Here is a 249,423-nt window from a genome sequence, read left to right as displayed (position 1 = left end):
AAGGAATGAATGTCTCAGGCTGCATTCCTATATACACTGCCCTGAGAGAAAACCCCATTGAACTCAAGTGATGATTACTTCTGAGTGGGCTGCATAGGACTGTGCTGGTGATGTGATACTGGCTGCTATTGTGAGCAGTTTGGGGTGGGTTTTTAAAGGTTCATTCTTCATTAAAATCTAGTTAGTTATTAAAACATACATTCATCCTGCCATATGCTCAGTGATGCAGGTGCCCATGCATGTTTCTGTAGCTGGATCCCATATCTGCAACTACCAGCTGGGACAAACCTGTAATTAAAGGTGCCAAATAGCACCAAAAGCTGTTCAGAGCAGGAAGTAGGATTCTGGATTCTGTCCTTCCTAGCCTTCCCTTCCTGTCAAACACATTACAGACACTAGCCAGAGTTTGTATAAGAACCAAAAGAAATGTGACATGGAAGATCCATGGCTGAAGGAGCAATTCATGTTTGAATTAGTGCAGTGGTGCTGAGGCTGTGGGTGCTGAACCCTTTCCCTCATCCCATTTCCCCCGTCTCAGTATTACCTCGAAGTTGCTATTAACCTGGTGTAGGGACATGCATCTGTTTTGCCCTTAACCAAAGTGGGTGTGTTTCTAGGTATGGATTGATGCAATTGAACAAAGACTCTTCTTCTACATATCCCACTGAAATCAATGTATCTTGAAGTGGAGCATTGCTCTAGCATCACACCCTTTTAACCATGAATTTAAATTCTTGCAATCCCTGTAAATGTTGAAGGGTAATATTTCTAGTAACCTTCTCCCCCAGGACTGTATTGCTCCCTACTTTTTATTATTTCTTTGTTTCACAAAATTTATACACTGCTTGGTTGTCGAAATCATCAAAGCTGTTTAGAAAAAGATACAACAGTAAAATCAAGAAAAATTCACAGCCATAGTTTAAAACATACAAAGGTTAAAATACTAAAACAGATTAAAATTACCTGAACTTTATAAACCTCTGGGTAGGCCTGTCTCAACAGGAATGTAATTATATAGCTGCCATTCTTAATTAACTGATTGAGTTGTTAGTTTCAATGAAGCAACTCCTCAATAAGCTGCTTTATTCCTCCCACAAATGCATTTGCGTTCTACCTATTTCAAAGCACTAAGAGTATTGATAAAATTACATAAAGTTGAGGGATTTCAAATTCAGATGCATATCAAGCAAGCAGGCAGGGCCAGTTAAAGGTGGTTAGGGGCCCTGGGGCAGTTTCTCCAAAATATCCCCTCTTATACCAAAAGGCATGAAGATTCCCCCCCCCCCCAATATCTTTATTTGTGACATATATCTGTCATAAATAGTGATTCATACACAGCTGATTAAAAAAAGGAACAATCCCACTTCCACCCCCCCCCCACAGAAGCACCAAATGTCTACTTAATTACATTAATCTTTTAAGTCATTTCAGTTTTCAAACAAAGGTATCCTTCCACAAATAGCTATGTGTTCTCTGAGGTCAAAAGCATGTTCTTGCGAGGTCGCATGTATAATAAAACTATGCCAGGTTGATTGAAAAGTAGTGATTTTCTTGTCTGTTCAACTCTCTCGGACATGGATTGTGAATTTGTCCATTACCATTAAGCCCCAGTGTCATGAGATCCAGGAATGGGTTCCATAAATGCCTTATTGAATACAAATTTATACATATTTGCACGACTCTCCTTTTAAAGCATAGCAACTTCTGAACAAATGGAGGTAGGGGGAATGAAGAGTTGCCTGGGTTGAACCTCCAGTATCTCTAACTGGGAGAGATCCTGCCTGAAACCATGAAGAACTGCTGCCAGTCATTGTAGACAAAGCTGGGTGGACCACTGGTCTTGCTTGGCACAAGGCAGCTTTCTATGCTTCTATACTACTTAAACACTGAGGTCAGTGCCATGCAGGTGGGGCTTATGCTGTATTCTAGATTCCTGCTCCCATGTCATAGACCTTCCACCCAAATGACAGCTTTCAAATGGGAACAGGAAGTGAAGGCAGTGTTTCTTTCTAATATTTTATGTGGGGCAAAGAGGAATTAAGGCTACAGTCCTACGCCCACTTATTCCTAGGTAGCCTTAATTTTCTCTTATTCCAGGTCCCACTGGACTCAGTGGGAATAACTTCTGATTAAACTGTTGTAAAGCAATTAGTTCATGGTTTTTGGTGATACATTATCCAAAGTAATGATGACGAAACATAAAGAATAAACCACAACAAAAATGTGAAGAAATGCTATTTCAGATTTATGTGGGAGAGGAGGGGGTAAAACCAATAGCAAACAATTAGATTTAAGATTAAATTCCAACTTAATGGTGTATGTAATAGCATGCATACTATCATTGGTTGTGAGCTTTTGAAATTTTTATTTTCATTATCATACCTTTGAAACTGTGAGCTAACACCACGTGCTGTTTACAAAAGGCGTACCTCTCTCTCTCCTCCTCCTCCTCCATGTGATGACTACACATACGCATGTTTTTCTGGTGCAAGCACCACAGCAGCTGGGCTCCCAGGCCCATCATGCTCTTGTGGTATGCAGTGCCTATTTTTTTTCATGTGCCATTGGGAAGGGAGCAGTTTTGCTTCTGCCTAATCCTATGGCCTCCTATTATCAATAATGCAAAGGCAGATGCTGTGGGGGATGGGGACAAAGGACAAGCCTATGATGGGGGCCACTGGTCCAGGCTTTCCACATCACCTGGCATGCTGTTGCTGCAGGTCAGATCATAGGAGGGAGGCAGCTGCAGTACAATGGTGGTGCAAATGATAGGTGTCAGCATGAAACCAGGGTAGAATCATAGAATCATAGAGTTGGAAGAGACCACAAGGGCCATCGAGTCCAACCCCCTGCCAAGCAGGGTACAGGGACAACAAAGACAGTGAGCTGCAAGAGGAGCCATTCCAGACATCACTTCTTGTGCAATGGTTCCAAATTTACCAGAATTATCTGGCATCAGGGTTAGTTTAAAGGGCGAGGAAGTGTTACATGACAAATCTTTTCTTCTGTGACTTCATCCAACTCCAACTCCTTCTTTCCCAGTGTAGAACATAATAATCTGCGTCTTTTGCAACCTGTTTTCTATTGTTGTTTAATCCCATGGATTTTCATTCCATAATGAATGAACATTCATTTCATAATGTTGTTCTATCCTTGAAAGACATGGCTATTTTATGTTCATCAGGTTGGCAATTGCTGAACATATGTGGTATCCAAGGGATAAATCAGCCTGTTTCTTTAGCTAAGCACATTCTTGGAAAATAAATATATAAAAATAAATAATATAAATATAAATATTAAAATGCTTCATTAAAACCCATGGGATCTACTTAGTAAATGTTTAGAGGTAGGCACAGGCCCCAAGATTTGTCTTGTAGATCTTCTTTTTAAAAAAATCCTAACAAACTAATATATTTCTAACATGATCTGTCCATTTCAATCTGTGATAGGGGTTTCAATATACTCTTGTGCAGTAAAGCTCTGAATTTCACTCTAATGAGAAATCTAAAAATGTCTATAATGTTTTCTCCTTGGCAGGAGTAGATGAAATTTGCAGGCACAGTATCCCCTCTAGAGTGGGTGGAGTAAGCCTGCCAAATTGCAAACAAATGGGGCAAAGGGCTTTTTAATGTCAAGTTAAAAGGAATTTACTCTCCACCATAATCCATATTAGGGCAATAATTCTTTGCTAAGGAGAGAGTGCTGTGATAAATGAACATTTCAGGATATGAAATCCAAGATGAGCATTTTAGAATATCCAACATTTCAGGATATGAAATCCAAGATGAGCATTTTAGAATATTCTGTTCAGGAGGCCTCAGTCAGTTCACTAGAATTACAAAATTCTCAGAGTTGTCTAGCATGCAACTAGAAATGGATACACAGTACAATCCACAGTTTACAGCTAATTCAGTAAAACAGGACACTATCTGTATGTTTTAGTGGTTAAGGGATAACCCCACTTATCTGGGAAAGGGCCCTAATACAGTCAATACATTCCATAGAACTTCCTTCCTTCTGAGCAGAAATAGTTAGACTTGGGCTATAATGCTCATTGTTCCACAATTACTCCACTAGATCTGTTTGGAGTTTGCCTAGGTTTGGTAGGTCTCAGGTTTGATGCTGAGACTGGGATTTTGGGGTCCATTCTCAGGGCAGCAAGTTTAAATCTCAGGGTCATCACAGCTAGTATCAAATTGCTACCTTTGGATCTTGGGTCTAGGCATTTTGCAACAGAGTCTGGTTATTTTAAAAGATGTCCTTTAAAAAAAACAACACTGATCATTCTGAAACTATTGCATTGATAGTTCCCGTCCCTATTTCTCCCCCACCCCAAATTTCCAATGCAGTCCCCCACTCTAATGAAACCTGTTTCTCTCCCCTCCCCAATTCAGTGTTTTTATTTTCCTGGGCATTTAGTTATCTGGCCCTTTATCTCTTGAAACACATCCATGGGCCCCATCTGCCTATCAGTTTTCCATCCTTGAAATCAAGCTGCCCCACAACAATGTTACTAGGTTTGTACGTTTGCTCTGTTCTTCCCTGCTAACATCTGGGTCCTGCCTTTGCACTATGAGCAGGTCCAGATTCAGCACCTGCTCTCCTTAGACATCCCTAACTCTGAACTTGCTGTGAGTGGCTTGGAGTGACATTTACATTTCCTGCAATATCCCAGCACACCTCTGGCATAGCATCACTCTGGGGCTTTGTGAGAAATAAATACGTTACAGCTGCCTTTTACATTTCCCACAATGCCACAGAGCAATGCTACACCAGGGTGCTCAAGGGCCCTGTAGCTAACCATCATTTAGTGAGTGCTGCTGCATGCTACACCCCATAATATCACCCCCTCCTGGGCTCATGGGGTACCCCACCTGCATAGAACCGTGTGCACTAGAATACTCAATGCTGAGGGTCCCCTCAAGAGTGGAGCTAGCCCTGACTACTTGTGTTGCCATCAACACTGGCACAGAGATTGGGGGCGGGATATGAAATCTAGTTTTAAAAGCGAGGAAATGAATTGTGGGGAATACTAGTCCTAAACAGGAGTTCTGCTTGCACATAAAACCTACACATGAGCATAGACAAGAGTCCTAACCTCTGCCCCATTGCCTTTCGGTTCATAGAGGGTGAAGATCTGAAGCAGGGTGCTTTCTGTCCTCATGGCTGTGGCTTAAGATCTAGCATGGTATATTGCAAGGGGAGCACCCATAAATAGAAGAGGTTGCCCACTTCAGACCTTCACCCACCTTCAACTTGTGGGAGGGCAAAGTTGAGCACATTTGCCCCCGCTTGAGTGTAGGTTTTACATGTGCATGAAATGCTAGAGTAAGGCTAGGGACACCTTCCAATGTGGACATGGCCTATCTGGAAACAATGCAGAGTGTTATCTATGCCCTTTTGACTAAATGCAGTGCCTTACAACAGAGGACTGCAGGGCTCATCCTTGTAGCTGTACTGGGCTAAACTGAACGAACAGTGTCAACATCCCTTTGCTAGAGACCAAACAATGCAACATAATATAGACTCCTACAAGTATGACTGTCTCCAGTGGTAAAAATATATCTTACAGATGCTGTTATGAAATCCTGCTGAAGCTCAGCTAAGTGGGCTATTGCTTGTTCAGATGGTACATTGTTAGCACAGCATTCTAGTCATGTCATTTTTTTGTTATCTCGTATTTGGAAAAAAAATTAAGAAGACCTGCAAAAACATATCGATACTTGAAAATCAATTCTAAATGTTCTTTTTGTTTGTACAGTTTAGTTACTGAGACTTTGTTATTTACTGATACAAAACTGGTCAAGTAAATGGGACTACAGCAGAGTAAGTGATCATGCCTAGGGATTCCTGGGCATAACCCAGGGAATATTAAGGATGTTTGAGTTCCTCTTATTTCAGCTGAATCCAGATGGAACTTACACATATTTAACTCTGGCTGGGTCGTGTCCATTTTTTAATTAATATCCCAAAGACATATAAGTGAGTAAATTCCAAATAACTTTTTTTTGTTTTGCTATTCTGACACGTTGCATTTTTACATCAAACTACCTCAGCTACCTTTAATTTTTCTCCTCCCTCTAGATACTAAAGCATGCACTTTGTATTTATTAGGGCTTCTGTCTCAACCAGCCCTTCCCAGTTTAGAAAATGAAATCTGTTTCAAAGCCATGCCAATTTATTCATAGAAGACACTGAACAGAACATACTGTAGTTGCTAACAATCTTTACCTGATCCAATTAGGACAGTGCATGCACAGAAACAAGCTTCCACACGTCTTGTGTTGTGATGTGAAACATAGTGCTTGGTTTGAATTTCCAGGCTTCATCTACCTTTGGGCAGGAGGGGGTAGATTAGGAACTGTGAGAACAGCCCTGATAGGAAATGGCAGCACCAATCACTTCAGTGGTAGGGAAGATGAATTTAGACCCCTCCCTTAAAAAAAAAATAGTGATAGATGTGTCCACAGTCAACAGTATCAACCATCTTAATTAGTGGGGTAGACTGTTCAGCTCAGTGCATGCATAGCTGGATCAGAAGCTATGGGTCTGTGAGGTGTTGTTTAATTATCCAGAATCAAAAACCACATACCCAGGAACAGAAACGGTCACTGCTTGTATATGCTTAATTTGCCTTAAAAGATTTGTGCTTTTTCCACTCATGAGTCTTTTTCATTTTGTTTCTCCTGTACCAGATATGTAATTATATAAAACTCTGAAAAACATGCCATAACAATGAAATGTGACTTCAACAGCAGACTAACAAATGGAATAGAGTGGACCAATAATTTCTCAGCTCCTGTTGTAAACTGTTGCAATTATACACTGATTGTGTTAACTAATTGTTACTGTGCTTTTACTCAATACTTAACCATTATCAGAAACAAGTTCTGGGAGATCACCTTTATGTTTATGGAAAGTGTACATATTTCCCTTGGTACAAGCACAGTGACTCGAGTTGAATGATATTCATGACAGTTCTTGTGCTATGGATTGTAAACATTGTACAAATGTATTTGGTATTCTGTTTGAAATGAAGATTCAAAAAATAGTTAAATGAAATGAAATCCTTCCTGTAAATAACTATATTCAGATTCCATGTATACGAACATTCCTTTAGAGTCCCGATCGTGAAGAGTGTCTTTATCAGCTAGAGACTACTGTCTTGTGTGGCAGTGGTTACATGTGCTATAGTAAAGAACACAGTGTGTGAAGTATTTGGTGTACTACAGTACCATAGTTCTTTTGGTCTGTTAAGTAAGTTGCAATTTGTGATGAAATGAAGTTGAAAGTAGTGCTTCATACTAACAAATTTCTTTGGTTACAACCTGATTTTTCTTGTAAAACTTCAAAGGAAAACTTGAAAATTTTATATATTTGGATTTTGTAGATTTTTTTTTATTGCAACACGAAGTACCAAATCATTAAATAAAGTACACTGTGGTCATTTTATGGATGTCGTGGAGTCTTTTAATGGGTTGTCATCTGCTTGTAAATGCATTCTGTTTCAAAAGATTGAGCAACTGTGCAACGGTAAGTCTTCAGGGATCTAGATTTGGCATGGATGTCAACACGAAGAGTCCATATATCTGAGACACAATTATTAGCTGCTTCCACAATCCAACCACAGTTTCTGCTGGAAAGAATTTCCTCCCAAAACTGCAGCAATTTATTTTTATATATAATAGATTTTACTAGAGTTTATAAGGAGAAATACAAAGCTTAATATAAAATATCCTTTTTTGTCCAAACTAAAACATTAAATAAGATAAAAAATAGAAGGGGGGAGAGAATGAAAGAAAGATTAAGAAAAAGAAATATAAAAGGTATTAAAAGAGAGAGAAAAAACTAAAGAACTTCCTGTTCTTTGTCTGTCCACTATATATAAACAATATTCACTTAATCTGTTCCAGTATAACACCGAACAATACCACTTTCTATAAACAAACATTATCTTCAATCCTCAAATCCAAGTGCCACTATTTCATTTTCTTTTTCATGCAAAAATCTGAGGTTTCCACTCCTTAGTAAATGTTAACAATGACAATGGTGTGTGAGGCTGAGGTGTATCAATGCCAAGTAGCATGTAGGATCCTAACCTCTTTACTAGGAATACCGTATTTTTCGCTCTATAGGACACACTTTTCCCCCTCCAAAAATTAAGGGAAAATGTGTGTGTGTCTTATAGAGCGAATGCAGGCTGCGCGGCTAAGCCCAAAGCCAGAACAGGGAGACGGAGAGCTGTGCATATGTCAACTTGGTGCTGCTCCCCTGCACAAGCAAAGGAAGACACTTTTGAACGCTGTCCTCACCTTATCCATGCCATCCTACATTTGATGCCTAATTTGGCTTTCAAACTAATTAGTCTAATGATTATCACATTCCTGACAGAAGTTGACAAACTGTCTAGACATTCTTTCTTTTCAGCGTTAAAAAGAGAGGAACTCTAACAGTAGATAATTGCCTTCCTGCAAAATCGTTATGCATTTAACACAACTGAACACTTGCTAGGCTAGTTGTCTGCAATATGCCTGGGTATATTATTGGTGTTTCTGTCTACTCTAGTAGTGATATACATCTGTGCTTGTTTATCTGAAACTGGCTGAAAGTTCATTATACTCAGTTATTTATTATTCAAGAAAACTATAAGCATTAAGAAAAACACACAGGATTTTTGTCGTAGTTGCCATTTCAACTTTATTCTGCAGATTTCAAAATAACTTCACAGAATACCATACAAATATGCAGAAAACAGAATATGGAAAAACTGAGATATGTTAATTGACCGTAATAATTATACGGCATTTTGCTTTGATACTCAATTCAATACTTTTTAAAAATGAAGGAATGTACCAGTACCATTTTTTCAGGTTTGTAACACAAACAATTGCAGTTCAGCATGAGATTGCATTATTTTTAAAAACAACTTACTGTTATATTTGCCACCACCACCCAATCGTTCTCTCTCTTCTCTGTCTCTCACACACCAGAATTTAACAGGACCACTTTCATGCAAAACAGATTGTGAATTAGTGACTTCTAAACCAAGCCAGCAATGTGTTTGGGGAGTGGAAACCCCAATGCTCATACAAAATTTCCTTGCCTGAAGAGCTTTCTCAGTTCAGTGGATGGAGACAATCTACAGATGCATTCCTTTGCTCCTGTGTATCAGCTTACTTTACTGAACTGAAGAGCACCATCTACCCATGTGTGCATTTGAGCACACATATCTTCATACAGTTATACATTCTGAGATACATACAGGCTCTTTCCATCACTTTTGGCTACAACCTGCGCTGTTGTCAAGAAGCTGCTGCATGTGACAGCTTTTCTATACACATCAGAACTCCAGCAAGGAGTTGTGGGCAAGGACAAATAACTATAATGTTTGCACTGCACTAGTATGACATCTGATCAAGTCTACAGAAACCAACTGAGCTGTTTTCCATATAGTATTAAAATTTATTATGCATCCTTCACCCTAAGGTCCCAGAACTGGCTACAGCAATTCAAACACAATGTCAAGATCAGTTTAAAACAACTTACAATCACAGAAAGAAAGAGGTTTCTAAAAATGTCATTTGTCTTATCATTCACTTATAACCGGTATTAAAGCTGCCACTGTTTTCTAATGCAAGAGAAAGTAAACCGGATTCAGATGTAATTGCATCATTATTCAGATATTAGTATTTTGCAGTTGTTTATTTTGAAATGTTCAAATTTCTTTTACATGTCCAAATGACTGATTTAATATGTCTATAGGCCACTTTTCTAATTAAAATATTCAAAACAGTTTTCTAAAGATAAAGAAACCCAAGAATCTAAAAAGTAACAGAAAGCCACATGAAAGGACATAAATATGACTTTCGATGGATAAATAAAATTGGTTAATGGGAAACTGTACCAACACCATTAAAAAAACAATCACTAAAAGCCTCAGAAGAGAAAGGTTTGGGTCCCTGGACTGAGGAAGCACACTTGAGCTTTGTATTAACTATCATCAGGTTTACATTTGTTGCAAGATTGTGACATGGGACTATTTTTAAAAAGCAAAATCATACCATATCCCATTTATTTAGGCATTTGAGAGAGAAATCAGTGCCCACAAATGTATTTTAACAAACTAATTTAATTTTCTGGCAGCTCAATTCTAACCTGAATCTAGCAATCTTCTGATAGGTGCAGATAAGGGCTCAAATGTTCACTGAACTGGAAGGCCTACCCTGACCAGAAGAAGTACACATTGATCTCCTGAAGAGTTTTGGGTGAGGCCCTATTTACACATATTAAAATCTGAAAAGTAATGTAAAGCTCAATTTCACATATTCCAAATCATTGCAGATTAGTATTCAAGTATACTGAAAAAGTCTATTTTACAGCATCTTCAGCTGGAATTTGCTCCTGACAATTTTTAAAGTAGTTTTACTTAAGCTAAACCTACAAAATAAAGATAAACTCTGCAAAATAACAAACAAATAAGCTAAATATATAAATATTAATTTTAAGAAGTGCAAATGAGCATGGCAAGCTATTCTGGAATGTTTAAAAGTAGCATATAAATTTAGGAAATAAGCTACCACTCAAGTAAAGGTAAAGGACCCCTGACCATTAGGTCCAGTCGTGACCAACTCTGGGGTTGCGACACTCATCTCGCTTTATTGGCCGAGGGAGCCAGCGTACAGCTTCCAGGTCATGTGGCCAGCATGACTAAACCGCTTCTGGCAAACCAGAGCAGCACACGGAAACGCCGTTTACCTTCCCGCTGGAGCGGTACCTATTTATCTACTTGCACTTTGACGTGCTTTCGAACTGCTAGGTTGGCAGGAGCAGGGACTGAGCAACGGGAGCTCACTCCGTTGCGGGGATTCGAACCGCCAACCTTCTGATCTGCAAGTCCTAGGCTCTGTGGTTTAACCCACAGCACCACCTGTGTCCCTACCACTCAAGTATTTACACCTAAATATCAGAATTACTGATATTATCCTGAAGGCGGGTATTTAAACAGAAGTCACATCACTGAAAGTTCAGTGTAACTCACCAATTTATGGAGCACAAATCAGCTCTCTTCAGGTTAAATAAGCCACCAAATTTTAAAAGTACTTAAAAAAACAACCTAATTAAAGCATTAAATATTACTAGTTTTACTACAGACCAACTTGGAATACAATTCCAAGGATAAACATGCTGACCTATCATTTTGCATCCAGGGCCTCTTCATCCATTTTGGCAGGAAAATGCTTGTGTGGTCGTGGTTTCATGCAAGATATTTATCAGGCTTTCACAGTATTGTCATATATTTCTGCCAGCAGTTGGTGCCAAAATGCACTCTCTCTACATAAGAGCGCCAGGTGGTTTTTCAAATATGTTTCTGGTCTATTGTTATTTTACCTTTTTGGAAGTTTTACATTATTGCTGTTAATTTTTTTGTTTGCTTGTTTTAATTTTTTTGTAAACAACTTCCAGCTGCGTGTTTTTAACCCAGAAGCAGTGCATAATTTTTTTTTAAATAAATGTTAAGGCCCTTATGTGGAGCCAGTCTCCCAACAATTCTCAGTGGCTTCAACGCTGCCATCACAAATGGAGCAGTATCTATACACCCACCACTTAGCTTTCATAATATATGGGGAGAGATAACTGCAGCTGCTATGTGAATTAGCTAAGTTTCCATCTGGCACAGCACTGGTCCACACAATTTTCAGTGCATTCACATCCTTCAGTAAGATTTACTCCCAGGTACCCATGCGTATTATTGCAGTTTTAGTTTTAGTTTATCATGATTGGAAAATCTCTGTTACACCACACGAGACATGAAATGGACACAGCTATAATGTTCAAATACATCCTAATGTTATCTTCAATTTAAATAAAATTTGTATGGAAATTTCATATATTTTCAACAAACCAAAAAAGCCATTTTATAGCTTATTCTAAGGTACAACTGAGGGACGCAGGTGGCGCTGTGGGTTAAAGCCTCAGCGCCTAGGACTTGCCGATCGAAAGGTTGGCGGTTCGAATCCCTGCGGCGGGGTGCGCTCCCGCTGCTCGGTCCCAGCGCCTGCCAACCTAGCAGTTCGAAAGCACCTCCGGGTGCAAGTAGATAAATAGGGACCGCTTACTAGCGGGAAGGTAAACAGCGTTTCCGTGTGCGGCTCTGGCTCACCAGAGCAGCGATGTCACACTGGCCATGTGACCCGGAAGTGTCTTCGGACAGCGCTGGCCCCTGGCCTCTTGAGTGAGATGGGCGCACAACCCCAGAGTCTGTCAAGACTGGCCCGTACGGGCAGGGGTACCTTTACCTTTACCTTTTTAAGGTACAACTGTGCTTTTAAAAACATATCAAATTTTTGTGTTGGTACCTAAAGAGTAAGATTCCCAAGTTCCAGATTTAACAAGGTTATTTTGGGGAAATACCGTATTTTTCGCTCTATAACACGCACCTGACCATAACACGCACATTGTTTTTAGAGGAGGAAAACAAGGGAAAAAACATTCTGAATGAAACAGTAGATGTATCATTTTTGGGCTTCATGCTGTGGCCACAGACATGTGATCTGATGGTGAATTTGGGGTGACCCAATGCAAAAATCCTGAGAATTCCTGTGGATCCATGCTTTGTAACCACGTTTTTGCACCATTGCAGCCCCAGGCAACAGTGGGTGCGTGATTTTTTTGGTGCAGGCTGTAGCCATGGACATGCTATGTGATCTGATGGTGAATTTGGGGTGACCCAATGCAAAGATCCTGAGAATCCCTGTGGATCCATGCTTTGTAACCACATTTTTGCACCATTGCAGCCCCAGGCAACAGTGGGTGCGTGATTTTTTTGGTGCAGGCTGTAGCCATGGACATGCTATGTGATCTGATGTTGAATTTGGGGTGACCCAATGCAAAGATCCTGAGAATCCCTGGGGATCCATGCTTTGTAACCACATTTTTGCACCATTGCAGCCCCAGGCAACAGTGGGTGCGTGATTTTTTTGGGTGCAGGCTGTAGCCATGGACATGCTATGTGATCTGATGGTGAATTTGGGGTGACCCAATGCAAAGATCCTGAGGATCCATGTGGATCCATGCTTTTTAACCATGTTTTTGCACCATTGCAGCCCCAGGCAACAGTGGGTGCGTGATTTTGGGGGGGCAGGCTGTAGCCATGGACATGCTATGTGATCTGATGGTGAATTTGGGGTGACCCAATGCAAAGATCCTGAGGATCCATGTGGATCTATGCTTTGTAACCACATTTTAAGTGGGGAGCGAAGGAAAAACAAATAAGGGACATGAGAGGGGTGTGCAGAGAAGCAGCTGGCTAAGAATGCAGGAGAGGGATTTAATGGGAGGGAGGAAAGAAAGGCAAAAGTTTCCCCCCACCCAAGCCAGCTCGCTCGCTCGCGCGCTCTCTCTCGCTCCCTCCCTCCCTCCCCCTCTCTCCCTCCCTCCCTCCCCCCTCTCTCTCCCCTCCCTCTCTCTCCCCTCTGCTTGCCTGGAGGGGAGGGGCTTTCCCTGCTCTTTGTTCCGTTTCAGCAAACACAGCAACGAAACAGAGGAGGGTGGGCAGTAAGACCCTGAGGCAGAATGCAGGAAAGCAGCCGCTTCCTCTTTTCAGCTTTCCCTTCTCCGTGAAGCACCGCGATTTGATTTTTGCTTGATTTTTCGGCTCCAGGGACCACACATTCGCTGTATAACACGCACAGACATTTCCCCTTCCTTTTTAGGAGAAAAAATCTGCGTGTTATAGAGGGAAAAATACGGTAACTTGTTTTTCTGCAAAACTGTACAATTGTAAAGAAAGTAAAATACAATAGCATTTTTCTCAAATATTACATCACATCATAAACATAATTTAAAAATATTTTACAACTATTTGTGAACCCAAAAAGACACTAGTCTTCTTTTTTCTGTGTTTCAAATCGTTCCATCAATGCTCTAAATACATTTCCTGGTATTTTCTGATGTTTGTCTATTAAACATTGTATTGCATTTTTTGCCTATAAGGTCAAAAAGAAAATAGCTCATTATTGTAACAGCTTTCAGTCAGTCACAGATTAAAATTAAAACCAGCATTTAGCCCTTTTATTAGCAATAAAAACCCAACATACCAGCAGTTTAATTTCAAAATTACAAACAACTGTGAGATGCAAATGCACAAAATGGAGTATGAAGTATTAGCAACTGTCAGGGTTGAAGTTAGAATTCTGATGCTTTCTATCCAATGATTTATAGCATATAGTTAGCAAAGCTAAATAGTTAACATGGGGTCCAGACCCAAAATATGCAACGAAACCCACAAGAAGTCTAATGTTTGTTCTCTAATAATATCCCATATGTGTAGCAAGGTAAACTTGGTCCTCTTCCTTAACCCAGCCTAATGACAGGCTGAATTATCCAGAAAAACCTGAAGCTGAGAAGTCACAATACACTCTAGCATCATGACCAGGAATGGAATAAGAGAAATTTCTGGCTGTGAGTCCAGAATAGCAAGATTCAAGTTGGATATGTTTCAACAAATGTATTTTAAAGCTTGTAAGGTCTATCTTCAAAAGGAGATATGTGCCACTCTTCTCCCATCTCTCATTATTCCTTATTCTACTGTCCTTGCACTCTCTTGTTTCTTTAGTTCTTTGCATCTTTATCTCAGCCAGGTCAAATTCACCTTTTCCCATTCCCATTCTCAAATCACAACCTCCCAAAATGTTCTCCACTGATTTAGCATACCGCTGGGCAATCTTGGCAGTTCACCCCAAAATCAATGAAATTAATCAGCTTCATCCCATGGCTCTTTGGGATGTTTCCATAACTGTATTCAGAACATAGGAATATTTCACTACAGTTATTTAGGATTAGGATAGTAACTTTGCTACTTCAGCATTATGAAAACAAAAACTTACTTTTTCTGCCAGTTCTGCAGCAGTGACATTTGGGTCATATGGAATAGGATCTCCAATATATGTGCGTAGTTTGACAGGGAAGTTTCCATACAATGGGACTAGTGGCCAACGAGTCTTCTCATACACCCATCTAAGAAATTCTGGTTCATTAAAAAGAAGGCGGGGGGAGACATATTTAAGAGAATAGAAGGTAAAATAAGGTTTTGTTGCCCAAATCATGCAACTCTTTAAAGGTATCTTGGAGGCAATGGCTTTCAAGTCATGTTTATACAGTAATGCCTCATAAATTACTGATGCAAGCTAAAAGCTACACAATTCTGGAATATGTACAGGTATATCCAATCCTGAGCTAGTTGCACAGATTATGCATTCTAAGCCAGAAGTCATGAGAGAGAAGAAGTAATTGCTGAAATATCTCCAAGATGTAGGTTGTGTTTGCATGTAATGTTACCCCCACCACCAATCACAAGCTTTTGCTTCCATTTCCCACCAACCAGTAATATCTGAATCTGGACAAACTGTTGATATTAATTCTGGTTTAGGGAATCCTACTGCATTTCCTTAACTATAATTAACACTAACCACAGTTCTTGGTTCAACATACTGAATAACTACAGTTACTTGAAAACAGAAGCAAAAACTTATGATCTCCTCTTCTGCATGACTGTGAGAAGAAAAAGAGAAGTGCAGGAATCCAAGACTATAGCTTAGTATAAAGTATGAATGAAGCCTTAGGTCCTACATAACCTCTCTTCCCTAGTGTAGAATAGTAAAAGAAAGAGATTCCAAAAGTTGCTTTGGAGGAAAGAGCAATAGAAACATATTGCTGCTTTCTTAAATACCTGTGTTATAAGACAGGGAGCATGTCCTGTGATAAATACCAGATTCTCTGCTTAGCCTTTCTTTAGGTCTTCATAGGACCATAGTCAATCAATGTGCTATTGTCATAAGAGGGATAGAACTTATATCTAAACAAGTGTGAGAACTGCAGCAAATTCCCCACCCCTTTTAGGAAGACCCTTAAATGAAATTTAGTCTGCCTTCTTTATCTTTGATTATACATGCAATTAGCTAATATTTTAAGATTTACTTAACAACTACAATAGTGACCCTCCATTTATTTTTTTAAAGAGCCTGGTTTGGGGGGTGGGGAAAACCTCTTGTATAGTGCCTAGGAAAAAGAGAAGGCAGGAAGCAGGCACAGGGAAAGCAGAGCAGAAAGATGACTTATGAAGTATGGAAACTAAAGGATGGTTGAAGGCTAGGCTGAGAAGCAGAAATATGAGAGGACTGAGCATGAATAGGGTGGAGGAAGAACAATAGAAAGGAAAGCAACAAAAAGGATCAGGGGATAGAAAGGCAACAAAGCCTTCTGTTATATTTTCAGTTACAGATAAGTAGCCGTGTTGGTCTGCCATATGGCAGACCAACACGGCTACCTATCTGTAACTGGAACTATGGAAGGCACCACATTGAGCCGCATGAAATGGAAGTCCATCAACCTCACCAAGAAACTTGCACAGGTACAGACTGATATCTTCTGTTAAGAGTCGTCAACAGGCTCATCACAGCTATCTGCCAATCACCCATTCCCACCACCCTTCTGAGTAATACCCCTCCCCACCTTCTCACTATATAGAAGGGTCTGGTGACTTCTGTTTCAGTGTATCTGAAGAAGTGTACATGCACACGAAAGCTCATACCAAGAACTAACTTAGTTGGTCTTTAAGGTGCTACTGGAAGGAATTTTTATTTTATTTTTTGTTATATTTTGTAATGGTTGTGAATTACACTTTTTCTCTGTCTCTCTTTTTTACAAAATTGAATGTCAAAGGCATGGGTGGGGGGAATGTAATAGGAGATTTAAGAAAAAATGGAACCAGTCTGGAACACCTTGCTACACAGAACAGTATATATCTAGGTATTAAGGCTTTGCTAATAATTCCAAAAGGACAACTAACACTTGTGGATTTGTAGAGCTTGAGTTAGCATAAAGCAACCTCATCCCTCCAGATGTTTTGGATTACAAATACATATTCACTTCACAGCACTTAATGATTAAAATGTCAACCACATTGTTCAAGAAAGAAAATCTTACCCCTATATGCACCAAAGATAGCAAGCCAAAGGTTCAACCAGGAAAGCAATAAATGTAACAACTGAAAGCATAATATAAAAACCCAAAAAACTGAAGTTGCTTACTTATTCCACCTAATGTTCGAACGCTTTCCCGAACATTTTGTGTGAAAAGGGGAATGATGGGCTGTAAAGATGAAGGACATGCGTTAGCAGTTTTTGTCTCACACTCAAGGCGTTGCATCCTAAATAACAGAGTGCATTCCTCAGTGATTACTCACTAACGATTACTTTGTATCATTATAGGATTAATTAAATGAGTAGAAAGCCGAGAGAACCATGCTAAACCATTCATTAATTACATCAAGGTAAATCTGTATTTTCAAAGGAAAACCAAACCACTCTACTCACAACTAGAACAAGAATCTATTTCACCCAAATGCTTGTGTTTCATAGCCGCATATTCTAACAGAAACAACTGGAATGCTAAAAATTAAGGTATATAGGATCACAATCAATATCTTATCACTTCTGATACCGTATTTTTCGCTCTATAGGACGCACCAGACCATAAGACGTACCTAGTTTTAGAGGGGGAGAACAAGAAAAAAAATATCTCCCTCTCTGTGCAGCGCCCCTCCAGCGAAGCAGCAGGAGAAATGGAGCCCCTTCCATTTCTCCTCCCACTTCGCTGAAGAAGCGCTGCGCAGAGAGGGAAAGCTGCACAGCGCCTCTCCAGCAAAGCGAAGCCAGGAGAGCAAGAGGAATCGGTGCGCACCGATCCCTCTTGCTCTCCTGGCTTTACGTTGCTTTCGCTGAAGCCATGGAGCCTGCATTTCCCCTTAATTTTTGGAGGGGGAAAAGTGTCTCTTATAGAGCGAAAAATACGTACTTCTCAGCATTCTATGTGAGCTGTTCCTGTTAAAAAACATTATTTTGTCCATAAGATCATTAATTTCATCCTCAATGCAATTTGAAAAAGCAGACTTTGCCTTCTATTTATTTAAAACAATTAAGGGCAAATGAAATTAATTCTCAGAATGAAAAGACTGATACAATTAAAGCCTTTTTTTGTACCAGGACAGCCCCCCTCCAAAAAAAAAAAGATGGATCAAGCCATCAGACTGTATGATAGTCAATCAGCCGAAACATCTGAAAGCAACATAACCTATTAAGAAATCTTCAGTAATAGCCTTGCATATAACGCATTCATTTATTCACATTAGTCTAGATGACCATTCAAAAGATAAGACAGGAGGAACAATTCAGGATTTTATTTGATGTTCTGTAATTTCCAGGAAATTGATGGTTTTGTTGGCATACACTACGGTGTTACACAGAAGAACCAGAGCACTAACACAATACTTTACCATTTATACAACTACTTTGGAATATGTAAGATCTGATCAACTTGGATAAATGGAAACATTATTTATATAGATTCTCAATGTATGTGGTGGGCTTCCATACAAACATTTTTTGAAGAGCCATTAAGTGCATCCATTTTGTTTCAATTTCTGCTTGCTTGTCTCTGCTTCTTGTAGTTCTCTCTGGATGAAGAACATGAACAAGCAAATCATCTGTCTTTACTTGATTTTACATATAGAAAGATTCCAACACTGATGGTGCTGGTTTGGTTAAGATGCCTGAAGTTATATTGCATTTATGCTCAGAAAACACTCACCACTTTTGCATCAATAGCCACTTGAGCAAATCCTTTACGATTTCCCCATAGTATGGGGTAGTATTCATTAGCAAACAGGGCTTCCCGAACTCCTCCTGGTGAAATGGCCAATGAGCGCCCGCTCTTTAATGCTTTTATACATTCCTCCTGTGATCCAGGCAAAGTACGAAACACATCAACTACGATTTTGAAACCTGCAAAGAGTTAAGAAACAAATAGCTCATGAGAGAAATCTGGAATAAACAGTAGGCAAAAAAGAAAAATGGAAATATTGAACAAAACCATGAAAGAATTGGATTTTATACACCTAAATGCAGTCCAGCACCCACCTCTTGTTCACATCCTCCTGCATCAATATTGGGCTTAATCAAAACATTTACCAGTACTTTCAAAACAAAATAGTGATGATTTTAAGCAACTATTGACTCATCATTTTCCTCTAGGACAAAGTTTGTTACCTAATTTCCACATATCAGGTGCATTTGGGCCAATTCAAGCTTAGTGCTGCAGGGCTTACATGGTACTAATACAGAAACAACAAACCATTACTATTATCACTCTAGAAAAGTTAGTGTTTTGAAGACGCATTATATTTTATAAAATTTGTGAATTGTTTTATAGACTATAAATTTAAAAGCTTCATAGAGTTTGGTGTAATCAGACAGAATTCTCGGTACAATTAATAATTTGGCAAGTGACCGTTCCATTTGGTCACATTAAATTTTATTTAGTTTAACAGTGTCTTTCTACACCACTCTCACCGAAGGGTAATGGCTTAGCACAACAAGATATATTTCATGGCACATTTGGAAATTTTAGCAAAGGGTAAAAGAAACAACTATGGCAAATGCTAACCACTGTTAAGTATTACATCTGTATGGGGCTGCAACTGTGAATAAGAAACACATTATTTTCTAACCATTCCCCAGGAATGGTTATTTAGTTTTTAACATAGGATATATTTTTAAAAGTCATGAAAGATACTGTTTCCATCTTCAAAGGGCTACAACTAGAAAAGGTACAGTCAATCCCTTTTCAGATCATTGTTACCGATTTTCACCACTGAAGACAGAACTCAGTCCAGTAAGCAAATCATAATAAAGTAAGTTAAATTTCAAATCTGCAATGCAGAAGCCACAATTTAAGAACATTCTCAGTGAGTGTGTTCATGTGTCATGGTAAGCTATGGATCCCAGGTCTGTGATCTGAAGTCACATGGAGCTACCACATTGCTACAGGTAAGCAGGGCCAAGGCCTGGTCAGAATCTCAATGCAGAACTGCCTGGGAATCATATGTATACCATCTTGGGCTCCATGGTGGAAGAAAGGTAGGATATAAATGTAAGGGGGGGGGGGGAGAAACGAAACGACATACAAACACAGCCAGTGTTCATTTCTGCATTTTAAGTTGTTCTAAAACTCTACAAACTGCATATTTGCTCACTGAATTTATGTATGAATGCACCTGTGTACACAAACAAATAAACCCTGTCCATAACACGTGTCTTCAGATGTCCAGTTAGTACTCTTAACTGATCTACAAGCATCATAATCACATTTCACAGTTTTTACCTGGTAATGAAAAGACGAAGTGATCAGCAACTACATGGATGTATTTTTTCTTCTTAGCAAGAAGAACAGACACGAAGTAGAAAAAGTCTATAGGTGTTGCTCCGTGATAAAAAATAAATAGGACTGGTCCATCAGGTATTTTTTCTAGGCCATGCACCTCATAACCTGTTAAGAAGAGAAGGGAAGGTTAATATTTGATATCAACTTTGCATTGCAAAAGCTTACTCAAAGAAGCACCAGAACTACAGTTGCAAATGACAGGCAAGCAAAGGCCACATCACAACTGGACATTCAATATGAAGGATTGAGTACTTTCCTGGAAAGAAAGCCTCTTTTGAACTACTTTTTAATGCCCTCATAAATGACTGACTTGTCTGCCAGTTAGGTAACTGCTGACTTCTCTTTTGTTACTTTAGACAGAAGTTGCATTGCTCTTAAAAATGATATCTTGTATTGGACTAGCTTCTGTCAATGAAAAATAGTAAGAGCTTCTAATCTGGGTTATATGGTTACCTTGGGACACAAAGGTAACCATCGGGGGTTCATCTCAGTTTCTCCACCAGCATATGCTAAATCTCATAATCTTGTTTAGTTACTCTTCAACATACTTGTGCACTCTTTGATAAATGCAGTCAGTATCAATAAAGTCCATCTCCAAAGAAAACATTCCTGTTCTGTAAAGGAATTATAGTGTCCTGCCAAAATTGCAATGGCTTTTGTCCTTTTCAGATCTTTGCTGCTGTTCCATTATCAAATATTAAGAATCTCATTCCATCTCTGCCTTGCTCCTGAGAAACATTTTCTGCAAGTAGAGTGGGCAATTGAAAAGATATCTGATCATTCCAATACAATTGGCTCCACCCCATGAAAGCACATATATGAAAATCTGTAGAGAAAATCCGCTTACAACATTACACTACCTTCAAAAGGAATTCTTCTGTTGATAAGGAATCTGTCCCATCTGACTCAAAAGATTTCACTGACTACTTCATGGGCACACCCTCTTCTTGAAAACACCTGCAAAGTGGGGGAATAACCACCTTTGTTGTTGCTGTTGCACAGAGGACCTGGAGCTGTAGACGCTAATCTTTAAGAACCACCTGCTCACATTTAGAGTTTCCAAGTCCAGGAATTGGAGAGACTGTTCTGAATGGGGTTGCACTGTACCTGAAAAAAGGTACATGGTTTGGGAGCTCTCCAAGATTTCAAAGCTGTCACTGGAAGTACAAGTAGCCTCAGTGGGAATAGTTACTCCTCACCAGCTATAGCAATTCATGGACTTGGACAGCAGGTCTCAGTAATCCATGCTCTGATAACCTCATGACTTGTTACTGCAATGCACTCTACGTGGGGCTACCCTTAACTTTAGTCTGGAAGATGCAGTTAGTGCAAAATGTGGTTGCCAGGCTGCTAAAAGGGGCAGCCAGATGGGATTCAAGTAATTCCAATCCTCAGAACTGGCTGACTGCATGCTACTGGGCCTATTTTAATGTGTTGGTACTGGTGTACAAAGCCCCAGATGACTTAGGAGCAAAGTACTCCTCCCAATACCTACTCTCCCAATGGGAGTGCTCTCCCAATACCTACAGGCCTGTGTTCCAAGATCCAACCAGTGGCCTGGCTTATTGGTGGTGGAATAAGGCAGTGGCCTTCTCAGTGGCAGCACCCTGAACATGGAACTCCCTCCCAAAGGAAATGTGGTTGTCCCCCACACTGTCACTATTCAGATACCAATTTTTAAAATGTTCACCTGGGGATTTGGGCCATAAACGGGCTATGGAATTTAGTCGTTCTGCTATTTCACTGCCTTTCCATGTTGATCATTTATAAGTTTTTAAATGTAGTGTACTGGTCTGGGCTTTTTTTTTTTTTAGAAAGAATGAAAAAAAATCGTTTCAGGTTAAGGCAAGGTAGGGTAAAATATTTAGAAATTTTTCTATGTTTATTGTGCTATACTCAAAATTGTTTACCAGGTCACCTGAGGCAAGATCTGAATAGGGGAACTTCCCAACCTTCAGTTCATTGTTGCATAATCTAATTATAATTATGTTTCTTCAAATAGGTAGGTTGCAACAGGGGTGGAGTGTCCCATTTTACTCGCTTAAGGAGAAACAGGAAGTGCCATCCTGGTGCCTCCAGCAATGGTGCCAATTTGAAGAAAAATCTCACTGGAAATCAGTGTAAATGGCAGCGGTGGAGGCAGTGGGGCAGAAGGGGTCCCATAAGGACACAGCCTTGGGGGCTTCTGCTGCCTGAGGCAGCAGTCTCACTCTGCTTAATGGCTGGACCAGCCCTGGGCTGCAAGACAGGTAAAGATAAATTCATGTGAACACCTGACTATTTAGCCAAATAGAAATGCTTAAGAATATCCAAGAACCATCATCAACCTGAGTTTAAGGAAAGGGTCGTTCCATGTCATTTCAATGAGGTCATGTCACCCTCCGTCTCGGATGTTGATGAAATTTGAAACCCACTTAAATTTTTCCCTCCATCTCAAACCGTTTTAATTTTATAGTACTTCGAAGTTTTGTTAAATCTGCATTGTCTGTCTCTATTGAGACCCTGGGCATAAGATACCCTTGTGTACATTTCTTCTTCTTCTCCATAAACAAGTATCAGATTGAAATTTTACACAGAGCTCAATAAAATGATGACGATTTAAGAAAAAAATACACCAGCACTCAAAAGATTTTATAAATGCCTATTTTTAAAAAAATATATGTACTTGTAGCCTAGTTTTTTGGGTGGAAAAACTAGGTTTAGAAAATCCACAGCTGTAATAACTTCAAATTTCCCAAAATTTCCCAAAATTAAAACAAGTTTAATTTTAATTAAACAAAATTAAAACCAATATTATTTTAATTTTTAAGATATACAACTTTGTTTCATTAATTTTTTTCTATTACAGCTATGGATTGTAGGAAAGTTGTACGAAATGGCTACCCAGTAGCCATTTTCCCCCATGATGTCCAAAATACATAAAATTTCCATTACAAGCAATAAAATATCATAAATTGCATTCTTTGTCAAGAAAGAACATGTCTTTGCGATAATTTTCAACATCAAAAACTTGTGGTTACATCATGCCCACCCACTGTAAATTGGGGTTTTCTAAACCTAGTTTTTCACTTTTGGGTTGGCAATGTCATTTTATTCTGGGATCTGCCTTGGGTAGCTGTCTCAACCCCATTCCTTTCCAAGTTTTCCTGAAGAATCCTGGCCAAACCACTCTTCCATTACACTTTGCTAAAGGCTCTGCTTCATCCACTGTGGGTATTGTACAACTACTTTACAACAGTTGGTCCTGTGCTGTATTAAAAACTAAGTATGCTTTTTAAATTTGGATAATGAATTACCAGAGAAGCACAACCTGTTACCAAAGTTAGCTTCATATGAAATGACAGGCTTGCTTAAGCGCTTGAACTGGCTTGCTTAAGCCCTTACAGCTTATAGCGCCCAGAGAGTACAGAACAACCCTGTTATTTGGGGGGGGGGGGGCAAGGATACACGGCAACTTTTTGTTGCATGTCCTAATTGTTGTTCCTATTGACTTTCAGGTTCATCAACCTGTGCCACTAACACAGTATCAGTGGTCAGGTGAAAAGGGAGATGAATAACGGTCTATAAAACTGATGCTATCTAGGTTGTATACAACTACAAAGATCTGAACTCAGGAATAAGGGAGACCATAGAGATACATAAATAAAAGAGGTGGTCATATTCGGCAAAATAATATTTCACATTGCTAAGCACCAGCATAAAACATGTAAGCATCTGGTACAACAAATATTTCCTAGCACTGCTCTTATGGTACACTGACAGTAAGCTGCCTTAAGGTATACTATTGTATCCTGTGGCAGTGGTGACGAATCTATGAACTATGGACCAGATCAGACCCACAAGACAGCCTCACATGGCCCACCAAGGACCTTTTCCCTTCTCCAGTCAAGTTAATGGAGAGATTGCTGTTGCCATTAAGTTGCACTGAGGACAAAGACAAAGGGTGTTGTCACCTGTAGAATTAATGAAGAGTTGCACTGGGGAAGAAAAAGAAAGGATCCCTGTATGTGCATGATTGTGGTGTGTGCCAGAGACAGAGATTCATTGGTGAACAAGTGCAGTGCAGTACAGTGCATGCAGGTGAACATGAATTTCTTTTTCTCTCCTCTGGCATCAAAGCCTCAAGCAGGTTGGTCAAAACTGAATGCAGTCCTTGGGTTTAAAGTGATTAGCTACCTTTGTCCTATGCCAGCCATTTACTGGGGACTATCAGGTTAAGAACAGAAGCAGACTGAATTTGTTACAGCATTTGCCTGATAATACACAACTTAATATTTGTATATATCAGTCCATTACAGGGACGCGGGTGGCGCTGTGGGTTAAACCACAGAGCCTAGGACTTGCCGATCAGGTCGGTGGTTCAAATCCCCATGACAGGATGAGCTCCTGTTGCTCGGTCCCTGTTCCTGCCCACCTAGCAGTTCGAAAGCACATCAAAGTGCAAGTAGATAAATAGGTACCGCTCCAGTGGGAAGGTAAACAGCGTTTCCGTGCGCTGCTCTGATTTGCCAGAAGCGGCTTAGACATGCTGGCCACATGATCCGGAAGCTGTACGCGGGCTCCCTCAGCCAATAAAGTGAGATGAGCGTCGCAACCCCAGAGTCAGTCACAACTGGACCTAATGGTAAGGGGTCCCTTTACCTTTACTCAGTCCATTAATTATTTTTATTCTAATTCTTAAAAGTTGTAAAATGCCTTTTTCCATAAAGAGGGCTTCTCCCCACTTCCCTAAATGAATGTGGATAATTGCTATAATTACACACTTGCTGAACTTGTTGGACTTTCCACAGTCATTCTTCCATCTTCCCCACTAGTTTTTCTGTACTCTTTCCTCTGGAGGTCCACATAATTGTGAAGCTTGGGATGGGGGAAGAGAATGACATAAAATGCTAGACCAGTATATTGGCAAAAGCATATATATGTGTCTTATTAGACCGATGGTTTAAGTCAGTGTGTGGCTTGCCACACTGGTGTGGCAGGAGAGGATGTCAATTGTGGCAGGAAGATTCAAGGACAATCAAAGATTCCAGTGAATCAAGAGGCAACACATGTGGGTGGTTCTTGCAGTTTGCCACTCTAATCCTGAATAACCAACTTTTAAGAATTTGGGTCACAGCATTTGTGGCTAAGAGGTTTTGCTGGCTTGAACAGAAATACAGAAGATTTCTATATCATGGCCTATGTCATGGACAGAAAAGTTCAGACTCTTCAAATGTTAACCACAACCCCCATGATCCACACCCACAGCCCATGCTGGCTGGGGCTTAGAGAAGTTGCAAGTACAACCACAGCTGGAGGGCCACAGGTTCCTCTTTCCTGCTCTAATTGCATACTTTTCTTTATTTAACTATTTCCCTCCATATGACAGGTTAGGCTAGGCTACGGCACTGATGGACACTGTGGAGTAAAATCTACCAGCAGATTTCTGGGGAATTTAAGTAGATTGGCAAGGATTCCCAAATCCCCAATTGTTTAGCAATGACTCCCACACCCACATTACTGTATAGTGCTGAAATGAAGCAGAAAGTGATGCATCAATGTGTGGAGGGACTGAAGAGTTCAGTTTTGTTCTGATGCTCAAAGCCACTGGGTTCAGAATTTATTAATTCTAAGTACTTGTGTCTGTTTGCACCTGGCTCTGGTTAATAGGTCTTCAGGTTTTAATAGAAAAAAATGTAAATCCCACAAGCCTGAAGTCTGTCCTCTCCTGAGCTATGGGATATTTGAAGGATTAATTAGGCTGCTTAGGTTTTGAACAGAAATAAGTGTGAAGCTATTCATTATCATTTGCAAGGGAAGGAGCAGAAATACTGACTGAGGTTGGAACCCCATTTGTCTAGGAGTAAAGCCCCACTGAATTGAATGGGACTTGAATGGGAATGAGTAGACATAGTATTGCAGGCTTGAAACAACGTAACTGGTTTTCCTGGTCATCATATAGTTTTTCAAGCAAAGAGACTTCTGACTATACTTTGCCACCAATTCCATTAGTCAGACTCAGAGGCAATCTCATGCTATTCATTTTCTTCTAAAATATACTTGCTACAATTAGCATACATTATTCAAGCAAAAAGAAGGGAAGAAGTCTAGCAACCATGCCTAGAAAGCCTTTAATTGTTTCATTATTGACTTTCACGGTATCTTTTAGAACCTTTTGTAAAAAATCCGATTTACTTATTAAAAAAAATTAACCTCACATCATTGGGCATAAATATTCACTCAGACTAAATCTGTCTTTCAAGGACAAACTACGTCACCTGAATACAGTTGCTAAATATTAGTGCCTGTACAGCACAGGAAAGTAACAGACAATAAGTATGACATACCAGATAGTTAAGGTAGTCTGAAGCAGAAGAAAAGTAGACAGAGTTCATTACGTGAAGTTCCTGTTTTCTTTGAAAGTTCACAGGAACACCTTGATTTCTGGCAGCTGGGAAGAAGGAAGGAAACCACTGATGCATCCCCATTATTGTCTATTCTACAAGACTTCTCCCTAACAAGAAGCTTGTCTAAAAAGCCTTGTAGTCCAAGATTTATAGTGAACAAGCTAAAGAGTTTATTGTTATATTGTCTTGAGAATCTCATCTACCCTCTTAGACTGGTGCAATTCTTGCTTAAAAGGAATGAATCACAACAGAATTCCACTTTCCTGTAGGAAAAGGCCTATGCATTCCTATGCACACACCATGCATTCCTCATCAAAGAGGTGTGTGCACAAACACACATCTGGGTAATAGATGGTGCAAAATCAAAATGATTTTGTTTTTAGCTTCTTTTTACGAACTCCAGAAAGTCCACCTTGCACTCCAGTGAGGTTGGGAAATATATGGTGCAACTAGTTAGCAACGAACAACTCAGAAAGAGCTCCTTTAACATAAACCTTGTTATCATTTGCCTCCCTCAAACATACGTGAATGTAAAATATAAAGCTACTTTCTACAGTGGAATAATTCCTCTTTAATCAAACAATTTTTTTTACAACGCATACACATTCTGAATATAGGAATGTGATTGATTAGGAAGTGGAATAAAAAAATACTGAACCTCTGAAACTGTAATAACAAAGTAGTTTATGCAGTGATACTGAAAAAAATGCTTGGGAAAGTTCTTCTGAAAACAAGTATAGGATTTTGTATCCTTATACTTGAAGACTATTTAGCTTATATCATCTACATAAGAAAATTGTACTTACCATTCCATATTCTTCCATGAACATACCACAAAGTTAACACTGCTAGTCTTGCACCATCCCAAAAATCATTTGAATAAACCTCTTTTAGGTGTGTCCGTAACTTGTAAATATGAAGAATAAAAATGCTGACATATACAAGAATGAGGATGAGTGCAGGAAGTAAAAATGCTACAAGCAATGGTGCAAAGAGCCATGTGAGGTAGACCAGGTAACTCAGATATTCGTCCAAGTGTTCGACTCCAGTCCATCCTTCCAGTATGTAAAGCAGGCAAGTCAAGTAAGACATGGGCATCTGCTCTGCACCACAGGATTCATTTCGGCCTATCATATTCTGTTTAAAAAGAAAACAAAACAAGTTTTTTAAAGTATATAAAGATCTGCATAGTATATTATAAAGAAGTGTTTGGAACTGACAGTTTGAATTTCTAGACAATTTTCACTAAAGACCAGAATACTCTTAAATGGAATACAGACTGCTGTCATTGCCAAGTAAACACAACAATCAAGTTTGGGAGTGAAACAACTAGGGAACCTGTAATACTTGTCTACCCTCTGCTTCTTAAAGTCTATGAAGTGCAATGTATGGCAACAGATTCTTATCTCCCATGTAGCACTTTTACAATAGTAGAAAACAGGCTTTCAATGTTGTAAAATCCAAAGCCCATCTAAGATAGCTTTCTTTGTACAGGACGGACTTTGTTCCAGACTTTATCTTGTGAACCTCCCTGAGATCTTTTGATGAAGGGAAGTATATATATCTAATAAACAACAACAACAATTTATGTATGGCTTTCTTCGGTTCTCTTGCTGTGTCCCAGCATCATCCTCTTTGTGTAATGCAGTGACAAAGACAAGAGCAGCAAACTGAGTTCTATGATGGAAACCTGCTCCGTTTTAAAAAGGCTTCAGTGATCATCTTTGTTTGTTTAATTCACATGGGTTTACTAGGATACATTGACTAGATCTGTGTACCTGACAGAGATGGGGCCACAAATGTCTTTTTGATGAAATAACCACCTGTTTTTCAAAAAGAGCTATTGGTCCTTTGGGGGGGCACTCATCATGTTTCAAAGTCTTTCTTTCAGCAATAAAGAGCTGAAAGAGCAATAAAGAGCAAGCAGACAAGTGAATATCCCACAAAAAGGCACTCCAAATGCTCAAGTGCACACACAACAGCAACTCAGTGCACAGGGAGACACTTCTGCAAATTGATGACCGATAGCTGAATTGATAAACAGTTACAAATCAGGAAAGACCAGCTCCAATCTTTTCTCTCCTGGGTGGCTTCCACCAAATGGGAGCCGCGCTTTCCCAGCTGCACACCTGCAATATCTACCTGACATGGTGTTGTAAGAATTGCCGCGTGAAGCAGCCCCTACAACATTCGTAAAGCAAGGACTCAAGTCAGAATCAGTGAGAGAGCGCCAAAACCGGTACGGAGATGGGAAGTCCTGCGAGAAGTTGGGGAGAAAAGCAACAGAAAAGGCTGCCCATGTAAAGGGGGAGGAGGGGAAGGCGAGAAAGGAGCCAGGAATGGCTGCCCTCCCTCTGTCAACTCTCTTCCCCGCCCGAAGAGACAACTTGTTGCATCCTAACGAGGAGGAAGGGAAGACGGGCCTCACCTGTCTCGGAGAGGGAGGATGAGGTGGCGGCGCGGCGGCAGCTGCAGAGACGCTTCACTCGGCGACAGAGCTCGGCCTTTTCTTCCTCTCCTGCCGCCCCCAAAGGGGCGGTATGGCAAGCGGCCACTCCTGGCAGATAGAACTTCACCGCTATCCCATGGTCCCGAGAGAGGACGCACCAAAAGAGGACAGCGTGCTCTTCGCTCAGCTTAGGGCCGCTGCTCCACCCGGACCCATTGAGTAGGAGGACAGGTGCCTGAACAAGTCAGAGAAGGCGGCTTCCGGGAAATGCGCCATAGAGAAAAGAAAGGGCAGAGGGACGCGTAGCAGCGACTGGATAGAGGGTTTGCGGCTGCGCGTCGGAAGCCTTTAAAAAAACAAACGCCAATCTCCCGTCTCGCCCAGAGGGAAGGGAGGACGTGTATGGTCGCTTCCAAACAAGAAAGACAGCTGCAGAGGCTGTTGTAGCTCACATCTTATTTAGTACTAATCTAAAATGGGAAAAGGGAAATCTAAAACAACCCTGCCAAGCAAATGCATGAATCCCCTTACTATCATTATTGTTAACAATGTAATTTGTTGCTCGCCGTTCACCCTGAAGTCCCAGGGCACTTTAAAAATGCAAACCACGGAAAACAATTTAAAACCACATTTCCAAAAAAGGATGGTTCCTAAAAATATTTGTTTAAAATTCTTTAAAAGTAAGGAACCTGAACATCTGAGAAGGCTTTGGATCTGACCGCAGCACACCCATGGAACGCATTGTCTTGACCTCTACTGCCACCAAGAGATCAATGCCTGCAGATGTAATATCCTTGCTCTCAACTGTCAGAGCGACACTTTTACCCATTCCAGCCCCTTTTAGATGGCATTCAGCAGGGGTTGGAATTAATTTGTCACTCTCAAATATTTATTTTCTGATTTATCAGTACTGTAAATTGCTTAGTGTCTGGACAAAGTTGAAAAGTGGATTGTAGCAAACCAAATGAAATTGAATTCAGGTAAGACTATGGCGCTGTGGTCTAAACCACTGAGCCTCTTGGGCTTGCTGATTCTGGTCGGCAGTTTGAATCCCTATGACGGGGTGAGCTCCTGTTGCTCGGTCCCAGCTCCTGCCAACCTAGCAGTTCGAAAGCATGCCCAAAAGTGCAAGTAGATAAATAGGTACCACTCCAGCGGGTAGGTAAACGGCATTTTCATGCGCTGCTCTGGTTTTGGTGTTCCGTTGCACCAGAAGTGGTTTAGTCATACTGGCCACATGACCCAGAAAAACTGCAGACAAATGTCGGCTCCCTTGGCTTGTTAAGCGAGATGAACGCCACAACCCCAGAGCCATCTGTGACTGGACTTAACTGTCAGGGGTCCTTTACCTTTTAAGACTATTGTTGCACCAATCTGTCTCGAGAGACAGTAAAAGAGAGGAGAGATATAGCACCTGCTGTGGCTGTAGGAGAGATATGATTTATTGCAGCTGGGGAAGATGAAGGTGTCTCGCTTCACTGTTACAGATGCACCATAGCATTTCTTCTATCTGCATTCCTCTCAGTAGTACCGGTAATTTCTCCTCTGGTCACAGGTGTGAATACATGACTTGGCTGTCTCCTTCTCTCCAGGCACTGCAGTCATCTGCAAGGGTTTCCCACACAGTGGGGTTAATGTTGCCAGCCTTCATGTCATATTTATACCTGAATTCAGATATGGCTAAACACAACAATAAGTATTTACAAGTGCTTGAATCACTTTACAGACATAATCCTCTGAATTCCATACCACATTCTATGATGGGATACAGTGATACCTCTGAATGGGAACGGGATCCGTTCCAGAGCCCCGTTTGCATCCTGAAGCGAACGCAACCCACGTCTGCGCATGTGCAGGTCACAATTCGCCGCTTCCGTGTGTGATGTCATTTTAAGCGTCCGCACATGCACGAGTGGCGAAACCCATAAGTAACGTGTTCCATTACTTCCGGGTCGCCGTGGAGTGTAACCTGAAAATGCTCAACCCGAAGCTACTTCAACCTGAGGTATGACTGTTCTGACCTCACATTGCAAAGAAACAGTACCGGGACAGAGAGTTACAGTCATATCTCGGGTTACAGACACTTCAGGTTGCGTGTTTTTGGGTTGCACACCACACCGAACCCGGAAGTACCGGAACAGGTTACTTCCGGGTTTCAGTGCAAGCGCAGAAGTGCTAAATCGCGTTTTGCGCAGAAGCTCCAAATCATGACCCGCACGTGCGCAGATGTGGCGCTGTGGGTTGCGAACATGCCTCCTGCACAGATCACGTTCGCAACCCGAGCGTCCACTGTACTGGTTTTCCCAAGATGACCTAGTAGATGCTCCATGAAAGGAAAGATTTGAGCTATGGCAGGCGTAGGCCAACTTGGCCCTTCAGATGTTTGGGGACTACAATTCCCATCATCCTTGACCACTGGTCCTGTTAGCTAGGGATGATGGGAGTTGTAGTCCCAAAACATCTGGAGGGCCGAGTTTGCCTATGCCTAAGCTATGGGTTTTACAGGTAGCATCACAACAGTTTTTTTAGGCTAGAGTACAAAGTGAAGCAAAAGTATTCATAAAAACCTGGTAAGAGAGACTACATTAAAATGCCTTGTACATTGTTAGATGCAACAATCATACATGCATGCATTTTGCACTGTGTACTCACAGCAAGGCTTGTGCACATTACGCATTTTGCAAACTACTTCTTATATAGACTGTTTTCCATGTAGCAAGTTTGCCACACAGTGGTCCTCACACGTCTGTTTCTTCACTGGCCTTCTGGAAACAAAGCTGTACTTAGAACTCCACCTTGTGGTGATTTATCTGCTCCATCTAATGAAAAGATATAGGGTGGAATTCAATACAGTACTGTGCTCTTTCAGTCATTCTATCTGTGCAAGCATTTCATGACACCCAGTAGAATTATCCCTCCTCTCTTCTCCCTGAAATTAACAGAAAGGCAGTGGTGGTGGTGTTAGGAATATCCCCAGAACATTAGATGAAGCAGATGAACAGAGTTCTATGTATAGCTTTTTGCAGGACATCTGTCACTTAGGGCCACTGATTCTGTGCCTACATGGAGACCTGCAACCTAGGAAAATAGGTAAATTGAAGTCAATTTGTATGACCAGGGGCGGATTTAGGTTTGATGAGGCCCTAAGCTACTGAAGGTAACAGGGTCCTTTGTCAACAACAAATTGTCACTGTTTTTTGTGTTGAATATATGCTATATGGTAATTTATGGACCTAACAGGTATCTAAAGCCATTTGCACATAACAAAATATGTATTTTATCAAATTAACTGTTGAACTGAAATGCAATTAAGAAGTATATTAATAGTGAAATGCAATTAAGAAGAAGTATATTAATAGTGAAATAATTATTAAGCTCTAACTGTATGTAGGTTTTATTTTATTTGTTTTTTATCTTATATTTTGGAAATGTACATCCAGGGTTTTTTCCCTTTAAATTTTTTGGGGGCCTCCAAGAGAGTGGGACCCTAAGCAATAGCTTGTTTAGCTTATACGTAAATCCGGCACTGTGTATGACGTATGAAATCCGCGTGTTTATTTTGCATGGGTGCATTGGGACAATCATGAACATCCTGGAGTAGAACAAACAAGTTGGGGCCATGCTGAATCACAATCTCACATAGGAGGAGAATTAAGGATTAGGAAATGCTTGTTCCTCAAGTACAGTATTGTTACATTCTGGGGCTAGATCTGTGGCATACCATGGGGGTCTCAGATTCAAGCGGCACCCTGTGCAAAGCCAAAATCCACATCCCCCTGCCTCTCACCTCCTAGTTACTGTACTTCATAGTTGCGGCGCCAATTAGTTAATTACTGAGGACCTACTATTTTTCAAAAGCCAAGCCACAGACCCCCTACTTTTGAAAATTTTGATAACTCTATAGTAGTTACCTGTGCAAAGCAATTTTTTGAAGAAAATTTGGGGTGGCCCCTAATAAGCAAAGGATTTTAGGTATACTAAAAAGCAGACCATAAAATTTGTGATATTACCACAAAATGCCTATCTCCAGACAGTAGGAAAAACTTGTCTCCATTGCTCCACTACAACTGAATAAACAAACAAACAATTGTGTCCCTAACTTGCTAGTGTTCTATATGCAGAAGGCTATTTATATGAGAGAGTATTCAAACATGTTATTTCCTACTTGTAATCTGAGATGGTACATTTTAGCAAAACTTTGTAGCATATGGTTCTGCTGACTGAGGGATCTTGCACCTACAAGACATAGGTGAAGGCCTGGTCAGGGCTTGATAAAGTATTGGTGAAGACTGAGTAGAAAACAGCTGGAATTTTGTAATGTTGGTAGTAGTAGTAGTAGTAGTAGTAGTAGTAGTAGTAACAACAACAACAACAACAACAACAACAACAACAACAACAACTTATTTAGTCCTTCTGTGCCCAGGTTTCATCTCTGGCTTAAAGAGATTAATTAGTCAAATACAGTACTTATTTGGAGTGAGGTTTTTATCATTGCTGATTACCCGATAAGAACGAACTGTTGAATTTATTAGGATTCTGCCGTATATCTGTTTCCTCCCACCCAAAATGTATCTACATAGCTTCCCACAGAAAACAAGAAAAAAATCCACACAGGCTGCCTTTTGCACTACATAGGCCTGAGCGATGGATGCATTGATGCATCGCCCAGGACCGGCATGGGAGCAGACCGTGATGGTGGCTTTACTCAGCAATATATCATGAGTGAAACCTCCAACGTACTTGACTCCCTCCAGTGGCACTGGTACCAGAGGGATATACCACTAAGTGAAGCTGCCACCCCACTCTGCCCCCATACTACTGCAGAGTGAGAAACAAGCTGCATCGGTGAGGCACTGATACAGCTTGTTTCTCCCTCCACTTCTTTAAACTGCTCAGCTGAGGAGAACACAGCTGCCCGTGCCTTAAACTAGCAGTTTTAGTGAACCCCCCACCCTGCCAATGGTTTGCACTAGTCCACAGGGTGGGGACTCTATTAAAGGGCTCCAACCCCATCCCACCCCCAGATATAGGGAGCCCCAGTGCTTCTCCTGCTCAGGTGCAAGCCAGAGAAGCATCCAGGCTCCCTCAGCTGGGGGGCAGGATGCCTTCTTAGGCATGGGAGCTGTTCAACTGTGGGGTAGGAGGCCTCTTCTACCCCACAGCTGAGCAGTTCCTTGACTCCTTGACTCGCACTTGAGCTTAAGAGGCATCGGGACTTGCTTACCATGTAGGGCTGGGCCATGTATCTCAGATGCAGCAGCCAAGATAAATTCGAAGTCATCGTGATATATCAGCATATACAGGTATTTAGCTGCTGATATATCACAAAGAAGCAAAGATCACCAGTGTTGAAGCAATGATTCTTCAACATAAACTTCATTGGATTGGTCATGTGTGGATGCCTGATTATTGTCTTCCAAAGCAACTACTCTATTCCGAACTTAAAAATGGAAAGTGTAATGCTGGTGATCAACAAAAGAGGTTTAAAGACTGTCTCAATGCAAATCTAAAAAAAATGTAGTATAAACACCATCAATTGGGAAACACTTGCCTGCGAGCGCTCTAGTTGGAGAACAGCCTTTACCAAAGGTGTCATGGGCTTTGAAGACATTCGAACTCAGGACGCAAGGGAGAAACATGCTAAGAGGAAGGAGCACTTGGCAAATCCACACCGTGATCAACTCTCGCCTGTGAACCAATGTCCCCTCTGTGGAAGGAAGTATGGATCCAGAATTGGCCTCCACAATCACTTATGGACTCATTGCTAAAACTGTGTTTATGGAAGACAATCTTACTCGGCTATGAGTGATCACCAAAGAAGAAGAATATCACAATGTTGCAAATAAAGTATTGCCCAGCCCTAGCACAAAATTAAATCATCAGAGAGGAAGCTATTGTGCTAAACGTGGCAATTTGCTTAGGTATTTCCCCTATTGGACTTCCAAGATGAGACATGAATCCGAAACTCATAAGCCAAGAGTCACCCTAGAATAGGGTTACCAGATGTCCCCGTTTCCCAGAGACAGCCCCCAGATTTGTAAACAAGTCCCCGGACAAATTCCATCCCCGGAATGTCCCCAGATTTCATCTAATGTCCCTGGGAAATGCAGCAGCAGCTGTCTCAGCAGCTCAGAGCAGTTGGCTCTGGCTGGCTTCAGGAGCTGCTCGGAAGTCCCCATATGATGGTGGTGGAGGGGCTCTTAAGATGCTGCCTCCAGCTTCCCTGACCCTAGCAACTAAGCTGTGAAGGGAGGTTTCATGCTGCCTATTGGAGCAGCCTCCCAACTCCTCCTTGCGTGCAAGCGGTGGCGGGGGGGGGGGGGAATCGCTCAGTTAGGCAATGGGAAGCCTCCCTTCCCAGCTGAGGGAATGGGATTGGGGCTGCTCCAGTGAGAAGGGAGGCATTGCGCTGCATAAGCCTTGCTGCCACTCTCGGCCTTCCTCTGTTTTCCATGCCTGACCCACCGCACACCACTTCCCCACCACCACCACCACCAAAGAACCAACAACTCAGGGGCTGCCCAGGCTCATGGAGAAAGGAGATAGAAGCCTCGGAGGAAGGGGAAAGGTGGCGGTTGAGGTCAAGGCAGTGGCCGCCCCTCTGCCACCGCCATCGCTGCAGCATCAACGTCCCAAATGTGATTTATTTATTTATTTAAAGTGTCCACGGGTTCATTGAAAAAAATCTGGTAACCTTAACCTAGAAGCAGTGGAAGAGTCCTCTAAACTTGATAGTCATTGAAAACAAGTAGAACAGGGGTCGGTAAAGTACAGTCCCCCGGGGCGGATCAGGCCCATCTGGGTCCTAAATCCACCCCCCCCCAGGCCATTTAAGAACCCTCTACAAAGCCGAGACTCCCGGCAATGGCGACGGTGGGAAGAGGCTGAGTGGCGGGGGCTCTGCCAATCGAACGCCTTGCCTGGTTTACCTCAGTGGTGTTTGATTGGTAGAGACCTCCCTGCGCCGCGCTGAGGTAAACCAGGCATGGCATTTGATTGGCAGAGCCGCCGCCACTCGGCCTCTTCCTCCTGTCACTGCCACCCCCATAGTGCTCCTGTGGACCAGGGAGCGGAGCAGACGAGCTCACTCTGCCTACCTGCTACACAAGAAGCGGTGGTGGCGGCTGCCCCTGGAAAGGTAAGAGCAGTGCCCTCTTTCTCTAAGCAGAGGTTGAGTGATCCGTGGATCATTATTGTGGCTTTCATTGTGTAATTACCAAGATAAGCAAGGCCCTGGCAGGGGATGGTGTCGCGGACCCCTAATTGGGAACCACTGATCTTGTGTTATAGAATAAGTTGACCTATTGTGCAGACAGCTGGGGTTTGGGAGTAAGTGAACAGGAAACTGTTCATTTAGTCCTGAACCCAAGGCTGCCTCTAGATTTCTGGGGTTTCTTGGGCACAAAGTATCATTGGGCCCCTTGCTTCCTGAAATGAAACCCCACCTCGTTCATGGCCCTCTTTAAGGTCAAAAATCTTGACCAACAGACTAACCTGCCATGCCAAAGAAAAATACAAACTTTTTAATTTTATTGGTTGCCCTTTTTGTATATAGCATTGCTTACTTGGAAATAAACAGAAAATACACATACCCCTATTTTTCGCTCTATAAGACACACTTTTTTCTTCCTAAAAAGTAAGGGGAAATGTCTGTGCGTCTTATGGAGTGAATGCGTGGTCCCTGGAGCCGAATTGCCCAGGGGCGAAAAGGAGATCATGGTGTTGTTTTTTGAAAGAGGGAAGTGGGTGTTGAAACAAAGCCACTGATCGCAAGCGATCGGAAGCGAGATAAGGGATGCTAGCAATAAAGGAGGCTGCCTGAGAGGGGGGAGGTAAAAGCCCATGGATCCTCAGGATTTTTACATTGAGTCACCCCAAATTCACCATCAGATCACATAGCATGTCCATGGCTATAGCCTGCACCAAAAAAATAACACACCCACTGTTGCATGGGGCCGCAATGGCGCAAAAACATGGTTACAAAGCACAGATCCACATGGATCCTCAGGATTTTTGCATTGGGCTACCCCAAACTCACCGTCAAATCACATGTTTGTGGCGACAGCATGAACCACAAAAATCATACATCCACTGTTTCATTCAGAATTTTTTTTTCTTGTTTTCTTCTGAAAACTAGGTGCGTTTTATGGTCGGATGCATCTTATGGAGCAAAAATACGGTATATCTTTTAAAAAGCAGTCAGAACGAAACCCTCATTTCTATGTATTGCAACAAAGCTGAAAAGTGACGTTGATATCTATTGATACTTACAATGATCACTAAGGTGTGCCTATTTAATGTATATGTCAGTTATAATTATCACTGACAATAAATTTTTACATCATATTGCTTTCCACCCTTGAAACATGCTCCACACACCCACAATTTTTCTCAGGATCCAGACTTAATTTCTTTACAGAAAAAGAAATAACATCTATATATTCTCAGTTCTTACCTACAAATATTTATGTCCACAAAACCACAGTGGTAGAGCTAAAAAAATTATGCAACGGTGATGTGTTAAAAGGCTTTCCTCATCCGATAATAGAAAGCATGTCTGCTTTTGAGTTTTAACTGCGATCTTGTTTCAGAAAAAGAAAAACAGTATTCTGAGAGCACAGATGAAGGTGCAATACAAATGTTTCAAAATCACTTCGGGGGGGGGGGGGCTTCTACAATCTTTAGTATACTTTAGTATATTGGTTGTTCACCAGAAAAATCCAGCGTGTTTGAGTTTGACCAGAACTTGAAAAAATAAATCTTAAAAAACAAACAAACCACATCTCTATTTTTTTTTACCAGCAATTAATACATTTTCAGTCAGTGATAGAACCCCCCCCCCCTGAAAATCTGCTCAGAGGCAGAAGGGAGTAAGCAGTAATTGTTCCCTACCACCACAAAACAACTACCCTTCATATATTTATATAATAGGACTAACAGTCAAGAGTTATTAGCGTTCTGCAAATTTCCTATCCAAGGAGCTAGTTTGTCATGAATATTAGCATTTCTAATGCCTTTTATCTGAACAACCAACCTCTGAGTCGCCTGCTCTTCCAGTTTACAGAGAATCTGAGGGTATTAAACACAACTCACCACTGATTCAAAGGGCAAGGCAGCCAGTGATAAAAAGATTTCTGTAGGAATAGGTATACCAGTAGCAGAGCAGAGATTTTCCCTCTTCTCGATGTGTTGACCACTTTGTTCCACATCCTGGACTGATGTGTTCAGCAATGGGCGGGCAGGCACTTTTTGAATGGGAGGAGGAGGTAAGCTCAGTTCTCACGTGGCAGCTGCTCTTTGCAGTGCCTGCCACTGCCAATATGCAATAGCATTTGGACTGTTGCATGTCAGGTGATTTGATGGTTGGCAACCACCATGGCTGGCAACCAATAAGCTCACACTCAAAAGCACAGGTACTGTGCCTCCTACCCAGCATATCTAACTCTGGCCATGGCCTCAGTATTTTTTAGGACAGCTTTGTATACGCATGCATCTCAGCTGCATGCTGGCTTCCCTTGGGCATCTGTGAATAAAGGATCCTGTACCAGAAGGGCTTCATTTTTTTAATCCAGAAAGGCTCATGTTTTTTAGACTTCCAAACCCACCCCTCCACACATATCCCTCCTGCTAAGGGTTGCTTTTAAATGCATAAGGCATAAAATGACATTCTTGCGCACGCGCACACACAGACACACACACTTTCTTAGAACACACATCCTCACATGTACATAAACCCTTTTATCGAATTGAAAAATGGATAACTGAATCATGAAAATACAAAATTTTATATACCGTATTTTTCGACCCGTAGGACGTACTTTGCCCCTCCAAAAATGAAGGGGAAATGTGTGTGCATCCTATGGGGCGAATGCAGGCTTTCGCTGAAGCCTGGAGAGCAAGAGCGGTCGGTGTGCACTGACCCCTCTCGCTCTCCAGGCTTCGCACAGATCTCCGCAAGCCTTGGGAGCCCGCTCCACCCCCATCGTTCTGCTCGGACACTGAGGTCCAGCTCCTAGGGCTTCCCCCGCCCCAGCCCCGCGCCTGGGGAAAAAAATAATAATTCCCCCCCTTTATTTCCCCCCAAAAAAACTAGGTGCGCCTTATGGGACGGTGCTTCTTATAGGGCGAAAAATACGGTATTTAAGTCTAAAACTCTGGCCAGGTGTTACCTCAAAACTGGGGATTTTTGTGGAAAAAGAATGGAAGAAGTGTAAATAGAAGGGCTTTAAAAAATCAGGATGGAAAACCACAGTTAACACAACAGGAAATGGAAGATATGGAACTGGGTGCACATTAATGAAATCATAACGAGAAAAGAACTATGAAATATTATTTTGATATATGGTCACAGATGAGAGACTTTGTGTGGACACAGACCAATTTTTTTCCCATTTTTTTTTTTTAAAATATTTTATTGGGTTACAAAAGTACATAAATCATCTCTGTTTTCAGTACATAAAGTCCTTTTGCAGATCATTTATACTCAATGTTAATGTGGAGGAATTGTTGAAGTTATCTGAGACAAAGTTTATATATTTGATTAGAGAAAAAAACTGCTGAAATTTACTAATAATTCATTTCAGGGTTTTTTCTTCTCTTTGTGAAATCTTTCCATTAAAGCATCATAGATGTTTCCAGGAATTTGCTGGTGTCTTTGAATTAATGCCTGGAGTGCTGCCTTGCTCTGAAAATGAGGAAAAGAGGGGGAAGTTATGCATCTCACTACTACAGCTCCATGGGCATGTACTGTAAATTAATCCACCTGAAAAATTCTAGTGAAATGCATATGAAGTCTACAAATCTATATACAAACAACGATTCCTCATTTGAACTCCTTTAGCTCATGGGGATGACGACTGGGATCTGGCCTCACCCTAATTCAGGGGTATCCAATGCCCTCCAGAAGTTATTGGATTGCAACTCTCAGCACCAGCCAGTTTAGCCAGTGAGTAGAGATTATGGCAATTGTAGTCAAGTAGCATGCCTAACTGATAACCTTATTACAGGCTATTAAACATGAACATCAATATTGTATCATATACTGTCCAGTGTCATAGGAACTGAGTAGAATAAGCCACATTGAACTAATGCTATTTAAAACAATAACACTATCTGTTTATTTATTTATTTAAAAAACAACATCTCAAGTTTCTCTAATCAATAAGTATTTGAAAGTTCAACACATTTTGATTTGCAAATAACGTATGCATTCTCAGGAGCTAAAAATGAGGGTCAACCTAATCTTTGTCAAGTCACCATACACACACACACACACACACACACACAAACTGTTCATCAAGAACAAAATAAATGCCTTGCTTGATCAGACCAACTTTCCTTGCAAGAAAATCATAGCAACCAGCACTTTGTACTAGATGCCCAGGTGACAGATCATGGTCAGTTTCAATTTTCTACCCACTCCTGACATAAACCTTGTGACAGATTCTCTCTGTTCAAACAAATATAGATATTATTTTCAAACAAATAAAAGGCTGCAATAGTCATGTACAAATAAAACTAGAATTCTAGGACTTGAGCCTATGTTTAATAATGCTCTAACCTCCAAATGGCTTAGCAATATAGTTCTAAAGGTGACAATACTGCATTGCAGCCTACATGTTTTTAGAAAAACGCTTTCTCTTTTCAAACTGTTTTAATAGAGGGCTTAGTAAATGTATTACCAGCTACTAAAGCTAACAACTCATTTCTCTTAAATAGGAATATTTTGAGTGCACATTTATAATGAAACAGTATTGCTGGTGTTTTATATTGGTTTAGCAGAAAACATACCTTTGTTGCTAACTCTGGAGCTGTTATATTTGGATCATATGGAATGGGTTTACCAATATATGTACGGAATTTGACTGGAAATCCACCATATGGAGGAAGGAAAGGCACCCGAATAGATTCAAAACACCACTTAGTGAATCCTTTTTAAAATCCAGAGGGCAAAAAAGAAACAAGCAAGATATCAGTTTTCTTTCTGTTAAAAAAATGTGAGTGCCCTTTATGTTGAAAATAATAATAAGGAAAATCATTTTTTTTAATCTAAAAATTCTTTTCACTAGGATCAGTCCATTGCTCCATTGCTGGGATACATATATTGATGTACTCTGATTACAAGGGTTTTGTTGTTTACTTCAATGAGCACACAAAAGCATCCTGTTGGAAGTTACTGAGGGAGTCCTTGTGGATTTGAATTCACTGCTGTGCCTGCACCCAGAAAGACTTCTAATTAAGGTTTGCAGCCTCAATTGCAGATCAAGAAAGTAGCTCTTCAGAAATTAAAACAACATCTGTTGGTAAATATGCAGCATTGTACATATGTGAAGGGTTCTGCATGCCTGAGACCATTTTCTGAATTCAATGTTTTTGGGATATCCATATGTACATTCATTTTTAATCTGAATCTTATCAATCTTATCAATTCTATTCCAAAGGCTTTATACACATCTTTAATACTTTTGTACATTCAAATCATGTATGTTTAAGCTCAAAAAGCTATAAAGCATGGGTAGGCAAACTAAGGCCCAGGGGCCGGATCCGGCCCAATCACCTAAATCCAACCGGCAGACAGTCCGGGAATCAGTGTGTTTTTACATGAGTAGAATGTGTACTTTTATTTAAAATGCATCTCTGGGTTATTTGTGGGTCATAGGAATTCGTTCATTATTATTTTTCAAAATATAGTCCAGCCCCCCACAAGGTCAGAGGGACAGGGGACCGGCCCCCTGCAGAAAAAGGTTTTCTGACCCCTGCTATAAAGGTTTTAGCTAGAGCTTTAATTGATACTAAACTCTTCAAAGCTATATTCCGCTGAGATCAATAGCAGTACTACTATTTAGCTCTTGCCACATTCCAGTCCCATATCACATAAGGTAAAAGGGAATTTGCATTTTCAGAAGGAGAGAGAATGAGCTATCTTTCTCCAAAGTGTTTGGGCTCTGCCTCTTTCAGGTAACGAGGTAAAGCAGGCAGAAGCCAACTTTGTTGCTTTTCATAGTTTTTAGTTTAAAAATAAAGGTGTAAAACAAGAGCGCCCCCCCCAACTTTTTAAGGGAATTACCCACTAATTTCCTCTGCTCTCTGTGCATCCATGGGCACTAGGTGCTATGAGATGAGGTTTTGTGGCTGCTGAGGTAATGCAAAAGATGGCCAACCAGCTGGCTCCCTTACTCAGCGGTTCATTCCCTGCTTAGGACAAAGGAGGGAAAGAGAACCTATTGGCCACTTTGTATTGAGGCTGGCTTGTTCCCTGCAAGTGTGGGCTGGCAGAAGGAGGCAGAAAGCCACTTGAGCACTTGGCTTGTGCCCCAAGAAAACACCTTTCTCAGCTGTGAGGAGAAAGTGGTGGAGCCATGCAGTATATTCTGCTTATTCTCTTTCCTGAGAAGAATGTTTCTGCATTGAACACCTTCGAATTAAAGGGAAGCGAAAAGAAAACACTGGCTGTTATCTTCTTCTGGTGAGCTCAACAGTGAGGTCCAGGGTGGTTGGAAAAGCTTCCTAGCCCTGCCTGTGTTATCCTGACCAATTGACTCTGACCATAGCCAAGATGTGATGACTCCCAGTACTTAAGGAGAAGGAATAGTTTTTAAAGATTTTAAGTTAAAACTAGAAGTCCACATTAGTACCAAAATTAAAACAAATGTCCAGACCCACCATGAAGCTCCTAGCATGCATGTGAGCTTGCTGCTCCAACAAACGCATTAGCAAAAGCTTCCCCACTCTGTTTAATGAACAGGATTTATTTTTATGTGTAAGGAAGTGCTATGCAAGTCTTTTGAAGCAGGGACTGAGCTGCAGGCTGGAGAACACAACATTTTAAAAGTACAAGCTAAATATCTGCATGCCTTACTTGTTCGTCCAAAGATCCTAAATCCTTCCCGAACATTTTGTGTATGCATTGGAATGATGGGCTAAGGGAGGAGAGAAAAGATGATAGTTTAAGTTAGCATATTTAAAGTTCAGTCTTTATCTTGAGAATAAATATACGCACAGGTAGCTGATGCTACCAGAAAGGAATTCTGTAAGTTCCCACCCAGCTGGCAAACCACTCTTACAGTCTATCTTGGCTCCAAAATATATTTGACCTGGCAATATATTGCGAATAATAATGTGTGTGTGTGCGTGCGCTACGCAAAAATCACAATGCGGGGGAAATCATGAAGCCTCTACATAGCTGCATCCTTATTTCATACATTGTCATAGATCAGGATATAACAAATGTTTAGCTGGTGAAATATCACAATATTGAAAACCAGATATTGCTCAGTCCTACTTGGTGGTTGGAAGCCAGTGGCTTCCTCAACACAACTGTTAGATGCCAGCAACCAGGCTCTGACGAGAACCTGCTCGCCATCAGTAATAATCAGTCTCACGCAGAGATGGGTTGAAGAATTCTGGCTGCTGCTGCAGCAGCTGTAGCCAACATTTTATTATGTGAACTCAAAAAGATACAAATACAAGGAAAGCAACTTTTTCTCAGCCAGCAGATAAGGACAATGCCATGCCATCACACCAGGCCACGTAGTCGATCAGGCTATGCTACGTGGACCAATCATTGGGACAGCATGAGCTGTCCACGCGTTGATCATGCTCCAAGCGGGCCTCCTGCTATGAAATCACCTTGCAATTTCTGAACCAACCTCAAGGGTAGTCCTACAAATGGTGCATTACAATATTATATAGTCAAAATTGCCAATGTTTCAAAATTGTAGTCAAGCTATCCCAATTCAGGAACGGTCACAGACAACAGACCAACAGAAGTGGATAAAAATCACTCCTACCCTAGCTGGATCTTGAAGTACCCCCCAGAATATGTAGCAGAACTGCAACCCTATCCAAAACACAACCAGTCTCCCAAACACAGGAATGGCTCACCCACAGTGCTTCTGTCTTGTCAGGATTTAAGCTCAACTTATTGACCCTTTTCAGAGTCTTGTTTTACTCTCCTCACCAAAAGTTCTACTTTCCCTTCTCTTTTTTTATTCTTCTTCCCCTTCTAAAGCTTCTATAAACTGCACATTGAGGCTCAAAGACATGATATGGCATGTTGCAAGTTCCCTCGTTCTGCAAAGGTTGGCCAAGAGGTTGCAAAACTTGCTAATGTGATGATATCACATGAAACTTGCTTTGCTAGACTAGATAAAGGAACAGGAATAATCTCTCGCCCTCTTCATGTGGGTGGGGAGCCTTGGCTCTTTTGGTCAGGTAATGCGTGTTCCTAAGGTAGACATTTTATGTAACCATTTGTCATATGAAGACCATGCCGTAGATATGTGACAATCTGTCTGCTGTTTTTGGAGCACCAACATGCTTCAACAAATTTCCTGCAAAACACTGCATATGTTGTGCTTTGCCTGACTTTACACTTACCTTGGAAGGCATGTTGCCTCAAGCTTGAGTGATTCTTTGTGATGTTATACTAGCCAAAAAATCCCTTACTTTGGGACATTTTCTTAACTCATATTAGTTGGTGTCACCATGTATATATTGTATGTTATCGGATTGTAAATTAAGATACAATTCAGTAGTGATATAAAAGTGTTGTAATCATATTATTAGCCTATTGTGTTGCTTTTGGATTGTCAGATTGTTCTGTTTGCAGCACAGGGGATTTTTGTTGTTTATAAATATGTGAAAAATAGGGAAATGGTGAACAGCTTGGGCCTTTTTTTACAGGTCATATATTATTTTCAGAAACAAATGCCTGCATCCTCCCAGGCTACTCTGGTAGTTGAGGCTATGGCATCAAGAAATCAGCTAAGATGGCAATGCGAGACTTTCGAGAGCTAAAAGATAGAGAAGGTAGCATGTACAGTGAATGCTGGATATCCTGAGACAATCATTTTTAATAGAACTGATGACATACAAACATTTCCCATGGCATATTAGCAAACACCTCTTTTGTAGTGTGGCTTTCTCAAGTTTTGAAGCATGTTTTGCAAAACTGGTGAAACTTAACATCAGTGGCTGAAGTGTACATGATACCTTTATTTGTTATAACCTGTGCTCTCTTTAACAAAAAATCTTCTCTCCATTCTAACTTGATACTATTATTTATTATTATTATCTATGAAATTTCTATACTGTCCATCCAAAGATCACAGGGCGGTTTACAATACAGTGGACGCTCGGGTTGCGAACGTGAAAAGTGCAGGAGGCACCTTCGTTACCCACAGTGTTCACAACCTGCAGCGCCGCGTTTGCACTTGTGAGGGTCGCAATTCGCCACTTCTGCACATGTGCAAAGCGTGATCTAGTGGCTCTGTGCATGCGCGAGCGCCGAAACCCGGAAGTAACCCATTCCGGTACTTCTGGGTTTGGCGCGGTGCGCAACCCGAAAATGCACAACCTGAAGCGCCTGTAACCCGAGGTATGAATGTACAAATACTACTAGGCTTCATGTTGCAACATACTTTTTTTTTTAAAAAAAGAATCAATCTTTTAATTATGAAATGGAAATATCCTTTAAAAATATGATGATCTTTGTCTATCAGGTAGTTGTAATTTTCTAGATTCAGTCAATATTAGCACTTCCTGACTTTCAAGAGCAGAAGACTTCAATTAGCATTTTCAAGAGCAGAAGACAATAAAATGCAATTAAGACCCATTGTTTTCATTTAAAATGTTTTACCATTTTTTTTCTCTCCCGCACTAGAATGGGATTCCAAAGGGCCAGACTTCTGCAGAATTATATCATACCTTTTTACAGTATTCCAAATGGGTATGTTTTAATCAGTTATTTCTCACCACTCAAAGCACTTCTTGAAGCAGAAAAATACTTTTTTAAGATGCTTAATTTTCCACATGTCTGGATTTAATTTGAATTTCTAGTGTGCCACTATTTAACTCTGAAATGTACAGAACAGCTGTGTGTAGGACCAGGAGGATGTGGCCTTCCATATGTTGATGGTCTGCAACTCCCATCCGCCCTGACCTCTGACCATGCAGGGTGGGGCTTGTAGAAGTTAGAATTCAACTAAACAAATGGAGGGCCATAGTTTCTCTGTACTGTATCGTATTAACTATAAAATGTACATAGGTTCAAATATTTTAAGTTGCCTTGCTAAAAAGCATATCACTTACTCAGAAGGTTTAATCAAGTCAATAAAGATATTCAGAGCTGAAGTTTGAAATTTAACTAGTGCCTTGTAGTCTTCCTTTTGTTCTGAAGAAAACAGAGGTCACAATAGTAGTGCTTGCATGCAGCAATCATTAATTTATGTGATATTTACATGGGAAAAATCCTCAAAAGATTCTTTTAGAGACTGGAGATTTATCTTCACAAGGTGGATCTTATAGACCGAGAAATGAGAATTAATGCAAATGGAAGGACCAGCGCAAGTCCTGATCCCCTTAATAATCAAGTTACTTCAGAAGGACAGTGGCCTCGAGCCCTGAAATCAGTTACAGACCGATACTTGGGCATCTTGGATCTTCTCTGCAGATAACAGGCATAACCACAGGTAACAGTTTAAATATAATTGTTTGGTAGATCACTATTACTTCATTTTACAGCATGGATCTTAGTTATATTAAGTGAATCCCATGCACATGAAAATTATAATTTTAGATTATTGATTAACAACATTTTTATGTTAAAAAACATAACATGTCTTCTAGCTGTTTAGCTTCTTATTTTGTTTGATAACATATATGCATTCAGAAGTGTCCAAATGTATAATCATATATGAATAGTACTTACCACTTTGGCATCTATAGCCACTTGAGCAAAACCTTTCCGATTTTTCCATTTAAGTTTGTATGATTTATCACTAAATAGTGCTTCTCGAGCTCCCCCTGGTGCAATTCCCAGCAGATGACCATTTTTTAGAACATGTACACACTCTTGCTGTGTACCAGGTAAAAGCCACATTACAGCACCTAAGTTTTTTAAACCTATAAAATATAAACAAGAAGACATAAACAAATAAACAGCCCCAAACCTGGCTCAGCTGAAGATATGCCAGCATAACTTGCTCATCCTGGCTGAACTGAGACTGACTGAGCAAAGGCTTTTGAAAGTCACCTCAAAAAGGGTGTTCTGAGGATGTGGTGGGATGGGGAGCTTAGACTGGATCTTAAGCCCAGTCCACTCAGTCACATGACCTGGTGACCTGGCATAGAACCTTTCATTAAAGGCTTGTTTTCCATTGGCCAAGGACCCACCAATTTGCTCTCTGGCATAGAGCAATTTCCCTTGCTACACTAAGGGCCATTAACTCAAAAAGCTTGCTCAGCTAGTTCAACAATGGAATCCTTCATTTTAACCCTTGCTGGATCTAGGGCAAAGGGAACTCAGAAGGGACTCAGGCATCAAGCAGGCTAAACCCCCATACTCACAACACTGAATCTTGTGCTTCAGATATTTAATGCTAGGCATTAAAACTGCCTAATCTAATGAAGGACTTATCTAGCCAGTGTAAACAGCATTACCCCTGATGCTAAGCAGAGAGAAATTTATAGATTTTGCCATTTTGATAATAGATAAAATTTTGCCAGTTTCTGGAAATCATAAGTGGGGAGAGTGATCCTGCACAAGCTTGGATCTTCTCTTAGGCACCTGACTGGCCACTGTGAGAACAGGATGCTGGAGTAGATGGGCCATTGGCCTCATCCAGCAGATTCTAACTCCCTCTGTTTGTTTCTTTAATTTAATGATATAAGATGCTTTTTCATGACCACTGAGGCAATGCTTCCTGAAACGAGCAGAGAAAACTTCTGATGGCTGGTAGTTAGCAACCTAATAACCTGTGTCTCTATTAACCGCTCCTCACTAGGAAACTGATGCTGCAAAAGGCTGAAGCTTCCTAACACTATTTCGGGAAAATGGGGTATATTTTAGGATTACACACATTACCTGAAATCAGTTTTAAATTAACAAAGAACATCACCTGGAAGTTTGAAAATACAACGATCAGCTACTGTATAGCAACTTTGGCGCTTCAGAAGAAAAAGTTTGGATAAAAAGTAACCATAATCTATAGGAATTGCTCCATGGTAAAATATTATAAGGCCTGGTCCATCTGGTAGGTTTTCTATGCCATGTAGTTCATAACCTGTTTGGAATACAAAGTGCAAAAGGGTTGTTATTTCAAATTAAGTAATTCTGAATGGGTAACTGAACTATAGTAGATTTCAGTGGTGTAGTGTGAGGTGCCAAGGGGGCCATTGCCCCGAGACCACAATTTGGGGGTTGTGAACCCTCAAATGACACACTATCCATGCCCTGCCCCTGCCCATTGTGTGAGTGCCGGCACAACGGTGGCAACGTCTGGGGAGCAGAGGGTGAAGGGCACTCTCTGCGCCCCTTTCCCACCCAGCACGCAACACCTGGCTGCAAGAGAACGCGGACAATACTCTGGACCCTCCTTCACCTCACCCCTGCCCTGCACATGAGCGCTTGCCTGGTGGCAAGGGCTGAGCAGCGCTAAACATTGATAACTAGTTTTGTTATGTTTGTAATTATGGTAAATATTCTCATGTTGTAAGTTGCCTTGAGCAAGGTTTTAATTAAGGAAAGGCAACATACAAATCAGAAAATGAAGATGAAACATGCTTACCATTCAAATATCTTCCAAGTCTATCCCACATGAATGCTATAATTAGTCGTGCACCATCCCATGCTTTACTGGAATAAGCTTCTTTTAGTTTATGTGTCCTCTCATAGATGAAGAGGACCATAGAAGAAAGGTAAAGAAGCAGCAGCACACATGCAGGAATTGTAAAAAATAACAGGATGTTGATAAACACCAGCACTACTGAACAGATGATCACATATGGGAGATATTCAAGAAAAATCCATTCTTCCATCAGATACTTAAGGCATGTAGAGTATGTCATAGTTGTATGTAGCATTTATTCATACTAATAATGTCCTGGGGTTTTTTAAAGAAAAAGAATAAAACAATGTGAAACCCTTTCTACCACAAACTGTAGTCTCCTCAAAAAAGACTTGAAGCATCTCTTCATTCCAGAAAAACCAGTTGTGAGCTGCTAAATATTCCTCCTGTTCTAGAGATACTGGCAATACAATCAAATTATCTTGCCCAAGAACTACACCAGCCAATCTACATCACATGTCTCGCCTGAGGCTGTGAACACTAGTTCTCTGCACCATAGATGGTAGAACAATATGTAGAGTCCAGCTGATTAAGGAGGGGACGTGCAGCAGGCACACAATACTGTGAGCAAATGTGCCAGGATGTTGTAACTATCACCATGGAGCAGGTACTGAATGGTAACCCAGTAAATTTCTTCTGCCCAGAAGCATAGCTTGGACCTCATATCCAAAATCATTTTAATCCTATACATATTCACAGTGCTGCCTTCTGCATATTTACTCAAGAGCAAGTGCTACTGTGCAAAAGGAAGCTTACTCCCAGGTAAACGCTCCTTTGGCAGATGTGCCTGCCTTCCCCCAGCATGTGGCACCCCCTGGGTGCAGGTGCCCACTGTGTCTTAAGTTCAGGGCTGGAGACTTAACAGTGTAGTTCCTCTTTGCAATGGGCTAGATAGGATAGAAAAGTCCCCCCCCCCAACTTGTCCTCCTAGCTTCAGAGTGAAGCCAGCAGCACCCAAGTAGCACAGAGTTCCATTTTCTGTCCTCAGAGCACGTGGGTGGGCCAGGTGCCTCTGGTGGGCTCTTCAGAAGTCCCCCAATGGGGCATTCTGGGGGAGCCCTGAAGTGGATCCCCCCTTCACAATAGGAAAAGGCGCTACATGGGAGAATAAGGAATTCATAAAACTATTTCATAAAACTAATAAAAAATATTATAAAAAAAACAAAAAACAAAAAAACAAGGCGGTGCTAGAAGGCTGAGTGCTCCTGAGGGCTTGGGGAAAGAAATGAGGGTTGGGTAGAAGTTGACAGACGCCAGGGTCCCAAACACCTGGAGGTTCCCTAGTTGTATGTGTTGGGAGAGGGCGACTGAGTGACGCAGCAGCTCTCTCAGAGTTGCTCAGCTCCATAGCCACAGCAGCTCCACCATTCCCTCGCCCCCCACCCTCCATCAACCGCTCTCCAGCCCTGCTCCGCTCGCGCGCTTTCCCCTCGCCTCGCCTCCTCTCAGGCTCTTCTGCGCGCCGAGCTTCCTTCACACGGGACGTCCTCAGCTCCTCACATGGGCGCTTCGCAGGGGGACCCGGGAGCTCCGTGCGCCCTTCTGCCTCACCTCTGCGGTTACCTCGTCCGTCGCTAGCGGAGGGCGGAAGGGGAGGAGGAGGAGGATGACACGAGGAAATGGGTATCGGCCGCCAGAGATCCTCACCGGCGCTTCCTTCCGAGGGGCTCGGCTGCTGCTGTTCGCAGCAGGTTGTCGGTGAAGAAGGTAGCCTCAAGCTCGAAGCGTCTGCTAGGGAGGAGTCGCGCTGGTGTTAAAAGGAGCTTCGCACTCTTGCGGATGAGTCTGCGGTCGCAGGTGAGGCTGCCTCGAGCTGTTTGCGCCTACGTACTTAAGCAGGAGACGGCCGGTTTTTGTAAAAAAGAAATATATCGGGTACTTTCTACCATGGGGCGGGGACAGGACCTCAGTTTGCTATGTATTTTTTATTTAGGTTCTAGCACATTTGCAAACGAAGCAGGGTCCAGTATGGTTTCAAATTGGCTGAGAGACTTTGTTGGGATAACTAGATGACCCTTGGAGCTCCTTCCAACTCTACATTTATGATTCTATGAACAAAAACGTTTACTTACATTCCTGGTAAGCCTAAATTGCCTTTACTTCAGTCACCTCTCTCTGGGAGCAGCAGAAGGCTTGTCTGGTGCACTTTTTCCTTGGCTAATTTTCACCCCTATGGAGACTTGACCCTTTATGTGGTGGTTTAAAGAGACCCTGGTGGGTGTGCCATCTGTATGAGGAAACAAAGCATTGTGAAAAAGAGGGAGGGCTTGTGGAGGCTGCTTCTGGGAAGTCGTGGCCCTTTTTAATTAAATGTAAGTTATGGGGTCAGGATGTGCTTGCAAGATATCCTGCAATACGTAAACCTTGATAACATGTTCTGTTTACAATATTAAATCCTAGCGCTGCATCAGGAAAAGCTTTTCCATTGGACCTCTCTCTTTAATTCTCTTTAATTTAGAGCAATAATCACATACACATATGGTGGTCTGTTTTACTCTATTTTTGAGGGGAGAGGTATTCGTTGTGACAGAGTAGTAGTACTTTCCTGCATTAAGGGGTTTTATCAACAGGGGAGAAATAATTTGATAGCCTTGCCTCGTTTAATTTGTTTGACGTGGTTAGTTTGTTCTAATTTTCTTTTTTGGAGTCTTGTAAAGACCATTACTCTTCACTCCCCCCCACCACAATGCTTTATCACCAGGTTCTCAAGATTTATGAGGATTTATAAAGTAGCTGACCTTCCTTATCCACAAAAATGCTGTGTCATGAAGTTCTCTGTCTGCAATTCAGTCATATATGCAATAAAGACAAATATCCATGCCACATAAAAGGCAAATAAAGCCGAAAAGCAAAAAACAAACAGGTCTCCAATCTTCACTAGTCCCTTCATGAATCAATTGAAGAAGAGCTAAAACCTACCAAAATCCATTAAAACCACTTAGAACCTACTAAAAGGCAGATTAAAAAAAGGCAGAGAGGGATGTTATCTCCCAATCTGCTGAGTCCCTTCCAGACTTTTTCCTTTTACTTCAGGAAACAGTTAATTTAAGGTAAAGTTAACAGAAGTTAACACGCAGGAAGGACCTCCATCAACAATATCCTTAGCTTGTGTCAAAGGAATGAAAAAATTATGTTATCAGCTGCATAATCCCCTGATGAAAAAATGCATGGCTATCAAGTACATTAGAAAGTACTCGTATGAATTGACCCCAAAACTTTGCAACTGCTGTAAAGTAAATTCATTAGGAATTTTAAGTTGAGGGAGGAAAGGAGAAAAAACAGTCTGCAACAGATGATGGAGAATAAGTCTCACTGTCTGAGGTGGAATCAGACCTGTATGCTATGTCTTAATTTTATAAACCACCATAGGGCACTGGAACTGAAATTAGCAAGTTCTGCTGTCATTAGCTTCAAACCAGCACTGCCCTTAGCGGCATGGGGCAGATCTGTCACAGGAGACTGTGTGTTAAAAGCAACTGTGTTAGAAGCAATAGGTGGCTCTGCTAATTTAGCTTCAGTAAAATCCTGACAATCAGCTGGCACAACAGTCTTTGTTCTCCCATTTAAACTCAGGCTGGAAGGCCATCCGTTGTGGCATTGCCTGTCTTTAGCAGGATGAACTGAAGGAGACAAAGCTGCTGCTTGTTGTTGTTGTTGTTTAGTCGTTTAGTCGTGTCCGACTCTTCGTGACCCCATGGACCAGAGCACGCCAGGCACTCCTGTCCTGCACTGCCTCCCGCAGTTTGGTCAGACTCATGTTTGTAGTTTCTAGCTGCTGCTAGGAGGGCAGATTTGTGAGTCTCAGTGTCAATATTCTGGCAAGGCTTACTCATTTGAGCAATATCTGTTTCTGGCTTCTGATAACTTGCTTTAAGAGCAGTCTTGCAATCAGCATTTTCATTTTCATAAGCCTATTGTTTCATTTAAACTTCAGAGGCTTCAAGGTTTGGAATTTAAGTACTGGCTCTTCTTAGCCCCTCAAGAATGCCATGCAAGCCATTTTCTGCCACACTTCGCTTCAATTGTTTAAAAACTGTGAAGGGCAATGATTCACGGGCTCTCTGTTCCTGTGCATTCTGAACAACAGGACAGACTGATAATAATGGTAAGGTGTCAGCTATTTTTCCTTCACTTCTTCCTTCTGCCATATTTGGAATAACCAATTTTTGCACTGCGGTCTGAGCCCCTTGCGGGCATTGGTCCAACAAAGAAGGTGGCATGGAATTTACATTCGACCCAGGCAAATCTTTGGCAAAGGAAGGTGCCACTGTGAATGGAAGTACCTTTGGCATGACTTCAGAGAGAGGCTTGAAATCTAGAGGCTGAGATGGGGAAAACAATATTATGGTATTTTTAAAAGCAGCTAGGGGTTGCAACAATGTGGGAGCATTCACAGAGACAATGGGTGGTTGGAGCAAAGCGTTAGAGAGCTTTCCAACTGCGTCTCTACACAAATGCCAGGTGTGCAAAACTTGTACAGATGCCTCAGGATGTCTATGGAGTGCATCTCCCAGCTCATTCCATTTCTTAATGTCATAAGTACCCCCCTCTGGAGATCAGGGGCACAGTCTAGCAATCCCTAACAACATTTTTTCTACTAAGGGTGCTAGATGCTTATCATGCCCTGCCTGAGCTAGCAAAAATAACAAATTATTCCTATGCTTTTCCTGCTCATGTGAAACTTGCTTCCCATGATCTCACCTGAAGGGGTATAGACGCACGTCTTTGGGGCTCGTTCCGAGCGAATGAGATCCTAATTCTGGGAATCGTTTTGCAGGAGATGATCCACCGTGACCAAGGGATAGCAGGTTGCTAGCTCCGAGGGGAGTCCAATCCTGGGGGTTTCCTTTTGCTTTGCCTCAGACACTGAGGTTTTTGTTTTTTTTACAAGCCTGATGGGATGCTATGAGTCTTGCACATGACTGTGGCCTGATGGGAAGTCTTGCTCCTACGCTTCGCTTCTGCATATGATGCTGCACAAACCGTTCTAAGCTGAAACATTCCTGAATGTTCAGTACACATTGAGTTCATACTCTGACCTGTTCTTAATGCATAGTTGACCACATCTACGGATGAATGCTATATCAATCACTAGTAAAAGTTCAATAAGGAGGTCTTCATGCCTGTCTAGTTCTGCGTTCCCTTTCCCAGTCTTTAATCTATTGGTGATTAATGCAACCTTTCTTTGTACTTATGTTAACCAATCAGCAATAAGCACATATGTGGCAAAGTTGTAATAATCAATAAAAGAGGCTCCTTGGGACTTGCTCAAAAGAGATGCCTCCCAGATGACACTCGCTACCTGTCTGTCATTATTTCAACCCAACATCTGGTGACCCCGACGTGCCAGATCCCTTACGCAGCCAAGCCCCTGTACTTCACTCGACTGGAAAAGTCTTAGCGCGCTACTTCATGAGTATGGGGGGGGGGGGGAACTGACCAGGTTCCAGCAGGAGCATGCCAAGGAGTTGCTCCATCTCGTTAGACAGCGGGTGGCGGGAGTTCATATTTCTTTGAAAGAAATTGAACAATTGTTATGTGAGATTGCTTGCCAATGTCCCTGGTATCCAGAATCGGGGTCTTTAGGGTCAGAGGCTTGGCAAAAGATCGGAAAAACCCTCTTTGCAGAACCGAGGGCTCCGATTCATTGTCTGCTCACTTGGCAGAAATGTGCCGACGCCGTCGCTAGATTAGGACCTCAGGCATCTCAGCCCCCGACGGCACCTGCTCTTTTGCCAGTTGCAGACAATCCCCCACCTTACCCCAAGATTTTACCTCCATCACAACCTTGCCAGCCCCTCCCTACGCCTCAGCCCACATCCACCCCCCCATCCCTCCTTCGCCTGCCCCAGCCCCTGCATGGTCTCCTACAGGAGCTGTGCGCACCACGCTTTCTTTAGCTAGGCAGAAAGGGCTCCTGTGCTTAGAGGAAGAGTCTGAATGGGCTGGTGAAATGCCATCTGCTTTCCCTATCACCTATACAAACCCAGGAACTGCTCAACAACAGGTGTTGTACGAGACACTTCCTTACTCTGTTATGAGAGAACTAAGGAGAGCCATTGCTGATTCTGGCTTAAAATCCTCCTATGTAATAGGGATGCTGGAGGGGATAGCAAGCGGTTACACAATGCTACCCCAAGATTGGAAAGATTTGATGTGCATGCTTTTATCTCCAGCGCAATATGTAGTTTTTGAAAGTGAATTTAAGCATAGTGCAGTAGCCCTGGCTGATCTACAGCATACAGCCAATCAACTTTATGGCACTGGTCCGTATGATAATATAACAGCCCAGGCGACATTGACACCTTTATTTCAGTCGCACCGCGACCTGTGTGCAACGCGCCTTTCGGAAAGTCCCTGTCTCAGGGCAACCACTGAGCTCCTTTGTTAATATTAAGCAACAACATTCGGAGCCCTACCATCAATTTATAGATAGATAGAATCAGTCACCAGGCAGGTTGATAACACTACAGTCCAAAATGAATTGATGAAAAAATTGGCTTTTGAAAATGCAAACACCAACTGTAATAAGGCTTTGCAGTCAATTATAAATCACCCTACATACGACCTGGCCGATATGATTCAAACCTGTGCAGAAATTGGAAGCCAGAGCCATGCAATGTCTTTGCTTGCCAGTGCCATCCAAGCTGGCAATAAGCCAACAGGCAACTGCTTCAACTGTAAGCGCCCAGGTCATTTTGCTAAACAATGCAGACCCCCATCTTCGTAAAAAAAAAAAAAAAAAAGTGGGAAATGGAGATTTGCTTCTGTGCCTCATTTCATGCCTTAATATAAATTCCATGATAGTGCTCATTTTCAGTGTTTTGTTTTTGCCCCTCTCTGCTTCCGCTCCTAACAGCGGTGATTCCACATCAATAAATGTGTGGGAATCTTTTGCAAAAACCCTCAGTGTTTCTTCCTTTTGCCTAACTCAACAGGTATCAATAGGTGAAATCCTTGGCTCTTGCCTTATCCCTGTTTGCCATGACCCTTTTGATATGCAAAATGATACCTGGTTTTATTCATCCCTACCCCAAAATGATTCCCTTCGCACCCTTGGTTATTCCGGTTACCATCACTGGGGTAACCAACTGCGTCGATGCCCATCTCTGGCAATTGATCTGTTAACCCCATAAGTGGCCTCCTCTAATGCCACTTGTGCCCGTATGGTCAATTGCACAAAAACCAACTGTGTGAAAATGGGCAAGGATAACAATTTTATTTGCTCTAATTATGTAAATATTTCATATATATATATATATAAATATACAGAACTGCCTGAAGGCTGGTTCTGGTCGTGTCCAGGCTATACATTCAATTATATTCCGGCAAACATCAGCCATGGCACACCTTGTTGCTTAAGCCGTTTGTCCATCATTTTACCCAAGAAGCATCATTTATCCCGCTCTCGATATCAACACTCTGTAGAATTGACTAATGATTGTGATGATTCTGTTTCTCTCCCTAGCAGATCTGAATATATTTCTCTAGCTGTCTCTCTTAGGAGTCCTTGGACTGGCTGTACGGAATAGCAGGAATATTAATTCTTTAGCTTGCTCTGCAGCAAAAGCTCTGAACTTTACCTCACAAGCCCTTCACCTTTTGAATAAAGAGCAGAGTGAGCTCCAACATGGACTCTTACAGAATTGCGCTGCAATTGATTATTTGCTGATGCTTCATCATTATGGATGTGAACAAGTGGATGACATGTGCTGTTTTAATATTACGGACAATTCTAAGACTATTCAAAAACAGATTTCTCATTTGCAAAATCTCACACATCACATCAAACAGGACGTTGGACTTCCTGGCCTCTGGGATTCGTTTACCCAGTGGCTCACTGGCTGGTTGCCAAATCTGAATTGGCTTCGCAATCTTTTTCAATATGCTGTTGTCATAGTATGTATATTAATTTTGCTATGTTGCTTCATCCAATGCATCCCTGGTCTCATACGCCTTTGGTCTCAGTGTTTTTCTCCTCCTCAGCCACCCAACAAAATTATTGCTGCCTACTTTGCGAAGTGGCACCACCACCAGTAAACATTAGGGGAGATATGGGCAGACTTATTTTGGGCATGCGCTGGCAAACCACGTATCCCGAAGTATTTTTTGTCCCATTCACCCTGAAATCACTTAACAACATCGGTGGGCAGAATTATTTAGGGTATGCGTTGGCAAACCACGTATCCCGATGTATTTCTGTCCCCCTCACCATTAAATAAATAAAGGGGGAGATGATGGGATGCTATGAGTCTTGCACATGACTGTGGCCTGATGGGAAGTCTTGCTCCTACGCTTCGCTTCTGCATATGATGCTGCACAAACCGTTCTAAGCTGAAACATTCCTAGAATGTTCAGTACACATTGAGTTCATACTCTGACCTGTTCTTAATGCATAGTTGACCACATCTACGGATGAATGCTATATCAATCACTAGTAAAAGTTCAATAAGGAGGTCTTCATGCCTGTCTAGTTCTGCATTCCCTTTCCCAGTCTTTAATCTATTGGTGATTAATGCAACCTTTGCTTTGTTCTTATGTTAACCAATCAGCAATAAGCACATATGTGGCAAAGTTGTAATAATCAATAAAAGAGGCTCCTTGGGACTTGCTCAAAAGAGATGCCTCCCAGATGACACTCGCTACCTGTCTGTCGTTATTTCAACCCAACACAAGCCTCACATGTTTCTTTTTAGCTTAGCCTCACACGGGGCACCACTTGAGGCGTTCCCAAAGTAAAGGAAGGATTGAACTCTGATTAATGAGAATACACACACAGGCTTGAACCAGCAAGACTGTGGGAAGGGTGCGTATAATAATCTCTATCTGTGTCTCCAGCCCCCTCGGCCCAGGTCATTTTATTCACAAAAGAACTTTTTACAGAGTATTCATAAGAACCAATCAGATTTCTGCTGAGCATTTCAACAAATCCATGTGGGGAGAAAGTTAAACTACTAAAACTAATTAGGCATGGGGTAAACAAAGAACAGAACTACAAAGGAGAGCATTTGGCAACCCCAGAGGTGATAAACAAGCAATATATATGATAAGAAGGATGGCCAGGAGGACAGCGATCATTATCACCTTCATGTGAGATCTGTTTCCTGGCCCTAAGATTAACATCCTGGGATTAACATATCAGAAAGGCCTTCAAAGAAGCTTGCCCAGTATCTTTATGGCCCAGGATGCCTGCCTGGCGAAGCAACTGGCAGTGTACGTGACTGGTGAAGAAAGAGAAATGGAACAGGGATGCAGAGGTGTGGATTGATCAAAAATCATATCAAAATGGTTTAAACCCAGACAACGCAATGCTTTCATTGCTGACACAGATGGCTTACTCTATATTTGTTATAATTCCCCATAGCAATCCCACCTGATCACTACACTCCATCTAGACCTAAACAGAGTGCAACAACTATAGACTGGTCACCGACACCTCTTTTTTGTCAAAGGAATAAGATACAGGGATGTATTCAGAAAGTTGTGTAGTTATTTATCTATAGGACATCTGATAAGTTGGTGTTCAACATGGTGGGCGGTGCTACTGCGGGGCAGGCACCAGATCCAGCTTCATAGCTGAGTTGCCTTTTTTTGTTAGATCAGTCACTTTTTTCACCAATTCCAGCTGTATTTCTCTCTCTCTACTTTTCTTGCTATAAGTTTAAAAGGATTTGCATTATAGGGCTCAAATATTGGAGCACCCTTTTATAAACATAAAAGAAGTGCCACTGATTTAATACAGGTAATTTATAGACATTACTTTTTCACATGTAACATTATTTCATGTTTAGTTAAACACTCGCCTTCCTGTTATACTGTTATACTATTAGATTCCTGTTATACTAGTAGATTCTGCGTCTACTTGTGCAAGTTCCCCAAAAAGGGGGATACTGGGTGTATTGCAGGATAGGGCAGGAAAGCACTTGTACGTCTTCAAAAACGTAGGACCTTCTGCACACAAAGCAGGTGCTGAGCTACTGAGCAAGGGACCCTTCCAAATAATTCATATACAATCCAGCACAATTCTCGGTATATAAACTTAGCTTTAATAACATAATTATTAATGCTTCCTATTACAGGCACCTTCTCATGAACACTGCAACTATTTTATATGGACTAGTTAGCTTTGTAATGCTTATCAAATCGTTCTGATAGAGCCCTTAATATATTTCCTGGCTTTTTTTGGTGTTTATCCCGAAGATTTTCAAGTGCAATCTTTGCCTGTTGAAAGAAAACCAGAGGAATACATTGTGTTATAGGAATAGATTGCAAAATAGGTATTCACAGTTATTAATATCTGTGAGGAAAAAGCTAAAGGGATCAGAACCAGAGGCAACCCATTTATTCCAGCTATAGAAGCACAATATGTAACTTCTTTCATGCAAATGTCTATGTATAATGAGATGTGTTCCAGCTCTGTTAGCACTGGAGGTACCTTGTCAGGCAGATTCTGGGGCACATAGTGTAGAGTTGCCATATGTTTGGGAAATCCCACACATGTCCTTCTAGGGCCATCTGGGAGGTTTATTTTTCCATTTTAAGGAAATATCCGAGTTTGGGGGGTAAATTTGTGTGTGTGCTGTTTCAGGCTCCTACATGAGTGGCTCTGGTTCTGTTTTGTGTCTGTGGGCAGTTGGGGTGGGGAGGGCAACCGCCCCCCCAAAAAATCTCAACTTTCTGACCAATGGCCCCAAAGAAGCTCAGCTCAACAACTTTTTATGCAATTAACCAAAATTTTCATGAGGAGCAATTAGAATAAGATCTATTATTTGATTATTTTGTATAGTCCACCCTAGTATAATGGGAAGAAGAAATCCCATTGCATGAGCAGATCTATCTTTGTACCACATAGTTTTTTCCGTTTAATTAGTCTCAACAAGTTAAGGAGAGGGGAAATTGAGTGATGGGCATAATGCACAAAAGTATATATAATGAACCCTATATCAGGTCATATAGAATGAGGAAATCAATATGTACAATACAATTTAGAGCTGAAAGAGAGAGAAACCAAGAGGAAAAGAAATATTCTGCTTTAAACTTCCAAGTTTAGAGTTAACTTACTCTTTCAGCCAGCTCTACAGCTGTTATATTTGGATCATATGGGATGGGTTTTGTGGAGAGAATCAGAACTTACAGGGTTAAGAAGTTCTGAGTGACGTCTCACATTCTGAGGCGTGGCTCACAGGGTTCACAGAGGGGAGTGTTTCTCTGTGAGTTCAGTGTTCTTCCGTTCTCCGGCGGTGAGGAAGCAAGATGTCCGCTCGTTCACCCGGTCTGATTTATGTTGTTTTTTCTACACTATTATTAAAGACTGAAAAAGATAAGCTAGAATGCTCGTCTGCAGCCTGATTTGTCACACATGCACTGCATCAGTTTCTACGCTGCGGTAACTCTGCTACAAGTAGCTGACGGTGACCAGAGCAGCGCAGGGAAGTGTGCCGGGCTAAGTACTTCCAAAGGCTACACAATAGCCATAGATTTCGCCATAGGTTTTCCAATAAATGTCCTCAGTTTCACTGGAAACCCTCCGTAAAAGGGAAGGACCATACATCAAGTTTTCTCATACAGCCATTTTGTCAGCCCTGTGTATGAAATGGAAGAAGATTCTGAAGGAAAGCGACACCATATCAAATCTGACATTAGTTGACATTCTCAGTGTTTAGCAATTGCAGTAAATAGGAAGAAAGGAAGAGTTAAATAATATGAGTGCTTGGGAAAAGAGATACAGTGGTACCTCGGGTTACGAGCGCTTCAACTTACTTTTTTTCGGGTTACGAAGGATTGTAACCCAGAAGTAAGTTTTCCAAGCTCTCGGAGGACATTGCCTGGAGGTAAATCCAGACATCGGCAGAGCCTACGGAGCTGTCAGAGGCCTCCGCAAATGCAGGGAACCAAGCCCCGACATCTGCGCTGCCTAGAGTGGCTCCGCGAATGCCGGGAACCAAGCCCCGACATCCATGGCGGTTGCATAGGCTCTGCGACTGAGCTCCAGGAGCTCTCTGAGGCCTCCACGAATGCCGGAAGCCAAGCCAATTGTGATTGTGGAAGAGGACCCTGAGCCCCCTCCAAACAGTGAGTTTGGAAATAAATTTTAATTATTTTCATCTAAAATACTGCCTTATTTATTTTATAGTACAGTACATTGATTATTGCCTTCATTTTATTTATCAATGGTCTCATGAAACAGTAAAATTTGTGTTAAATTGCTATTTTAGGGGGTGTTTTTTCATCATCTGGAACGGATCAATCCACTTTCCATTACTTTCAATGGGAAAGTCTGCTTCAGGTTAAGAATGCTTCAGGTAAAGTACAGACTTCTGGAACCAATTACCGTATTTTTCCTTCTGTAACACGCAGATTTTTTCTCCTAAAAAGGAAGGGGAAATGTCTGTGCGTGTTATGGAGCGAATGTGTGGTCCCTGGAGCCAAATGGTGCAAGGGGAGGCAAAAAAAAAGCAGGCAAAAATCGCGCGTCTCCTAGAAGGGAAAGATGAAAAGAGGAAGTGTCTGCTTTCCTGCATTCTGCCTCAGGGTCTTACTGCCCACCCAGCTCAATTTCCTTGCTGTGTTTGCTCAAACGGAACAAAGAGCAGGGAAAGCCCCTCCCCTCCAGGCAAGCAGAGGGGAAAGCTCCGTGCAGGAGGGAGAGAGAGAGAGAGCGCGCTTGCGAGCTGGCTGGCTTGGGTGGGTAGGTGAGGGAAAACTTTTGCCTTCCTTTCCACCCTCCCGTTATACCCCTGTCCTGCATTCTTAGCCAGCTGCTTCTCTGCACACCCCTCTCGTGCTCCTTGTCCGTTCTGTGTTTTTCCTTCCCTCCCCACTTAAAATGTGGTTAAAAAGCATGGATCCACATGGATCCTCAGGATCTTTGCATTGGGTCAGCCCAAATTCACCATCAGATCACATAGCATGTCCATGGCTACAGCCTGCCCCCCAAAATCATGCACCCACTGTTGCCTGAGGCTGCAATGGTGCAAAAACGTGGTTAAAAAGCATGGATCCACATGGATCCTCAGGTTCTTTGCATTAGGTCACCCCAAATTCACCATCAGATCACATAGCATGTCCATGGCTACAGCCTGCCCCCCCAAAATCACGCACCCACTGTTGCCTGGGGCTGCAATGGTGCAAAAACATGGTTAAAAAGCATGGATCTACATGGATCCTCAGGATCTTTGCATTAGGTCAGCCCAAATTCACCATCAGAGCACATAGCATGTCCATGGCTACAGCCTGCCCCCAAAAAATCACGCACCCACTGTTGCCTGGGGCTGCAATGGTGCAAAAACTTGGTTACAAAGCATGGATCCACAGGGATTCTCAGGATTTTTGCATTGGGTCACCCCAAATTCACCATCAGAGCACATAGCATGTCCATGGCTACAGCCTGCTCCCCCAAAATCACGCACCCACTGTTGCCTGGGGCTGCAATGGTGCAAAAACGTGGTTACAAAGCATGGATCCACAGGGATTCTCAGGATTTTTGCATTGGGTCACCCCTAATTCATCATCAGAGCACATGTCTGTGGCCACAGCATGAAGCACAAAAATGATACATCCACTGTTTCATTCAGAATGTTTTTTCCCTTGTTTTCCTCCTCTAAAAACGATGTGCGTGTTATGGTCAGGTGCGTGTTATAGAGCGAAAAATACGGTAAGTACTTAACCTGAGGTACCACTGTACAAGATATTCAATCAGCTCTTCTCAGCTCTTTGCAATCAGTCATAAGTTGTGTACAATAGACTACAGAATATGGTATGTTTCCTCCATGTTAGGGTTGCTCCCACATTTATCGATTATAGCTTTCTGTTAAATCTACTAGAAAACTAAGCAAGGGCATGTTCACTCAGTACTGAGGCAGGCAGCACAGCTTTTGCAGATAGGTGGACATGGAATAAAATCTATTAAGTAAAGGTAAAGGGACCCCTGACCATTAGGTCCAGTCGTAACCGACTCTGGGATTGCGGCTCTCATCTCGCTTTATTGGCCGAGGGAGCCGGCATTTGTCCGCAGACAGCTTCCAGGACAAGTGGCCAGCATGACTAAGCCACTTCTGGCGAACCAGAGCAGTGCACGGAAACGCAGTTTACCTTCCCGCTGCAGCGGTACCTATTTATCTACTTGTACTTTGACGTGCTTTCGAATTGCTAAGTTGGCAGGAGCAGGGACCAAGCAACGGGAGCTCACCCCATCACGGGGATTCGAACTACCGACCTTCTGATTGGCAAGTTCTAGGCTCCGTCAGCTGTGGTTTAACCCACAGCGCCACCCATGTCCCTATAAAATCTATTCGTGAGTAGTAAATAGATATTCTTTTTAAAAGATCATTCTATAGTATTAAAATGTATATTGCCTGAGATCTCTTGATTAACCAAGGTATTTAACTTACTTGTCTTTCCAATGGTCCTGTATGCTTCACAACTGTTTTGTGTAAAAATAGGGATGATGGGCTAAAAAAAAAAAAAGATTAAACAAACATGAAAAGAAAGGTGAGGAGTGGATAATTATTTTGTCCAAACCATCCTGCCTTTATTTTTGTTATGGATGATGAAGAATGCTTCACATCTGAGATTATGAGTTGCTTCTCATTATAATGTAATTGGCTTTAAAATTCCTTACACATTTATTGAAATATCTCAGATGAAGAAATTCAGAAGCTGTCCTCCAGATTTTCAGGAATTAAAGGGGGAAAAAGAATTTCCTGGTTTGCCCTGAGGGGGAAAGGAAGCCAGGTTCAGCCAACCGGCCGGTGCTTTTTGGAGTTTGGGGGCAGCTCGTAGGCAATGAGCACCCGAAAAAGGTCTTGGGGATGACCAGGACTCTGAGGGTTCCTGTGGAGGTCAAAAGCGAGTTCCCAACGGGTCTGAGGTTCCATTTGGTGCTGGCCTAACCCGGCTGTCAAGCTGCGATCTCTGGGCTCCAGATAATAAAACCAAGGAAAAAGGGATTTATTACCCTGGTCAACAACAAATTTGTTGTCTGCGTTTTTCAGTTGATTTAGGACAAATCTGATACGGTGAATCCAAAAATCACATTGGTTTTGCTCAATCAGGTCAAGTTTTTGATTAGTAGATTTCCCAGAAAATAAAACCAAGGAAAAGGGGATTTATTATTCAAGTGTCTTTAGCATTTGGATTAATTTGGAAAACTTCCAGGAGAACAAAAGGGGAGTCTTCTCTGGAATTGGTGACTATCCTGCATGGGAACCAGATGGCTGAAGCATTGAAGGAAACAAAGAAAATCTGCCATCGGAAATAAAAGGAAGGGGACAGGGGGATAAGAACTTTGAAAACTTTCTTTTTCAAGAAAAAGCATTCAAACTTTTATACTCCTCCCCCCTGGATTCAACTGGCGGCAGCTATAGCCTCTCAGGAACTATTGGCAGACAATTTGGCTTCAATTGAATTGAGGCAAAAAGAGATGCTTTTATGATTTAGATCTATTGCTCAGCAATCGGGTGAAGCAATAAGGGATAAAATAATTGAGGCACTTGTAAATCTTCTTGAGATTCAAAAGCAGGAGGTACATCAAGCTATTGATCATGCTTTCAGGATTAAATCCCTGTATGCTAAGAAGAAAACATTTCCAGGAGATTGTTTGGTCTTTTTTTATTCTAGAAATATCAAAGACTGAGTGCTCCAGACATATTATGAGAAGGATCTTGAAATAGATGATGACTGGCAGCATTAAGATAAATACTGTAGTGTAATATGTTTTGATGGATTCAATAATGGAATACTGAATAGTATAGTCTTTGTAAAGTATGCAGGGATTTATGATAAGTAAAATGAACTATCAAAGGAGAAGAAAGGAAGTCATTGATATCTTAAGGATGTAAAATGAGTATTTTAAACATTAAAACAAATTTTTAAAATAGAACTATATATAAAAAAGAAAGATAAAAGGAAAATGCTTGTTTTCTTTTTAAATGTCACCAATTTCAGTAGGTTTGTTTTAAAGCAGGGGTGGGGAGAGCTGTGGCACTCCAGATATCATTTGACCCCCAAACAGGATATTTGCCATCCTCAGCTTTTTTGGATGCTGGATCAAGGATGTCAACACATTACGTCTTATCTAGGATAATCGTGAAGGCAATGCAAATTGCACAAAGATCACTCACCACTTTCGCCTCCAAAGCTGCCTGAGCAAAACCTGTGCGTTTCTCCCACATTATGCAGTAATCATGACTATACAGTGCTTCTCTAGCTCCACCAGGTGCAATGCCCAGTAAATGGCCTTTCTTCATTATTTCCACAATTTCAGCTTTCTTGTAAGATTTCAACCCGAGCACATAATAAAACATCTGCAGCCCTGAAAAAAATAAGCTCCAAATAGAAGAATGCTGTTTTTTCTGAAACTTATTTAGGAAATACTGTGGATACAATACAAATGTCATTATTCCAAAGATATTGCACTAATATGGATCACAAGTATAGCTCTCTGCCATCCATTTCAACTATGATTTCATGGATGGGGAATTTCAATCCCTTTAGGGTGCAGACTTGGTGCGAAAGTACCTTCATCTGCACTAACTAAACTATTTCACCTGTTGCTGCTATTTTATTTATCAATTGTTTTTACCTGCTTTCCTGATATATAGTTTTATATTTTAAAGCATTTTTTCATAGCTTATAGCATTGTTTTATGTCATATTTTACATGTTTTAAGTAAAAAAGCATGATTTAAATTTAACTAATTTACCTGGTATCCAATACACGACATGATGCATTAATGAAAAGCACCCTCTTCCCGTCTCTAAAAAATATCTAGCCACAAATAAGACATAGCTGAGAGGAGCAACTCCATGATGATAAATAATAATCCCTGGTCCTTTAGGGAGATTTTCCATGCCAGTAATTTCATAGCCTGAATATAATACGAAATGCAACAAAGAAATATCGCAACCATTACTGGAGGAAATCAGTGTGGTTCAGGGGAAAAAAAAAAGAAATTTAAGATCAGGTTAAAAGCTCTGTTATATGCTTTTGAATTATGGAGTTGGAGGAGACTCTTGAGAGTCCCATGGACTGCAAGAATATCAAACCTATCCATTCTTACGGAAATCTGCCCTGAGTGCTCACTGGAAGGACAGATCCTGAAGCTGAGGCTCCAATACTTTGGCTAACTCATGAGAAGAGAAGACTCCCTGGAAAGGACCCTGATGTTGGGAAAGATTGAGGACACAAGGAGAAGGGGATGACAGAGGACGAGATGGTTGGACAGTGTTCTCGAAGCTACCAGCATGAGTCTGACTCAACCGTGGGAGGTGGTGGAAGACAGGAGTGCCTGGCATGCTCTGGTCCATGGGGTCACAAAGAGTCGGACATGACTAAATGACTAAACATCAATGACAATATGCTCCAGCATTCTGGATGCTAGGTTGTCATCCACATGGATCAAGACTTTCTCTGTGGTGGTCCTTTAATGAATGAATGAAGGGATTTCTCCTCTCGTGGAATGTTCCTTCCTTGCTTCCTTTTGAGCACAGGTGGAAACATTTTTGCCCAGTCTTTGAGTGAGCTAAAACTGTGTTTTGTTGTTTTAGTCTGCTTTAAGCTTTTATATGGGGTTTAGCCCTTGGGATGGTTTAATATGTTGTTTCAACACTTACAGTAACATGAGACCTGTGGGAAGCATTGAGAACATATAAAGAGTCCTATGGATCAGGCCAAAGGCCTCTGTATTAGACCATCCTGTTTCCCACAGTGTCCATCTAAATTAGTAGCCATCACCACATCCTGTGCTGGCAAATTCCATAGTTTGTGTACATACAGTGGTACCTCAGTTTACGGATGCTTCAGGGTACAGACTCTGCTGACCCAGAAATAGTACCTCAGATTAACAACTTTGTATCAGGATGAGAACAGAAATTTGAGGCAGCCTATGGCAGGAGTGCATTCGAGTCCAAAGATCACAGTTTGACAGCCGGGTAAGCCTGGCAACAAATGGAACTGCAAAGCTGTTGGGAACTCACTCTTGACCTCCATAGCAACTACAGTGGTACATCAGGTTAAGAGCTTAATTCATTCTGGAGGACCGTTCTTAACCTGAAACTGTTCTTAACCTGAGGTACCACTTTAGCTAATGGGGCCTCCTGCTGCCGCCACACCGCCATGGTGCGATTTCTGTTCTCATCCTGTAGCAAAGTTCTGTAACCTGAAGCATCTGTAACCCGAGGTACCACTGTAGATAGTTGCTAATTGTGTCTCTGTGAGGGGTAAACAACATTCTCCAGGTTTCTTTAGGGGAAGAAGCGTACTTAAAATGTGGTTTAAATGTATGGTGTTTATGCAGCCACCAGCTGACCCTTTCTTTTGTAATCTGTCTTATTTATTTATTTTATCATTTATTGAATTTATATACCACCCTATACCTGGAGGCCTCAGGGCGGTTCACAGAACCGCCTTAGTTTCATACTTCATAAAATGCTTTGTTTTTCTTATTACATAAATAAATAGCCATGCCTTTATTTGATCCTTATGTAGCCAACCCAAACTTGTAGCTGTTGTGACTGAGGGGGGTTCAGAGGTCCAGTCCTGATTCACTGTGGCAACTATTGTACCAGTGCTTCAAGCCTGAAATTCTGATCCTCAGTCCTATGAAATTATAGTGACTCATAAGAAAGAATTATCGCTATGAAAGAAACTTTCACTCACCATGCCATATCTTTCCATGTATATCTATAATATTAGCAAAAAATGTCCTTGGCTTTTTCCAAATTTTGCTATCAGGACCAGTTTCTTATTCAACTTCTTGTAAACATATAGCCCAAATGAGCAAGCACAGCCGGCCAAATATATATCTATCATTAATGAAGAAAGCAAAATCAGAAGCTTACGAAACCACCAAGGGTGAACCACTGAGCTCAGGTATTCCTCTAAATAAGGAAAACTAATCAGGTTTTGCATCATTTGAGTAAACCAGCTCATTGCTTCCTGATCTGAAGCACCAAGTGTATGCCAATGAAATAACTATATGAAGTGAAATTTTCTTCAGTTGTGATGCTATTTCCCCCACTGTTTACCTGGAAAACAGAAAATGCAGTACATTGATTTGATCTGTATGGTTTGATCAGTATTGTTTCAAATAGAATGAGAGACTTTGATGAGATTCCTGCATTGCAGGGGGTTGACCAGATCAGTGTTTTTCAACCTTTTTTGGGCAAAGGCACACTTGTTTCATGAAAAAAATCTCGAGGCACACCACCATTAGAAAATGTTAAAAAAATTAACTCTGTGCCTATATTGACTATATATAAAGTAATTCTCTTGGATAGGAATCAAATAAACACAAAGAAAGTATTTTATAATTACTTTATTATGAAATAGTAAGTAAACAGAAATATGAAAAATTATAAAATACTTTATTCAGTGCGCAACCTGGGCCTTTTTGGCTGAACACAAAGCTGATATTCTGGCTGGAATCGAAGAAAGACACACACGTAGCTCTTCGTCAACAGCTCTCAGTCTCTCTCTGTATTTAGTTTTTATAGCAATCATGCTTGAAAAGCTCAACTCACAGAGATATGTAGTGGAAAATGGGAGCAATGTCAAAATAGCTTTGTTTGCCAGAAGGGGGAACTCCTTGGCAGTATCCAACCAAAAACTGTCCAAAGATAGATCAGCAAATCTTAGCTTGAAACCATGATTTTGTCTCAGTTCAGTTAGTTCCTCCTGCTCCTGTAAAGTCATGTCCTTTCCACCAACTGATGCTGAGCTATAAGGGTCCCTAACCCAGTCAAGGCATTCAGTGGAGACTGAAGAGAAATAAAATGACAACTTCTCCTCGAGAGTTTTTAAATGTTTAACTATTATCTCACACAGTGCAGCAGTGTGAACACCTTGCCATTGCTTGGTGAGTGTGAACATTTCAAGATTGCCACTTTCCACGTGTTGATGCCAGAGTTGCACCTTTGAACGGAATCCATTTATTTTATCTGTACTTGTAAGCAGGTTTTCATTTCGGCCTTGCATTTGTGTGTTCAGTTCATTCAGATGATGAAATATATCTGCCAGGTATGCCAGCCTTGCACACCACTCATCACTTGCAAGCAGTTTTGTGTAATCTGTCCTCTCATTTGTCAGAAACACTTTAAGTTCCTCCTGCAGCTCATACACACGAACCAAGACCTTGCCACGCGACAACCACCGGACCGCCGTATGAAACAGCAAGGTTTTATGCTTCGCTCCCATCTCCTCACACAAAGCTGCAAATATGCGACTTTTCACGGGTCGTGACTTTACAAAGTTTACCATGCGCACAACATCATCCAACACATGAACTAGGTCTGCTGGTAAAGTCTTGGCTACGAGGGCCTCACGGTGTAAAAAACAATGCGTAACAATCACATCTGGATTTCTTTCCTTCACTCTGCTTACAAAGCCTTTGGTGTGCCCGACCATGGCTGCAGCTCCATCAGTGCAGACACTTGTGCAGTTTTCCCGCTTAAGTCCTCCTTGTTCAAGGTATTCTGCTGTGACCCGAAAAAATTCTTCTCCTGTTGTTTTTTCTGGCAATGCCTTGCAAAAAAAGAAGTTTTCTCTAATTGCATCACCATCAACAAAACACACATTGGCCAAGAGTTGAGCATGTCCACTGATATCAGTAGACTCGTCAAGTTGTAATGCAAATTTCTCACTGATATGGATCTTTTCCAAAACCACACTTTCAATGTCTGCAAACATGTCATTAATACGTCTGGAAATTGTGTTGTCTGAGAGAGGGACTTTGGCTATTTCCTTAGCTGCTTGAGGTCCGAGCATCTCCTCTACAATAGCTTTGCAGGCGGGAAGTATTAATGTCTCTGCCACAGTGTGCGACTTTTTTTGACTTGGCTATAAGTTCAGCAACTTGATAGCTAGCTTTAAGAGCTCTTTCATTTGTAGGGTTTGAAACAAAACCAGCAATTTTGGCAATACATTCATTTTAATAACTGCAATTCTTCCCAGTAAGGAAAGCTTTAGATTTGTCCACATTTCAAGATCTTTTTTCACTTCAGACCAACACTTTTCATAATTGTCTTTAAATAAGTTAGCATTTTTCGAGGTCATATTCACCCCTAGGTATTTTACTTTTTTCGTTACTATTAGACCTGTTTCTCCCTGAAACATTTCCTTCTCTGTTGGTGTCAAGTTTTTTCCAAAACCGTAGTTTTTAATTTATTAAGTTTAAACCCTGCCACCTGACCAAATTCTTGTATTATTTCCAAAGCTCTTCTAGTACTAGGGATTGGCTCCTGTAGTGTCAAAACTAGGTCATCTGCATAAGCTTTCAATTTGTAATGTTTGGCTCCGACCTGTATACCCTGAATCTGTTGGTCCCTTCTAATCATGTTCAGCAAGACCTCCAGGACTGAAATAAAAAGCAAAGGGGAAATTGGGCAGCCTTGTCGTGTCCCTTTCTCTATCCTAACTTCTTCTGTAACCGCATTGTTCACTATCAGTTTTCCCTTTTGTTCTGAGTAAATCGCCCCTATACCGTTTCCAAACCTTTCTCCCACCCCCATCCCTTGCAGGTTTTTCTTCATAAAACTCCAAGAAATGTTGTCAAAGGCTTTCTCTGCATCAATGAATATCAGTACTGCTTTTGTGTTAATGTCAACTTGTAATTTTTCCAAAATGTCAATTAAGTTCCTTGTGTTATTTGACATATATCTGCCTGGGAGAAAGCCGGCTTGGTCTTTATGTATAATTCCTGCTAGGACTTTTTTTAATCTTTTAGCTAAAATGTCAGCAAAAATTTTGTAATCCACATTAAGTAGGGATATGGGGCGATAGTTCTTAAGTTGTGTCTTTTCTGACTCATTTTTCGGTATAAGCGTGATATAAGCATCTTTCCACGACTCCAGCGCTCTCTTCCCCTCCATAATTTCATTGCAGACCTCCATTAATGGTTGAATTAAATAGTCCTTCATTACTTTGTAATATTTGGAGGAAAGCCCATCTGGGCCTGGAGACTTGCCAAGCTGCAAATTCTTAATGGCACCTTCAACCTCCTGTTCAGAAATCCTACAAATAATTGACAAGATGGACTGTTTCAAGAAGTGGCAAAAAGAAATTTCTAGATTTGTCTGGCAGGGCAAAAAGCCCAGAATGAAATATAAAATTCTTACTGATGCAAAGGATAGAGGGGGATTTGCCCTGCCGGACTTTAAACTATATTATGAGGTGGCAGCCTTTTGCTGGTTGAAGGAATGGCTACTTCTTGAGAATACAGACATTCTTGATTTGGAAGGACATGATAATGTTTTTGGATGGCATGCATACTTGTGGTACGGTAAGGACAAAGCACATAAGGCGTTTAAAAACCATATTGTCAGGAAAGCATTGTTTAATGTCTGGGTCAGATATAAAGATTTCTTGGAGAATAAAACCCCAAGGTGGCTTTCACCAATGGAAGCTAAGGCCTTGAAAAAACTTAACATGAGATCGAACTGGCCAAAATATTGGGAAATTTTGGAACAGGATGGGGACAAACTAAAATTGCAGAGTTATGAGAAACTTAAAGATAAGGTGCAGGATTGGTTACACTATTTTCAAGTAAGAGAGGCCTATAACTTGGACAGGAAAATTGGCTTCTAGGTGGAAAAATGAAGTTGGAAACAGAATTGTTAGAACCCAGTGCTAAGATATTGTCGAGAATGTATAACCTGCTGTTGAAATGGAATACTGAGGATGAAACGGTTAAATCTGCTACGATAAAATGGGCACAAGATATTGGTCATAACATCATGTTTGCTGACTGGGAACGGTTATGGACCACCGGTATGAAATTTACGGCATGTAATGCCTTAAGAGAAAATATTATGAAAATGATTTATAGGTGGTACATGACCCCAGTCAAGCTAGCAAAAATTTACCACTTGCCCGATAATAAATGTTGGAAATGTAAAGAAACGGAAGGAACATTCTTTCACCTTTGGTGGGCCTGCCCAAGGATCAAGGCTTTCTGGGAAATGATTTATAATGAACTGAAAAAAGTATTTAGGTATACTTTCCTGAAGAAACCAGAGGCCTTTCTCCTGGGCATGGTCGGCCAATTGGTGCCAAAGAAGGATAGAACCTTTTTTATGTATGCCACAGCAGCAGCAAGAATACTCATCGCAAAGCACTGGAAGACACAAGACTTACCCACCTTGGAAGAATGGCAGATGCAAGTTATAGACTATATGGAATTGGCAGAAATGACTGGCAGAATCCGAGATCAAGGAGAAGAGCAGGTGGAAGAGGACTGGAAGAAGTTTAAAGTCTATCTACAAAAACATTGTAAAATTTATGAATGTTAAGGGCATTGTAAATGAAATGAAGGGGTTCCAGTGATTAAGATAAATAAGAGTATAAAGGGAAGGACAAAAAATGAATTTGAATAATATGATAATTGCTGAAACAATTTTAAAATGGAATACATGAAAGGAAAGCGGGTGGAAGCAAGGAAAATAAGATTTGGAAGGTTATTAATTTGAAACAGAGTGGGTTTTTTTTTTAAATCTTGAATATGTTTTTTTTGTTTTTGTTTTTTGTCTTTTTGTTGGTATTTTTTGTTGTATGTGTTTGTTGGTTTTTTGTGATTTTATTGTTGTTAATTTTGTGAAATTTAATAAAATATCATTTAAAAAAAAATTAAGAGCTCTTTCATTTACCTTTGTGGTTTGTCTCATGAAAGTTGCCTGTTTCTCCGTGTTTTCACGCAGGCGAACAAAATAGTCCGCATTCTTGTTTTGAAGCGAAGGGTGTTTCGTTTGGAGATGGCATTTAAGTTTGCTTGGAACCATAGCACTGTTAGCTAGCTTTTCACCACGCATAGTGGAGTTGGTTTGTTTGTATCTCCGGTGAAAGTAAATCCAAATGAAATACAGCTTTCGCTATATTGCCTTGTGCCAGAGAATTTGCTTGAGCTAACCATCTTTGCTTTCTTTTCATCCCCACTCATACTTGGGCTCTCATCTGGCTCCAAATTTTGTTCAGAGGCCAGTTCTTTTCTTTTCAAAAACTTGTCCATCACTGCAGTATCTCACTGTCACTCAGTACTTAATGCGCTTGACACCGGAGCTATTTATAGTCCTTAACATCAGTGGTGGGATTCAAAAATTTTAGTAACCAGTTCCGACATTCAAGCATGGTTTAATATTTTTTTCTTTAATGGCAAACAAAAACGTTGCGGACCGTTCTCTGCTCAGCGGGGATCGATCCAGATGACCTCCTCACCTCACGCTGCACCTGCGGCCTGGTCTGGATCCGGCCTCTCTGCAGTGCCGACTCCCGCTGAGTCCTGGTCTCTGTGCTCGGGCGGGAAGGAAGTCGGAAGATGATGTCCTACTGTGATAGGTCCAGGCTGGAGTCTGGACCAATCACAGCCCAGGCATCAGAAAAGGGGAGGGTGTTCCCCTGAGGAGCGTCAATCAGCGCCCCTGCTGGCCGAGGGTGGGGTGAAACCACCCCCATACCCAGGACACAGTCCAGCGCCCGCCTAGTGGGCAAAAATTCGACATTAAAAAAAAATCTATCAAATTATTCTATTTTTCCCATGGCACACCAGGCAACATCTCGTGGCACACTAGTGTGCCGCAGAACAGTGGTTGAAAAACACTGGACTAGATGACCCTCGGAATCCTTCCAAATCTACACTTTATGATTATCTGAACAAAAACTTTTACTTACATTCCTGGTAAGCCTAAATTGCCTTTAATTCAGTCACCTCTCTCTGGAAGCAGCAGAAGTCTTGTCTGGTGCACTTTTTCGTAGGCCAATTTCCACCCCTATGGAGACATGTCCCTTTATGTCGCTGTTTAAAGAGACTCTGATGGGTGTGCCATCCGAATGAGGAAATGAAGAATTGTGAAAAAGAGGGAGTGCTTAGAGTGCCTGCTACTTGGAAGTTGTGGCCATTTGTAATAAATATAACTGATGAGATCACTTCTACAATAGCAGTCATATTGCACAATAACATATTGGGTCACAGAAAACCAGTTATTGATTAAGGAGGAAAGGTAGGAATTGTGACAAGATATGCATGTAAAAGGATCATCATGCAATACGTAAACCTTAATAACATGTCATGTTTACAATATTGAACCTTAGCACTGTAAAAGCTCTTCCATTGGACCTGCCATTTAATTCTACAGCAGCATGCATATGTGGATTTCATTAAGACCTACTAGGTTTGAATACTGAATCTCAAGTAATCATCCTCAGTAATCAATCCTACTCTAATAAACTTGACCAGCTACTTGTGCTCTAGGCATTGTCTAAGATCTCCAATACAATCTGTTTGATTGACTGGTTAAATTCTGCCATGCTGATTTTTCTGCAGGCAGCTCATCAAAAAGCTTCTTCACTCGTTGCTCTTGCAGTATGCTTTGCTTTCTCAGGAGCTCCAGAAATTCCAGGTTGACATGCTTTGACATCAAAGGGTCTCCGGCTTTCGGTACATGTTCAATATTGTCAGTTGGGGGTCCAACATGCATTTGTCAGTTATGTCACAGCAATACTGTAATCACATAGACATATGGTGGTCTTAACGTTTATTTCTCAAAAAAACATGAAAGTGATATGAAAGTAGCCAAGACAAATGTGCCACAGAAGCCCACCAACCCTTGCAAAAGCCGAATGGGTAAAGGTTCTTTTGGCATGTGGGTGGAGGAAATAAAAAGGCACCTGTTAGGATGGATAGTGCAGAAGGCAGCAATGCCAACAAGAAGAAAACCCAGAGCCACTGATTGTATTTATGCCCCCAGTCATCGTCTATGCTGAGTACTACAATGGCAACAGGAATTGAGGAGGAAAAAACTGCCAGGCAGTGACATCCCCATGTCATAAGTGTGAAGGCAGACAGGAAGGCCCTGGCACAGGGCAGATTGCTGTTTTATCAGTTTTAATTGCACAGCCTGAATTTGGCTCATCAACCCTTATGCCGCAGCTCCCACTGGCCAAATGGACCCTTTCTCCACAGTCTATCTCAACACCTGAATGTTTTAGAACGAATGGCTTTGGACAGGGAAGCAACTAAGAAAATGAGAGATTGCAAAGGACTAGAAGGATCAATTCTCTTTTATCTTTATATCATTTTGCTGTTCCTTCCTTTCCTTGGTACAGCCTATTCAGGAGAAGCTATCTGCTTCTCCAATATGGAGGTAAGATGGTAGTGAAGGCAGCAGAAAGAATATGGGAAATAACGGCTTCAAAATTTTACAACTGGGATAAATCATTAAAACTGGGATAAATATTCAGATATATGATTGAGGGAAGGGGTTTTTTTCTTTGTAATCCAATAACTGAGGGTTTTGTGGGGGAACGAACCAGTGTATTGCATGACTTCTACTTATCTGGAGGTAGAGGGAGAGTGGGGAAGATAATGGCAAGGTGGGTGTGATTAAAACACATCAATGGAGCCACTCCACTGATCCTGCTTGTTTGTTTATACCATGCTGACCAACTTGCCTTTCCCCCTCTACCTCCTGTTAAGCAGCAGCAGGTGAGCAGCAGTGCCCCTTCACACTCTGAAACTGCTATAACCCATCATGGTGCAATGCAGGGGCATGTAAGAAAATGTCTCCTGCAGTTGCTATGCCTCCTTAATTGCTAGGTACACCCACACCTCCAACTATGTTGGCGTGGTTTTGAAATGGGCTGGAACACCCCATTAAGGTGTTATCCACCCTGCATTGTTGAAACTCTCACTATGTGAGCAGTGAGAACTTCAATCAATGATGCTATCAGGATGACAAGAATGGAGCCACTTCTGAATGAATACCACACAAAAATTGCAACAAGTACGATTGATTTCCCATGACTGCTTAATTGGATATTTTGTGTAGATATTTCTGCAGCTTCCATTATTCTAGCATCATTATTTTAGTAAAAAGAACTAGTCACTTTCAGGAATTTTGTCAAAAAGCAGGATATGAATCTAAATAAATTAAATAAACCATTTAAAGGTTAAGAAGCATACTCTGACCAAATTTTTACTGTATTTTGTGCTCCATAAGATGTACCTAACCATAAGAGGGACCTAGTTTATAGAGGAGGAAAAAAAGTAGAAAAATATTATGCACAGAGCGTGTAAGCGGATCTCGATTTTCTTGATTTAAAGCAAGCAAAGCAAGAGCTGCTTACACGGCTTGTGTCCCGCTTTGCGCACTCTCACTGTGCTTGCTCATCCCTTCAGCGGCATCCCTCAGCTCGCGACTGCAGCCTCAGCCGAGGGATCCCTCTGGCGTCCAGTGCTTTCGCGACATCAAACGTGCAGACATTTCCCCTTACTTTTTAGGAGTAAAAAAGTGCTTGTTATGGAGCGAAAAATATGGTATTTCCATGGCACAATCTATGTCCATGGCACCATGCAAATGACCATAATACTGTGAGGCATCATCAAGAATATGTACCTCCCAGCTCTATAGTTACACACCCAGTGATTTTCAGATCTAAAGCTTGGCCTTTGTTCACAGGGCCATTCATCATCTTCAGAAACAAATGCCCAACAAATTCTTGAATCCTGATCAGCCTACTCTGCTATTCATAACTGAGACTATGGAAGAAAGAAATCAGCTAAGATGGGAACTTGAGTCTTTCAGGAGCTAAAAGATAAAGGAGATAGTGTGTGTGTGTGTGTGTCTGTGTGTGTGTGTGTCTGTGTGTGTAAAAGCCTGGTTGCTGCAGTAACTCTGGGCAGCTTAGAACATAAAACACACAGCAACACATCATCAGTTAAAAACTTTCTGATGCAGGGTTGCCTTCAGATGTCTTCAGAAAGTTGTGTAGTTGTTTATCTATTTGACATCTGATAAGAGGGTGTTCAACGGGGGGGGGGGGGGGCGGTGCTAATGTGGGGCGGGCACCAGATCCAGATTCATAGGTGAATTGGCTGTTTTCAGTAGATCAGTCACTTTTTTCACCAATTCCAGCTGTGTTTTTGTTTTCTCTACTTTTCTTGCTATAGGTTTAAATGATTTGCATTATAGGGCTTAAATCTTGGAGCCCCCTTTTATAAACAAAAAAGAAGTACCACTGTTTTAATACACGTAATTTATAGACATTACTCTTTCACATGTAATATTATTTCATGTTTAGTTAAACACTCGCCTTCCTGTTATACTCTTCCATTCTGCCTCTACTAGTGCAAGTTCCCCAAAAAGGGGAATTCTGGGTATATTGCAGGATAGGGCAGAAAAGCACTTGTACGTCTTCAGAAACGTAGGACCTTCTGCACACAAAGCAGGTGCCGAGTTACTGAGCTAGGGACCCTTCCAAATAATTCATATACAATCCAGCAAAATACTGTGTATATCAACTTAGCTTTAATAACATAATTATTAATGCTTCCTGTTACAGACACCTTCTCATGAACACTGCAACTATTTTATATGGACTAGTTAGCTTTGTAATGGTTATCAAATCGTTCTGAAAGAGCTCTTAATATATTTCCTGGCCTTTTTTGGTGTTTATCCCGAAGATTTTCAAGTGCAATCTTCGCCTGTTGAAAGAAAACCAGAGGAATGCATTGTGTTATAGGAATAGATTGCAAAATAGGTATTCACAGTTATTAATATCTGTGAGGAAAAAGCTAAAGGGATCAGAACCAGAGGCAAGCCATTTATTCCAGCTATAGAAGCACAATATGTAACTTCTTTCATGCAAATGTCTATGTATAATGAGATGTGTTGCATGGGAGTCCTTGTCTCTCAACCCTCAAAAGTGGTTTCTTCAACATGGAGGTTTGGGCCAGAGCAGCCAGGGTGAGGAACCCCCACTAGGAAACTGCTCATCTCTCAGTGAATCCAGCCCACTCTCTTTATGTTTACCAAGAGCACTGTATGAGAGTGGCAGAGAAACAATCACACATATGTGCCTTGGGCTGCTTTGTACACAGTAGTTACCTTGCATGGTTGTTACAATGTAGGATAAAAGGAGCGAACCTCAGGACAACCAAGGCATAACTCCTTGCAGAAAGAAATTTCTTATCTGCCCCTTTAAACAGGCAATCAAAACCTGAAACTTGATGCAGCAAGAAAACAAGCAGAAAGTGCTTGGAGAAGGATCAGGCATACTAAACAATGTTCGCACCCTGTTCCCATCAGCCACCAGGACCCTACATGCTCCTCCCCTTAGCCCCCTCCCTTTGGGATTCGGATTCCAATGTTTTCCTGGAGGAAGGGGTGAAGTGTAACATCCCCTGCAGGAGCAGGTGGAATAAGTCATGCAATGAAATACCATACAAATGGTATCTGTGTTTGACATTGTATTCAGTGAAACGGCATCTCATATAGGAGCTTGCTGATGCATGAAATATAACAAATTACAATATATGTGTTGCAGGTTTAGAGTTGATAGCTTGGTAGTTGGTCAGGAATTATGGCACCGTTTAACAAAGCTGTATCCAATGCTCTCTTAAACACACATCAGTGTGTACATGCAACATATATCAACGTGTACAAGAATTGTCTTCCTCTTCAACCCTCTCCATATCCTCAAAAATTAGCACTACAGTGGCTTGGAGGGACCTTGTCAGGCAAATTCTGGGGCACATAATTAGTCTCAACAAGTTAAGGAGAGGGGAAATTGAGTGATGGGCATAATGCACAAAAGTATATATAATGAACCCTATATCTGGTCATATAGAATGAGGAAATCAATACGTACAATAAAATTTAGAGCTGAAAGAGAAACCAAGAGGAAAAAAAATATTCTGCTTTTAAATTTCCAAGTTTAGAGTTAACTTACTCTTTCAGCCAGCTCTACAGCTGTTATATTTGGATCATATGGGATGGGTTCTCCAACAAATGTCCTCAATTTCACTGGAAACCCTCCGTAAACGGGAAGCAACATACATCGAGTTTTGTCATACAGCCATTTTGTCAGCCCTGTGTATGAAATGGAAGAAGATTCTGAAGGAAAGCGACACCATATCAAATCTGAAATTAGTTGACATTCTCAGTGTTTCGCAATTGAAATAAATAGGAAGAGAGGAAAAGTTAAATAATATGAGTGCTTGGGAAAAGAGATACAGTGGTACCTCGGGTTATGAACACTTCAACTTACTTTTTTTGGGTTACGAACGATTGTAACCTGGAAGTAAGTTGTCCAAATTCTTGGAGGACTCTTCGCTGCCTGGAAGCAAACCTGGACATCGGCGGGGCCTACAGAGCTCTCAGAGGCCTCTGCGAATGCAGGGAACCATGCCCCGACATCCGAGGTGCCTGCAGGGCTCCGCGAATGCCAGGAGCCAAGCCCTGACATCCGTGGTGCCTAGAGCGGTTCTGCAAATGCTGGGAACCAAGCCTCGATGTCCGGGGTGCCTGCAGGGTTCCACGAATGCCCTGACATCCGCGGTGCCTAGAGCGGTTCTGCAAATGCCAGGAGCCAAGCCTCGACGTCCGAGGTGCCTGCAGGGCTCCGCAAATGCCGGGAGCCAAGCTCTGGCATTTGTGGTGCCTAGAGCAGCTCTGCGAATGCCAGGAGCCTAGTCCTGACGTCCACAGTGCCTGCAGGGCTCCACGAATGCCAGGAGCCAAGCCCCGACATCCGCGGTGCTTAGAGCAGTTCTGCAAATGCCTAGTCCTGACATTGGCAGTGCCTGCAGGGCTCCGCAAATGGCGGGATCCAAACCCCGACATCCACTGTGGCTGCAGAGGCTCTGCGACTGAGCTCCAGCCGCAGGAGCTCTCTGAGGCCTCCACGAATGCTGGGAGCCAATCCGATTGTGATTGTGGAAGAGGACCCGGAGCCCCCTCCAAACAGTGAGTTTGGAAATAAATTTTTATTCTTTTCATCTAAAATACTGTCTTATTTATTATATAGTACAGTACATTGATTATTAGGGATCCGGGTGGCGCTGTGGGTTAAACCACAGAGCCTAAGACTTGCCGATCAGAAGATTGGCGGTTCGAATCCCCGCGACGGGGTGAGCACCCGTTGCTCGGTCCCTGCTCCTGCCAACCTAGCAGTTCAAAAGCACGTCATAGTGCAAGTAGATAAATAGGTACCGCTCCGCTGAGAAGGTAAACGGCATTTCTGTGCGCTGCTCTGGTTCGCCAGAAGCGACTTAGTCATGCTGGCTGTACACCGGCTCCCTCGGCCAATAAAGCGAGATGAGCACCGGAAACCCAGAGTCGGTCATGACTGGACCTAATGTTCAGGGGTCCCTTTACCTTTACATTGATTATTGCCATCATTTTATGGATCAATGGTCTCGTGAAACAGTAACATTTGTGTTAAACTGCTGTTTTAGGGTGTGTGTTTTCATCATCTGGAACGGATAAATCCACTTTCTATTACTTTCAATGGGAAAGTCCGCTTCAGGTTAAGTACAGACTTCTGGAACCAATTAAGTACTTAACCTGAGGTACCACTGTACAAGATATTCAGTCAGCTCTTCTCAGCTCTTTGCAATCAGTCATAAGTTGTGTATAATAGACTACAGAATATGGTATGTTTCCTGTTCAGTTCCCCTCCATTTTAGGGTTCCTCCCACATTTATCGATTATAGCTTTCTGTTAAATCTACTAGAAAACTAAGCAAGGGCATGTTCACTCAGTACTGAGGCAGGCAGCACAGCTTTTGCAGATAAGTGTACATGGAATAAAATCTATTAGTGAGTAGTAAATAGATATTCTTTTAAAAAGATCATTCTGTATTATTAAAATGTATATTGTCTGAGATCTCTTGATCAACCAAGGTACTTAACTTACTTGTCTTTCCAACGGTCCTGTATGCTTCACAAATGTTTTGTGTAAAAATAGGGATGATGGGCTAAAAAAAAAAAAAGATGAAACAAACATGAAAAGAAAGGTGAGATTTGGATAATTATTTTGTCCCAACCAAGCCTTAATTTTTGTTATGGACTACGAAGAATGCTTCACATCTGGGATTATAATGAGAAGCAACTCATAAATGATAATGTAATTGGCTTTAAAATTCCTGACACATCTATTCAAATCTCTCAGATGAAGAAAATTCAGAAGCTGTCCTCCAGATTTTCAGGAATTTAAGGGGGGGGAAGAGAATTTCCTGGTTTGTCCTGAGGGGGAAAGGAAGCCAGGTTCAGCCAACCGGCCACTGCTTTTTGGAGTTTGGTGGCAGCTCGTAGGCAATGAGCAGCTGAAAAAGGTCTTGGGGATGACCAGGACTCTGCGGGTTCCTATGGAGGTCAAAAGCAAGTTCCCAACGGGTCTGAGGTTCCATTTGGTGCTGGCCTAACCCGGCTGTCAAGCTGTGATCTCTGGGCTCCAATGTGTTCCAGAAGCAAGCTGCCTCGAATTTCCTACTCAGCGAGCAGCAGATTTCCCAGAAAATAAAACCAAGGAAAAGGGGATTTATTATTCAAGTGTCTTTAGCATTTGGATTAATTTGGCGAATTTCCAGGAGAACAAAAGGGGAGTCTTCTCTAGAATTGGTGACTATCCTGCATGGGAACCAGATGGCTGAAGCACTGAAGGAAACAAAGAAACTCTGCCATCGGAAATAAAAGGAAGGGGACAGGGGGATACAAACTTTGAAAACTTTCTTTTTTTAAAAAAAGCATTCAAACTTTTATACTCCTCCCCCCTGGATTCAATTGGCGGCAGCTATAGCATCTCTTGGCAGACAATTTGGCTTTAATTGAATTGAGGCAAAAAGAGATGCTTTTATGGTTTAGATCTATTGCTCAGCAATCTGGTGAAGCAATAAGGGATAAAATAATTGAGGCAATTGCAAATCTTCTTGAGACTCAAAAGCAGTAGGGATTTACAATATGTAAAGGTTTGTTTTAAAGCAGTGTTGGGAAGAGCTGTGGCACTCCAGATATCATTTGACCCCCAAACAGGATATTTGCCATCCTCAGCTTTTTTGGATGCTGGATCAAGGATATCAACATATTACATTTTTATCTAGGATAATCGTGAAGGCAATGCAAATTGCACAAAGATCACTCACCACTTTCGCCTCCAAAGCTGCCTGAGCAAAACCTGTGCGTTTACCCCACATTATGCAGTAATCATGACTATACAGTGCTTCTCTACCTCCACCAGGTGAAATGGCCAGTAAACGGCCTTTCTTCATCATTTCCACAATTTCAGCTTTATTGTAAGATTTCAACCCGAGCACATAATAAAACATCCGCAGCCCTGAAAAAATAATAGAAGAATGCATTTTATGTGAAACTTATTTAGGAAATAGTGTGGATACAATACAAGTGTCATTATTCCAAAGATATTGCACTATTATGGATCACAAGCATAGCTCTCTGCTAATACATTTCAACTAGGATTTCATGAAGGGGGACTTTATGCTAATTCCTCTTTTGCTCAGAGGTTCTGACAGTAGGCTTTTTTTGGAAAGCACATTGAGTGGGGTTGAGTGCTGAGGTGGCCACTTTTTAGACATGTGTTCCTCAAGTCAAGTCTGTAATACATTCAGGTTTGCATTATGATAAAAATACAGTTCACAGTGCCTTGCTGCACCATCCAAACCTTCAATCCCTTTAGGGTGCAGAGCTTTTGGATATAGTAGATACACACACGGGGGGGGGGGGGGAGAGATACACGCATGGCACAGAGGAGACAATGCTGATGGAAAAATGCCTCCACCAGCAGAGATTGGTACACAGATATATGGGTGGAGGTTATATGCTGCATTAATTAACCTAGTGGAAAAACTCCAAACAGCCCTCTGTGCTACTGGGTCTCTTTGGACTCCTTCCTCCAAATAACCTTTCTGTGATGTCATAGTTCCCTGGGGTGGCTGCTGTGTGCATGCAGAGGAAGATGATGTGGGGGGAGTGGCAGTGGAGGGCCTTTAACACTACAGCAAGGGTGCCACGTGTATTTGATTGCAGTCACATGGGGGCATAAAAGCTGTGTGTGGGAGTCCTTGATTGGCCATGTGTTTGGGTGGGGCCATGTTTTCTAGGATCTGTGTGCAGATTTGGTGATAGGTTGGACTTGTTATGAAAGCCACGGACATGTCTTTGGGGCTTCACTTGGGCTTCTGCCCATTTCCTTAGCTGTAGCTCCCACCCCATCCCAGCTGCCACCCAGTGGTGTCTGAATACAGGGATTTTGCGCAGTTGGTTTGCTAGTGCAGATGCTCCCAAGCAGAATCCCATACTTTGCATTCTTCTTTCCAGTAAGGAATATCCCATCTTTACTAATGACTGAAGGGACGCAGGTGGCGCTGTGGGTTAAAGCCTCAGCGCCTAGGACTTGCCGATCGAAAGGTCGGCGGTTCGAATCCCTGTGGCGGTGTGCGCTCACGCTGCTCGGTCCCAGCGCCTGCCAACCTAGCAGTTCGAAAGCACCTCCGGGTGCAAGTAGATAAATAGGGACCGCTTACCAGCGGGAAGGTAAACGGCTTTTCCGTGTGCGTCTCTGGCTCGCCAGATGCAGCTTTGTCACGCTGGCCACGTGACCCGGAAGTGTCTCCGGACAGCGCTGGCCCCTGGCCTCTTAAGTGAGATGGGCGCACAACCCCAGAGTCTGTCAAGACTGGCCCATACGGGCAGGGGTACCTTTACCTTTACCTTACTAATGACTGAACTTTGCAAAACTCTTTGTACTTGAGGAAATCATCAACTTAGACACCCCAAAGCCTACGCCTTGCCCTGTTCTGGTATTAAAGTGAACAGCAATTATTACATGAGAGGTTGTAGTCATAGCATAAGAATCAGATGACACATTATCCAGATTCTTCAGTTTTTAGATCTCTGTGGAAGAATGTAGACAGAAATGCACGGCATTTCTTCATGGAGACCATTTCTGCTGACTCAGTTGTGAATTGGAAATAATTATTCATCCTGCATTTTCTCTTTTACTAGCAATGACTTGGTGAGAAAGTACCTTCATCTGCACTAACTAAACTATTTCACCTGTTGCTGCTATTTTATTTATCAGTTGTTTTTACCTGCTTTCCTGATGTACAGTTTTATATTTTATAGCATTGTTTCATAGCTTATAGCATTGTTTTATGTCATATTTTACATGTTTTATGTAAAAAAGCATGATTTAAATTTAAATAATTTACCTGGTATCCAATACGCAACATGATGCATTAATGAAAAGCATGCTCTCCCCGTCTCTAAAAAATATCTAGCCGCAAATAAGACATAGCCGATAGACATAACTCCATGATGATAAATAATAATCCCTGGTCCTTTAGGGATATGTTCTATACCAGTAAGTTCATAACCTGAAAATAATACAAAATGCAACAAAGAAATATTGCAACCATTACTGGAGGAAATCAGTGTGGTTCATAAAAAAAAAATCAATTTAAGATCAGGTTAAAAGCTCTTGTCAGGGGTTCAGAAGGAGAGACACAGGAGGGGGAGCAAATGGAGAGTGAGGAGGAGGAGTACGAGGGGGGCGCAGGCAGTGACAGTGGCCAGAGTTATTCCACAAGCCTCTCTAGCGAATCGGAGGACTCACAGAAGGGAGCGCCGGTGGCCAGAGCGAGGGGGGTTCCAGGGGGGAAGCCCCAGGAGGAAGGGGCCAGCGGGGAGTCCCTGAGCAGCAGTTGGAGATCAGGACCAGCGTCTCCACCAGAGCGCAGTGGGGAGGGGGAGTCCCAGGAGTCGGGACCAGTGTCCTCACCACCAGAGGGAGGAGAGGAGTCAGGTTTGGCAACACCCACATCAGGAAGCGGGGAAACGGTCAGAAGGAAAGTCACCGGCTGGGCGCACGCGCCAAGTTCAAATGTACAGGAGCGCGGCACAGCGGGGAGCCCAGGAAGGGAGCCAGGTCCTAAAGCCCGCCGGAGGGAGGGAGAAGACTCAGGGGGCTCAGCGTCAGAGGAGTCCAGGAAGGAGGAAACTCCAGAGGGCAGAAGGACCCAGCGAAGGAAAGAACAGCGTAAGAGGTGGAGCCGGGCTAGAATCTTAAACTGGTGTGGGTGGAGCAGTGAGTCAGAGGGGACTTAGCCGGTCTAGCGTCAAGACGTGGGTCTGCGCGCCCAGAGCTTTGAAATGGAAACTAAACTTCAATAAAGACTTTTGTACATTATATCCACCGGGCGTTGGTCCTCTGTGAGCTGGGATCTAGAGGCAGACCTGACAGCTCTGTTATATGCTTTTGAATTATGAAGCTGGAGGAGAATCTTGAGAGTCCCATGGACTGCAAGAAGATCAAACCTAACCATTCTTACGGAAATCAGCCCTGAGTGCTCACTGGAAGGACAGATCCTGAAGCTGAGGCTCCAATACTTTGGCCACTTCATTAGAAAAAAAGGCTCCCTGGAAAAGTCCCTGATGTTGGGAAAGATTGAGGGCACAAGGAGAAGGAGACGACAGAGGACGAGATGTTTGGACAGTGTTTTTGAAGCTACCAGCATTAGTCTGACCGAAGCGCAGGAGGCAGTGGAAGACAGGAGTGCCTGGCATGCTCTGGTCCATGGGGTCACAAAGAGTCGGACACGACTAAATGACTAAACAACAACGACAATATACTCCAGCATTCTGGATGCTAGGTTGTCAACCACACGGATCAAGACTTTCTCTGTGGTGGTCCCTTAATGAATGAAGGGATTTCTCCTCTCGTAGAATATTCCTTCCTTGTTTCCTTTTGAGCAGGTGGAAGCATTTTGGCCCAGTCTTTGAGTGAGCTAAAACTGTGTTTTGCTGTTTTCGTCTACTTTAAGCTTTTATATAGGGTTGAGCCCTTGAGACAGTTTAATATGTTGTTATAGTAATACTAAAGTTTTCTGAGACTTTTTTAATTTAAAGAGTAGTATCCCCCTTCTGTATAAGAGCTATCCAGGGCCTGGAGTATATTTGTTCCCCGTCCCAAAGAGCTCCAGCTTCAGGCATCTTCAGACCATTCTCTGAATCTCTTTCTACCAAGTGAGAAAGCTGCTTCCTAGACACCCCCCCTCCTTGACCATGCCCTAAGTAGCTACATGGTCTCATCCTTATGGCCCAAACTTGGTTTTAGTCGTGTATTTCTGATTTAAGTTTCAACACTTACAGTAACATGAGACCTGTGGGAAGCATTGAGAACATATAAAGAGTCCTAGGGATCAGGCCAAAGTCCTCTGTATTAGACCATCCTGTTTCCCACAGTGTCCATCTAAATTAGTAGCCATCACCACATCCTGTGCTGGCAAATTCCATAGTTTGTGTACATACAGTGGTACCTCGGGTTACGGATGCTTCAGGGTACAGACTCTGCTAACCCAGAAATAGTACCTCAGGTTAAGAACTTTGCTTCAGGATGAGAACAGAAATTTGAGGCAGCCTGCTGCAGGAGTGCATTGGAGTCCAGAGATCACAGTTTGACAGCTGGGTTAGCCCGGCAACAAATGGAACTGCAAACCCATTGGGAACTCACTTTTGACTTCCATAGCAACTACAGTGGTACATCAGGTTAAGAGCTTAATTCATTCTGGAGGACCGTTCTTAACCTGAAACTGTTCTTAACCTGAGGTACCACTTTAGCTAATGGGGCCTCCTGCTGCCACCACACCGCCATGGTGCAATTTCTGTTCTCATCCTGAAGCAAAGTTCTGTAACCTGAAGCGTCTGTAACCCGAGGTACCACTGTACATAGTTGCTAATTGTGTCTCTGTGAGGGGTAAACAACATTCTCCAGGTTTCTTTTGGAGAAGAAGCGTCCTTAAAATGTGGTTGAAATGTATGGTGTTTATGCAGCCACCAGCTGACCCTTTCTTTTGTAATCTGTCTTATTTATTTATTTTATCATTTATTGAATTTATATACCACCCTATACCTGGAGGCCTCAGGGCGGTTCACAGAACCGCCTTAGTTTCATACTTCATAAAATGCTTTGTTTTTCTTATTACATAAATAAATAGCCATGCCTTTATTTTGATCCTTATGTGGCCAACCCAAACTTGTAGCTGTTGTGACTCTGAGGGGGTTCAGAGGTCCAGTCCTGATTCACTGTGGCAACTGTTGTACCAGTACTTCAAGCCTTAAATTCTGATCTTCAGTCCTATGAAATTATAGTGACTCATAAGAAAGAATTATCGCTATGAAAGAAACTTTCACTCACCATGCCATATCTTTCCATATATATCTATAATATTAGCAAAAAATGTCCTTGGCTTTTTCCAAATTTTGCTATCAGGACCAGTTTCTTGGTGCTTATTCATCTTCATGTATACATATAGCCCAAATGAGCAAGCACAGCCAACCAAATATATATCTATCATTAATGAACAAAGCAAAATCAGAAGCTTACGAAACCACCAAGGGTGAACCACTGAGCTCAGGTATTCTTCTAAATAAGGAAAACTAATCAAGTTTTGCAGCATTTGAGTAAACCAGCTCATTGTTTCCTGATCTGAAGCACCAAGCGTATGCCAATGAAATAAATATATGAAGTGAATTTTTCTTCAGTTGTGATGCTATTTCCCCCACTGTTTACCTGGAAAACAGAAAATGCAGTACATTGGTTTGATCTGCCATCCCAGAAACATTCATGAATACATGAAAATCTCATGCTGCTTAATATTTTCCTAGTTTTCCCCACTGCAACTTGCTCAGTTGCTGTATTGTGTTTCCAACGTCCATCATGGAGATTTACAAAATTAGAAATATATGACTTCATCATTTATCTGTTGTAAAGCAAGCTCTCTCTCTCTCTCTCTCTCTCTGCTGATGCCTGCACAGGAAGTGACAAATAGCACAACTACTAGCACATTTGCAAACGAAGCAGGGTCCAGTATGGTTGCAAATAGAATGAGAGACTTTGATGAGATTCCTGCATTGCAGCGGGTTGACTAGATGACCATTGGAACCCTTCCAACTCTACCCTTTATGATTATCTGAACAAAAACTTTTACTTACATTCCTGGTAAGCCTAAATTGCCTTTGCTTCAGTCATCTCTCTCTTGAAGCAGCAGAAGTCTTGTCTGGTGCACTTTTTCGTAGGCCAATTTCCACCCCTATGGAGACATGTCCCTTTATGTCGCTGTTTAAAGAGACTCTGATGGGTGTGCCATCTGAATGAGGAAACGAAGAATTGTGAAAAAGAGGGAGTGCTTAGGGTGCCTGCTACTTGGAAGTTGTCGCCATTTTTAATTAAGGATAACTGATGAAATCACATCTATAATAGCAGTCATATTGCACTATAACTATCTGAACTATGATAACATCATCTTGATGGGAGATATGAATGGGGTGGTATCAACCAACATGGATAAATCGCATAGCCAAAACGTAACAAAAGAAGGCAGACTACCCAAAACCTTTTTTGAATTGACTGACAACATGGACTTGATTGACATCTGGAGAACAAAGAATCCTCTAGGAAGAGAAGGAACATTCTTTTCTGAAGCCCAACTGACATGGACAAGAATGAGGAAACGAAGAATTGTGAAAAAGAGGGAGTGCTTAGGGTGCCTGCTACTTGGAAGTTGTCGCCATTTGTAATTAAGGATAACTGATGAAATCACATCTACAATAGCAGTCATATTGCACTATAACATATTGGGTCACAGAAAACCAGTTATTGACTAAGGAGTAAAGGTAGGAATTGTGGCAAGATATGCATGTTAAAGGATCATCCTGCAATACGTAAACCTTAGTAACATGTCATGTTTACAATATTGAATCCTAGCACTGTAAAAGCTCTTCCATTGGACCTGCCATTTAGTTCTACGATTATTTAGTATAATTAGGTCTTTAACATCCCTTGAGAGACAGCCAAATTTAAATAACAATTTGACACACAGCTGTGAGGCATTTGCGAGCTTTTTTGTGGAGAAGTTCTTTTTGCTCCGCCATGACCTCCCTGCCAATTTGAATACAATAAAGGAACTGGAGGCCCCTCGACTGTCCTCGGGCCCAGTATTGGACCCCAGCCGATGTGGACAGACTCCTCTGAGCTGGAAAGCCCACCACCTGTCCTCTTGACCCGTGCCTGTCTTGGCTGATTAGAGCGTGTCCAGACGAGGTGCGTGCCCCCCTAGGAGATATCATCAATTTGTCCCTTGGCACATGGACATTCCCAGGGGAACTGAAGGAGGCAGTGGTGCGCCCGCTCTTAAAGAAAACATCATTAGATCCTTTAGATTTAACCAATTACCGCCCGGTTTCAAATCTTCCGTTCCTGGGTAAGGTGATTGAGAGAGCAGTTGCTGAACAGCTTGGTGGGTTTCTGGATGAAACATCGGCTCTGGATCCATTCCAGTCCGGCTTCCGTGCTGGTCATGGGACCGAGACGGCTCTGGTCGCCCTAACAGATGATCTCCGTAGGCAGCTAGATCAAGGCGGGCCGGGGCTGCTGATTCTTCTAGACCTGTCAGCAGCCTTCGACATGGTCGATCATGAACTCCTGGACCACCGCCTTGCCGACGTGGGGATCCAGGGCACAGTCCTTCAATGGCTGTGCTTGTTTCTCTCTGGTCGGGGACAGAGGGTGGCTCTTGGGGGGGAATAGTCATCGCGCCACTCCTTGGTGTGTGGAGTGCCTCAGGGTGCGATACTCTCCCCGATGCTTTTCAACATCTTTATGCGCCCCCTCGCCCAGCTTGTCCGGAGTTTTGGGCTGGGTTGCCATCAGTATGCTGATGACACCCAACTCTATCTGTTGATGGATGGCCATCCTGACTCGGCCCCAGACACACTGATCAGATGTTTGGATGCTGTGGCTGGATGGTTACGTGGGAGCTGGTTGAAGCTAAATCCTTCGAAAACAGAGGTCCTGTGGCTGGGATGGGACTATATGGGATTGAGGGGGGAAACTCCCATCTCTTGTGGGGGTGCAATTAGTGCCAGCACCGTCCGCTAAGAGTTTGGGTGTAATCTTCAACACCTCCCTTTCCATGGAGGCGCAGATTACAGCTATAACAAAGGCGGCATTTTTTCATCTCCCCAAGCTAAGCAATTGGATCCTTACCTCTCTTGCCCTGACCTAGCCACTGTGATCCACGCGACAGTCACCTCCAGACTGGATTATTGTAACTCGCTCTATGTGGGGCTGCCCTTGAGACTGAGCCAGAAACTCCAGCGGGTGCAGAATGCTGCGGCGAGACTCCTTACGGGGTCCTTGCTGCGAGATCACATTCACCCGGTGCTATACCAGCTGCACTGGCTCCAGGTGGAGTACAGGATCAGGTTTAAGGTGCTGGTTTTAACCTTTAAAGCCCTATACGGCCTAGCACCCTCGTACCTACAGGACCGCCTCTCCTGGTATGTCCCACAGAGATACTTACGGTCTTCAAATAAAAACATCTTGAAGGTCCCAGGCCACAGAGAGGTTTGGCTGGCCTCAACTAGAGCCAGGGCATTTTGGCTGTGGCTCCGATCTGATGAAACGCTCTGTCACAAGAGACTAGGGCCCTGCAGGACTTGACATCTTTCCGCAGGGCCTGCAAGACAGAGCTGTTCCACCAGGACTTTGGGAAGGCACAGCCTGACTCCATCCTTCGGCAATCTTTGCGGAACTCTGGCCCAATGGTTGCCATTGGTTTGATTTGAGTTAATTTTATAATGAATGATTTTAGAGTGTTGTGTTGTTCTGTTGTTCTGTTGTACTGTTTTATTGTTGTTAGCCGCCCTGAGCCGGGCTTCGGCTGGGGAGGGCGGGATATAAATAAAATTTATTATTATTGTTATAGTTATTCTTATTGTTAATTCTACAGCAGCATGTGTATGTGGATTTCATTAAGACCTACTAGGTTTGAATACTGAATCTCAAGTAATCATCCTCAGTAATCAATCCTACTCTAATAAACTTGACCAGCTACTTGTGCTCTAGGCATTGTCTAAGATCTCCAATACAATCTGTTTGATTGATTGGTTAAATTCTGCCATGCTGATTTTTCTGCAGGCAGCTCATCAAAAAGCTTCTTCACTCATTGCTCTTGCAGTATGCTTTGCTTTCTCAGGAGCTCCAGAAATTCCAGGTTGACATGCTTTGACATCAAAGGGTCTCCGGCTTTCGGTACATGTTCAATATTGTCAGTTGGGGGTCCAACATGCATTTGTCAGTTATGTCAAAGCAATACTGTAATCACATAGACATATGGTGGTCTTAACGTTTATTTCTCAAAAAAACATGAAAGTGATATGAAAGTAGCCAAGACAAATGTGCCACAGAAGCCCACCAACCCTTGCAAAAGCCGAATAGGTAAAGGTTCTTTTGGCATGTGGGTGGAGGAAATAAAAAGGCACCTGTTAGGATGGATAGTGCAGAAGGTAGCAATGCCAACAAGAAGAAAACCCAGAGCCACTGATTGTATTTATGCCCCCAGTCATCGTCTATGCTGAGTACTACAATGGCAACAGGAATTGAGGAGGAAAAAACTGCCAGGCAGTGACATCCCCATGTCATAAGTGTGAAGGCAGACAGGAAGGCCCTGGCACAGGGCAGATTGTCGTTTTATCAGTTTTAATTGCACAGCCTGAATTTGGCTCATCAACCCTTATGCCGCAGCTCCCACTGGCCAAATGGACCCTTTCTCCACAGTCTATCTCAACACCTGAATGTTTTAGAACGAATGGCTTTGGACAGGGAAGCAACTAAGAAAATGAGAGATTGCAAAGGACTAGAAGGATCAATTCTCTTTTATCTTTATATCATTTTGCTGTTCCTTCCTTTCCTTGGTACAGCCTATTCAGGAGAAGCTATCTGCTTCTCCAATATGGAGGTAAGATGGTAGTGAAGGCAGCAGAAAGAATATGGGAAATAACAGCTTCAACATTTTACAACTGGGATAAATCATTAAAACTGGGATAAATATTCAGATATATGATTGAGGGAAGGGGTTTTTTTCTTTGTAATCCAATAACTGAGGGTTTTGTGGGGGAACGAACCAGTGTATTGCATGACTTCTACTTATCTGGAGGTAGAGGGAGAGTGGGGAAGATAATGGCAAGGTGGGTGTGATTAAAACACATCAATGGAGCCACTCCACTGATCCTGCTTGTTTGTTTATACCATGCTGACCAACTTGCCTTTCCCCCTCTACCTCCTGTTAAGCAGCAGCAGGTGAGCAGCAGTGCCCCTTCACACACTGAAACTGCTATAACCCATCATGGTGCAATGCAGGGGCATGTAAGAAAATGTCTCCTGCAGTTGCTATGCCTCCTTAATTGCTAGGTACACCCACACCTCCAACTATGTTGGCGTGGTTTTGAAATGGGCTGGAACACCCCATTAAGGTGTTATCCACCCTGCATTGTTGAAACTCTCACTATGTGGGCAGTGAGAACTTCAATCAATGATGCTATCAGGATGACAAGAATGGAGCCACTTCTGAATGAATACCACACAAAAATTGCAACAAGTACGATTGATTTCCCATGACTGCTTAATTGGATATTTTGTGTAGATATTTCTGCAGCTTCCATTATTCTAGCATCATTATTTTAGTAAAAAGAACTAGTCACTTTCAGGAATTTTGTCAAAAAGCAGGATATGAATCTAAATAAATTAAATAAACCATTTAAAGGTTAAGAAGCATACTCTGACCAAATTTTTACTGTATTTTGTGCTCCATAAGATGTACCTGACCATAAGAGGGACCTAGTTTTTAGAGGAGGAAAAAAAGTAGAAAAATATTATGCACAGAGCGTGTAAGCGGATCTCGATTTTCTTGATTTAAAGCAAGCAAAGCAAGAGCTGCTTACACGGCTTCTGTCCCGCTTTGCGCAGCTCTCACTGTGCTTGCTCATCCCATCAGAGGCATCCCTCAGCTCGCGACTGCAGCCTCAGCCGAGGGATCCCTCTGCCGTCCAGTGCTTTCGCGACATCAAACGTGCAGACATTTCCCCTTACTTTTTAGGAGTAAAAAAGTGCTTGTTATGGAGCGAAAAATATGGTATTTCCATGGCACAATCTATGTCCATGGCACCATGCAAATGACCATAATACTGTGAGGCGTCATCAAGAATATGTACCTCCCAGCTCTATAGTTACACACCCAGTGATTTTCAGATCTAAAGCTTGGCCTTTGTTCACAGGGCCATTCATCATCTTCAGAAACAAATGCCCAACAAATTCTTGAATCCTGATCAGCCTACTCTGCTATTCATAACTGAGACTATGGAAGAAAGAAATCAGCTAAGATGGGAACTTGAGTCTTTCAGGAGCTAAAAGATAAAGGAGATAGTGTGTGTGTGTGTGTGTGTGTCTGTGTGTGTAAAAGCCTGGTTGCTGCAGTAACTCTGGGCAGCTTAGAACATAAAACACACAGCAACACATCATCAGTTAAAAACTTTCTGATGCAGGGTTGCCTTCAGATGTCTTCAGAAAGTTGTGTAGTTGTTTATCTATTTGACATCTGATAAGAGGGTGTTCAACGGGGGGGGGGGGGCGGTGCTAATGTGGGGCGGGCACCAGATCCAGATTCATAGGTGAATTGGCTGTTTTCAGTAGATCAGTCACTTTTTTCACCAATTCCAGCTGTGTTTTTGTTTTCTCTACTTTTCTTGCTATAGGTTTAAATGATTTGCATTATAGGGCTTAAATCTTGGAGCCCCCTTTTATAAACAAAAAAGAAGTACCACTGTTTTAATACACGTAATTTATAGACATTACTCTTTCACATGTAATATTATTTCATGTTTAGTTAAACACTCGCCTTCCTGTTATACTCTTCCATTCTGCCTCTACTAGTGCAAGTTCCCCAAAAAGGGGAATTCTGGGTATATTGCAGGATAGGGCAGAAAAGCACTTGTACGTCTTCAGAAACGTAGGACCTTCTGCACACAAAGCAGGTGCCGAGCTACTGAGCTAGGGACCCTTCCAAATAATTCATATACAATCCAGCAAAATACTGTGTATATCAACTTAGCTTTAATAACATAATTATTAATGCTTCCTGTTACAGACACCTTCTCATGAACACTGCAACTATTTTATATGGACTAGTTAGCTTTGTAATGGTTATCAAATCGTTCTGAAAGAGCTCTTAATATATTTCCTGGCCTTTTTTGGTGTTTATCCCGAAGATTTTCAAGTGCAATCTTCGCCTGTTGAAAGAAAACCAGAGGAATGCATTGTGTTATAGGAATAGATTGCAAAATAGGTATTCACAGTTATTAATATCTGTGAGGAAAAAGCTAAAGGGATCAGAACCAGAGGCAAGCCATTTATTCCAGCTATAGAAGCACAATATGTAACTTCTTTCATGCAAATGTCTATGTATAATGAGATGTGTTGCATGGGAGTCCTTGTCTCTCAACCCTCAAAAGTGGTTTCTTCAACATGGAGGTTTGGGCCAGAGCAGCCAGGGTGAGGAACCCCCACTAGGAAACTGCTCATCTCTCAGTGAATCCAGCCCACTCTCTTTATGTTTACCAAGAGCACTGTATGAGAGTGGCAGAGAAACAATCACACATATGTGCCTTGGGCTGCTTTGTACACAGTAGTTACCTTGCATGGTTGTTACAATGTAGGATAAAAGGAGCGAACCTCAGGACAACCAAGGCATAACTCCTTGCAGAAAGAACTTTCTTATCTGCCCCTTTAAACAGGCAATCAAAACCTGAAACTTGATGCAGCAAGAAAACAAGCAGAAAGTGCTTGGAGAAGGATCAGGCATACTAAACAATGTTCGCACCCTGTTCCCATCAGCCACCAGGACCCTACATGCTCCTCCCCTTAGCCCCCTCCCTTTGGGATTCGGATTCCAATGTTTTCCTGGAGGAAGGGGTGAAGTGTAACATCCCCTGCAGGAGCAGGTGGAATAAGTCATGCAATGAAATACCATACAAATGGTATCTGTGTTTGACATTGTATTCAGTGAAACGGCATCTCATATAGGAGCTTGCTGATGCATGAAATATAACAAATTACAATATATGTGTTGCAGGTTTAGAGTTGATAGCTTGGTAGTTGGTCAGGAATTATGGCACCGTTTAACAAAGCTGTATCCAATGCTCTCTTAAACACACATCAGTGTGTACATGCAACATATATCAACGTGTACAATGAATTGTCTTCCTCTTCAACCCTCTCCATATCCTCAAAAATTAGCACTACAGTGGCTTGGAGGGACCTTGTCAGGCAAATTCTGGGGCACATAATTAGTCTCAACAAGTTAAGGAGAGGGGAAATTGAGTGATGGGCATAATGCACAAAAGTATATATAATGAACCCTATATCTGGTCATATAGAATGAGGAAATCAATACGTACAATAAAATTTAGAGCTGAAAGAGAAACCAAGAGGAAAAAAAATATTCTGCTTTTAAATTTCCAAGTTTAGAGTTAACTTACTCTTTCAGCCAGCTCTACAGCTGTTATATTTGGATCATATGGGATGGGTTCTCCAACAAATGTCCTCAATTTCACTGGAAACCCTCCGTAAATGGGAAGCAACATACATCGAGTTTTGTCATACAGCCATTTTGTCAGCCCTGTGTATGAAATGGAAGAAGATTCTGAAGGAAAGCGACACCATATCAAATCTGAAATTAGTTGACATTCTCAGTGTTTCGCAATTGAAATAAATAGGAAGAGAGGAAAAGTTAAATAATATGAGTGCTTGGGAAAAGAGATACAGTGGCACCTCGGGTTATGAACACTTCAACTTACTTTTTTTGGGTTACGAACGATTGTAACCTGGAAGTAAGTTGTCCAAATTCTTGGAGGACTCTTCGCTGCCTGGAAGCAAACCTGGACATCGGCGGGGCCTACAGAGCTCTCAGAGGCCTCTGCGAATGCAGGGAACCATGCCCCGACATCCGAGGTGCTTGCAGGGCTCCGCGAATGCCAGGAGCCAAGCCCTGACATCCGTGGTGCCTAGAGCGGTTCTGCAAATGCTAGGAACCAAGCCTCGATGTCCAAGGTGCCTGCAGGGCTCCACGAATGCCCTGACATCCGCGGTGCCTAGAGCGGTTCTGCAAATGCCAGGAGCCAAGCCTCGACGTCTGAGGTGCCTGCAGGGCTCCGCAAATGCCGGGAGCCAAGCTCTGGCATTTGTGGTGCCTAGAGCGGCTCTGCGAATGCCAGGAGCCTAGTCCTGACGTCCACAGTGCCTGCAGGGCTCCACGAATGCCAGGAGCCAAGCCCCGACATCCGCGGTGCTTAGAGCAGTTCTGCAAATGCCTAGTCCTGACATCGGCAGTGCCTGCAGGGCTCCGCAAATGGCGGGATCCAAACCCCGACATCCACTGTGGCTGCAGAGGCTCTGCGACTGAGCTCCAGCCGCAGGAGCTCTCTGAGGCCTCCACGAATGCTGGGAGCCAATCCGATTGTGATTGTGGAAGAGGACCCGGAGCCCCCTCCAAACAGTGAGTTTGGAAATAGATTTTAATTCTTTTCATCTAAAATACTGTCTTATTTATTATATAGTACAGTACATTGATTATTAGGGAGCCGGGTGGCACTGTGGGTTAAACCACAGAGCCTAAGACTTGCCGATCAGAAGATTGGCGGTTCGAATCCCCACGACGGGGTGAGCACCCGTTGCTCGGTCCCTGCTCCTGCCAACCTAGCAATTCAAAAGCACGTCATAGTGCAAGTAGATAAATAGGTACCGCTCCGCTGAGAAGGTAAACGGCATTTCTGTGCGCTGCTCTGGTTCGCCAGAAGCGGCTTAGTCATGCTGGCTGTACACCGGCTCCCTCGGCCAATAAAGCGAGATGAGCACCGGAACCCCAGAGTCGGTCATGACTGGACCTAATGTTCAGGGGTCGCTTTACCTTTACATTGATTATTGCCATCATTTTATGGATCAATGGTCTCGTGAAACAGTAACATTTGTGTTAAATTGCTGTTTTAGGGTGTGTTTTTTCATCATCTGGAACGGATAAATCCACTTTCTATTACTTTCAATGGGAAAGTCCGCTTCAGGTTAAGTACAGACTTCTGGAACCAATTAAGTACTTAACCTGGGGTACCACTGTACAAGATATTCAGTCAGCTCTTATCAGCTCTTTGCAATCAGTCATAAGTTGTGTATAATAGACTACAGAATATGGTATGTTTCCTGTTCAGTTCCCCTCCATTTTAGGGTTCCTCCCACATTTATCGATTATAGCTTTCTGTTAAATCTACTAGAAAACTAAGCAAGGGCATGTTCACTCAGTACTGAGGCAGGCAGCACAGCTTTTGCAGATACGTGTACATGGAATAAAATCTATTAGTGAGTAGTAAATAGATATTCTTTTAAAAAGATCATTCTGTATTATTAAAATGTATATTGCCTGAGATCTCTTGATCAACCAAGGTATTTAACTTACTTGTCTTTCCAACGGTCCTGTATGCTTCACAAATGTTTTGTGTAAAAATAGGGATGATGGGCTAAAAAAAAAAAAAGATGAAACAAACATGAAAAGAAAGGTGAGATTTGGATAATTATTTTGTCCCAACCAAGCCTTAATTTTTGTTATGGACTACGAAGAATGCTTCACATCTGGGATCATAATGAGAAGCAACTCATAAATGATAATGTAATTGGCTTTAAAATTCCTGACACATCTATTCAAATCTCTCAGATGAAGAAAATTCAGAAGCTGTCCTCCAGATTTTCAGGAATTTAAGGGGGGGGGGAAGAGAATTTCCTGGTTTGTCCTGAGGGGGAAAGGAAGCCAGATTCAGCCAACCGGCCACTGCTTTTTGGAGTTTGGTGGCAGCTCGTAGGCAATGAGCAGCTGAAAAAGGTCTTGGGGATGACCAGGACTCTGAGGGTTCCTATGGAGGTCAAAAGCAAGTTCCCAACGGGTCTGAGGTTCCATTTGGTGCTGGCCTAACCCGGCTGCCAAGCTGTGATCTCTGGACTCCAATGTGTTCCAGAAGCAAGCTGCCTCGAATTTCCTACTCAGCGAGCAGCAGATTTCCCAGAAAATAAAACCAAGGAAAAGGGGATTTATTATTCAAGTGTCTTTAGCATTTGGATTAATTTGGCGAATTTCCAGGAGAACAAAAGGGGAGTCTTCTCTAGAATTGGTGACTATCCTGCATGGGAACCAGATGGCTGAAGCACTGAAGGAAACAAAGAAACTCTGCCATCGGAAATAAAAGGAAGGGGACAGGGGGATACAAACTTTGAAAACTTTCTTTTTTTAAAAAAAGCATTCAAACTTTTATACTCCTCCCCCCTGGATTCAATTGGCGGCAGCTATAGCATCTCAGGAACAATTGGCAGACAATTTGGCTTTAATTGAATTGAGGCAAAAAGAGATGCTTTTATGGTTTAGATCTATTGCTCAGCAATCTGGTGAAGCAATAAGGGATAAAATAATTGAGGCAATTGCAAATCTTCTTGAGACTCAAAAGCAGTAGGGATTTACGATATGTAAAGGTTTGTTTTAAAGCAGTGTTGGGAAGAGCTGTGGCACTCCAGGTATCATTTGACCCCCAAACAGGATATTTGCCATCCTCAGCTTTTTTGGATGCTGGATCAAGGATATCAACATATTACATTTTTATCTAGGATAATCGTGAAGGCAATGCAAATTGCACAAAGATCACTCACCACTTTCGCCTCCAAAGCTGCCTGAGCAAAACCTGTGCGTTTACCCCACATTATGCAGTAATCATGACTATACAGTGCTTCTCTACCTCCACCAGGTGAAATGGCCAGTAAACGGCCTTTCTTCATCATTTCCACAATTTCAGCTTTATTGTAAGATTTCAACCTGAGCACATAATAAAACATCCGCAGCCCTGAAAAAATAATAGAAGAATGCATTTTATGTGAAACTTATTTAGGAAATAGGGTGGATACAATACAAGTGTCATTATTCCAAAGATATTGCACTATTATGGATCACAAGCATAGCTCTCTGCTAATACATTTCAACTAGGATTTCATGAAGGGGGACTTTATGCTAATTCCTCTTTTGCTCAGAGGTTCTGACAGTAGGCTTTTTTTGGAAAGCACATTGAGTGGGGTTGAGTGCTGAGGTGGCCACTTTTTAGACATGTGTTCCTCAAGTCAAGTCTGTAATACATTCAGGTTTGCATTATGATAAAAATACAGCTGACAGTGCCTTGCTGCACCATCCAAACCTTCAATCCCTTTAGGGTGCAGAGCTTTTGGATATAGTAGATACACACATGGGGGGGGGGAGAGATACACGCATGGCACAGAGGAGACAATGCTGATGGAAAAATGCCTCCACCAGCAGAGATTGGTACACAGATATATGGGTGGAGGTTATATGCTGCATTAATTAACCTAGTGGAAAAACTCCAAACAGCCCTCTGTGCTACTGGGTCTCTTTGGACTCCTTCCTCCAAATAACCTTTCTGTGATGTCATAGTTTCCTGGGGTGGCTGCTGTGTGCATGCAGAGGAAGATGATGTGGGGGGAGTGGCAGTGGAGGGCCTTTAACACTACAGCAAGGGTGCCACGTGTATTTGATTGCAGTCACATGGGGGCATAAAAGCTGTGTGTGGGAGTCCTTGATTGGCCATGTGTTTGGGTGGGGCCATGTTTTCTGGGATCTGTGTGCAGATTTGGTGATAGGTTGGACTTGTTATGAAAGCCACGGACATGTCTTTGGGGCTTCATTTGGGCTTCTGCCCATTTCCTTAGCTGTAGCTCCCACCCTATCCCAGCTGCCACCCAGTGGTGTCTGAATACAGGGATTTTGCGCAGGTGGTTTGCTAGTGCAGATGCTCCCAAGCAGAATCCCATACTTTGCATACTTCTTTCCAGTAAGGAATATCCCATCTTTACTAATGACTGAACTTTGCAAAACTGTACTTGAGGAAATCATCAACTTAGACACTCCAAAGCCTACGCCTTGCCCTGTTCTGGTATTAAAGTGAACAGCAACTATTACATGAGAGCTTGTAGTCATAGCATAGGAATCAGATGACACATTATCCAGATTCCTCAGTTTTTAGATCTCTGTGGAAGAATGTAGACAGAAAAGCACGGCATTTCTTCATGGAGACCATTTCTGCTGACTCAGTTGTGAATTGGAAATAATTATTCATCCTGCATTTTCTCTTTTACTAGCAATGACTTGGTGAGAAAGTACCTTCATCTGCACTAACTAAACTATTTCACCTGTTGCTGCTATTTTATTTATCAGTTGTTTTTACCTGCTTTCCTGATGTACAGTTTTATATTTTATAGCATTGTTTCATAGCTTATAGCATTGTTTTATGTCATATTTTACATGTTTTATGTAAAAAAGCATGATTTAAATTTAAATAATTTACCTGGTATCCAATACGCAACATGATGCATTAATGAAAAGCATGCTCTCCCCGTCTCTAAAAAATATCTAGCCGCAAATAAGACATAGCCGATAGACATAACTCCATGATGATAAATAATAATCCCTGGTCCTTTAGGGATATGTTCTATACCAGTAAGTTCATAACCTGAAAATAATACAAAATGCAACAAAGAAATATTGCAACCATTACTGGAGGAAATCAGTGTGGTTCATAAAAAAAAAATCAATTTAAGATCAGGTTAAAAGCTCTTGTCAGGGGTTCAGAAGGAGAGACACAGGAGGGGGAGCAAATGGAGAGTGAGGAGGAGGAGTACGAGGGGGGCGCAGGCAGTGACAGTGGCCAGAGTTATTCCACAAGCCTCTCTAGCGAATCGGAGGACTCACAGAAGGGAGCGCCGGTGGCCAGAGCGAGGGGGGTTCCAGGGGGGAAGCCCCAGGAGGAAGGGGCCAGCGGGGAGTCCCTGAGCAGCAGTTGGAGATCAGGACCAGCGTCTCCACCAGAGCGCAGTGGGGAGGGGGAGTCCCAGGAGTCGGGACCAGTGTCCTCACCACCAGAGGGAGGAGAGGAGTCAGGTTTGGCAACACCCACATCAGGAAGCGGGGAAACGGTCAGAAGGAAAGTCACCGGCTGGGCGCACGCGCCAAGTTCAAATGTACAGGAGTGCGGCACAGCGGGGAGCCCAGGAAGGGAGCCAGGTCCTAAAGCCCGCCGGAGGGAGGGAGAAGACTCAGGGGGCTCAGCGTCAGAGGAGTCCAGGAAGGAGGAAACTCCAGAGGGCAGAAGGACCCAGCGAAGGAAAGAACAGCGTAAGAGGTGGAGCCGGGCTAGAATCTTAAACTGGTGTGGGTGGAGCAGTGAGTCAGAGGGGACTTAGCCGGTCTAGCGTCAAGACGTGGGTCTGCGCGCCCAGAGCTTTGAAATGGAAACTAAACTTCAATAAAGACTTTTGTACATTATATCCACCGGGCGTTGGTCCTCTGTGAGCTGGGATCTAGAGGCAGACCTGACAGCTCTGTTATATGCTTTTGAATTATGAAGCTGGAGGAGAATCTTGAGAGTCCCATGGACTGCAAGAAGATCAAACCTATCCATTCTTACGGAAATCAGCCCTGAGTGCTCACTGGAAGGACAGATCCTGAAGCTGAGGCTCCAATACTTTGGCCACTTCATTAGAAAAAAAGGCTCCCTGGAAAAGTCCCTGATGTTGGGAAAGATTGAGGGCACAAGGAGAAGGAGACGACAGAGGACGAGATGGTTGGACAGTGTTTTTGAAGCTACCAGCATTAGTCTGACCGAAGCGCAGGAGGCAGTGGAAGACAGGAGTGCCTGGCATGCTCTGGTCCATGGGGTCACAAAGAGTCGGACACGACTAAATGACTAAACAACAACGACAATATACTCCAGCATTCTGGATGCTAGGTTGTCAACCACACGGATCAAGACTTTCTCTGTGGTGGTCCCTTAATGAATGAAGGGATTTCTCCTCTCGTAGAATATTCCTTCCTTGTTTCCTTTTGAGCAGGTGGAAGCATTTTGGCCCAGTCTTTGAGTGAGCTAAAACTGTGTTTTGCTGTTTTCGTCTACTTTAAGCTTTTATATAGGGTTGAGCCCTTGAGACAGTTTAATATGTTGTTATAGTAATACTAAAGTTTTCTGAGACTTTTTTAATTTAAAGAGTAGTATCCCCCTTCTGTATAAGAGCTATCCAGGGCCTGGAGTATATTTGTTCCCCGTCCCAAAGAGCTCCAGCTTCAGGCATCTTCAGACCATTCTCTGAATCTCTTTCTACCAAGTGAGAAAGCTGCTTCCTAGACACCCCCCCTCCTTGACCATGCCCTAAGTAGCTACATGGTCTCATCCTTATGGCCCAAACTTGGTTTTAGTCGTGTATTTCTGATTTAAGTTTCAACACTACAGTAACATGAGACCTGTGGGAAGCATTGAGAACATATAAAGAGTCCTAGGGATCAGGCCAAAGTCCTCTGTATTAGACCATCCTGTTTCCCACAGTGTCCATCTAAATTAGTAGCCATCACCACATCCTGTGCTGGCAAATTCCATAGTTTGTGTACATACAGTGGTACCTCGGGTTACGGATGCTTCAGGGTACAGACTCTGCTAACCCAGAAATAGTACCTCAGGTTAAGAACTTTGCTTCAGAGAGTTCTCTCCTTCCTTGAAACTTTGAAATACCCCCACCTAGAGGATTGTGGAGATATAGAGGCCTGGGAACTGTACTTTATTGTGACTCTCTGTGGTTAAATTGTTTACACTCTGGACTTTGTCTAACTTATGAAACAAAAGAAAATTTGACCTTGAACAGAGGCAGGTGTGGAATGACTGGTACAGGGAGAACAAGAGCAGCTAAAGCTAAAGAGAAAGAAAAGAAACCAGGGCAACTTGTACAAACAACCCTATCTCATCAACGAAGATCATCCGTTCCAACTGTGCTAACAGCACAGGAGGTGGAATTTGAAGAGCCTGCTGCAGAGCCTGCTGCAGAAGATATGGCAACTGGAGGATCTGAAATAGTCCTGAAGCAAATCTTGGAACAACTTGGAATTTTAAATCAAAAAGTGGACAATCAATCATCAAAAATTGACCAAGCTACATCCTCTATTACTAAATTATCTGAGCAAGTTTCCCATCATACCCAGGCAATTGAAAAATTACAAGGGGCAACTACTGAAAATTATAAGCTTGCGGTGGAAGCTTGTCAAAAAGCAGAACAGGCGAACAAAAAGGTTGATGAGATTAGGGGGGAAGTAAGGCCTCTGAAAAGACAGGTAGGGGAACAACAAGCCTACCTGTCATTGGGTGAATTGAAAAGTAAGGAAAATAATCTCAGATTAAGGGCTATCCCAGAATTGGAGGAGGGAAACCTACAGGGATTTTTGACACTTTTGTTCTCCAAATTCTGGGCGATAGAGGAAGATAAGGATTTTAAAATTGTGACTGCCTTTAGACTGGGAAAATTGATAAAGAAGGACAAGTCCAGAGACTGTTTGGTTATTTTGAGATCGAGAGAGGAAAGAGATAAGATACTAGGCCTACATTTTAAAAAACCTTTGGAGATAGAAGGAAAAAAGGCTGAAATTTACAGAGACATACCTAAACACCTTTTGGACCTTAGGACTACTTATACAGATTTGACCAAACTGTTGAGATATAACACAATCCCTTATAGGTGGGAGTTCCCGCAAGGACTATCATTTACTTACAAAGGAAGGAAAGTAAGAATTAAAACACCGGAGGACCAACAGAAGTTCTTACACGACCACGAGGAGGACCTCCAGAAAGGAGCTGCAGCTTCTTGGCCTCCACCACCACCGGGACCATCTCCAAAGCCTACACCGTCTGGATCTGGACCAACATTACTACCTCCGGGATCGGGGGGAAGCCTAGATACCCCATTGTAGACCCACCATTGTAGACCTACTAATTGGACCAGGATGTCGCTGCAGCTTCTTAGTTGGAATATAAATGGCGGAAATTCTCCGGAAAAAAGAAGAAAAGTATTTCATATATTGAAAAAAGAACATTTGGACATTATTTGCCTGCAAGAAACGCATGTGACAAGGCTCCACAGAAAAGTGTTAATTAATAAAAGACTAGGCCAAGAATTTATCTCTTCGGATAAAGTGAAGAAAAGAGGTGTGGTGATATACGCAAAGGAGAGCCTGTCACCGAAATTCTTATTTAAAGATGAACACGGCAGAATTTTGGCGATTGAAATTCAGACACAAGGAGAAAAATTTCTGATATTAGGAATCTACGCCCCGAATGAAGGAAAATCGGAATTTTTCAAGAAGCTGCATGAGATTATGCTGGACTACTTAGACTATAACAACATCATCATGATGGGTGACATGAATGGGGTTGTGTCTGTAAATATGGATAAGTCGCAAAGTGCTAACATAACGAAAGATGGCAGACTACCTAAAACTTTTTTTGAAATGACCGACAATGTGGACTTGATTGACATATGGAGGGTTAAGAACCCCCTAGGAAAAGAAGGGACTTTCTTTTCTGAAGCTCATCTGACATGGACACGAATCGACCAAATATGGATAACTAGAGGACTGGCACCCAAGACTAGAAAGGTGGAAATCGGCCCAAAAACCTGCTCCGACCATAATGCTTTGAAAATGGAATTGAGACAGGACTATTTTGAGATAAATTTGAATACCACCGTGGAAAAAAGAACAATCTGGGACGCAAGTAAGGCAGTTATGAGAGGGTTTCTAATACAACAAAACACGATTAAGAAAAGGCTCTGGAATGAAAAGAAGGAGAAGATATTGGAGAAAATAAGAGAAGGAGAGAAAAAATTAAGATCTAGGCCTAAGTCGAAGGATGTGTTAAGAGAAGTGAAATTTTTCCAGGCGCAATATTCAAAATTGATAAATCAGGAGGTGGAATGGAAAATTAAACAAATGAAACAAAGATCCTTCGAATCGGCGAATAAGTGTGGGAAACTGCTAGCCTGGCAGTTGAAAAAGAGACAAAAGCTTAATACAGTTACAAATCTAGAGATTGAAGGGAGAATGGTTCAGAAACCCGAGGAAATTAGAAAGTGCTTCCAGAGGTACTTCAAAGAACTCTATTCACAAGGGCCGCAAAAAGCTTCCGAGGTGGATCAATTTCTTAAAACTAATGGATTACAAAAAATACCCCTGGAAATGAGAACAAACCTGAACTGTAACATTACACAGCAAGAAATTGAAAGTGCCATTCAAAATCTTCAACTTGGCAAGTCCCCAGGCCCTGACGGCCTAACCTCCAAATATTATAAAGTTTTAAAGGACTATTTGATACAACCTTTGATGGAGGTTTGCAACCAGATAATGGAGGGAAGGAAGGCACCGGAAACGTGGAAAGAAGCTTTCATCACATTGATACCTAAATTAGAAACTGAAAAGACTCAACTTAAGAATTACCGCCCCATTTCACTCCTAAATGTGGATTATAAAATTTTTGCCGATATTTTGGCAAGTAGACTTAAAAAAGTACTAAATGAAGTGATTCATAAGGACCAGGCTGGCTTTCTCCCTGGTAGGCATTTGTTTGATAACACAAGAAACATTATTGACATTTTGGAACTTCTACAAACAAATCTCAATACCAGAGCGGTTTTAATTTTTATTGATGCAGAGAAGGCCTTTGATAACATTTCTTGGATGTTTATGAAGAAAAATTTGGAAGGGATGGGAGTGGGGCGGGGGTTCGAAAATGGTATAGAAGCAATCTACACAGAACAAAAAGCTAAATTGATAGTAAACAATGTGGTGACAGAGGAGTTTAAAATTGAAAAAGGGACACGTCAGGGGTGCCCCCTATCCCCCCTATTGTTCATTTCAGTTCTGGAGGTGTTGCTAAACATGATTAGAAAGGACCGGTTGGTTCAAGGAATTGAGGTCGGAGTGAAACAATATAAATTGAAAGCATTTGCAGATGACTTGGTATTAACATTACAGGAACCAGTCTCTAGTACTAAAAGAGTGTTAGAATTAATTTCTGACTCTGGTCGGGTGGCGGGGTTTAAGTTAAATAAGCAAAAAACCAAGGTTTTAGTAAAAAATTTGACAGTTACAGAAACAGATGAGTTCTCTAAAGAAACGGAGTTGAATGTGGTTAAAAAAGTAAAATACCTAGGGGTGTACCTGACCTCCAAAAATTTGAATTTGTTTAAAGATAACTATGAGAAATGTTGGTCAGAAATCAAAAGAGATTTGGAAACATGGTCAAGATTGAAACTTTCCTTGTTAGGCCGAATAGCTGCTGTAAAGATGAATGTATTGCCGAAAATGTTATTTTTGTTTCAGGCCCTACAGATCGTGGACAAGGTGGAATGTTTTGGAAAGTGGCAGAAGGATATTTCTAAGTTTGTTTGGCAGGGCAAAAAGCCCCGAATAAAGTTTAAAATATTAACTGATGCGAAAGAAAGAGGGGGATTTGCCCTGCCAGACTTGAGGTTATATTATGAATCTGCAGCCTTCTGCTGGTTGAAAGATTGGATTTTATTGGAGAACACTGACGTCCTAGATCTGGAAGGGTTTGACAATGCGTTTGGGTGGCATGCATATTTGTGGTATGACAAGGTTAAAGTGCACAAATTGTTTAAAAACCATATTGTCAGAAGAGCAATCTGGAGGGTCTGGACAAAATATAAAGACTTATTGGAGAGTAAGACTCCGAGGTGGCTCTCACCGGTGGAGGCCAAGGCACGTAAGAGACTTAACATGGAGGCCCATTGGCCTAAATATTGGGAAATAATTGAAAAAATTGGAGACAATTGGAGGTTGCTAAGCTTGGAGAAATTGAAAACTAAGGTACGAGACTGGCTGCACTATGCGCAAATTCAAGAGGTATTTAAAATAGACAAAAAAGTTGGATTCCAGGTGGAAAAATCGAAACTAGAGACTGAATTGTTAGAGCCTAAAAGTAAACTACTTTCGAGAATGTATAACTTGCTGCTTAAGTGGAATACACAGGACGAGACAGTCAAATCCGCTATGATAAAATGGGCTCAGGATGTGGGGCATAACATTATGTTTGTAGACTGGGAAAGGTTATGGAACACCGGTTTGAAATTTACGGCATGCACTGCCTTGAAGGAAAATATTATGAAAATGGTATACCGGTGGTACATGACCCCAGTCAAGCTAGCTAGGATATATCATCTGTCTGACAACAAATGTTGGAAATGTGGAGAGGCGGAAGGGACATTCTTTCATCTCTGGTGGACCTGCCCGAAAGTGAAGGCCTTCTGGGAAATGATCCATAATGAACTAAAAAAGGTACTGAGATTTACCTTACCTAAGAAACCAGAGGCCTTCCTTCTGGGCATGGTGGACCAGAGAGTGCTTAAGAAGGACAGAACCTTTTTCATGTATGCTACCACAGCAGCAAGGATTCTGATCGCAAAATATTGGAAGACACAAGATTTACCCACGCTGGAGGAATGGCAATCGCAGTTGATGGACTATATGGAATTGGCTGAAATGACTGGCAGAATTCGAGACGTGGGAGAAGAAACAATTGAGGAGGACTGGGAAAAGTTTAAGGACTATTTGAAAAAACACTATAAGCTGTATGAATGTTAAAAAATGCACCTTTCAGGAAACTCTAGCTTCAGCAAATGTAAGTTAATGAAATGAAAATTAAGACACAAGAATTTAGAGGTAAAATAATGAAACAACTTTATTGTGTTTAATACAAAGCATATAAGAATTGGGTTATAGTAAAATTGAAATTAGGGAACATGATAAAATGGAAGTTACAATAAGTTTTGAAATAAGTTAACAAATTGCTGATGCTTTATAAGACAGGGAACGCAGGGTTTGGAGGATGTGGGGAAGTCCTTTAGATTGGATGGAAAAAGAATATGGAAATTTGTTATTCTTCTATTCTATTTTCTCATAACCACTCTTTATTCTTTTTTCTGTATTTCTAAAAAGCAATAAAAAATATTTTTTAAAAAAATGAAAATGGAATTGAGACTAAATACAACCGGATCCTTCAGATGGAAAATGAATGACACCTTATTAAGGGACGAGAAAATTGTTAAGAAGGCCCAAAAAACTTTGAAGGACTATTTTGAAATAAATTTAAATACTACTGTGGAAAAAAGAATAATCTGGGACGCAAGTAAAGCAGTTATGAGAGGGTTTCTAATACAACAAAATACGATCAAGAAAAAATTCTGGAATGAAAAGAAGGAGAAGATATTGGAAAAAATAAGAGATGGAGAGAAAAAATTAAGATCTAGGCCAAAGTCGAAGGAGGTGCTGAGAGAAGTGAAATTCTTCCAAGCACAATATTTGAAATTGATAAATCAAGAGGTGGAATGGAAAATTAAACAAATGAAACAAAGATCCTTTGAATCAGCAAATAAGTGTGGGAAACTGCTAGCATGGCAGTTGAAAAAGAGACAAAAACTTAATACTGTTACAAATCTAGAAATTGATGGGAGAATGGTTCAGAAACCCGAGGAAATTAGAAAGTGCTTCCAGAGATATTTCAAAGAACTTTATTCACAAGGGCCACAGAAAGATTCGGAGGTGGACCAATTTCTTAAAACCAATGGATTACAGAAAATACCTCAGGAAATGAGAACAACCCTGAATAGTAATATTACACAGCAAGAAATTGAAAGTGCCATTCAGAACCTACAACTAGGCAAATCTCCAGGCCCCGACGGACTTACCTCCAAATACTGTAAGGTTTTGAAAGACTATTTGATACAGCCTTTGTTGGAGGTTTGTAACCAGATTATGGAGGGGAGGAAGGCACCGGAAACGTGGAAAGAAGCCTTCATCACATTGATACCCAAACTAGAAACTGAAAAGACTCAGCTGAAGAACTACCGCCCCATCTCACTCCTAAATGTGGATTACAAAATTTTTGCAGACATTTTGGCAAGTAGGTTTAAGAAAGTGCTTAATGAAGTGATCCATAAAGACCAGGCTGGCTTTCTCCCTGGTAGGCATTTGTTTGGCAACACAAGAAACATCATCGATATTTTGGAACTTCTACAAACAAAATTAAACACTAGAGCGGTGTTAATTTTTATTGATGCGGAGAAAGCCTTCGACAATATTTCCTGGATGTTTATGAAGAAAAACTTGGAAGGGATGGGAGTGGGGCGGGGGTTTGAAAATGGAATAGAAGCAATATACTCAGAACAAAAAGCGAAATTGATAGTAAACAATGTGGTGACAGAGGAGTTTAAAATTGAAAAAGGGACATGGCAGGGGTGCCCCCTATCCCCCCTATTGTTTATTTCAGTTCTGGAGGTGCTATTGAACATGATTAGAAAAGACCGGTTGGTACAGGGAATTGAGGTCGGAGTGAAACAATATAAATTGAAAGCATTTGCAGATGACCTGGTATTAACATTGCAGGAGCCTGTCTCTAGTACTAAAAGAGTGTTAGAATTAATTTCGGACTTTGGTCGGGTGGCGGGATTTAAGCTGAACAAGCAAAAAACTAAGGTTATAGCAAAAAATTTGACAAGTACAGAAACAGATGAGTTTGTGAAAGAAACAGAATTAAATGTGGTTAAAAAAGTAAAATACCTAGGGGTGTATCTGACCTCCAAAAATTTGAATCTGTTTAAGGACAACTATGAGAAATGTTGGTTAGAAATCAAAAGAGATTTGGAAACATGGTCAAGATTGAAACTTTCCTTGTTGGGCCGAATAGCAGCTATAAAGATGAATGTATTGCCAAAAATGTTATTTTTGTTTCAGACCCTACAGGTCGTGGACAAGGTGGAATGCTTTGGAAAGTGGCAGAGGGATATTTCTAAGTTTGTTTGGCAGGGCAAAAAGCCCCGAATAAAGTTTAAGATACTAACTGATGCGAAAGAAAGAGGGGGATTTGCCCTGCCAGACTTGAGGTTATATTATGAAGCTGCAGCCTTCTGCTGGTTGAAAGATTGGATTTTACTGGAAAACACTGATGTCCTAGATCTGGAAGGGTTTGACAATGCTTTTGGGTGCCATGCATATTTGTGGTATGACAAGGTTAAAGTGCACAAATTGGGACTTCCGGGTCGGCGCCATCGCCGAATGGCGGACTCCCTCCGAGCTCCGGAGGGAGCCTGCACGGCAGGGGCTGGGTCCTACCGCACCGGCGATGCGGGGACCCTTAAAAACCACGGCCACGGGGGCCGTGGACATGGAGACTCGGCTGGCACCGTTAGCGCCCTCCCGACTCGTGAAGGAGCCTTTTTAAAGGCTAAGGATCGGGTGCCGGGGAGAAGCGTGGTGTTTTGAGTCCTCTGCCATCCCTGCCGTGCGAAGCCGCATGCCATCCGGCGGAGAGCGCTGGCTTTTTCCTTTGAAAATTTGGACCTAAAAGAACAACCCGTAAGTAATTGGAACCTGGACTAAAAAGAGGGACAAAATTTTAAAAATTTCGGAGCGAGCGGGGGAGGCGCAAAAAAGGAAGTCAGCCACCCCCTCCATTGTAGAAGGGTCAAAACAAAGGATTTGATAACTAAGATCGGAATAACATCATTTTGGCAAGTTTGGAACCTCACGAGTGAAGAATATGAGATTGAGCTGGAGGAGGAAAGTAGAATTTGGACTTAAAAACACCCCCCCCCCTGGAACCCCGGGAGCGATCGATGACGGTGTTTGGAGAGGAGAAAGGCAAGTTTTGACAGCTGTCAAAGAGCTGTCAAAGCAGAAAAACAAGATAGAGACTATGTTACAAGGACTTTGCAGGTTATATTTGTTATAAATTGGATACAAATTGCTTTAAATAAGGATTACAAAGTTACTAGGGCTAATGGATGTGATCTGGAAGAGAACTCAGTTTTTGCAATCCACCTAGAGGAGCCGAGGGATATCACAAGTGGTTTTAGTTGGAAATTTGAACAGAATTTTTTATCTCCTGGGAAACTGCAGAAATGGAACATTATTATGACTACAGAGGCCAGTATACCGAAGAAGACAATGGAATCATCCGTTGTGGAACGAAAGGAACTTGACGTAATGTTTTGTTTTTGAGCAACAAGCCTCTGCAAAGGAACTAACTTTTGGAATTAGGACATTTGTGCAGGAAAACAGGGACAGAAAGAAATAGAAAGAGGAGTGTGGCCAATAAGAACAACAAAACAACAAGAATTGGACTAAGTCGAAAGTGGGGACATTTGGGACATCCAGATTTGACAAGCTTAAGGATTATAATTTGGAGTTTTTCACTCCTGGATATAAAAATCTGGATGGAAAAAATGGGCCTTTCTTTGAGACAGAATCTTTTCATGATTGGACATGCGAAACTAAAGAGGACTGGCAAAGGACTATGACTTAGAGAGACGTGGAAATATCGGACATTGAGGAATATTGGGAACGCAACCGGGAAAAGGGGGGGTGGGAAATGTGGAACCCAAAGGGCGTAAACTATGTTTTATTTAGGCTATATACATCCACATGGTATTCTAAAGTGGGGAACTCGTGGAGGGACTAAGCCGATTTTAGGGGAATGGAAAATAATTTTTTTTTTTTTTATAAAAAAAAAAAAAAAAAAAATTGGGTTAAGGATAACAAGTTTGAATTGAGGAGAAGAACTTGTTGAGATTATCTGTTTATTTGAGAGATTTGGAATACAAGGGGGGGAGGGAAGGGGAAGTCCTGAAAGGATGTAATTGGAAAAAGATTTGAAATTGGATGTCTTATTAATTTGTAATTAATTGGAAAACTTTAATAAATATTATTTTAAAAAAAAAAATAAAGTGCACAAATTGTTTAAAAACCACATTGTCAGGAGAGCAATTTTAATGGTCTGGACAAAATATAAAGACTTATTGGAGAGTAAGACTCCGAGGTGGCTCTCACCGGTGGAGGCCAAGGCACGTAAGAGACCTAATATGGAAGCCAATTGGCCTAAATATGGGGAAATTATTGAAAAGATTGGAGACAATTGGAGGCTGCAGAGCTTGGAAAAACTAAAAAACAAGGTGCGAGATTGGTTGCATTATGCACAAATTCAAGAGGTTTTTAAAGTAGACAAGAAGGTTGGATTCCAGGTGGAAAAATCGAAACTAGAGACAGAATTGTTAGAACCAAAAAGTAAATTACTTTTGAGAATGTATAACCTGCTGCTTAAATGGAATACTCAGGATGAGACAGTCAAATCCGCCATGATAAAGTGGGCGCAGGATTTGGGGCATAACATCATGTTCGAAGACTGGGAAAAGTTATGGAACACCGGAATGAAATTTACGGCATGTAGTGCCTTGAAGGAAAACATTATGAAAATGATATACCGGTGGTACATGACCCCAGTCAAGCTTGCTAAGATATATCACCTGTCTGATAATAAATGCTGGAAATGTAAAGAGGCGGAAGGGACGTTCTTTCACCTCTGGTGGACCTGCCCGAAAGTGAAGGCCTTCTGGGAAATGATTCATAATGAATTAAAAAAGGTACTGAGATTTACCTTACCTAAGAAACCAGAGGCCTTCCTTCTGGGCATGGTGGACCGGAGAGTGTTTAAGAAGGACAGAACTTTTTTTATGTATGCCACTACAGCAGCAAGGATTCTGATTGCAAAATACTGGAAGACACAAGATTTACCCACACTGGAGGAATGGCACACGCAGTTGATGGATTATATGGAACTGGCCGAAATGACTGGCAGAATCCGAGACTTGGGAGAAGAAACATTTGAGGAAGATTGGAGAAAATTTAAAGACTATTTGGAAAAACATTATAAGTTGTATGAATGTTAAAAAATGCACCTTTTAGGAAATTCTAGCTTCAGTAATGTTAAATTCAAGAAATGGAAATTAAGGCACAAGGAGCCAGAGATAGAATAATGAAACAACTTTATTGTGTTAAAATGAAAATGTACATGATTTGGGTTATAATGCATTTGAAATTGGGTAACATGATAAAAAGGAAGATACAATAAGTATTGAAATAAGTTAACAAATTGCAGACGTTATGTATCACAGAGAATGCAGGGTTGGGAGGATGTGGGGAAGTCCAACAGATTTGGAAAAAAGGGTAAGAAAAATTTGTAACTTTTCTTTTTGGCTTTTATAACACGTTCTTTATTCTTTTTTCTGTACTATATAAAACTAATAAAAAATATTATTAAAAAAAAAAAAGAACTTTGCTTCAGGATGAGAACAGAAATTTGAGGCAGCCTGCTGCAGGAGTGCATTGGAGTCCAGAGATCACAGTTTGACAGCTGGGTTAGCCCGGCAACAAATGGAACTGCAAACCCGTTGGGAACTCACTTTTGACCTCCATAGCAACTACAGTGGTACATCAGGTTAAGAGCTTAATTCATTCTGGAGGACCGTTCTTAACCTGAAACTGTTCTTAACCTGAGGTACCACTTTAGCTAATGGGGCCTCCTGCTGCCACCACACCGCCATGGTGCGATTTCTGTTCTCATCCTGAAGCAAAGTTCTGTAACCTGAAGCGTCTGTAACCCGAGGTACCACTGTACATAGTTGCTAATTGTGTCTCTGTGAGGGGTAAACAACATTCTCCAGGTTTCTTTTGGAGAAGAAGCGTACTTAAAATGTGGTTGAAATGTATGGTGTTTATGCAGCCACCAGCTGACCCTTTCTTTTGTAATCTGTCTTATTTATTTATTTTATCATTTATTGAATTTATATACCACCCTATACCTGGAGGCCTCAGGGCGGTTCACAGAACCGCCTTAGTTTCATACTTCATAAAATGCTTTGTTTTTCTTATTACATAAATAAATAGCCATGCCTTTATTTTGATCCTTATGTGGCCAACCCAAACTTGTAGCTGTTGTGACTCTGAGGGGGGTTCAGAGGTCCAGTCCTGATTCACTGTGGCAACTGTTGTACCAGTCCTTCAAGCCTGAAATTCTGATCCTCAGTCCTATGAAATTATAGTGACTCATAAGAAAGAATTATCGCTATGAAAGAAACTTTCACTCACCATGCCATATCTTTCCATATATATCTATAATATTAGCAAAAAATGTCCTTGGCTTTTTCCAAATTTTGCTATCAGGACCAGTTTCTTGGTGCTTATTCATCTTCATGTAAACATATAGCCCAAATGAGCAAGCACAGCCAACCAAATATATATCTATCATTAATGAACAAAGCAAAATCAGAAGCTTACGAAACCACCAAGGGTGAACCACTGAGCTCAGGTATTCTTCTAAATAAGGAAAACTAATCAAGTTTTGCAGCATTTGAGTAAACCAGCTCATTGTTTCCTGATCTGAAGCACCAAGCGTATGCCAATGAAATAAATATATGAAGTGAATTTTTCTTCAGTTGTGATGCTATTTCCCCCACTGTTTACCTGGAAAACAGAAAATGCAGTACATTGGTTTGATCTGCCATCCCAGAAACATTCATGAATACATGAAAATCTCATGCTGCTTAATATTTTCCTAGTTTTCCCCACTGCAACTTGCTCAGTTGCTGTATTGTGTTTCCAACGTCCATCATGGAGATTTACAAAATTAGAAATATATGACTTCATCATTTATCTGTTGTAAAGCAAGCTCTCTCTCTCTCTCTCTCTGCTGATGCCTGCACAGGAAGTGACAAATAGCACAACTACTAGCACATTTGCAAACGAAGCAGGGTCCAGTATGGTTGCAAATAGAATGAGAGACTTTGATGAGATTCCTGCATTGCAGCGGGTTGACTAGATGACCATTGGAACCCTTCCAACTCTACCCTTTATGATTATCTGAACAAAAACTTTTACTTACATTCCTGGTAAGCCTAAATTGCCTTTGCTTCAGTCATCTCTCTCTTGAAGCAGCAGAAGTCTTGTCTGGTGCACTTTTTCGTAGGCCAATTTCGACCCCTATGGAGACATGTCCCTTTATGTCTCTGTTTAAAGAGACTCGGATGGGTGTGCCATCTGAATGAGGAAACGAAGAATTGTGAAAAAGAGGGAGTGCTTAGGGTGCCTGCTACTTGGAAGTTGTCGCCATTTGTAATTAAGGATAACTGATGAAATCACATCTACAATAGCAGTCATATTGCACTATAACATATTGGGTCACAGAAAACCAGTTATTGACTAAGGAGTAAAGGTAGGAATTGTGGCAAGATATGCATGTTAAAGGATCATCCTGCAATACGTAAACCTTAGTAACATGTCATGTTTACAATATTGAATCCTAGCACTGTAAAAGCTCTTCCATTGGACCTGCCATTTAGTTCTACAATTATTTAGTATAATTAGGTCTTTAACATCCCTTGAGAGACAGCCAAATTTAAATAACAATTTGACACACAGCTGTGAGGCATTTGCGAGCTTTTTTGCGGAGAAGTTCTTTTTGCTCCGCCATGACCTCCCTGCCAATTTGAATACAATAAAGGAACTGGAGGCCCCTCGACTGTCCTCGGGCCCAGTATTGGACCCCAGCCGATGTGGACAGACTCCTCTGAGCTGGAAAGCCCACCACCTGTCCTCTTGACCCGTGCCTGTCTTGGCTGATTAGAGCGTGTCCAGACGAGGTGCGTGCCCCCCTAGGAGATATCATCAATTTGTCCCTTGGCACATGGACATTCCCAGGGGAACTGAAGGAGGCAGTGGTGCGCCCGCTCTTAAAGAAAACATCATTAGATCCTTTAGATTTAACCAATTACCGCCCGGTTTCAAATCTTCCGTTCCTGGGTAAGGTGATTGAGAGAGCAGTTGCTGAACAGCTTGGTGGGTTTCTGGATGAAACATCGGCTCTGGATCCATTCCAGTCCGGCTTCCGTGCTGGTCATGGGACCGAGACGGCTCTGGTCGCCCTAACAGATGATCTCCGTAGGCAGCTAGATCGAGGCGGGTCGGGGCTGCTGATTCTTCTAGACCTGTCAGCAGCCTTCGACATGGTCGATCATGAACTCCTGGACCACCGCCTTGCCGACGTGGGGATCCAGGGCACAGTCCTTCAATGGCTGTGCTTGTTTCTCTCTGGTCGGGGACAGAGGGTGGCTCTTGGGGGGGAATAGTCATCGCGCCACTCCTTGGTGTGTGGAGTGCCTCAGGGTGCGATACTCTCCCCGATGCTTTTCAACATCTTTATGCGCCCCCTCGCCCAGCTTGTCCGGAGTTTTGGGCTGGGTTGCCATCAGTATGCTGATGACACCCAACTCTATCTGTTGATGGATGGCCATCCTGACTCGGCCCCAGACACACTGATCAGATGTTTGGATGCTGTGGCTGGATGGTTACGTGGGAGCTGGTTGAAGCTAAATCCTTCGAAAACAGAGGTCCTGTGGCTGGGATGGGACTATATGGGATTGAGGGGGGAAACTCCCATCTCTTGTGGGGGTGCAATTAGTGCCAGCACCGTCCGCTAAGAGTTTGGGTGTAATCTTCAACACCTCCCTTTCCATGGAGGCGCAGATTACAGCTATAACAAAGGCGGCATTTTTTCATCTCCCCAAGCTAAGCAATTGGATCCTTACCTCTCTTGCCCTGACCTAGCCACTGTGATCCACGCGACAGTCACCTCCAGACTGGATTATTGTAACTCGCTCTATGTGGGGCTGCCCTTGAGACTGAGCCAGAAACTCCAGCGGGTGCAGAATGCTGCGGCGAGACTCCTTACGGGGTCCTTGCTGCGAGATCACATTCACCCGGTGCTATACCAGCTGCACTGGCTCCAGGTGGAGTACAGGATCAGGTTTAAGGTGCTGGTTTTAACCTTTAAAGCCCTATACGGCCTAGCACCCTCGTACCTACAGGACCGCCTCTCCTGGTATGTCCCACAGAGATACTTACGGTCTTCAAATAAAAACATCTTGAAGGTCCCAGGCCACAGAGAGGTTTGGCTGGCCTCAACTAGAGCCAGGGCATTTTGGCTGTGGCTCCGATCTGATGAAACGCTCTGTCACAAGAGACTAGGGCCCTGCAGGACTTGACATCTTTCCGCAGGGCCTGCAAGACAGAGCTGTTCCACCAGGACTTTGGGAAGGCACAGCCTGACTCCCTCCTTCGGCAATCTTTGCGGAATTCTGGCCCAATGGTTGCCATTGGTTTGATTTGAGTTAATTTTATAATGAATGATTTTAGAGTGTTGTGTTGTTCTGTTGTTCTGTTGTACTGTTTTATTGTTGTTAGCCGCCCTGAGCCGGGCTTCGGCTGGGGAGGGCGGGATATAAATAAAATTTATTATTATTGTTATAGTTATTGTTATTGTTAATTCTACAGCAGCATGTGTATGTGGATTTCATTAAGACCTACTAGGTTTGAATACTGAATCTCAAGTAATCATCCTCAGTAATCAATCCTACTCTAATAAACTTGACCAGCTACTTGTGCTCTAGGCATTGTCTAAGATCTCCAATACAATCTGTTTGATTGATTGGTTAAATTCTGCCATGCTGATTTTTCTGCAGGCAGCTCATCAAAAAGCTTCTTCACTCGTTGCTCTTGCAGTATGCTTTGCTTTCTCAGGAGCTCCAGAAATTCCAGGTTGACATGCTTTGACATCAAAGGGTCTCCGGCTTTCGGTACATGTTCAATATTGTCAGGTGGGGGTCCAACATGCATTTGTCAGTTATGTCAGAGCAATACTGTAATCACATAGACATATGGTGGTCTTAAAGTTTATTTCTCAAAAAAACATGAAAGTGATATGAAAGTAGCCAAGACAAATGTGCCACAGAAGCCCACCAACCCTTGCAAAAGCCGAATAGGTAAAGGTTCTTTTGGCATGTGGGTGGAGGAAATAAAAAGGCACCTGTTAGGATGGGTAGTGCAGAAGGCAGCAATGCCAACAAGAAGAAAACCCAGAGCCACTGATTGTATTTATGCCCCCAGTCATCATCTATGCTGAGTACTACAATGGCAACAGGAATTTAGGAGGAAAAAACTGCCAGGCAGTGACATCCCCATGTCATAAGTGTGAAGGCAGACAGGAAGGCCCTGGCACAGGGCAGATTGCCGTTTTATCAGTTTTAATTGCACAGCCTGAATTTGGCCCATCAACCCTTATGCCGCAGCTCCCACTGGCCAAATGGACCCTTTCTCCACAGTCTATCTCAACACCTGAATGTTTTAGAACGAATGGCCCAATGGTTGCCATTGGTTTGATTTGAGTTAATTTTATAATGAATGATTTTAGAGTGTTGTGTTGTTCTGTTGTTCTGTTGTACTGTTTTATTGTTGTTAGCCGCCCTGAGCCGGGCTTCGGCTGGGGAGGGCGGGATATAAATAAAATTTATTATTATTGTTATAGTTATTGTTATTGTTAATTCTACAGCAGCATGTGTATGTGGATTTCATTAAGACCTACTAGGTTTGAATACTGAATCTCAAGTAATCATCCTCAGTAATCAATCCTACTCTAATAAACTTGACCAGCTACTTGTGCTCTAGGCATTGTCTAAGATCTCCAATACAATCTGTTTGATTGATTGGTTAAATTCTGCCATGCTGATTTTTCTGCAGGCAGCTCATCAAAAAGCTTCTTCACTCATTGCTCTTGCAGTATGCTTTGCTTTCTCAGGAGCTCCAGAAATTCCAGGTTGACATGCTTTGACATCAAAGGGTCTCCGGCTTTCGGTACATGTTCAATATTGTCAGTTGGGGGTCCAACATGCATTTGTCAGTTATGTCAAAGCAATACTGTAATCACATAGACATATGGTGGTCTTAACGTTTATTTCTCAAAAAAACATGAAAGTGATATGAAAGTAGCCAAGACAAATGTGCCACAGAAGCCCACCAACCCTTGCAAAAGCCGAATAGGTAAAGGTTCTTTTGGCATGTGGGTGGAGGAAATAAAAAGGCACCTGTTAGGATGGATAGTGCAGAAGGCAGCAATGCCAACAAGAAGAAAACCCAGAGCCACTGATTGTATTTATGCCCCCAGTCATCGTCTATGCTGAGTACTACAATGGCAACAGGAATTGAGGAGGAAAAAACTGCCAGGCAGTGACATCCCCATGTCATAAGTGTGAAGGCAGACTGGAAGGCCCTGGCACAGGGCAGATTGTCGTTTTATCAGTTTTAATTGCACAGCCTGAATTTGGCTCATCAACCCTTATGCCGCAGCTCCCACTGGCCAAATGGACCCTTTCTCCACAGTCTATCTCAACACCTGAATGTTTTAGAACGAATGGCTTTGGACAGGGAAGCAACTAAGAAAATGAGAGATTGCAAAGGACTAGAAGGATCAATTCTCTTTTATCTTTATATCATTTTGCTGTTCCTTCCTTTCCTTGGTACAGCCTATTCAGGAGAAGCTATCTGCTTCTCCAATATGGAGGTAAGATGGTAGTGAAGGCAGCAGAAAGAATATGGGAAATAACGGCTTCAACATTTTACAACTGGGATAAATCATTAAAACTGGGATAAATATTCAGATATATGATTGAGGGAAGGGTTTTTTTTCTTTGTAATCCAATAACTGAGGGTTTTGTGGGGGAACGAACCAGTGTATTGCATGACTTCTACTTATCTGGAGGTAGAGGGAGAGTGGGGAAGATAATGGCAAGGTGGGTGTGATTAAAACACATCAATGGAGCCACTCCACTGATCCTGCTTGTTTGTTTATACCATGCTGACCAACTTGCCTTTCCCCCTCTACCTCCTGTTAAGCAGCAGCAGGTGAGCAGCAGTGCCCCTTCACACACTGAAACTGCTATAACCCATCATGGTGCAATGCAGGGGCATGTAAGAAAATGTCTCCTGCAGTTGCTATGCCTCCTTAATTGCTAGGTACACCCACACCTCCAACTATGTTGGCGTGGTTTTGAAATGGGCTGGAACACCCCATTAAGGTGTTATCCACCCTGCATTGTTGAAACTCTCACTATGTGGGCAGTGAGAACTTCAATCAATGATGCTATCAGGATGACAAGAATGGAGCCACTTCTGAATGAATACCACACAAAAATTGCAACAAGTACGATTGATTTCCCATGACTGCTTAATTGGATATTTTGTGTAGATATTTCTGCAGCTTCCATTATTCTAGCATCATTATTTTAGTAAAAAGAACTAGTCACTTTCAGGAATTTTGTCAAAAAGCAGGATATGAATCTAAATAAATTAAATAAACCATTTAAAGGTTAAGAAGCATACTCTGACCAAATTTTTACTGTATTTTGTGCTCCATAAGATGTACCTGACCATAAGAGGGACCTAGTTTTTAGAGGAGGAAAAAAAGTAGAAAAATATTATGCACAGAGCGTGTAAGCGGATCTCGATTTTCTTGATTTAAAGCAAGCAAAGCAAGAGCTGCTTATACGGCTTCTGTCCCGCTTTGCACAGCTCTCACTGTGGTTGCTCATCCCTTCAGCGGCATCCCTCAGCTCGCGACTGCAGCCTCAGCCGAGGGATCCCTCTGCCGTCCAGTGCTTTCGCGACATCAAACGTGCAGACATTTCCCCTTACTTTTTAGGAGTAAAAAAGTGCTTGTTATGGAGCGAAAAATATGGTATTTCCATGGCACAATCTATGTCCATGGCACCATGCAAATGACCATAATACTGTGAGGCGTCATCAAGAATATGTACCTCCCAGCTCTATAGTTACACACCCAGTGATTTTCAGATCTAAAGCTTGGCCTTTGTTCACAGGGCCATTCATCATCTTCAGAAACAAATGCCCAACAAATTCTTGAATCCTGATCAGCCTACTCTGCTATTCATAACTGAGACTATGGAAGAAAGAAATCAGCTAAGATGGGAACTTGAGTCTTTCAGGAGCTAAAAGATAAAGGAGATAGTGTGTGTGTGTGTGTGTGTGTCTGTGTGTGTAAAAGCCTGGTTGCTGCAGTAACTCTGGGCAGCTTAGAACATAAAACACACAGCAACACATCATCAGTTAAAAACTTTCTGATGCAGGGTTGCCTTCAGATGTCTTCAGAAAGTTGTGTAGTTGTTTATCTATTTGACATCTGATAAGAGGGTGTTCAACGGGGGGGGGGGGGGGCGGTGCTAATGTGGGGCGGGCACCAGATCCAGATTCATAGGTGAATTGGCTGTTTTCAGTAGATCAGTCACTTTTTTCACCAATTCCAGCTGTGTTTTTGTTTTCTCTACTTTTCTTGCTATAGGTTTAAATGATTTGCATTATAGGGCTTAAATCTTGGAGCCCCCTTTTATAAACAAAAAAGAAGTACCACTGTTTTAATACACGTAATTTATAGACATTACTCTTTCACATGTAATATTATTTCATGTTTAGTTAAACACTCGCCTTCCTGTTATACTCTTCCATTCTGCCTCTACTAGTGCAAGTTCCCCAAAAAGGGGAATTCTGGGTATATTGCAGGATAGGGCAGAAAAGCACTTGTACGTCTTCAGAAACGTAGGACCTTCTGCACACAAAGCAGGTGCCGAGCTACTGAGCTAGGGACCCTTCCAAATAATTCATATACAATCCAGCAAAATACTGTGTATATCAACTTAGCTTTAATAACATAATTATTAATGCTTCCTGTTACAGACACCTTCTCATGAACACTGCAACTATTTTATATGGACTAGTTAGCTTTGTAATGGTTATCAAATCGTTCTGAAAGAGCTCTTAATATATTTCCTGGCCTTTTTTGGTGTTTATCCCGAAGATTTTCAAGTGCAATCTTCGCCTGTTGAAAGAAAACCAGAGGAATGCATTGTGTTATAGGAATAGATTGCAAAATAGGTATTCACAGTTATTAATATCTGTGAGGAAAAAGCTAAAGGGATCAGAACCAGAGGCAAGCCATTTATTCCAGCTATAGAAGCACAATATGTAACTTCTTTCATGCAAATGTCTATGTATAATGAGATGTGTTGCATGGGAGTCCTTGTCTCTCAACCCTCAAAAGTGGTTTCTTCAACATGGAGGTTTGGGCCAGAGCAGCCAGGGTGAGGAACCCCCACTAGGAAACTGCTCATCTCTCAGTGAATCCAGCCCACTCTCTTTATGTTTACCAAGAGCACTGTATGAGAGTGGCAGAGAAACAATCACACATATGTGCCTTGGGCTGCTTTGTACACAGTAGTTACCTTGCATGGTTGTTACAATGTAGGATAAAAGGAGCGAACCTCAGGACAACCAAGGCATAACTCCTTGCAGAAAGAACTTTCTTATCTGCCCCTTTAAACAGGCAATCAAAACCTGAAACTTGATGCAGCAAGAAAACAAGCAGAAAGTGCTTGGAGAAGGATCAGGCATACTAAACAATGTTCGCACCCTGTTCCCATCAGCCACCAGGACCCTACATGCTCCTCCCCTTAGCCCCCTCCCTTTGGGATTCGGATTCCAATGTTTTCCTGGAGGAAGGGGTGAAGTGTAACATCCCCTGCAGGAGCAGGTGGAATAAGTCATGCAATGAAATACCATACAAATGGTATCTGTGTTTGACATTGTATTCAGTGAAACGGCATCTCATATAGGAGCTTGCTGATGCATGAAATATAACAAATTACAATATATGTGTTGCAGGTTTAGAGTTGATAGCTTGGTAGTTGGTCAGGAATTATGGCACCGTTTAACAAAGCTGTATCCAATGCTCTCTTAAACACACATCAGTGTGTACATGCAACATATATCAACGTGTACAATGAATTGTCTTCCTCTTCAACCCTCTCCATATCCTCAAAAATTAGCACTACAGTGGCTTGGAGGGACCTTGTCAGGCAAATTCTGGGGCACATAATTAGTCTCAACAAGTTAAGGAGAGGGGAAATTGAGTGATGGGCATAATGCACAAAAGTATATATAATGAACCCTATATCTGGTCATATAGAATGAGGAAATCAATACGTACAATAAAATTTAGAGCTGAAAGAGAAACCAAGAGGAAAAAAAATATTCTGCTTTTAAATTTCCAAGTTTAGAGTTAACTTACTCTTTCAGCCAGCTCTACAGCTGTTATATTTGGATCATATGGGATGGGTTCTCCAACAAATGTCCTCAATTTCACTGGAAACCCTCCGTAAACGGGAAGCAACATACATCGAGTTTTGTCATACAGCCATTTTGTCAGCCCTGTGTATGAAATGGAAGAAGATTCTGAAGGAAAGCGACACCATATCAAATCTGAAATTAGTTGACATTCTCAGTGTTTCGCAATTGAAATAAATAGGAAGAGAGGAAAAGTTAAATAATATGAGTGCTTGGGAAAAGAGATACAGTGGCACCTCGGGTTATGAACACTTCAACTTACTTTTTTTGGGTTACGAACGATTGTAACCTGGAAGTAAGTTGTCCAAATTCTTGGAGGACTCTTCGCTGCCTGGAAGCAAACCTGGACATCGGCGGGGCCTACAGAGCTCTCAGAGGCCTCTGCGAATGCAGGGAACCATGCCCCGACATCCGAGGTGCTTGCAGGGCTCCGCGAATGCCAGGAGCCAAGCCCTGACATCCGTGGTGCCTAGAGCGGTTCTGCAAATGCTAGGAACCAAGCCTCGATGTCCAAGGTGCCTGCAGGGCTCCACGAATGCCCTGACATCCGCGGTGCCTAGAGCGGTTCTGCAAATGCCAGGAGCCAAGCCTCGATGTCTGAGGTGCCTGCAGGGCTCCTCAAATGCCGGGAGCCAAGCTCTGGCATTTGTGGTGCCTAGAGCAGCTCTGCGAATGCCAGGAGCCTAGTCCTGACGTCCACAGTGCCTGCAGGGCTCCACGAATGCCAGGAGCCAAGCCCCGACATCCGCGGTGCTTAGAGCAGTTCTGCAAATGCCTAGTCCTGACATCGGCAGTGCCTGCAGGGCTCCGCAAATGGCGGGATCCAAACCCCGACATCCACTGTGGCTGCAGAGGCTCTGCGACTGAGCTCCAGCCGCAGGAGCTCTCTGAGGCCTCCACGAATGCTGGGAGCCAATCCGATTGTGATTGTGGAAGAGGACCCGGAGCCCCCTCCAAACAGTGAGTTTGGAAATAGATTTTAATTCTTTTCATCTAAAATACTGTCTTATTTATTATATAGTACAGTACATTGATTATTAGGGAGCCGGGTGGCACTGTGGGTTAAACCACAGAGCCTAAGACTTGCCGATCAGAAGATTGGCGGTTCGAATCCCCGCGACGGGGTGAGCACCCGTTGCTCGGTCCCTGCTCCTGCCAACCTAGCAGTTCAAAAGCACGTCATAGTGCAAGTAGATAAATAGGTACCGCTCCGCTGAGAAGGTAAACGGCATTTCTGTGCGCTGCTCTGGTTCGCCAGAAGCGGCTTAGTCATGCTGGCTGTACACCGGCTCCCTCGGCCAATAAAGCGAGATGAGCACCGGAACCCCAGAGTCGGTCATGACTGGACCTAATGTTCAGGGGTCCCTTTACCTTTACATTGATTATTGCCATCATTTTATGGATCAATGGTCTCGTGAAACAGTAACATTTGTGTTAAATTGCTGTTTTAGGGTGTGTTTTTTCATCATCTGGAACGGATAAATCCACTTTCTATTACTTTCAATGGGAAAGTCCGCTTCAGGTTAAGTACAGACTTCTGGAACCAATTAAGTACTTAACCTGAGGTACCACTGTACAAGATATTCAGTCAGCTCTTATCAGCTCTTTGCAATCAGTCATAGGTTGTGTATAATAGACTACAGAATATGGTATGTTTCCTGTTCAGTTCCCCTCCATTTTAGGGTTCCTCCCACATTTATCGATTATAGCTTTCTGTTAAATCTACTAGAAAACTAAGCAAGGGCATGTTCACTCAGTACTGAGGCAGGCAGCACAGCTTTTGCAGATACGTGTACATGGAATAAAATCTATTAGTGAGTAGTAAATAGATATTCTTTTAAAAAGATCATTCTGTATTATTAAAATGTATATTGCCTGAGATCTCTTGATCAACCAAGGTACTTAACTTACTTGTCTTTCCAACGGTCCTGTATGCTTCACAAATGTTTTGTGTAAAAATAGGGATGATGGGCTAAAAAAAAAAAAAAGATGAAACAAACATGAAAAGAAAGGTGAGATTTGGATAATTATTTTGTCCCAACCAAGCCTTAATTTTTGTTATGGACTACGAATAATGCTTCACATCTGGGATCATAATGAGAAGCAACTCATAAATGATAATGTAATTGGCTTTAAAATTCCTGACACATCTATTCAAATCTCTCAGATGAAGAAAATTCAGAAGCTGTCCTCCAGATTTTCAGGAATTTAAGGGGGGGTGGAGAGAATTTCCTGGTTTGTCCTGAGGGGGAAAGGAAGCCAGATTCAGCCAACCGGCCACTGCTTTTTGGAGTTTGGTGGCAGCTCGTAGGCAATGAGCAGCTGAAAAAGGTCTTGGGGATGACCAGGACTCTGAGGGTTCCTATGGAGGTCAAAAGCAAGTTCCCAACGGGTCTGAGGTTCCATTTGGTGCTGGCCTAACCTGGCTGTCAAGCTGTGATCTCTGGGCTCCAATGTGTTCCAGAAGCAAGCTGCCTCGAATTTCCTACTCAGCGAGCAGCAGATTTCCCAGAAAATAAAACCAAGGAAAAGGGGATTTATTATTCAAGTGTCTTTAGCATTTGGATTAATTTGGCGAATTTCCAGGAGAACAAAAGGGGAGTCTTCTCTAGAATTGGTGACTATCCTGCATGGGAACCAGATGGCTGAAGCACTGAAGGAAACAAAGAAACTCTGCCATCGGAAATAAAAGGAAGGGGACAGGGGGATACAAACTTTGAAAACTTTCTTTTAAAAAAAAAAAAGCATTCAAACTTTTATACTCCTCCCCCCTGGATTCAATTGGCGGCAGCTATAGCATCTCAGGAACAATTGGCAGACAATTTGGCTTTAATTGAATTGAGGCAAAAAGAGATGCTTTTATGGTTTAGATCTATTGCTCAGCAATCTGGTGAAGCAATAAGGGATAAAATAATTGAGGCAATTGCAAATCTTCTTGAGACTCAAAAGCAGTAGGGATTTACGATATGTAAAGGTTTGTTTTAAAGCAGTGTTGGGAAGAGCTGTGGCACTCCAGATATCATTTGACCCCCAAACAGGATATTTGCCATCCTCAGCTTTTTTGGATGCTGGATCAAGGATATCAACATATTACATTTTTATCTAGGATAATCGTGAAGGCAATGCAAATTGCACAAAGATCACTCACCACTTTCGCCTCCAAAGCTGCCTGAGCAAAACCTGTGCGTTTACCCCACATTATGCAGTAATCATGACTATACAGTGCTTCTCTACCTCCACCAGGTGAAATGGCCAGTAAACGGCCTTTCTTCATCATTTCCACAATTTCAGCTTTATTGTAAGATTTCAACCCGAGCACATAATAAAACATCCGCAGCCCTGAAAAAATAATAGAAGAATGCATTTTATGTGAAACCTATTTAGGAAATAGGGTGGATACAATACAAGTGTCATTATTCCAAAGATATTGCACTATTATGGATCACAAGCATAGCTCTCTGCTAATACATTTCAACTAGGATTTCATGAAGGGGGACTTTATGCTAATTCCTCTTTTGCTCAGAGGTTCTGACAGTAGGCTTTTTTTGGAAAGCACATTGAGTGGGGTTGAGTGCTGAGGTGGCCACTTTTTAGACATGTGTTCCTCAAGTCAAGTCTGTAATACATTCAGGTTTGCATTATGATAAAAATACAGTTCACAGTGCCTTGCTGCACCATCCAAACCTTCAATCCCTTTAGGGTGCAGAGCTTTTGGATATAGTAGATACACACACGGGGGGGGGGGGGGAGAGATACACGCATGGCACAGAGGAGACAATGCTGATGGAAAAATGCCTCCACCAGCAGAGATTGGTACACAGATATATGGGTGGAGGTTATATGCTGCATTAATTAACCTAGTGGAAAAACTCCAAACAGCCCTCTGTGCTACTGGGTCTCTTTGGACTCCTTCCTCCAAATAACCTTTCTGTGATGTCATAGTTTCCTGGGGTGGCTGCTGTGTGCATGCAGAGGAAGATGATGTGGGGGGAGTGGCAGTGGAGGGCCTTTAACACTACAGCAAGGGTGCCACGTGTATTTGATTGCAGTCACATGGGGGCATAAAAGCTGTGTGTGGGAGTCCTTGATTGGCCATGTGTTTGGGTGGGGCCATGTTTTCTGGGATCTGTGTGCAGATTTGGTGATAGGTTGGACTTGTTATGAAAGCCACGGACATGTCTTTGGGGCTTCATTTGGGCTTCTGCCCATTTCCTTAGCTGTAGCTCCCACCCTATCCCAGCTGCCACCCAGTGGTGTCTGAATACAGGGATTTTGCGCAGGTGGTTTGCTAGTGCAGATGCTCCCAAGCAGAATCCCATACTTTGCATTCTTCTTTCCAGTAAGGAATATCCCATCTTTACTAATGACTGAACTTTGCAAAACTGTACTTGAGGAAATCATCAACTTAGACACCCCAAAGCCTACGCCTTGCCCTGTTCTGGTATTAAAGTGAACAGCAACTATTACATGAGAGCTTGTAGTCATAGCATAGGAATCAGATGACACATTATCCAGATTCCTCAGTTTTTAGATCTCTGTGGAAGAATGTAGACAGAAATGCACGGCATTTCTTCATGGAGACCATTTCTGCTGACTCAGTTGTGAATTGGAAATAATTATTCATCCTGCATTTTCTCTTTTACTAGCAATGACTTGGTGAGAAAGTACCTTCATCTGCACTAACTAAACTATTTCACCTGTTGCTGCTATTTTATTTATCAGTTGTTTTTACCTGCTTTCCTGATGTACAGTTTTATATTTTATAGCATTGTTTCATAGCTTATAGCATTGTTTTATGTCATATTTTACATGTTTTATGTAAAAAAGCATGATTTAAATTTAAATAATTTACCTGGTATCCAATACGCGACATGATGCATTAATGAAAAGCATGCTCTCCCCGTCTCTAAAAAATATCTAGCCGCAAATAAGATATAGCCGAGAGAAATAACTCCATGATGATAAATAATAATCCCTGGTCCTTTAGGGATATGTTCTATACCAGTAAATTCATAACCTGAAAATAATACAAAATGCAACAAAGAAATATTGCAACCATTACTGGAGGAAATCAGTGTGGTTCATAAAAAAAATCAATTTAAGATCAGGTTAAAAGCTCTGTTATATGCTTTTGAATTATGAAGCTGGAGGAGAATCTTGAGAGTCCCATGGACTGCAAGAAGATCAAACCTATCCATTCTTACGGAAATCAGCCCTGAGTGCTCACTGGAAGGACAGATCCTGAAGCTGAGGCTCCAATACTTTGGCCACTTCATTAGAAAAAAAGGCTCCCTGGATGTTGGGAAAGATTGAGGGCACAAGGAGAAGGAGACGACAGAGGCCGAGATGGTTGGACAGTGTTTTTGAAGCTACCAGCATTAGTCTGACCGAAGCGCAGGAGGCAGTGGAAGACAGGAGTGCCTGGCATGCTCTGGTCCATGGGGTCACAAAGAGTCGGACATGACTAAATGACTAAACAACAACGACAATATACTCCAGCATTCTAGATACTAGGTTGTCAACCACACGGATCAAGACTTTCTCTGTGGTGGTCCCTTAATGAATGAAGGGATTTCTCCTCTTGTAGAATATTCCTTCCTTGTTTCCTTTTGAGCAGGTGGAAGCATTTTGGCCCAGTCTTTGAGTGAGCTAGAACTGTGTTTTGCTGTTTTCGTCTACTTTAAGCTTTTATATAGGGTTGAGCCCTTGAGACAGTTTAATATGTTGTTATAGTAATACTAAAGTTTTCTGAGACTTTTTTAATTTAAAGAGTAGTATCCTCTCTCACAATAAGAGCTATCCAGGGCCTGGAGTATATTTGTTCCCCGTCCCAAAGAGCTCCAGCTTCAGGCATCTTCAGACCATTCTCTGAATCTCTTTCTACCAAGTGAGAAAGCTGCTTCCTAGACACCCCCCCTCCTTGACCATGCCCTAAGTAGCTACATGGTCTCATCCTTATGGCCCAAACTTGGTTTTAGTCGTGTATTTCTGATTTAAGTTTCAACACTTACAGTAACATGAGACCTGTGGGAAGCATTGAGAACATATAAAGAGTCCTAGGGATCAGGCCAAAGTCCTCTGTATTAGACAATACTGTTTCCCACAGTGTCCATCTAAATTAGTAGCCATCACCACAGCCTGTGCTGGCAAATTCTGTAGTTTGTGTATATGTAGTGGTACCTTGGGTTACAGATGCTTCAGGGTACAGACACTTCAGGTTACAGACTCCGCTAACCCAGAAATAGTACCTAAGGTTAAGAACTTTGCTTCAGGATGAGAACAGAAATTCAACGCAGCCTGCTGCAGGAGTGCATTGGGGTCCAGAGATCACAGTTTGACAGCCGGGTCAGCCCGGCAACAAATGGAACTGCAAACCCATTGGGAACCCACTTTTGACTTCCATAGCAACTATAGTGGTACCTCAGGTTAAGAACTTAATTCATTCTGGAGGTCCATTCTTAACCTGAAACTGTTCTTAACCTGAGGTACCACTTTAGCTAATGGGGCCTCCTGCTGCCACCACACCGCCATGGTGCGATTTCTGTTCTCATCCTGAAGCAAAGTTCTGTAACCTGAAGCGTCTGTAACCCGAGGTACCACTGTACATAGTTGCTAATTGTGTCTCTGTGAGAGGTAAACAACATTCTCCAGGTTTCTTTTGGAGAAGAAGCGTACTTAAAATGTGGTTGAAATGTATGGTGTTTATGCAGCGACCAGCTGACCCTTTCTTTTGTAATCTGTCTTATTTATTTATTTTATCATTTATTGAATTTATATACCACCCTATACCTGGAGGCCTCAGGGCGGTTCACAGAACCGCCTTAGTTTCATACTTCATAAAATGCTTTGTTTTTCTTATTACATAAATAAATAGCCATGCCTTTATTTGATCCTTATGTGGCCAACCCAAACTTGTAGCTGTTGTGACTCTGAGGGGGGTTCAGAGGTCCAGTCCTGATTCACTGTGGCAACTGTTGTACCAGTCCTTCATGCCTGAAATTCTGATCCTCAGTCCTATGAAATTATAGTGACTCATAAGAAAGAATTATCGCTATGAAAGAAACTTTCACTCACCATGCCATATCTTTCCATATATATCTATAATATTAGCAAAAAATGTCCTTGGCTTTTTCCAAATTTTGCTATCAGGACCAGTTTCTTGGTGCTTATTCATCTTCATGTAAACATATAGCCCAAATGAGCAAGCACAGCCAACCAAATATATATCTATCATTAATGAACAAAGCAAAATCAGAAGCTTACGAAACCACCAAGGGTGAACCACTGAGCTCAGGTATTCTTCTAAATAAGGAAAACTAATCAAGTTTTGCAGCATTTGAGTAAACCAGCTCATTGTTTCCTGATCTGAAGCACCAAGCGTATGCCAATGAAATAAATATATGAAGTGAATTTTTCTTCAGTTGTGATGCTATTTCCCCCACTGTTTACCTGGAAAACAGAAAATGCAGTACATTGGTTTGATCTGCCATCCCAGAAACATTCATGAATACATGAAAATCTCATGCTGCTTAATATTTTCCTAGTTTTCCCCACTGCAACTTGCTCAGTTGCTGTATTGTGTTTCCAACGTCCATCATGGAGATTTACAAAATTAGAAATATATGACTTCATTATTTATCTGTTGTAAAGCAAGCTCTCTCTCTCTCTCTCTCTCTGCTGATGCCTGTACAGGAAGTGACAAATAGCACAACTACTAGCACATTTGCAAACGAAGCAGGGTCCAGTATGGTTGCAAATAGAATGAGAGACTTTGATGAGATTCCTGCATTGCAGCGGGTTGACTAGATGACCATTGGAACCCTTCCAACTCTACCCTTTATGATTATCTGAACAAAAACTTTTACTTACATTCCTGGTAAGCCTAAATTGCCTTTGCTTCAGTCATCTCTCTCTTGAAGCAGCAGAAGTCTTGTCTGGTGCACTTTTTCGTAGGCCAATTTCGACCCCTATGGAGACATGTCCCTTTATGTCGCTGTTTAAAGAGACTCTGATGGGTGTGCCATCTGAATGAGGAAACGAAGAATTGTGAAAAAGAGGGAGTGCTTAGGGTGCCTGCTACTTGGAAGTTGTCGCCATTTTTAATTAAGGATAACTGATGAAATCACATCTATAATAGCAGTCATATTGCACTATAACTATCTGAACTATGATAACATCATCTTGATGGGAGATATGAATGGGGTGGTATCAACCAACATGGATAAATCGCATAGCCAAAACGTAACAAAAGAAGGCAGACTACCCAAAACCTTTTTTGAATTGACTGACAACATGGACTTGATTGACATCTGGAGAACAAAGAATCCTCTAGGAAGAGAAGGAACATTCTTTTCTGAAGCCCAACTGACATGGACAAGAATCGACCAAATTTGGACAACTAGAGGCCTGGCACCCAAGATAAAAAAAGTGGAAATCTGCCCAAAGACCTGCTCCGACCATAACGCTGTAAAGATGGACATGAGATTAACTCCAATCGGCTCTTTCAGATGGAGGATGAATGACAATCTGTTCAGAGATCAGGAGATCATTAAAAAGGCCCAAAAAGCTTTGAAGGACTATTTTGAGATAAATCTGAACACCATGGTGGAAAAAAGAATTGTCTGGGACACAAGCAAGGCGGTTATGAGGGGGTTTCTGATACAACAGAATACTATAAAGAAAAAAGCACAGAATGAGAGAAAAGACAAGATTTTGGAGAAAATTAAAGGAGGTGAGAAGCAGCTAAGATCGAAACCGAAATCAAAGGAGATTTTAAGAGAAATTAAACATTACCAAGCACAATATTCAAAACTGATAAATCAAGAAGTGGAGTGGAAAGTGAAGTTAATGAAACAAAGATCCTTTGAATCGGCAAACAAATGTGGAAAGCTGCTAGCATGGCAGCTGAAAAAGAGACAAAAACTGAACACGGTAACAAACTTAGAAATTGAGGGAAGAAACATTCAGAACCCAGTGGAGATCAGAAAGTGTTTCCAGAGATATTTTAAACAATTATATACACAAGGGCCGCAAAACGAATCGGAGATAGAACAATTTTTAAAGAAGAATGGTCTACCAAGGTTGTCCCTGCGAAACAGAACAATCCTGAATTATAAAATAACACGATTAGAGATGGAAGAAGCCATTCAGAACATGCAATTGGGCAAATCTCGAGGGCCAGATGGACTTACCTCCAAATATTATAAGACATTGAAAGACTATCTGATACATCCATTAATGGAGGTTTGCAATGAAATTATGGAAGGGAAGAAGGCACCGGAGTCATGGAAAGAGGCTTTCATCACATTGATACCCAAATTAGAAACTGAAAAGACACAACTTAAGAACTACCGCCCCATCTCCCTCCTGAATGTGGATTACAAAATATTTGCAGACATTTTAGAAAATAGATTCAAAAAAGTGTTAAATAAAGTGATTCATAAGGACCAAGCAGGCTTTCTCCCAGGTAGACATTTGTTTGCTAATACAAGGAACATTATTGATATTTTGGAACTTTTGCAAACAAATATCAATACAAAAGCAGTGTTGATATTTATAGATGCGGAGAAGGCCTTTGACAACATTTCTTGGAAGTTTATGAAGAAAAATTTGGAAGGAATGGGAGTGGGGCGGGGGTTTCAAAATGGGATTGAGGCAATTTATTCAGAGCAAAAGGCAAAATTGATAGTGAACAATGTGGTGACAGAAGAGTTTAAGATTGAAAAAGGAACACGACAAGGTTGTCCTATATCCCCTTTGCTATTTATATCAGTCCTGGAAGTGCTCTTAAATATGATTAGAGGAGACCGGTTGGTGGAAGGTATTCAGGTCGGAGCGAAACAGTATAAACTTAAAGCATTTGCAGATGACCTAGTATTGACCCTACAGGAGCCAGAGCCTAGTACCAAAAGGGTAATGCAACTGATTTATGAGTTTGGTCGGGTGGCGGGATTTAAACTTAATAAGAAAAAAACCAAGGTTTTGGGGAAAAAATTGACTTCTTTAGAATCAGAAAGGTTTCAGAAAGAGACAGAATTAAATGTGGTTAAAAAAGTAAAATACCTAGGGGTAAACATAACAGCAAAGAATATGAATTTATTTAAAGATAATTATGAAAAATGTTGGTCTGAAATTAAGAGGGAACTAGAAGTTTGGTCAAGTTTGAAACTTTCCTTGTCAGGACGTATTGCTGCTATTAAGATGAATGTATTGCCAAAAATGTTGTTTTTGTTTCAAACTTTGCAGATTGTGGACAAAATGGGGTGTTTTGAGAGGTGGCAGAGAGATATTTCTAAATTTGTCTGGCAGGGCAAAAAGCCCAGAATCAAGTTCAAGATATTAACTGATGCTAAAGAAAGAGGGGGCTTTGCCCTGCCAGACTTAAAGTTGTATTATGAAGCAGCAGCTTTCTGCTGGTTGAAAGACCGGCTACTTCTTGAAAACACCGATGTTCTAGATTTGGAAGGATTTAACAATGCTTTTGGTTGGCATGCATATCTGTGGTATGACAAGGTTAAAATACATAAGGCTTTCAAGAACCATGTTGTCAGAAAAGCAGTCTTCAATGTCTGGTTAAAATATAAAGATTTATTGGAAAATAAGACCCCAAGGTGGTTATCACCAATGGAGGCTAAGGCCCCGAGAAGACTCAATATGGAGGCCAAATGGCCGAAATATTGGGAAATAATAGAAAAAGTCGGAGACAATTGGAGGTTGCAGAGCTTGGAGAAATTAAAGGGGAAAGTGCAAGATTGGTTACATTATGCTCTGATTAAAGAAGCTTTTAAGTTAGATAAAAAGTTAGGATTCCAGGTGGAAAAATCAAAGTTAGAAACAGAACTGTTAGAACCCAGCTCGAAGATGCTTTCAAGAATGTATAACCTGCTGCTAAAATGGAATACACAGGATGAAACTGTTAAATCAGCTATGATAAAATGGGCACAGGACATAGGGTATAACATTATGTTTGCGGACTGGGAAAAGTTATGGACCACAGGTTTAAGATTTACGGCATGTAATGCCTTGAAAGAAAACATTATGAAAATGATATACAGGTGGTACATAACTCCAATCAAGCTTGCAAGGATATATCATGTGTCTGACAATAAATGTTGGAAGTGTAAAGAAGCTGAAGGAACATTCTTTCACCTCTGGTGGACTTGCCCTAGAGTGAAGGCTTTCTGGGAAATGATATATAATGAGCTGAAAAAGGTATTTAAGTATACCTTCCCTAAGAAACCAGAGGCCTTTCTTTTAGGCATTGTCGGCCAGAGTGTGCATAAGAAGGATCGAACCTTTTTTATGTATGCTACAACAGCAGCAAGGATACTTATTGCCAAAAGCTGGAAAACTCAAGACTTGCCCACACTGGAAGAATGGCAGATGCAACTGATGGACTATATGGAATTGGCGGAGATGACTAGCAGAATCCGAGATCTGGGAGAAGAACTGGTGGAGGAGGAATGGAAGAAATTTAAGGACTATCTACAAAAATATTGTAAATTGTATGAATGTTAAGAAAGATGTAAGATTAATAATAGAATGGTTCCAACAAATTAGCTACAAAGAATACAAAGTTAATTGCAATTGAAAGAAAAGACAAATTTTGGACAAATTGTCAGAATCAAGTTTCCAAAAGAGTGATTTAAATTCTAAGATTTGAGTTTTAATATTGGAAAAATATATTATATGAATTGAAACAAGTTAATAATTTGCTAGTAAAATTTATGAGTTTAGGACGCAGGAACAAGAGATGTGAGGAAGTCCAAAGATGAGAATGAAATGTGGATATTGGAAAATAGTATGTTATTATGTATGTTTTTTTATTGTGTAAAATTTAATAAACATTATTATAAAAAAAAACAAAAACATATTGCACTATAACATATTGGGTCACAGAAAACCAGTTATTGACTAAGGAGTAAAGGTAGGAATTGTGGCAAGATATGCATGTTAAAGGATCATCCTGCAATACGTAAACCTTAGTAACATGTCATGTTTACAATATTGAATCCTAGCACTGTAAAAGCTCTTCCATTGGACCTGCCATTTAGTTCTACAATTATTTAGTATAATTAGGTCTTTAACATCCCTTGAGAGACAGCCAAATTTAAATAACAATTTGACACACAGCTGTGAGGCATTTGCGAGCTTTTTTGCGGAGAAGTTCTTTTTGCTCCGCCATGACCTCCCTGCCAATTTGAATACAATAAAGGAACTGGAGGCCCCTCGACTGTCCTCGGGCCCAGTATTGGACCCCAGCCGATGTGGACAGACTCCTCTGAGCTGGAAAGCCCACCACCTGTCCTCTTGACCCGTGCCTGTCTTGGCTGATTAGAGCGTGTCCAGACGAGGTGCATGCCCCGCTAGGAGATATCATCAATTTGTCCCTTGGCACATGGACATTCCCAGGGGAACTGAAGGAGGCAGTGGTGCGCCCGCTCTTAAAGAAAACATCATTAGATCCTTTAGATTTAACCAATTACCGCCCGGTTTCAAATCTTCCGTTCCTGGGTAAGGTGATTGAGAGAGCAGTTGCTGAACAGCTTGGTGGGTTTCTGGATGAAACATTGGCTCTGGATCCATTCCAGTCCGGCTTCCGTGCTGGTCATGGGACCGAGACGGCTCTGGTCGCCCTAACAGATGATCTCCGTAGGCAGCTAGATCAAGGCGGGTCGGGGCTGCTGATTCTTCTAGACCTGTCAGCAGCCTTCGACATGGTCGATCATGAACTCCTGGACCACCGCCTTGCCGACGTGGGGATCCAGGGCACAGTCCTTCAATGGCTGTGCTTGTTTCTCTCTGGTCGGGGACAGAGGGTGGCTCTTGGGGGGGAATAGTCATCGCGCCACTCCTTGGTGTGTGGAGTGCCTCAGGGTGCGATACTCTCCCCGATGCTTTTCAACATCTTTATGCGCCCCCTCGCCCAGCTTGTCCGGAGTTTTGGGCTGGGTTGCCATCAGTATGCTGATGACACCCAACTCTATCTGTTGATGGATGGCCATCCTGACTCGGCCCCAGACACACTGATCAGATGTTTGGATGCTGTGGCTGGATGGTTACGTGGGAGCTGGTTGAAGCTAAATCCTTCGAAAACAGAGGTCCTGTGGCTGGGACGGGACTATATGGGATTGAGGGGGGCAACTCCCATCTCTTGAGGGGGTGCAGTTAGTGCCAGCATCGTCTGTTAAGAGTTTGGGTGTAATCTTCGACACCTCCCTTTCCATGGAGGCGCAGATTACAGCTATAACAAAGGCGGCATTTTTTCATCTCCCCAAGCTAAGCAATTGGATCCTTACCTGTCTTGCCCTGACCTAGCCACTGTGATCCACGCGACAGTCACCTCCAGACTGGATTATTGTAACTCGCTCTATGTGGGGCTGCCCTTGAGACTGAGCCAGAAACTCCAGCGGGTGCAGAATGCTGCGGCGAGACTCCTTACGGGGTCCTTGCTGCGAGATCACATTCACCCGGTGCTATACCAGCTGCACTGGCTCCAGGTGGAGTACAGGATCAGGTTTAAGGTGCTGGTTTTAACCTTTAAAGCCCTATACGGCCTAGCACCCTCGTACCTACAGGACCGCCTCTCCTGGTATGTCCCACAGAGATACTTACGGTCTTCAAATAAAAACATCTTGAAGGTCCCAGGCCACAGAGAGGTTTGGCTGGCCTCAGCTAGAGCCAGGGCATTTCGGCTGTGGCTCCGATCTGATGAAACGCTCTGTCACAAGAGACTAGGGCCCTGCAGGACTTGACATCTTTCCGCAGGGCCTGCAAGACAGAGCTGTTCCACCAGGACTTTGGGAGGGCACAGCCTGACTCCCTCCTTCGGCAATCTTTGCGGAACTCTGGCCCAATGGTTGCCATTGGTTTGATTTGAGTTAATTTTATAATGAATGATTTTAGAGTGTTGTGTTGTTCTGTTGTTCTGTTGTACTGTTTTATTGTTGTTAGCCGCCCTGAGCCGGGCTTCGGCTGGGGAGGGAGGGATATAAATAAAATTTATTATTATTGTTATAGTTATTGTTATTGTTAATTCTACAGCAGCATGTGTATGTGGATTTCATTAAGACCTACTAGGTTTGAATACTGAATCTCAAGTAATCATCCTCAGTAATCAATCCTACTCTAATAAACTTGACCAGCTACTTGTGCTCTAGGCATTGTCTAAGATCTCCAATACAATCTGTTTGATTGATTGATTGGTTAAATTCTGCCATGCTGATTTTTCTGCAGGCAGCTCATCAAAAAGCTTCTTCACTCGTTGCTCTTGCAGTATGCTTTGCTTTCTCAGGAGCTCCAGAAATTCCAGGTTGACATGCTTTGACATCAAAGGGTCTCCGGCTTTCGGTACATGTTCAATATTGTCAGGTGGGGGTCCAACATGCATTTGTCAGTTATGTCAGAGCAATACTGTAATCACATAGACATATGGTGGTCTTAAAGTTTATTTCTCAAAAAAACATGAAAGTGATATGAAAGTAGCCAAGACAAATGTGCCACAGAAGCCCACCAACCCTTGCAAAAGCCGAATAGGTAAAGGTTCTTTTGGCATGTGGGTGGAGGAAATAAAAAGGCACCTGTTAGGATGGGTAGTGCAGAAGGCAGCAATGCCAACAAGAAGAAAACCCAGAGCCACTGATTGTATTTATGCCCCCAGTCATCATCTATGCTGAGTACTACAATGGCAACAGGAATTTAGGAGGAAAAAACTGCCAGGCAGTGACATCCCCATGTCATAAGTGTGAAGGCAGACAGGAAGGCCCTGGCACAGGGCAGATTGCCGTTTTATCAGTTTTAATTGCACAGCCTAAATTTGGCTCATCAACCCTTATGCCGCAGCTCCCACTGGCCAAATGGACCCTTTCTCCACAGTCTATCTCAACACCTGAATGTTTTAGAACGAATGGCTTTGGACAGGGAAGCAACTAAGAAAATGAGAGATTGCAAAGGACTAGAAGGATCACTTCTCTTTTATCTTTATATCATTTTGCTGTTCCTTCCTTTCCTTGGTACAGCCTATTCAGGAGACGCTATCTGCTTCTCCAATATGGAGGTAAGATGGTAGTGAAGGCAGCAGAAAGAATATGGGAAATAACGGCTTCAAAATTTTACAACTGGGATAAATCATTACAACTGGGATAAATATTCAGATATATGATTGAGGGAAGGGGGTTTTTTCTTTGTAATCCAATAGCTGAGGGTTTTGTGGGGGAACGAACCAGTGTATTGCATGACTTCTACTTATCTGCAGGTAGAGGTAGAGTGGGGAAGGTAGTGGCAAGGTGGGTGTGATTAAAACACATCAATGGAGCCACTCCACTGATCCTGGTTGTTTGTTTATACCATGTTGACCTCGCTTCCAACTTGCCTTTCCCCCTCTACCTCCTGTTAAGCAGCAGCAATGTGACCAGTCAGAGGTCAGGTGAGCAGCAGTACCCCTTCACACTCTGAAACTGCTGTAACCAATCATGGTGCAATGCAGTGGCATGTAAGAAAATGTCTCCTGCAGTTGCTATGCCTCCTTAATTGCTAGGTACACCCACACCTCCAACTATGTTGGCGTGGTTTTGAAATGGGCTGGAACACCCCATTAAGGTGTTATCCACCCTGCATTGTTGAAACTCTCACTATGTGGGCAGTGAGAACTTCAATCAATGATGCTATTAGGATGACAAGAATGGAGCCACTTCTGAATGAATACCACACAAAAATTGCAACAAGTACGATTGATTTCCCATGACTGCTTATTTTGTGTAGATATTTCTGCAGCTTCCATTATTCTAGCATCATTATTTTAGTAAAAAGAACTAGTCACTTTCAGGAATTTTGTCAAAAAGCAGGATATGAATCTAAATAAATTAAATAAACCATTTAAAGATTAAGAAGCATACTGTGACCAAATTTTTACTGTATTTTTCGCTCCATAAGATGTACCTGACTATAAGAGGGACCTAGTTTTTAGAGGAGGAAAAAAAGTAGAAAAATATTATGCACAGAGCGTGTAAGCGGATCTCGATTTTCTTGATTTAAAGCAAGCAAAGCAAGAGCTGCTTACACGGCTTCTGTCCCGCTTTGCACAGCTCTCACTGTGGTTGCTCATTCCTTCAGCGGCATCCCTCAGCTTGCGACTGCAGCCTCAGCCGAGGGATCCCTTTGCCGTCCAGTGCTTTCGCGACATCAAACGTGCAGACATTTGGCCACTTCATGAGAAAAGAAGACTCCCTGGAAAAGTCCCTGATGTTGGGAAAGATTGAGGGCACAAGGAGAAGGAGACGACAGAGGACGAGATGGTTGCACAGTGTTCTCGAAGCTACCAGCATGAGTCTGACTCAACTGTGGGAGGCAGTGGAAGACAGGAGTGCCTGGCATGCTCTGGTCCATGGGGTCACGAGGAGTCGGACAGCACTAAATGACTAAACAACAACGACAATATGCTCCAGCATTCTGGATGCTAGGTTGTCATCCACACGGATCAAGACTTTCTCTGTGATGGTCCCTTAATGAATGAAGGGATTTCTCCTCTCGTAGAATGTTCCTTCCTTGCTTGCTTTTGAGCACAGGTGGAAACATTTTGGCCCAGTCTTTGAGTGAGCTAAAACTGTGTTTTGCTGTTTTAGTCTACTTTAAGCTTTTATATAGGGTTGAGCCCTTGATACAGTTTAATTTTTCTGAGACTTTTTTAATTTAAAGAGTAGTATCCCCCTTCTGTACAGAGTGTTACCAATATGAGAGCTATCCAGGGCCTGGAGAATTTTTGTTCCCCGTCCCTAAGAGCTCCAGCTTCAGGCATCTTCAGACCATTCTCTGAATCACTTTCTACCAAGTGAGAAAGCTTGAGACCTGTGGGAAGCATTGAGAACATATAAAGAGTCCTATGGATCAGGCCAAAGGCCTCTGTATTAGACAATACTGTTTCCCACAGTGTCCACCTAAATTAGGACCCGACCCCCGCGATGTGGAAAGAATACACAGGACACGTTATATAAGGTTAATGGGCAAGGAAAGGCCACAACTTTATTGATTACAGCAGTGAAAAGGTATTGGCTTAGGCATTGGATCTCTCAAGCAAGTGGGTTTATTCACCAGTAGGTGGAGCCTGTTGATGCTAATCCAACTATAGGCTCACCCCTGATGTCACCGAGGGTCGTGCCATGGCCTCCTGCCAAGCAGGCATTGGACAGAATACACGACCACCAGATTCCTTTAACGGAATACCCAAAAATTGAAGGCATAGGCGATGGCCACACCTAGCTCTTTGACACACCACAACACATTATTCCAATGCCTAACCTACCCACCAATACCACAAAAGTTGTGACGATTGCTACGAGGTAGGCGAATAAACCAAAAAGCCTAATGCCAAATGGAAAAACTCCTACCAGGCCCCCTAGACAACCAGGGCGACCAACCTAAGGTCCATAGCAAGGCCAATGACCTAAGCCCTAACTCAAAGGGAGTGGAGGGTGGGTGACTCGCGGCGAGACGACGAAGAATGAGGCCGGGGAGAGGCTGGCACCGCAGCAAAAGGCTGCTGAACACGCCCCCTCTCAGGCACCTGGTTGGATGCCTGCCGAGGGGCATGGGCACCAGCCAGGTGAGGTGGAGGCAGGGGGCTAACGCCCCCTGCTAGGGGCGGTGCTCGGGCTCCCGCCCACAACCACTCCCCTCTCTTGCAGGTAGGAGAGTCTTTACAGATGCTTCAGGGTACAGACACTTCAGGTTACAGACTCCGCTAACCCAGAAATAGTACCTAAGGTTAAGAACTTTGCTTCAGGATGAGAACAGAAATTCAACGCAGCCTGCTGCAGGAATGCATTGGGGTCCAGAGATCATAGTTTGACAACCGGGTCAGCCCGGCAATAAATGGAACTGCAAACCCATTGGGAAGCCACTTTTGACCTCCATAGCAACTATAGTGGTACCTCAGGTTAAGAACTTAATTCATTCTGGAGGTCCGTTCTTAACCTGAAACTGTTCTTAACCTGAGGTACCACCTAAGCTAATGAGGACTCCTTTTCCCCCTGCACCGCCATGGTGCGATTTCTGTTCTCATCCTGAAGCAAAGTTCTGTAACCTGAAGCGTCTGTAAGCCAAGGTACCACTGTACATAGTTGCTAATTGTGTCTGTGAGGGGTAAACAAATTCTCCAGGTTTCTTTTTGGAGAAGAAGCATACTTAAAATGTGGTTTAAATGTTTATGCAGCCACAGCTGACCCTTTCTTTTGTAATCTGTCTTATTTATTTATTTTATCATTTATTTATATACCACCCTATACCTGGAGGCCTCAGGGCGGTTCACAGAACCGCCTTAGTTTCATACTTCATAAAAAGGTTTGTTTTTCTCCGGAATCAATTCAGTACTTAACCTGAGGTACCACTGTACGTAAATAAATAGCCATGCCTTTGTTTCAATCCTTATGTAGCCAACCCAAACTTGTAGCTGTTGTGACTCTGAGGGGGGTTCAGAGGTCCAGTCCTGCCTGATTCACTGTGGCAACTATTGTTCCAGTGCTTCAAGCCTGAAATTCTGATCCCGTCCTATGAAATTATAGTGACTCATAAGGAAGAATTATTGCTATGAAAGAAACTTTCACTCAACATGCCATATCTTTCCATATATATCTACAATATGAGCATAAAACTTCCTTGGCTTTTTCCAAATTTTGCTATCAGGACCAGTTTCTTGTTGCTTATTCATCTTCTTGTAAACATATAGCCCAAATGAGCAAGCACAGCCAACAAATATATACCTATCATTAATGAACAAAGCAAAATCAGAAGCTTACGAAACCACCAAGGCTGAACCACTGAGCTCAGGTATTCTTCTAAATAAGGAAAACTAATCAAGTTTTGCAACATTTGAGTAAACCAGCTCATTGTTTCCTGATCTGAAGCACCAAGCGTATGCCAATGAAATAAATATATGAAGTGAAATTTTCTTCAGTTGTGATGCTATTTCCCCCACTGTTTACCTGTAAAACAGAAAATGCAGTACATTGGTTTGATCTGTCATCCCAGAAACATTATTGAATACATGAAAATCTCATGCTGCCTAATATTTTCCTAGTTTTCCTTACTGTAACTTGCCAAGTTGTCGTATTGTGTTTCCAATGTCCATCATGGAGACTTCCAAAATTACAAATATATGACTCCATCATTTATCTGTTGTAAAGCAAGCTGGTTTCATTCCACTGCTGAAGGTTTTTGTTTGTTTTGTTTTGTTTTTTGCATTTTCAAAAACAGCAACAGAGAGCATCTTTTATCCAACATAGGCATGATGCCTTGAAGTAAAGTTGAAGGTCTGGCAGGGCAAACCTCTTTCTTTTCATCAATCATAATTTTAAATTTTACTCTGGGCTTCATTCCCTGCCATATGAACTTGAATACTTTTTTCTGCCACTCTATGAAACATCAAATATCATTTATATTTGGAAGGACATTCATTTTGATGGCAAAAACAGTGATAGCTTCATTGTCTCCCATATTTCCAAATCTTTCTTTCTTTCTAAGCTTTTACATAGTTGTCTTGATAGATATTCTTTATTTTTTTAGCAGCATCTTGATTTTCCCTTTATTTTGTTTGCAGCCAGCCAATTTTACAAATCTACTTATCCCTTCTGTCACCTCCAGTATGCTCATTCTGGGTTGTTCTAAGGTTAATACGATATCATCCGCGAATGCTTTCAATTTGTAATTTTGCTGGCCCACTGTTATTCCATTAATTTTATTGTTAATTCTTATATTTTGAGCCAGTACTTCTAATATTAATATAAATAACAGCGGGGACATTGAGCAACCTTGCCTCATCCCTTTATATATCATACATTTTTCTGATGTGTTGTTTACAATTATATTGGCCGTCTGCTCATTATAGATTGATTTTACACTTTTTATAAAGGTCTCCCCAAACCCCACTGCTGGAGTATTAAGGAAAGTGAGAAAGGGTCACTTCTCCAAGAGCCCGGCAAGGCCCTCTGCAGCCGCAGATATATCATGTGATGTACTGAGATATTGTGGTATTTAGCTGGTAATATATTGTGATGTTATAAACCTGATATCGGCCAGCCCTAAAGCACACTGAAAGACAGACAGCATTTCTCTCTCTCTCTCTCTCTCTCTCTCTCTCTCTCTCTCTCTCTCTCTGCGGACCCCTGCATAGGATGTGACAAATAGCACAACTACTAGCACATTTGCAAACGAAGCAGGGTCCAGTATGGTTGCAAATAGAATGAGAGACTTTGATGAGATTCCTGCATTGCAGCGGGTTGACTAGATGACCCTTGGAACCCTTCCAAATCTACACTTTATGATTATCTGAACAAAAACTTTTACTTACATTCCTGGTAAGCCTAAATTGCCTTTAATTCAGTCACCTCTCTCTGGAAGCAGCAGAAGTCTTGTCTGGTGCACTTTTTCGTAGGCCAATTTCCACCCCTATGGAGACATGTCCCTTTATGTGGCAGTTTAAAGAGACTCTGATGGGTGTGCCATCTGAATGAGGAAATGAAGCATAATACTAATAATACTACTACTACTACTACTACTAATAATAATAATAATAATAATAATCCCGCCCTCCCCAGCCAAAACCGGGCTCAGAGCGGCTAACATTAAATATATAACATATTACCATAAAATCAAATGATCAATTAAAATACATCCAAATCAGAATCAAAGTGAAATCTAATCAGATGGCAACCCCCACAAATCAGGGATGGGGACCTTAAATGCTCACCAGGTCTAACTGTTTATACTGATCTTATATGAGCCTGTGAGAAAAGTTGGGGGGCCACTTTCATGCAAGGAGAGAGGGGGATACCAACCAGCATCGCCTTCTCTTTCTCTCACTTCCTCAGCCACCCTAACCTGTTGATTTGCCGCCTCCCTCCCAATCTGCCACCAAATTCAGGTTGCTGCCTCAGAAAGTTGGCTCTGTTTGCAAGGAAGGGAAAGGCCTTTCCTGAGCACTGCACCAGTCTAGGGGAAAGGGGTGAAAAACCTTCTTCTTCTTTAAAGGCAAAATAAAGTGTAAAAATAAGTGTAAACTGTGGGCAAGCAGAAAAAAAATAACCTCTCAGTCACTAGTACTTGTAAATTCATTACCATATTTACACTGGCAAGTTATTAAGTATGGATAAGATTTTTATGTTGTTGCTTTTATTAATTTTTTAGCTTTGTCAGGAGCTTGTAAATGACCTGGGATCCATTATCCCAGGCAAAGAGTTGCTTTTCTTTGGGGTAATAATGCACCACGGAGTGACTCGCCTGGCATTTGGGGAAAGGAAACGTCGGGATTTCGTAAGGATTGATGGCATCTAAGGTGTCATAAATGCACTCGATGCGAGACAAACCTCCCCCTGGTGAATTGTACACTGCGTACAGGGCACCACACATCATAAAAGCTGCTTTGGCATTCTGGCTTTTGCAGGATATGTCACAGGTATATTCCACGGCCATGGTTTCATAGTTGATTTTAGAAATGACCAGCTTTCTACCAGGATCTGGCTCTGTGTGTATTGCCCACAATCCCAGTTCATCCACAGCTAGGTCTATCTTAGTGGAAGGAAGAAGATCGTAGGCGAAGGTCTCTCCTGCTCCTGACAGAAGCAGCCAGCCAGTTACATTTCTTTTCTGAATGTCAAACTTAATTATCTCATTTAAGGAGCCAAATTTGTGATAAAACAGAAAACCGTCATATATAACATGGCCTGTCCCTTGCCAGGGAAAAGGCAGGTTAACTCTGCGAGCTGACTGTTTCTCACCACTTTCAGTAAAAGCCCGGATATTTGCAAACTCCATTACAATTTTGTTCTTTACCTCAGTTAAGAAATAGATATTTTGGGAGTTCTTCATGGGGTCCTTCATTGTGAAAAAGAGGGAGTGCTTAGAGTGCCTGCTACTTGGAAGTTGTCGCCATTTGTAATTAAGGATAACTGATGAGATCCCTTCTACAATAGCAGTCATATTGCACTATAACATATTGGGTCACAGAAAACCAGTTATTCACTAAGGAGTAAAGGTAGGAATTGTGACAAGATATGCATGTAAAAGGATCATCCTGCAATACATAAACCTTAGTAACATGTCATGTTTACAATATTGATTCCTAGCACTGTAAAAGCTCTTCCATTGGACCTGCCATTTAATTCTACAGCAGCATGCGTATGTGGATTTCATTAACACCTACTAGGTTTGAATACTGAATCTCAAGTAATCATCCTCAGTAATCAATCCTACTCTAATAAACTTGACCAGCTACTTGTGCTCTAGGCATTGTCTAAGATCTCCAATACAATCTGTTTGATTGTTTGGTTAAATTCTGCCATGCTGATTTTTCTGCAGGCAGCTCATCAAAAAGCTTCTTCACTGTTGCTCCTGCAGTATGCTTTGCTTTCTCAGGAGCTCCAGAAATTCCAGGTTGACATGCTTTGACATCAAAGGGTTTCCGGCTTTCGGTACATGTTCAATATTGTCAGGTGGGGGTCCAACATGCATTTGTCAGTTATGTCAGAGCAATACTGTAATCACATAGACATATGGTGGTCTTAACGTTTATTTCTCAAAAAAACATGAAAGTGATATGAAAGTAGCCAAGACAAATGTGCCACAGAAGCCCACCAACCCTTGCAAAGGCCGAATAGGTAAAGGTTCTATCCGGAGAGCAGAATAAACTCTTTCTTTGAATCCACCTTGGTGTCGTTTTGACTTCCTTCCTCCTGTCCAGGAGCAACGCCGAACCAATTGGTGAACTCCAAAAAGGCTACATTTCTTGTTGCATTGGCCGGGCATCCACATTCTCTGAGGACAAGGATGAAGGACCAAGACGTCACTGCTAAGTGAACAGCTGGGTCAGCGTTGGTGGCTCCAAGCGCACACCCTGCCATTTATAGGGGGAGCCCCCCATGCCGTACCTGAGTGGAGACGCAGCAGAGAGGGAAGAAAGAGACAGCAGCTGCATGGGGAAAAGGGTGCCCAAGGAAAGGGAAAGGTAGGCTCCACAGCTTGTTTTGTGGGAGTCAGGGGTCTGATCAAGCCCCGCCAGTAGGAGCAGTAGGGTGCCGCTGGGTTTAACCAGTAGAGAGCATTAGTGTGCCACTGGTTTGCCGGTAGAAGAGCAGTAAAAGTGCCACCGGTTTTGGGAAGTTTGTGGGTAAAGGGGATTGGGGAGGTGCATGGGGTTTGTATGTTTATGGGGTTTGTATGTGTGTGTATTTATTTGTGTATGGGGACACTCCAGTGAATGTTTTGAGTGGATGAGACATTGGGGCTCAGAGCCACTGACAAAGCGAAGTGTGGTCCTTGTAAGGTGCGGTTCCTAGCGACGCGAGTCCGTCTAGGCCACTAACAGGACGCGGAGAAAGGAGACTGGATGAGAAACAACTCTAGGTGGACGGAGTGTCTCAGGGCTATGGGGAAAAACAAAAAACAAAAACAAAACAAACAGCAAACTGACCCCCCCTGCAGTCTTTGCTCTTTTTGGACAATTGGAAATGTCAAGCTACAGTTGAGAAAACCCCTTTAAGCTCCTTTCTGTATTCTGGCAGTAACCAACATAGGTGCGTCCAGTTTGCTTGTATTGTATTGCCAACATGTGGGGTCCGGGAAAAAGAGATATATGCTCTGCCAACGCGCAAGAGGCACCAGGAATAGAACCCTGCATGAAGGGGTTCCCAATTCTGCCACATCTACTGTGCTACATTTTAGGGGGTTGGGAAACAGACCTTAAAACACCTAGAATCTTGCAGAGTACAAGTATATAAAAAAGGACTATTTGGTCTCTAACATTAAAAGTGACATGAGTTGCCTAGGTCAAATTTTATATTTTCATGCTAAAGGTGGGAAGGTTTCAATTACCAATACAATCATGTAATCATGTACTGGTTTCAGAATTTGAATGTCATCAATTCACTGTGCTTTGAGCTATCTGGTATCTTAATATTTTTGTTAAAAGTTTGTTTCTTATTGACTCTGTTGCATAGGTACCCTGGGTGATTTAGAAACCACTTGTTAAATGTTGATCAAAAGTAAAAATGTACAAATGTACCCCTGCAATGTGTGTGTGCTAAACACAGAAAATGGGGCCAAAGAACACTCAGGAAAATTACTAAATATTGCATGGCATGCCAGCCCCCAGAGCATGAGCAAGAGTACCTGTGTCATTTTTTAAACATATGACCTGTTTTTGTTATCATAGAGGTGGTTCTGTAAATTCGACATACTTTAACAGGTAGCAGCAAAGGGAATTTGCAATATTTGCAGACCTGTGTTTTAAAACTTAAAGGGGCGGGCAAGTTAGATTTTATTATAAATCTCAGCTCAGTTTAAAATAAGGATGAGCACACTATTTGATACCAAAATTGATTTTTGCATTACCTTTCTTCTGATATTTTTGAAATACTAAAATTTTTATTTAGAAGGGATGAACAATTGTGTCCCGAATGTTATGGGGAAGGTGTTGAAGTAGTAAGAGCTGGAGAAGGTAGAGAGAAGTAGAAAAGAAGGTGAGAGGTAGAGGGTAGAGAAGTGAGAATGTTGGAACAGGAGAAAAGTTGGGTAATGGGCTGTAAAGACGGTTGATTGTTTATGTCAGGGAAGTGCCATCAGAGCAAGAAACGGAGGCAGGGCTACCCAGCGATGCCGGAGAGGGGACGAGCAGGGGGGAAGGATTTCAGCGTAACACCCATAGAGAAGAGAGGGAGATGGAGGAATTGGTGACAGGGCTCTGAGACCCTTCCCCCGAAACTAGTGGAGAGAGCGCTGGGACGCCCCTGCCTTCCCCTTACTTGCGCAGACGCGTTCCGCGCAGAGAACATAGGAGGAGACTCGGGGTCAAACAGCTTTTATGCTGGAAGAGGTTCAAGAGACGCCCACTCTCAGATTCTGCAAGTGACTAACAGGTCATGGAGGGCGAGCTCCGACCCTAAGCATGGTTGGGGCAAGCAAACTAACTGAACTGAAGTAAGGTTACGCACAAGTAACCCCTCACAACCATTACAGTTTATGCTGATGAGTATTAATGAAAGTAATATATTAAGATGATATTATTGAGAGAGAGTTTACTAAATATAGTAAAAGCTGAATTGCATAAAGGCTGTGTGTGACCAGCGACACACTTAGTCAAAGTCTTGCATGTGCTGTTAAAATGCACTCAGATTATTGGTTGAGGTTTTCATGAGTAAAAACCAGCTTTTAAAGAATTAAGAATTATGAATATAATATATTATAGAACAGCCCTCTTTTTGGCTGGCTGGACAGCTAACCATCCATAAATTAACAGCAAGAATAGGGACCTGGAACGTTGTTTGTGCTTTTTTTCTTTTCTTTTTTTAGTATGTCCCTCCCATGAAAGATCCTCCTTGGACATCTATTAATTGAAAATTGAGATGGCTCTGAGTGTACATGGCAGGAGAGGTCTTAGGCAAAATAATTTTTATCTCCCTGTTCACATTAGGCTGTGGAAAGTGTTCCAAAACAAACATCTTATATGAGAAAAGGAGATATTGAAGTTCTTTGTGTTGATTGAACCTCCAAAGTTGTCAAATGCATTAGTGACAGCAGAATCAAGATGTTGATAGACAAATACCTCAATGCTTATTGATACAATTACCCCCCCACTAGAGGACTAGTGGGTAGATCCAACCCAATATTTGTGTGTTAATAATGTCCACAGCTTCAAAAGCAAACAAAAGCTCTATTAGAGGCTCTTTCCTTCAACTATACAATCTCACAGGAAGTGCAGAGAAAATGGAACTTGGGTTTTCAAACCAAAATGCTGAGTAAAACAGAATGTTGTGAACACTGGCCCAACTGAATGCAAAGGTGCATTATAATTTGTATGTCTGAATTACATAAATGTGCAGAATTTTATTATTACCAAACATGGTTACACTGACACAAATTCAGGCACACTCCAGTTTAATATTCCTGTAACTATTTGATAAGAATTTTGTGTGTGTGAATTCATGTAGGAAGAGTGTTGGGGTGAAATAGCAAATGTGTGTATTGGGAAACTGGGACCTTAATTCATAAAGCAAATAACACCAAGCAAGCTTCGTCCTTCAGCAGAATACACTTAAGATACAGTGTACACAAAGCTACAGTAATACACAAAAGCTACAGAGCTTTTCTCTAGTGTAAGATTTGTTTACATTCTCTGTAGCATACGCAAGCAGGACCAAAAATGCAGGAGGAATCAAATGCCACACATTTTGAAGTAGGTGAAGGCCCCACTGCCTGTATTCATTTGTTTGTGGTGTGTGCCTTTCTTTGTGGTTTCAAATATGAAAGTTATCAGGCACTTCTTCTTATCAGGGCTACTGATGTCATATGCTTTCGTAGCCTTCTCCGACCTGGTGGTGTTCCCTAATTTTTCCTAGTGCTCTAGGTCAGATATTTAGTTTCACATTATGAAAAGGAACAAGCAGGAACCTTTCCCCTAAACAGTGTCTTGGTACCTGCTCTCTCAACCCCCCCCCCCATCTGCTCAGCATAGGATTGAATTAAATAGATATGCAAAAAGTTGAGTTGCACTCTGTCTCCTTCTGTGTGTGATATATACAGATGCAGAAATGAGTTTATATTTAGTCAGCATGAGTTGCTTATTCCTCCTGTTTAATAGGAATACCCTCTCAAACTGTTATGAGATGTTTTCTTATAAGAAAATTCAGCCACATAGCAGGTATCACATAAACTATTGTTAACTGAACCACCAGTTAATTTTAACTGAACCACTGTTTCAAGCCAATTAAGTACATGAATATGTATATCAAGGATTAAATTATTTGCAGATAAAATAAAATAATAAAAGGGGGAATCTAGGAAGGACTGTCCTACAGTTTATTTAAAAGGTCAATCAACTTCCAAATACAGCCCAACAGAACCCCCTTTCACAGTGAATATTCTGCAGAAAGAATTTAAAACAGAAGCATATCTTAAGAGGCAAAGGTAGGATAATCATGGTAATATGCTACCTTTCGAGAGGATCTCATTATTTTGTGATTTAATCTCTGCTAGCAATTTGTATGTATATGCTACAATCACATTTAGCCCTGGAAGAGAGCCAGCATTTGGTACATGGTTTTTTTAAATGTGTTTTTGAGTTTTCTGTTTGTGTGAATGATTTCAGATGCCAGATCATCACCTGTGTTACCTTGTTAACGTACTTCATCTTTGTGTCACTCTCTCTCTCTCTCTCTCTCTCTCTCACACACACACACACACACACAAAAGGAGAGAGAGAGAAAGATGAGAAGGGAAAAAATAATAATGATTTTGGGATTGAAGAAATTTAGAAAGGACTTAAGAAAAGGAGGTGAAGTGGACAAAAGGACAGTACAAAAGGGTGTTTCAGCATATAAGACCATATAGTGATAAAGTGGGCGTAGCGCCTTTGGTCCTGAGGGCAGCAGAGTACAGGGATGGGAATTGGCTGAAGAAACAGAAGGCATTTATGGGGTAATGGGGCCCTTTGGATGTCCAGCAGTCCTTTGTTGGGCTCAAATTGTCGTTTTTGTGTGTGTGTTGAATATACGCTATATGGTGATTTGTGAACCTAGTAGAAATCCAAAGCCATTTGCACATGGCGAAATGTTTTTATCAAGGTAATTTTATCAAGGTAATTGTTAGACCCTGATGATGACCAACCCATAGCCTATTTGTCTGAAAAATTAACCACTACGAAACAAGGTTTGCCTCCCTGCATGCGAACAGTAGTTGCGGCTGCCACTCTGACTAAAAGAGAACTGACACGTTCACCTTTGGACAAGAAACCACGTGCGTCACTCCTCATGCTGTGCCAGCATTGTTGGACAGGAAAGGAACTTATTTTTCTATCCCAAGCAGAGATGATGAAGCGCCTAGCAGCTGACTTATACTACTCATACACCCGCAGTTGCAGCTTCGAGTTACTGCGGCTCTTAACCCGGTTACGCTACCACCTATGGGAGAGGATGGGCCTCCAACACCTGACTGCATATATTCCAGCAGGCCTGATTTGAAGAATGAAGCCAACCCCAGGCAGTATCAGATTCGACGGCTACGACTGATCTATGCAGCCTCACGCTTCTCACCGCATCAGCTCGGCGCCCACCAGACTACCGCCCTGCTGGTGCCACCCCTGAAAGCTGGCATCTCTATGCACGGCAGAAGAATCCAGCGTGGGCTAAAAGAGGACATTTTCTTTTCTTTCCCTTTGAATATATAGCTTTGTATATAGCTTTGTGGGAGGTACCCCAGGTGTTAGAAGAAGGAGGTATTAGGAAATAGATATATCCCTGTGCCCAAATGATGCAGGTAGGGCTGTGGGGGGACATGGTTTTAGCCGGGATGGTAGTCTTCTGATTTCTGGCCATCGCCGCGCCCCACCACTTAAGGTAACCCAGCGGCTAATGAGAGATTGGGGTGCCCACAACACGCAGAAATGGAAGCCTATTCTGCAAAACCGAACCAGTTGCATGGTCTGCACCCAGAACCTCTCACACTCTGTGACCTACAGATGCTTTGGGAGGAGTACCCCTCCTCCCTGTGCCTTGGAATAAGTCCTCAGTTACGGCCCTGATTTTGGCTTCCACCGGATTTTGGGCTGCGTTAAATTTGACAGAAGGAGCCTGTGGCTTTAACATCCTTGACCATGGTGTAGCTATTCGGCACCTGGCAACAGAAAGAGAGAAAGTAGCCCATGCTCCTGTCCCAACCAGGAAGGGATGGGACATGTCTTGGTTGACTGAGTGGCTTCCAAACCTTGGGTGGCTTAGAGGACTTGTAATGATGTTAATGGACTAATCTTGCTTCTTTTCTGCTCCTGTACACTCTGCTTAACGCAATGCCTGCAAAATATGATGCATAAAATGATGTTATGAATGATTCAGCCCCAGATTACAGCACTGACATGAGAATACTGGCCAGTACCTTGGGACGAGCCGAAAGGCTGTCCAAAAGAAGAGTAGGGAATGAAGGTATGGGTTTCCAAAACCCAAAAACTGACTGTGCAGGCAGTTTTAAACTGCACCAAAATCCCCATTTTTCCTTAGCTAAAATGCATAAACTCAAGCCGTTGAGTAAATCCATAACAAGAGCAAAGCTCTCTCCCTTATCAGTCCATGGTGGCAATGAGTGACCTTGCCAAGTTCCAGTACAGCAGGGATGATGCGTGTGTGCCTTATCTCATGTGCTGACCACAAAGACGCGCAGACCCACACCTGGGAATAACGCCAGAGTGTGTTCTCGGAAATTGTAACCTCTGCCCACCAGATAAGAGTAGGAAGAGGAAGATCCTTTTATGGTCAGAAGTACAGGAAGGAAGATCCTTTTATGGTTGAGAGTACCAGAGGAGGAACATATGTGATGTCAACCTGCGTACGTAGGCCGACGTGGATGGGCTATTAGAGGAAGAGTGAGAGGGTGCATGGAGGATATATAAACTGCATGAAACCTGTCATTTCTTTGGACTTGCTGGGGACTAATCACGCAAGTGCCTTCTCCTATCTGGAGAGCAAAATAAACTCTTTCTTTGAACCAACTCGGTGTCATTTTGACTTCCTTCCTCCTGTCCAGGAGCAACGCAGACCCAATTGGTGAACTACAAAAAGGCTACAGTTACATACACTTCAGGTTACATACGCTTCAGGTTACAGATTCCGCTAACCCAGAAATAGTGCTTCAGGTTACGAAATTTGCTTCAGGATGAGAACAGAAATTGTGCTCTGGCGGCGCAGCAGCAGTAGGAGGCCCTATTAGCTAAAGTGGTGCTTCAGGTTAAGAACAGTTTCAGGTTAAGTAGAGACCTCTGGAAAGAATTAAGTAGTTAACCTGAGGTACCACTGTACTACAATGGCAACAGAAATTGAAGAGGAGGAAACTGGCAGGCAGTGGCATCCCCATGTCATAAGTGTGAAGGCAGACAGGAAGGCCCTGGCACAGGGCAGATTGTCGTTTTATCAGTTTTAATTGCACAGCCTGAATTTGGCTCATCAACCCTTATGCCGCAGCTCCCACTGGCCAAATGGACCCTTTCTCCACAGTCTATCTCAACACCTGAATGTTTTAGAACGAATGGCTTTGGACAGGGAAGCAACTAAGAAAACGAGAGATTGCAAAGGACTAGAAGGATCAATTCTCTTTTATCTTTATATCATTTTGCTGTTCCTTCCTTTCCTTGGTACAGCCTATTCAGGAGAAGCTATCTGCTTCTCCAATATGGAGGTAAGATGGTAGTGAAGGCAGCAGAAAGAATATGGGAAATAACGGCTTCAAAATTTTACAACTGGGATAAATCATTACAACTGGGATAAATATTCAGATATATGATTGAGGGAAGGGGGTTATTTCTTTGTAATCCAATAACTGAGGGTTTTGTGGGGGAACGAACCAGTGTATTGCAGTGGGGAAGATAGTGGCAAGGTGGGTGTGATTTAAACACATCAATGGAGCCACTCCACTGATCCTGGTTGTTTGTTTATACCATGCTGACCTCACTTCCAACTTGCCTTTCCCCTTCTACCTCCTGTTAAGCAGCAGTACCCCTTCACATGCTGACACTGCTGTCACCCATCGTGCAATGCAGTGTCATGTAAGAAAATGTGTTCTGCAGTTGCTGTGCCTCCTTAATGGCTTGGGAAACACCCACACCTCCAACTAAGCTGGCGTGGTTTTGACATGGGGTGACACACCCCACTAAGGTGATATCCACCCTGGATTGTGGAAACTCTCACTATGTGGGCAGTGATAACTTCAATCAATGATGCTATCAGGGTGACAAGAATGGAGCGACTTGTGAATGAATACCACACAAAAATTGCAACAAGTACGATTGATTTCCCATAACTGCTTACTTGAATATTTTCTGTATATATTTCTGCAGCTTCCATTATTCTAGCATCATTATTTTAGTAAAAGGAACTAGTCACTTTGAGGAATTTTGTCAAAAAGCAGGATGTGAATCTAAATAAATTAAATAAGCCATTTAAAGATTAAGAAGCATACTGTGACCAAATTTTTACTGTATCTTTCGCTCCATAAGATGTACCTGACCATAAGAGGCACCTAGTTTTTAGAGGAGGAAAAAAAGAAGAAAAATATTATGCACAGAGCGTGTAAGTGGATCTCGATTTTCTTGCTCTAACACAAGCAAAGCAAGAGCTGCTTACATGGCTTCTGTTTCACTTTGCGCAGCTCTCACTTTGCTTCCCCTTCCCTTCAGAGGCATCCCTCAGCTCTCGACTGCAGCCACAATCGAGGCATCCCTGTTCCATTCCAGTGCTTTTGCTCCATTAAACCCACAGACATTTCCCCTTACTTTTTAGGAGTAAAAAAGTGCTTGTTATGGAGCGAAAAATATGGTATTTCCATGGCACAATCTATGTCCATGGCACCATGCAAATGACCATAATACTGTGAGGCATCATCAAGAATATCTACCTCCCAGCTCTATAATTACACACCCAGTGATTTTCAGATCTAAAGCTTGGCCTTTGTTCATAGGGCCATACATCTGTTCAGAAACAAATGCCCCCAAAATTCTTGAATCCTGATCAGCCTACTCTGGTATTCATAACTGGGGCTATGGAAGAAAGAAATCAGCTAAGATGGGAACTTGAGTCTTTCAGGAGCTAAAAGATAAAGAAGATAATGTGTGTGTGTTTATGTATATTTTTGTGTGTGTGTGTTTGTGTGTGTGTGTAAAAGCCTGGTTGCTCCAGTCACTCTGGGCGGCTTAGAACATAAAAAAATACAGCAACACATCATCAATTAAAAACTTCCTGGTGCAGGATTGCCTTCAGATGTCTTCAGAAAGTTGTGTAGTTGTTTATCTATTTGACATCTGATAAGAGGGTGTTCAATGGGGGGCGGGGGGGCAATGCTACTGCGGGGCGGGCACCAGACCCAGCTTTATAGCTGAGTTGGCTGTTTTCGTTAGATCAGTCACTTTTTTCACCAATTCCAGCTGTATTTTTGTTTTCTCTACTTTTCTTGCTATAGGTTTAAAAGGATTTGCATTATAGGGCTTAAATCTTGGAGCCCCCTTTTATAAACATAAAAGAAGTGCCACTGTTTTAATACACGTAATTTATAGACATTACTCTTTCACATGTAATATTATTTCATGTTTAGTTAAACACTCGCCTTCCTGTTATACTCTTCCATTCTGCCTCTACTAGTGCAAGTTCCCCCAGAAGGGGAATTCTGGGTGTATTGCAGGATAGGGCAGAAAAGCACTTGTACGTCTTCAAAAACGTAGGACCTTCTGCACACAAAGCAGGTGCTGAGCTACTGAGCTAGGGACCCTTCCAAATAATTCATATACAATCCAGCAAAATACTGTGTATATCAACTTAGCTTTAATAACATAAGTATTAATGCTTCCTATTACAGACACCTTCTCATAAACACTGCAACTATTTTATATGGACTAGTTAACTTTGTAATGCTTATCAAATCGTTCTGAAAGAGCTCTTAATATATTTCCTGGCCTTTTTTGGTGTTTATCCCGAAGATTTTCAAGTGCAGTCTTCGCCTGTTAAAGAAAACCAGAGGAATAAATTGTGTTAGAGGTATAGATTGCAAAATAGGTATTCACAGTTATTAATATCTGTGAGGAAAAAGCTAAAGCGATCAGAACCAGAGGCAACCCATTTATTCCAGCTATAGAAGCACAATATGTAACTTCTTTCTGGGATACGCAACTGACTTTGTATACTCAGGTATGCTGCATGAGAGTCCTTTTCTCTCAACCCTCAAAAGTGGTTTCTTCAACATGGAGGGTTGGGCCAGAGCAGCCAGGGTGAGGAACCCCCACTAGGAAACTGCTCATCTCTCAGTGAATCCAGCCCACTCTCTTTATGTTTACCAAGAGCACTGTATGAGAGTGGCAGAGAGACAATCACACATATGTGCCTTGGGCTGCTTTGTACACAGTAGTTACCTTGCATGGTTGTTACAATGTAGGATAAAAGGAGAGAACCTCAGGACAACCAAGGCATAACCCCTTGCAGAAAGAAATTTCTTATCTGCCCCTTTAAACAGGCAATCAAAACCTGAAACTTGATGCAGCAAGAAAACAAGCAGAAAGTGCTTGGAGAAGGATCAGGCATACTAAACAAAGTTCCAACCCTGTTCCCATCAGCCACCAGGACCCTACATGCTCCTCCCCTTAGCCCCCTCCCTTTGGGATTCAGCTTCCCAAGTCTTCCTTTGCTTGGACTCTGTCTTGTGTGGCGTGGGCTCTGTTTCGCATGTGTGGGCAGTTTGGGAAGGGCGCAAGAGTGCAGTTGATCAGTGGCCCCAAAGAAGCTCAGCTCAACAACTTTTTATGTGATTGACCAAAATTTTCATCAGGGGCAATTAGAATAAGATCTATTATTTGTTTATTGATATAAACCTCCAGAATGTATTTTGTATACTCAACCCTAACATAGTGGGAAGAAGCAGATCTCTCTTTGTACCATATAGTTTTTCCCATTTAATTAGTCTCAACAAGTTAAGGAGAGGGAAAATTGAGTGTTGGGCATAATGCACAAAGGTATATATAATGAACCCTATATCAGGTCATATAGAATGAAGAAATCAATATGTACAATACAGTTTAGAGCTGAAAGAGAGAGAAACCAAGAAGAAAAGAAATATTCTGCTTATTATTATATTATATTATATTATATTATATTATATTATATTATTATTATTATATTATTATTAGAACATCACAAACTCAATACTCTATGACAGTCAATGAAGAAATTAGTTGGAAGATAAAAAAATGAAGCAGACATATTTTGAACACGCCAATAAATCAGGAAAAGTGTTAGTGTGGCAATTGAAAAAAAGTGAACAAAGAAATTTTATAAGCAAAATTAATATAATGGGAAAATTACAGAGAAGATGAAGGAAATAAGAGAAGCATTTGTGAAATGTTTTTCAAAACTGTATAAGAAAGGAAAGGAAAAGAGTTTTAAAATAGAGGAATATATACTGTAAAAAATAGTAATCTGCCAAAAATAAAAGAGGAACAATTTGTGGCCTTAAATACTCAAATAACAGCTCAAGAAGTTTTAGATGCAATAAATTGGACAAAAAGTGGTAAGTCTCCAGGACCAGATGGATTAACGGCAAAATATTATGAAAAGTTAAGTGAACCATTAGTAAATCCATTGAAAGATTTGATGAATGAGATCTTAATGACAGGTGAAATCCCTGGAATATGGAAAGAAGCTTATATAACATTGATCCCCAAAACAAGATTCGGATTTAATGCAAATAAACAGGCCTATTTCATTATTAAATAATGGTTATAAATTATTTGCAAACATATTAGCGAATAGGATGAAAAAAATCTTAGGTGAATATATACATCAACATCAGGCAGGGGTTTTTTCCAGGCAGACAAATGAAAGAGAATATAATATTTTGAATGTGATAGAATACCTGGAGGTAAAAAATGAAAAAAAAAAAAGCAGCAATGATGTTTATAGGTGCCGAAAAAGCTTTTGACAATGTTTCCACTGTATTTTAATACTTTGTTGGAAGCTGCCCAGAGTGGCCAGGGAAACCCAGCCAGATGGGCGGGATATAAAATTATTATTATTATTATTATTATTATTATTATTATTATTATTATTATTATTATTTCCTGGGACTTCATGAAAAAAATACTTGAAGAAATTAATTGTGGATATAAATTTTTTAAAGGGTTACAAGCAATATATTCAGAACAAACTGCAAAATTAAGTGTAAATCAGGTGATAACGAATTAATGTAAAATACAAAAAGGAACTATAGGCAAGGATGTCCGTTGTCACCGCTATTGTTCATCCTGGTCCTGGAAGTACGTGCAAGAAATATAAGCACGGACAAAGAGATTAAAGGGATAAAACTGGGGCGGGCGGGATGAATTTAAGCTGAAAGCCTTTGCTGGTGATTTAGTAATCACAGTAGAAGATCCAAAAAATTCTCTTTCTAGAGTAATAGAGAAAATTCAAGAATTTGGGGAAGTGGCAGGATTCAAATTAAATAGAAATAAAACTAAATTATTAGTTAAAAATTTAAAAGAGAAAGAGAAAAAAGATTTGGTGCAAAGTATTGAGATAGAAATCCATAAAAAAGTAAAATATTTAGGGATATGATTAACTACAAGAAATATAAACATGTATAAAGACAATTATGAAAAAGTATGGTCTGAGATAAAAAGGAATTTAGAAATATGGAGTAGAATGAACCTTTCCCTACTAGGAAGAATTGCAGCGGTAAAAATGAATGTGTTGCCAAAAATGCTCTTTCTCTTCCAGACAGTCCCAGTAATGATTAAGGATGATTGCCTCAAAAGATGGCAAAAAGATATCTCTAAGTTGACTTCCGGTTGGTAGCCCGGTTATGGCGGAGGGGAGTTCTTTTGGCTGAAAGAGCCCCGGTGCATTGAAGGCTGGGGAGACCGTGAGTGTTGCGGTACCCCGAAAAAAACCTCAGATTGAGCATTCTGAGGATCTGGTGTTTCTGCGGGTGCCCAGAACGACTCCCCCCGCTCCCCGGTAAGCTCTTGTAAAGAGCCCCAAGAGCATGCGGGGTTGGAGACGTGGGCACTTTGGAATCAACTCGCTTTCTTCATTGCGCGAAGCTCCGAGTCCGGCATTCGTGAGTGGCCAATTTCTCAAAATAAATTTGGAAAATCTTCAGTAAAAAGGACTTAAAATTTGGACATTTAATTTGACAGGAAGGGACTTAAACACGGAGGTTGGTCCCTTTCCGCTGGAATAAAAGTAAAACAGCTACCGCTGCCCGAAGCTGTGAGCTGAATAAGACTTTTAGAAAAAACCAAACTGGAAATGGAGTTTTTAGATACTAAAGTTAAAAATTTATCTAAAATGTATAATCTGCTGTTGGAGTGGCATACGAAGGATGAACAAGTTAAATCTGTTATGATTGATTGGGCAAGAGATGTTGGACACAATATAATGTTGGAAGATTGGGAATGGTTGTGGAAGAAAGGGGTTAAGTTTACTGCATGTACTGTATTAAAAGAAAATGCATGAAAATGATGTATAGATGGTACTTAACTCGGGTAAAATTGGCAAAGATCTGCCACACGAATGACAATATATGTTGGAAATGTAGAGAAAAAGGTCCTTTTTTTCACATGTGGTGGACATTACCCAAGGTGAAAGACTTCTGGGAAAAGATTTATAATGAATTGAAAAAAAATGTTGAAAAATACATTTATTAAGAAACCAGAGGCCTTTCTACTTGGATTAATAGGATTGGAATTACCAAAAAAAGATGTTAGATTATTTTTGTATGCAACCACAGCGGCAAGATTGTTATTAGCCAAAAAATGGAAATCCCAAGAAATCGCAACGATGGAAGAATGGCAGATGAAGATGCTGGATTTTGGGGAGCTAGCTGACCTGACTGGAAGAATCCGCGGCCAGAAAGAAGAGGATCACCAAGAAGATTGGAAGAAATTTAAGGATTATTTATTTAATTTAATTTAATTTAACTACTAGTCACTTGAAAGTACCAAATAGAGCTAGGATTAAAATAAGATTGAATTGTAACTAATTTGGATTTGGAATATTAAGACATGAAAGAAAATAGTTAATTGACATGACAGAATTAATTTTAGTAGAAAAATGATATTGGAGAGCTGTTATAAGGTGATAGAATGAAATTCAGATAGGAGGGATCCAAGGAAGCCAATTAACAATTAAAGATATATTGGGTTTCACAAGTAATATGTGGTTTAATTTTTTTGTTTTGCTTTTTTAGTATTTTAATGTGCTTTTCTTTTGTGTGTTTTTTCTCTTTTCTTTGTTATATTTGTTATAGTTGTGGAAAATTTAATTTAAAAAATTTGGGGGGGGGGAGTTTATCTGGGGGGCAAAAGGCCAAGGATTAAACATAAGATACTTACAGATATAAAAGAAAGAGGAGGCTTTGCCCTCCCAGATTTTAAACTGTATTATGAGGCTGCATGTTTGGTCTGGATTAGGGACTGGATAAAACTGGAAAGGGAAGAAGCATTAGATTTGGAAGGTCATGATAACAGATATGGATGGCATGCATTCTTATGGTATGGGAAAGGGAAAGTACATAAAGGATTTTACAATCACATAATTAGAAGATTATTAATGAGAGTGTGGGAGAGGTAGAAAGATTTAATAGAACAAAAAGCACCTTGGTGGTTATCACCAATTGAAGCTTTGTTACTCAAACTGCTTGGCAAAAGGGGAAAGTGGCCCACATATAGAGACCTACTGAGAGACCAAGAAGGAAAATGGAAATTAAAAGATTATGAGGAAATTAAAGATCATGTGCAGAGTTGGTTGCATTACAGACAAAGGGTTTAGCTATACAATCTCTAGATTCCAAAAGGAGGTTATAGAAAAAGTGAAGTTATTGAAGAAAGCATATAGTATTCTGCTAGAATGGGAAACGAAAGATGAGGAGGTTAAATCAGTCATGATTAAATGGGCACAAAACATAGGACAAAATATACAATTTGAGGATTGGGAAAATCTGTGGAAGGTAGATTTGAAATTTACAGATTGTTCTCTTTTGAAAAAAAATTATATGAACATAATGTATAGATGGTATATTACACCAGTAAAAATGGCAAAAATGTATAAAACTGGGTCAAATACATGTTGGAAATGTAAAGAAAAAGAAGGTACTTTGTATCATATGTGGTGGGAATGTAGATAAGTTTTTTAAAAAATTGGGAGGTGATATACAATGAATTGAAAAAGTGTTCAAAATGACATTTGTAAAAAAAAACCAGAATCATTTTTGTTAGGGATTTTAGGACAACAACTGCCAAGAAAAACAAAGAACTTATTTATGTATGCTAAAACAGCGGCAAGAGTCTTGTTAGCACAAGGATGGAAGAATGAGGAAATCCCAATGAAAGAACAATGGCAAGAAAAACTGATGAGCTATGCGGAGTTAGCAAAGTTAACACATAAACTGCGTGAGAAGGACAACCATGACTTCAAGGAAGAATGGGAACTATTTGTTAGTGTTTTCAGAACTCACAGGGTTAAAGAGTTCTGTGTGACGTCCCTCAATTCCTGACGTGTGATTTGGAAGGAGGGAGGAGTTTTTCCTCACTGTCTCTTTGTCTCTGAAAGAGACGGCAGCCATGAATGCTAGCAGCCCAGGAGAATCTGAGAAATGTTGATTTGTTAATATACTGCTGTAATAAAGGCTAATAAATAAACACACAAATGCCTGGTGTGTTTGCATGGATCTAAATCACCGAGAAGCAACAGTCCGTTGTGTTTACTCTGCATGTCGTGACGGAGCGAAGGATCGGCGCAGCTTGAGGGAAACGTGCCGGACCCGGAGATCGCTGTAAGCTGGGCTAATTGGGGTCGTAAACCAATTAGCGACGTCACGCCAATTATCCAATAGGTTATGGGACTAATTACTGCTATAAAGCTGTTGCGAAGTGTGCTTTGAAGTCAGCTGGGAGGACGCTGGAGCCAGCTGGGAAGACGCTGAGTCCTGCCTGATGCTGAGAGGCAGAGGAGCTCGCTGAGGGAATCGCTTCTCCAGAGACAGGTGCCAGAGAGCTGCTGCTACGTGAGTACAGCTGGGCCCCTGGGGAGAACATGGCAGACGGCCACGATTCATACGTAGTCCCATTTGAAAAATTGGATGGCAAAAATTGGGCGGAATGGAGCAGAAGGCTGAAGGCATGGCTGGTAGCGAAGGGGCTGTGGGAGGCTGTTCAGGGACCTCCACTACCCACACCAGCAGCAGGTGCTTCAGCAGCAGATATTGCAGATGCCCGCGCTTCACAGAGAAGAAATCAGAGAGCCCTGGGAGCTATTGTGCTTAGTTTGGATGGCTCACAGCTGCCTTTGGTGGAGGGGCTGGAGAATGCTTGTGAGGCCTATCAAGCGTTGGAAAGGGTGCACCACAGAACCACGGCTGGGGCAAAGATCCACACCACCAGACGCTTGTTTGAGATGAAGTTACGTCCTGGGGATAGCATCAGGAAGCATGTAACTGAGATGCTGTCTGTGTTTAACCAGCTGAGGCTGTTGCAAGTCAACTTTACTGAGGAGCTGAAAGTGTACATTTTGCTCAGCTCCCTGGACAAGAGTTATGACAATTTGTGTCTAACTCTGGAATCGATAGATCCCCAAGCGTTGACGCTTAATTACGTCACAGGACGCTTATCTGATGAAGAAGAACGCCGTATCAGGGAGGGCAGAGCTGGCACCGGGAGCTCTGGTTGTAAGGGCGGAGCCAAGCCAGCGGAATGCACGGTTCAGGCTTTTTCCACTGGTGATCGTCGTCGTTGTTTTATTTGTAATTCAACTGAACATCTGTGTCGCTTTTGCCCCCACCAAAGCAGAGAGACGAGGCAGGATGTTGTCAAGGTCGCTTCTCATGGGAACCAGCCAGGTTTCCATGGTAACCAGCCCGGCAAGGGAGCCAGGCGTGGGAACGCACAAAGCGGACGTGCTAGAGACAATGAGGATACTTATCAGCTGACAGCCAGTCTTGCAATGTTTGAGAACAGCTCTGAGAGAGACAATGAACTCTGCTTTATTATCGACTCCGGGGCAAACAGAAACTTGATTCCTGAGACCCCTGCTGTCGAGATGTGGAATTGCAAGGCAATTCCAGCTGGAATAACTGTTCAGTTTGCAAATGGGGAAAAGAAAAATGTAACTAATGTTGCAAATGTCTATCTGTTTTGCAGGAGCAGGTGGAGGTTTGCACTGTACCTGGGATGCGTCACTGTCTTTTATCTGTCCCTTATTTGTTGCAGAAGGGGTTTAAGGTTTGCTTTGAAAATAATGCTTGTACAATCTCCAAGGGAGGGAAGCAGCTAGTCAAAGTTGAAAAGGGGCAGAATGATCTCTTTGTTCTTAAAACGCCTCTGAAGGGTGAGGGGGCACAAGCTATGCGTGCTACAGTTCCCACTCATGTTTCATGTGCATGTGCTTGGCACAAGAAGACAGCTCATAGTTCTCTTGAAGAACTTCAGATGTTACAGGAGTGTACCAAAGGTTGTAAAATTCAGGAATGTGGAAAAACCCTAAGTTGTAAGGCTTGCAGAAGGGCAAAGGTAAAAGGGTGCAGCTACCCCAGGGTGGACAGGGTAACCACAAAACCTTTTGAGCTTGTTCACATAGATCTGTTGGGTCCCATGGAAGAGCCAAGTCTGGGAGGAGCCAGGTATCTGCTAACGATGCAGGATGATTTTAGCCAGAATTCCTGGACTCATGCTCTGAAATCCAAGGGAGATGCAGCGCAACTGATTAAAAGTTGGGTTGAGGAGGTGGAACTAAGGTTCTCCACCAAGGTGCAAGCAGTCACTAGTGACCGAGGTGCAGAGTTTACTGGGTCTGCTCTGCAGAAGTTCTTTCACCAGAAAGGGATACGTCACAAGGTGACTTCTCCTCAAGAGAGGGGGGTGGCAGAGCTCAGAAGTGAAGCTCTGGTTAAGGCTACACAGGTGATGCTGTCAGACTCTGGGTTACCTCCAAGCTTTTGGATGGAGGCAATTAAGAATGTGAATTTCACCTGGAATCGGTCCTACAATTCAGTGGTAGGTGACACGCCGTTTTTCATGTTTCACGGAAGGAAACCTCAGATTCATTTTCTCCGTCAGTTCGGGTCACCAGCATCTGTGCCGGTGCCTAAAGCTTTGCAAAAGCCAGGTGGACCCAAGTTCCAGAAAATGATCTTTTGTGGGTATGAACCAGCCACTAAAGGCTGGAGGTTTGCATATCCAGAAGGTGATCAGAGCAAGTTTCTGGTCAGTAAACATGCTGAGTTCTATGAGCAGGATAGTTGGTCAAAGACTCCTGCAAGGCGTGACGTTCTCTCAGAATGTCTGTCTGATTCAGAGGGGGATTCAGAGCAGAAAGAAGAGCCAGGTGCTGTACCTGCTGACGACCAGGTCACTGACCAAGGTCAAGAACAGGATGGGGCATCTCCACAAGTTGTTAAAAGAGAGCCCAAGAGTGAGCCTAGATCTCCTGTTAGCGTAATGCAAAGGATTCGAAGACGCTTTAAGTCAGAGGGGGAATCCCGTGATGCAGAGGACACACCTACTGGCCCCAGTGAGTCAGAGGAAATACCTGAGTTTGTGCCCAGGCGGTCCAGTCGCACAACAAAGGGCATTCCACCTGAGAGGTATCAGGCCACAGGTGTGTGGGTTGGTTTCGCACAGTGCGAACCTGAGAGTTGTGAGGAGGTTTCACTGGTACCTGACAAGAATGCCAGGAGGGGGCACAAAAGGTCTGTAAAGGTAAATACTCATGTCACCTCAGGAATGGAGGGAAGAGGGGGTGTTAGTGTTTTCAGAACTCACAGGGTTAAAGAGTTCTGTGTGACGTTCCTCAATTCCTGACGTGTGATTTGGAAGGAGGGAGGAGTTTTTCCTCACTGTCTCTTTGTCTCTGAAAGAGACGGCAGCCATGAATGCTAGCAGCCCAGGAGAATCTGAGAAATGTTGATTTGTTAATATACTGCTGTAATAAAGGCTAATAAATAAACACACAAATGCCTGGTGTGTTTGCATGGATCTAAATCACCGAGAAGCAACAGTCCGTTGTGTTTACTCTGCATGTCGTGACGGAGCGAAGGATTGGCGCAGCTTGAGGGAAACGTGCCGGACCCGGAGATCGCTGTAAGCTGGGCTAATTGGGGTCGTAAACCAATTAGCGACGTCACGCCAATTATCCAATACTATTTACAAAACTATTCAAAAAGACAACAAATGGATTTGGACTCCTTGGCAGGTTTTGAATAAACATCCACAAATTTAGTAGTAGAACATATGACAGAAAAGGTAATGATATGTACAACTTTACAACATGCAGAGAATCATGTATGAACAAATCAGAGAGGGGAGCTGAAGGTCTCTGGAGGGTGGGAGAGGGAGGGAGGGGAGAAATGTAATTGGTTATATTTGATTTATAATTTGATTTGTTAAATATGCTTAATAAAAATATTTTTTAAAAGAAAAAAAGAAAAAAGAAATATTCTCCTTTTAAACTTCCAAGTTTAGAGTTAACTTACTCTTTGAGCCAGCTCTACAGCTGTTATATTTGGATCATATGGGATGGGTTCTCCAATAAATGTCCTCAATTTCACTGGAAACCCTCCGTAAATGAGAACGAACGTACTTCGAGTTTTCTCATACAGCCATTTTATCAGCCCTGTGTATGAAATGGAAGAAGATTCTGAAGTAAAGTGACACCATATCAAATTTGAAATTAGTTGACCTTCTCAGTGTTTAGCAATTGCAATAAATAGGAAGAGAGGAAAAGTTAAATAATGAGAGTGCTTGGGAAAAGAGATACAAGATATTCAGTCAGCTCTTCTCAGCTCTTTGCAATCAGTCATAGGTTGTGTACAATAGACTACCGAATATGGTATGTTTCCTGTTCAGTTCCCCTCCATTTTAGGGTTCCTCCCACATTTATCGATTATAGCTTTCTGTTAAATCTACTAGAAAACTAAGCAAGGGCATGTTCACTCAGTACTGAGGCAGCACAGCTTTTGCAGATAAGTGTACATGGAATAAAATCTATTAGTTAGTAGTAAATAGATATTCTTTTTAAAAGATCATTCTGTATTATTAAAATGTATATTGCCTGAGATCTCTTGATCAACCAAGGTATTTAACTTACTTGTCTTTCCAATGGTCCTGTATGCTTCACAACTGTTTTGTGTAAAAATAGGGATGATGGGCTAAAAAAATAAAAGATGAAACAAACATGAAAAGAAAGGTGAGGACTGGATAATTATTTTCTCCCAACCATCCTGCCTTTATTTTTGTTATGGACTACGAAGAATGCTTCACATCTGGGATTATAACGAGAAGCAACTCATAAATGATAATGTATTTGGCTTTATTTATTTATTTTAATTACTTTTTTGATTTTCTAAAACAAAACAAAATTAAATAAAACTTTAACTTTAACATTCAACCTTTTCTGTCTTCTTATTTACCCTGCGCAATTTCGCGCCCCGACTTCCCTCCTTCCCTGCTTTGGTTTTCCCAGTTTACATCCATTCCTGCAGATTCTTAATTACATTTTATATACATCATGTTATCCCTGCTACAGTTTTTTAACTTCTACAGTTATTTCGTATATACACAACAAATTTACTCCACTCCTCCTCAAACTTTGTCACTTTTTGGTCTCGAATTTTATAACTCATTTTTGCCAATTCAGTATACTCGAATAATTTCGTCTGCCACTCCATTAGGGTTGGTAACTCCAGGGATTTCCAATTTTGGGCCACAAGAATCCTTGCGGCAGTTGTGGCATACAAGAATAATTTGCAGTCTTCTTTTCTCACTTCATCTCCTATTATCCCTAATAAAAAAGCCTCTGGTTTCTTTGGGAATGTATATTTGAAAAAAAAAATCTTTTCATTGTATATCATATCCCAAAACTTTTTCATTTTTTCGCATGTCCACCACATGTCGAAAAATTCTCCATCCTTTAATGTACACTTCCAGCAGGCTCTATCTCGCATTTTATACATTTTTGCCAATTTACTCGGGGTTATATACCACCGATACATCATTTTACTTGGGTTTTCTTTTAGAGTGGAACACGCTGTGAATCTCATACCTTCATTCCATAGTCTTACCCATTTGTCGTAGTCAATGTTATAACCGAAATCTACTGCCCATTTTATCATTATTTCTTTTATTAGTTCATCTTTGGTATCCCATTCCAATAAATGTTCATACATTTTAGATAGGAGTTTTATTCTGCCTTCCAAAATTTCAATTTGGTATCTTGATTTCCCCCAGCTAAATCCCAATTACTTGTCCTCTTTTAATAAACCATTCACCTGGTGATTTTGTATCCATCCCATAAAAGCACTTTTTATATTGTCATATGGTTTTAGCTTCCACGCGTTCTCAGCTTTCACTAAAATATCTTCATAAGTTAGTCTCTTCACTTCCATATTTAACTTTTTTATTGTCAGTACATCCATTGGGGATAGCAACCAAGGTGTAGTTCTTTCTACTAAATTTTTATTCTTGTCCCATACCTCATACAGGACACCTCTAAATATATGGTTTGTAAATCCTTTATGTATTTTCACCTTATTATACCATAAGTAGGAGTGCCACCCATATCTATTATTGTGCCCTTCTAGATCCAGTAAATCGGTGTTTTTCATTTGACCCCCAAACAGGATATTTGCCATCCTCAACTTTTTTGGATGCTGGATCAAGGATGTCAACATATTACGTCTTATCGAGGATATTCGTAAAGGCAATGCAAATTGCACAAAGATCACTCACCACTTTCGCCTCCAAAGCTGCCTGAGCAAAACCTGTGCGTTTCTCCCACATTATGCTGTAATCATGACTAAACAGTGCTTCTCTAGCTCCACCAGGTGCAATGCCCAGTAAATGGCCTTTCTTCATTATTTCCACAATTTCAGCTTTCTTGTAAAATTTCAACCCGCTCACATAAAAAACCATCTGCAGCCCTGAAAAAATAAGCCCCAAATAGAATAATGCATTTTATGTGAAACTTATTTAGGAAATAGTGTGGATTCAATACAAGTGTCATTATTCCAAATATATTGCACTATTATGATAAAAATACAGTGCCTTGCTGCACCATCCAAACCTTTAGGGTACAGAGCTTTTGGATACAGTGGTACCTCGGGTTACATACACTTCAGGTTACATACACTTCAGGTTACAGACTCTGCAATCCAGAATTAGTACCTCGGGTTAAGAACTTTGCTTCAGGATGAGAACAGAAATCTTGCTCCGGCGGCGCAGCAGCAGCAGGAGGCCCAATTAGCTAAAGTGGTGCTTCAGGTTAAGAACAGTTTCAGGTTAAGAATGGACCTCTGGAATGAATTATGTACTTAACCTGAGGTACCACTGTACAGTAGACACACACACATACACACACACACACACACACAGAGAGAGAGAGAGAGAGAGAGAGAGAGATACACGCGTGGCACAGAGGGGACTATGCTGATGGAAAACTGCCTCCACCAGCTGAGATTGGTACACAGATATATGGGTGGAGGTTATATGCTGCATTAATTAACCTAGTAGAAAAACTCCAAACAGCACTCTTTGCTACTGGGCCTCTTTGGACTCCTTCCTTCCTTCCTTCCTTCCTTCCTTCCTTCCTTCCTTCCTTCCTTCCTTCCTATGACCATTCTGTGATGTCATAGTTTCTGGTGTGGCTGCTGTGTGCATGCAGAGGAAGATGATGTGGGGGAAGAGGCAGTGGAGGGCCACCCACCAGCAAGGGTGCCACATGTGTTTGACTGCAGTGTCACATGGGGGCATAAAAGCTGTGTGTGGGAGTGCTTGATTGGCCATGTGTTTGGGTGGGGCCATGTTTTCTGGGATCTGTGTGCAGATTTGGTGATTGGTTGGATATGCTATGAAAGCCACGGACATGTCTTTGGGGCTTCGCTTGGGCTTCTGCCCTTTTCCTTAGCTGTAGCTCCCACCCTATCCCAGCTGCCACCCAGTGGTGTTTAAATACAGAGGTACAACAGTTGTACAACAAAGCATAGAATTTCTGCATGGAAACCATTTCCGCTGATTCAGTTGTGAACTGGAAATAATAATTCAGCCTACATTCATTTTGTCTTACTAGTAAAGACATGGTGAGAAAGTATTTTTAATCTTTTGTTGGAATGTGCACAGAGTGGCTGGGGAAACCCAGCCACCTGGGTGGGGTATAAATAATAAATTATTACTATTATTACACCTTCATCTTCACTAACTAAACTATTTCACCTGTTCCTGCTATTTCATTTATCTGTTGTTTTTCACCTGTTTTCCTGATATATAGTTTTATATTTTATAGCATTGTTTCAAAGCTTATAGCATTGTTTTTTGTCATATTTTACATGAGTTAAATTCATTTTTAATTTTAATTTGATTTTTGTCATATTTTACATGAGTTAAATTTAAATAGTTTACCTGGTATCCAATTCCCCAAACGATGAATTAATGAAAAGCACACTCTCCCCGTCTCTAAAAAATTTCTAGCCACAAATAAGGTATAGCCGAGAGGAGCAACTCCATGATGATAAATAATAATCCCTGGTCCTTTAGGGAGATGTTCGATGCCAGTAAGTTCATAACCTGAAAATAATACAAAATGCAAAAAGGAAAAATTGCAACAATTATTGGAGGAAATCAGTGTGGTTCAGAAAAAAAAATGAAATTTAAGATCAGGTTAAAAGCTCTGTTATATGCTTTGAATTATGAAGCTGGAGGAGACTCTTGAGAGTCCCATGGATTGTAAGAAGATCAAACCTATCCATTCTTAAGGAAATCAGCCCTGAGTGCTCACTGGAAGGACAGATCCTGAAGCCACCTCATGAGAAGAGAAGACTCCCTGGAAAAGAGCCTGATGTTGGGAATGATGGAGGGCACAAGGAGAAGGGGTCGACAGAGGACGAGATGGTTGGACAGTGTTCTCGAAGCTACCAGAATGAATGTGACCAAACCGCGGGAGGCAGGGGAAGACCGGAGTGCCTGGCATGTTCTGGTCCATGGGGTCACGAAGAGTCGGAGACGACTAAATGACTAAACAACAACGACAATATGCTCCAGCATTTTGGATGCTAGGTTGTCATCATTTCTCTGTGGTGGTCCCTTATTGAATGAAGGGATTTCTCCTCTCGTGGAATGTTCCTTCCTTGCTTCCTTTTGAGCACAGCTGGAAACATTTTAGCCCAGACTTTGAGTGAGCTAAAACTGTGTTTTGCTGTTTTAGTCTACTTTAAGCTTTTATATAGGGTTTAGCCCTTGAGACAGTTTAATATGTTGTTCAAGTTATACTAATTTTTTCTGAGACTTTTTTAATTTAAAGAGTAGTAACCCCCTTCTGTATGAGAGCTATGTAGGCCTGCAGTATATTTCTTCCCTGTCCCTAAGAGCTCCAACTTCAGGCATCTTCAGACCATTCTCGGAATCACTTTCTACCAAGTGAGAAAACTGTTTCCTAGACAGACACACCATTGACCATGCCTTAAGTAGCTACACGGTCTCATCCTTATGGCCCAAACCTGGTTTTAGTCGTGTATTTCTGATTTAAGTTTCAACACTTACAGTAACATGAGACTTGTGGGAAGCATTGAGAACATACAAAGAGTCCTATGGATCAGGCCAAAGGACTCTGTATTAGACCATCCTGTTTCCCACAGTGTCCATCTAAATAAGTAGCCATCACCACATCCTGTGCTGGCAAATTCCATAGTTTGTGTACATAGTTGCTAATTGTGTCCCTGTGAGGTGCAGACAACATTCTCCAGGTTTCGTTTGGAGAAGAAGCGTACTTAAAATGTGGTTTAAATGTATAGTGTTTATGCAAATTCCATAGTTTGTGTACATACAGTGGTACCTTGGGTTACAGATGCTTCAGGGTACAGACGCTTCAGGTTACAGACTCCGCTAACCCAGAAATATTACCTCGGGTTAAGAACTTTGCTAAAGGATAAGAACAGAAATTCTGCTCCGGTGGCACGGCAGCAGCAGGAGACCCCATTAGCTAAAAGTGATGCTTCAGTTTAAAAACAGTTTCAGGTTAAGAACGGACCACCGGAATGAATCAAGTACTTAACCTGAGGTACCACTGTACGTAAATAAATAGCCATGCCTTTGTTTCGATCCTTATGTAGCCAACCCAAACTTGTAGCTGTTGTGACTCTGAGGGGGGTTCAGAGGTCCAGTCCTGCCTGATTCACTGTGGCAACTATTGTTCCATTGCTTCAAGCCTGAAATTCTGATCCCGTCCTATGAAATTATAGTGATTCATAAGGAAGAATTATTGCTATGAAATAAACTTTTACTCACCATGCCATATCTTTCCATATATATCTACAATATGAGCAATAAATTTCCTTGGCTTTTTCCAAATTTTGCTATCAGGACCAGTTTCTTGGTGCTTATTCATCTTCATGTAAACATATAGCCCAAATGAGCAAGCACAGCCAACCAAATATATACCTATCGTTAATGAACAAAGCAAAATCAGAAGCTTACGAAACCACCAAGAGTGAACCACTGAGCTCAGGTATTTTTCTAAATAAGGAAAACTAATCAAGTTTTGCAGCATTTGAGTAAACCAGCTCATTGTTTCGTGATCTGAAGCACCAAGCGTATGCCAATGAAATAAATATATGAAGTGAAATTTTCTTCAGTTGTGATGCTATTTCCCCCACTGTTTACCTGGAAAACAAAAAAGCAGTACATTGGTTTGATCTGCCATCCCAGAAACATTCGTGAATACATGAAAATCTCATGCTGCTTAATATTTTCCTAGTTTTCCCCACTGTAACTTGCCAAGTTGCCGTATTGTGTTTCCAACGTCCATCATGGAGACTTCCAAAATTACAAATATATGACTCCATCATTTATCTGTTGTAAAGCAAGCTGGTTTCATTCCACTGCTGAAGGTTTTTGTTTGTTTTGTTTTTTGCATTTTCAAAAACAGCAACAGAGAGCATCTTTTATCCAACATAGGCATGATGCCTTGAAGTAAAGTTGAAGGTCTGGCAGGGCAAACCTCCTCTTTCTTTTCATCAATCATAATTTTAAATTTTACTCTGGGCTTCCTTCCCTGCCATATGAACTTGAATACTTTTTTCTGCCACTCTATGAAACATCAAATATCATTTATATTTGGAAGGACATTCATTTTGATGGCAAAAACAGTGATAGCTTCATTGTCTCCCATATTTCCAAATCTTTCTTTCTTTCTAAGCTTTTACATAGTTGTCTTGATAGATATTATGTTTTTTTTTTAACCAAATCCCCAGATATTTTATTTTCATTTCTATTTCCCACCCACATTCTGATTCAATGTCTTTTTTTGTTTGATTATTCTTTATTTTTTTAGCAGCATCTTGATTTTCCCTTTATTTTGTTTGCAGCCAGCCAATTTTACAAATCTACTTATCCCTTCTGTCACCTCCAGTATGCTCATTCTGGGTTGTTCTAAGGTTAATACGATATCATCCGCGAATGCTTTCAATTTGTAATTTTGCTGGCCCACTGTTATTCCATTAATTTTATTGTTAATCCTTATATTTTGAGCCAGTACTTCTAATATTAATATAAATAACAGCGGGGACATTGAGCAACCTTGCCTCATCCCTTTATATATCATACATTTTTCTGATGTGTTGTTTACAATTATATTGGCCGTCTGCTCATTATAGATTGATTTTACACTTTTTATAAAGGTCTCCCCAAACCCCACTGCTGGAGTATTAAGGAAAGTGAGAAAGGGTCACTTCTCCAAGAGCCCGGCAAGGCCCTCTGCAGCCGCAGATATATCATGTGATGTACTGAGATATTGTGGTATTTAGCTGGTAATATATTGTGATGTTATAAACCTGATATCGCCCAGCCCTAAAGCACACTGAAAGACAGACAGCATTTCTCTCTCTCTCTCTCTCTCTCTCTCTCTCTCTCTCTCTCTCTGCGGACCCCTGCATAGGATGTGACAAATAGCACAACTACTAGGACATTTGCAAACAAAGCAGGGCCCAGTATGGTTTCAAACTGAATGAGAGACTTTGATGAGATTCCTGCATTGCAGGGGGTTGACTAGATGACCCTTGGAACCCTTCCAAATCTACACTTTATGATTATCTGAACAAAAACTTTTACTTACATTCCTGGTAAGCCTAAATTGCCTTTGCTTCAGTCACCTCTCTCTGGGAGCAGCAGACGTCTTGTCTGGTCACCTTTTCATAGGCTAATTTCCACCACTATGGAGACACGTCCCTTTATGTGGCAGTTTAAAAACACTCTGATGGGTGTGCCATCCGAATGAGGAAACGAAGAATTGTGAAAAAGAGGGAGGACTTGTGGAGGCTGCTTCTTGGAAGTTGTGGCCATTTTAATTAAATGTAAGATATGGGGTCAAGATGTGCTTGCAAAATATGCTGCAATACGTAAACCTTGATAACATGTTGTGTTTGCAATATTGAATCCCAGCGTTGCATCAGGAAAAATATTTGCATTGGACCTCTCTCTATAATTATCTTTAATTCAGAGCAATAATCACATACACATATGGTGGTCTGTTTTACTCTATTTTTGAGGGGAGAGATATTCATTGTGGCAGAGTAGTAGTACTTTCCTGCATTAAGGGGTTTGATCAACAGGGGAGAATGACCGCTCCCCTCTTAAAACGGGGGGCGCCCTTTGCGGGGACGCGTGCAGCCCTGGATCTGGAGTGGCCCCATCAGCATAGGCTTTGCCTTCCCTCAGGTGGGATACCTGGAGGTCCCCGCCTACCCCAGTGAGTTGTCCAATCCCACCTGGGGGAAGCGTTGCCAGGGAAACCAGGCCAGGTAGGGGGAGGGATTACCTGCCCACACAATAGAGGGTGGATCTTAATTGGTAATCCTCACTTGGCTCCAGAGCTTCTCCCACCCTACCCACCCTCAGTTAATGTCTTCTTTTGCAGGTTAACTTTTCTTCATAGGTTTTGCAGGTTAACCTGTCTCCACAGGTATGCGGGCGCTGCTACGATAAGGTCGCTGTTAAAGGGCCGGAAAGGAATTTCCCTGCATTGGCAGGTTTCGCCTTTCCCGTAGCAAAATGTCACAACTTTGGCGGTATCAGGCCTTGGGCGGAATCCTTTAGTCCATCTTCCTCTTTGCGGCGGCGATACCAGGGTTCCCCGTTAAATGGGTTTTTGAAGGGAGGCTTTGGCCGTACGCCGAAAGGTCGTCATTGCTCTCCCCTGCGGCGGTTTAACGGGGGCGGCTATCTCTGCTTGAACATATGTTCTCCAGAGCCGGCCCATCCCCCCCCCACACACTGGATAACCCTGATGCTCCCTAGGTCCCCGGCTGGGGACTAGGGAGGGAGAACGCCCAATGCCTGAGCCAAGGTCTACCCACATTTGAAATTTAATAAAGTTGTGGCCAATTTAATCCCATAGCACGTTGTCTAGAGTCGTTATTCCACATGACGGGGGGGACCACTCGGGATCTGGGGACTCCGCCTGTCCACGCAAATAATTTGATAGCCTTACCTTGTTTAATTTGTTTGACATGATTAGTTTCTTCTAACTTTCTTTTTTGGAGTTTTCCACATCTACAATAGCAATCATATTGCACAATAACATACTGTGTCACAGAAAACCAGTTATTGCCTAAGGAGTAAAGGTAGTATTGCGGCACGTGTGTTACCTCCCTTTCCTGGTAGCTTGTCCCCCTTCAAATAAGGTACCAGATAGGATCACCCTGCAATACATAAAGATTATGTATGGTAATCTTGGGGGTTACCAAGACATTGAAGGTTCTATGGAGATCAAAAGTGAGTTCCCAATGGGTTTGCAGCTCCATTTGTTGCTGGACTGATCCGGCTGCCAAACTGTGGTCTATGGACTCCAATGCACTCCTGCAGCAGGCTGCCTCGAATTTCCTTCCCAGCAAGCAGCAGATTTCCCAGAAAATAAAACCAAGGAAAATACCTACTGCTTAGGTATTGAAGCCCCAGTAGCAGCCGCCGCAAGGGGGGTGGAAGTATTGGGACCCCTAATGGGAGAGGAAGGGCAGTTGCCACCCCAATACAAGGCCTACTGGGATGTGTCCTGTGAGAAGGAGGCAGACAGTTTGCCTCCACATCAAACTTATGACTGTAAAATAGACTTGCTATCGGGGGCTCAGATGCCCAGAAGCCGATGTCTATTTGATGTCTGAGAAGGAGCTGACATCTCTCAAGGAGTTTCTCGAGAAGAGCCTGGCACGGGATTTTACCCAGCCATCCAAGGTGCCAGAGGGCTCTCCCATGCTGTTTGTAAAGAAAAAAGACACACCCAAACTGTATCTCTGCATGGACTTTCACCAGATTATCTGCATCATGGTGCCCAATCGCTATCCCTTATCATGCATTGGAGATTTGCTAGAGAGGTTGAGGTCTGCAAAGATTTTCACAAAGCTGGATTTAAGAGGGGTGCGGGTGACGCTGTGGGTAAACCACAGAGCCTAGGAATTGCTGATCAGAAGGTCAGCGGTTCAGATCCCAACGACGGGGTGAGCTCCCATTGCTTGGTCCCAGCTCCTGCCAACCTAGCAGTTCGAAAGCACATCAAAGTGCAAGTAGATAAATAGGTACCGTTCCGGCGGAAAGGCAAACGGTGTTTCCATGTGCTGCTCTGGTTCGCCAGAAGCGGCTTAGTAATGCTGGCCACATGACCTGGAAGTTGTACGCCGGCTCCCTTGGCCAATAAAGCGAGATGAGCGCCGCAACCCCAGAGTCGGTCATGACTGGACCTAATGGTCAGGGGTCCCTTTACCTATGTTTCCAACACAGCATGTCGACTTGGTAGTGTCGTGGAAGGAGATCAAAACCAAAAAGGACTTGCAAAGGTTTTGGGGGTTCGCGAACTACTATCACAAGTTCGTGTCTGGCTACTCCAGGCTCACGGCGCCTCTTACGGACTCCTTAAGGGTAAAATAAAACCCTTCCTGTGGACAGCAGAGGCTCAGCAGGCATTTGAGCAACTCAAGGCCGTATTCACCTCAGAGGAGTATCTAGCCCATGCCGACTCCCAGCATGGTGGTGGAGACCAATGCCTCCAATAGGGCGTTGGGAGTGGTGCTGCTTCAAGAAGACTGGAATGGCGATCTGTGCCCCAGTGGCGTAGTTAGCTGCATGGGCGGGACGAGCTGGGGGGGGGGCAGGATGATCCGCCGTGCGCGCGGCAATGAGCCATTCCGCAGTGTGTGGCGGCGACAAGGCAAGCCCCTCACTGTCTGCCTTTTTGTCACCCCCTTTGTCAGCCCCGGGGCAGACCGTCCCCACCCCACCCCCTTCCTACGCCCGTGCTGTGCCCGTGTGCCTTTGTCAGGTGTGGGCTGGCATCCTGCTTAATAACAGCACACAAGACTTAATTAACTGGCACAGTTACTGCAAGCAGCAATTAGTCTCTGACTGCTGTATTGGAGTATGTGTTCATCACAGTCAAGTTGACTCTGAAGAGTCCTTCCGGTTTCTGCAGAATATCCTGAACTTCTGACCCTTATGTTTTGGGGCTTGTTTTCTTTCTAGGACTTTCCCTATTCATCTAGTTTTGGGACTAATGGTATTAGTTGCCTCCTCTTTCTGTGAGGAACTACTCGCTCTCCTTTGTGCTGGGCATGACTGTGCTTCTTGTGAGGGCTTGCTGCCTCCAGCCTGCTCTGCCAAAGCAGATAAGCTGCATTCCTTTCAGCTCTCAAAAGACAACGCCCCTGTTTCAACTGTTTGAGAAGTATACAAGCCTCTCTGCTCCCTCTGCATCTGCCTGCATTATATTTCAGGCAGTATGTCTTTGCTTTGGGCTGGTGTGTTCATAACACCACTCCCTCCCCTATAATCCTCCTCCTCCTGCTCCCCCTCCTCCTGAGGCTCCCTGTCTGTGTTTTCCCACCAGTCATTCTCACTCTCTTCTTCCTCCTCTTGAGAGTTCCCTACTATGCTGCCCCCCCCTTCAGCCTCACTTTTGCCATCTTCTTCCACTGCCTTCTCCTCCTCCCTCCACCCTTCTGGGTTTCGGCTTGCTGAGGCACCTGCGGTGGAATTCTACCTGTAACCTAGGGGCATGCACATTTTTGGAATCCTCCAAAGAATTTTCCTCATTCCCATAACCTTTCCAAGAATTTCCCCTCATTCCCATAAACTTTCCAAGATACTCAATATTGCAATCTCCTTCCCCTTCAGCCAGAGTCCAGCAACTGTGGCACTTCATATTCCTTTTCACCTTCCACAATGATTGGTTGTGTGTGGGGGGGTGCCTCCTTGGGCGCTTGATACGGGTGTGCAGGGTTCATGGGTGACAATAAGGACCTATGGAATACAGAGTGTATCTTCATGGAGGTGGGCAAACAAAGCCTGAATGATACATGACTAATTTGTTCCACTCCTTCAAATGGCCCCACCCGCTGAAGGTCCAACTTCCGGCACCATCCTTTTGTAGACAGTCACACTTGATCCCCCACCCTTATCTCCTTGCCTTGTTTTCTATGCTTATCCACCACCCTCTTATATGCGTCTTTCACCAATTCCAACTGCTCTCGTAGTAAGCTGTGTAGAGCCGCCAAATGTGTTCTGCAGTTGCTGTGCCTCCTTAATGGCTTGGGAAACACCCATACCTCCAACTAAGCTGGCGTGGTTTTGAAATGGGGTGACACACCCCACTAAGGTGATATCCACCCTGGATTGTGGAAACTCTCACTATGTGGGCAGTGAGAACTTCAATCAATGATGCTGTCAGAGCCACCCGAGGTCCCAGCTCACAAGAGACCAAAATCCAGTCCAAGTTATATACAAAAGGTTTTATTGAAGAACATTGTTGTCGTTACATCCAAGCTCCGTGGCTCAGCATCTGTTACCCTTAGATGTTAGAAGTCCCCTCTGAGTCAGTCCCGCCCCTGCACCAGCTTAAGAGGCTTGTACTGCTCCACCTTTTCCTCTCCTTCCTTTTCCGCAGGGTCTTCCTGCCCCCCTGTGCTCCCTCCCTCCGGGACTCCCCCGAGGCTGAGTCTTCTGACGCCTGCTCCCCCCTCCTTCGTGCTTTGGGACCAGGCTCCTCCTCAGGGCTCTCCTCATTTCCGCGCGCCTCCACATTTGAACTTGGCGCGCGTACGTTGCCTCTGACCTTCCTTTCGACCGTTACGCTACTCTCTGTACTACACTCCTCCCCTTCCGGCAGGACGTTCTGCTCCGAACTCCTTCCCCTCTCTGCTTCCTGTTCTGCTCTTTCTGACACACTGGCAACTCCACCCCCTTCACTCCGTTCCGACGGAGAGGCCAGTCCCGATCTCCAACCCCCACTGGGGATTCCCTCTTCGTTCCCCTGCTTCTGACTGCTTCCCTCTCTACTGCCCCTTGGCCTGACCAGGGGGGCTCCCTTTTGGGAATCCTCGGATTCACTTGACGGACTCACTGACAACCTCGGGTCGTCGTCGTCCTCTTCCTCGTCGCCCTGGGACCCCTTCCCCTCGCTCTCTGTCCCTGAAACCCTGACATCCATCCCCCCTCGAAGCCCCCCCTTCCCCCCTCCCGCCCATCGGGTGCAGGTTGTGGGAGCTGCAGCTCTTCAGAGGTGGATGCAGGATACAGGTTGTGTACCTCCATATCCTCTGCTTGCAGTTCGGTGTATGAGTGTTCGAATTCGGGTTCTTGACCCAAAGTGTTCTCTTCTCCCTCTTCCATTGGTACCTCGTCTGGTGCTGCCGGCCAAGGTCCCGTCAGCCATTTCCTGCGCCAGTCCTCCTCTGGTTGCTCGTCCCACCAATAAGAGGGTTCTGTGTCCACCCCTGAGCACGATCCCCTGGGCGGGCTAGATTCTGGCGTTCTCTCCTCGGCTGAAGAAAAACCCCGGAAAGTACTGCCTGAGAGTGTGGGCGTAAAGAGCCAGTCATCAAAGTACTCGGCTGGCATGGGTCTATGCGGGAAAAGGGCATGGAACTCGTCTTTTAGAAGAGGTTCGTCTAAAGCGTAGCCCGGCACCCAACCGTTGGCACTGGCTGGAGTGCCCTCTGTGGCTAGAAAGTATTCTACCCCCCTCTTCCCCCCATCTCGAGTCCAGGATTTCTGTGACCTCGTTGAGTGGTTCGGCCCTAGGCGCCCTCTCCCTCTCCTGTGACTTAATGTGTAGTTGCGGGACTGTTTCAGACTCCTGAAACCTGTGCGGTGCCTTGTAGGGGGTGAGCACCGACCTATGAAATACCGGATGCACTCTGGAACCTTCGGGGAGGGCTAGTCGAAAGGCTACAGGGTTGATCTTAGCCTCCACTTGGTACGGCCCTAACTGCCTGTGCCCTAGCTTCTTCTTGGCCAACGACTTGGCTGGCATCGCTTGGGCGGCTAACCACACCCAGTCCCCCACCTGGATCTCCTCCCCCGCTCTCCTGTTTTTGTCTGCCTGCACCTTATATGCTTGCTTGGCCAGCTCCAAATGTCTCCGCAACTCTTCGTGCACCTCCTGCAGCTCCGCTGCAAACTGGTCGGCTTCTTGCGGCACCCCCTCTCTCGGTGCCCCGAACCCCGGGAAGGTTCTGGGATGACGACCGTTGTTCGCGAAGAACGGCGTCACCCCCGTGGACGCGTGCTTCGTGTTGTTATAGGCAAACTCTGCCATCGGCAGGTAGTCCACCCAAGCTGCGGGTCGCTGATTGGCGTAACATCTCAGGTACTGCTGCATGATCGCGTTGACCCTCTCAGCTTGGCCGTTGGTCTGTGGGTGTCTCGCCGACGTAAGGTTGATCTTGACGTTCAGGATACCTAAAAGCTTCTGCCAAAAATTGGAAACAAACTGGCGCCCCCTGTCGGACAGGATGGACTGCGGCAGCCCATGCACCTTGAACACGTGATCAATGAAGAGTTTGGCAGTCTGTTCCGCCGTCGCCACCTTTGCGCACGGAATGAAGTGCGCCATCTTGGTGAACAGGTCCACAACCACCAGTACCGCCGTCTTCCCTCTGGAGCTGGGCAGGTCAGTAACGAAGTCCAGGGCTACCCTCTCCCACGGTTGCTGTGGCGTTTCCAGCGGTTCCAACAGCCCCGCTGGCTTCTGGTGTACTGGCTTGGACCTTTGACAAGTGTCACACCTGGCGACGTAATCCGCTACCTCTCCACGCATCCGAGGCCACCAAAAGTCCCTTGCCACCAGTTCTATTGTCTTCTCCTTGCCGAAGTGGCCCGCACTGGGGGCGTCGTGCAACTGCTGCAGAACCTTTGCGCGAAGCTCGTCGCTTGGCACATAGAGGGCACCTTTGCGAGTTAGCAGCCCGTCGCGTAGTTGGAAATCTTCGCCACTCTGCACACCTCTGCGCAACTCCTCCATTTTGGACTGTGCGAACTGATCCACTTGCAACGCGCGTCGCACCGCGTCCAGATCTACTGTGATGGCAGCGCACGACCACGCCTGTGGTGCGAAAATGTGCCTGGCTGCTACTGGTGTCGCTTCATCGAGATATTGCGGTTTCCTGGATAGCGCATCGGCTATAACGTTGGAATCTCCGGGGATGTACTCTATCCGAAAGTCGAAATCCGCGAAGAATTCCGCCCAGCGCATGTGTCTCTGGCTTTGGAGCTTCGCCGTGCGCCAATACTCTAGGTTCTTGTGATCCGTGCGGACCTGTACTGTGTGCTTGGCTCCTATGAGGAAGTGTCGCCACGCTTTGAACGCTGCGTGAATGGCCAACAGCTCTCTGTCCCATATGGTGTAGTTTTGCTCCGCCTTGCTGAGCTTTCGGGAGTAAAAGGCACCGGGTCTCCAGTTCCCATGTGGATCTTCTTGCAGGAGCACGGCTCCAACCGCCCTGTCTGACGCGTCAGTCTCTACTCGCATGGGCCTGCCTGGATTCACGTGCAGCAGCTGCTCCTCGGAGGCGAAAAGGCTTTTAAGCTTCCGAAAAGAGCGCTCCGCCTGTTCCGTCCACACGAACCTCTTCTTCTTGGAACTCAGAGTGTCCGTGATCGCTGCTGTCTCCTTTGCAAAACCTCTGATGAATTTGCGGTAGAAGTTGGCGAAGCTGACAAATCTCTGGACTTCCTTCCGATTGCGTGGGCTCTTCCAGTCCAACACCGCGCGGACCTTGACGCTGTCCATGGCCAGCCCCTTGTCGGACAGCTTGTAGCCCAGGAAATCCACCTCCGTCACATCAAACTGGCACTTCTCTAACTTGGCGTAGAGCCTGTTCTCCCGTAGTCTTTGCAGGACTTCCTTTACGTCCCTCTCGTGGGCCTCTTCCGTCTCCGAAAAGATCAGGATGTCGTCGAGGAAACACACACATTTCTTGTAGAGGAGTCCCGCTAGCACGTGATGCATAAAGGCTTGGAAGACGTGAGATCCATTTTGGAGACCAAACGGCATAACTCTGTATTCATACGTGCCCAGAGGCATGAACATGGCCGTTTTCCACTCATCGCCCTCCCGGATGCGTATGAGGTTATACGCTCCACGCAGATCCAATTTGGTGAAGATCTTCCCCTTCCTCACGGTTGCTAGGAGATCATCAATCTTAGGTATGGGGAAGGCCTTGGGTTTGGTCATACTGTTTATGGTTCTATAGTCCACAATGAGTCTCTTTTGGGGCGTGTCCTTCTTCTTCACAAAGAACACAGGACTGCCCCCCACTGCTTTCGATTCCCGGATGAATCCACGCTTCAAATTGTGCTCTATGAACTCCCTGAGCTCTTGCATTTCGTCCTCAGACATGGAATACAGCTTTGCAGTCGGCAACTGTGCCCCCGGCACCAGATCGATGGCACAATCATAAGGTCTGTGGGGCGGCAACTGGTCAGCTTCCTTCTCGCAGAAAACCTCCAGGAACCCTTCGTACTTGCTAGGTACTGCCTGCACCATGCCAAGTCGCAGCTGCTGCTCAGCCCCCTCCTCCTGGCAGGACTGGATGCAATTTTGAGCACAGTACGATGAACAAAAGGTGATCTGGCGTTGGTACCACGCTACAGCAGGACTGTGTCTCTCCAGCCAACTCATGCCCAATACTATAGGCGTGTCAGACAGGTGGGTGACATTGAAGCTAATGACTTCTCGGTGATCTCCAATCCGCATCACCATGGGAGGTGTCTGTTGCACAACTTGCCCTCCTAGCAATTTCCTGCCATCCACCGTGACTACGTTCAGAGGTGTTGTGGCGGGCAGAAGCGCTATGCGATGCTGCTTGACGAATTGCATCCCCACGAAATCGGCGTTGCTCCCCGAATCGATCGTGAGGGGCACTTCTAGGGTGGTCCCATTTGGCAACTGAAGTGTTGCAGTGAGCTGCACCGCTGGCTTGGGTGGTAAAGGGTCTGTGGGTTGCAAAGACGCTGGGGACTGTTCTACAGATTCGCCTGGCTGAGCCCCAGCAATTCTGCTTGCAGCCAGGCATTGTCGTTTCCCTGAGGTTCCTCTTCCTGGATCACTTCTGCAGCTACCGTCGCTAAAGCTGCAGTGTGTTTCTGGAGCCTCTGGGGGCACTCTTTCGCCATGTGCAGTGCACTGTCGCAGATGTAACACTTCCTGGTCCCTCTAGGAGGCTTCGCCTTTACTGCACCGGAAGCTGGGGCTCTGGCTGTTGCTTGAGCCTTAGCACCACCAAGTTCCATCGGCTCCTCCCCCTGCCTCCCCAGCGGCGAGGGATGTGACTGACTGAACTCCCTGGGGATGAAAGAAGACGTCCTCGCTGGTGGACGCACCTGACGTTCTTCCTCATTGTGCCAAGGACGTCCCTCGTGACGTATCCCAATCGCCAGAGCCCTCTGCACCACCTCCTCCAGGGTCTGAGGTCTGTCTCCCCTGGCAAGTTCGTCCTTTATGGGACCGCTGAGACCCTCCCAGAACAAATCCCTCACAGGTGTGCAGTCTTTCTCCCAGCGTAACGCAGTCAGTAAAGCAAAAAATCTGGAATGGTACTGACGCACAGTGGCTTTGTCTTGCCGCAGTCCAAATATCTCCCTGCGTGCAAGATCCAAATCTACGGTTGACTGGAAGCAGGCATCCATCGCTTTAATGAATTCATCAGAATCGCGGCGGGCAGGGCCATCTTCACGCCACAAATTGCACAACCAGTCTCTGGCCGGCCCATGCAAGTGAGAAACAATAAACCCCACTTTCTCCTCCTCATCTTTAAAGTCATGACGAAGCAAGTGCAATGCATACAAAACGTCTGCTCTGAAACTGGGGTAGTGCTTCAGGTTCCCATCGAAGTGGGTGACTAGGCTGCCCCCCCGCCTTCCAAGTCCAATGCCCTCTGATCTGGACCCTGGGAACCCTTCCCTGTTTGCACGCTCCCACCTTGTTTGCAGGTCCTGGCAGCGCTTCTCCATTTCGTCATGCTTCTTCTGAGACGCAAGGACTGCAGCGGTGAGTTCGGAAACTGTAGTTCGCAGTGCTGTCAGCTGATCCTCCGCACTCATGGCTGTCACCGTTTGTGAGCTTTGCAAAAAAAAAATTTGCGTTCTTTGGGAGGGGACTTACTGTCAGAGCCACCCGAAGTCCCAGCTCACAAGAGACCAAAATCCAGTCCAAGTTATATACAAAAGGTTTTATTGAAGAACATTGTTGTCGTTACATCCAAGCTCCGTGGCTCAGCATCTGTTACCCTTAGATGTTAGAAGTCCCCTCTGAGTCAGTCCCGCCCCTGCACCAGCTTAAGAGGCTTGTACTGCTCCACCTTTTCCTCTCCTTCCTTTTCCGCAGGGTCTTCCTGCCCCCCTGTGCTCCCTCCCTCCGGGACTCCCCCGAGGCTGAGTCTTCTGACGCCTGCTCCCCCCTCCTTCGTGCTTTGGGACCAGGCTCCTCCTCAGGGCTCTCCTCATTTCCGCGCGCCTCCACATTTGAACTTGGCGCGCGTACGTTGCCTCTGACCTTCCTTTCGACCGTTACGCTACTCTCTGTACTACACTCCTCCCCTTCCGGCAGGACGTTCTGCTCCGAACTCCTTCCCCTCTCTGCTTCCTGTTCTGCGCTTTCTGACACACTGGCAACTCCACCCCCTTCACTCCGTTCCGACGGAGAGGCCGGTCCCGATCTCCAACCCCCACTGGGGATTCCCTCTTCGTTCCCCTGCTTCTGACTGCTTCCCTCTCTACTGCCCCTTGGCCTGACCAGGGGGGCTCCCTTTTGGGAATCCTCGGATTCACTTGACGGACTCACTGACAACCTCGGGTCGTCGTCGTCCTCTTCCTCGTCGCCCTGGGACCCCTCCCCCTCGCTCTCTGTCCCTGAAACCCTGACAGATGCTATCAGGGTGACAAGAATGGAGCCACTGCTGAATGAATACCACATAAAAATTGCAACAAGTGTGATTGATTTCCCCATGACTGCTTACTTGGATATTTTCTGTAGATATTTCTGCAGATTCCATTATTCTGGCATCATTATTTTAGTAAAAGGAACCAGTCACTTTAAGACCTTAAGATAGCTGTGCATAAACAAATGTCAGCAAACTTCAATGAGCTGAAGTGATGTGAGAGATTGATAAAGTCCTACAGAAAATGATAGCTTTTTATTGTTGCTAAATGTGGTTTTACAAGCTATTTAATAATAAGATGTACTTAGTTTTTCACACATGGTTGTTCCATATTGTCTTTCTTTCTGTTAATAAATGGCATGGTGTAATGTGTCGTGTTGCTGTTCATCTGAGGGGGGGGGGTGTATAATCACATTTTTAAATGTGGAATTGTTCCCAATGTAGTAAACATTCATATAGATTTGTCCTTTGGCACAACTCCTGTATGGTTCCTTTTTGGGTCCGCCTTCCTCTGCTTTCTCCCCCCTTGAAGGAGTTCAATCTAGAATTCCTAGAGCTCTCCTCCAAGTCCCCAGATGTGTCTCAAACACATGGGTGAGATTGGAAACAAGGATGATGAGAGTGGAGGCTAGCATCTGCTTAACATCAATCTACAAATGGCTGACATTGAATCTGCTCCCCCGAGGGATAGCCCCACTCATCCTCTGCGACTAATTCCAGTCAGGCTGGCAGACTGCAGTTCTGAACACCCTCCAGAAACTGGGTTTTGCCCCTCAAACCCTTCTAAGTCTGGGCTTGGGCCAGGCAAAAGCCACGGTCAGGCAAAAAATATTAGATACCGAGAGACAACAGGACTGCGCAAGGTGCCCCAACTATAAAATTGGAGAAATCGAGAGAGATATAGCCGCACCGGCAGCATATCTCTTCTTTCTCGTATCTAGAAATGCAAGAAGGGCCTTTACACTCGCCAGAAGCGCAGCTCTTCCCTCGCCGGTCCTGGATGGAGCCTTTAGAAAAGTCCCCTATGCTCAGAGACTTTGCACATATCCATTGGGAGAGTTAGGAAGCCCAGAACACTTGTTCTTTAAATGTCCCTTTTACGAAGAGGCATGTAGTAGGTTCATTGATCCTCTTCTGGTGAGGCTCACCGACCTCCCGCAAAAGCAAAAATTTGACCTTTTGCTGTTAGGCAAAGATCAGAAGACCTGTGTACAAATCTGTAGGCGCAGACCATCGCCCAACTCAAAATAGTCCGGCATGAAAATCCCCAAACTCAGTTCCATGGGTGACTCTGAGTCAACTCCCTCGGATAGTTTATTGTTGCACATTGGTTCTAAATTTATTGTTGTACATTGTTTTAATTTTCTGTTTTAACCATATTTGCACATCAGTTTCTAATGTTGTGAGTGTCCTTCATTTCAGAGGCTTCTACTCTGCAGCCTCTTATAGTTGTTTTAACTGCATGTTTTTATTTGTTTTTAGTTCTTATCTGTTTTAATTATCAGTTTTTATCCATCCATTATCTGTGTTTAATCTTGTATTTTATTCAGATGTTTTATCCTATGCTTGTTTCTTTGTCCTTATCTGCTCCAACATTTATCAGTTAAAAAAAAAATCCTAACGGCTATTTTATTTATATGTTGTTTTTGTTTTTTGTTTTCTTTTTCTTTTTATCCTGGTCTGTGACCGTAATAAAGTTCATTCATTCACCAAGAGCGCCTCCCCTACTCACGAGGAAACCCCCTTTTTGGGGCTCCGAAGTGAAGCGGGGTGAGCAGCGCGGTGCTGCGAACCGATTGCTACTTTCACGGAGGGAAGCCACACAGCCATCGCCAGAGAGCGCTGACTTTTTCCTGATGACAATTGGACTCTAAAACAAGTACCCGTGAGTAAAAACGGAAAATTGGATTAAGAAACCTGCTAAATTTGTGAATTAGGCAATGAAGCGGGAAGGTTTAAACAGGAAGTCTGCCTTCCGCTTTTTGTAAACAGACTGAAGCCAAATACCTTACAACCTAATAGCCTGGAAATCGCTCTAAAGTTGGAAATTTCCTGCATCTATAACCCCCTGGGAAGCAGGAGAAAAGGGGGGGGGGGATAAATTTGACTATTTAATCCTGCAGGAGGAGAGTAAAGGAATTTAAGTTGCCATCGTCCCAAACCTGGGGACGGGGTGTCAGGACAGAAATTGATTGAGACGTCCATTGATTGAAAGGGGAGCATTTTGACAGATAGTTAAAAAAAGGAGATACAAATTAACTTCAACGCTGCTTTCTGCATTTTGAAGAAACAAAGTATTAGAAATCGAAAGTAATCTTCTTTGTTGGAGACATTTTAAAGATGGATACAAATAGAAATTGTGTCCCCTAGAGGGAGCCTGTCAGTTTGTGGTTGCAGTTCACTTGAGACTTTACATCTGTCTGATTGTGATCGTGGGACCAGACGTTTGACCTTGAACAGAAATGACTTGGAAGGAAGATTTGGTGCCTGCCCTTGGCAAGATAAGTGTTATGCTTGAGCAGTTGTATGAGAAAATGATTTTGAAGAATGAAAAGTTGGACTTGATGGCTGCTGTAACCAGCGAATATGATTTAACAAGAAACAAGGATAAAGAAGCTATACAGCGACCAACTCAAAAATCTGGTTTGACAGGGCAAGTCCAAGGGCAGAAGAAGATGGAAGAGGTTGTGATTACAACCCAAACAACACAAATGGAGAGATCCAAAGTCCTACAGGAGCAAAGGTTGCAGCAGTGGAAGAAGGAACTTGGAGTCTATCTGGAAGTGACTGGAGGCAAGGAAGCTCTTAACTCTGGTGGGGCTATGAAACAGGTTGACAACTACGTATAAACATGGTTTAAACTTTGAAACTTTAAGGTATTTTAGGTAAGATAAGATTAAAGAAACTAAGGTAAATTGAATAATAGAACATAGTAAAAGATGGAAAGGATATGTGGATTTAATTAATAAGTTTGTTAAATTTTTGATAAGACAAATTAGTTAAATTAAAACTGAGAAATATGGGAAGAATTTGCTGGAATAATGAATTAAATTGGAATACAAAAAGGGAGGTGTGAGGAGGTCCAAGAAATAAGTAAATGAAAAGATGCAATTTGATATTTGTATTTTTCTTTCTTTTTTTTGTTTTCTCTTTTTATTTTACTTTATTTTTTCTTGTTGTATTTTTCTGCTTTTTTCTTTTTGTAATTATGTGAAACTTTGAATAAATATTATTTTTTTTAAAAAATAATAAAGTTCATTCATTCACTTCAGTTCATTGAAGTTTGCTGGCATTTGTTTATGCACATCTATCTCAAGGTCTTGTGCAGCATTTCAATTGGGCTGAGGTCTGGACTTTGACTAGGTCATTGATTCTGTTCTTTTCCAGCCATTCTGTGATAGATTTCCTGGTATGCTTGGGATCCTTGTCCTGTTAACAGCATGACCCAATTTTGGCCAAGCTACAGCTGTCGGGCAAACTGCCTCACATTTGACTCTAGAATACTTTGGTATACAGAGGAGTTCATGGTTGACTCATTGACTACAAGATTCCCAGCTCCTGTGCCTACAAAACAAGCTCAAATCACCACCCCAAGCTGCTTGTGCTGATATGCTGTTTGGTTTTCACCAAAGGTGGCGCTGTGCATTAAGGCCAGACATCTCCACTTTGGTCTCGTCTGTCCAAAGGACATTGTTGCAGAAGTCTTGTGGTTTGTTCAGATGCAACTTTGCAAACCTAAGCCGTGCTGCCATGTATTGAATAATAGGATTATTCAGAAGGTATTGAATAATCAGGATCAGGTGCACAACCTTGAGGTCATTTTGAACTTACATCTGTCCATGGATGCACAGGTTAATTCTGGTAGCTAGACTGGTGATAAGGAGTGGCCGCCATATAACACCCAGCCTGGAAGATCTATATTGGCTCCCTGTACATTTCTGAGCACAATTCAAAGTGTTGGTGTTGGAACTAAGGTCCAGTTCTGAGGGCCTTCTGGCGGTTCCCTCAATGCAAGAAGTGATGTTACAGGGAACTAGGCAGGCTGCCTTCGAAGTCGGTAGTGGCTCCCACCCTGTGGAACACCCTCTCATCTGATGTCAAATAGATAAACAGCTACACAACTTTCTGAAGACATCTGAATGCAACCCTGTATCAGGAAGCTTTTAATCGATGATGTGTTGCTGTGTTTTGATTATGTTGTAAGCCACCCCTTCATGGATCACTGCCTTGCCGTGGTGAAGGGGCTTGAATAACTCAGAGAAGCTATGAACTATGCCGTGCAGGGCACCCAAGATGGACAGGTTATAGTGGAGAGTTTTGACCAAACGTGATCCACCTGTAGCAGGAACTGGCAAGCCACTCCAGTATCCCTACCAAGAAAACTCCATGGACAAAGACAACAGGCATATAAAAGTTATAACGCTGGAAAATGAGCCCCTCAGGTCGGAAGGCGTCCAACATGCTACTGAGGAAGAGCGGAGGACAAGTACAAGTAGATTCAGAGCTGATGAAGCAGCTGGGCCAAAGCCAAAAGGTTGCTCAGTTGCAGATATGCCTGGAAGCGAAAGGAAAGTCCAATGCTGTAAAGAAAAATATTGCATAGGAACCTGGAATGTAAGGACCTTGAACCTGGGTAAGTTGGATGTGGTCAAAAATGAGATGGCAAGAATAAATGTTGACATCCTGGGCATCAGTGAACTAAAATGGACAGGAATGGGTGAATTCAGTTCGGATGACCATCATATCTACTACTGTGGGCAAGAATCCCGTAAAAGAAATGGAGTGGCTCTCATAGTCAACAAAAGAATGGCAAAAGCTGTACTGGGATGCAATCTCAAAAATGATAGAATGATCTTGATACAAATCCAAGGCAGACCTTTTAACATCACAGTAATCCAAGTTTATGCACCAACTACTGGTGCTGAAGAAACTGAAATTGACCAATTCTATGAAGACTTACAACACCTTCTAGAAATGACACCAAAGAAAGAAGTTCTTCTCGACTTCCGGGTTGGCGCCATCGCCGAATGGCGGACTCCCTCCGAGTTCCGGAGGGAGCCTGCTCGGCAGGGGCTGGGTCCTACCGCGCCGGCGACGCGGGGACCCTCAAAAACCATGGGCGCTGAAACCCATGGACATGGTGACTCGGCTGGCACCTTTTGCGCTCCCCCCGACCCGTGAAGGAGCCTTTTTAAAGGCTACGGAACGGGTGACGGGGGGGTGCTTTGAGTCCTCCGCTTCCCCTGCCGAGCGAAGCCGCATGCCATTCGACGGAGAGCGCTGACTTCTTCTATTGAAAATCTGGACCTAAAAGAATAACCCGTGAGGGGGATAAATTTTTTTAAAAAAATTCGGAGTGAGCGGGGGAGGCGCAAAAAGGAAGTCAGCCCCCCCCCTGTTGTAGAGGAGTTAAAGCAAAGGATTTGACATCTAAGATCGAGTGCAACCCTATTTTTACAAAGTTATTAATTTCGCGACGGAAAACTATAAGACTGAGCTGGAGGAGAAAAGTGGAATTGATTTAAAAAGTAACCCCCCCCCCCCCCGGAACCCTGGGAGCGTTTTGCGAGAGCACCAGGAGAAGACAAAGAGAGGTTTTGACAGCTGTCAAAGAGTTGTCAAAGCAGAAGAATAAAAATGAGAACTTTGTTACAAGGACTTTGCCGGTTACATTTGTTATAAATTGGATACAAATTGTTTAAAACAAGGAATAATAAGTTATTTGGACTGATTGGGGTGATCTGGAAGGGAACTGAGTTATTGCAACCCACCTAGAGGAGCCGAGGGATATTACAAGTTGTTGACATGGAATTTGAATAGAACTTTCTATCTCCTGGGAAACTGCAGAAATGGAACACTATTTTGACTACAGAGGCTGACATACTAAAGAAGACAATAGACTTATCTATTGAAAAATGGAAGGGACTTGGCATTATGTTTCATTCCTGAATAACAGAGCCTCTGCAGCTGAATTTGAAGGTTTTGGAATTAGAACATTTGTGCAGGAAAACAGGAAAAGGAGAGAGATCAACAAGAACAACAAGAATAACAAGAATAACAAGAATTGGATAAAGTTGGAAGAGGGAACATTTGGGACATCCAGATTTGAAAGGTTTAAAGAAATACAATTAGAGTTTTTACTCCTAATGTATAAAAATCTGGATGGAAAAAATGGGCCTTTTTGAGACAGACTCCTTCCAAGATTGGACATTCGAAATTAAAGATGACTGGTAAAGGACTATGGCTTAAATAATTGTGGGAGCTCCAGGAAGACATCAGATGTTGATAAATTTTGGGAACGCAACCGGGAAAAGGGGGAGGGAAATTTGGAATCCAAAGGGTGTTAAACTACATTTTATTTCATTATATTTTAATTTGTAATGTATGTTAAAGGGGGGAACGCGTGGAAGGGAACAGGTCGATTTTAGGAGATGGGAAAATATTTTTAAATTGGGTCAATGACAATAAGTTCAAAATTTGGGATAAGAAATTGCTGAATTTATAAGTAAGAATTGGAATACAAGAGGGGGAGGGGAGGGGAAGTCCTGGAAAGATGTTATGGAAAACAAGATTTTAAATTTGGATGTTTTGTTTTTTTTATTTTGTTGTAATTGGAAACTTTTAATAAATATTATTTTTTTTTAAAAAAAGAAGTTCTTCTCATTATAGGGGATTGGAATGCTAAAGTAGGGAATCAAAAGATAAACGGAACAACTGGCAAGTTTGGCCTTGGAGATCAAAATGAAGCAGGGCAAAGGCTAATAGAGTTCTGTCAAGAGAACAAGCTGGTCAGCATAAACAGGCTTTTCCAACAACACAAGAGATGACTCTACACATGGACATCACCAGATGGGCAGCATCGAAATCAGATTGATTATTTTCTCTGCAGCCAAAGATGGAGAAGCTCTATACAGTCAGCAAAAACAAGACCTGGAGCTGACTGTGGCTCAGATCATCAGCTTCTTATAGCAAAATTCAAGCTTAAACTGGAGAAAGTAGGAAAAACCACTTATGAATACACAGTGGAAGTGAGGAACAGGTTTAAGGATCTAGATTTGGTGGGCAGAGTGCCTGAAGAACTATGGATGGAGGCTCGCAACATTATACAGGAAGCAGCAACGAAAGCCATCCCAATGAAAAGGAAATGCAAGAAAGCAAAGTGGCTGTCCAACGAGGCCTTACAAATAGCTGGAGAGAGAAGGCAAGCAAAATGCGAGGGAGATAGTGAAAGATACAGGAAATTGAATGCAGATTTCCACAAAATAGCAAGGAGAGACCAGAAGGCCTTCTTAAACGAACAATGCAAAGAAATAGAGGAAAACAACAGAATGGGAAGAACCAGAGATCTGTTCAAGAAAATTGGAGATATGAAAGGAACATTTCGTACAAAGATTACCATAATAAAGGACAAAAGTGGAAAGAACCTAACAGAAGCAGAAGACATCAAGAAGAGGTGGCAAGAATACAAAGAGGAATTATACCAGAAAGATATGGATGGCTCGTACACGCCAGGTAGTGTGGTTGCTGACCTTGAGCCAGACATCCTGGAGAGTGAAGTCAAATGGGCCTTAGAAAGCACAGCTAGTAACAAGGCCAGTGGAAGTGATGACATTCCAGCTGAACTATTTAAAATTTTAAAAGATGATGCTGTTAAGGTGCTACACTCAAAATGCCAGCAAGTTTGGAAAACTCAGCGGTGACCAGAGGATTGGAAAAGATCAGTCTACATCCCAATCCCAAAGAAGGGCAGTGCCAAAGAATGCTCCAACTACCGCACAATTGCACTCAATTCACACGCTAGCAAGGTTATGCTTAAAATTCTACAAGAAAGGCTCAAGCAGTATGTGGACCGAGAACTCCCAGAAGTGCAAGCTGGATTTAGAAGAGGCAGAGGAACCAGAGACCAAATTGCAAACATGCACTGGATTACGGAGAAAGCTAGAGAGTTCTAGAAAGACATCTAGTTCTGCTTCATTGACTATGCAAAAGCCTTTAACTGTGTCGGCCACTGCAAACTATGGCAAGTTCTTAAAGAAATGGGAGTGCCTGATCACCTCATCTGTCTCCTGAGAAATCTCTATGTGGGACAAGAAGCTACAGTTAGAACTGGATATGGAACAACTGATTGGTTCAAAATTGGGAAAGGAGTACGACAAGGCTGTATATTGTCTCCCTGCTTATTTAACTTATATGCAGAATTCATCATGCGAAAGGCTGGACTGGATGAATCCCTAGCCGGAATTAAGATTGCTGGAAGAAATATCAACAAGGTCAGATATGCAGATGACACAACCTTGATGGCAGAAAGTGAGGAGGAATTAAAGAAACTTTTAATGAGGGTGAAAGAGGAGAGTGCAATATATGGTCTGAAGCTCAACATCAAAAAAACAACAACAAAAAAACACCAAGATCATGGCCACTGGTCCCATCACCTCCTGGCAAATAGAAGGGGAAGAAATGGAGGCAGTGAGAGATTTTACTGTCTTGGGCTCCTTGATCACTGCAGATGGTGACAGCAGTCACAAAATTAAAAGACGCCTGCTTCTTGTGAGGAAAGCAATGACAAACCTAGACAGCATCTTAAAAAGCAGAGACATCACCTTGTCAACAAAGGTCCTTATAGTTAAAGCTATGGTTTTCCCAGTAGTGATGTATGGAAGTGAGAGCTGGACCATAAAGAAGGCTGATCGCCGGAGAATTGATGCTTTTGAATTATGGTGCTGGAGGAGACTCTTGGGAGTCCCATGGACTGCAAGAAGATCAAACCTATCCATTCTTAAGGAAATCAGACCTGAGTGCTCACTGAAAGCTGAGGCTCCAATACTTTGGCCACCTCATGAGAAGAGAAGACTCCCTGGAAAATACCGTGATGTTGGGAAAGATGGAGAGCAAAAGGAGAAGGGGACCGACAGAGGACGAGATGGTTGGATAGTGTTCTCGAAGCTACCAGCATGAGTTTGACCAAACTGCGGGAGGCAGTGAAAGACAGGAGTGCCTGGCGTGCTCTGGTCCATGGGGTCACAAAGAGTTGGACACGACTAAACGGCTAAACAACAACAACAAAAGCCACCCAGAGTTGCTGGAGCAACCAGGCTTACACTTACACCCACCCCCACCCCCTTTATCTTTTAGCTCCTGACTCAAGTTTCCATCTTAGCTGATTTCTTTCTGCCATAGCCTCAATTATGAATACCAGAGTAGACTGATCAGGATTTAAGAATTTGTTGGGCATTTGTTTCTGAAGATGATGTGAACAAAGGCCCAAACTTTCGATCTGAAAATAATTGAGTGTATTGGGGAATGTTATTATAGAGAAGAGAGATAGATATTCTTTATGATGCCTGACAGTATTGGTGTCAGGGACTGGAATGAAGAAGCAAAGGCATGGGAGGAATCTCCCCCCCCCCTTCTCGTGGCGCTAACAGGGGGGAGAGAGACAGCTTTGAATTGCAGCCAAACTATGAGGGAGAAAACCAGGCAGAGATGGGAGAGCAGCCAATCTATGCAGAATTGGGAGACTTAAGGGGGTGGGGGAGCAGAGAGTAGGAGATCCTCCATCCCCTAGGATGCAGCGGTCGCTGAGGGTACCAGAGCAGCGTACGCAACAATGTTTGGCAATGGAAAGCTTCCATAGGAGTCAATGCTGCTGGGGGAGGGGAAATGAGGAGGAGTCAGAATGAATAATTCCATGATGGTGTAAAGACTGGAATTCTTTGTGTTAAGCAGTGACTGAATAAATCATACTTAAAAGCCTTCTTGTTTTCTCCTGGCTCCCTGAATATTCCCTTGACTGGGGTCAAGGGAAGGAATCTGAGATGGAAGGGGGTCCCAGAGTAAGAAGAGGGGACAGACATGGCTGCCTTCCTTGCAAAATGGCTGAACAGTTTGAAAGTGAAGCTCATCCCATATGTAGATGTTCTTGTGCATGCTAATAGAGTCTCAGGACCTGGACAACATAATCATGATACTATATGAAATAGAACATCAGTAAAATTTTAGAGCAACAACTTTAGAACACTTTTTTCCAACTGAAGAGTATCACTTAGAGAGCATTAACAACATCACAGCAAGTGCAACTAAAATGCTTTTTCTCAAAGAAAAAGCAAAGGACAATGTAGGAAACAATACAGTCAACGTTGAACAGGTTTAAGGCCTGTTGACTGTAACAAGAGAGATAAGCTTTCAAATCTACGGAGAATGATAACTTCTTATTGTTGCTAAATGTGGTTCTACAAGCTATTTAATAATAAAATGTACTTAGTTTTTCACACATGGCTTTTCCATATTGTCTTTATTTCTGTTAATAAATGGCATGGTGTAATGTGTCATGTGTTGCTGTTCATCTGAGGGTGTGTGTGTGTATAATCACATTTTTAAATGTGGAATTGTTCCCAATGTAGTAAACATTCATATAGATTTGTTTTGGGATGCCTCATAGGAATCATAGAATAATAGAGTTGGGGTGAACCACAAGGGTCAACTGTGCCAACCTGCTTGAAGCTGAATCACTCCTTTTCGAGAGCAGATGCGCCTCATGCCTTCCTCCACAGACATCCTATTGGGAGAAAGCCAGCTAATGGGTGCTAGACGAGCAGGCCTCTGAGTTCCTGGGCCCTTGACCAGGACCTGCCAGCCGCAGCTGCTTTGTTGACCCCTTGGGATAACTCTGTGTACTGCAGAGGTCTGCAGCCCACAGGTTCAAACCAAGTGAAAGCTTATCTCTATAAACATAAAAGAGATGTGAATTATAGACATTACTCTTTCACTTGTAATATTATTTCATGTTTCAGTTAAGCACTCGCCTTCCCATTATAAAAGGGGAATTCTGGGTGTATTGCAGGATAGGGCAAGAAAGCACTCGTATGTCTTTGAAAACCTAGGACCTTCTGAACACACAGCAGGTGCTGAGTTACTGAGCTAGGGTCCCTTCCAGATAATTAATAAACAATACAGCACAATTCTGTGTATATCAGCTTAGCTTTAATAACATAATTATTAATGCTTCCTATAACAGACATAAGGGACGCGGGTGGCGCTGTGGGTAAAACCGCAGCGCCTAGGACTTGCCGATCGCATGGTCGGCGGTTCGAATCCCCGCAGCGGGGTGAGCTCCCATCGTTCGGTCCCAGCTCCTGCCCACCTAGCAGTTCAAAAGACCCTTAAGTGCAATAGATAAATAGGTACCGTTTTATAGCGGGAAGGTAAACGGCGTTTCCGTGTGCGGCACTGGTGCTGGCTTGCCAGTTGCAGCTTCGTCACGCTGGCCACGTGACCCGGAAGTGTCTGCGGACATCGCTGGCTCCCGGCCTCTAGAGTGAGATGAGCGCACAACCCTAGAGTCTGGCAAGACTGGCCCGTACGGGCAGGGGTACCTTTACCTTTACCTGTAACAGACATCTTGTCAGAAACACTGCAACTGTTTTATATGGACTAGTTAGCTTTGTAATGCTTATCAAATCGTTCTGAAAGAGCTCTTAAGATATTTCCTGGTCTTTTTTGGTATTTATCCCGAAGATTTTCAATTGCAGTCTTTGCCTGTTGAAAGAAGAACAAAGGAATACATTGTGTTATAGGAATATATTGCTAAATAGGTGTTCACAGTTATTAATATCTGTGATGATAAAGTTAAGGGATCAGAACCAGAGGCAACCCATTTATTCCAGATATAGAAGCACAATATGTAACTTCTTTCTGGGATACGTAAATGACTTTGTAAACTGAGATGTATTGCATGATAGTCCTTGTCTCTCAACCATCAAAAGTGACTTCTTCAACATGGAGGGTTGAGCAAGAGCAGCCAGGGCCAGGAAACTCCACTAGGAAACTGCTCATCTGTCAGTGAATCCAGCCCACTCTCTTTATGTTTACCAAGAGCACTGTATGAGAATGGAAGAGAATGGCGGAAATGACTGGCAGAATCCGAGACCAGGGAGAAGAGTCGGTGGAGGAAGATTGGAAGAAATTTAAAGACTATTTACAGAAACATTGTAAAATTAATGAATGTTAGAATGATGTTGGAATGAATTTATGTGATTTTAGCAGAAATGTTACAAAAGTTTAGGAAAAAACAGACTGTTAATTGGTGAAAGGAGGGAAAGTAAAGCTACATTAATATTAAGATAAATTATAGGATAAAAATTGGAAAAGATGGGAAGGATTTGCTGAAATAGCTAACTGAACTAGAATACAAAAAAGGGAGGTGTGAGGAGGTCAAGGAAACAAGCAAATGAAACATAAGTTATGGGAAGGTTCGATTTGTTTTGTGTGTGTGTGTGTTTTAATAAATATTTATTACAGTTTTCCAATTTAATACAAAAAGAAAAAACAACAAACAAATACACAATTAAAACAAATATAATTCCCATTTCTTATTTCCATTACCTTATGTCCCGGACCTCCTCTCACCTCCCCCTTTTGTATTCCAGTTCAAATTCTTAATTCAGCAAATCCTTGTTACGACTTAGTATAGCTTATTTTAAATTATTATTCCACCTTTACATTACAGCTGGTAACCATTTAATTTCCATCCAACATCATTGTAACATTCATTAATTTTACAATATTTCTGTAGATAATCTTTAAATTTCCTCCAATCTTCTTCCGCCGACTCTTTTCCCTGGTCTCGGATTCTGCCGGTCATTTCTGCCAATCCCATGTAATCGATCATCTTCATCTGCCATTCCTCCAGAGTGGGTAAATCTTGTGTCTTCCAGTATTTTGCAATGAGAATTCTTGCTGCTGTTGTTGCATACATAAAGAAAGTTCTATCCTTCTTTAGTACCAATTGGCCAACCATGCCTAGGAGCAAGGCCTCTGGTTTTTTCAAGAAAGTGTACTTAAGTATCTTTTTCAATTCATTATAAATCATTTCCCAGAAGGCCTTAATCCTTGGGCACGTCCACCAAAGGTGAAAGACTGTACCTTCAGTCTCTTTACATTTCCAACATTTATTGTCGGGCAAATGGTAAATTTTTGCAAGCTTGACTGGGGTCATGTACCACCTGTAAATCATTTTCATAATATTCTCTCTTAGGGCATTACATGCCGTGAATTTCAAACTGGTGGTCCACAACTGTTCCCAGTCTTATATCCAACATCTTGTGCCCATTTTATCATAGCAGATTTAACAGTTTCATCCTGAGTGTTCCATTTCAACAGCAAGTTATACATTCTTGACAAATTCTTTGTTTTGGGTTCTAACAATTCTGTTTCTAATTTCGATTTTTCCACCTGGAATCCGATTTTTTTATCCAATTTATAAACCTCCATTATCTGATAGTAATGAAGCCAATCTCGTACTTTACTCTTTAATTTCTCACAATATTTCGGCCATTTGGACTCCATATTAAGTCTTTTGAAAGCTTTAGCTTCCATTGGTGACAACCACCTTGGGGTTTTATTTTCCAATAAATCTTTGTATCTTATCCAAACATTAAACAATGCTTTCCTGACAATATGATTTTTAAATGCTTTATGAGCCTTAACCTTGTCATACCACAAATATGCATGCCACCCGAAGGTATTATTAAAACCTTCCAAATCCAAAATGTCTGTGTTCTCAAGAAGCAGCCAGTCTTTCAACCAGCAAAAGGCTGCTGATTCATAGTAAAGTTTGAAGTCCGGCAGGGCAAAGCCCCCCCTTTCCTTTACATCAGTTAAAATCTTAAATTTTATTCTGGGCTTTTTGCTCTGCCAGACAAATCTGGAAATATCTTTCTGCCACTTCTTGAAACAGTCCATCTTGTCCACAATTTGCAATGTTCGATTTGTTTTTTTAATTTTTTCTATTTTTCTGTTTTTTATTGTGATGTGTTGCCTTGTTTTTGTATAATTTGGTGTTTTTTCTTCTTTCTTTTTGTAACCTTTAAAACTTCAATAAATATTACATTTAAAAAAAGAGAGAAAATGGCAGAGATACAACCAAATTTTCCTGCACGGTTATTACCTCCAGCTATGTGAGGAAAACTGCAGAAATGCTATTGAGTTATATTTCACTATATATTCACTATTCGCTTAGAATGGCAATGGGTGACAGGGCTTGTGACAGAAATAAGTCACCTCCTGGTTCCATGCCTGAAAACAGCACAACAAGGCATGGGTGAAAATAGCAGAGTAGGATGGAGTCACATTCATGTGCAGAGTTGCAATAAGTAACACAAACATCAGAAGTTCTTCAGTAATAGTTTTACCGAGTGAAATATACTCAGAGTCGCAAAGTGATTTCATGCTCTTTATTCAGCTCATAGTGGTGAGGAGGAATGAATGAATGTCCCCTCAAAGTATCTGCTTTATATACATTATTTACACAATGGGCTGCACATGATTGGCTAATTCTGGAATTCTACTGTAAGCCAATCAGGTTGTGGATTCACTTATATCTGGAGCATGATTGGGTGGTTCCTGCCAACCAATCATATTGCTGCATTCTTCTAGGACCAATCAGACTGCTGCATTCTGAATCCTATTGTTCTAGGACCAATCAGACTGCTGCAATTTGGATCCTATTGTTCTAGGACCAATCAGACTGCTGCAGTTTGGATCGTATTCAACTCAGTACATAACACCCCTCCCCTCTAAGTTCCAGTCCTGCCCGGGAGGTCGCATTCATAGTCCTCGAGGTACGCCGGCGGCCTACGTGTGCGTTGTGGCCTGGGATGTTCCCTGGTCCGGGGTTCAGGTTCTGGCTCGTGTTCCAAGGATGCTGGCTGTGATGGGCCTGTTTGGTCTGGCGCAACCGGCTCGCTCAGTCGTGGTTCTGGCTCCGGTGTCCTTTCGGCCTCACAGGTCCTCTCTGTATTTACTGATTCTGCCTCTCCTGCTGCCCCCTCCTGCTCTATGGGCCTCACTGCCCCGCTGTTCCCTTGGGACTCCTCTGACCTTTCCTCCTCCTGGTTTTCTCCCGGGAATCGTCGCCGTATCTGGTCGCAGTGGCGGCGCCAGCATTGCCCCCCATCCGTTAGCACCTCGTATGACACGGGGCCAGTGACCCTGGTGACTGTGGCAGGTACCCATGCTGGGCCTGCCCCAAAATTCTTTGCGTACACTGGGTCCTGGGCCTTGAAGGTCCGGGGGTTCCTGCCTTCCCCCACCACTACCTCATCCTGAGCTCTATCGGGGTGAAGGCGGTCCAATCTGATTGCAAGGCGCCGACCCATTAGTAGTTCAGCGGGGCTCCGGCCAGTTGTTGAGCTGGGGGTGCTGTGCTGTGCTAGGAGGAATGTGGCAAGGCGGTACTCCCAATCCCCTTGCGTCATGCGGCGAAGGGTGTCCTTGGTGGTCCGCACCATGCGTTCTGCTTGGCCATTGGTGGCAGGGTGGAATGGCGCCGAACGGATGTGGCGGATGGCGTTCTGCGCTGTGAAGGTTTGGAATTCTCCTGACGTAAATGCAGTCCCATTGTCTGAGACGAGAGTGTCAGGGAGCCCGTGGGTTGCAAAGAGCCTGCGTAGTACCTGGATGGCTGCGGATGTAGAAGTGGACGGTACCAGTGCAACTTCCAGCCATTTGGTGTAGGAGTCCACCACTATGAAGAATGTTTTCCCCTGAAAGGGGCCAGCGAAGTCCACATGCAGGCGTGACCATGGTGCTCGGGCGGACTCCCAGGACTGGACTGGGGCCCTTGGGGGATCTGGGCGGGATTCTTGGCAGGCCTGGCAGTGTTTGACCCAGGCCTCTATCTCTCCGTCGATCCCTGGCCACCACACATAACTCCTGGCCAGGGCCTTCATTCTTACTACCCCTGGGTGTGTCTCATGTAGGGCTGTGAGGACCCTTTTGCGGAGGGGCTGGGGAACAACAACCCTGCTTCCCCATAACAGGCACCCCTTGTGGGCCGACAGTTCATGTTTGCGGGTTGTGTAGCCAGCGAATTCTGGCCCAGGACTGCTGCTGGGCCATCCCCTCCACACCCAGTCCAGGACCCGGGAGATGACCCTATCTTTCTTGGAATGGTGTGCAACTTCTTGTGCCTGAATGGGGCGGTCAGGAAGCAGCTCCAGGCTCATAACCTCTTGTGCAGGTGCTGGGTCAGGGCCTGTTTCCGGTAGTGGTAGCCTGCTGAGGGCGTCCGCATGGCCCATCGCCTTCCCCGGGCGGTGAATCAGTGCATACTGGTAGCTGGCAAGGAAAATTGACCACCTGAGGACACGAGGAGACAGCACTTGGGGGGTCTGCTTTTCGGGAGCAAACAAGCCAAGCAACGGCTTGTGGTCAGTCACCACGGTGAAGGGCCGTCCGTACAAGAAATCATGGAATTTTTTTACTCCCTTCACGATTGCGAGCCCCTCCTTGTCTATTTGCGAGTAGTTCCGCTCGGTTGCGTTGAGTGTCTGGGAAAAGTATGCTACCGGTACCTCTCTCCCATCCGGGAGTTGGTGTCCCAGGACAGCGCCAATGCCATAGGGCGAGGCGTCGCATGCTAGCACCACTGGCAGCCTCTCGTCGAAGTGTGCCAAGACCGAGTTTGAGACAAGCAGGTCCTTGACTGCCTGGAATGCAGCCTCCTGGCACTGGCCCCACACCCAAGGGGCCCGCTTGTCCAGGAGTCTGTGTAGGGACTCCGCTACTGCCGCCTTGTGGGGAAGGAAGGAATGGTAAAAGTTCAATAGTCCCAAGAAGGCCTGAAGTTCAGTCTTGCTCTTGGGCGCTGGGGCATCACAAATTGCCCGTACCTTGTCCCCAGTTGGGTGGACCCCTTCTGCGTCCACCATAAATCCCAGAAAGTCCACCTGAGACACTCCTAGTAGACATTTTTCCCGCTTCACCTTGAGACCCGCCATCTGGAAACGGTGCAGAACGGTGCGGAGGCGGCCCTCAAACTCCTCTGGTGTGGGCCCGGCAATCAACACATCATCGAAGAAGGGGGTGACGCCAGGAATCCCTTTAAGGAGCGAGTCCATTAGATTCTGGAATATGCCTGGTGCCACACTGACACCGAATTGCAGCCGCTTTACCCTGAACGCTCCTCTGTGCGTCACAATTGTCTGTGCCTCTGCTGTGGCCTCATCTACTGGAAGCTGTTGATATGCTTGGGCCAAGTCCAGCTTGCCAAAAATTTTCGACCCAGCCAGGGTGGCAAGGACATGGCTGACCACTGGCACTGGGTATGCATGGGCCGTGAGGGCCTTGTTTATGGTACATTTGTAGTCTGCGCAGATGCGGACTGAACCATTAGGCTTGACGGGTGTGACGATTGGGGTTTCCCAGGGGGCATTAGGCACTGGCTCCAGCACCCCTTGCTCCACAAGCCGGTCCAATTCCTTGTCTATACGGGGTTTCAGGGCGAACGGGACCCGGCGGGCCTTTAGCCTGACCGGTCGTACTGCGGGGTCAAGCTGTAGAGCAATGGGGGGGGGGCCCGTATACTGTCCCAATTTCCCATCGAAAACCTCTGGAAAGTCCTTGCATATGGCATCCACGTCCACTTGTAAGGTAGTGTGGTTCACCCCGGTGATGGCTAGCCCCAGTGGTCCAAACCATGCCAATCCCAGTAAGCTAATGTAGGGGCCCTTGACCACAAGCAAGTCCAGTTGCCGCGTCCGCCCTTGGTATTGCACCCTGAAGGTCCCCACCCCCATTGTGGGGACCTTACGTTTCTGGAAGTCCCGGAGGGTGAATGGGGCCGGCCTGAGTTTGGGACCCCCAGTAGGACACAGTTTCCTTAAGGTCCTTGCTGAGATTATGGATAGATTTGAACCCGTGTCAAGCTCCATGCGGCATGGGGCCCCCTCTATCCGTACCTCTACATAAATTTTCTCTATGTTGGGGTAGGGCAACTGGTATACCTGGACGTCCGTGAGCTCCGTCGAGTTGCCTTGGTGCGTTGGGCCCCGGGACCTGGGGCTCTTGGATTGGTCATCTAATGCCTGGCGTCGGGTGGGCCGAGCCCGACACACCCGGGCGATGTGTCCCAATTTTCTGCACTGCCTGCACTCTACGTTGCGGAAACGGCAGGTCCGCCTCTCGTGACTTTCCCCGCAGCTTGCGCAGTTCCCTCCTTCTCGTCGAGGCAGCTGTGGTATGTGGGCTGCTTGAGTGTGCTGCTGTACTCGGTGCACTTCCTCCCTGTCAGATCCTGAGTCGTCAGTGAGGTCTTCGTGGTGAACCCTCGGTTGGGATGGCAGGCTCGGCCGTGCCTCTTGTGTCGACCTCTTGGCAGCTTCCGTTGCCAGGGCCTCCTCCAGAGCGACCTGGAACGTTAGGTCCTTCTTAGCGTAGAGGCGTCGTTGCAGCTTCTCATCCTTCAGGCCACCGACGAGGCGGTCCCGAAGCATGTTCTCCAGCTCTGAGAAGTTGCAGAACCGGGCGGCTTGGCGGAGAGAGGTCACAAACCCAGTTATGGTTTCCCCAGGGGCTTGCCGCTTTGCGTAGAAGGCATTTCGACGAGCCACCACTGAGGGCTGTGGCGAAAAGTGCCCCTTAAGCTGTTCCATTATTGTTTTAGTTACAGATAGGTAGCCGTGTTGGTCTGCCATAGTCAAAACAAAACAAAATTCCTTCCAGTAGCACCTTAAAGACCAACTAAGTCAGTTCTTGGTATGAGCTTTCGTGTGCATGCACACTTCTTCAGATACACTGTGTATCTGAAGAAGTGTGCATGCACACGAAAGCTCATACCAAGAACTGACTTAGTTGGTCTTTAAGGTGCTACTGGAAGGAATTTTGTTTTGTTTCCATTATTGTTTTGTATGCAAAACAGTAGCGACGTCTTCAGGCGCAAGGAGAGCCCGAGCGATTTCAAATGTCTCCTCTCCGCAGACGCTGAAGAATATCGCCCTCTTCTTGGCGTCTTCTTCATCGGTGACCCCTTTGGCTTCTAGGAGGAAGGTAAAACGGGAGGCGTACGCTTCCCAGCCTCCCGTTGCTGGGTTGAACGGCGAGAAGCTGCTGTCGGTTGCCATTCTGAGTTCCTTGGGTCCCGGAGCTGAAGCCTGGATACACGGTGCGAGGCAGCGGTGCGGCAGGTGGCGGTGCTGCGGTGCTGTGTGTGGCAGTCAGCTCAGCAGGATCCCACCTTCGTCACCAGTGAAATATACTCAGAGTCGCAAAGTGATTTCATGCTCTTTATTCAGCTCATAGTGGTATAATGAACCCAATCTCTAGTCGTATAGAATGAGCAAGTCAGTAGGCAGAAACCATTTTATAGAACTGAAAAAGAGAAACCAACAGGAAAACAATATTCTGCTTTTTTACTTCCTTGTGTAGAGTTAACCCTATCTCCCGTCATACAGAAGGAGCAAAGTCAGTAGGCAGAAGACACTTATACGACTGAAAGAGAGAAACCATCAGGACTGAAAGAGTCCTGTTATATACGACTGAAAGAGAGAAACAAACAGGAAAAGAATATTCTACTTTTTTACTTCCAGGCGTAGAGTTAACTTACTTTTTCAGCCAGCTCTGCAGCTGTTATATTTGGATCATATGGGATGGGTTCTCCAATATATGTCCTCAGTTTCACTGGAAATGGCCCATATATGGGAAGGTAGATAAGTCGTGTTTTCTCATATAACCATCTTGTCAACCCTATGTATGAAAGGGAAAAGAGTCCGTAAGAAAGCGATCCCATACCAAATTTGAAATTAGTTGGCATTCTGAGTTTTTAGCAATCCCAATCAATTCATCTCAGAGATGAGGTTAAATAATTTGAGTGCATATTTTTAAGAGACAGCACAACTTTTGCAGATAAGTGTACACTGAATAAACTACTAGTAGGTATGAAATAGATTTAAAAAAAATATCATTGTATATTATTAATCTGTTTATTGCCTGATATCAGATCTCTTGATCAACCAAGGAATATAAGATATTTTGCTCACTTGACTTTCCAATGTTCCTGAATGTTTCACAAGCGTTTTGGGTAAACATAGGGATGATGGGCTAAAAGAATAAAAGAAGAAATGCAAAATCAAAAGAAAAGTGAGAACTGGAGAATTACTTCACACCACCCGCTCCACCTTTATTTTGGCATTGCAGTGACAAGCCAGACGCAACTGACTTCAAATTGCACATGCTGTCCCCCAGATTTTCAAGAATTTTCAAGAATTGAAGAGGAGAAAAGCTATTTTTCTTTTTAAATGTAAGTGATTTCATTCGCTTTTTTTTTAAAAAAAAAGCAGGGGTAGGAAATACTTGGTACTCGATATCATTTGACCCCTAAACAGGATATTTGCCATCCTCAACTAATTAGGATGCTAGATCAAGGATGTCAACACATTATGTCTTATCTAGGATAATCGTGGAGGCAATGCAAATTGGACAAAGATCACTCACCACTTTTGCCTCCAAAGCTACGCGAGCGAAACCAGTGCGGTTACCCCACATTATGTTGTAGTCATTACTAAAGTGTGATTCTCTACCTCCACCAGGGGCAACGCCCAGTAAATGGCCTTTCTTCAAAATTTCCACACATTCAGCTTTATTGAAATCTTTCAAATTGATGGAATTTAAAAGTATCTTCAGCCCTGAAAAAAGAAGCCCCAAATAGAAAAAAAATGCATTTTATATAACTCTTATTTAGGAAATATTGTGGATGCTATACAAGTGTCATTATTCCAAAGATATTGCACTGTTACAGATCACAAGCATAGTTCTCTACCAATACTTTTCAAGTAGGATTTTGTGGAAGTGCTGATGTGGCCACCTTTTTAGACATGCGTTCCACAAGTCAAGTCTGTAGTACAACCGAATGACATTCAAGTTTGCATTATGATAAAAATACAGGCCACAGTGCCTTGCTGCATGCACAGAGAGACAGATACACACATGGCACAGATGAGCCCATGCTGGCTGAATCCTGCCTACAACAACATAAGTTCATCTTTTCATGCACAGGTAACTGGGTGGAGATTATATGCTGCGTTAATTCACCCAATGGACAAATTCACCCCCCAAACAGAGCACTCTGTGCTACTGGGCATTTGGGGGCTTTTATGGGAGCATAAAAGCTTTGTGTGGGAGTGCTTGATTGGCCATGTGTTCGGTTGGGGCCCTGTTTTCTGGTATCTTTGTACCTGAAGAAATCATCAAGTTGGAGACCCAGTTTCCTACACCTTGTCCTATTCTGGCATTAAAGTCAGCAACAATCATATGCAGTTAACAGCACAGAAATCAGATGTCAGTTGACCACATTTCTTAGATCCCTGAGGAAGAGTGTAGAAAGTAACCTCATAGCTGTTTTGAGGTCAGACAAGGTATTCCTGCAATCTGTGATCATGGGCCAAAAGACAAAGGTCGACATGCTGTATTGGAAACATAGCCTGATTCAAATAAGATGCCTGAAACATCATTGGAAGAAGAGGTTGAGGCTGTAAATGGCCAAAAGCAAGCCTGCAGTTTCCAACTTTCTTTTTTGTGTGAACACTCCATCTCATTCTGGGCTCATCCATTGTTGTAACTCAGATGGGAATCTGTCAGGGCAACTTGTCACTGGGAAATGAAGTGAGGCATGCTTTGAGAGGATTGCCCCAACAGCATAGGTGGGATACAATGAAATATCAACACTTGGTTACGAGTGTTATTTTTCCTTACGTTCCCCTTGGTCACATCCATCATCTTGCTGATATTTTATTTGTATGTTGTTTTTCACCTCTTTGCCTGATACATGGTTTTATATTTTATAGGATTGTTTTATGTCACATTTCACATATTTTTCGATAAAAAGCATGATTTGAATTTAATAATTTACCTGGTAGCCAATATATGCCTCTATGAATGACCGAAAAGCACTCTCTTTGTGACTCCTTAAAAAGTTTAGCGACAAGGAAGGAATAGTCAATAGCAATGACTGAGTGATAATAAACAATAATCCCTGGTCCTTTACGGAGATGTTCCATGCCAATAACTTCATAACCTGGAAATAATACAAACCACAACAAATAAATATTACTTTGTGAAAAATAAATGAAATATTGCAATCTTTTATTGGAAGAAAACAGTGCAGTTCAGAAAACTGAAATTTAAGATCAGGTAAAAACCTCTCCTATATGTTTCAGTGTTCTGGATGCTAGTTTGTCATCTATACAGATCAAGACTTTCTCTGTTGTGATCCCAGAAAAAATGGTATTCTCCTCTGCTGGAATATTCCTTCCTTGCTTACTTTTGGGTGCAGGTGAAAACATTTTTGCCTAGTCTTTGAGTAAGCTAAAACTGTGACCCTCTTTCAATCTCCTTTAAGCATAGGGTGTTCTCCTTCATGGAGAGCACGTGTTGCGGTGGGGTCTGCTGAGCCACCCCTTTGTTACCAGGCAGGGTCTCTAAAGATGGCCTGGGGCAGTGATTGGTTCACTGGGTTGCTGGGGTAAAAGTTATGCTGCAATTTTGGTGGGAGGGGTAAAATGTTTAAATACTCTGCACACAGCCTGGAGCTTTCTCTTTGCTGCGTGCAACGGATCACCTGCAGCACTTGGGCCGTGTGGAGGACAGTGGAGCAATCTTCTCATTGTCTCATTGTCTGGTTACATTTCTTTATTTCCCCCTTCTTTTTAATCTTCTCTAGTCCCTTAATTAATTTAATTCTCCCTTTTTTCTGTTTGATTTCCCACCCCACCCCTTACCCTGCCCTTTGGGAAGATTCTCCCTGTACCTGTGAGTGCTGCCTGGGCATAATCCTGTTAGGATATTTCCGTTCCACCTTAAAAGGGAGCAGGCTGTGTAAGTCAGAGTCTGCGTATTTCCTGTTTCTCAGGATGTTTATGTTTGCTATTGCTTTCGTTTTCTCTCTCTGCGCCAGAACACGCTAGCAGTCGGTCATGTTTTTCTTTGTTCTGACCAATGCTGAATAAACATTCTAAATGATACTCTCCTGAGTGCAACTTTTGCTGTGTGAATTCTGCTGACAGAGTGTGCACCAGCCCAGGAATGTGGCAATCTGTTTCTGAGGCTTGGTGTCGCAAATTGCTGATACTGCGTGACTACGGGAGATCGATGGATCGTCCGGAGACGACGTGGAGGCAGTGATGGCCTTTGTCTCCCTGGCAGTATCCCAAAAACAGGTTATGGGCCCAGATTCACGGCATTTACAGGAGGGTAAAAATGCGACAGACTGCTGAGGTATGTGGAAAAGCGAAAGAGGAGGCTTTTCTGAAAGCCGCGGCTGATAGCCTTTGATGTCTGGCTGGCCTAAGTTGGTCTGGGTGCTGAGCCAAGAAGGCTTCGTGATTAATGGGAGCCAAGATTAAAGAGTCTTTGAGATAAAGAGAGAGACTCGGGCTCTAGGAAAACCTGAAATGGAATTTTTCCAAGCTGCTGAATGCCCTAAGTTAAATGGGAAAAATTATCAGACCTGGGCAAAATGGTGTGAGAGTGTGCTGTGTCAGTATGGAGTGCGTCAAACCGTGTCTCAAGCCCCTCCAGTTCCTCTGACAGAGAAATGGGAGGCCCAGAATTCGAAGGCCATTGACATAATCGTCTTGTCCGTCTCTCTGGAGGAAATAAAAACGCTTGCTGGCAACGTGACGGCACGTAAGATGTGGAATGCTTTGAAGAGAGCGCATCTGCCGGTCATCCCAGCTCAGAGTCTGAATGCCCAGAGTGTGAATGCATCGGAAGTCCTGGCTGTTTCCCAGAATGCGAGTGAATGCAGGGATGCTGAGGGCACCGGTTGCAAGCTGCAGGGGGAGCAGACTGTGATGTCAGCCCAGGCAGCATTCCAGCCTCCAGGGGGAGCCAAGGAGTCGGCAGCTGAGAGCTCTGTTTCTCGTGGGAGCCAAGGTCATCGTCTTTGCAGAGGCCGGAAGGCCAGAGGTAAACAAAGACAGATGCCTGCAGATGGCCCAAAGCAGGGGGGGGGGGTGAAGAGCCCACGCCAGTGGAAAACAAAGCGTTGTTTGCTGGCACTGCTTCACCAAAGGCTAAAGGCAAGTCTGATGGCCAGGAGCAGGGGGGCAAGCTGCAAAAGCCCATGCCAGTAGAAAACAAGGCTTTGTTAGCTGGCACAGCTTCACCAAAGGCTAAAGGCAAGTCTGATGGCCAGGAGCAGGGGGGCAAGCTGCAAAAGCCCATGCCAGTGGAAAACAAGGCTTTGTTAGCTGGCACAGCTTCACCAAAGGCTAAAGGCAAGTCTGATGGCCAGGAGCAGGGGGGCAAGCTGCAAAAGCCCACGCCGGTGGAAAACAAGGTTTTGCTTGCTGCAAAGACTGCTCCAAAGGCTAAAGCCAAGTTTATTGTGGACATGAGAATCTTTGGTTCTGACATGTGGGTACACACCCCACAAAGCAACAAGCTTGGGAAGCGTGGGGCACATGGTTTGTTCGTGGGGTACGAGAAAGGTGCATACAGGGTATGGATGACTAACTCTAAGTCCATTAAGTTCACCAAGAGTGTTGAGTACAATCCTAAGTGGGGGGGAAATGTGGGAATTTTCCAGAGTTACCCAGAGGAGGATGAAGGTGATGGGAAAAAGGCAGATGATGTTGAGGAAGCTGAGGATGAGGATGATGATGATCAGAGTTCGGATTCCAGTTCAGTGGGCGGCGCTGCTGCTGGTGTCAGTGACAGTGATGACACAGCAGACTACAAGAGCGCAAAGGCCTCAGTCAGACCATCTGATGCGTCTGACAATGAACTGGAAGAACCACTGTTCACCATTGGTCACTTTTCTCCTAAGAAGGAGGAGATGAGTCCAGAAGACTTACGTCTGGTTCGCAGGTCTGAAAAGGCAACCAAAGGCAGACCTCCAAAGAGATTTGCTGATGAGTTTGCTAAGACAGCAACTGCTGTTCTTAGTAGCTCAGAGAAGGTGTGGGAACCTTCAAGCTTCAAAGAGGTTCAGGAGTTAACCTCTAAAGATGCTGAGCCTTGGTTTAATGCCATGAAGGCTGAAGTTGATTCCTTGAACAGGAACCAAACTTGGGAATTGGTACCAGTAGTCCCAGGAATGAGACTGGTTGGCAACAAATGGGTCTTCAAGGCCAAGACAGACCAGAATGGCAAGGTTGTCAGACACAAAGCCAGATTGGTTGCCAGAGGTTTTTCACAGGTACCAGGACAGGATTACCACGAGACCTACTCGCCCACCGTCAAATATGAGAGCATTCGGCTAATGCTCAAGATCGCTGCAGAGGAGAAACTGCATGTTTCCCACCATGATATTAATACAGCTTTTTTTTACGGGATTTTGGGGGAGGAGTTGTATATGCTTCCACCTGATGGAATGCAGATACAGAAGGGAATGGTCTGTAAACTGCGGAAATCCTTATATGGTCTCAAGCAGAGTGCCAGGTGTTGGAACACAAAACTCACTGAGACATTGTTTTCTCTAGGTTTTCACCAGGGCAAAGCTGATCCATGTGTGTTTGTCAAGGAGGAGGGGCAAAACAAACTGTATTGTTTATGTTTTGTTGATGATCTTCTGATGTTTTGGAAGAATCAGGCTTTTTACCAAAGCACCCTAGCTCAGCTGAAGGAGCACTTTGACATGAAGGATCTTGGTGAGGTATCCAACTATCTTTCTCTGCAGGTGGAGAGGGACCAAGCAGGTAATTTTCTGGTACACCAAACTCAGAAAATTGCTGATGTATTAACCAGGTTGAATTTGGTTGATGCAAACCCAGCAGACACACCGATGGTGACAGGTTACCAGGTAGATAGTACTGCTGAAGCGTTTTCTGACACTACGCTGTACAGGTGCATTCTAGGCAAGTTGAATTTCATTGCTAGATGCTCAAGACCTGACATTGCTGTAAGCACTAACCTGCTTAGCAGACATGCTAACAATCCTACTGTTCAGAATTGGAAAGCTCTGAAGTGCATAGCCCGCTATTTGAAAGGCTGAGGTTCACTACAGGCTGAGGTTCACCAGTCAGAAGACTGGAGGTCTTGAAATCTTTGCAGATGCAAGATTTGGAAGTGACACCACGGATGGTACAAGCACTTCTGGAGTATGCTACATGTACAACCACTGTCTGTTTGACTGGTTGTGCAAAAAGCAGACAACAGTGAGCCTAAGTTCCTGTGAAGCAGAACTCAATGCTCTGTCATTTTCACTCATGGATTGTGAATGGTTGATGCAACTGTTTAAGGACATTGGGGTTTCTGTGAAATGTCCTATACAAGTGTATCAAGACAATAGATCCTGTTTGGCTTTGCTGAACTCAGAGAGTTGCAAGCAAAGAACCAAGTACTTGCAGATTAAGCTACATCGTGCAAGAGAGTGTATTCAAAAAGGACTGGTTCAGGTGTCCTACATGGCAGGAAATGAAATTCCTGCTGATCTGTTGTCTAAGGTTGTTAACAGAGAACAACTTAAGGTTTACGTACAGAGGTTGCAATTGGGTGAACCACAGGTACTACAGGTTACACAGAAAGGGGGAGGATGTTAGGATATTTCCGTTCCACCTTAAAAGGGAGCAGGCTGTGTAAGTCAGAGTCTGCGTATTTCCTGTTTCTCAGGATGTTTATGTTTGCTATTGCTTTCGTTTTCTCTCTCTGCGCCAGAACACGCTAGCAGTCAGTCATGTTTTTCTTTGTTCTGACCAACGCTGAATAAACATTCTAAATGATACTCTCCTGAGTGCAACTTTTGCTGTGTGAATTCTGCTGACAGAGTGTGCACCAGCCCAGGAATGTGGCAATCTGTTTCTGAGGCTTGGTGTCGCAAATTGCTGATACTGCGTGACTACGGGAGATCGATGGATCGTCCGGAGACGACGTGGAGGCAGTGATGGCCTTTGTCTCCCTGGCAGTATCCCAACAAATCCTCCTTGGCTTGTCTTTCCCAGTAGGGAGAGAGCCCCCATTAGGGGCTTTCTTTTGCAAAAAGGTTTTCCCCATTTTCGCCTGTTTAATTGTGGGGCTAGTCAGGGCTGTTCCCAGCTTACCTGGAATCACTTTCATTTATAGTATCCCCATAGGTTGGCTTTATTTTGGGTGATTGCAGTGCTGTTGGCTGAATTTTAATCTAGCCTTGGGCGGGAGCACTATTTTGAGTTCCTTTAATATTGCAATGAGACAAAAAGGCAGAGAGCAGAAGCAGGGAGGCCTTCACGGCCTGCACATATCATTCAAGCCTAAGCCTGCTAATAATAATAATAATAATAATAAATAATAATAAATTTTATTTATATCCCGCCCTCCCCAGCCGAAGCTGGGCTCAGGGCGGCTAACAATAATCAAATAATCAAACAATCAAATAATCACACATTCTAAAAATATTTCTACGTTGCTCCCGCAACCTGGGACCGGGCTGACTGGCCTTTATCTTCTCTGAGGCCAGGGGCGGTCCCGGCCCCCAGGAGACCCGCCGCTCCTGGCCTTAAGGCGAGCACTCCTCCTGGGAGAAACCAGTTCCCTTCGCCTCTCTGCCCTGAGCCTCTGCAGTTCAGGAAAGGCCGAAGGGTTACTGGGCCCAGGGGGAGACTCACCTGTAGGCACTGAGTCCTCAATCACCTCTGGAGCCAGAGTGGACTCACCTGGTGCCTGCTCCTGAGGATCCGGCACAGGTGTAGGCACTTCAGAATCAAGGCCCTGCCCCAGTTCAGCCGGCCCTGTAGGCGGGGACTCCTGTGCAGGCTGGGATTCCTCCGGTTCAGCCTCTGAATTGGATTCCCAGGCCATCACAGCAGTACAGTAAATTGTTAAGTCTCTGTGACATGTGACTCATTCTCTCTCAGAATGTATCTGTTTGTTTGCAGGCTCACTTGTTGCTAATGTATATCTTAGGCAGACAGAGTGGAGCCAGAGGCTCTCTGTGCCTCCAATGAGCACTCTTTGTATGCTCTTTAACTATGCTGTTTCTGAACAAGTTTATTTTCTTCAAGTTTGTTTTTCCCTGATAGTGGCGACTGCCGTTTTAGAGACGAGCCATTGTGGCTTAGTGGCTAGAGTACAGGACTAGGACCTGGGAGACATGGTTCATATCCCCCACTTAGCCATTGTTATAACAAAGCAAAACAAGCTGCTCCTTTTGGACTATTTTGTTGCTGGGTAGTTTGGCTCATTCGTGATATTGCTCCCAAAAAGAACTTTGGGTTTCTTGAGGAGGTGTTTCCCTCTAGAGCAGTGTTTCCCAACCTTGTGCCTCCAGATGTTTTTGGCCTACAACTCCCATCATCCCTGACCACTGGTCTTGCTAGCTAGGGATGATGGGAGTTGTAGGCCAAAAACATCTGGAGGCACAAGGTTGGGAAACACTGCTCTAGAGAGCAAGCAGGGGTACCTGGACAGGCGGTGGGCTGCCTCGAGTTTGTTATCTCATTGGAAACATTTATGTCTGGCCTAGCAGGTGATCCTAGGTCTTGGCCCGCTTGGCCCTAGAATTTGATGGCCTCTGGCAGTGTTTCTGGCCTGAATAGCGTCCCCATGTGGTGCACAAAGCATTGGTTTCACCTGTTCCTCACACTGTTTAGGTTTTTTCTTTTTGCAGACTATGACAGGGCCTTTGCAGATGCCTCCAGAGCTTGCCTCTCCTGCAGAGGATGACTTGATGATGCCCCAGGTGCCTGCTTCTAGAAGGAAGCGTCTTCAGAGGCAGGAAAAAGCGGAGCAGGGATGATGCTTACACCTCCTTGCAGGTAAATAATCACTGGGCTCTGATGATGATTCAGACATCACCTTGGACCTCTCCAGGGGTCAGGGTGAGGCTGTTCCAGGTCTTTAGGGATCATCCTGGATAGCTCAGCTGGTCAGCATATGGTGCCAGTAATGCCTAGGTTGCAAGATTGGTCCCTGTATGGGACAGCTGCATGCTCCCTCATCACTCTACCCGGACACAGGTCCAGCGCCGAGGGCCTTTCTTTTAGAAGACATCTAAGGCAGCCCTGTTTAGGGAAGCTTTTAATGTTTGATGCATTACTGTATTTTAATATTTTGTTAGAAGCTGCCCAGAGTGGCTGGGGAAGCCCAGCCAGATGGGCGGGGTACAAATAGATGATGATGATGATGATGATGATGATGATGATGATGATGATTATATTGTGGGAGAGTGGACTAGATGATCCTCGGAGTCCCTTCCAACCCCACTATTCTATAAGTGGTCATTGACTATGATGGGAATGTTAGACGCAGGGCTGCCATCATCCCCTTAGCTTGCTAGGATCGCAGGGACGGGGACATGTGGACCACTTGCGCAGCTCCACATTTCAAATGGAAATTCCCTGAGCAATAGAACCTGAAGCTGGTATGCAGGAAGCTGGCCCGGTGGCAGCTTTGTTGGGACTACTTTAGGGTTTCTGGCCAGTGTTGGCCCAGTAAATTTACATATCATGGTGGCAACACAAGGCAGGGCATCTTGCCCAAGCGGGGGCTGGCAAGCAATAACTCAATACCTCTCGCCCATATTTCCATAAAAATATCTCCATTGAAAGCCGGGGCTAAAAGGTTATCTAGATGGGTCAGTAGCTTTGTGCTTATGGGAAGGGTTTTTCCCAAGGTTTGGGATTCCTCTGGCTTTTTAGCCAGTGGCTCAGAATACAGCAACTCAAAAGCCAGATAAAGAGCTACCTGTGGTAGCCAGAAAGAAGGTTAGGAAGCAGCTTGCATTGGGACGTATGGTGGGATCCCCTTGATTCTCCTTCTAGTCCCGATTTTCATTTATCCCCATTGGGGATCGTCCCTAAAAAAGCCCCATATAATTCCATCTGATCCATATTTATCGCATCCCAAAGCCACCCTCCGGAATTGTTCCGTGAAATATCTTTGGATCAGGCAGTTGACCTTACCAACAAATTGGAGGAGGTGCCTTGTTGGCATTATGTGATATTGAATTGGCTGTTAGGCTGCTGCCGGTTCACCCTTAAGATTTTAAGTAGTTAGGCTTTAATTGGATGGTCCTTATATTGATAAGGCGATGCCAGTGGGTTGCTCAATAGGCTGTGCAGCACTTGAGTCCTTTAGCGCCTTTCTGGATTGAACATTGCGAGTCAAGACTCATTTAACTGGGGGTATCGTTATGTGGATTATTTTACTGGCTGGTTCATGTGACACCAGCCTCTGCTTAGCTTACTAGATGCCCCTTTATTCCCTGAGGAGCTGGGTGTTCTGTTGGCAGTGGAGGACAGTCGGTCCTACTGCCCCTTTTAACGTATTTGGGGGCTAGCTGGATACCGTTGCTCAAACATCTGCTTGCCTGTGGAAAAGCTGTTTGCCTTGAAGGACGTTATTCTTGTAATACTTCCTCTGAAGCAAGTGTTGCTTTGTCAGATCCTAACATTCCTAGGTCAGTTAAATTTTGCATGCAGGGTGGTTGTTCCAGGCTGCCCCTTCCATTCCTGCTTGGCCAGGTGGTCTCATGGCCCGGGGTCCCTTCATCATCATGTACAGTGGCCTTGAGCCTGGCAGGGCAAGGAAATCATATGTAACCTAACTTTTCTCGAGTTTTCCCCATTGTAGTGTCAGCGCACATCTGGACTGAGGAGTTTAGGGACCATCAGGTCTGTCTTGGTCTGCTAACCAGACAGTGTGAGAGTCCTGGCAAAACGGTCCTCATGCTCTGGCAGAGTCTTCGCACTGCTTAAGGTTTAACATTGCGTTTCTGCTCGCTTTATTTCGGGATCATCTAATGTTTTTCCTGTTGCTCTATCCTGTTTTTTCAGTTGGAGAGCTTCAGATCCTGGGCTCTGGACGCCCAGCTATAGCCGGATTTTTCTGGAGCTCCTGTGGCACTTGGCAACAATTAATAATTATGAGGAGTAGTAGCTTACGTTTCCCCATGCGCTTTTGAGAAGGCCTGGACTGATTTCTTAAAATTTAGCTGGCAGTCCTTGGCCATTCAGAGGAACCTGCCCCCATCCTCTGAGCAGGACCTGCAGTAATTCGCTCACCTGCTGCAGATCGGATGCAGTGTTAAAACTATCAGAATTCAGTCCGCTGCAATGTCTGCTAGAGTAAAGCTTTAATTTTTTAGAGACCCTTCTAAAAGTGTGTCGTGTGCAGGGTCTCGGAAGGTTGGAATAGGCTCCAACCTTCACAGGACAGTAGGCAGGAAGTTGGTCTATCTTTGACCTATGCAGTATCCGCAACAAGTTAAGACTTGTCGGCTGGTTCAAGATCAAGACGAGACTTATTTCAGTATTCCATTGTAATTTTGGTGTACTGAGGGTTGGGGAAATTGTGTTGGAGCCAGCACGGGGCTGAGAGTTTGGAGGCTTATTGCCTCAGGACTTTTCCATATCTGCTTTGGAGCTTGGAATAAGTGTCTGGAGCTCTAAGTCAGACCTAGTGAGCAGGGTTGCCACCATCAGGCTTCCAGTCACAGGTGAGGTGGGCCCTTGCCCTGTTATTGGATACCGGAAATATTTGGCTTTTCATTCCCCTGGGGGCTGGCTCGATCCTAGTGCACAGAAATGGGTTCCGGTTCGACAGGCATCTAATTGCTCACGTCGTGCGCCAGTTATTGCAGCCTGCGGCTTGCCTACCGCTGAACACGACTCATTCCTTCCAAATAGGTGCTGCTGCAAAGGCTGCGCACTGGGGCCTGTTAGTAGACAGGATTGTGAATACGGGTCATTGCTGTGCGCATTTGGATTGTCGGCCACAGCATCATGCACTGAGCTGGCAAGCACCCTGATGAGTCTGGACTGGGGGCGCCATCTCGGCCTTCCTGCCCATGTTTCTAGCTCCAGTCCACATCTGGATTGTGGGGCACAGCATCGTTTACTGGGCTGGCATCAGAGCTAGGCAGTCTGGAAGGGGACTGAGTCTTGGCCTCCCGCAGCATGCGCAGGTGTTGTGAATGTCCAGGCGCAGAATGCAGTGGAGCGAATTCATCCCGCTAATTAAGCAGAGGGTGCTTTCGGATGCCCCCCCCATGGCAATTGTGGTTCAGCTGGGGGAGAATGATGTGGCAACTTATGATTGCTTTACTTTGCGCTCCATGATTCAGAGAGACTTGGGGGAATTGGTGACCTTAATACCCACAGTTAAAATATTTTGGTCACAATTGCTGCAAAGGCGCAATTGGCACGACATTTCTCGACCTGAGGCTGCTGAAAGGGCCAGGAAGCGCATTAATTCCGCAGTGTGTAAGAAGGTGGCGGATTTGGGTGAATTGGTTATTTCCCGCCCAGATATTACCTTCAAGGCTCTGGCCCTTTACCGCAATGATGGAGTACATCACTCCACTGGGGAATGATGTTTGGTTGGATGCGGTAACTGCAAGGTTGAAGGTTGGGTTGGGATTGTGAGTGGTTGGCAGCGAGTGTATAGGGCTCGATTGGCGGTTAGGCATTGGTTATAAATTGGTGGAGGAGGGGTTAGGATAGGCTGGGCCTGCCCCTCCATGGTTGCTGCAGAAAGGGAATTCCGTTAAAGGAATCCTGGGGCTTGCCATCTTTTAGTCCAATCCCTGGAATGGGACTAGGGCCGGCAAGCCTTCGGGGAGCATGCGGATGAGAATTGAGGGTCTGTGACTCAGCTCCATTTCTCCCCGACTTGCTTTCCCCCGCACTGTCTTTCGGTGGTGCCCAGAAGTCAGTTCTGTCCCCAGGTGGGGGGACAGATAGTCTTAACCAATGCCTAAACAACCACTCACGGTTTTGTATTTAAATAAAGTTGTGGCCAAAATTATGCCAAAAACCTTAAACAAAAATTAAGTGTGCATTGTGAGTTATTTGGGACGGGCTTGGGGACATCGACACGCAATTATATGTGTTATAATACTCATATGTTCAGACCATTCTCTGAATCACTTTATACAAAGTGAGAAAACAGTTTCCCAGACAGATGCACCCTTGACCAATGTCCTAAGTATCTACAGGGTTTCATCCTTATGACCCAAACTTGGTTTTAGTAATGTATTTCTGATTAATGCTTCAACATCTAAAGCAAAACCACACTCTGGGAAGCGATGAGAACATAAGATGGATCCTGTTGATTAAGCCAAAGCTCTCTGTATTCCATAATCCGGTTTCTCGCAGTGTCCATCCAAATTAGCAGCCATCACCACATCCTACGCTGGCAGATTCCATGGTTTGTGTCCAGAGTTTATGTTTCAGAGTTACCTAGTGGTTTACCATGCTCTGGAAAATGGCACCATCAAAGTCTCACTGCACGATGATATACTCATTACATTCGCTGCGTACTCACTACACGTTTAAACCCAACCCCCTTCTCTTGCCACAATTCATGAAGCTATTTTTAAAGAGCTTTGCTAATTAAAGCTCTGTGAGGTTTAAGCAACGTTCTCCAGGTTTCTTTTGGAGGAGGCATGCTTTCAATGTGATTAAATGTATGGTGTTTATGCAGCCACCAGCTCACCCTTTCTTCTGTAATATATCTTAATTTCATACCTCATAATATGTTTTGTTTTTCGTTTTGATTGCTTATTACCTAAAAAAAATTCCATGCCTTTCTTTTGATCCATATGGAGCCAAGGCCAGCTTGGAGCTGTGGTGACTCTGAAGTGGGTTTAGAGGTCCACTCCTGATGCACTGTAGCAACTATTGTCCCAATGTCTCAAGTCTGAAATTCTGATGCTCAATCCTATGAAAGTATAGGAGCTGATAAGACTGAATTATTGGAATGAAAGAAAGCTTACTCACCATACCATATCTTTCCAGTTATATCACAAACTTGAGCAATAATTTTCCTTGGTTTCTCCCAAAATTTGCTAACATCACTTTCTTGCTGGTTATTCATCTTCTTGTAAATATGTAACACAAATGAGACAGCCCAGAGACACAAAACCGTACATATGAATGGTGAATAAATTAAAATCAGAAGCTTAAGTAACCACAAAGGGTGAACCACTGAGGTCCAATATTCTTCCAAATAAGAAAAACTGATCCAGTTTTCCAGAATTTGAGAAAACCAGCTCATGGTTTCCTAATCTGAAGCACCACGTGTATGCCAATGAAAGAAATATATGAAGTGAAAATTTCCTCCGTTGTGATGGTATTTTTTTCAACTGTTTACCTGGAAAACAGAAAATGCAGTACATTAGTTTGAACTGTCATCCCAGAAGCATTCATGATTACATGAAATCTCATGTGATTTAATATTTTCCTAGTTTTCCCCACTGTAACTTGCCAAGTAGACGTATTGTTTTTCCAGCATCCATCATGGGGATGTACAACATTACAAATGTATGACTCCATCATTTATTTGATGTAAAGCAAGCTGGTTTCATTCCACTGCTGAAGTATTAAGGAAAGTGGGAAAGGGTTACTTCTCTTTGAGTCAGCATAAATGGTTCCCTGCCCCCTAAAGAGAGACATGGAGACTGTTGGAATGATCCAGTTAAAAAGTGGAGAACTTTGTGAAGATTTAATCTGAAGGAATTTGGACACATTGCAAGATCTTTGACTGAGAGAACTCTGGCAGTTGCAGGTCTTTGTTAACAACTGGACTTTGCTCTTTCTGTGTCGACTTTGCCTCATCAAGGACTTTATAAGTCAAAATGCTCTCTGGGCTGTAGAGTGTGTTTTTTCAGTGTCTTTCTGCCCCCCAAAACTAACTTTGCTGCACAGTTGTTCCCTATGCTGGGCCTAACCACTCGACTTAAATTGTGTGGTGCAAACACAACACTGAACAAGATTGAGGGTGGGTAGAAAAGTGAGCTGAAGGGTAGCAGCATTTGGGGATACACCGCAAAATGTATCTTTCTGGGGATGTGAAATGGAAAACAGCACTGCTGCCAGATAAGAACAGATGCCGATGGCCAAACCCTGTTTTAACTGCCTCTAGAACTTCTTTCCAGTTGGGTTATTGGAGATCATGCCACAATACTCAGCCATCACATTTCTGTCTTCAACTTACTAAGTCATCTTAACATCCATTAGTTTTACATAGTCGAATTGTATATTTTTGATTCTACTCTATCTTCACTACATTTTTCAACTTAATGGTATGAGAAAATTGACAAGATTTGGGGGGGGGGGGTTGTGCCTATAGTAGCTGTGTGATAGGATAAAGTAATACCTGAAAAAGCCATAAGTGCTCTAGTTCCTCACCCCCGAGAGCCACGAAAAACTAAATTTCACTGCTGTGGTTTGTCTCAGATCAGTTGTACCTTGGTTTTCAAATAGCTTAGTTCTCAAACGTTCTGGGAAGCCGAACGTCCAGTGGGGCTTCCACGGCTTCTGATTGGCTATAGGAGCTTTCTGCAGCCAATTGTAAGCCTTGCTTTGGTTTTCAAATGTTTTGGAAGTTGAACAGACATGGTATGACTGTAAACCTTACTGCTTACCTTACTTGACAAAGAAGAAGTGAAGAAGTGTGCATGCACACGAAAGCTCCTACCAAGCAGTGGCGTAGCGTGGGTTATCAGCACCCGGGGCAAGGCAAGTAATTTGCGCCCCCTAACCCATGGATTTGCGCCCCCTAACCCGTGGATTTGCGCCCCCCCAACCCGTGGATTTCCCTAACCCCCAGATGTTGCGCCCGGTGCGGCCGGCCCCCCCTGCACCCCCCACGCTACGCCACTGCTACCAAGAACTAACTTAGTTGGTCTTTAAGGTGCTACTGGAAGGATTTTTTTTTGTTTTGACTATGGCAGACCAACACGGCTACCTATCTGTAACTGCTTACCTTACTTGACAAAGATAAATGAGCGGAACAAGATGGTGTTTGATAGCTGTGACGCAGGATGGAAAAAAAGTGAATTCCTACCTCTTTCGTGGGAGTCGGAAACATCTTTTGGCTGATTTTACAACGATCTGAGACAATAATTTGGGAAATATCCCACAACATGCAGTGCACCTGTTTGCAGGTTTTTCTTCTTTATGGGTGGGAGAGAAAGCGAAACGGGTGTCTAGCAACTCCCCTCCCTAGAGGGGAGACTTGTGTGGTCCCTGGAAAATATATCTGTGGAATATATTCCATTGTAATTGCTACATATATTAGCGAACAGTATGCTTAACAACTCAACAACATGGGAATTTACTGAATCATAAAACTTCAAATGGCAGGCTTGGACAAGAGCCTGGACTGGAAGATAAGAGTGAGCCAGGGAAAGCTTCCTTGGCAAACAGACAAAGGAAATACACACACACACACACACACACACACACACACACACACACACAGTATATATACAAATTAAACTACGCCTGACAGATGAAAGGATATATGATTGTTTAACATGACTGAGAATCGATTAGCCAGTGACTGAGGACTTTGAGAGTTTAAGATCAGAATGTGGAAAATATGAGAACAAGAAGAAGAGGGCAGAAATATCATTATGTGAGATGAGTTCTTCAGAAGTCCAGAATATGGGAAGTCCATGTAAAATTTAATAATTAATAATTCAGATTGTACCATAATTTGGTTTTTGTTTTGTTTTGTTTTGTTTTTGAATTGGATTATGATTTGATTTGATTTGTTATTAATTGGATGTTCTTAATTGAAAATTATTATTATTATTATTATCATTATTATTAAGATCCTTTCCACCCACCCTTGCTAAGAATGGGGAAGCCCTCATTACTGGTATTTGAGGAATGGTGAATTCCACGGGGGCACTATTTCAACTGAAACAAAATGTTTTTATCTCGCATATATCTGAGTCTGCATGCAATGCTTTCCCACTGTTGGCTTGGACAATAGTACTGTATACACTTGACATTAGCTACCATCCATATCTATGCCAGCTTCAAATCAACCCTGACTAAAAGAAATGAACATCCTAGCTGTGTTTTATGTTGACAGTGTGGAAACAGGCTAAGATGTTCATACAACTAGGTTTTACACGCACACAAACACACAGAGAGAGACACACAGACAGCATTTCTCTCTCTCTCTCTCTCTCTCTCTCTCTCTCTCTCTCTCTGCTGACTCCTGCACAGGAAGTGACAAATAATACAACTACTAGGACATTTGCAGGGTCTAGTATAGTTTCAGACTGAATGAGAGACTTTGATGAGATTCCTGCATTGAAGAGGGTTGACTAGATGACCCTTGGAATCCCTTCCAGCTCTACACTTTATGATTCTATGAACAATTTTTTTTTACTTACATTCCTGGTAAGTCTAAATCGCCTTTGCTTCAGTCACCTCTCTGTGGATGCAGCAGAAGTCCTGTCTGGTGCACTTTTTCGTAGGCTAATTTCCACCCCTATGGAGACACATCCCTTTCTGTGCTGCTTTAAAGAGACTGTGATGAGTGTGCCATTTATATGAAGAAAGCAAGCACTGTGAAAAAGACATAATCCTAGGGAGTCTGCCGCTAAGATGAAAGATTATGAAGTCACACCTACAATAGCACTTAAGAATATATTGGGTCACAGAGCACCAGTTATTGACTAAGGTATAAAGGTAGGTGTTGTAACAAGTGTGTTACCTCCATTTGCTGTTGGCTTCTCCCACTATGAGCTGTGTATGAGATAGGAAAATGATGCAATACACAAACCTTAATAACATGTTCGGTTTACAATATAGATTCCTTGTGCTGCTCCAGTAACAGCTCTTCCATTGGCGCCATGCTGCATTTAATTATGCAGCATGTATCGCTTGCTTTGGAGCCCCAGAAATTCCAGGTTGACAGGCTCTGATATCAAAGGGTCTCTGGCAGGTGGAGGTGAAGGATCCAAGTCCAGCATGCATTTGTCAGTTAAGTCAGAGGAATAATCGCATACATACATGTTGGTCCTTTTTAATCTGTCATGCAGTGCCTGCAATTCAGTCACAGACTCATTGTAGTAATGCTCGTCCCCCAACCTCTTGCCCCTCCCTTCTCCTGTCTCTGCTCTCCGGCCAGACCAGGACGCCCAGGACAGGGTTGGCGGACGAACATACGTTTTTGCAAAACAGAACAAACAAAACCCGGTAGGGCTGCCACCACTCCCTCTGATCCAGGGGATCCAGAATCACAACCCAGGGAGAAGGCCGTGACCCATTAGCCTGGCTGTCCCCTTCTCTACAAGCTGTATCCACAGGCTTGCAGGCAGAAGTTCTACGGTATAGCGTAACCAAGCGTAAGGCTAGGACTTAGCTATTCCCTTTTGGAAAGGCACACAACTAAAACAGTTTCATCTTTAAAATGTTTATTTTAAAATAACATAAGAAACATGCTAAAATAGCAGGCACATCTTTTAGAACGTTACAGGTAAGAAAACAACAAAGCTACATAGACTAACTAAGATTACATACTTACAACTCTAACACAAAGATAGGATAGTTGATGTTCTTTAAGCCTCTGCAAGTAAAAGACGATCGAAGATCTCCATTTCAAAAGATGAATAGCGGCCTATTAAGCTGGAACCATAGAGCCGGGCATCTTTGCGATTTGCAGGGCAAAGGCAGAGAGGCCAAGAGCAGAGGATTCTCTGATCTTTTATTTCCAATTCGCAACCTGCGTCGTAACTTTCAAGCCAATCATAAACTCAAATTATTTTTTTGAATGCACCAATGATCGGCTTGCTAGTCTATCAATTTACCTCTTGACAGCTGGGCCAATTTGGAATTCAACTTTTAAATCAAAGGGTTTCCTCCCTTCCGCCAGAGACACATTCCCAGGCAATTCAAGGGCAGATAACAACACTGGGAGGGGGAATGTTTACATCATTGAACTCAGGTGTTAGATCCTTCATTAATCAAGACATCCTGGGTTCTAATAAACCTTTCAGCTGAGGAGTCAGTTGTCTAGAATTTTAAAGATACACAATTCCTTTCCCAGGGTCCTTGTGGCTGATGAAACTCCCACAAGGCCTCACTCTCTTTTGCGTGGCCAAAGAATAATTTTCTAAATATTCCTACTTTACTACACTCATTAAAAAGTGAAGTTCATCAGGCGGTTTACAATATGATGATGATCATATCTATCTACATATCTATATCTATATCATCTATATCTATATCTATATCTATATCTATATCTATATCTATATCTATATCTATTGTCAGGCTTTGGGGGATTTTATCCGCTCCCCCTCCCCCGGTGGCAGCAAGAAGCAGAGAAAAACAAGAAGAGTTCTTACTAATGAGTTTATTCAATCATTACAGCGAGAGACAAATGAATGCAGTCAGTCTCTCATTATTGGCATTGCTCCAGCTGAGATCCTCTGCACTTCCTTCCCTTGCTGGGGAAAAAGGGGGCGGAGCTCAGTTCCAGCAACTATCTCATTGGAGGAAGACTGAAATTAGCAGAGCTCCAACCGGGGCTTTTGATGAACCAATAAATCTTAAACAATTAACTGCCGGAGTCATCTCGTGTGGGGGGGAGAGACCCAAGCCTTACATTCTTGATCCTCCATTTCTATGAATATTTTATGAATTTCACTGATTTCCCCTTTTATAACTGTATTTTCTTCTTTATCTCCACTTTTTATAGAGCAGTCTCTATGCTCCTACAAGTTCAAAGACCAGAAATGCTGCAACACATGGCTCTTGACCATAAAACCTCTAGGTCCTGGTCTCCATGGCAACCATGGAGCAAACAGGGCTCCCTCATATTCTCAGGAGTGTCAGGCGATGAAGCAGAACAGTGCCTGGAAGGGACTCAACAGCTTGCAAGGCAACATCTCTCTCTGGAAAGCCTGTGGTTTTTATCTGCCTTTTAGAAGACATGACTAAACAACAAAGTGGTTTTAATGAGTTTTAATCAGCTTTAACTCTTCAAGTGATTCATGAAGTGACTAGTGAAGATAAGATACATGTGTTTTTTATGTTTTTATGTTTTCTGGTTCTGTTTGGCTTTTACAAGCCATGGATATTTGTTCTTAATGAGTCTATGACTGAATCGCAGACAGAGTGCTGCGAGTACAATTCCTACCTTTATTACTTAGTCAAGAACTGATTTTCTGTGATGCAATATGTTATTGTGCATTATGAATGTTCTTATAGGTGTGATTCCATACTTATGTTGATTACAAATGGCCACAACTTCCAAAGGCCGCCTCCCCAAGCCTTCTCTCTTTTTCACAATGCTTGGTTTCTTCATACAGATGGTGCACCCACATCAGTCTCTTTAAACCTTCACATAAAGGGATGTGTTTCCATACAGGTAGAAATGTGTCTATGAAAAAGTAGAGCACCAGACAAGACTTTTGCTGCTCTCAGAGAGAGGTGACCAAAGTCAAGGCAATTTAGGCTTACCGGGAATGTAATTAAAAGGTTTTGTTCATAGAATCATAAACTGTAGAGTTGGAAGGGGCCCAACGGGTTGTCTAGTCAACCCCCTGCAATCTCAACAAACGATCCTTGCTTAGTTTTGCAAATGTGCTAGTAGTTGTGTTATCCGGCAGTTCCTGTTCAGGGATCAGCAGAGAGAGAGAGAGAGAGAGAGAGAGAGAGAGAGAGAGAGAGAGGAATGCTGTCTTGTCTGTGTACATGTGTACAAACCAGTTGTATGAAAATCTTAGCCTGTTTCCACATTGTCAACTTAAAACACAGCTAGGATGTTCTCTATTTGTGGAGATGAAATTATACACTTACAGCTTTTCCGATATTATAACACTGAGAAGCAGAAATTAAATTCCTCCCTATAAAACAGCTATTATTGGAAGCAAAACATCTGTAGTTTAAAGGCCCCCCTTTATCAATTTTGTCTCTTTACCCATCCTTTTTTGTTGAAAGATGTAGTGAAGATAGAGTAAAATAAAAAATATGCAATTCAACTATGTAAAGGTCTGTTTTCAGATGACTTAGTAATTTGTAGACAAAAATGCAATGGCTGTGTACTGTGGCATGGTCCCCAATAACCCAACTGGAAAGAAATTCTAGAGGCAGTAATAACAGGGTTTGGCCATCGGCATCTGTTCTTTTCTGGCAGCAATGCTGCTATTCCACTTCACATCCCCAGAAAGAGGCACTTTGCAGTGAATTCCAAAATGCTGCCACCCATCAGCTCACTGTTTTTCCCACCCTCCGTCTTCCTCGGTGTTGTGTTCGCACCACATAATTTAAATTGAGTGGATAGCCTCAGTACAAGAAACAACTGCGAACCACCAACAGCCGAGTGGAGCAGAGCCTGTTGGAGCACTGCGGGCTCTTCTGCTGCAGGCGGCTCTTCCCCAGACTCCAACGCTCGCTCCCGAACTCGCACCAAGCTGCCCACAGCAGAAGAGCCCGTGGCGCTCCGAGGGGACCTGCTCCCATTGGCTGTTGGCTCTTGCCCCAACTGCATGGCAGCTAACCATTTTGGCGCCATGCACGGCGCACCGTGTAATGTTGTGGGAGCTGCACGACGCATCCTGTTGCATGTGCCAAGCTGTGGGTTCCTTTGCTGGCTTTTCCGCTGTTGACACACGCTCCCAGCACCACCCGACGTGCCAGTGCAGAACAACGGGGAATGCAAGCGGCAGCAGAGGAAATATCTCCGGACACGATCTGCTGCACGCCAACAGTGCCGATGGCAGCAGCAAATCCCGACGAATAGGAGCTTGCAAATCCCAGGTGAAACAGTTAGCCACCATGCAGTGGGGGGGGGGGGGGGAGGCAGCAGGCAGACAGCGTGGTGACTCATTATCTTTTATCACCCAGTTTGTACTATTGACTATTTCTTCCTTGTCGCTAGACTTTTCAAGGAGACAGGGAGAGAGTGCTTTACAATAATTGATCGTGCCATATATTGGTTTCCAGGTAAGTTATTAAATTTAAATCATGCTTTTTTATATAAAATATGTGAAATATGATATAAAATAAAGCTATAAGATATACAACAATGCTATAAAATATAAAGCATTGTATCAGAATCAGGTGAAAAACAACACATGAAATATCAGCAAGAGTCCTCACAAAAAGGAAGTTGGAAACTGCAGGCTTGCTTTTGGCCATTTACAACCTCAACCTCTTCTCCCAATAATGTTTCAGGCATCATATTTGAATCAGGGAATGTTTCCAATACAGCATGTCAACCTGGGTCTTTTGGCCCATTATCACATTGCAGGAAAAACTTACCTGACCACAAAACAGCTATGAGAGTGCCTCTTCTTCTTCTTTTACTGTAGTAATTGCAAGACAATTCCTGTGCTTCCATGCAGACATTTCATGCTTTCTTGGACAACTTGTCTACATTCTTCCTCAGGGATCTAAGAACTGAAGGAATCTGGATAATGTGACATCTGATCTCTATGCTGTAACTGCAGGCTCTCATATAATAATTACTGCTGACTTTAATACTAGAATAGGACAAGGTTTAGGAAAATGCGTCTCTAAGTTGATGATTTCCTCAAGTACAAAGAGTTTTGCAAAATTCAGTAATTAGTAAAGATGGATATTCGTTACTGGAAAGAACAACGCAAATTATGGGAGTCTGCTTGGGAGCATCTGCACTAGCAAACCACCTGTGCAAAATCCTCTGTATTCAAACACCACTGGGTGGCAGCTGGGATGGGGTGGGATCTACAGCTAAGTAAAAGGGCAGAAGCCCAAGTGAAGCTCCAAAGACATGTCTGTGGCTTTCATAGCTTGTCCAACCTATTACCAAATCTGCACACAGATCCCAGAAAACATGGCCCCACCCAAACACATGGCCAATCAAGCACTCCCCCCCCCACAGCTTTTATGCCCCCATGTGACACTGCAATCAAACACATGTGGCACCCTTGTTGTAGTGTTCATGGCCCTCCACTGCCACTCCCCCCACATCATCTTCCTCTGATGACACCACAGAAAGGTCATGGAAGGAAAGAAGGACCGAGCCCAAAGTGTGCTCTTTGGGGGTATTCCACTGGTTCATTAATGCAGCATATATTCTCTACCCATATATCTGTGGATGAATCTCTGCTGTTTTCCACCAGCAAAGCCTCCTCTGTGCCATGCGTGTATCTCTCTCTGTGTGAGTATGTACTATATCCAAAAGCTCTGCAGCCTAAAGGGATTGAAGTTTTGGGTGGTGCAGCAAGCACTATGGACTGTATTTTTAATCATAATGCAAACTTGAATGTACTACTAACTTGACTTGAGGAACACATGTGTAAAAAGGTGGCCACCTCCGCACTCAACCCCACTCAGTGTGCTTTCCAAAAAAAGCCTACTGTTAGAACATCTGAACAAAAGAGAAATTAGCATAAAGTCCCCCTTCATGAAATCCTAGTTGAAATCTATTAGCAGAGAGCTATGCTTGTGATCCATAATAGTGCAATATCTTTGGAACAATGACACTTGTATTGTATCCACACTCTTCTTCTATTTGGGTCTTATTTTGTCAGGGTGGAAGACGGTTTTAGATGCGGTCGGGTTGAAAGATTTCAAAGAAGCTGAATGTGTGGAAATTTTGAAGAAAGGCCATTCACTGGGCATTGCCCCTGGCAGAGGTAGAGAAGGAAACTTCAGTACTGACTACAACATAATGTGGGGTAACCGCACAGGTTTCGCTCAGGCAGCTTGGAGGCAAAAGTGGTGAGTGATCTTTTTGCAATTTGCATTGCCTTCAGGATTATCCTAGATAAGACATAATGTGTTGATATCCTTGATCTAGCATCCTAAGTAGCTGAGGATGGCAAATCCCCTGTTTGGGGGTCAAATGATATCTGGAGTTCCCACCACTGCTCTTTTCTGTTTTAAAGCTATTAAAATCAATTACATTTAAAAAGAAAAATAGCTTTTTCCCTCTTCAATTCTTGAAAATCTGGGGGACAGCATGTGCAATTTGAAGTCAATTACATCTGGCTTGTCGTTGTAATACCAGATGGGGAGCATTATTCCTAGTCCTTAACCAAAATAAAGGTGGAGCGGGTGGGCTGAAGTAATTCTCCAGTTCTCAGCTACCTTTGGATTTAGATTTTTGATTTTATTCTTTTAGCCCATCATCCCTATATTTACACAAAACATTTGTGAAGCATACAGGAACATTGGAAAGTCAAATGAGTAACTTGGTTGATCAAGAAATTTGCTTTCAGGCAATAAACATATTAATAATAATATACATTTTTTTAGAAACAGAATATCTTTTTACTACTTTCTAGTAGAGTTTATTCAGTGTACACTGATCTGCAAAAGTTGTGCTGCCTTTCTCAGGACTGAGTGAACATGTCCTTGATTAGTTTTTTCTTAGATTTAAAAGATAGCTATAATCTATAAAAGTGGTAGGAACCCCAACATGGAGGGGAACTGAGCATGAAAAAAACCATATTCTGCAGTCTATTTTACAACTTATGACCTTGATTTTTAAAGAGCAGAGCAGAGCTGAAAGAATATGCTGCCTTTTCTTTTCCTAAGGACTCATAATATTTAACGCTTCCTCTCTGGGATGGATTGACTGGAATTGCTAAAAACTCAGAATGCCAACTAATTTCAAATTTGATATGGGATCGCTTTCTTACAGACTCTTTTCCCTTTCATACATAGGGCTGACAAGATGGTTTTATGAGAAAACAAGACTTCTCTACCTTCCCATATATGGAGGACTTCCAGTGAAACTGAGGACATATATTGGAGAACCCATCCCATATGATCCAAATATAACAGCTGCAGAGCTGGCTGAAAAAGTAAGTTAACTCTACGCCTAGAAGTAAAAAAGTAGGATATTCTTTTCCTGTTGGTTTCTCTCTTTCAGTCGTATAAATTGTCTTCTGCCTACTGACTTTGCTCCTTCTGTATGACGGGAGATAGGGTTTATTACATAGACTTTTGTGCATTATGTTCATCAGTCAGCTTTCCCGCTCCGTAAATTGTTGAGACCATGAAAAACCTATGCATTTTATGTAGTGCTGCACAAAGATCAGCTCATGGAATAGGACTTCTTCTGCCCACCATATGCCCCAGAATCTGCCCCAGAGGGTTCTTCCAAGCCCCCTCCCCGGTGGGGGACCCAGTAAGCACTGTACGCTCTTAAGCCTCAGTGAAACTATTACTGACAAACTTCTGATGTTTTTGTGACTTCTTGCAACTCTGCACGTGAATGTGACTCCATGCTACTCTGCTATTTTCACCCATGCCCTGTTGTGCTGTTTTCAGGCATGGAACCAGGAGGTGACTGATTTCTGTCACAAGCCCTGTCAGCCATTGCCATTCTAAGAGAACGAGGGAGGTGTTCATAGTGAGTTCAGGCACCTCTTTCTTTTGGAAAAAATAGCACTGAACATAGTGAAATATAACTCAATAGCATTTCTGCAGTTTTCCTCACATAACTGGAGGTAACAACTATGCAGGAAAACTAATTTGTACCAAGCAGCCCAAGGCACTTATGTTTGGTTGTATCTCTGCCATTCTCATACAGTGCTCTTGGTAAAAAAAACATAAAGACAGGGGGCTGGATTCACGGAGAGAAGAACAGTTTCCTAGTGGGGTTTCCTGGCCCTGGCTGCTCTTGCCCAACCCTCCATGATGAAAAAGTCACTCTTGAGGATTGTGGGACAAGGGCTGTCATATTGCGCATCTGTAACTGGGAAAAAATGGGATTCTTTATTCTGCTGGTTCTGATCCCTTTAGCTTTTTCCTCACAGATATGAATAACTGTGAATATCCATTTTGCAATATATTGATATAACACAATATTCCTTTGTTCTTCTTTCAACAGACAAAGACTGCAATTGAAAATCTTTGGGATAAACACCAAAAAAGGCCAGGAAATATATTAAGAGCTCTTTCAGAATGATTTGATAAGCATTACAAAGCTAACTAGTCCATATAAAGCAGTTGTAATGTTTACGATCATGCATTTGTAATAGAAAACTTTCATTATTATGTAATTAAAGCTAAGTTAAGATACACAGAATTGTGCTGGATTGTATATTAATTATTGTGAAGGGTCATTAGCTCATTAGCTCAGCCCTTGGTGTACATGCTGAAGGGCCTAAGTGCCTTCTTGTCCTATCCTGCAAAACTCCCAGAATTCCCCTTTTGGAGACTTACACTGGTAGCAACATAATCAAAGAGTGTAACGGAAAGGAGAGTTTTTAATTGAATCTCGAAATAATGCTATATCTGAAAGAGTAATGTCTACAAATCTTCTGTATCAAAACAGTGACACTTCTTTTATGTTTATAAAAGGCTGTTCTAAGATCTGAGCCCTGTAACACAAATCTTTCTGCAGAAGCTCTTGTGCATGCTCATTGAGTCTCAGGACTTGGACAGCATAATGATGTTACTAAAACACTCACTTGCTGAACAAGAACATTGAATACATGGAGTAGGCTTTGCTATCAAAAACAATCTTGTGAAGCTCTTTTTTTTTAAAATGATATTTATTAAAGTTTCCAATAGAGACATATAAACACAAACAACAATAAAAACATACACAAACAAAAAACAGAAAACAAGTATAATTTCAAACCTTATTTTCTTAAACCTAATTTCCCCGACCTCCTCGTACCTCCCCCTTCTGTATTCTAATTTCATTATCAAATCAGCAAATCCATTCCCTTATTTCCCATAGTTTTTGATAATTCTGTTCTTTTTCCTTGATCAACACCCCTGCAAACCGCATAATTTTTAAACCCATGTCATTCTAACCTTCATTAATTTTATAGTGCTTATTAAGATAGTCTATAAATTTCTTCCAATCTTCTTCCACTGTCTCTGTCTCCTGGTCTCGGATTCCGCCAGTCATCTCTGCCAGTCCCATGTAGTCGTATCATCTTCATCTGCCATTCTTCCAGGGTGGGTAGATCTGATGTCTTCCAATACTTTGCAATAAGTATCCTTGCTGCTGTTGTGGCATACATAAAAAAAGTTCTGTCCTTCTTTAACACCACATGGCTAACCATACCCAGGAGAAAGGCCCACTTAATCATAGCTGATTTAACCGTTTCATCCTGTGTATTCCATTTCAGCAGCAAGTTATACATTTTTGACAGATTCTTAGTTTTGGATTCTAACAGCTCTGTTTCCAGTTTTGATTTTTCCACCTGAAAGCCAATTTTCCTGTCCAACTTATAGACCTCCAGTATTTGATAATAATGAAGCCAGTCTCACACTTTATCTTTTAAATTCTCAAAACTCTGCAGTTTCAATTTGTTTCAATTTGTTACCCTCCTGTTCTAAAATTTCCCAATATTTTGGCCATTTAGACTCTATATTAAGCCTTTTCACTGCTTTTGCCTCCATTGGTGACAGCCACCTTGGAATTTTGTTCTCCAGCAGATCTTTATATTTAATCCAGACATTATACAATGCTCTCCTGACAATATGGTTTTTAAAACCTTTATGAGCCTTAACCTTGTCATACCACAAATATGCATGCCACCCAAAATAATTATTGAAACCTTCCAAATCTAAAATGTATGTCTTCTCAAGAAGCAGCCAATCTTTCAACCAGCAGAAAGCTGCTGATTCGTAGTAGAGTTTCAAGTCTGGCAGGGCAAATCCCCCCCTTTCCTTTACATCAGTTAAAATCTTAAATTTTATTCTGGGTTTTTTGCCCTGCCAGATAAATTTAGAAATATCTTGCTGCCAACCCTTGAAACATTCCATCTTGTCCACAATTTGCAATGTTTGGAACAAAAACAACATTCTAGGCCATACATTCATCTTTATAACTGCTATTCGACCAGACAAGGAAAGCTTTGGATTTGACCAAATTTCTAAATCTTTTTTCACTTGTTTCCAACATTTCTCATAATTGTCTTTAAATAAATTCGTATTTTTAGCTGTCATATTAATCCCCAAATATTTTACACTCTTAACCACAGTTAAACCTGTCTCATTCTGAAACCTCTCTTTCTCAGTAACTGTTAATCTTGTGAAGCTCTTGTCAAAAGTCCCTACCAGCATGATACCGCATAGAGAAATGCTCCCTGATACCAAGATGAGGGATTACTTTGGAATGCAGATAGAGTTAATTGATAAGAATAATGATCTGCTGTGAGCTTGACGGAAGTGTACAATAGATGAGCTTTCCTGCTTTGGCTAATCTTCCTTTTTCTTTTTTTTTCTTTTTCTTTTTTCTTTTATCTTTCCCATAATTGCTTATGTCATGTACTTCAATTTTTTTGTAGGTTTTTAAAGTTTTTTTCCATTACTATTAAGGAATTTTCCTTTGTAATTTTGGTTGTCTATATTTATATGTACCTGTTAACATATACCTGTTTAAAGCAAAATAAAACTTTTTTTTTAAAAAGTCCCTACCGGCATTAATGAACAACTCACCAAAAACCAACAGGCTACTATTCTAAGTGCTTATGCACCAACGCGGGATGTCGATGAAGACGTTAAAGATAAATTTTACTCTCTGATAGGATGTCATCCTATCAGAGACCACTAAGGAGCATAATATTATCCTCCTGGGTGATATTAATGCAAGAGTTGGGCAAGATTTCGATCTATGGCCTGGGACTATTGGGAAAGAAGGAATTGGCAACAGCAACCAGAACAGAATCTTTCTTTTGACTATATGTGCAGTGCACAACCTTGTTATTACCAACACAGACTTTCGACAAATATATATATATTGCAACAATGACGCAAACCCGAAAGAGATTGTTCCGGTTTGTGAACGTTATTTTGGAACCCAAATGTCTGACGGGGCTTCCGTGGCTTCTGATTGGCAGCAGTAGCTTTTTGCAGCCAATCAGAAGCCACAATTTGGTTTTCAAACATTTTGGGAAGTTGAACGGACATCCGGAACAGATTCCGTTCAACTTCCAAGGTCCGACTGTAAATTTAAATCATGGAGGCACTCTCAGTCGAACCACTGGCACCTCTTAGACAATGCAATTGTCCAAGCTGAAGATTGCCATGATGTGCTCCTTACCAGAGCTATGATTAGTACCAACAACTGCTGGACAGATCACTGATTAAGACGGTCCGCAATGGCTATCAAGATTATACCTCAACGCAGGCTTCAAGGAAGGAAACCAAGGCACAAAATAAACACTGAAACCCTTCAAGATCCCATTAAGTGGGATTGCTTCCAAGCTACTCTTAAGCACCATCTACTTTCGGAGTTCCCTGATAACATTGAGGAACACTGGACCAAAATAAAAACATCCATTATTGCAGCCCATGAACACCTGGTGGATAAAAAAATGCTCAAGAGATCCAGCACTTAGCCATCACTCATGATGCATAGAGTTTCTTTAAATCCACAAAGACCATCTATGGGCCACTAAATCATGGCATATGCCCCCTATGCTCAACAGACAGTACCACACTTCTAAAAGATAAAGAAGCTATTGCACTGTGATGGAAAGAACATTACCAACATCTCCTTAACCACAACTCTCTGTAGCTGCTGAGGTCCTCTCACAAATTCCGCAAAAACAAATTAGAGATGAGCTTGCAGTATCTCCAAATCGGGGAGAGTTGTGTACAGCTATTAACCAAATGAAAACAACAAAGCCACTATGCCTGTGTGGTTGCTTGAGAACAAACAGGCAAGACTCTCACCGGTCTTTTCCAGGCTTTATTATCTGTACAAAAACATTTACAGTGCAGAGCGTCTCAAGTCCATGTCTGCTCAGTCGCTAGCAGAATCTGGGATTGGGCGGTCCTTAAACTTTCCCCAGCATAATAGTCTTTGACCCCCATCCTTCTCCTCTCCTCTTTGCTCGTAAACTGACTGCGCAGAGAGAGCGCTGGCAAAGGGGGACTTGCCTCCCCCCCGCTTTGCTCAGGCTCGGTGTTGCGGCTCTCTCTAACATCTTCCGATCCCTGGATCCCTTCCCCACTGGAGGCGGGGCTTCCCTCCTTGCTGGACGAAGAGCTGCTTTGCACGATCTTCGGAGGTTCTCTGTAACCCAACTGCCCTTCCACCTCTCGCCTCTGAGCTGATGGCAGTTCCCTGACACTAGTGGACCTGATGGGATACCTGCCTGTATATGGCCTTTATTGACTTGACTAAGGCCTTCAACACTGTAAATCGTAATGCCCCGTGGACTGTCCTTCTGAAAATTAGTTGCCCAGATAACATCATTCGGTTCCTCCATGATAATATGAAAGCAACAACTGCAGACAACAATGGCTCTCAACGTGAACCATTCACAGTGTAATCAGGTGTTAAACAGGGTTTTGTTATCTCCCAACTCTATTCATTATTTTCATTGCCATGATCCAACACTTTGTCGAAGGGAAACTCCCCACCAGAGTAGAAATTATATATCTAACAAATGGAAATCTCTTTAATCTGAGTAGGCTGAAGCAAAGAGTAAGGTTGCCATAACTTCCTTCAAAGAGCTTCAGTATGCTGATGACAACGTAGTGTGTGCACACTCGAAGGAGGACCTCCAAACCATCCTAGATATCTTCACAGAAGCTTATGAAATGCCTGGCCTATCATGCAACATCCAAAAAATCAAATTGATGCATCAACAAGCACAAAACAACCCCTATAGAGCGCCACAAGTCCAACTCAATGGTGTAACATTAGAAAGTGTTGCTCACTTCTCCTACCTGGGCAGTTATCTTTCCACAAGGGCTGACATCCAGCATCGCCTGAGCTCTGCAAGTGAAGCTTTCTCCCGTGCAGAGTGTTTGAGGACCTTCGCAGGGAAACCAAAATGCTTGTTTACAAAGCTATTGTACTACCAGCCTTACTGTATGCTTGTGAAACATGAACCACTTATGAATACCATCTCCAGCTCCTCAAAAGATTCCATCAACGGTGTCTTCTGCCTCAGCCAGATGTTGGGCATTTAGTCCAACCACTAAATGCCAAGCACCACTCCCATACTGTGGAATACCTTTTCGGCAGAGATTTGGCAGGGATCCTTGCTTTTCTCTTTCAGGAGTCTCTTGGAGACTTTTATGACAATAGCCTGATGCAGATTAATTTTTTTTTTAAACGGCCACTGTGAGAACAGCATGCTGGACTAGATGGGTCACTGGCTGGATACAGCAAGTTCTTCTTTTGCTCTTAAGAGGCTTCTGCTTCTTAGTTTAATAATAGAAGATGCTTTTTCATGACTATTGAAGATTGCTTCCTGAAATGAGCAGAGAAAACTTTGATGGCTAGTAGTTATCAATCTAATAACTAGTGACTTCCAGGTCGACTGCGGATAATGGTGGATGACAGAGACCGCTCGTCCTGAACAGCCTGCTTGTGGTGAGGAGATGGGAAGGGAGCATGGGTAAAGCACCTTCTCAAAAAAAGTCTGAAGGAAAAGTTTGGGTTCCAAAGGGTCCAGCCTTGTCAAAGGATGCTCTCTGGGAGCTCCCAAAGCTTTGCAGGGAGCCATGGGAGCTCCGAGATTGAGCCCCGATACACAGCACCATCAAGACCCACAGCAAACTTCCTCAAATAATAACTGGAAAAAAGCAGAACAAGGGAAAACAGGAAATAAGAAATCAAAATAGCAGATAAGGGGGGAAGCTAAGTGTGAGAAAGCAGAGTAAGAGAACAAGGACGGAAACATAATAGAACAGTGTGGCTGGAAAAATGATAACTGTTTTTTCTACTTTGCTTTTCATTTTTTAATGAACATTTTCCCAAAAGAAAGGACAGAGCACCATCTAGTGTCATTCTGATATAATTACAAGTATTGAAAAGTTAGTTTTTCTTTTCTTCTACTTATTTTTCTTTTCCCCTCTCTCTTTTCATATTGAAATTGAGAATTAAAGTTTAAAACATTAGTATAATTATTTAAAATGATTTAGTTATTTCAAATAATAACTGAAAAAAAGTATTTATTATTTTGAACCTTTAAAAGGAGGAGGGGAAGTGGAGGAAGGAAGAAGGGAGAGAGGGGAGGAAGGAGGGGGGAAGAGATTTTTTCCCTTTCCTTTTTTTCCCTTTGCTGATAAAATTGTGGCCAATACAAGTTTCGCCCCTCCCATAGCAGGAAGGATGCCAAACTCCCACCTTTCCCCTCTTACCCTTCTGTTGCTCTCTGATTTTATCCAGTTGCTTAGAACGGGGACTGAGAGACTGAGCTCAACTCTCCCCACTCTCACTCGACACAAACACAGACCTCTGCTTATCTGCTGATTGCCTAGCAATGCCCTGGATGCCTTCCAACTCTTCCTCTTATTGAGAGCTAATAGAGTCTTCCCCGGGAAGGGGGGTCAAACTGCCCTTTCTCAATTCTGTCAGCCAACACTCATCTGCAGAGTCTGTCCCTTGTTCACTTAGTTTGATTTCTAACTCTTCCCCTGCACTCTGGGGGGCTACGTTCTTGACACAAGAGAGGATGAAGGAAGATACTGAAGCAGTGAAATTCATGAAGAGGCTCTAGATAGGATGGCCATTTTGGAAATAAATCAAAAAGGTCTGTTCAAAAGGTCTGAGAGGTATTTCAGAAGATGTGATGGTGGAATTAAGTGAAAAAATAATAAAATAACTTGCTAACCTGATTGTACTGGAAGAAGAAATGGTTAGTGTGGCAGTGGACAAAAATTTTCATGTGAAATCTAGATAGGCTAAAGCAAAAAAACCCAAAAAACTGCTGAGTGACTGTTGGGGTTTTTTTTAGCAAAGAGAATTCAGAACAGAGTAATACAGATTCACTACCAGAAAAATCTCCAGATTGTCAAGCAGAAAATAATAATCTTGAAATAAATCCTGATGAGGTCGTTAAAGAAAAGAGTAAATTTCAAATATTTGGCAGATACACTGAAATATAACAAAATCCCTTATTGTTGGGTATAGCCTGATGCACAATCTTTTACACATAAAGGAAGAAAACAAAGGTGTTGGGATCCCACTGAAGCAGACTAATTCTGGAGAAAATATGGAAAAGAATTAGCAGGAGAAAGGGCATTTGATTTGGAAGCAAGACAGGAAGAAGAACCAACAGAGGCTGAGACAAGAGACAAATAAACAAAGAGCAAGATGACTGTAAATGGACTTAGTAATAAAACTGAAAGAAACAAGATTGAACATGTGGTTAAAAAGTTAAATTTGGATGTGATTTGCTTTCAAGAAACACACATTGTACAAGAAGTGCAGGAAGTGTTTGCCAATAGACTGCTGGAGTTTGAAGAGAGCAGTCATGGTTTTTTTGTAATGCTGCAAAGACAGAAATAAAGGCATGAAAATACGTTTCTGTTCATCTCTTTCCCCTGCCACGGGGGGCAGGAAAGAGGGGGGGTGTTCTTCTCACACTGAGAAGGATCGCCTATTGTGACCTAGCCTGGATTTTGCTGGGGAATGCAGCCAGGGAGGTCAACAGGAGATCAAGCCGGGTGCCTGGGAGAGTTGCCAGTTTCTCATGATATGGGCTTGATTTCCGACAGTTAAGAAAAGAGACAAAGAGACAAGAGACAAATAAATAACAAGATGAATGCAAATGGACTTAATAATAAACTGAAAGAAACAAGATTGAACATGTGGTTAAAAAGTTAAATTTGGATGTGATTTGTTTTCAAGAAACACACATTGTGAAGAACCATAAAATAATTTTGATTAATAAAGATGGGAAAGGACTTTGTAGCCTTTGATGCAACAAAGAAGAGAGGCATGGTAATGTATATAAAACATGAACTGGATCCAAAGAAGAACAAGGAAGAATATTGATAACTCAAATAACATCACAAGGAGAAAAAAATATTGCCAATACAGTAGGTGTGTATGCACCAAATGAGAAAAAACTGGACTTGAAGAAATTCTATTGGAAAATATGAATTGAAATATAATATTGATGGGAGATATGAATAGTGTAGCTTCCCTGGAATGGGATACGACTATAAGAAAAAGCAATACCCAATGCCTTTTTTCAGATAACAGGCAATTCAACCCTCATTGATATTTGATACATGAAGATATACTACGAGGCGTCTTGCCTGTGCTTGATAAAAGAATGGATAATTTTGAAAAACACCAATTTGCTGGATCTAGAAGGGTATAATAATAGATATAGGTGACACTCCTACCTATGGTATAACAAGGTGAAAATAAACAATGGTTTTACAAATCATATATTTAGGAGGGCCTTGTATGATGTATGGGACAAGAATAAAAATTTATTAGAGAGAGCTACACCTTGGTGGCTATCCCTGAATGAAGTGTTAACAACAACAAAATTAAACATGGAGGGAAAGAGAGTAACTTATGAAGATATTTTAGTGAAAACGGAGAACAGGTGGAAATTAAAACCATATGAGGATGTTGAAGAATATTTATTGCTCAGATAAGCCTTGGCGTCCAGCCCGCTTCGGCTGCGCAGCTACCAGCCTTCAAAGGCCACATTCCAAAGGCTCTGAGCAACACGCAGAGATTAGCAGCGGTCAGAGAAAGCTGCAAACTCAAGTGCTTTCTTCAGTGTGCTTAAATAAAGTCCAGACAGGATCTTAGCAGCTAGAAGCAGTTTTTATTTACAGCAGACTATCCATTATCTATCACAGCGAACAGCATCGTGAAAACACGTCCACTCTCCTCAAAAGCGAAAGTAGAGGGGGAAAACAAAGGCTGGAGACTCTCAGAAATGACGCAGAATCTCCCCCTCCCAAATTGTAGGCAGGGCGTACACTCTGAGCTGTTTAACCCTGTAAGCTCAGGTTCTCCTCACACACCCCTCTCGCCCTACGCCACTGTGGGGAAAGTATGTACAGAACTTACCCCCAACTCCAAACCACCACAAAACTCCCCATGACCTTGGAAGCTTAAAGGTTTGGTAAATCCATCGGCCAAGTTAATGTGACTGGCACAATACTTCAGCCAAATCAAACCTGACTGAACACTCTGACACACATTTTGGAAACATATGTCCAGATGCTTGGTTCTGGCCTTAAATTGTGCAGATTCAGCCAATTTCAAACAAGGTTGATTGTCTTCCCAAACCGTGATGGGCAAGCTACAATCCCCATAGATCTCTTGCACCAAGCATCTATAGAACTCTAGTTCCCGGCACAAATCAGACAGTGCACTGAATTCAGCCTCAGTAGAAGACAGCGCAATGAGACTTTGCTTCCTGGACTTCCACCCAATTAGTGACTTCCCAAACTTTACCACCAACCCAGACACAGACTTGCGGTCCTGCGAATTCGCCCAGTCACTGTCCGCATAGCATGTGAGCTTCGCCTCACCTTCAGCTGGCAGCTTAAGACAGAAGTCTTTGGTATGCTGCAGGTAGCGCAGTACCCGCTTGATACCGTGCCAAGCACTCACACTGGGCTTTGACGCTTTCCTACTTAGCAGGTTGGAAGCAAAGGCAATGTCTGGTCTGCTCCATTGGGACAGATACAACAGAATACCTAGAGCTGACTGAAAGAGCTCAGCATTCTCAAACTCGGCACTTTCTGCTTGCTGGCTATCTTTCACGAAGTTCGTCTCCATGTGTGTCCGAACTCCTGCACAATCGGACATTCTGAACTTCTCAAGCAACTGCTCAATCTTGCCTTTCTGACTGAGCAAGAAGCTACCATCCTCAGTTCTCGCTATCTGCATGCCCAGGTAGATCCTTACTGCATCCAGGTTCTTGAGCGGAAACCGTTTCCCAAGCTCTTTGGCAAACTTCTGCACCTGTTTGTCTGCCTTTCCAATGTGGATGATGTCATCAACATAAAATAACACCAGTTCCTGTGAGTCTCCTGATCCTCTAAGGAACAGGCAACTGTCAGCAAGACTCTTCCTGAAACCTAGCTTCTCCAAAGCTTCATTTAGGCACAAGTTCCAATTCCTGGCCGATTGCTTCAGACCGTAAATTGACTTGTGAAGTTTCCACACAGTACCTTGCTCATTGCCCTCAAACCCTGGAGGAGGAAGCATGTACAGATCCTCCTAGAGGTCTGAGTTCAAGTAAGCAACGTCCACATCAAAATGATGCACCAGCAACCCTCTTTGTGCAGCAATGGCCAAGATCAAATGTAGAGATTCACTCCTACAGGTGGGAGCATAAACTTCTGTATAATGCAACCCCCTGTGCTGCGTGAATCCTCTCGCCACTAATCTGGCCTTATACTGCGGTTCTCCTGTCGCTGTGGGCTTAAGACAGTAAACCCAGCGGCTACCCACGGCCTGGTTTCCCACCGGCAACTTCGTGAGGGAGAACACACCTAGAGACTCCATTGAGTTCATTTCCTTCTGCATCGCCTCATGCCATTTCCTGGCTTCTTCCTGAGGCAGTTTCTGAACATCCTCAAAACTCTCAGGTTCACACTGTGCCATTCCGACCCACACACTAGTGACGGCAAACCTTTCAGGAGGTTTCCCCTTGGTCGTCCGAGCTGAACGGCGCAGCACTACTTCAGGAACCCCCTCTGACCCACTGGGGCCAGCCAGAACGTCCTTGGCATCAGAGATGGTCAGTAAGTCAGAGATATAAAATGCGGTTTCACGGGATGGCTACAATATCACCAGGTGAATGGTTTACTAAAAGAGGATAAAAAAAGGGATTCAGTGAGAAAAATGCAAAATATCAAACGAAATTTTGGAGGGCAGAACAAAACCTTTGTCTAAAATGTATGACTATTTATTGAAATGGGATACTAAGCATGAATTAATTAAAGAAGTCATGATAAAATGGGCAGTCGACTTTGGTTACAATATTGAGTACGATAATTGGGTAAGATTATGGAATGAAGGTATGAGGTTTACAGCATGCTCTACTTAAAAGAAAACCTAGGGGAAATGATGTACCAGTGGTACATTACCCCGGTTAAATTGGCAAAAATGTACAGATTGAGTAATAAAGCCTGCTGGAAGTGCAAATAAAAGATGGGGAATTCTACCATATGTGATGGACGTGTGAAAAGATGAAAAGGTTTTGGGATCTGATATATAATGAGCTGAAAAAACTTCTTAAATATATATTTCCAAAGAAACCAGAGGCTTTCTTACTAGGGATAATAGGAGAGGAGGTGAAAAAAGAAGACCATAAATTATTCCAGTATGCGACGGCTGCAGCTAGGATACTCGTGGCCCAAAAGTGGAAATCCCAGGAGATCCCAAGGGTAATGGAGTGGCAGATCAAATTCTTTGAATATACAGAATTGGCTAAAATGACTTATAAAATTCGAGACCAAAAAGGGACAAAGTTTGAAGCAGACTGGAGTACATTTGTTGCATATATAAGATTTAGTTGTTGAAGTTTAAAAACGGTAGCAGGGTTAACATAAATCCTGTGATGTGAATAGAGGGTAAATAAGAATCTGCAAGAGAAGATGTAAAATAGGAAAACTGAAGCAGGGAAGGAGGGAAGTCTGGGCGCGAAACTGTGCAGGATAAATAAGAGAATACAAAATGTTGATTGTAAAATATTAAGTTTTATTTATATTTGTGAAAAAACTCAATAAAAAGCATTTGGGGGGAGGAAAATATGAATTGAAATATAATATTGATGGGAGATATGAATAGCGTAGCTTCCCTGGAATGGGATACAACTATAAGAAAAAGCGATACCCAATGCCTTTTTTCAGATAACAGACAATTTAACCCTCATTGATATTTGGAGAGCAAAACACACACTGACCAGGCAATTCACATTTTATTTTAGCATGGATAACTGCGAGCAGAACAGACTCTGTATGGACTTCTAGAGATTTTTCTATTAAGGTAAAGAAGGTAGAAATTCTACATCGGACGTTATCAGATCACAACTCTATTACTGTCGAATTAAGAACAGGGCAAGGTTTCCCAGTGAGATGGAGATTAAATGATAATTTATTTAACGATCAAGAAATATTAGAAAAGTGGGGGGAGATGCTAATGGATTATTTTGAAATTATTTTAAATGAGAAGACAGATTTAAAAGTAGTATGAGATGCGAGTAAGGCTGATGGGAAGTTTTGCTTCTGCACATGATTCTGGCAAACCGTTCTAAGCTGAAGCATTCCTTCCTCACCCTAGAATGTTCAGTTCACATTGAGTTCATGAAAACATTGTACCCTGACCTGTTCTTAATGCATGGTTGACCATATCTACAGATGAATTCTATATCAATCACTAGTAATAGTTTAAGTCTTGCTATATCAATCATTAGTAATAGTTTAAGTCTTGCTATATCAATCACTAGTAATAGTTTAATAAGGAGGTTTTCACGCCTGTCCAATTCTGTGTTCCCTTTCCCACCCTTTAATCTATTGATGATTAATGCTTATATGCAACCTTTGCATTGTATTTGTGTTAACCAATCAGCAACAAGCACATATGTGGCAATGCTGTAATATTCAATAAAAGGGACTTCCCGAGACATGCTCGAGAGATGCCTCCCATATGACACTTGCCATTCATCTGTCGTTTATTTAAACCCAACATAAGGCAGTTATACGGGGGGCTTATTCCGCAAAGCACATACCAAAAAAGAGGAGAGAGTTGAAAAAGCAAGAAATCTTAGAAGAAATAAAAAGAAAAAGAACTAATAAATTCCCCAAGAAAAGGGGGGGCCACTAGGTGGCGCATCGGAAGATGGCTGACAATAACATCTCTCCGACCCACACGAGGTAATTTGGAGGCTATGATGGGGGTAATTAGCCTCCTTAACCCCCCCAGGATTGTGGGGGGGGGACGGCCCTTGCCTGCTGTGCCCTATACCACCCCCGAATTTGTGGGGGTGGGGGCACTAGGCACAAAGCCCTCCTGTGGGATTTCGGCACTCCTTGACACCGTCCCTGATTCATGCCGCTAGTTGCAACGATCTTTAAAAGAAACAATTTGGATGAGATTAATTGCACATGCTTCAAGGAAAAAGGGGAGTAAAGACTGCTGACAGAAGAGATCTCTGATAACAAGACAAGAATAAAATATGAGAAGATACGTCAAGATACGGTACGACAAATGACTGAGGGGGGAGGGGGGAAAAAACCTGCCTTTCCTTTTTTCTATGTGATTTAACAAGAATCCCCTCCCCTAATGAGTCAAAAATTAAGGATTTAAGGCTGTGTGGAGATAAACATTCGATCCAAAGCAATGTTTCAAGATGAAGCTGGAAACCAAGAGTTTTGGAATGACGCAGGTAAAAATGCCGTCGCCATTTTGGGAGGCATTGTTGGAGCTCTTGGGTCTGGGAGGAGAAAGAGAGAAATAGAGTTGTTTACATATCGCGGATCAACTCCTCGGTGGGACTTAAGAGCGACAAATGCCTAAATTTACGATGGAAAGAGTGATGTTATCTACGAAGGAGATATATGGAAACCATCTGGACTTAGTGGAGGAACGGGAAATCCACACAGGATTATTATACTTGCTATCGGCTTAAGGAGACTAACAGAAGAGATCGTAAAGGAAAAAGAGAAATTATATGAACAAGATATGATGTGGAAACACCAAGATAAGACTGGATAGAATTATGAACTTTGTTTGGACTGATTGGGACTGATTTGGACATTAACGCAGTAATAAGAAGATGATCTGAATCCCCCTTTGGATCTTGAAGTATGGGTTCCCCCAACAAAATTTAAAAATTTGGCTTTGTAATTTGGAATTTATGTGATGTGATTTAATTTGATGTGATTGGCCAGTTAATAAAAATTATTTTAAAAAAAATTCCCCAAGAAAAGAGTTAGTGAAACAGGATATTAAAAGATTATAAACACAGTTCTCAATGATAATAAATCAAGAAATAGAGAAGAAAATAAAATATTTAAAACAGAAACAATATGATTGCGGTACCTTCATCATAAAATGAACCAACTACAAGACCAGGTTCCCACTTGAGCACTGTGTTCCAGGTGTTGGTTGGTAACTTGAGGCTGGATTTCTGTAATGTCTTCTATGTGGAACTGCCCTTGGGCCTGATGAAGAAATACCAGCAGGTGTAGAATAGGTGGCTAGATTGCTGATAGAGGCATTTGATAGAGATTATGTGACACCATGGGGCAATTTGGCCAAGCAACCCTTGCTGACTGAAGTATTGTTTCCCCTCACACAAAAAATTCCTTGCACCTTCAAAGAAACAAGAAGACAACATCACTGGAAGAAGGTATTAACGTTTATTTCTCAAAAAACATGAAAGTGATAAGAAAGTAGCCAAGACACAGAAGCCCACCAACCCTTGCAAAGGCCAACTAGGTAAAGGTTCTTTTAGGCACATTGCTGTAGGGGGAAAAAAGGCACCTGTTTTTTAAGGGACCGGGGTGCACGAAATCAGTGCTAGCTGGTGCCTGTTGGGATGGGTAGTGCAGAAGGCAGGAATGCCAACAGGAAGGAAACCCAGAGCCACTGATTCTAGTGATGCCCCCAGTCCTTGTCCATGCTGAGTACTACAATGGCAACAGAAACTGAGGAGGAGGAGGAAACTGCCAGGCAGTGGCATCCCCATGTCATAAGTGTGAAGGCAGGCAAAAAGGACCTGGCAGAAGGCCGGTTACCGTTTTATCAGCTTTAATTGAACAGCCTGAATTTGCCTCATCCACCCTAATGCAACAGATCCCACTGGCCAAATGGTCTATCTCAACACACATGAATGCCTAGAACTAGTGGCTTTGTATAGGAAAGCAACTGAGAAAATGAGAGCTTGCAAAAGGACTAGAGAAGGATCATGTTTCATTTAACTTTTTATCTTTTGCCTTTCCTTCCTTTCCTTGGAACTGCCTATTCAGGAGAAGCCAGTTGTTTCTCCAATATGGTAGTGAAGGGAACAGAAAGAATATGGGAAATAACGGCTTCAAAATTGTACAAGGGAGATAAATCATTCCTGGTATTTGACTTGGTTGCTTTAAGTCAGGATCAAAGTACTTATCATGATGCAGCAGATGAGCGAGGAAGATAGTGGCAAGATGGATGTGGTTCAAACACATTGATGGAGCCAGTCCTTCTTGTCTGCGTATACTGTGCTGACCTCATTCCCAACTTGCCTTTCCCTCTCTACCTCCAGCTACTGCTGTCATTCATCATTGTGCCATACAGTGGCATGTAAGAAAATGTGTTCTGCACTTGCTCTGCCTCCTTAATGGCTTGGGAAACACCCACACCTCCAACTAAGCTGGCGTGGTTTTGAAATGGGGGGACACACCCCACTAAGGTGATATCCACCCTGGATTGTGGAAACTCTCACTATGTGGGCAGTGAGAACTTCAATCAATGATGCTATCAGAGTGACAAGAATGGAGCCACTGCTGAATGAATACTACATAAAAATTGCAACAAGTGTGATTGATTTTCCCATGACTGCTTACTTGGATATTTTCTGTAGATATTTCTGCAGATTCCATTATTCTGGCATCATTATTTTAGTAAAAGGAGGAATTTTGTCAAAAAGCAGGATATAAATCTAAATAAATTAAACCGCGTAAAGACTAAGAAGCATACTGCGACTAAACTTGCACCAAATTATTATTGCCGTGGCGCAATCTACATCCATGGCACTTTGCCAATGACTCTAATTGTCAGGCCTGAGGAATCTCTCCCTCCCTTCCTGATGTTTTCAAGGAGCCAGGAGAAAACAAGAAGGCTTTTAAGTATGATTTATTCAGTCACTGCTGTAACACAAAGAATTCCAGTCTTTACACCATCATGGAATTATTCATTCTGACTCCTCCTCATTTCCCCTCCCCCAGCAGCATTGACTCCTATGGAAGCTTTCCATTGCCAAACATTGTTGCGTACGCTGCTCTGGTACCCTCAGCGACCGCTGCATCCTAGGGGATGGAGGATCTCCCATCTCTGCCTGGTTTTCTCTCTCATAGTTTGGCTGCAATTCAAAGCTCTCTCTTTTCCCCCTGTCAGCTCCAGGAGAAGGGGGGGGGGAGAGATTCCTCTCATCTGTCGGCTTCTTCATTCCAGTCCCTGACACCAATACTGTCAGGCATCATAAAGAATATCTACCTCTCTTCTCTATAATAACATTCCCCAACACACCCAATGATTTTCAGATCGAAAGCTTGGGCCTTTGTTCACATCATCTTCAGGAACAAATGCCCAACAAATTTTTAAATCCTGATCACCTGATTATTCAATACCTTCTGAATAATCCTATTATTCAATACATGGCAGCATGGCTTAAGTTTGCAAAGTTGCATCTGAACAAACCACAAGACTTCTGCAACAATGTCCTTTGGACAGACGAGACCAAAGTGGAGATGTCTGGCCTTAATGCACAGCACTACCTTTGGCGAAAACCAAACAGCATATCAGCACAAGCAGCTTGGGGTGGTGATTTGGGCTTGTTTTGTAGGCACAGGAGCTGGGAATCTTGTAGTCATTGAGTCAACCATGAACTCCTCTGTATACCAAAGTATTCTAGAGTCAAATGTGAGGCAATTTGCCCGACAGCTGTAGCTTGGCCAAAATTGGGTCATGCTGTTAACAGGACAAGGATCCCAAGCATACCAGGAAATCTACCACAGAATGACTGGAAAAGAACAGAATCAATGACCTAGTCAAAGTCCAGACCTCAGCCCAATTGAAATGCTGCACAAGACCTTAAGATAGCTGTGCATAAAGAAATATCAGCAAACTTCAATGAGCTGAAGTGATGTGAGAGACTGATAAAGTCCTACGGAAAATGATAGCTTCTTATTGTTGCTAAATGTGGTTTTACAAGCTATTTAATAATAAGATGTACTTAGTTTTTCACACATGGCTTTTCCATATTGTCTTTATTTCTGTTAATAAATGGCACGGTGTAATGTGTCATGTGTTGCTGTTCATCTGAGGGTGGGTGTATAACCACATTTTTAAATGTGGAATTGTTCCCAATGTAGTAAACATTCATATAGATATGTTTTGGGCTGCCTCATAGGAATAATAGAATAATAGAGTTGGGGTGAACCACAAGGGTCAACTGTGCCAACCCGCTTGAAGCTGAATCACTCCTTTTTGAGAGCAGATGGGCCTCATGCCTTCCTCCACAGACATCCTATTGGGAGAAAGCCAGCTAATGGGTGCTAGACAAGCAGGCCTCTGAGTTCCTGGGCCCTTGACCAGGACCTGCCAGCCACAGCTGCTTTGTTGACCCCTTGGGATAACTCTGTGTACTGCAGAGGTCTGCAGAACACAGGTTCAAATCAAGTGAAAGCTTATCTCTCTTGTTACAGTCAACAGGCCTTAAACCTGTTCAACGTTGACTGTATTGTTTCCTACATTGTCCTTTTTCTTTGAGAAAAAGCATTTTAGTTGCACTTGCTGTGATGTTGTTAATGCTCTCTAAGTGATACACTTCAGTTGGAAAAAAGTGCTCTAAAGTTGTTGCTCTAAAATTTTACTGATGTTCTATTTCATATAGTATCATGATTATGTTGTCCAGGTCCTGAGACTCTATTAGCATGCACAAGAACATCTACATATGGGATGAGCTTCACTTTCAAACTGTTCAGCCATTTTGCAAGGAAGGCAGCCATGTCTGTCCCCTCTTCTTACTCTGGGACCCCCTTCCATCTCAGATTCCTTCCCTTGACCCCAGTCAAGGGAATATTCAACTTGAATATTCCTCAAGTTGAAGCTGTAAAACTGAGGCAACTTACTTTAGCTGTTTAACTGCACTTGGATTGCCCAGATCCAGATTCATTGCTGAACTGGCTGTTTTCGTTAGGTCAGTCGTTAGGTCAGTCGCTAGCCACCAATTATGGCTACCATTTTGTTTTCTCTACTTTTTTCCTGTATGTTTAGAAAGGTTGAGCCATTATAGGACTCAAATCTTGGAGTGACTTTTATAAACATAAAATAGTTGTGAATTATAGACATTACTCTTTCACTCGTAATATTATTTCATGTTTCAGTTAAGCACTCACCTTCCCATTATAAAAGGGGCATTCTGGGTGTATTGCAGGATAGGGCAAGAAAGCACTCGTATGTCTTTGAAAACCTAGGACCTTCTGCACACACAGCAGGAGCTGAGCTACTGAGCTAGGGTCCCTTCCGGATAAGTAATACACAATCCAGCACAATTCTGTGTATATCAGCTTAGCTTTAATAACATAATTATTAATGCTTCCTATAACAGACATCTTGTCAGAAACACTGCAACTCTTTTATATGGACTAGTTAGCTTTGTAATGCTTATCAAATCGTTCTGAAAGAGCTCTTAACATATTTCCTGGCCTTTTTTGGTATTTATCCCTAAGATTTTCAATTGCAGTCTTTGCCTGTTGAAAGAAGAACAAAGGAATACATTGTGTTATAGGAATATATTGCTAAATAGGTGTTCACAGTTATTAATATCTGTGAGGAAAAAGCTAAAGGGATCAGAACCAGAGGTAACCCATTTATTCCAGCTATAGAAGCATGATATGTAACTTCGTTCATGCAAATGTCTTTGTATACTGAGATGTGTTGCATGATAGTCCTTGTCTCTCAATCCTCAAAAGTGGCTTCTTCAACATGGAGTGTTGGGCCAGAGCAGCCAGGGTGAGGAACCCCACTAGGAAACTGCTCATCTGTCAGTGAATCTAGCCCCCTGTCTTTATGTTTTTTTTACCAAGAGCTCTGTATGAGAATGGCAGAGATACAACCAAACAGAAGTGCCTTGGGCTGCTTGGTACATATTAGTTTTCCTGCATGGTTGTTACCTCTAGCTATGTGAGGAAAACTGCAGAAATGCTATTGAGTTATATTTCACTATGCTCAGTGCTATTTTTCCAGAAAAAGAGGTGCCTGAACTCACTATGAACACCTCCCTCATTCTCTTAGAATGGGAATGGTTGGCAGGGCTAGTGACAGAAATCAGTCACCTCCTGGTTCCATGCCTGAAAACAGCACAGCAGGGCATGGGTAAAAATAGCAGAGTAGGATGGAGTCGCATTCACGTGCAGAGTTGCAAGAAGTCACACAAACAACAGAAGTTCTTCAGTAATAGTTTCACTGAGGCTTAAGAGCGTACAGTGCTTACTGGGTCTCCCACCGGGGAGGGGGCTTGGAAGAACCCTCTGGGGCAGATTCTGGGGCATATGGTGGGCAGAAGAAGTCCTATTCCATGAGCAGATCTTTGTGCAGCACTACATAAAATGCATAGGTTTTTCATGGTCTCAACAATTTACGGAGCGGGAAAGCTGACTGATGAACATAATGCACAAAAGTCTATATAATAAACCCTATCTCCCGTCATACAGAAGGAGCAAAGTCAGTAGGCAGAAGACAATTTATACGACTGAAAGAGAGAAACCAACAGGAAAAGAATATTCTACTTTTTTTACTTCTAGGCGTAGAGTTAACTTACTTTTTCAGCCAGCTCTGCAGCTGTTATATTTGGATCATATGGGATGGGTTCTCCAATATATGTCCTCAGTTTCACTGGAAGTCCTCCATATATGGGAAGGTAGAGAAGTTTTGTTTTCTCATATAACCATCTTGTCAACCCTATGTATGAAAGGGAAAAGAGTCTGTAAGAAAGCGATCCCATATCAAATTTGAAATTTGATGGCATTCTGAGTGTTTAGCAATCCCAATCATTCCATCCCAGAGATGAGGTTAAATAATTTGAGTGCATATTTTTTAAGAGACAGCACAACCTTTTCAGATAAGTATACGTTGAATAAACTACTAGTATATTGTATATTATTAATCTGTTTATTGCCTGATATCAGATCTCTTGATCAACCAAGGAATAAAAGATATTTTTCTCACTTGACTTTCCAATGTTCCTGTATGTTTCACAAACGTTTTGTGTAAACATAGGGATGATGGGCTGAAAGAATAAAAGAAAAAATACAAAATCAAAAGAAAGGTGAAAAATGGAGAATTACTTCACCCCACCTGCCCCACCTTTATTTTGGTTAAGGACTAGGAATAATGCTCCCCATCCGGCATTACAATGACAAGCCAGACGCAATTGATTTCAAATTGCACATGCTGTCCCCCAGATTTTCAAGAATTGAAGAGGAAATAAGCTATTTTTCTTTTTAAATGTACCATATTTTTGCCGTCCTCAACTACTTAGGATGCTAGATCAAGGATGTCAACACATTATGTCTTATCTAGGATAATCGTGGAGGCAATGCAAATTGGACAAAGATCACTCACCACTTTTGCCTCCAAAGCTACGCGAGCAAAACCAGTGCTGTTACCCCACATTATGTTGTAGTCATAACTAAAGTTTGCTTCTCTACCTCCACCAGGGGAAATGCCCAGTAAATGGCCTTTTTTCAAAATTTCCACACATTCAGCTTTATTGAAATCTTTCAAATTGATGGTATTTAAAAGTATCTTCAGCCCTGAAAAAAGAAGCCCCAAATAGAAAGAAAATACATTTTATATAACGCTTATTTAGGAAATATTGTGGATGCTATACAAGTGTCATTATTCCAAAGATATTGCACTGTTACAGATCACAACCATAGTTCTCTACCAATACTTTTCAAGTAGGATTTTGTGGAAGTGCTGATGTGGCCACCTTTTTAGACATGCGTTCCACAAGTCAAGTCTGTAGTACAACCGAATGACATTCAAGTTTGCATTATGATAAAAATACAGGCCACAGTGCCTTGCTGCATGCACAGAGAGACAGATACACACATGGCACAGATGAGCCCATGCTGGTTGAATCCTGCCTACACTAGCATAAGTTCATCTTTTAATGCACAGGTAACTGGGTGGAGATTATATGCTGCGTTAATTCACCCAATGGACAAATTCACCCCCCAAACAGAGCACTCTGTGCTACTGGGCATTTGGGGGCTTTGTACTTCCTTCCTTATTTAAATGACCCTTTGGTGGTGTCATAGTTCCTTGCTGTGGCTGCTGTGTGCATGCAGAGGAAGATGATGTGTGGGGAGTGGCAGTGGAGGGCCATGAACACTCCAGCAAGGGTGCCACATGGGTTCGATTGCAGTGTCACATGGGGGCATAAAAGCATTGTGTGGGAGTTCTTGATTGGCCATGTGTTCGGGTGGGGCCCTGTTTTCTGGTATCTTTGTACCTGAAGAAATCATCAAGTTGGGGACCCAGTTTCCTACACCTTGTCCTATTCCGGCATGAAAATCAGAAGCAATTATATGCAGTT

The 249,423-nt window shown here is 42.7% G+C and overlaps 8 protein-coding genes, 3 long non-coding RNA genes and 2 pseudogenes across 15 annotated transcripts in view; 3 read left to right on the top strand and 10 right to left on the bottom strand.

The window, feature by feature from the left end:
* Positions 1 to 13,765: 13,765 nt before the first annotated feature.
* LOC310848627 (DGAT1/2-independent enzyme synthesizing storage lipids-like) lies at positions 13,766 to 27,797 on the bottom strand (the record flags this gene model as incomplete). The annotated part of the gene is made up of 6 exons (XM_083747996.1): positions 13,766 to 13,985; positions 14,886 to 15,025; positions 17,088 to 17,148; positions 18,646 to 18,839; positions 20,218 to 20,382; positions 27,470 to 27,797. 6 exons carry the CDS (start codon positions 27,795 to 27,797, stop codon positions 13,881 to 13,883), a joined length of 993 nt encoding a protein of 330 aa, XP_083604122.1. The 3' UTR covers positions 13,766 to 13,880.
* On the top strand, positions 27,699 to 29,275 carry LOC310848733. The gene is made up of 2 exons (XR_014566562.1): positions 27,699 to 27,824; positions 29,115 to 29,275. It is a non-coding gene; the product is annotated as an uncharacterized lncRNA (long non-coding RNA).
* Positions 29,276 to 39,492: 10,217 nt separating this feature from the next.
* LOC310848633 (DGAT1/2-independent enzyme synthesizing storage lipids-like) lies at positions 39,493 to 50,531 on the bottom strand. The gene is made up of 7 exons (XM_083748005.1): positions 50,388 to 50,531; positions 48,681 to 48,995; positions 48,012 to 48,176; positions 46,823 to 47,016; positions 42,971 to 43,031; positions 40,903 to 41,042; positions 39,493 to 39,796 (listed from the first exon to the last, which is right to left on the bottom strand). Exons 2-7 carry the CDS (start codon positions 48,973 to 48,975, stop codon positions 39,692 to 39,694), a joined length of 960 nt encoding a protein of 319 aa, XP_083604131.1. The 5' UTR covers positions 48,976 to 48,995; positions 50,388 to 50,531; the 3' UTR covers positions 39,493 to 39,691.
* LOC310848707 lies at positions 50,395 to 228,455 on the top strand. Of its 2 annotated transcripts, none has more exons than XR_014566520.1 (3): positions 50,395 to 50,537; positions 227,087 to 227,226; positions 228,258 to 228,455. It is a non-coding gene; the product is annotated as an uncharacterized lncRNA (long non-coding RNA). The 2 variants fall into 2 exon arrangements; XR_014566521.1 differs by lacking the exon at positions 50,395 to 50,537 and adding an exon at positions 154,234 to 154,252.
* On the bottom strand, positions 58,600 to 73,907 carry LOC310848703 (DGAT1/2-independent enzyme synthesizing storage lipids-like; annotated as a pseudogene). Its single transcript, XR_014568708.1, has 8 exons — positions 73,398 to 73,907; positions 67,398 to 67,765; positions 65,443 to 65,607; positions 64,862 to 65,052; positions 63,131 to 63,191; positions 60,207 to 60,322; positions 59,802 to 59,843; positions 58,600 to 58,961 (listed from the first exon to the last, which is right to left on the bottom strand). The product of XR_014568708.1 is annotated as a DGAT1/2-independent enzyme synthesizing storage lipids-like (transcript).
* Positions 77,011 to 87,742, bottom strand: LOC310848637 (DGAT1/2-independent enzyme synthesizing storage lipids-like). The gene is made up of 7 exons (XM_083748010.1): positions 87,514 to 87,742; positions 86,717 to 87,091; positions 83,733 to 83,897; positions 81,648 to 81,838; positions 80,423 to 80,483; positions 78,456 to 78,595; positions 77,011 to 77,208 (listed from the first exon to the last, which is right to left on the bottom strand). The coding sequence occupies exons 2-7, from the start codon at positions 86,994 to 86,996 to the stop codon at positions 77,104 to 77,106; spliced, it is 942 nt and encodes a 313-aa protein (XP_083604136.1). The 5' UTR covers positions 86,997 to 87,091; positions 87,514 to 87,742; the 3' UTR covers positions 77,011 to 77,103.
* Positions 93,448 to 114,190, bottom strand: LOC310848636 (DGAT1/2-independent enzyme synthesizing storage lipids-like). Its single transcript, XM_083748009.1, has 7 exons — positions 114,052 to 114,190; positions 113,259 to 113,633; positions 99,796 to 99,960; positions 98,096 to 98,286; positions 96,861 to 96,921; positions 94,894 to 95,033; positions 93,448 to 93,645 (listed from the first exon to the last, which is right to left on the bottom strand). The coding sequence occupies exons 2-7, from the start codon at positions 113,536 to 113,538 to the stop codon at positions 93,541 to 93,543; spliced, it is 942 nt and encodes a 313-aa protein (XP_083604135.1). The 5' UTR covers positions 113,539 to 113,633; positions 114,052 to 114,190; the 3' UTR covers positions 93,448 to 93,540.
* Positions 120,691 to 130,208, bottom strand: LOC310848638 (DGAT1/2-independent enzyme synthesizing storage lipids-like). Its single transcript, XM_083748011.1, has 7 exons — positions 130,062 to 130,208; positions 129,267 to 129,641; positions 127,045 to 127,209; positions 125,341 to 125,531; positions 124,104 to 124,164; positions 122,137 to 122,276; positions 120,691 to 120,888 (listed from the first exon to the last, which is right to left on the bottom strand). Exons 2-7 carry the CDS (start codon positions 129,544 to 129,546, stop codon positions 120,784 to 120,786), a joined length of 942 nt encoding a protein of 313 aa, XP_083604137.1. The 5' UTR covers positions 129,547 to 129,641; positions 130,062 to 130,208; the 3' UTR covers positions 120,691 to 120,783.
* LOC310849380 (olfactomedin-like protein 1 pseudogene) lies at positions 142,902 to 144,158 on the bottom strand (annotated as a pseudogene). Its single transcript has one exon. The product of its transcript is annotated as an olfactomedin-like protein 1 pseudogene (transcript).
* On the bottom strand, positions 154,509 to 171,967 carry LOC310848634 (DGAT1/2-independent enzyme synthesizing storage lipids-like). The gene is made up of 7 exons (XM_083748006.1): positions 171,845 to 171,967; positions 170,020 to 170,394; positions 168,139 to 168,303; positions 166,474 to 166,664; positions 164,834 to 164,894; positions 164,220 to 164,359; positions 154,509 to 154,704 (listed from the first exon to the last, which is right to left on the bottom strand). The coding sequence occupies exons 2-7, from the start codon at positions 170,297 to 170,299 to the stop codon at positions 154,600 to 154,602; spliced, it is 942 nt and encodes a 313-aa protein (XP_083604132.1). The 5' UTR covers positions 170,300 to 170,394; positions 171,845 to 171,967; the 3' UTR covers positions 154,509 to 154,599.
* Positions 193,892 to 242,237, bottom strand: LOC310848640 (DGAT1/2-independent enzyme synthesizing storage lipids-like). Of its 2 annotated transcripts, XM_083748017.1 has the most exons (9): positions 242,160 to 242,237; positions 233,069 to 233,117; positions 216,404 to 216,776; positions 204,616 to 204,780; positions 203,202 to 203,392; positions 202,748 to 202,808; positions 202,315 to 202,454; positions 194,318 to 194,468; positions 193,892 to 193,938 (listed from the first exon to the last, which is right to left on the bottom strand). In XM_083748017.1, exons 3-8 carry the CDS (start codon positions 216,678 to 216,680, stop codon positions 194,364 to 194,366), a joined length of 939 nt encoding a protein of 312 aa, XP_083604143.1. In that variant the 5' UTR covers positions 216,681 to 216,776; positions 233,069 to 233,117; positions 242,160 to 242,237; the 3' UTR covers positions 193,892 to 193,938; positions 194,318 to 194,363. The 2 variants fall into 2 exon arrangements, with proteins under 2 accessions (XP_083604143.1, XP_083604142.1); XM_083748016.1 differs by lacking the exons at positions 233,069 to 233,117; positions 242,160 to 242,237 and adding an exon at positions 219,817 to 220,012.
* Positions 202,014 to 202,431, top strand: LOC310848735. Its single transcript, XR_014566564.1, has 2 exons — positions 202,014 to 202,130; positions 202,298 to 202,431. It is a non-coding gene; the product is annotated as an uncharacterized lncRNA (long non-coding RNA).
* A 4,136-nt stretch (positions 242,238 to 246,373) lies between the features above and the next one.
* LOC310848641 (DGAT1/2-independent enzyme synthesizing storage lipids-like) overlaps positions 246,374 to 249,423 on the bottom strand; it is a 5,719-nt gene continuing 2,669 nt past the window's right edge. Inside the window, exons 3-6 of the mRNA XM_083748018.1 lie at positions 248,445 to 248,635; positions 248,049 to 248,109; positions 247,642 to 247,781; positions 246,374 to 246,571 (exon numbers count right to left, since the gene is read on the bottom strand). Coding sequence (XP_083604144.1) covers positions 246,467 to 246,571; positions 247,642 to 247,781; positions 248,049 to 248,109; positions 248,445 to 248,635 — 497 coding nt within the window. The 3' untranslated portion in view covers positions 246,374 to 246,466. The remainder of the gene's footprint in view (positions 246,572 to 247,641; positions 247,782 to 248,048; positions 248,110 to 248,444; positions 248,636 to 249,423) is intronic.

Source organism: Podarcis gaigeae, assembly GCF_964106915.1.
Source record: "Podarcis gaigeae genome assembly, chromosome: 7".
Lineage (NCBI taxonomy): Eukaryota > Metazoa > Chordata > Lepidosauria > Squamata > Lacertidae > Podarcis > Podarcis gaigeae.
This window is presented reverse-complemented; position numbering and strand designations above follow the sequence as displayed.

What these genes read in the sequence shown, in the direction of transcription:
- LOC310848633 (XM_083748005.1), bottom strand. Translation starts at nt 48,975, where the DNA reads ATGCTACATACAACTATGACATACTCTACATGCCTTAAGTATCTGATG. An exon ending in TGGCTATAGATGCCAAAGTG is followed by an intron (nt 43,032 to 46,822) that starts GTAAGTACTATT and finishes CTCCTCCCTTAG; the next exon opens with CCCATCATTCCAATGCATAC. An exon ending in TAGGATCTTTGGACGAACAA is followed by an intron (nt 41,043 to 42,970) that starts GTAAGGCATGCA and finishes GATTTTAAAAAG; the next exon opens with GATTCACTAAGTGGTGTTTT.
- LOC310848637 (XM_083748010.1), bottom strand. Translation starts at nt 86,996, where the DNA reads ATGAGCTGGTTTACTCAAATGCTGCAAAACTTGATTAGTTTTCCTTAT. An exon ending in TGTTGCGTATTGGATACCAG is followed by an intron (nt 81,839 to 83,732) that starts GTAAATTATTTA and finishes TTATTTTTTCAG; the next exon opens with GGCTGCGGATGTTTTATTAT. An exon ending in CTGTAGAGCTGGCTGAAAGA is followed by an intron (nt 77,209 to 78,455) that starts GTAAGTTAACTC and finishes TTCTTTCAACAG; the next exon opens with GCGAAGATTGCACTTGAAAA.
- LOC310848636 (XM_083748009.1), bottom strand. Translation starts at nt 113,538, where the DNA reads ATGAGCTGGTTTACTCAAATGCTGCAAAACTTGATTAGTTTTCCTTAT. An exon ending in ATATGGAAAGATATGGCATG is followed by an intron (nt 99,961 to 113,258) that starts GTGAGTGAAAGT and finishes TATTATTTTCAG; the next exon opens with GTTATGAACTTACTGGTATA. An exon ending in CAGCTTTGGAGGCGAAAGTG is followed by an intron (nt 96,922 to 98,095) that starts GTGAGTGATCTT and finishes TTTTTTTTTTAG; the next exon opens with CCCATCATCCCTATTTTTAC.
- LOC310848638 (XM_083748011.1), bottom strand. Translation starts at nt 129,546, where the DNA reads ATGAGCTGGTTTACTCAAATGCTGCAAAACTTGATTAGTTTTCCTTAT. An exon ending in CAGGACCGTTGGAAAGACAA is followed by an intron (nt 122,277 to 124,103) that starts GTAAGTTAAGTA and finishes TTTCATACACAG; the next exon opens with GGCTGACAAAATGGCTGTAT. An exon ending in CTGTAGAGCTGGCTGAAAGA is followed by an intron (nt 120,889 to 122,136) that starts GTAAGTTAACTC and finishes TTCTTTCAACAG; the next exon opens with GCGAAGATTGCACTTGAAAA.
- LOC310848634 (XM_083748006.1), bottom strand. Translation starts at nt 170,299, where the DNA reads ATGAGCTGGTTTACTCAAATGCTGCAAAACTTGATTAGTTTTCCTTAT. An exon ending in ATATGGAAAGATATGGCATG is followed by an intron (nt 168,304 to 170,019) that starts GTGAGTAAAAGT and finishes TATTATTTTCAG; the next exon opens with GTTATGAACTTACTGGCATC. An exon ending in TTTGGGGAATTGGATACCAG is followed by an intron (nt 166,665 to 168,138) that starts GTAAACTATTTA and finishes TTATTTTTTCAG; the next exon opens with GGCTGCAGATGGTTTTTTAT.
- LOC310848640 (XM_083748017.1), bottom strand. Translation starts at nt 216,680, where the DNA reads ATGAGCTGGTTTTCTCAAATTCTGGAAAACTGGATCAGTTTTTCTTAT. An exon ending in AGGCATATATTGGCTACCAG is followed by an intron (nt 203,393 to 204,615) that starts GTAAATTATTAA and finishes TTCTTTTTTCAG; the next exon opens with GGCTGAAGATACTTTTAAAT. An exon ending in CTGCAGAGCTGGCTGAAAAA is followed by an intron (nt 194,469 to 202,314) that starts GTAAGTTAACTC and finishes TTCTTTCAACAG; the next exon opens with GCAAAGACTGCAATTGAAAA.